The sequence below is a fragment of the Macaca fascicularis genome, chromosome 7 (assembly GCF_037993035.2).
Source record: "Macaca fascicularis isolate 582-1 chromosome 7, T2T-MFA8v1.1".
Classification (NCBI taxonomy): domain Eukaryota; kingdom Metazoa; phylum Chordata; class Mammalia; order Primates; family Cercopithecidae; genus Macaca; species Macaca fascicularis.
In genome coordinates this window covers 11,322,782-11,605,053 of record NC_088381.1, presented here as the reverse complement: position 1 = coordinate 11,605,053, position 282,272 = coordinate 11,322,782, and the positions used below count along the sequence as shown (strand labels likewise).

The 282,272-nt window shown below is 40.2% G+C and overlaps 2 protein-coding genes, 1 long non-coding RNA gene and 1 pseudogene across 13 annotated transcripts; all 4 read left to right on the top strand.

The window, feature by feature from the left end:
* The first annotated feature begins 74,643 nt into the window (after positions 1-74,643).
* LOC123574364 (uncharacterized) lies at positions 74,644-82,542 on the top strand. The gene is made up of 2 exons (XR_006699216.2): positions 74,644-74,948; positions 82,290-82,542. It is a non-coding gene; the product is annotated as an uncharacterized lncRNA (long non-coding RNA).
* A 5,330-nt stretch (positions 82,543-87,872) lies between these two features.
* Positions 87,873-98,006, top strand: ZNF770 (zinc finger protein 770). 4 transcript variants are annotated; one of them, XR_001491964.3, is made up of 4 exons: positions 88,372-88,552; positions 88,998-89,114; positions 93,165-96,555; positions 96,756-98,006. XR_001491964.3 is itself a non-coding variant. In XM_005559099.4 (3 exons), exon 3 carries the CDS (start codon positions 93,221-93,223, stop codon positions 95,291-95,293), a length of 2,073 nt encoding a protein of 690 aa, XP_005559156.1. In that variant the 5' UTR covers positions 87,873-88,162; positions 88,998-89,114; positions 93,165-93,220; the 3' UTR covers positions 95,294-98,006. The 4 variants fall into 4 exon arrangements, 3 of the variants coding, with proteins under 3 accessions (XP_005559156.1, XP_005559155.1, XP_045251193.1); XM_005559099.4 differs by lacking the exon at positions 88,372-88,552 and adding an exon at positions 87,873-88,162 and having other exon boundaries at positions 93,165-98,006; XM_005559098.4 differs by having other exon boundaries at positions 93,165-98,006.
* A 9,251-nt stretch (positions 98,007-107,257) lies between these two features.
* On the top strand, positions 107,258-224,926 carry AQR (aquarius intron-binding spliceosomal factor). Of its 8 annotated transcripts, XR_012414741.1 has the most exons (38): positions 107,258-107,467; positions 108,490-108,636; positions 111,553-111,609; positions 115,329-115,369; positions 123,851-123,886; positions 127,828-127,948; positions 130,574-130,714; positions 132,721-132,789; positions 133,663-133,763; positions 136,120-136,196; positions 140,755-140,819; positions 143,003-143,119; positions 145,052-145,165; positions 148,277-148,380; positions 154,145-154,247; positions 156,784-156,904; positions 160,289-160,430; positions 165,126-165,304; positions 169,098-169,265; positions 171,592-171,761; positions 175,223-175,464; positions 178,119-178,265; positions 178,855-178,924; positions 181,991-182,101; positions 185,437-185,546; positions 189,146-189,281; positions 191,071-191,280; positions 193,245-193,382; positions 199,808-199,879; positions 201,267-201,454; positions 202,138-202,309; positions 205,459-205,629; positions 208,778-208,863; positions 213,367-213,541; positions 216,279-216,392; positions 219,665-220,063; positions 221,930-222,099; positions 224,642-224,926. XR_012414741.1 is itself a non-coding variant. In XM_005559102.5 (36 exons), the coding sequence occupies exons 1-35, from the start codon at positions 107,393-107,395 to the stop codon at positions 220,016-220,018; spliced, it is 4,497 nt and encodes a 1,498-aa protein (XP_005559159.2). In that variant the 5' UTR covers positions 107,258-107,392; the 3' UTR covers positions 220,019-220,063; positions 224,642-224,926. The 8 variants fall into 8 exon arrangements, 6 of the variants coding, with proteins under 6 accessions (XP_005559159.2, XP_045251190.1, XP_045251189.1 ...); XR_006699266.3 differs by lacking the exon at positions 108,490-108,636; XM_005559102.5 differs by lacking the exons at positions 108,490-108,636; positions 221,930-222,099.
* Positions 224,927-226,516: 1,590 nt separating this feature from the next.
* LOC102136633 (tubulin alpha-1B chain pseudogene) lies at positions 226,517-228,016 on the top strand (annotated as a pseudogene).
* Positions 228,017-282,272: the final 54,256 nt, after the last annotated feature.

The following is a 282,272-nucleotide window of genomic DNA, read 5'->3' as shown; positions in this document are numbered from 1 at the left end:
AGAGCTTAATACACACACAAACGAATTAAAGTAAAACTGTGGAAACGCAAATAATAGGAGTGGATTGTATTGATGTCAATATCTTAGTTGCAATATATCATAGTTTAGCAAAATGGTAGCATTGGAGGATACTGGGCAAAGTGTACAAGGGACCTTTTAGTATTGTTTCTTACAACTGCATATCAAAATTATCTCAATAAAAATTGTAAAAAAAAAAAAAAAAAAACTAGCTAATAAAAGAAAAAAAGAAAAAAATCCATGTCACTCTTTGTGAGACCAAAGTGGTCTAAAAACTGCTCAGCATGCTAACATGTAAATAAGTAGAACTGTGACGGTATATACTAAGCCTATCCTATGTTATAGTTCTAGAAAAAAGTAACAAAATCGGCAGTTTTTCAATTCAGTCTCAGTGTCTTTGACTTGGTTAAACAAATGTGTAATTATTGCCAAAGTTTTCCTCGGGGAAATGAATATATCATTTTTGCACTTCTTGTATGGTTTACCAAAAAATTGAGTAACTGCAGATTGCATAATTGAAGGAAGTTTTGAAAATGAAAGCTGTAGGCGGGTGCAGTGGCCCACGCCTGTAATCCCTGCACTTTGGGAGACCGAGGCAGGCAGATCACCTGAGGTCAGGAGTTTGAGACCAGTCTGGCCAACATAGTGAAACTCTGTCTCTACTGAAAAATACAAAAAACATTAGCTAGGCATGGTGCCGTGCGCCTGTAATCCCAGCCACTAGGGAGGCTGAGGCAGCAGACTCTCTTGAACCCAGGGGGCGGAGGTTGCAGTGAGCCGAGATCACGCCACTGCACTCCAGCCGTACAGAGTGAAACTGTGACTCTAAAGGAAGTATTCACAATATCTATTCAGAGAGATCGTTTTCCATAAGTCTCTCAAGTTTCTACATGTCTTATGAGACACAAAGGCCTCTTTGCTTTCAAGGATTTTGTACAGCAAGTAGCCTTGAAATACAGAAATAATGTCTCCCTTCAGAGCAAAGGGCAGGCATGCTTACTGCCCGTTATAAAAGATTCAGGTTTTTTAAGCTTAGAGTTCTTCTCCTAGAGCACAATCCACCATTTGCTGGCACCCCTTGAAACTTCAGGCCAGGGGAACTGTACAAATGTACTAATGCTCATGCTGCTGGCTGAGCCACGAGTAATAATGCCCTTCACCTCTGACCCAGAAGTCTAATGTCTTCTGCCAGCATCCAGAAGCTTGGAAATAGAGCAGAATCGCAGATCCATTACAGGTCTTCAAACCTTATAAGAGTTAAAGATTAAATGAGTTTGTTCATTTATTTATTTTTTTTTATTTTATTTTTATTTTATTTATTTATTTTTTTTTTTGAGATGGAGTCTAACTCTGTCACCCAGGCTGGAGTGCAGTGGCATGATCTGGGCTCACTGCAACCTCCACCTCCCAGGTTCAAGCGATTTTCCTGTCTCACCCTCCAGAGTAACTGGGATTACAGGCGCACACCACCATGCCCAGCTAATTTTTTGTATTTTAATAGAGACAGGATTTCACCATGTTGCCCAGGCTGGTCATGAACTCCTGAGCTCAGGCAATCCACCTGCCTCGGCCTCCCAAAGTGCTAGGAATATAGGTGTGAGCCACCAAGCCCGGCCACGAGTTTGTTCATTTAAAATGCTTAGCACAGCCGAGCACAGTGGCTCACGCCTGTAACCCCAATACTTTGGGAGGCCGAGGCAGATGGATCACGAAGTCAAGAGATCGAGACCATCCTGGCCAACATGGTGAAACTCCATCTCTATTAAAAATACAAAATTAGCCAGATGTGGTGGTGCATGCCTATAGTCCCATTACTCAGGAGGCTGAGGCCAGAGAATTGCTTGAACCTGGGAGGCAGAGGCTGCAGTGAGCCAAGATCACACCACTGCACTCCAGCTTGGGCGACAGGCAGGACTCTGTCTCAAAAAAAAAAAAAAAAAAAAAATGCTTAGCACAATTCTTGGTACTTGGTAAACTTTCAATAAATGCTCGCTGTACTTACATTATAAACATCAAAATATAGGTGTGTCCCTGGGAAAGCCACATAAATAAAAGTGTGTGTGTATGCTTGAAATCTCCCAAGCAGGAATTTAGTCCTGTGGGTTAAGGTTTTATATTTCAAAGTGTATACCTTTACATATTCCAGGTACAAGGGCCCACAGGGAGATTACTTACATAGCTGTTCTTTGCTATGAACACCTCATAATCTATCAACATCCCCTGGTAATTAATGTTCATTTCTCATAGCAGAGCCCGGCAGGGAAATCTTAGGAGGTGTGCATTTTATGATTGGAAGAGAGATTTTGAATACGAGTTGTTGTCCAGGTAAACAGACTTGAGTGGGACCAAGAATCTCATCATGAGAACATGGTCAGTATTTGTCTTGCTCACAACTTTATTCCTGACATCTAGCACAAGGTCTAGCGCATAGCAGAAGCTTAGAAAAGATTTGAGTGAGTGAATTTCTATGACAGAAAGAAATTCAGGGGAGTCTCTCCTTTCCCTGGCCATCCAGAAATAGATGTCTGAGTTATTGACGTGCCCCTGTCCTCAAATTATCCCTGCCAAACTTGGCAACCATTTTACCTACTGAAAAGAAACTCCATCAAAAGTCTAAGATAAAAAGAAGTGATAAAATAACAAAACAAACTTTTGACCCACTTTGTTGTGCATTGAAAGGCACACTTTGGCAGACAAAAAGGCTCAGTGCTATGTAATTGTCATCAGTGTTTCACTTAATATTTTAATGAGCTGAGCAACTGACATTTTGACTGAACACATGCCTTTGGTGGCTCTTGTTGCTAAGCAAAAAAGTGCATAAAAGGCTTGTTGTCCTTTTTTTAAAAAAAAAATAATTTCTTAAAACGTAAATACATCCCAACTGCCACTTGGATTTATACAGAGACAATTCCTGTCATCCTTCCTCCTTCCTTCCCAAGCCAGCTCTTCTCATCGCTTCCTCTCCTCCCGCAGAGTTGCTGAGTTGGGTTCCACGCTCCTCTGCTGGTTCCTGGATTCAGAGCAGATCCTTCTGAGCCAGGACATGTCTGCCAGGACAGGCAGTGCCATTTTTAGCTATTTCTCTCTTCTCTTCTCCTCAACCTTCCACAGAACAACATTTGTACATTTATTTTAATATTCCTTCTTCTTTCAATTCAGCTGGCTGTCTTCCGTTTTCTCTGCATCTGACACTTCTCTCCACTTGCTCCATGATTTTCCTTTTTCCTCCTCTCTCTTTTTTCTCCCTTTCATTTTCCTCTCTCTGGGAGGGGTGGTTGGTTGGAATTCCCACAATGACCAAAAGGCGATTTTTGAGAAACAGGGGAGATGGGTGGTGCGCAAAATCGGGAGGGAATCACAGCAAACGGAGTACTCTTTAAGCAATTAGATATTTGTATTCTTTCTTTGACAGCCCTTGAAAATAAGCATTGTAATTATCCCATCAGACAGATGGAATAACTAAGAACTAAGAGGTTAAACAACCATCCAGCTGGGCGCGGTGGCTCATGCCTATAATCCCAGCACTTTGGGAGGCCGAGGCGGGTGGATCACAAGGTCAGGAGATTGAGACCATCCTGGCTAACATTGTGAAACCCCATCTCTACTAAAAATACAAAAATTAGCTGGGCATGGTGACTCACACCTGTAATCCCAGCTACTAGGGAGACTGAGGCAGGAGAATCACTTGAACCCAGGAGGCAGAGGTTGCAATGAGCCGAGATCGTGCCACTGCACTGCAGACTGGTGACACAGCGAGACTCCGTCTCAAAATAAAAGAAACAAAAACCACAAAACAAAAAACAAAACAAAAACCATCCAAGGTCTGACAGAGAGTAAATGGCAGGACCAAGATTTAGATTCAGGCGGTGTGACTCCAGATCCCACTCTTGCCACTGTCTTCCACTATCTTGTGTGAGCTGAGATGTGAATAGGGATGAATATAAGCGACAGTAAACACATAGAGAAGAGGGCAAGTTTGGGGAACCATAACATCCACAGAGAAGTAACCAGGAAACAAAAATCTAGCAAACTTAAGAGGCTCATTTGTGACATCGTTTGGGAGTGGAAAAACATGTAAGGTTCATATTTGGGAGATTTGGGTTGGAATGACACTTCCATTCCTTGTTAGCATGTTATTTAACCTCCCTAAGCCTCTATTTCCTCATCTCTAAACGGAGATAGCACACATTTCACAGTTTAATGGCAAGGATTTTTAAAAGATAACATGTGAAAAGGCTTTGTAAACTGTGGAGTTCTATGCAAATATCTTTCTTCCTCTTGGCTTCTTCCCCTCTGTAACAGAAAGTAGGTTTCAGAATACGGACTCAAGAAGCAAATGCAGGATAAAGGACGCTCCAGGAAGCTGGGGAAATTCTTGCAGGCAGTCTTTAGTCTAGGAGTTACGCTTCTCCAGCCTGGAGTCTGGGAGGTTTATGAGATCCATCCTATCTCAGCAGCACAGAGAAAACAGTTTTGCCAAAGGCATTAAACATTTTCCTACTAGAAGAAAGTTGCACTTTTGACCTCCAGCATTTTTTGAATTTTATGAAATACAATGAGAATAGAAATGGCCAAAACAAAGGAATACCAAACACTACACTTACAAAACTGAACTTTTAGAAAATATGGAAAAACTCTGGAATCATCAGCTCTAATCAAATGAGATGGGGAAAGATGCGGGGTGGCCATGGGACATGGTCTGGAATAACAGCAGAGACTGCTCAGTAGATGAGCAAGTGGCCCTTGACAGGGGAAGATCTTAAGCCCAGCACAAGAGCCACCTCCCCCAGCCACCAGTGGCTTTTAATACAGGGAACAATTTGGAGCCATTTGCAAGTCAGACAATACTAACTGGCAGAAAATTCAATCTATCGCATTTTGAGGACCTCTCCCCATTCCTAAAGCTCTAGTCTAGATGCTAAATATATAGCAATAAGGACAGGAAGCTCATTACCCTCGAGGAGCTTACATTCTAGGACCCAGCTGGGTGGGGGTAAGAAGTCTAAGTGAAGCAGATAATTTCAGAGAGAGTGCTAAGGAACACATAGGAGATGGTCAGTAATATTCCTTTTTTTCTTTTTTTTTTTTTTCGAGACAGAGTCTCGCTCTGTGGCCCAGGCTGGAGTGCAGTGGCGCAATCTCAGCTCACTGCAAGCTCTGCCTCCCGAGTTTGTGCCACTTTCCTGCCTCAGCCTCCTGAGTAGCTGGGACTACAGGCGTCCGCCAGAGCACCTGGCTAATTTTTGTGTTTTTAGTAGATACGGGGTTTCCCCGTGTTAGCCAGGATGGTCTCGATCTCCTGAGCTTGTGATCTGCCCGCCTCAGCCTCCCAAAGTGCTGGGATTACAGGCATGAGCCACCGCGCCCAACCAATGCTCAGTAATATTTCTTAAATAGATGAATGAGTAAGTGAGGCTTAGGATTCTCTCGAAAGACCATCTGTACAATGAGGCATTCAAGCCACCTGTCTTCATTGGGAATGCCATTTAATACATTCATTCAAATTCATTTAATCATTCAGACAACAGTTCTTAAGTATCTATTACATGTAGGCACTATGCTAGGCCCTAGGGATAAGAAGACAAAACATACTCCAGAGGCCCAATAATGCTTTCATTAAAGAATCAGCTTCTACCAACTCTATTTGTGCTATCTTCTGCCAATTTTGCCCACTTTCAGATTCAGCCTGAATGTATCTCCTGCCAGGAGAGCCATAAAAGGCTCTGTGCCAAAAGGGTTGCAGAGCCTGGATGGCCCAGGCCTCCAATCTAGGCTCAGTAAGATGTGACATTTTCACAAGGCAGGTGGCTCCATGCCGGAGTTTCCCATCACCCCTAGAATCTCACACTGAACTAGTAATGACAACGGGAGCTCATCATAAGGCAGTGTAGTGACCGATTCTCTCCCAGTCATGAGCACACATACCATACTGTTTTATCTGTGGCTGAGTGACCCAACCACAGAACATTCTAGAAGTCTAAGTCTGACCGCTGTGAAGAGGAGTAGGAAATTGTCATAGAGGAAGAGTCCTACTTGCTGCAATTTCCACAGGGTAGGAAAAAAATCCTGTCACTTCCATATAGGGCCCCTTACCGCTGGCTCTCTCTGGGCTCACAACCACACAAAGACACACACACATAATTAGAATAGCCTTAGCCATCTTATTATCAATATTTTTTTAAAAAAATTGGCCAGTTCTTTCTTTTTTTTTTTTTTGCCTGAGAGGGAGTCCCGGTCTGTCACCCAGGCTGGAGTGCCGTGGCATAATCTCAGCTCACTGCAACCTCCGCCTCCCAGGTTCAAGTGATTCTCCTGCCTTAGCCTCTTGAGTAGCTGGGATTACAGGTGTGTGCCACCACACCCAGCTAATTTTTGTATTTTTTTTTTAGTAGAGATGGAGTTTCACGATGTTGGTCAGGCTGATCTCCAACTCCTGACTTCATGATGCACCCACCTCGGCCCCCCAAAGTGCTGGGATTACAGGCGTGAGCCACCGAAAAATTGGCCAGTTCTGTAGTCTTTTCCTTTCTGAATTTCATTTTACCATTGAGAGAAGGCTGATCTTTCTTGCCAAGATACAGCACTGTTTTCCCAGTGCCTGTTAATCCTCTGTTATTTTATTATTTAAGTGAAGAAAGCTTATTGGGCTGACAAAAACATTTAGATTATGACTTCAAAATTGTGACCAGAGAAGGCTGAATCTGTGAGTTGTTTAAAGAAATGAAAAGCAGCCCAGATGAGAAGCTGGAAAGGCTCAGGAAGAAACACAGGTGATGGGAAAGGAAAATAATCTACCCCCAGGCTGAGTAGGGAGCAAACCGAAAAAAGACATATGGAATAAGAGCACATGAAGTCTAGCTGAAAATTGCTGTCAATCCTTCCCCTCAAAAAAAAAAAATAGATGTTTTAATATGTAAAAATAAATGCATGTGTCAAATGGGGTTGTTTGCAAACACTCAATTATGATTGCACAGTAGGACCACACGGCTCTCTTACTCTCTCTTTTGAGCTAGGTGAAAACGACAGGAAGAAGAGATCTAAAACATGTTTAAATTTTAGCAGAGAGGCCTCCTGGAGGAAAGTCGATCCATAAATCTAAGACATAAATAAGCAAGCCACCATCTTAGACAATGTTCTTGAAAAAAAGGACAGCAGACAAATCCGCTTAAGTTGATAGGTAGACGTTGGAAAAGCGGACCTGGATTCTGTTTGCTTCAATAAAGGACTATAATTGCTGTTCTCTCTAACCTCAGGTCCTCCCCTCCTGGCACCCACACCCATGGATCCTTCCCAGAGATCAATGTGACTACCTCTGTAGCAGGTTGAGTTATGTCATTGGCCTCTTTGGCTCAGGGTTAGTTGTGGAGCCTAGGAATTCATAAATTGGATTTTCTGGATATGCCTTGGTTTGATTTGTTACTATTCCTTTGCTTTAAGTGGCAGAATCTGTTTTTCTTTTTCTTTTTTTTTTAAATTTACATATATCTTTATAGGCCACAAGTAAGAATAGTAATGTGACTAATACAAATTTTATATTCTATAATATTATTAGTATGAACTTTGGTAACCTATGGGGTGATTTTAATTCTGTTTGACTGCTAAGGAGAACTGATTATGACCTACACTCTTCTTCAAGATAAAAAATTCTATTATGAACCCTAGATTCAGTACTTCAAACAGGAAAACCTCAGCTTTATTTTGGATACTCAGTGAAGTGATACATTCCTGGACAAATGAGGGGAGAGAAGGGGGCGGCAGGGAGGAGGAAGAATCTTGAATGCAACTATTCCTTTAGATCAGCATCTCTGTATCAGTTCTTAAGTAACAGAACAAACTCAGTTGTAAATGGTTTGTTCTGAAAAATGCAACTGAGTATTTTCTTAAGGAATGAAGCCTGGGAACAATCAAATAGACCAGAAGGGTGAGAACTATTTTCTCTTCAGTGGTTAATACAGTGCCTGGCATAGAAAACATGCTGTATAAATTATATATATATATATATATATATATATATTTTTTTTTTTTTTTTTTTTTTTGAGACAGAGTCTTGCTCTGTCACCCAGGCTGGAGTGCAGTGGCCGGATCTCAGCTCACTGCAAGCTCCTCCTCTCGGGTTCACGCCATTCTCCTGCCTCAGCCTCCCGAGTAGCTGGGACTACAGGCACCCACCACTTCGCCCGGCTAGTTTTTTGTATTTTTTAGTAGAGACGGGGTTTCACCGTATTAGCCAGGATGGTCTCGATCTCCTGACCTCATGATCCGCCCGTCTCAGCCTCCCAAAGTGCTGGGATTACAGGCTTGAGCCACCGCGCCCGGCCATATTTTATTTTATTTATTTTTTGAGACAGAGTCTCGCTCTGTCGCCCAGGCTGGAGTGCAGTGGGGCAATCTTGGTTCAATGCAAACTCTGCCTCCCAGGTTCAGCAATTCTCCTGTCTCAGCCTCCTGAGTAGCTGTGATTACAGGCATGAGCCACTGCACCCGGCCTAAATAATATTTTTAATGAATGGATGTGCCATTATTCTCTATTAGTATATTTATCAAGCATCTAACAAACACCAAAAATTTATTCAGATCAATCACCACTGTATTCAGTTTTCAACTTGCCCCACTAACAATACTTTGTCAGCATTCCAGGTGGATGGCAGAATAAACTGACTTACCCTTTCTTTGGCCTGGCCTCTTTATCTTTAAAAGCTGAAAGATGGCCAGGTGTGGTGGCTCACACCTGTAATCTCACCAGTTTGGGAGGCCGAGGCAGGCGGATCACCTGAAGTCAGGAGTTCGAGACCAGCCTGACCAACATGGAGAAACCTCATCTTTACTAAAAATACAAAATTAGCCAGGTGTGGTGGTGCATGCCTGTAATCCCAGCTACTTGGGAGGCTAAGGCAGGAGCATCGCTTGAACGCAGGAGGTGGAGATTGCAGTGAGCCTAGATTGCACCACTGCACTCCCGCCTGGACAACAAGAGAGAAACTCCGACTCAAAAAAAAAAATTAATTAAAAAAGAAAGCTGAGCCGGGCGCGGTGGCTCAAGCCTGTAATCCCAGCACTTTGGGAGGCCGAGACGGGTGGATCACAAGGTCAGGAGATCGAGACCATCCTGGCTAACACGGTGAAACCCCGTCTCTACTAAAAAATACAAAAAAAAAAAACTAGCCGGGCGAGGTGGCGGGCGCCTGTAGTCCCAGCTACTCGGGAGGCTGAGCCAGGAGAATGGCGTGAACCCGGGGGTGGAGCTTGCAGTGAGCTGAGATCTGGCCACTGCACTCCAGCCTGGGCAACAGAGCGAGACTCCGTCTCAAAAAAAAAAAAAAAAAAAGAAAGCTGAAGGATCAGCAGGGCACGGTGGCTCATGTCTATAATCCTAGCACTTTGGGAGGCTGAGGTGGATAGATCACTAGAGGTCAGGAGTTCGAGACCAGCGTGACCAACATGGCGAAACCCTGTCTCTACTAAAAATACAAAATATTAGTCAGGCTGTGGTCCCAGCTACTTGGGAGGCTGAGGCAGGAGAATGGCTTGAACCCGGGAGGCAGAGGTTGCAGTGGGCAGAGATTGCGCCATTGCACTCCAGCCTGGGCAACAAGAGAGAAACTCGGTCTCAAAAAAAAAAAAAAAAAAAAAAAAAAATGAAAGAAATCAAATTTCCAAAGTGTTAATGATTAGTCTAGATTTCTGAGGCGTATTCCGGAAAGACAGATGTTATATGGCACAGCAGTTTCACTAGAAAACACCAACCACCAAGTCCTCCTCTCTGTTTACCACTGGATCGCAAAAATACCCAGGTGGGGCCCATCCAGACAAATAGAATCTGAACTGCTGAAAGTGAAACTCAGGTTTCCCAGTTTTAAAAACTCCCCAGGAGGTTCTAATGGGAAATTAAGGTTGAAACCCCCTCTAGCCTTTCTCCTCCCCCACATCTCTTTTCTAATGCAAAACGGTTTGGTTCTCGCCTGGCTCCAAAATTATATCCTCCTCCCCTTTACCTCACTCAGCAAAACAAAGTTTCTCATTAAGGTACATCTTCCTTAGAAGGTTATAGGTAAGTAGAAAAGTTTCGCTATCACAAATAATTTTCTTCTGGTGATGTGTGGAATTAGTATCTTTTAGAATAACGCAGGTATATGTCTCCTTTTATCGGAGCCAGGAGGCCGAATATGCACATGCAGCAAGGAACTTGGTATGGCATTTAACAAATAAGGTAACTGCCCAACGGGTTCACCTCCCGCTGCTGAGACAGAGCCGATTTATCAAGACAGGGGAATTGCAGTAAAGAAAGAGTTTAATTCACACGGAGCCAGCTGTATGGGAGACTGCAGTTTTATTAGTACTCAAATCAGTCCCCCTGAAAACTCGGGAACCGGGATTTTTAAGGATAATTTGGTGGGTAGGGGGTGGGAAAGTGGGGAGCTGCTGATTGGTCAGGTCAGAGATGAAATCACAGGGAGTCGAAACCGTCCTCTTGCACTCACTGAGTCAGTTCCTGGGTGGGGGCCACAAGACAGGATGAGCCAGTTTATCCGTCTGGGTGGTGCCGCCTGATCCGTCAAGTGCAGGGTCTGCAAAGTATGTTAAGCACGGATCTTAGGTTTTACAATAGTGATGTTATCCCCGGGAACAATTTGAGGAGATTCAGAATCTCCAGCTGCATGACTCCTAAACCATAGTTTCTAATCCTGTAGCTAATTTGCTAGTTCTAAAAAAGCAGTCTAGTCCGCAGGCAGGAAGGGGGTTTGTTTTGCGAAAGGGCTGTTATTGTCTTTGTTTGAAAGCTAAACTGTAAACTAAATTTCTTCCAAAGTTAATTGGGCCCACGCCCAGGAATGAACAAAGACAGCTTGGAGGTTAGAAGCAAGATGGAGTCAGATCAGTCTCATAACTTTCCCAAAGGCGGTTTCAGTAATATCCTTGGGCTGGGACTTGAAAGACACACTGGGCCGGGTGCAGTGGCTCACGCCTGTAATCGCAACACTTTGGAAGGCCAACGCGGGCGGATCATGAGGTCAAGAGTTCAAGGCCAGCCTGGCCAATATGGTGAAACCCTGTCTCTACTAAGAATACAAAAATTAGCCAGGCGTGGTGCAAGTGCCTGTAATCCCAGCAACTCAGGAGGCTAAGGCAGGAGAATCGCTTGAACCCAGGAAGCAGAGGTTGCCGTGAGTCAAGATTGCGCCACTGTTCTCCAACCTGGGTGACAGAACAAGACTGTCTTGGAAAAAAAAAAAAAAGACACACTCATTGATTTTCAGGCAGAAGCATTGGCACCGGAATCATTCTGGTAGGTGGCTACATGTCCTCTTTGCAAATATTCAAGAAATGGGATTCCACATTCTTTCAGCAAACTCTGACAGTGTTAAACAAAAATAACAACAAAAGTGGTCGTTAGCTGAGCTGAGAGGATACTTCTAGCCATCAGATCAGATTCCTTCTTTTTGTATTCTCCTTTTTGTTACCTTTTTCCTGAATTAATCACTGTATTTCTATGCTTAGATAAGGACAATGAGCTGTAGTAGAAAGGACAAGGGGTCTGGGGTAGGTCAAAGTCATTTTAAGATTTCAAGGAACAGAATCTACTCAAGCTTGATCAGTGTTCTCAGCTCTGGTCTGAGTTCCTGGTGATTTCCATCTGGTGGGCCTGGGAGAGGGTCTGGGCATCATCTGTAGCTTTATTTTTTTATTTTAATTTTTTAATTTTTTTGAGAAATGGTCTCCCTGTGTGCCCCAGGCAGGAGTGCAGTGGTGTGATCTTGGCTCACTGCAGTGTCCACCTCCCCAGCTCAAGCAATCCTCGCACCTCAGCCTCCCAAGTAACTGGATGTACAGGCATGCACCATCACACCCAGCAAATTTTTGTATTTTTTGCAGAGACAGGGTTTGACCATGTTGCCTAGGCTGGTCTCTGACTCTTGAGCTCAAGCGATCTGCCTGCCTCGGCCTCCCAGAGTGCTGGGATTATAGGCGTGAGCCACTGCACCTGGCCTATCTGTAGCTTTAAATGTTGCACATACACCTGTCCCTCGGTGGCTCCTGGTCTCTCTTTCTCTCTGCCTGTGCGTCATTCCTGCCATAGAGAGCTGATTCCTTGGCTACTATACCATCATGCCTGTGGCTTTGGTTTGTCAGGGCACCAATTGTGGGCCCCAGTCTGCAGAACATTTCAGAACTGCCTCTCAGTTCAAATTTCAGAGCAAATATGCCTGCTCACAGCACAGCAAATACATTGCTTCTTCTCTGATCTTTGTTCAAATATTGGCCCACCCCCATTTAGAATATATGACTCTGACCATGATGCTTGAACTCTGAGTTCTTGTGTAAAACAGAAATACAAATTTCCACTTCACTGGGCTACTGTAAGGATTAAATGCAAATATATATATATAGAGAGAGAGAGAGAGAGAGAGAGCGTGAGCACAACCTATCACAATACCTGGCACCTACCAGTCAGTTTCTATAGCCTTTCAAACAAAGTGGCAAGGCTAACAGCCCTATGTGCTATTTGTCTGTTGCACTGACACCACCACCTCTGAAGATTTCCACAGACAGCCTCAGTGCAGTCAAATGAGGCTTGTTGCTTTTCCTTTTCCTCATATTTGCCAAGAGCCATTTTCATAACTCTTTAGTACAGAGATAGGAAGGAAAACTGCCGAAACTCAAAGCGGTCTGAGTTACTTTTGTTAGTCTCTGGTTGAGAAGAGAGTAAGACTAAAGACCAAAATGAAATTTTTGCTTCGGGCGTCTGGGTTTAATTCATCTCTGCTGTCACTCTGGTGGCCCTGAGAAATAGGGGCTGCTCCAAGTAGGCACATGGTAACCACCTACTGATCTGTTTTTGTTCAAGTGCGTTCTATATTTTCATTTGTATTTGTTTTAAATTCTGTGAGTCTTCTGAAAGTAGACAAAGATGAAACATGGTTAGCGGGTTTTATTTCTTTCCCTTCTGTCTCCTGACGTGTTTCCTGTTTCTTTGTTGGGTAGAATTAGCGTGTTTCCTTTGTTTTTAATAGTTCCTTAAATTTTCAGTCCTGCTCAGCCCTATTTTAAGTTACTTTGTCTTGTTGTTTTTTGCTTTTGGTCAGTGGAGAGACTACAGCTTGTAAGAAGGTGCCTCTGGGCCGGGCGCGGTGGCTCAAGCCTGTAATCCCAGCACTTTGGGAGGCCGAGGCGGGCGGATCACAAGGTCAGGAGATCGAGACCACAGTGAAACCCCGTCTCTACTAAAAATACAAAAAATTAGCCGGGCGCGGTGGCAGGCGCCTGTAGTCCCAGCTACTCAGGAGGCTGAGGCAGGAGAATGGCGTGAACCCAGGAGGCGGAGCTTGCAGTGAGCCGAGATCGCGCCACTGCACTCCAGCCTGGGCAACAGCGTGAGACTCTGTCTCAAAAAAAAAAAAAAAAAAAAAGAAGGTGCCTCTGTAGGATAAAAACTAGAGAGAAAATCCTGACAAGTAGGGTTTTTTCTTTGATTAGCTTTCTCATGTGAAGTCAAGTCCTCTGTTTGCCTCACCAGGACAGGTGGTGAAGAAGCTTTTCAGATCTTTGTTTCTTCTAGGAAAGCTTGCACATCTGGAGCACAGCCCTCCTTTCTTATTTTTTTCTATGTTGTTCAAAGCTTTTTAAGAAAAAAAACATAAACAGCAAAGAGAAAAATTGATTTTTCATACCAAGATGGCTTTTATTGGATGGCCTCAACTGCAGAGACGTATTTAAAGGGCAGCTGGTCACCTTCTTTTGAGGTCAGACAGCTGACTCTTAATCATATTGACAATTTCTGGCTGGGAAGAAACATCTAAAAAACGTATTATGAAACATAAAAGTGGAGCAGCTCTTTACCTTGCCACTTCCCACTCCAGTCTCTACAGGAGTTCCTCCAAACAAACCTCATGTTCCAAGAATGGCAGGCCCGCTTCTTCTATCTCATTCTCCTTTGTAGCCTTTGAACTACCTCTCTTATCCTCCCATCTCTCACAGCCTCACCTCTCTAGGTATTTGGAACCTTGCGCTTTGGAGATGAGGAAAATGTAATGCCTCGATGACAACTTCAAATGGCATTTTAGCCCCTACAGAAATGAATAAGTCATCAGATTCACTTTACATTTGGGAGCTGAAAGGGATTATAGACCACAAGAACTTCAAGTTCCTCATTTGGAACCCTGCTTTAGAAAGGCTTTTTTTTTTTTTAAAGACGGAGGTTTTCTCTTGTTGCCCAGGCTGGAGTGCAATGGCACAATCTCAGCTCACTGCAACCTCCATCTCTCAGGTTCAAGCATTTCTCCTGCCTCAGCCTCCCGAGTAGCTGGGATTACAGGCACCTACCACCATGCCCAGCTAATTTTTGTATTTTTAGTAAAGCTAGGGTTTCACCATCTTGGCCAGGCTGGTCTTGAACTCTTTACCTCAGGTGATATACCCACCTTGGCCTCCCAAAGTGCTGGGATTACAGACGTGAGCCACTACACCTGGTCAGGAAGGCATTTTATAAAGACATGCCCTGCCCTTGCCCATGACCTTGACAGGGCATAGGGCTAGGCTAGGCGCGGTGACTCACGCCTGTAATGCCAGCACTTTGGGAGGCTGAGGCGGGCAGATCACAAGGTCAGTAGATCGAGACCATCCTAGCTAACACGGTGAAACCCCGTCTCTACTAAAAATACAAAAAATTAGCCGGGCGTGGTGGTGGGCGCCCATAGTCCCAGCTACTCGGGAGGCTGAGGCAGGAGAATGGCATGAACTCGAGAGGCGGAGCTTGCAGTGAGCCGAGATCGTGCCACTGCACTCCATCCGGGGTGACAGAGGGAGACTCCGTCTCAAAAAAAAAAAAAAAAAAAAAAAAAGGGGCATAGGGCTCTATTTTCACTAGTCAGAAGCCCCTAAGGTGAGGGCTTTCTGAGACAAGAAAAAGTAATTTATGGGACCAGTAATATTTAAGTGATAATAATAGGGGCTTAGTTGAACGTTTACTCTGTACCAGGTGCTGTATTATGTGCTTTTATAAGCATTATCTCATTTAATCATCCCACCGATCTTACTACTTTTCCCCCTGTGATTTCTTCATTGGCGGATAATAAAACAGAAATAAATGCAGTATATTGGAAACAAATACGTAATGCATGATTTGTAGTGGCCAAACACTGGTAACAACCTGTTAACAGAGGAATACATAAATACATTTTTTAGTAAAAAAAAAAAAGCAATTTACGAGGCTGGGCGCAGTAGGTCATGTCTGTAATCCCAGCACTTTGGGAGGCCGAGGCAGGTGAATCATTGAGGTCAGGAGTTGGAGACCAGTCTGGCTAACATGGTGAAACCCCGTCTCTACTAAAAAATACAAAAAAAATTAGCCAGGTGAAGTGGCATGCGCCTGTAGTCTCAGCAACTCGGGAGGCTGAGGCAGGAGAATCGCTTGAACCTAGGAGACAGAGGTTGCAGGAAGCCGAGATAGCGCCACTGCAGTCCAGCCTGGGTGACAAAGCAAGACTCCAGGTCAAAACAAAACAAAACAAAACAAATCCTTTATTAGCTAGAAGGAAAGAAGAGAAGTAAAGATCAAAAGAAATTTGGATATTATTAAAATTTAACACAAAGTAAGAACGAGGAAACCCACAGCTTCTCAAATACAACCCCTGACCCATTTAGACTACTTTCTTGGTCCTGCTTTAAGTATATGGTTTACTGGACTGTCCAGCATAGCATCCTCTTGGGATACTGGTAGACTATCTAGTGTAGTGAATAGGTAGGGAGACAATATAGTCTATCATACAAATCAGAACACTTTTAAGAATGAATGGGGGTGCTATTGTTAATTGCCCCAGGCAACAGGTATAAACCAGGAGCATCCTGAGCAGACCAGGACATGTGGTTTGCCTATTAACAGGAGACCCTACAGAGAGCAAGCTCCACACAATCCCAAATACAGCTGTGACTCGATCCAAGTTCTGCCCTCCCTTGGCTCCAGGGCTCCTTCCTGATCTAACATCCTGTTACTTCATCTGTGCTTTCAAGTGTCATGTATTTTTCATGCTTATCCTCCGACTGACTTCAGGTTCAGGTATCTCTGCCCCAGCAGGCTCCCTGAAGTTAATAGCCTCCACTCGTGTCTCCACAGGAAAGAGATTGTCCTCCGCGGAGGATAACAGAACACACAGACACTGTCTCAGTCTCATCCTCAATAAACTGCTGCGTCATCACTGGTATCTGCCGAAGACCAACAGCAGGGCAGAACAAAACAGATGTACGGGCACTCCATGTGGAGAAGCAACCTCGATCACCATCTACTCAGGGATGCTCAAGGAGACTGAGCAGTCTAAACTCCAGTGGACTGAAGAAAAGACAAAAAGAGGCAGAGGAAATCCAAAAAGTAGAATGTCAGATTATATTCCACTCAAATTGTCTCAGTCATTTGTTAGGAAGAAAGTACAGAGCCCTGATCCCAAAATAAAGCAAATCCTCATTTTGTCTTCTTCAAAATGAAATGGACTATAGGCCAGGCATGGTGGCTCACACCTGTAATCCCAGCACTTTGGGAGGACGAGGCGGGCAGATCACCCGAGGTCAGGAGTTCAAGACCAGCCTGGCCAACGTGGCAAAACCCCATCTCCACTAAAAATACAAAAATTAGCTGGGCCTGGTAATCCCTGTAATTACCTGCCTGTAATCCCAGCCTCCCAGTTTTGGGAGGCTGAGGCGGGAGGGTCACTTGAACCTGGGAGGCAGAGGTTGCAGTGAGCCGAGATCATGCCATTGCACTCCATCCTGGGTGACAAGAGCAAGACTTCGTCTCAAAATAATGATAATAATAATGATAATAATAATAGTAATAATAATACAAAAGTTAGCTGGCTGTGGTGGCGCATGTCCATAATCCCAGGAACTCAGGGGGCTGAGGCAGGAGAATCACTTGAACCTGGGAGGCAAAGGTTGCAGTGAGCCAGGATAGTGCTACTGCACTCCAGCCTGGATGACAGAATGAGACTGTCTTAAAAAAAACAAAAAAAAAAAAAACAAAGAAAGAAATGGACTGCAGATAGGAGATTCATCTTCTTTCCTTGCTCACCCCCTGCCACCCTATATCACATTATTCACCAGAAGCCTTTTTTTTTTTTTTTTTTGGAGATGGAGTTTTGGTCTTGTTTCCCAGGCTGGAGTGCAATGGTACGGTCTCGGCTTACTGCAACCTCTGCCTCCTGGGTTCAAGTGATTCTCCTGCCTCAGCCTCCCAAGTAGCCGGGATCACAGGTATTCACCACCATGCCTGGCTAATCTTTGTATTTTTTTTAGTAGAGGCAGGGTTTCACCATGTTAGTCAGGCTGGTCTCGAACTCCTGACCTCAGGTGATCTATCTGTCTTGGCCTCCCAAAGTGCTGGGATTACAGGCGTGAGCCACCGCGCCCAGCCACCAGAAGCCTTTTATACCACATAAAGTATAGCCCAGGAGAGGCCAGACCCATCAGTTCATGGTCATATATTTGTATCTGTTTTATGGAGTTCTAAGGAATCCTGTTTCCATGGAGTAGAAAATGTTGTTTTAAAAATATCACACACAGGCCGGGCGCGGTGGCTCAAGCCTGTAATCCCAGCACTTTGGGAGGCCGAGACGGGCGGATCACGAGGTCAGGAGATCGAGACCATCCTGGCTGACACTGTGAAACCCCGTCTCTACTAAAAACTACAAAAAACTAGCCGGGCGAGGTGGCGGGCGCCTGTAGTCCCAGCTACTCGGGAGGCTGAGGCAGGAGAATGGCGTGAACCCGGGAGGCGGAGCTTGCAGTGAGCTGAGATCCGGCCACTGCACTCCAGCCTGGGCGACAGAGCCAGACTCCGTCTCAAAAAAAAAAAAAAAAAAAAAAAAAAAAATATCACACACAGGCCGGGTGTGGTGGCTCACACCTGTAATCCTCGCACTTTAGGAGGCTGAGATAGGTTGATCACCTGAGGTCAGGAGTTCGAGACCGGCCTTGCTGATATAGCAAAACCCCGTATCTACTAAAAATACAAAAATTAGCTGGGCATGGTGGCGGGTGCCTGTAGTCTCAGCTACTCGGGAGACTGAGGCAGGAGAATGGCTTGAACCCAGGAAGCAGAGGTTCCAGTGAGCCGAGATTGTGCTACTGCTCTCCAGCCTGGGTGACAAGAGCGAAACTCTCTTTAAAAAAAAAAAGAAAAGAAAAAAGAAAAAACGCACAATTGATTAAATTCATTTCCCTCACCTTTTCAATGTCCATTTATTCTGCTTTCAGCTGTTGGAGTCAGTTGAAACAAATGCCCACTATTTTGTCCCAACACAAGATCTGGTAGAAACCCTCCCTTACTCAGCAAATTCTTACCCAGATCATTCATGTAAGTCAAATCATGTCTCCTGGAAAAAACCCAGCTTCCTATGGAAAATGCCCCACAGGACAGCTCCAAACAGGTGTTTACCCTGGGCTGTCGTCCTGGCTGAGGCCTCAGGGGTATTAGAAAGACCCTGCAGATTTGGATGCTCCACCTGCACCTCCACCTGAGAGTCCCTTGCGCCGGGTTTGTACCCCTACTCTAAGGCCAAGAGTAGATGCAGTCTAAAGGGTCCAAATGGGGAAAATCTTTCCTTGTCCTGTGGTGGGGGAGGGAGATGGCTACATGGATGGGCAGAGTGAATTCAGCTCTCGTCTCACACACAGACTCTTTTATGACTAATCATTAACACCAATGACTGAGCTGTTTTCTGTACCTTTAGCCATAACTGGATACATAGGAGGATTCACAAAGACATCTACAGGTCACAGTTGAAACTGGCATAAAAGAAAACATGGTGTCTTCTTAATGTGCCAATGCTTTAATTTGGATTATCCCACCAAATACCTAAATCAATTTATTGAAAGTTAATTGGATTAAGTTAACTAAGAAGCAATTTGTCCTTTGTTTATTGATGTACAAGTTATCTAGAGTGGGAAGAAAAGAAAAGTGACATTTGTTGAGCATTTACTGTGGGACAAGTCCTGACCTGGGCACTCTACACTCAGATACTTCTTTTTTTCTTTTTTTTTTTTTTTTTTGAGACAGGGTCTTGCCCTGTCGCCCAGGCTGGAGTACAGTAGGACGATCTGGGCTCACTGTAACCTCTGCCTCCCAAGTTCAAGAGATTATTGTGCCTCCATATTCACCACGGAATACTATGCAGCCATAAAAAAGGATGAGTTCATGTCCTTTGCAGGGACATGGATGAAGCTGGAAACCATCATTCTGAGCAAACTATCACAAGGACAGAAAACCAAACACTACATGTTCTCACTCATAGGTGGGAATTGAACAATGAGAACACTTGGACACAGGGTGGGGAACATCACACGCTGGGGCCTGTCATGGGGTTGGGGGAGGAAGGAGGGATAGCATTAGGAGATATACCTAATGTAAATGACGAGTTAATGGGTGCAGCAAACCAACATGGCACATGTATACATATGTAACCTGCACATTGTGCACATGTACCCTAGAACTTAAAGTATAATAATAATAATAATAAAAAGAGATTATCATGCCTCAGCCACCTGAGTAGCTGGGACTACAGGCATGTACCAGCACACCTGGCTAATTTTTGTATTTATAGCAGAGACAGGGTTTCACCATGTTGCCCAGAATGGTCTCAAACTCCTGGCCTCAAGTGATCTGCCCACCTTGGCCTGCCAAAGTGCTGGGATTATAGGCGGGAGCCACCGTGCCCAGCCAAGGATACCTTTTAATTTCAGGACAGCCCTCTGAGATGAGCCATATTAAATCCATTTACAGACAACCATGACTCAGCGGTGTTAGGTAACTTTCCCAAGTTCCCACAGGGAGGAAGTAGAGTAGAAGAGATGGGTTCAAGCCTAGGTCTATTTGAGGCTAGTGCCTACCCTCTTTCCCCTGTACCAGGATAGCCAGGAGCTTTAAATATCTGAGCTGATTATATCCAGGGGTACTATATACTCAGAGGTAAAATATATACAATTATGTGCATATTATGTGGTTGCAATTTTATCAGATGGATTAAAATGAAAAATTGGTATTTTTACACAAATAGGACAAATATCCTTGTGGACACCTAACCACTAAGCATGTGTCAAGGAGAAAAATAATTAAAGGTCCAATCTGGTTTAAACCTCGGTCTAATGGAACCATTTAGGATCCCTTTGTTTAATGATCCGTCTCTCTAGATAAAAGCGTTTGGTGATTTCTTGGTCTTCTACCGGCTGCTCTCTAAGGTGGCATCAGAATACATGAATACATGTAGAGCTGGGTCGTTTGTCCAGAACCTTTGCAATTTCATGGTGGCTGGGGTCAGAGACCTCAAGCATGATGTCCTCTAGCCCCCTGATCTGCATGTTCTTGTCATTTGTCCACCTGGGTGCTACTGCCCTGCTAAGATCTGCTGCTTCTGTTTGTACCTTGTCCTCTGATTTCTTTAGACTTGGCCAGAGTCGGGTGGTGCCTCCCGGCTACTTAGCAGCCTCACTTCTCTCTTGTTGGGGTTCTTGCTGGAGTCTCTGAGGAGGTCTTCCTACAAATCTCATTTGGGCTGCAGACCAGCACTGCTGTCAGCTAAAGTCCGGTTTTTCTTCTTTGCTTATCCTGCTTCCCTTAGACATAGACACTGACACCACAGACACACATGTGCACAGACCTCAATTAGCTCTTGGGTAAGCTTTCCCACCAACACCCTCAGCATGGTCAGTGTTCCTCCTGGATACCTTCATCCTCAGCGTGGTCAGGGTTCCTCCTGGATACCTCAGGGCATCGTGGAAGCTGGGCAAGACCCCTGGAGGCCTGAACTCTCTACCTACCAGGCTGCACCACTCCTTCTCCAAAATTACTATTGAGTATCAATGAATGCTTTGGTCTTATGCACCCACTTTTAGGTTTAGTCAGCAACACAACTATGACTAGAAAACGTGGGCCTCAATATTTTTACACAAGACAAAAATGAACATCAAGAAAAACCTTAAAATGTAGTTTGAGGGGTGAAAGTGAGAACAGCCTCAAATGTGCAATCTGTGCACTGAAAGATTTTACTGGAAGGGGAGAGAGAGGGGCCTGCTGATCTTACCTTGACCATGGGGACATTCAGGAAGGGGGCTGGAGGCAGGGCAGGGATGTGCATTATTTCTACTTACGCATTAGCGCTGTTTTTCTTTCCTAATTAAATTTTTGTCTTTTACTTAGTGCCAACTAAAATAGCCACTTCCTTCTATGAGTCCTGCTATAGTCTGGTCACTTGCAGGCCAACTGGGCCAACCTAGAAATGAGCCTTATTCCAGGGATGACCTTATCCTCCCACCACAGCCTCTTCTACCTTCCTCACCACCTCACCTGCTCCATCCGCTCTCAGAGCCCCCAAAGAAGTTGTCCATGTACAGGGCAAGCACCCACACTGCCTACTCCCACCCTCACTCTCAAAGCTTCAACATTGGAGTTTGTATTTTCTGTTGGGCAGATCTGGAATAGAGTATTGATTGTCTCTGCAGTATTCCCAAGTATTTCCAATCTTCTATGACTGCCCTTGTTTTAATACTCAAATAAAATGGCCAGGCCCAGTGGCTCATGCCTGTAATCCCAGAACTTTGGAAGGCCAAGACAGGCAGATCACCTGAGGTGGGAAGATCAGGTCATCCCTGGAATAAGGCTGGAGATCACGCACTCCAGCCTGGGCAAACTATGTCAAAACAAACAACAACAACAAAAAACTCAAATGACTCAGGCTATTGTAGAAAGGTCCAAAAAGTTCCTTGAGGCTTCCCAGGGGCTCAGTTTCCATACCCTCACTCACACTGTCCATTTCCACTAAACTCTTGGTATCATTAGCTTATCATGTCTTTGCTTGAAGTGAGTACATCTCCCCTGCACTCAACTTTGCTTCCTTCACCCAAAGCACTACTCACCCAAGGATATTGTAAATGTCAGGTTTTATGAATTTGGGGCATTCATTCAGTCACTGAACAGGTATTTATTGAGCAGCTAGTACAGACTAGGCCCTGTTTAGGCCTTCAGGATTCAGCAGCAAACGAAAGAGACAAAAATCTCTGCCCTCACTGAGCTTCCATTCCAGGGGAAACACTCGGACAATAAATACAACAAATGACATGCTATATACTGTGTCTGGTAATAATATGTACACAGAGAAAAACAAAGCAGACAGGATGCAGAGTGCTAGAGGGAGAGTGATTATTTTCATTTTTTTTTTCTTTTTTCTTTTTCGTTTTACTATCTACATAGGAGTTTGATTGTTTAAACAGAGGAGTCAAAAAGGTTTCACTGAGGAGACTTAACATTAGATAAAGTCATGAAGGCAGCACTGGAGACAGCCATACCCAGGTCTGGGGGAAGGACGACCCAGGCAGAGGGAGCAGCAGGTGCAGTCCCTAGGGAGAACATCAGGAAGCCAGTGTGACTGCAGTGGGAACGAGTGAGGGCAGAGCCGAGATGTGATCATAGGGGTAACAGGCCAGGGGTAGGTGGGAAGTGGATTGCATGGGCCAGTAGGCCAGTGTGACCATTAGCTTTTGCATGACTATTGCAGACTCTGTAGTAGAGGAGTGATACAATCTAATTTGCATTTTAGAAGGATCATCTGGCTCCTGAGTTGAGAAGAGAATGAAACAGGCAAAGGTGGAAGCTGGAAGATGACTTTGGTAGCCATTACGGTAATCCAGGCTAGAGCTGGTGGCCGGAACCAGTGTTCAGGCAATGGCGCTGGGGGGAGTGGTTGGGTTATGTGAAGGTCTGCCAACAGGACTTGCAGATGTGAAAGAATGAGAGGAAGCAAGGATGAAACTTAGGTTTTTAGACTAGGTTTCAGCCTAGGAATGGCGTTGTCATCTACTAAGACGGGAGAGAAAAGGAGTAATAGCAACACGGGTCAGGAAAGAACATTCAACACAGGTCAAGTTGAATGTCAGGCACAGCAATTTCTCTGGGCTGTGTCCCTGCAGAGTCCTAACCTCTGGTCTTCTCTTTTCTTTCCTTTCCTTTTCTTTCTTTTTTTTTTTTTTTTTTGAGACGGAGTCTCGCTCTGTCGCCCAGGCTGGAGTGCAGTGGCGCGATCTCGGCTCACTGCAAGCTCCGCCTCCCGGGTTCCCGCCATTCTCCTGCCTCAGCCTCCTGAGTAGCTGGGACTACAGGCGCCCGCCACCGCGCCCGGCTAATTTTTTGTATTTTTAGTAGAGACGGGGTTTCACTGTGGTCTCGATCTCCTGACCTTGTGATCCGCCCGCCTCGGCCTCCCAAAGTGCTGGGATTACAGGCTTGAGCCACCGCGCCCGGCCTCTTTCTTTTTCTTTTCTTTTCTTTTCTTTTCTTTTCTTATCTTTTCTTTTCTTTTCTTTTCTTTCTCTCTCTCTCTCTCTCTTTCTCTCTCTCTTCCCCTCCCCCCCCCCTTTCTTTCTTTTTTTAGATGGGGTCTTGCTCTGTTGCCCAGGCTGGAGTGCAGTGGCACAATCTCGGCTCACTGCAACCTCCGCCTCCTGGGTTCAAGTGATTCTCCTGCCTCAGGACCCTGAGTAGCTGGGACTACAGGCATGTGCCACCATGCCCTACTAATTTTCGTATTTTTAGAATAGGAGTTTGGCCAGGACAGCAACAAAAGCACCAACAGCTCAAAGGACCAATCTTGCCGACATCATTTTACTTAAACTCTCTATTAGAGAAAGTTTCTAACATATGCAAAAAGTAGGCAGACTTGTACAAAAAACTTCCTAACACCCATCACCCAGTTTCAACTGTTATCAATTCAGCTAGTCGTATTTAGTCTGTATCCACACCCTCTTCTCTTCCTCTTGTATTATTTTGAAGCAAATTCTAGACTTCATATCATTTCGTCTGCAGATTTTTCACTGTGTATGTGAATAAGGTTGATTTTTTAACATATAAACTCAATACCACTATCACAATTTTAAAATCAACAATAATTCATTAATATTAAATATTCAGTAAGAGAGTTCAAATTCTCAACTGCTTCAGGAATGGCATAATTTTATTTTATAATGTGTTTATTTCACTAGGGATCTAAATGAAATCCACACGTAATTGACTGGTAAGTCTTTTATTTTATGTATTTTATATAGTTTCCCCCACCCCTTCCTTTCAATTTGTTTGTTAAAGAAACCAGGTTTTGGGTCCTGTAGAATTTTCCATAGTCTAGATATTCCGCACTGCCCATCTGTGGTGTAATTTATCATGTATTTCCTATAAATCGGCAGACAAATCCAGACACTGCTAGCTTGTTTGAAAATCACATTTGCCACTTACTTTAGTGCTATTTTCATTATGTCATATGATTTCTCAGAAGTGTTGCATTTGTCTAACTATCAATGTCTCAAATCTTGCAACATTCTTTTCAGGTAAGAAACATTTCATAGGTTTATTCCAAAAGGCTAGCCACCTTAAATCAAATATTAGGGAAAAATTATTATTTTAGAACCAAAAATTCAATGATAGCTTTTTGGCACAAAAGTTTTATTCACATTGAGAACAAAAATTGTCCTAAACCTTGTCTGGAGGCAGAACTTTTTTATGTGATATAATTCACAACCTCCTCTGGGAAGTAATTGGCATTGCTGTTAAAATGCTTGAGCACTTTTCTGATAGACCTAAATGAGATTAAGGACTTCTGGGAAGCCAGGGTTACCCACCCAGCTGACTGGCTAGCCTAATAATCTTTAACCAGACATTATTTTTTCTTGTATCCAGTTTAACAATGATTAACCATTCACTTTTCCTATACAATTCCTAAAGGGAATCTTAAATTGGCACATTTAAAGGTTGTATCCCTTGTGGCTAGCTAGAAATAAAGCTTTGACACAGGTTTATAATCCATTTGTCTAAGAAGTTGTTTTAACAACACTTAGGAAGAAATACTGTATTTTTTTTACTACTTTTTGTGGCTAAAACAGATCATTGAAAGGTATTAAATATATATGCAGGAGCCCTTAAATATATGGAAAATTGGTTTATTTGAATTCTCTCAGCACTTTTATTTGACTAATGGAAATAAATTTTTCTTCTTTGGGTAATGTAATTCATACTTAGCCGCCATCATGGAGTAAAAGATCTTCAGATTCTTTCTTTTTCTTCTTCTTCTTTTTTTTTAATTTGAGACGGAGGTTTGCTCTTGTTGCCCAGGCTGGAGTGCAATGGCATGATCTCAGCTCACCGCAACCTCCACCTCCTGGGTTCAAGTGATTCTCCTGCCTCAGCCTCCCGAATAGCTGGGATTACAGGCATGCATCACCACACCCGGCTAATTTTGTATTTTTAGTAGAAACAGGGGTTCTCCTTGTTGGTCAGGCTGGTCTCGAACTCCTGAACTCAGGTGATCCACCCGCCTCAACCCTCCCAAAGTGCTGGGATTACAGGCATGAGCCACGGTGCCCAGCCCCTTCAGATTCTTTCTATAAGCAAATTGTGCCTTGGACATAGACTTTGAATGCTTTAAGAGAACCTCTCTTGATAAATGGAAATTAAATCATGATTTAATTGTATCAAATGCATTATGGATAATCTATGGGATTTAATGACTCTAATAGGTGAGGTTGAGTTGGTAAGAAATGAACTTTACTTCTGCATTTAAAAAAATACATTTAACTCAATAGGACAGATGAGTAATTGGAAAACATTTTAAACTTGATCATAAAGAAATAAAAATTGGACGTGTGCAGTGGCTCACGTCTGTAATCCCAGCACTTTGGGAGGCCAAGGCGGGCACATCATTTGAGTTTAGAAGTTCAAGACCCTGGCCGGGCGCGGTGGCTCAAGCCTGTAATCCCAGCACTTTGGGAGGCCGAGGCGGGCGGATCACAAGGTCAGGAGATCAAGACCACAGTGAAACCCCGTCTCTACTAAAAATACAAAAAATTAGCCGGGCGCGGTGGCGGGCGCCTGTAGTCCCAGCTACTCAGGAGGCTGAGGCAGGAGAATGGCGGGAACCCGGGAGGCGGAGCTTGCAGTGAGCCGAGATCGCGCCACTGCACTCCAGCCTGGGCAACAGCGTGAGACTCCGTCTCAAAAAAAAAAAAAAAAAAAAAAAAAAAAAAGAAGTTCAAGACCAGCCTGGGCAACATGGCAAAACCCAACCTATGCAAAAAAATACCAAAAAATTAGCTGGGCATGGGGGCACGCATCTGTAGTCCTAGCTATTCAGGAGGATGAGGTAGAAGGATGGCTTGAGTCCAGGAGCCAGAGGTTGCAGTGAGCCGAGATTGCGCCACTGCATTCCAGCCTGGGTGACAGAGTGAGACCCTGTCTCAAAAAAAAAAAAAAAAAAAAAGACCAGTTTCTGGCCTTGACTAAATAATTTTGAAACCCCTCACTCTATCTCAAATGGTTAGCCAGCTAAAAATCTTCACACAGAGTTTGTGTTGATATGCAAAACAGCAGGCCCGTTCTGGAAAGCCAGCCCAGGTAATTCATACTGGTTTATCTGTTTTCATCAGTCTATACCAAAAGAGAACAGGACTCTCAAATTAAGAAAATAGAATCTAGGGGTAACTGGGAATAATATGATCTCACAGGCTTTTTCAAAGTATTAAAAGTGATAGATATATAAAGCACAAAGCAGTGTTCATTGTATACATAAGGTACTTATATTATTTTAATACATTGTTATTTAATATACTATTTATAGATAATATGTAATATATTATTTATATATTTAGATATATTAATTTTTTTTTGAGATGGAGTCTTGCTCTGTCTCCCATGCTGGACTGCAGTGGTGCCATCTCAGCTCACTGCGACCTCCACCTCCCGGGTTCAAGCGATTCTCCTGCCTCAGCCTTCTGAGTAGCTGGGACTACAGGTGCGCGCCATCATGTCCGGCTAATTTTTGTATTTTTAGTAGAGATAGGGTTTCACTATGTTGGCCAGGCTGGTCTTGAACTCCCCACCTCAAGTGATCTGCCTGCCTCAGCCTCCCAAAGTGTTGGAATGACAGGCATGAGCCACCGCACACCGCCAAGACATATTAAAATAATAATATTTATAAGCTCCTTCTTTTTCCCAAAGTCAGAAGATCCACACATGCTCAAGGTCGGGGTTGTTAATGAAGAAAACCTAAAGTAACCAAAGTAATGATGTCTGTGTAGTGCTTAATAATCTACAAAAATGTGTGGGGTTTTTTTTTTTTTTTTTTTTAGATGGAGTTTTGCTCTTGTTGCCCAGGCTACAGTACAGTGGCACAATCTTGGCTCACTGCAACCTCCGCCTCCTGGGTTCAAGTGATTCTCCTGCCTCAGGCTCCTGAGTACCTGGGATTACAGGTGTCCACAACAACCGGCTAATTTTTTGTATTTTTAGTAGAGATGGAGTTTCACCATGTTGGTCAGGCTGGTCTCGAACTCCTGACCTCACGTGATCCACCCACCTCAGCCTCCCAAAGTGCTGGGGTTACAGGCGTGAGCCACTGTGCCTGGCCCTACAAAAAGTTTTAACATGCATTATTGCACTAAAATCTCAGCTGAGCCACAACCACCCTCAGTGCTCAGCGGGAAAGAAGGACCCCCAGTGTGCAGATCCTGTGGGACTTGGTGAAGAAGGGTGTGAGATCACAGCCACTCCGAGTGGAGGTCTGGCCTCTGTGGGTTCTGACTCTCAGGTGTCAGATGTTCTGACCCACAGTCCAGCCCTTCTCCCACATCTCATAGTGTCACAAGATTCTAGGTGGGGTGACCAAATGAGGAATTCCTGGGACACAGGACTTCCAGTCCTAAAACCAGGACAGTCCCAGGTAAACTAGAATGAGACAGTCACCTTAATTCCAGGAGAAATGGATACCAAATCCCATAAACCGAGAAGGCACAAACATTAGCCTTCAGAGCCATAGGAGACATGCTGCTTAGCACAGAGTGTAGAACTCCACAGTTTCATGATGTGTGAGTCTTAGGTGCAGTTCAGCCTGGGCAGGAGGCCTCTCCGAGGGAGAGTGGGAGCAGGTTGCAAAGCACATGTCACCATGCCTGGATCCAGGGGTCAGTGTTGGTGTTAATCTCCCTCTGCAGTTTTGTCTTGCTCTTTCTGGGGCTCCACATGTATGTCCCAGCATGGACTGGTGACTGCTCAGCTCGGCTTTCCCCTCATGGAAGCAGACGTCTGCAAGAGGGCCAGGCAGCCCTGCTACAGCTCCTTTAACAGCTGTGGCAAGAAACATAGTGTGAAGCGTAGAGCAGAGGGCCCCATCACCAAGTCTCCTTTAGAGAAATCTAAAAATGCCATTTGACATAGAACTGTATGCATTTAAAAAACAAACAAACAAACAAACAAAAAAACAGTGACATACTTTGCTTTCAATGCTGTCGTCCCTATATTAGTTTGAGAGCTTGTAACTGGAGCTTAGAGTACATTTCTCTGCCCCTTTTGTAGCTAGCATGTATGGAGTTCACTGAATTATCTCCAGAAGAAACGCTGAATCACCAGAAAGCAGCACAAGCGCAGAAGACACTAAATCTAGGTGAATCTCCTGCCATTCAACTCAGCAACATCTCAGTTTCCCATCTGGAGAGTTTGTTTATCCCACAATTAAAAGGCACCATTTCCAGCCAGGCGCGGTGGCTCACATCTGTAAACCCAGCACTTTGGGAGGCCGAGGCTGGCGGATCACCTGAGGTTGGGAGTTCGAAGCCAACCTGACTAACATGGAGAAACCCCATCTCTACTAAAAATACAAAATTAGCCGGGTGTGGTGGTACATGCCTGTAATCCCAGCTACTTGGGAGGCTGAGGCAGGAGAATCGCTTGAATCTGGGAGGCAGAGGTTGCAGTGAGCCGAGATGGCACCATTATACTCCAGCCTGAGCAACAAGAGCGAAACTCCATCTCAAAAACAAAACAAAACAAAAAGGCCCTGTTTTCAAATTCTCCACAAGGTGTGTGTGTGTGTGGGGTGTGTGTGTGTGTTGGAATGGGAAGGGAGAGAGAAATTCTTCTAAGGCTTCCAGTAATTACTAGATGTGTCTCATGAAGAGGATTAATCTCCAGTGAAAGACTGTGAAGAAGAGGAAGTTGGTTTGTGATTTGATATCAACAGCTGAAAGGAATACAACAAAAAAAGAGTGTCAAAGAAAACTGGAGTTTTGTCATCAATGCAGCTACTACAGGAATAACTTTTACAAGACCAAGACGCTGGAAGCTAAAGGGCTGTGGGACAAATTTGCAAGCTGAAGCCCCAGGGAAACTGTAAGACTGTGGGAAACTTCTACCTATGACATTACTTGACTATTTTAGAAAAATGGTTATTCACAGGAAAGAATGGCTATGTAGGCTTCTAAGAAACTTCACTGACAATATTTACTTTTTTTTTTGAGATGGAATTTCCCTTTTGTTGCCCAGGCTGGAGTGCAATGGCACAGTCTCAGCTCACTGCCATCTCTCCCTCCCGGGTTCAAGCGATTCTCCTGCCTCAGCCTCCCAAGTAGCTGGGATTACAGGCGTGTGCCACCACACCCAGCTGATTTTTGTATTTTTAGTAGAGACGGGGTTTCACCATGGTGACCAAGCTGGTCTCAAACTCCTGACCTCAGGTGATCCGCTAGCCTCAGCCTCCCAAAGTGCTGGGAATGCAGGCCTGAGCCACCATACCCAGCCCACTGACAATATTTCATTCATTGCAGTGAAACCTTCCTATTGTGTCTAGAGGCAACCTCAGCTGAGGACAGTTACCCAGTGTGCCAAATGTCTTCAGCATCACCCTCCAGATGCACTTTCCACCCTCCTCATCCTGCTTGGTGCCCTAGGATGCTGACCTCTGCTCACCGCATCATCCCAGCTCCCTTCCCCTCTGTTTTCTGGCTGGATTCAGCCAATGAGAAACACTTGCAAGAGATATGCAGGAGATATGAGGGTAGGAGGAGGAGACAGAGTGAGGTCAGAGGTCCCTTGCCGCATGACCAAAGGTTAACAGTGGCTCTCTTTCTCTGGAAAAGGTCACAGCCCCCGTCACGCTGTGTTCTCCAAAAGCTACAGCTATTTCTTAGGTTCCTGGTAGCTTTTCCCTCCCAGTGCCCCTTCAGACCTAGGGCTGGTGAACACTCCCAGCTGTTGCTAGCCCTAGGGTACTTTACCATTCTTTGTTCCTTTCCTGTAAACTTGCTTACACCCTTATAAATACCCTCTTTGTTAAACTCTCCTAAGTAAGCCCTCTTGAGTGTGCTTTTTGTCTCCTATTGGGACCTTGACTGATGCCCTCAGTATATCAAGGGTGGCACATGTCTGCATGGGGCAATGCAGCAAAGTACAATGGCCAATGATGAACAAGCAAGAGACAACACAGAGGTGAGCTATGACTGCCTTCCCCTCCTCTCCCATGTTCACCCATCAGCCAAGGCATGTGTACACTGCAGGGAGAGTTGGTAATAAACAAGGGCTGTAGAGAAACCCTCTAAGATTTTATCCTAGGATCTCAAGTTCCTGCCCCTTTTGGCCTCTGGATGGAATGATCCAGAGGGGCTTCTTCATTCATTTCAGAATACAGTTAAAAGGTTTTTACACAAATCATCATTTTGTTGACCCTGAAAAAGCTGGTTTAAACCTCTCTTTTTTTTTTTCTTTTTCTTTCTTTTTTTTTTTTTTTTGAGGGGAGTTTCGCTCTTGTTGCCCTGGCTGGAGTGCAACGGCGCGATCTTGGCTCACTGCAACCTCTGCCTCCTGGGTTCAAGCAATTCCCCTGCCTCAGCTTCCCGTGTAGCTGGGATTACAGGCACGCGCCACCACGCCCAGTTAATTTTTATTTTTATTAGAGACGGGGTTTCTCCATGTTGGTCAGGCTGGTATTGAACTCCTGACCTCAGGTGATCTGCGCTCCTCAGCCTCCCAAAGTGCTGGGATTACAGGGGTCAGCCACTGCACCCGGCCTCTGTCTCTCTCTTTTTTTTTTCAGTAGAGGAGAGCATTTAGGTTTCTCTGGCTGTCTTACGCAGGACTGAGTGGCGCAGCCAAGAAAACTGAGAAGGCCGGGAAGAACTGAACCTTTCAGAGCACGGGTGGAGTCAGAGATCCACACAAGAGATCATAGCCAGAGGATGATTGTTTGAAGAAAGGACCTGCCAGTCTAGGAAGTGAGGCTGAAACAAAACATCAGCCAAAGGAAAAAGGACAAGAGAGGCAGAGTACAGATTCCTGAGGGCGAGGGAGCAGGTATCTATCCAGGCACACATGGAACAGGCAGCTGGCAGGGTCTTTCCTAAAGCAACCAGCGGGGTCAGTGTAGGCGCTCAGGCAGCAGCAGGGAGGAGCAGCAGCAGATGTCAGTTTCCCTGCAGAAAATCCAGCCCCTCGAAAACAGGAGAAAAATGACTACAGCTCATCCTAGTGGAGTCAACAGGAAGACCGACGTGGAGATGGCATGGGGTTCCTCATGAACTTCCTGTTTAAGGCCCACATTCGATCCTCATTCCTGAACAAGGAAGGCCCATACGTTGGGTAAGGAGCCCTGCTGCTGGAACCAGAGGGGCAGACACAAAACAGACCGTGGATCTAAATGGATGTGTCAGATAAAGACATTGGCATTGGCATTGTAAGCTATTCTAACCTGCCTGGGAAAAAGGCTGTGCCACAAAAGTTTTTAGGCAGAGTCATCACAAAAAAAGAACGGTATTGTCATCTTGCTTTCAGAGTGTACGTAAGTAAACCTACATAAAGTCCAGCATTTCTCCAAATATAATATATGAAAGAGCAAAATTAAAAATGAATGTTAGAAATTAGATCAAGTTAAGGCCAGGCACAGTGGCTCACACCTATAATCCCAGCACTTTGGGAGGCTCAGGTGGGCAGATCACTTGAGGTTGGGAGTTCCAGACCAGCCTGGCCAACATGGTGAAACCCTATCTCTACTAAAAATACAAAAAGTAGCTGGACGTGGTGACATGTGCTTGTAGTTCTAGCTACTCTGAAGGCTGAGGCAGGAGAATCACTTGAACCCAGGGGGCAGAGGTTGTAGTGAGCCGAGATCATACCACTACACTCCAGGCTGGACAACAGAGCAAGACTCTTGTCTAAAAAAACAAAAAAAAAAAACCACCTCTCACAATTTAGTCTGCAAACCTGACAAATTCAATATATGAAATTAAAGTATGGACCAGGCACAGCAGCTCACGCCTATAGTCCTCACACATTGGAAAGCGAGGCAGGCAGATCACCTGAGATTGGGAGTTTGAGACCAGCTGGCCAACATGGTGTAACCCCGTCTCTTGTAAGAATAGAAAAATTAGCCGGACATGGTGGTGCACTCTTGTAATGCCAGCTACTTGGGAGGCTGAGACATGAGACTCCCAGGAGGCAGAGGTTGCAATGAGTGGAGATGGGGCCACTGCACTCCAGCCTGGGCAACAGAGTAAGACTCTGTCTCAAAAAATAATAATAATTAAATAAAAAAATAAAACATGATAAATGTTATCAGAAATGAGTTCATGTATGTAAATAAATAAGAGTGAGGCACATAGCAAGAGCTCTATAGTTGGATTTGCTTGAATTGTTTTAATAACTAAATAAAAACAAATTCTCGGTGGTTAGATAGATCATCAAAACATTAATAGTGGCTCAAACTGTTGGACACCAAGCCATTCTAAAACTTTAGAAATTAAAAGGAAATGGCTGTATTGGTTTTGTTTGTTTGTTTGTTTGTTTTGAGACAGAGTTTCGCTCTTGTTGCCAAGGCTGGAGTACAGTGGTGCAATCTCGGCTCGCTGCAATCTCCGCCTCCCAGATTCAAGCGGTTCTCCTCCCTCAGTCTCCCGAGTAGCTGGGATTACAGGCATGCGCCACCATGCCTGGCTAATTTTGTATTTTTAGTAAAGATGGGGTTTCTCCATGTTGGTCAGGCTGGTCTCAAACTCCTGACTTCAGGTGATCCACCTGCCTCGGCCTCCCAAACTGGTGAGATTACAGGCATGAGCCACCGCACCCGGCCAAAATGGCTGTATTGTAAGCATCATCTCTAAGATTGTGATAACTATATCCATAGGATACAGAGTCTTTGTAAGAAGGAAATGAGTTCATGTATGTAAATAAATAAGAGTGAGGCACATAGCAAGAGCTCTATAGTTGGATTTGCTTGAATTGTTTTAATAACTAAAGCATAAAAAACTTAAGCATGCTTTTTTTAATATCCTCTTCTTTTTTTTTTGAGACGGAGTCTCACTCTGTCACCCAGGCTGGAATGCAGTGGCACCATCTCGACTCACTGCAACCTCAGCCTCCCAGGTTCAAGCGATTCTTCTGCCTCAGCCTCCCGCGTAGCTGGGACTTCAGGAGTGGGTCACCATGCTGGGCTGATTTGTTTGTATTTTTAGTGGAGACAGGGTTTCACCATGTTGGCTAGGCTGGTCTCAAACTCCTGACCTCAAGTGATCCTCCCACCTCGGCCTCCCAAAGTGCTGGGATTACAGGCCTGAGCCAGCTAGCCTGGCCCTTCTTCTTATTCTTTTTTTTTTTTTTTTTGAGACAGAGTCTTGCTCTGTCGCCCAGGCTGGAGTACAGTGGCATGATCTTGGCTCACTGCAACCTCTGCCTCCCCGGTTCAAGAGCTTGTCCTGCTTCAGCCTCCTGAGTAGCTGGGAATACAGGTGCCCGCCACCATGCTTGGCTAATTTTTGTATTTTTAGTAGAGACTGGGTTTCACCATATTGGCCTGGCTGGTCTCAAACTCCTGACTTTGTGATCCACCCGCCTCAAATAAAAGCCGCTTCAATAGAGGTGCTCAAAGAAGGAATGACAAGAACTTCCCTCCTAATGAAAATCTAGCGTGAGATGTCCTCCTTTTTCAAAGGAAAACCGGTCCTTGCACTCCTTTTCTGGCATCATGACCTTACAGTCTTTCCTGTCAGGAAAAGATTTCCAACCTGATACCTTGTACCATTCGTATAAACAGTACAAGCCATGATAGCATCGCTCCAGCTTCCTCGTCTCATTTAGCTTTTCCCTTTTCAGTTTTCCTACAAGGGGCTAGAATGGAGATAGCATAGGTAGATTCTTATACATCTAGCTGTCTTGCTAAAGTAGTGTTGTAAAAACAAATTCACAATGGCAATTTCCTCAAAGGAAAGGGTCAAAAGTGGGCCAAGTAATTTAATTTTGAAAGTGATTTTAGGACAGGAAATCAGGGGTTGTTTGTGGGTAACTCAGGGAAGGCTGAGGATTGTGATGAAGGCACAGATCCTACACCACTTCAGACTTGGTGGGGTCGACCCCTACGAAGCAAAGCTTGTAAGCCCTTTGTAGAACAATATCTTACTTTCAGGCCAATGACTGTCAGTCCTCTGCTCTGGTTAATATCATCAAGGGAATCCTTGCCTGACAGAATGCAATTTAGGATCTATTAAATATGATTACTTGGCCTTGAAAATGATGGATATTGGACAGAATTATAGAATCACTTTACAAAAGAAAAGTCTCTTTTACATCCTTTCTTGTGGAGCCTAAAATTAAGCCTGGGGAAATCCCTCAGAGGGCTGTGGCATTTATAGGTTAGGTTTATGAAAAAGGGAATTGATATTCATATTAAAACCTGTAAAAATTGAGCAAGGTGGAGATAGTGAGCTTGCAGACAGCTGTGACGTGTGTCTGAAGGGTGAGTGGCATGTTGGCCAACTGATTTCCTTGCTTTAATTATATTAGTAATGTGAAAGCCGACATGACACGAAACAAGCTCTTTGGGTTTTTCATTCAAATACTAGCCCCAAGTGACTATTTTTTATGGTCCTCCCAATTTCCAATTACTTAAGTGTTCATAGCAGAAATACGTCAGAGTTCATTGCTGGGTTTGCTTTGGAGGTGGCCTATGCTTGAGTTTTTACTTAATTAAATTTTGGTCCCGATTATAAAAGTAATATATGGTCATTGAAAAAATTGCAAAACGTAAAAAATGACAAGGAAGAAATTAAAAATCACTAATAATTCTGCTACCCAGAGATTGCCATTAACATTTTGCTGTATGGCCGGGCGAGGTGGCTCAAGCCTGTAATCCCAGCACTTTGGGAGGCCGAGACGGGCGGGTCACGAGGTCAGGAGATCGAGACCATCCTGGCTAACACGGTGAAACCCCGTCTCTACTAAAAATACAAAAAACTAGCCGGGCGAGGTGGCGGGCGCCTGTAGTCCCAGCTACTCGGGAGGCTGAGGCAGGAGAATGGCATGAACCCGGGAGGCGGAGCTTGCAGTGAGCTGAGATCCGGCCACTGCACTCCAGCCTGGGTGACGCAGCAAGGCTCCGTCTCAAAAAAAAAAAAAAAACATTTTGCTGAATACCTTCTAGTCTTTTCTTATATATGTATATACACAATACGCACACATATATACACATACATACAGGTATAGCTGTATTATTTTTATTATTTAATTGGGCATAATATCAAGTAATATCAAAAAAGTAATACCAAAACAGTAACATGTACTGTTTTGTAATTTTTTTAATGTTAATACTATAGCAGACCATATTTCCATATATTTAGGTATTTTTCTATAATGAGATATTTAGTAGTTATTTATTATTCATTGTATGTATGTAACATCAATTTTTTTTTTAATTATCCAGCCACTTACAGTTGAGTTTTCTTTCTTTTTTTTATTTTTTTTTTATTATCTAGGGTACATGTGCACAATGTGCAGGTTTGTTACATATGTATACACGTGCCATGTTGGTGTGCTGCACCTTTTAACTCGCCATTTCCATAAGGTATATCTCCTAATGCTATCCCTCCCCGCTCCTCCAACCTCACGACAGGCCCCGGTGTGTGGTGTTCCCCATGCTGTGTCCAAGTGTTCTCATTGTAACACCAATTTTTAAAATAATCTGCAGTTTATGGGAATTTAGGAGACCTAGTTACATTTTTTTAAGCCATTATCAGATAACTCTTTGTAAACATCCCTAGCTATTTAGGATATATTTCCAAACGAGTCACTGTGCCCCAAACTTTGCAAAATAATTAGGCTTTTACATGTAGCTGAATTGCACATTTCTCTTATGCAATTTCTACATTACAGTACTTCTTCACCATATCTTCTGTTTATCTCGCCAAGACCAAAAACAACGGAAGTAGCAGATGGAATTGAGATTACCACTATTACATTTCTGCTTGGCTGTGAATTTTGTGTAACAGATAAGGTGAGAGCGGCATTCGAATTCTAAATTACCTCAAAATAAAAGGAAGTAGGGAGGAGGAAATGGGGAGTTGCTGTTTAATGGGTATAAAGTTTTCGTTTTACAAGATAAAAGGAGTCCTGGAGATGGATGGTGGTGATGGTTGCCCAACAATATGAATGTACTTAAGACCAATGAATTGTATACTTAAAAATGGTTAAGATAGTAAATTTTATGTTACGTGTATTTCACAACAATAAAAAAATGGGGAACTGGAAAAACAAGAAAGTAAATGGAAAAAGTCTTCACTATTTGTGTTGCAGAGGAGCACATTTAGAAATAAGAAATTGTTTTTATCCCTCAGGCAAAAAAGAAAAAAAAAAAGAAATAGACTCCCCATATTCCATGATGTTGCAATGCTGCAGTAGATGAAGTCATAATCATAATAAACATTTATACGGCACGAGTTACAGTTTACAAGTGCTTTTGTACACATAATATCATTGGCATAATAACCTTGTGAAATGGTTGAAATACTTAATTATCTTCACTTTGTATATGAGAACTCTGAGACTAAGGTCAAATAACTTCCCAAGCTGATATACCTGGCAAAGAGCAGAAGCAAGCCATCATTCCAGGGCCCTAACTCTCGCCACAACTGTCTTCTATGAAATATACGACCATGTCAGCAGCGAAACTCTTATGCTGGCAAAACCATCAGATGTTTTCACTTGAAAAGTCAAATGTTTCGTATATAAACTGACAAGGACAGATATATTTAAATTGTGTTCAAAGAAAATCTTTAACTTAGAAAACCTACTTCTGGTCGGGCGCAGTGGCTCACGTCTGTAATCACAGCACTTTGGGAGGCCGAGGCGGGCTGACACCTGAGGTCAGGAGTTCAAGACTAGCCTGGCAAACATGATGAAACCCTGTCTCTACTAACAATAAAAAAAGGAAAAAAAAAATACAAAAATTAGCCGGGCATGGTGGTGGGCACCTGTGATGTTATCAGCACGGCCAGGCAAGGTGTAGGGTGAGGAACTGAGGAAACTTCTAATAATTTAGAATTGTCAGTCTCCAAACATTAAAAATCCTTTACACAACCACTTATCCCATTAAGATACAAAAAGAAGGCCACGAGTGGTAGCTCACGCCTGTAATCCCAGCACTTTGGGAGGCCAAGGTGGGCGGATAACCTGAGGTCGGGAGTTCAAGACCAGCCTGATCAACACGGAGAAACCCCCATCTCTACTAAAAACACAAAATTAGCTGGGCGTGATGGCACATGCCTGTAATCCCAGCTACTTGGGAGGCTGAGGCAGGAGAATCACTTGAACCTGGGAGATGGAGGTTGCAGTGAACCGAGATCGCGCCATTGCATTCCAGCCTGGGCAGTAAGAGTGAAACTCTGTCTCAAAAAAAAAAAAAAAAAAAAATATATATATATATATATACACAAAAAGAAAAGTTACGTGTTTTCAAATTAAATATTAGAATAAAATTGGATGTTTTAAATGTAGATTTTCTACTTTGCCAAGTTTTCTTTGCCTAATTATTTTTGGACACATTTGATCAAAGACTAAGAAGTTGGTATTGGCTATAATTTTTATTAAATATCTTGGTCAGAACCAGCCTGACCAACATGGAGAAACCCCCTCTCTACTAAAAACACAAAATTAGCTGGGCATGGTGGCGCATGCCTGTAATCCCAACTACTTGGGAGGCTGAGGTGGGAGAATCGCTTGAACCTGGGAAGCGGAGGTTGCAGTGAGCCAAGATGGCGCCATTGTACTCCAGCCTGGGCAACAAGAGCAAAACTCCGTCTCAAAAAAAAAAAAAAAAAAAAAAATCTCTTAGAGTTTTGTCTTTGGATGATATGCAAATGATGTGATCTGACAAGCAGGTGGTTTTGGTAAACAGAAATCTGGTCTGTGAGATTTGTTTTGCCTGTCAGCCAATTTATCTTTGGAATTACAAGCATCATAGGCATGAACATTTCTTTTTTTTTTTTTTTGAGACGGAGTCTCGCTCTGCCGCCCAGGCTGGAGTGCAGTGGCCAGATCTCGGCTCACTGCAAGCTCCACATCCCGGGTTCACGCCATTCTCCTGCCTCAGCCTCCCGAGTATCTGGGACTACAGGCGCCCGCCACCTCGCCTGGCTAGTTTTTTGTATTTTTTAGTAGAGACGGGGTTTCACCGTGTCAGCCAGGATGGTCTCGATCTCCTGACCTCATGATCCGCCCGTCTCGGCCTCCCAAAGTGCTGGGATTACAGGCTTGAGCCACCACGCCCGGCCCCGCATGAACATTTCTTATTCTCATATATTGACTAACCACATGCACTCAATACACATTTATTATGGACCTGCTACATGCCAAGTACTATAAAAATTAGACATGCTCCTAAGGAATTCTCATCATATTAATAAGCAGAGAAATTAACACATATACAAATTTTTAGAATGCAATGGGATGAATACAATACTAGAAGTATATGTACATAATCTGGGGTCACAGAAGCCATCTTTCTCTCAATAAATAAAAGATAGCTTTGGTGGGCACCATGGCTCATGCCTGTAATCCCAGCACTTTGGGAGGCCAAGGCAGGCAGATCCCTAGGTCAAGAGATCAAGACCATCCTGGCCAACATAGTGAAACCCTGTCTCTACTAAAAATACAAAAATTAGCCGGGCATGGTGGCACATGCCTATAGTCCCAGCTACTTGAGAGGCTGAGGCAGGGGAATTGCTTGAACCCAGGAGGCGAAGGTTGCAGTGAGCCAAGATTGTGCCACGGCACTCCAGCCTGGCGACAGAGTGAGACTCTTGTCTCAAAAAAAAAAAAAAAAGATAGCTTCACAGAGGAAGAATCATCTGACTTCAGACTTAAATGATGAAAACACTTCACAAGGAAAGGGATGGGAAGGTACATGCACATTTTTCACTCGGTCACTTGCTTTAAGATTAGATATTCTTCTTCAATTAATAGTAGGGAGTCACGTAATATCAGATGCTCTGAATGTAACATTGAAAACCTCTTTAGATTTCATAGTCAGTTCATCATCCTTTCACAGAGTCTACATCCTCTTAAATTGGACAAACTGTCTACTTCCACTCTACCTGCCATTGAGTGGATTGGTAACAATACACTGTTGATCAATAAAATTAAGCTTAATTAATAAGCTCCTTGATTAATTTACCCTTGCATTAGTAGTGTCAGGATGCTCAGCTGGAGCCACTCTCATGGAACCATCCATGTGGACCCTAGGCAGACTTCTGCAAATCTGTTTGATTTCAGGCATTTATCTCCAACTCTGTTGCAAACTGTTCTGTAATAACTACTGAATTTTCCTTTATGGTTGAGCTACAGTTCAAGAACTATAGTTGAGTTTTAGTAGAATTTTAAGGAAAAAAAAAAAAAGTGCCGGGCGCGGTGGCTCAAGCCTGTAATCCCAGCACTTTGGGAGGCCGAGACGGGCGAATCACGAGGTCAGGAGATCGAGACCATCCTGGCTAACATGGTGAAACCCCGTCTCTACTAAAAAATACAAAAAACTAGCCAGGCGAGGTGGCGGGCGCCTGTAGTCCCAGCTACTCGGGAGGCTGAGGCAGGAGAATGGCGTAAACCTGGGAAGCGGAGCTTGCAGTGAGCTGAGATCCGGCCACTGCACTCCAGCCTGGGCGACAGAGCCAGACTCCGTCTCAAAAAAAAAAAAAGAAAAGAAAAAAAAAAGTACTGCCTATTATCTACACTGATGCTGGCTGCTTTCCCAGTTAATTTGTTTAAATGGAATTTATAAAATGATAGCTAAGATACTGTATCATCACCCTGTCTTACTCTCTTACTGGTATTGATGTAACATGGATCACTGAACAATGTAATCTCCATTTTATAGTTGATAGTGATGGTTTCTAGTCAACTGATACATGCGATTTATTCAGAAATTATATCAACTGAGAGGTTCCCAATCAACTACCTTGTGTGTTCTCTTTTAAACATTAATTGAATTTTGAAAAGGAATTTTATATTACTCTAACTTATTTCTGATGATCAAGCAAATCATAAATGGCCTGTTGTCTAGAATCCTGAATGTCATCTACCTTGCTTATTCTTTGCTAGTAAATATTTCAGGTTATTTTAAGCTATGCTTGCATTTTCTTACATATTTGAATCAAATAAATAATAGACCAAGCTGAGTGTGTTGGTGTATGCCAGTAGTCCCAACTAAGCAGGAGGCTGAGGTGATGGCTTGAGACCAGTGCTTGGAGGTTGCAATGAACTATGATTGTGCCATTGCACTCTATCCTGGACAAAACCCTGTCTCAAAAATAATAATAATAATACACAGACAAATACTTAGATGGTTTTTCTGTATGGCCTTATTTCCTTTTGGTTTTTTGTTTGTTTGTTTGTTTGTTTTTTGAGATGGAGTCTTACTCTGTTGCCCAGGTTGGAGTGCAGTAGTGCGATCTCAGCTCACTGCAAGCTCCGCCTCCCGGGTTCACGCCATTCTCCTGCCTCAGCCTCCTGAGTAGCTGGGACTACAGGTGCCCACAACCACGCCTGGCTAATTTTTTGTATTTTTGGTAGAGATGGGCTTTCACCATGTTAGCCAGGATGGTCTCCATCTCCTGACCTCGTGATTCGCCCGCCTCGGCCTCCCAAAGTGCTGGGATTACAGGTGTGAGCCAGCGTGCCCGGCCTGAATAGCCTTATTTCCTTTCACAAAGCTTTATTCTGGATCTTTTCTATATCCGGAAGCTCCTTTAACTTTGATGTGTCTGCCTGGCAAGGGCTTTAAACGCTGTCATTGTCCCTGATTTAGACTTTTGTCCATCAAAGGCTGTGAACTTTTTCTGTCTAAGAAAAGGAAATCTTGTGAACAGAGTAGTTTAGACATTTGATATTCACTTGTAAAAATGAATTCTGCCGGACTTTCCAGTTCTAGGATTCTATTTGTGTAATGGCAGGGTGGAAACAACAGATTGTAGTTGCATGAATGTCATCTGGATTATGTCAGGGAAAGAAACATCAAATTTATCCTGAATTAGATCAAATAGAAAACTCCAAAGAATTTTAATCGACGTGCAAAAGTCAATTAATGGAATTGGGAATTATAATTTTCAGTGTTTAGATAGTATATATTGAAATAAAAGTTTCTAAAAAATATTGATTAAAATCCTTCTAAGGGTTTTTGGATTCCATCACACGTATTTCATGTCTTGGGCTCTTGCAGCGGCAGTGCTGGAGTATCTGTGCAGTCATATATAATCACACTACTGTGATGCTTCTGTGTGGGGTCCTTTACACAGTGATCTGTTCCCTGCAGAAACAGGAGGTCATGACAACTAAGAAAGCAGAGATTCTACTGTTAGTATAGACAGAGGAAAACACATTTTTTTTGGTCAATGGATCTGTCTCTTTCCAATTTTTGGAGGAGAATTTCTCTGCAAGTTATTCAGGAACAAATTAGGCATTTGGTCCATGCAAAACTGAATCTTTCCGTGAATTACATTTTTTTTTTTTTAAAAAAGACTGAGTCAGTAAAAGAGTGGCTTTTGTCTACACCCAGGAAAACGTGTCCATCTTCTTGTGATTAACATGCAGATGAGTGGAATTGCCTAGTGTTTCATTAGCAACACATACAGTAATGTTTCAACACCACAGGGCTAATTACCTATCTAATTCAACTGCTTCAGGGAAATCTTGTTTTCTTCCTAAGCAAACCTGAAGATGAATAATAAAAATATTAATATTAATTTCTAAAATTAAAAAATCTATTTATTGACATTGTAATGATTGATAGCCATAGCTTCTTCCATACCTCTCAGTAAATGCCAAATCTTACTTCAGTAGTCTGTTTTTTCCAAATGTTCCTCTAATATGAAATAGACTGATACTAAATCTCTCTCCTTTTTTTTTTTTTTTTGAGATGGAGTTTCGCTCTTTTTGCCCAGGCTGGAGTGCAATGGCACGATCTTGGCTCACCGCAACCTCCGCCTCCCGGGTTCAAATGATTCCCCTGCCTCAGCCTCCCAAGTAGCTGGGATTACAGGCATGCGCCACCATGCCCAGCTAATTTTGTATTTTTAGTTAGAGACAGGGTTTTTCCATATTGGTCAGGCTGGTCCCGAACTCCCAACCTCAGGTGATCCGCCCACCTCGGCCTCCCAAAGTGCTGGGATTACAGGCGTGAGCCACCATGCCCGCCTAAATCTCGAATAATAATAAAACCTAACTTTTGTTGAGCAATTAATATGCACTTTCCCAAACACATGTTTATAGTATCTCATCTAATCCTCACTACAACTCTGTGATGTAGGTACTGTCAATAATTCTTTCTACAGATGAGTAGATTGAGACACAAAGTGGCTAAATGACAGCTTGAGGTTACATAACCAATAAAAAAATGGAGATGGATTATATTAAAAGCCAGATTGAGAGATGACTGTCACTTTGCAAGGAAGAAAAGCTTAGTCTTATAAAGCCAACAGAAAATGAAAGAGCTTCCTTTCTGCCATATGAAGACTATAATGAATTTTTTCCTGAAAAATATTTTAGAAAGCAGGAGTTGCACCAAAATATTATATGTACTAAATTTGGAGGGGAGGCGAATTCCTTCAGGCAGTGACCTTTATTAGTAAGGCTTGATTTGGAAGCCAACTTTTGTAACTCAGTTAAAAATTGCTAAACCCCAGCACTTATATAATAGAAATGCTGACATGACCTTAATTCCAGAGGTGCAAAGGGTATAATTGAATTTAAGAACAATGCATCTTACCCATTAAGTCATTAAATAGATTGTAATAATCTGACACATTTGGTAAGTACTACATGAAAGTGATTAACAATGATATGCAAGTAAAATGAGCTTGCACTATTAGCTACTGTATTTTAGATTGTGTTTGCCAAATATAACATTAAATTATAATACAGTCATTTAGAAAATGTTATGGTAGTATATTTTAAATGTTCCTGAACATGATGCCAACATAGAGAGAGGGGTTTTTAGAATCTACAGAATATTGCCAAATGCTTATGTGTAATTCAGATAGCTTATATTTACAGTTTTTAGAATTAAACCTAATCAGAAATACACATCTTTTTGACCCAAATTTCTGGAGTTCCTCAGGTGACATGGTACGTCCGGTTGAAGAGTATATATATAAGGATGCCAAGTAAATGCCAAAACTGGAACATTCCTCCACACAGTTATATATTTGGCACTGGAGAAAAAACATCCAGATGTTTGGCATTATACACCCAAATGCCTAAATCCAAGTGAAATCATGAGTTAAACACACAGTCATGGAATTTAATCAATGTAGTCATCCAGTTGGGTTTATTCTAGCTCAAACAAAATAAACCAAAGCCAAAATTCTTCTCTTCATTTTCAAGGGCAGGGCTGAAGACCTGGATTTTCTATTTATATTGTCTCTCTATTTAATCTGACTGCTTACAGGATCAGTAGTGAAGTGCACTAATCGTTTCAGTGCAACAGAGAATCCACTAGTGGAAAACACATTAGCCCTCAGAATTCCAACACTTATTTTGATCGGACTTCCTGCTTGTTTTATTTCCCTATGTAAATGTTAATATAGCAAATGCGAGTTAATACATAAATGAGAATACATCTAATAGCTTTTCCAGGTAAGAGTTGGTCACAATAATTGCAAATATATTCAAATGTTTTATTTTAGGTTTATGTGTAAGCAGTAAGCTATGGATATGAAAATGTGCGTATATGTTAAAACATATATAACTCAGTGACCTAAAAATTGCAAATTTCAAAAAATCACTGCATAGTAAAATAGATTTTTAAAAATCAAGGGCTTAAATTGAATATAAGTGACTCAATTAGTGTAGTAGATCATGGCAAAATGGCTCCTATTTTTCCTACTCCTTACAATGTGTATATGCAGCTCCTCCCATCAAGATGTGCAATTCATTTGTCCACATGTCCACCCCTTGAATCAGGCTGTTTTGTAGATTGGTATGGTCACTACAATGTGCTGGACATGATGGGATGCCATTCATAGCCAAGGCTTCAAAAGATGTCATACACAGCCACTCACTTGCTTCTCTTCCTTTGCCACTAGAACAGCTCTGGGCTAGCTGCTAAAGAATGAGAGACCAGCCAGGCTCAGTGGCTCAAGCCTGTAATCCCAGCACTTTGGGAGGCCGAGATGGGCGGATCACGAGGTCAGGAGATCGAGACCATCCTGGCTAACACGGTGAAACTCCGTCTCTACTAAAAAAATACAAAAAACTAGCCGGGCGAGTTGGCGGGTGCCTGTAGTCCCAGCTGCTCCGGAGGCTGAGGCAGGAGAATGGTGTGAACCTGGGAGGCGGAGCTTGCAGTGAGCTGAGATCCGGCCACTGCACTCCAGCCTGGGCGACAGAGCGAGACTCCGTCTCAAAAAAAAAAAAAAGAATGAGAGACCACATGGGCCAGGAGCAGTGATTTACGTCTGTAATCCCAGCATTTTGGGAGGCCGAGGTGGGTGGATCACTTGAGGTAAGGAGTTCGAGACCAGCCTGGCCAACATCGTGAAACCCCATCTCTACTAAAAATACAAAAATTAGCCGGGCATAGTGGCAGTGTCTGTATTTCCAGCTACTTGGGAGGCGGACACAGGAGAATTGCTTGAACCCGGGAAGCGGAGGTTGTACTGAGCTGAGATTGCGCCACTGCACTCCAGTTTGGGCGACAGAGTGAGACTCCATCTCAAGGAAAAAAAAGAATGAGAGACCACATGAAAGAGAGACAAATCATCCCAGCTGGGGCCATCCTAGACCAGCCAGCACCACCCCACCCCCGCGCTGACCCACCAGCTGATCACAGAAACGTAAGCAAGACCAGCTGAGAACATCTGAGCCTGGCGCAGACCAATGCACTCATCTGGCTGCCTTGTAGGCTCATAAGAGAGAAATAATAAATGATTGCTTTAAGTCAATAAGTTTGGAGGGTAGTTTCTTATGCCACAATAGATTACTGATACAATTAGTGTCAGACAATATTATTATAGCAAAATAATGAAAATATCACAGTTATCTCTAAATATTAATGATCCTTGAATTTACATACATTTAATATTTTTTAATGTACTGTCACAGCCTTGCCCTGTAGGCAAGACAGATGTGATTATCCTCATTTTAAAGATGAGATAATTGAAACACTGAAAAACTAAATCACACGCTCAGCTATTGTTGAGGAAAGGACTGGGGTAGGGATAGATTTAAAGAGTAGAATTGGCTGGATGCAGTGGCTCACACCTGTAATCCCAACACTTTGGGAGGCTGAGGAGGAAGAATTGCTTGAGCCCAAGAGTTCAAGACCAGCCTGGACAACATAGTGAGACCCATCCCCCACCATCCCCCCTCCTCTGTCTCTATTTTTTTAAAAATAGAATTCAGTTCTCGTCTCTCTAAATCCACATCAGTTTTCAATTATCTTTATGATCTTAAGTGGTTTCATTGTGAATTTGACTTAAGGATTAAAAATATCTGCATCCTGGCCAGACGCGGTGGCTCACGCCTGTAATGCCAGCACTTTGGGAGGCCAAGGCAGGCAGATTATGAGGTCAGGAGCTCAAGACCAGCCTGGCCAACATGGTGAAACCCCACCTCTACTGAAAATACAAAAATTAGCCAGGCATGGTGGTGGGCACCTGTAATTGCAGCTACTTGGGAGGCTGAGGCAGGAGAATCACTTGAACCCAGGAGGCAGAGGTTGCAGTGAGCCAAGATTATGCCACTGCACTCCAGCCTGGGAGACAGACCAAGACTCCGTCTCAAAAACAAAACAAAACAAAACAAAATCTGCATGCTGGTACTGACATAGCTAATAAAGCAAGCTCTATCCCCACCATTAGGAAAACTAGGGTATCACTCCTCCAATAAACACCCTAAAATCAAAAAAGAGAAAATCTCCCGAAATCCTACACATAATTTAATATTAATTGTTGTTGTTTTGTTGTCGCTGTTTTTGTTGTTGACTATCTTAGGCTTCCAAGGTGTTTACTTTCACTGAGAAGATAAGAGAGCAGGGGAAAAATTCACCTCTCTTACTTTGGTGCCAACCTTTAGGCTACTTAATAGACCAATTAAATTAAAGATTTAGAATGTACAAATCTTTACACTGAGATAACTACTGAGCAATCAATGATAATTAAAAAAATCAATTGGTCTTCTGTAGTAATTAAATTTGTCCACTTAGATATAATTGATATTGTTTGCAACTAATTATCCAAGAAAGGGCTCTGAGGGACTTTTTAGAGACTAAAGGAATTGAGCCAAAGAATCTTCCTAATTTGAAATTGGACTGAATGCCACGTTTTCTCAAAAACTGATTAAGTCTTCCCTAGAAACACAGTATTGAACAAACTCAAATGCAGTCAGGAAATCAGTAGTTCATTACAGACAGTTTAGCATAGTAGCTAGCACTGTGTGTGACCGTGGGTACATCACTTAATGTCTGTGTTTCAGTTCTCTCATCCATAAAATGGAGATAACTTTATCTACCTCACAAGTTGTTGTAAGCACTAAGTTAATATTAGTAAAACATTTAGAACAGTGACTGTCTTGTAATAAGCCTCATGTTAATATCATTATTAGTTGTCTCTTGGCACTATTTTTAGAAAGAAGGATGAGATAGTCACCAATTACAAGTTCATTTTATTGTTTTATTCTCACTCGTACCTAATTCCTATAGGCATTTCATATTCAAGGGTGAGTATACCACCCTTTCCCACATTATGAGATTCCACTGTTCTTGGGAAGAAAGAGGGCTAAGATAAGGACATGGGAAGTTCACATAGCTGTATGGAATATCTGGTTACAAGTTATTAAGCCATACCCCTTTCCCTCTCATAAGCAATTCATTTCTCAGCACCAGAGGGGAAAAGTAATAATAAAATAAAACACAGGATCATCTTATCACTGGTGCTGAGCATTTGTATATTCACTTAAAAATGTGGCAGAGCAATTTACTGCAGCCCTCAGGCAGCCTAAATGACATGTTAGCAAGTTATATGGATATGCTATTACCTATTTATTCTGATATTCAATGCAAAAATGTCAGGGAGATTCCTACTTAAGTACACTAAATTACTGACTCCTGGGGCTGGAAAGTACACTAAGAAGCTATTAGCTATTGAACCCATCCCTCGATAAGAATCTATGGCCCGAATAAAGGCAAACCTTTCCAAATTCTGAAGAAAGCTATTAAACTATCTTCTGCATTAAGCTCTTCAGTCTTCCAGGAAATTCTTTTTAAGGTATTCTGGCTTCAGCTTAAGTACATGTGCATTTGTTCTGTCATTTGATGAAATGAAAACAGCTGGTGAGCCTTTTGCCCCATGCAGCGTTTCCTTGAATTATCTTCTTAGTCCCAGACCTGTATTTCCCAGTACTAGACAGATTTATCTGAATGTCATCCACTATTCCATAACTTGTTTTCCCATATGAGATTAAATTAAGAATATCCTGGCTGGGCGCAGTGGCTGATGCCTGTAATCCCAGCACTTTGGGAGGCCAAGGCAGGCGGATCACCTGAGGTCAGGGGTTCAAGGCCAGCCTGACCAACATGGTAGAATCCTATCTCTACTAAAAATACAAAATTAGCGAGCGTGGTGGCACATGCCTGTAATCCCAGCTACTTGGGAGGCTGGGGCAGGAGAATCGCTTGAACCCAGGAGGTTGCAGTGAGCTGAGATGGTACCATTGCCCTCCAGCCTGGGAGACAAGAGTGAAAGTCTATCTCAAAAAAAAAAGGCCAGGCACAGTGGCTCAGGCCTGTAATCCCAGCACTCTGGGAGGCCAAGGTGGGTGGATCATGAGGTCAGGAGATGGAGACCATCCTGGCCAACATAGTGGCCTTGCCAGGCCACCCTGATGTCTTACATAAGAAATTAGATCAAGGCCGGGCGCAGTGGTTCATGCCTGTAATCCCAGCACTTTGGGAGGCCAAGGTGGGCAGATCACCTGAGGTCAGGAGTTCGAGACCAGCATGACCAATATGATGAAACCCCGTTTCTACTAAAAATACAAAAATTAGCTGGGTGTGGTGGCATACACCTGTAATCCCAGCTTGTCAGGAGGCTGAGACAGAAGAATCGCTTGAACTGGGGAGGCAGAGGTTGCAGTGAGCCAAGATTGCGCCATTGCACTCCACCCTGGGCAACAAGAAGAAAACTCTGTCTCCGAAAAAAAAAAAAAAAGAAAGAAATTAGATTTTGGACAGGTGTGGTGGCTCATTACTATAATCCTAGCACTTTGGGATGCCATGATGAGAGGATTGCTTGAGGGCAGGAGCTGGAGACCATCCTGGTCAACATAGCAAGACCCAATCTCTGAAAAAAAAAAAAAAATTTAAAAAGAAATTAGGTTTTAATTTTTGATGGTGTCAAAAGACGTTAAGGGCTGGGTGTCATGGCTCATGCCTGTAATCTCAGGACTTTGAGAGGCCAAGGCAGACAATCACCTGAGGTCAGGAGTTCAAGACGAGCCTGGCCAACATGGTGAAACCCTGGGCATGGTGGCTCGCACCTGTAATCCCAGTTACTCGGGAGTCTGAGACAATCTGCTTGAACGCAGGAGGCAAAGGTTGCAGTGAGCCAAGACTGCGCTCCAGCCTGGGTGACAGAGCAAGACTTTGTCTCAAAAACAAAACAAAACAAAACAAAAAACACTTTAGGAAGCATCCATTTTGAAATGACAGACAAAGCACAGTACTACCACCACCAGCATTTTTATCCCAATGTCACTAAAGTGCCTATTTATTACTATACATTGTGCTAAAAAAACAAGAAAAATGAACTAGTAACTGACCAGAAAATTGAAAGAAATATTAGAGAAAAAAGGTTAAGACTAATGGAGACTAATGGAAAAAACAGAAAATCTATAGCCCAAATCACCAAAAGGTAAGGAAAGAACTTTCCTAGCAAGCTCTGGAGAAGACCTAATTTGGACATGAAAATTGAGCCTTCAGACACTAATCAAGGCCATTAATTTAAAAATTTTTTTCAGAAAAATAAGGCAGGTTGCATCTCTTTTCTCACTTCCATAAGAGCAAAATGTGTAAGGCTAGTATCTGGTTTTTCTCCCAAAAAAAGAATCCCAGAACTTTGAAGATATCACTCTAGCTTTCTAAAGTAGAAAGACAATTCAGGCAACAAAAAATATTTTTTTTAAATCTAGGCTTGGAGTGGTGGCTCACGCCTGTAATCCCAGCACTTTGTGAGGCCGAGGTGGGCAGATCACGAGGTCAGGAGTTCAAGGCCAATCTGGCAAACATAGCGAAACCTCACCTCTACTAAAAATACAAAAACTCAGCTGGGCGTGGTGGTACGCACCTGTAATCCCAGTTACTCGGGAGGCTGAGGCAGGGGAATCGCGTGAACCTGGGAGGCAGAGGTTGCAGTGTGCCGAGATCATGCCACTGCACTCCAGCCTGGGCAACAGAGCGAGACTCTGTCTCAAAAAAAAAAAAAAAAAGATGTTATTTGATGTTAATATATTAATGTTTTACATGCATACGAGAGTCTCATGGAAAGGGAAGTAAAAACCCAAAGAAGCAGTGAGGCCTGAGAGCTAACATGCCATTTTAACAATGAACAACAAATTTGTGGAGAAGTGACGAGACAAAGAAAAGGAACTCGGGTTTCTAGGGGTGGTAAATATATGCAGGAAAGTAAGTGGAAGATAACAGCTATTTTAGTGAGGTTTGTTTATGCAGATTCAAGCTGGTGCCATCTCTAGTGATAAGAGTCATCTCTTTCTGGTATGGGAGAGGGGTTGGGGGAAACCTTCACAAAGAGAATGTTCCCTGCTTTTAGACAGAAAAGATAAGGGTAGAGCACTTTTCTTGTATGTGCTGTTTCTCAATTGCCTTCAGCTCAAAATCATCCTCATGCCAAAGTAGCATATTTTGAGCTAGCATGTTCCGATCCCCTTCAGAATCAACTCATGTTTCTTTTTTTTTTTTTTTTTTGAGACGGAGTTTCGCTCTTGTTGCCCACACTGGAGTGCAATGGTGTGATCTTGGCTCACTGAAACCCACACCTCCTGGGTTCAAGCATTTCAGCCTCCCCAGTAGCTGGGATTACAGGCATGCACAACCGCGCTCGGCGAATTTTGTATTTTTAGTAGAGATGGGGTTTCTCCATGTTAGTCAGGCTGGTCTCAAACTCCCAACCTCAGGTGATCTGTCTGCCTCGGCCTCCCAAAATGCTGGTATTACAGGTGTGAGCCACCGTGCCTGGCCCATGATTCTTGAATCTGGTAAATAAAGAGAAGTAATCAACCATTTAACTTGTCCTTTTGTATGTGATACTTAAGTGCACCACTCAGATAGCCCCCTTCACAACTGAGATGCTCATTCAGTCCCCAGGAGCCTCCACTGCTAAAGTTCCTCAGCTGAGCCACTCCCAGGAATTGTTATTGGGTAAAGGGAGCTGTCTTACTCAAGATTACACCCTCAACCCAAGGGCAACCCACAATGATTAGTCAATGCATGGGCGGGGTGGAGGGTACGAAGGCACAACCTCAACTTTAAGGAGCTATCCCGGCTTTAAAGCTCACTGTAGGACTATCTGGGTTCTGTTAAATTCCATCACAGTTCAACTTCTTTCTCACTCTGTCCCCCACTTTCCTCACTTTCTTACAGGTGTTGTTCCCTAGAGCTTCCTGCTTTAAACCTCTGACATGCAATTTTCATCTCAGGGTCTGTTCTCCTAGAAACTGAGCTATGATACTTTCCCATATGAAATACACCTCAGGGTAACAAAATAGTTGATGAGGAAAGTTTCTCTCACAAATAAATAGAGACTACTCTGGGCACACTGCCTATGGGTTATCCCTGCTCCACAAGGAGCAATACCAAAAAAGAGAATAATAATTAAAAAATAAATTTTTAATGAAAAAAGAATCAATAATGGCAGAGCACGGTGACTCATGCCTGTAATCCCAGCACTTTGGAGGCCAAGGCAGGCGGATCACTTGAGGCCAGGAGTTTAAGACCAGCCTGGCAACATAGCAAAACTCTGTCTCTATTAAAAATACACACATACACACACATACGCGCACACACACACACACAAAAGAAAAAGAATAAATAGAGAAACAATGATGTAAGAATAACACCACTGGCCAGGCACGGTGGCTCACGCCTGTAATCCCAGCACTTTGGGAGGCCGAGGTGGGCGGATCACGAGGTCAGGAGATCAAGACCATCCTGGCTAACATGGTGAAACCCCGTCTCTACTAAAAATACAAAAAAATTAGCTGGCAAAGGTGACATGCACCTGTAGTCCCAGCTGAGGCAGGAAAATTATTTGAACCCAGGAGGCAGAGGTTGCAGTGAGCTGAGATCGCGCCGCTGCATTCCAGCCTGGACAACCAAGTGAGACTCCATGTCCAAAAAAAAAAAAAAAAAGAATAACACCACTTTGCAAATTTCTAATTACATAATCTAGGCAATGATCATCAGTGGCTGCTAATATCACAAAAAAAGAGACAGCTGGATATTATGTACCTCCTGATGGAAGTACATACCACCACCTAGAAGGTATTCTTGCAAAAAATTTTAACCTGAATCAGACTAAATCTCTAAATCCAGCTAATAGTTTATAAGAGATACAAATACGCAGAGGACATAGTCAGAAAAATCCAGAATATAAGAAACTCAATTGGACAACCAAATTTCAACATATAGCTTGCAAGGGAAAAGAGAGAGAGAGGAAGGAGGGAGAAACCTATGAATAAATTACAAAAAAAAAGGAATTTTATTGGTTTGTGATTTTTTTTAAAAGCAAAAACTATTAAAATTATTTTAGACAATCAGAAATTTGAACCCTCATTAGATATTTGATAATATTAAAGAAATACCAGCCAGGCACAGTTCAAGCAATTCTCCTGCCTCAGCCTCCCAAGTAGCTGGGATTACAGGTGCCCACCACCACACCTGGCTAATTTTGTATTTTTAGTAGAGATGGGGTTTCACCATGTTGGCCAGGCTGGTGTTGAACTACTGGCCTCAGGTGATCTGCCCTGCCTCGGCCTCCCAAAGTGCTGGGATTACAGGCGTGAGCCACCATGCCTGGCCAACAATTTACATTTTTTTAGTGCAATTATTTCTCAAATATTTTTACTTGCTAAATCTGGCAACCCTACTTCCAATTCTTTTTCTTGTTTTTGTACTTAATAATTTTTTATTTTTTATCACAATTTGACTTCCTATCCTAAAATGTTATCCATATGGCACTTCATTAAGGCAGCTAATATTTAAAACCTCTCATGTTAAGAAGCTGTGGGAGATTTCTAGTATTGTCACCTTAGAGATGGCAGTTCTGGCACAGGTATTTAATTCTGAGATCTCAAAATACCAGCAGCAAAATGATCCCCTAGAGAATGAGGAATCTGGAAAGTGTTTTTGATAGATCTACCACATTCTTATACCACAAATGCTGCCATATTGTTCTCTCTCCTCCTCCCCTTTCCTTTGCAATAACACAAACTGTATTCATCAGCCAGATAATGGCAGTGGTGAGTGGTGTTGATGAGAGCCCCCACTGCACTGACTGTGCTTACGCTCCCAGAGGTATGGCTTGAGGTGGGAAAAATGGAAACCAGAAAGTGGCCCCTTTAAAGATGACACATCTCTTCTACGTGTCCACCAAAGGGGACTCATATTTGTATTGTTTCAAAGCACTGTACTTTCCCACAGTTTGCTACTCAGAAAAGCTCAGAGAGGTTGAAGAGGTTAAACAACTGGCAAAAGGTTACACACCTGACTGGATCTTATATTTCTGATTTGCACCCCAGGATTCTTGGCACCATAATTTGGATAAGGTTGAGTTTTGGTAAAGTTAGAGAATCTATACACTGGAGTTCCTGTGAACTGACCACAGTTCCAGTCCCAGCTTCCAATCCTTCTGAGTAAGGGGCTTACCATGTACATAGCCTCAGACTCTCAGCTCATTCAATCACTCTATACAGATTTCATGAATGTTGAACTAGCTATGAAGAAACGGTGATGGACAAAACAACAAAAGTCCTGTCTTCAGAGAGCTCACACTTTAGGGGGAAACAGATAACTGAATACGTAATAACGATGAAATGCGATGAGTGTGGTGATAGGTGTCAGAGCATACACTAAGAGTCTCTAACCTCTGTGTTGAGGAAGGCTCCCAGAGAAAGCGATGTTTAAGCCTAGATCTAAAAGATGAATAAGAATGAGATAGGTGGAGAGAGAGTGAGCAGGCAGAAGAGCGTTCCAGGCAGTGGGAATGGTATGCAAAAGCCTGGAGGAGAACAGAGGTAATGCGGGGATGGGGTGACACAGAGCAGAACTAAAATGCAGGGATGCATGAGACAGGTCAATAATTTTGTGCCTCTTCAAACAAATTGTTTTGACATTTTTTTTTTTTTTTTTTGAGATGGAGTCTCTCTCTGTCGCCCAGGCTAGAGTGCAGCGATGCGATCTCGGCTCACTGCAAGCTCCGCCTCCCCGGTTCACACCATTCTCCTGCCTCAGCCTCCCGAGTGGAGTAGCTGGGACTACAGGCGCCCACCGCCACGCCCGGCTAATTTTTTGTATTTTTTTTTAGTAGAGACGGGGTTTCACCATATTAGCCAGGATGGTCTTGATCTCCTGACCTTGTAATCTGCCCACCTCAGCCTCCCAAAGTGCTGGGATTACAGGTGTGAGCCACTGCGCCCGGCTCTTCTTGACATCTCTTAAAAATATTTATTTAAAGGAGAGGTTTATTAAGTCTGGAGAAGATGTAGCGAAATGTAGTGGGGAGACTGCTGGTGGCTTCCCAGTGACTCCTTTGTGATCCTAAACTGGGGTATTTGCATGCCTTGGACCCAAATCTGCAAAGTAAATCAGCCAAACAAAAGGCCGGCACCTCAGCAGACCTGCCCTCCTTAGAAGCAGTTAAATGACCATTGATTGTGACTGAAGCAACTCCACGGGGTGCTTGTCCCCTCCTCCCAGTCACCACCCTAAGAAGCTTCTTTCTTTCTTTTTTTTTTTTTTTTTTTTGAGATAGAGTCTTGCACTGTCACTGGGGCCAGAGTACAGTGGCACAATCTCGGCTCACTGCAACCTCTGCCTCCCAGGTTCAAGTGATTCTCCTTGCCTTAACCTCCCAAGTAGCTGAGATTACAGGAGCCCGCCACCACCCCCGGCTAATTTTTTTGTATTTTTAGTAGAGATGGGGTTTCACTATGCTGGCTAGGCTGATCTCGAACTCCTGACCTCGTGATCTGCCCACCTCGGCCTCCCAAAGTGTTGGGATTATAGGTGTGAGCCACCTCACCCGGTCGAAGCTTCATTATTTCTATCTTGTTGCATTTATATTTTTTGTTTTAGCACTCTTCCTCACTGGCTGGCTTTCCCAAATTCTGACTTGGTGAGAGGGAGATATGAGGCTGAGGAACTGGCAGGGGCCGAGAGCGTGAAGTTCACACATAGCTCACTCACTGGGCTGAGGCTTCAGGCCCCTGTGCAAGAACACATCTTGACTAATTGCTGACGTGGGAACAGCAATGTGGAAAGGAGCTGCAGTCCTCGAACCTCCTTAATGCCTTACAGATTCCTTGGTCCCATTCCTGACATACTTAAAATCAGAATTTCTAGGGATGGAACTTTGGAATTTGTATTTTCAAATTTCTTTCTGGGTGAATCTGGTATTAAACAACTCTGGGGCTCACCGGACTCTGTTGTGAAAAGCACACATTTCAGAGCCAGGAAAACCTCAATTCAAACTCTGGCTCCAGCATTTACCTGTGTGATCTTGGCAAGTGGTTTTTTGCCTCATTTTGTTTTGTTTTGCCTGAGCTTCAGTTACTCCAGTTGGAGGAGGAGGAGGAGAAGGAAGAGGAGGAGGAGGAGGAGGAGAAGGAGGAGGAGGAGTAGGAGGAGGAGAAAAAAGAGAAGGAGCAGGAGGAGGAGGAGGAATAGGGAGGGGAGGGGGAGGGGGAAGAAGAAATAACACGGCTAACTTCACACTATTAAAGGGTTAAATGAGATCATTAATAGCTAGTACTTGGCCCAGTAGTCTATAATAGTAGTAGTCTTTATCTTACCTGACCTTACTACCTTCCCAGGATGCCAAGCTCAATTCTGGTACTAGCTCCTCCTGCAGCCCTACTTGCCCTCTGCTTTTATTTCCCAAGAACTTGTATTTTAACTGTTTTTCATCTTACCAGCAGCTTCCCTGGGGAATGACAGAGATAGTGGTCACTCCCTGCTGAGAAGACGGACTGATATTGAAGCCATGGGAAAAGGAGTCTAAACATTTCCCACCCCTGTCTGAGGCCCCACCTCAGGCACAAAGATCTTCCCAAGGAGCTGGTCATCCCTCCTAGTGAATGGATAAAGTTGCTGTATGTAGGCTGATGAGGGTCACTTTGACTTTTTCTTGAACACCAGGCTCAGCACACAGAAATAGTTCTGAGGTAGTGGTGGCACATACACTGTGTTCCCCTAATGATTGGGGGGATCACTTCCAAGCACATCCTTTTTTTTTTTTTTTTGAGACAGAGTCTCGCTCTGTCGCCCAGGCTGGAGTGCAGTGGCCGGATCTCAGCTCACTGCAAGCTCTGCCTCCCGGGTTCACGACATTCTCCTCCTCCTGAGTAGCTGGGACAACAGGCGCCCGCCACCATGCCTGGCTAATTTTTTTTGTATTTTTAGTAGAGACGGGGTTTCACCATGTTAGCCAGGAAGGTCTCGATCTCCTGACCTCATGATCCGCCCGCCTCAGACTCCCAAAGTGCTGGGATTACAGGTGTGAGCCACCGCGCCTAGCCTACATCCATTCTTTACTAAGAAGAAAGCTGTCTATGGAAACATACATCAGAATTATCTTTAAAGGCTGGGTGCAGTGGCTCACAAATGTAATCCCAGAACTTTAGGAGGCCGAGGCGGGTGGATTGCCTGAGGTCAGGAGTTCGAGACCAGCCTGGACAACGCGGTGAAACCCCATCTCTACTAAAAATACAAAAATTAGCTGGGCATGATGGTGCATGCCTGTAATCCCAGCTACTTGGGAGGCTGAGGCAGGATAATCACTTGAACCTGGAAGGTAGAGTTTGCAGTGAGCCGAGATCATGCCCCTGCACTCTAGCCTGGGTGACAGAGTGAGACTCTATCTCAAAAATTTTAAAAAAATTCCTTTTAATATAAGTACTGGGATTGCTTAGCACATTTTTGTCAAAATCGAGAGTGTTCAAACTTGTTTCCATTTTCCTCTAAACAGCCTTATAAATAAGCTAAAGCACATTGTTTTATTAAAAACAACATATTTTCGGCCGGGCGCGGTGGCTCAAGCCTGTAATCCCAGCACTTTGGGAGGCCGAGACGGGCGGATCACAAGGTCAGGAGATCGAGACCATCCTGGCTAACCCGGTGAAACCCCGTCTCTACTAAAAAATACAAAAAACTAGCCGGGCGAGGTGGCGGGCGCCTGTAGTCCCAGCTACTCCGGAGGCTGAGGCAGGAGAATGGCGTGAACCCCGGAGGCAGAGCTTGCAGTGAGCTGAAATCCGGCCACTGCACTCCAGCCTGGGTGACAGAGCGAGACTCCGTCTCAAAAAAAAAAAAAAAAAAAAAAAAAAACACAACATATTTTCTGATGGTAAAATTAGTGTATGTTCATTAAACACAATTCAGAAAATAACCAATACACTATGTAAAGAAGAAAACTTAAACCATCTCTAATCACCACCATGAAATAATAAAATTAACATTTTGGTTTATTTCTTTCAAGTGTTTTATATGCTTGAAAGAATATTTAGTAAAATTAGCATAATTCAATAGACAGTTTCTAAATCATGTTTTTTCACAATATTATATTGTGAATCTTTAGTATATTGCTAACAATTTTCAAAACTAAATTTTTAATGTTAACAGTACTCTAGCATATAAATATTATATAATTTATTTCCCTGTTGTTGGACTTTTGAGGGTTTTTTTTTTTTCATTTTTTCTGCCATAAATATTAAGAGCGAAGTTTCTTGTTTACACTTTATCTTTGGGAAAACTGACTTAAAGAGGTTAAATAGCTTGCTACAGGGCTGGAACTGGAATACAAATTCTATACTACAGTCTAATTCCCTTTTTCATAGACCACAAATGTTAATTTGTTGTAACACTATTAATCAATGCTTACAGCATATTTGCCACTTCAATACATTTTATTTGCTGGCCTTTATTTTTTTACTTATTTGAGATGGAGTCTCGCTCTGTCACCCAGGCTGGAGTGCAGTGGCATAATCTCGATTCACTGCAACCTCCACCTCCCGGATTCAAGCAATTCTCCTGCCTCATCTTTCCACATAGCTGGGATTACAGGCTGCACCACCATGCCCAGCTAATTTGTGTATTTTTAGTAGAGACAGGGTTTCACCATGTTGGCCAGGCTGGTCTCGAACTCCTGACCTCAGATGATCCACCCACCTCAGCCTCCCAAAATGCTGGGATTACAGGCATGAGCCACTGCACCTGGCCCTGGCCTTTATTTTAAAAGTAAGCATTGGCTGGGTGTGGTGGCTCACGCCTGTAATCCCAACACTTTGGGAAGCAGAGGCAGGTGGATCACCTGAGGTCAGCAGTTTGAGACTAGCCTGACCAACATGGTGAAACCCCATCTGTACTAAAAATAAAAAATAAAAAAAAATAAGCCAGGCGTGGTAGCATACACCTGTAATCTCAGCTACCTGGGAGGCTGAGGCAGGAGTATCGCTTGAACCTGGGAGGCGGAGGTTGCAGTGAGCTGAGATCGCACCACTGCACTCTAGCCTGGGCAACAAGAGTGAAACTCTGTCTCAAATAAATAAATAATAAAAGCAAGCACTATCAACAGTGTGGGAGAATGTGAGTGGAGCATATATGTGGTCCCAAAGTGGGGGTAACTGGGAGTGAGGAGGAAATTCAGAACCCCTGCAACTCCCATCTTCATTTCTGTCTCTTCTCATTGCACCAACTTCCCCAACTTTAACACCTCATACTGATAATATCCTTTCCTGGTTTGATTCATAAAACAAAATAAAGTTTAGGCTGGGCACAGTGGCTCATGCCTGTAATCCCAGCACTTTGGGAGGCCGAGACAGGCGGATCACAAGGTCAGGAGATCGAGATCATCCTGGCTAACACGGTGAAACCCCGTCTCTACTAAAAATACAAAAAATTAGCCAGCCTGGTGGCGTGCATCTGTAGTCCTAGCTACTCAGAAGGCTGAGACAGGAGAATGGCGTGAATCTGGGAGGCGGGGCTTGCAGTGAGCAGAGATCCCGCCACTGCACTCCAACCTGGGTGACAGAGCGAGACTATGTCTCAAAAATAAAATAAAATAAAATAAAATAAAAGTTTCTTCAGTGCTTGGCATACCCATCAAGACGTCAGCCCCAGCATTTACATTTTAGTGCTTCCCTCCCTTTCTTTACTTGATTTCCACTCTCTCTCTGTCTCTCTGTCTCTCTCTGTCTCTCTCTCACACATACACACATGCGCAGTCTGACTGGCTTTTGATTTTCAGTAGAAATTGTTGGTATTTGTAGCTGTGCTTGATCACAAAGGTGAAAAGATATACTTACAGAATAAGAGCTACCCTGTGACCATCCTTCTTTCATGTTGCTTAAAGCTATATTTCAAAGGAATACAGCACCAAGTTAAGGAAAGACCCGCGCCTGAGGGCCTAGAAGCCCAAGGTCCAAGGTTTGGGGCTGAGCTCTGTTACTAACTTCATACTGACCCCGGACAAGCTTCTTGTCTCTGTGATCACATTCCATCTCTATTAGAGGATTTCGAAGATTCCTTCTGTTTCTGACATGAAATACTTTTCAACACACTTGTTCCTTAGATGCTCTTTTAGAACATCTCTGAACCTTCCCAATTTAAAAAAATAACTTGTCTGAGGTGGCTTCTTTCTGTTCATCAAACATCTTTGCTTCCATTCCTTATATAGGTCCAACCCAAGAGACAACACCTGTAGGAGGGCCTCGTCCCCCAGTTTTCTTGTCACCAGTACTGCTTTTGATCCAGTCAATTTGACTGGGACTTCTTTCCTGGGTTCTGTGCTTTAGGGGACCCTGCTCTGGATCCCATCTGGTACTCACCTTCTCCACATAGTGATAGGTCTCTATGGCCAAGGGGATTGTTCCACCTGGAACCTCCTTCTCTCTTGTAAATCAAGTTCCCTTGAGTTACTCAGGAAACCTGTAATTCCCTTGCTGTGAAGTCTGGACCTGCTTCCAGGGGTTGCTTTAGCTTCTGCCCCTCTCTTGTATTTTTATGGGTAGGTTATACTGCCCAAAGTGTGGTCAAGGGGCAGCTGTGTCTGGTGTTTGGAGTTGTGGATAGAGCTTGGATATGTGGGGTAGAGTCTGCACACTTCCAAGTCTCTGTGAGGTCAGTATGGACAGAAGGGTAGGTGGCGCATTAGAGCAGCGTGAGAAACATCCATTGGCACATTCCCATTAAGCTCACAAATGTTGAGAATGAACCTACTTGTGAGATACACAGTTTTGCAAAGAGAGACATAGAGCAGTCAAGGAAAGTGGCTCTTCAAAGATTCTGTGAGTTACTTGTGGCCACATAGGAGGACCCCTCTGTCTGAAGTGAGGGGGCAGTAAAAAGAGGATGGCTTATCTTTGGCTCTAGCTAGATTAAAATTCTGGACACAAAGGTAATTTATAATATCTTATCTGAACTTCATACTGCCAAGTTAGTCACGATATTATGCACACAAAGTGTGATATTATATTAACAGTAATAATAATGACAATAGATTATTGAGCCTAACCTCATTCCCATGCTGACGTTATGTCTCTCTGTTTGTATTGGTCCATTTTCTTTCAACTGCTCTTGCTCTCCACCATAAAGGTCATTAGGTAAAGCAAAGCAATCTCCTTAGGTTGAGTTAGCCAACCTTCAATTAACTAGTAAATCTGAGACCAGAGTTTTAATACATGGCCTATTGAAAAGCATGTAAATCGCAAACCTCATTTAGCCATTTCTTACATCACAGTGTTTTTCAGGATTCAAAGTGGTGATTTTACAAATTTGGTTCTGTAAATTATATTATTATATTTCAAAAAGATCCAGATGGAAAAGCATGTGCTCTTTAAAATGGTTTCAGTTGTAGTTCTATTCAAGTCAAAAAATTAGCTTGGGAAAATACTATCCAGTCTACAAATTAGCTGGATGACTCCGAACAAGTTATTTACCCTCTTGAGAACTCAATTTCTTTAACTGTAAAATGAGGGGGTAGGATTAGATGGTCTCTAAGGTTCCTTCCAAATCTAAGGTTTTATGATTATCTATGATTTTATAAGCAGTCATGCCTAGAGCTATTTAGCAGAGAAAATTGCAGAATGTAAAAACCTTTAGGTCTTAGCAAAGAAATGAAAAGACCATTCATCAGGAAATGGGGTCAAGTTAGAGAGCAAAGAGTGTAGTTGCCTGAGCAACTCAAGTTTGAAAAGAAATTATTACAGAGCGAAACACAGGCCTTTGCAGGCCAAGGAGAAAGAAAAGAAACAAGAGCTTCATATTTTCCTGATGCTGTCCTGGAAGAGAAATAATAAGATAGCTTTGCTTCACTTTCTGGAACAAGGTGAGAAATAAAAGAAACAAACAAATACATAAAATACCCAACTGTAAGTGGACTACAGTTGTATCTGCTGTAGTGTCTTTTCTTAGTATATTAATCATAGTCTGAAAGTTTGAAAGCCAACTAACTGTCCATGGGGACATCAGTGGCTACCCACAGCATTCTCATTTTCCCTCCTTCTTTCAGCATCAAACCATCTTAGTTGGTTTGGGCTGCTGTAATAAAATACCATAAACTGGGTGGCTTATAAACAAAAGAAATGTATTCTTCACAGTTCTAGAGGTGCCGAAGTCCAAGATCAACGTACCAGCAGGTTCTGCTTCTGGTGGGCACCTGCTTTCTGGTTCACAGAGGGTGCCATCTGGCTCAGTCTTCACATGGTAGAAGAGGCAAGGACCTGTCTCTCTTGGGCCTCTTTTATAAGGACACTGAGCTCTGCCCTCATGTCCTAACAGCTTCCCAAACGCTCCACTTCCCAACACCATCACCTTGAAGGTTGGGATTTCAACATTTGAATGGGGAAGGGGGTGACACAAACATTTAGACTGTAACAATACTCCCGAAGTCCTACAGTTTGGATTCTGCGCTGAAGCTTAGGTTGAAAGCCAGTGTCAAGCCCTCATATCTTTTTAGTGATGATATGAGGAAATGAGACATTCAAGTTTCTTGTGAAACTACATCATGATGTACAGCCAACCAAACCATGTGTTTAACTCAAGGCTACAGTCAAAATACTCCAGAGAATATGGATGCCCCCCAGATGGAGTGAACCATAGAGGAAGTGAGGAACCATACAGTTTGTCTTAGAAGTCTAACCATATTGAGAGAAAAAAATTTCACACCTGATTCCACATGCTTTGTAATAGATGAAAATACAGGAGATTATAGGGATGGTGTAGAAGGAAAATAATAATAAAAGATAGCAAAATCTCGGCTGGGCGCAGTGGCTCATGCGTGTAATCCCAGAACTTTGTGAGGCCGTGGCGGACGGATCAGCAGGTCAAGAGATCGAGACCATCCTGGCCAACATGGTGAAACCCCATCTCTACTAAAAATTCAAAAATTAGTTGGGCATGGTGGCACATGCCTGTAATCTCAGCTACTTGGGAGTCTGAGGCAGGAGAATCGCTTGAACCCAGGAGGCAGAGGTTGTAGTGAGCTGAGATTGCGCCACTGCACTCTAGCCTGGTGAAAGAGTGAGATTCCATATCAAAAAAAAAAAAAGGAATGTAAAATCTCAGATCTGGATAATCAGCTCTTCAATAAATAAAATGTGGCATTATTTCTGACAGTTATAATATTAACATTTGAAAATACAGGGTATAAATATATATTGTCAATGAATTTTCTCTTGTTTTCTATTCCTAAAATTTTCTGTTATGTTCAGAAAATCAAACATTTCCTGAGAATCCAGATAATTTTTTTTTTTTTTTTTTTGAGACAGAGTCTTGCTCTGTCATCCAGGCTGAAGTGCAATGGTGTGATCTCGGCTCACTGCAACCTCTGCCTCCCCGGTTCAAGCGATTCTCCCGTCTCAGCCTCCCAAGTAGCTGGGATTACAGGCACCTGCCACCACACCTGGTTAATTTTTGTATTTTTAGTAGAGACAGGGTTTCACCATGTTGCCCAGGCTGGTCTTGAGCTCCTGACCTCAGGCGATCCACCCACCTTGGCCTCCCAAAGTGCTGGGATTACAGGCATGAGCCACTACGTCCAGCCAGAATCCAGATAATTTTCATTGTACATGTGTTTCCTAATCAATTTCTTTCTTTTTTTTGGACAGTTTCACTCTTGATGCCCAGAATGGAGTGCAGTGGCACAATCTTGGCTCATTGCAACCTCTGCCTCCTAGGTTCAAGTGATTCTCCTGCCTCAGCCTCCCAAGTAGCTGGCATTACAGGCATGCACTACCATGCCCAGCTAATTTGGTATTTTTAGTAAAGATGGGGTTTCACCATGTTGGTCAGGCTGGTCTCCTGACCTCAAGTGATCCACTCACCTCGGCCTCCCAAAGTACTGGGATTACAGATGTGGGCCACTGTACCTGGCCAGAATCCAGATAATTTTCACTGTACTTGTTTCTTAATCAATTTCTTCTCTGTGTTTTTACAAATCTTCTCTTCTTATTAGAATGTTTTGTTGAACACAAATAATGTGCTAACAACTGTCTGGGAATCAGACACCCAGTATCTGTCCTTTTTTTTTTTTTTTTTATGTAAACAAAATATCACCTCTTCATCTTTTTTTTTTTTTTTTTTTTTTTTAAGACAGAGTTTTGCTCTGGCTCTGTTGCCCAGGCTGGAGTGCAATGGTGTGATCTTGGCTCACTGCAACCTCCACCTCCAGGGTGCAAGCAATTCTCCTGCCTCAGCCTCCCAAGTAGCTAGGATTACAGGCATGTGCCACCACTCCCAGCTAATTTTTTTTTTTTTTTTTTTTTTGAGACAGAGTCTCACCCTGTTGCCCAGGCTGGAGTACAATGGCGCGATCTCGGCTCACTGCAACCTCCACCTCCTGGGTTCAAGCGATTCTCCTGCCTCAGCCTCCCGAGTATCTGGGATTACAGGCGCACGCCTCCACGCCCAGCTAATTTTTGTATTTTTAGTAGGGATGGTGTTTCACCACATTGGCCAGGCTGATCTCGAACTCCTGACCTCGTGATCCACCCATCTCGGCCTCCCGAAGTGCTGGGATTACATGGGTGAACCACTGCGCCTGGCGCCGGCTAATTTTTTTTTGTATTTAGTAGAGATGGGGTTTCACCATCTTAGTCAGACTGGTCTCTAACTCCTGACCTCAAATAATCCACCTGCTTCGGCCTCCCAAAGTGCTGAGATTACAGGCATGAGCCACCGCGCTGGGCCCCATAAAATATCACTTCTTATAAGAAGTTTAGACGTCCAGAACAGACCACTGAAATACAGGGCTTCTGTGAGCACAAAGAAACCTCTACATTGGAGGGCCTGGTGACGAGGAGCAGGGATTTTCAGATGATATTTTGGGCAACTTCAGCTGTATCTGAGCTTTGGGAAGGTTTCAGGAACAACCGCTTCTTTAGGAGACTAAGAAGAACAACCACAGTGCCTATGCCATTGTATATTATTTTATTTAACAAACACCCACGCAGCACTTATTATGTGCCAGACCCTGTAAGTGATTTAAAAATATTAATTCTTGGTTTTTCATAACAATCCTACAAAGCAGTTGATAATATCTTCATTATCGTTATCTTCATTTTAACACATGGAGCAATTGAAGCACAGAGAGGTTAAGTTCTTAGCTTAAGGCCCACAGCTAACAAGCAACAGATCCCAGGATATCTGGCTGCCAAGTCCATACTCCTAACCACCACGCTGTACTCCTCTCAGAGTAGGTCGTATGTAAGGAGGGATTGGGGGTTAGGAAATGTCTGGATGCCAGGTTCCTTTAGCATGTCACTTCTCCATTGTGGAGACATTGCTTTTAACTTCTGCCAACTTCTACCTCTTCAATCTGAGGATTCTTTCTCAGGTCCATGCCTCTCAGATGTTCTTCGGAGAAAAGATATGATCCAATGAAGATCAAAGAATTTTAAAAGTAATCACCAGAATGACCTAGCTTAAGACACTGAGACTGGTGAGCTCAAGGTGAAAATAGCAAGATATTAATGGTTTTGATTGGATCTGAATCCCTTTTAGCAAGATATTAATGGTTACGATTGGATCTGAACCCCCTTGGTTACTTTCAAAATTTGCATAAAAATTAATAAAATGCTTTTGTTGCTGTATTTATAGATTAACATGAATGACTTCTTTTTGGTTTAAGTGAAAAAAGATATTCATTCCTACAAAATGTAACTTTAGCCAAGGACCTTAGAGAGTAAGGTTCTCTAAATACTAACAGAAAGTAGCACAAGAATGTTAATTTGAATGATCATTTGCCATTAAAAAAAAAAACGTGGCCGGGCATGGTGGCTCATGCCTGTAATCCCAGCACTTTGGGAGGCCAAGGTGGGTGGATCATAAGGTCAGGAGTTCTAGACCAGCCTGGCCAACACGGTGAAACCCCATCTCTACTAAAAATACAAAAATTAGCCGGGCGTGGTGGCGGGCTCCTGTAATCCCAGCTACTCAGGAGGCTGAGGCAGGAGAATCGCTTGAACCCGGGAGGTGGAGGTTGCAGTGAGCCAAGATCGTGCCACTGCACTCCAGCCTGGGCGACAGAGCAAGAATCCGCCTCAAAAAAAAAAAAAAAAAAACGCAAAAAGAATCTATTTACCCATCAGTAAGGGAATGGCTAAATTAAAGAACATCCATGCAATGGAACTCAATCATTACAACAAATAAGGGCTGAGCACAGCATCTCACATCTGTAATCCTAGTGCTTGGGAGGCCAAGGTGGAAGGATCACTTGAACCCAGGAGTTTGAGGTTACAGTGAGCTATGACTCTGTCACCAGACTCTGAGTTGGGTGCAAGACAGAGCAAGACCCTGTCTCTTAGAAAATAAAAAATAAAAATAAATAAAGTCAATCTGGCCGGGCGCGGTGGCTCAAGCCTGTAATCCCAGCACTTTGGGAGGCCGAGACGGGCGGATCACGAGATCAGGAGATCGAGACCATCCTGGCTAATACGGTGAAACCCCGTCTCTACTAAAAAATACACAAAACTAGCCGGGCGAGGTGGCAGGCGCCTGTAGTCCCAGCTACTCGGGAGGCTGAGGCAGGAGAATGGCCGGAACCCGGGAGGCGGAGCTTGCAGTGAGCTGAGATCCAGCCACTGCACTCCAGCCTGGGCGACAGAGGAGACTCCGTCTCAAAAAAAAAAAAAAAAAAAAAAAAAAAAAAAGTCAATCTATACATACTTACCTGAAAAATATATATGTTTATAACATATTAAGTGAAAGAGAACATTCTTCTTAAATTAAAAAAATTAATAACTGATGGCTTAAATTTTAAAAAATAAAAAATAAAAATAAAAATAAATAACGGGGCCAGGTGCAGTGGCTCATGCCTGTAATCCCAGCACTTTGGGAGGCCAAGGCGGGCAGATCACCTGACATTGGGAGTTCGAGACCAGCCTGACCAACATGGTGAAACCCCATCTCTACTAAAAATACAAAATTCCCCGTGAGTGGTGGTGCGCACCTGTAATCCCAGCTACTTGCGATGCTGAGACAGGAGAATCGCTTGAACCCAGGAGGCAGAGGTTGCAGTGAGCCAAGATCTTGCCATTGCACTCTAGCCTGGGCAACAAGAGTGAAACTCCATCTCAAAAATAAACAAATAAAAATCAAAAAAGAATGGCCAGGCGTGGTGGCTCACGCCTGTAATTTCAGCACTTTGGGAGGCCGAGGTGGGTGGATCACTTAAAGTCAGGAGTTTGAGAACAGGCTGGCCAACATGGTGAAACCCTGTCTCCACTAAAAATACAAAAATTAACCAGGCATGGTGGTGGGTGCCTGTAATCCCAGCTACTTAGGAGGCTGAGGCAGGAGAATCAGTTGAACCTGGGAGGCAGAGGTTGCAGTGAGCCGAGGTTGTGCCACTGCACTCCAGCCTGGGCCACAGAGTGAGACTCTATCTTAAAAAAAAAAAAAAAGAAAGAAAAGAAAAAAAATTATCATAGCATTACACTATTTTTATAGAAAAACTGCCCAATAACATTTGTTTTTGAAGGTCTGTAACATACAGGCATGTGGATATAAATAGACAAAAATCTAAAAGGGTACATACAAACCTCTTAAGAGTAGTTATCTCTGGAGAATTACCTGAAGAAGGCTGGGCATGGTGAAAAGGAGATAAATTTTCACTTTCCAGACTTCCTGTTTGTGGTAGGTAAGATTCACCAAGTGCATACAAGCTAAAGCACAAGCAACCATATGGAAACCATTAAACAATTGGAGAGAGACTAAGAAATAATTAATTATAAATAAGGTGTGTATAAAATTTGACCAACTGACTCATGAGATAGATCATATAACCACTTAATGCACCAGTTCTTTTATAATTATGCATAAATTATTCTGCTCACTTTACCAGACTTCTATTCCATGATGCTATGATTTTTGGGGTTTTATTTTTATTAAAACTTGAGGGCCGGGCGCGGTGGCTCAAGCCTGTAATCCCAGCACTTTGGGAGGCCGAGGCGGGCGGATCACGAGGTCAGGAGATCGAGACCATCCTGGCTAACACGGTGAAACCCCGTCTCTACTAAAAATACAAAAAGAAATTAGCCGGGCGTGGTGGCGGGCGCCTGTAGTCCCAGCTACTCCGGAGGCTGAGGCAGGAGAATGGCGTGAACCCGGGAGGCGGAGCTTGCAGTGAGCCGAGATCGCGCCACTGCACTCCAGTCTGGGCGACAGAGCGAGACTCCGTCTCAAAAAAAAAAAAATAAATAAAAAATAAAAAAAAAAAATAAAACTTGAAGAAGGGAGAGAAATGCCTTGCAAGGACTGGTAAGTCAATAGTTACCACACTAGTCTTTTATTCCTCTATATTCTTTTTAGGAACTGACACAGATATTTATATGAACTATCACCATATTCCACACCATTAAAAAAAAAAAAAAAAACTTTAGTCCAGGCACGGTGGTTCACGCCTGTAATCCCAGCACTTTGGGAGGCTGAAGCAGGCGGATCACTTGAGGCCAGGAGTTCAAGACCAGCTTGGGCAACATGGTGAAACCCCATCTCCACTAAAAATACAAACATTAGCCAGGCATGGTGGTGTGCGCCTGTAATCCCAGCTACTTGGGAGGCTGAGGCAGGAGAATCACCTGAACCTGGGAGCGAGGCACAGGTTGCAGTGAGCCAAGATCACACCGCTGTACTCCAGCCTGGCAACAGAGTGAGACTCTGTCTCAAAAAAAAAAAAAAAAAAAAAAAACATGGAGACAAATTAAATTTAGCAGAGTTTATTTGAGCAAAGCAGTGTGAGCAACAAGTTTTTATAGGCCAAACATAGAAGCAAAGGAGAAAAATCACCTGATTGGCTACAGTTAAGTGGCTGACTTATTTGGGGATGGTCTGATCAGTTGGCTGCCTGTCATTGGCTGAAGTTTGGCTGTTACAAAATATACTCCTAAGTTAGGCTTTCCATTTGTTTTGTACCAAGTTAGGTTACAGTTTGTTAGGTATATAGGAACTCAAAGTACGGAGACAGCCTCAAGTTAGTGGCTCCTGCTTATTTAATTTAACATCACTGATTGAATGGCAGTGTGGTATGATGAAAATAACATGACATGGAGTTAGGGGACGAGTCCAGATTCTTTTGCTGACTCGCTGGATAACTACTGCTGCTTACTATCTGCAGGTTCCTATTTAATCTTAAAAATAAAAAATATGATCCAAGCAGCAAGGGAACAGTATCTCTTAGTGGACATGCATCTCAGATGCTGGCAAAAGCTTTGTGAAGCAGCTTACTAAGCAGAGCTGAAGATGACATCTGAAAGAGTGTCCTCTCCCTGCCTCTAGTATGTGTTGCCTCTGCTTCCTCCATGATCCATTCAAGTGTCACATTGTGCAGTCATGGGAATCGCTAGGGCCAGTCTCTCCGCCTCCCCTCTCCGCCTCCCCTCCTCTTTCTCCACGCTCAGGAATGACAGAAATCCCGAACCCAGGACTTCCTGTGCTCTGTTGCCCAGGAGAGTCCAACCTGCGCATTACAACCAGCATGATCTTCCTAAAACATGTGTCTAACTATGTCATCCCAGTTTAAAATCCCTTAATACAATCCCTCACGATTTACAGCCAAGTCCATCCTCTTTGCTTGGCATAAAAGCCTTAATGCTGTGGCTCCAGTGCACCTTTTCATCTCCTCTCTTGCCTTCGATATTGACCTCCTGCCAACTCCCCACCCCATTCCCCATGGGCAAAATCTTTGAGACATATAAAAATGTCTCCAGTTTACTATGTGCAGGCCCATATCCTCTTAGCAAAACTCCCAGAGGCCAGAGGTATTTCCAAATTCATAATTTTTTTCAGGTTTTTGAAAAGTAAGCCTATGCTTATATCATATAGTACACAACACCCAGCAGGGTCTGAGGCATCAATTCATCATTACAAACACAAATATCTCTGTCAGAAACCTAAATATTCACATTAAGTGTGATACATTTGCAAATGACCTTAGGTCAGTTCAGGTCTGGTTTTCCACTTACCCAGGTGTCTTCCCTTGGCCCCTCTGGATCTATTTTCCATCCTTTTCCACCTGCTATGTGCCATGGGAAACTGACCTATCTGGCCTTTGGCTCCACACTCCGTTGCCCTCAGGCTACTGATGGGGTATAACCAACGGGGAGCCCATCAAGCTCCCCAGGAAGGTTGGGGTATTTCTCTTGCCTGAAGAACTTTCTGAGACTCACTGTTGCTCTCAGGCAGTCATCTTCCCGTGACTCTTCTGAGTTCTAAGAAGCACTCCCTCTTCTCATCTCTTTGCATCTAGGAGTCATAACCGTTCTGTTCTTTCTAGTGCTAGGGTACTGTCTCACTTTCACACCACTATCCCTTGTGCCAACACTATCTCCTGTGTTTTTTGTTTTTTTTTTCTTTTTTGAGACAGAGTCTTGCTCTATCTGTCACCCAGGCTGGAGTACAGTGGCGCAATCTCAGCTCACTGCAACCTCTGCCTCCCTGGTTCAAGCGATTCTCCTGCCTCAGCCTCCCATGTAGCTAAGGCCCACATCACCATGCCTGACTGATTTTTGTATTTTTAGTAGAGACAGGGTCTCACCATATTGGCTAGGCTGGTCTTGAACCCCTGATCTCAAGTGGTGTGCCCACCGCGGCCTCCCAAAGTGCTGGGATTACAGGCAAGAGCACCGTCCCTACTCCCCGTGGTTTTTCTGCAACTCACCCACACCTGTATACATAATCGCTGTGTTAAATCTTCTTCAGGTGATCCCAATTTGAGAATGCCACTGTTTCCTGATGGGTCCCTGCCAAATGTAGCACACCCATGAGTTCAAATTGAGTCAGGTCTGGTTTTCCTGCCAAATAGGTTAAGAAAAGCTTTCAGCTTTTTGAACTTTTGGGATTTCAGAATGAAAGATAAGATATTGTGAATCCATACTCTATACTGTCTTTTTCTTCTGTTTATACACACTGTTCTCTCCAGTTGGAATGTTCTTCCTTTTCTTGTCCACCTGGCTAACTTTTATTTAGCCTTTAAACATCATCTGTCCAATGAACACCAAGGGTGAATTACCACAGACCAATCCTCTGTAGACAACCCACCATCCAATAGTCCTGGGCATGTGTAAATGGAACAGCCTTGGAAAACTTCTGTGAGAATGGGGCTTGGAGCCTCTGCCTCCCGGGTTCAAGCGATTCTCCTGCCTCAGCTTCCTAAGTAACTGGGATTTACAGTCATGCACCACCACACCGTGTCCTGCTAATTCTTTTTTTTTTTTTTTTTTTTGAGATGGAGTCTCACTGTGTCACCCAGGCTGGAGTGCAGTGGCACGATCTCGGCTCATTGTAACCTCTGCCTCCCAGATTGAAGTAATTCTTCTGCCTCAGCCTCCCGAGTAGCTGGGATTATAGGCATGTGCCACCATGCCCCCTAATTTTTTTTTTTTTTTTTTTTACTAGAGACGGGGTTTCACCATATTGGCCAGGCTGGTCTCAAACTCCTGACCTTGTGATCCACCCACCTTGACCTCCCAAAGTGCTGGGATTACAGGCATGAGCCACCACGCCTGGCTCATTCTTGTATTTTTAGTGGAGACGGGGTTTCGCCATGTTGGCCAGGCTGGTCTCAAACTTTTGACCTCAAGTGATCCACCCATCTTGGCCTCCTAAAGTGTTGGCATTACGGGCGTGAGCCACCGCACCAGGCCCACGTCACTTTTTAAGAATATTGGCCGGGTGCAGTGGCTCACATCTGTAATCCCAGCACTTTGGGAGGCCAAGGCTGGTGGATCACGAGGTCAGGAGTTCGAGACCAGTCTGGCCAACATGGTGAAATCCCATCTCTACTAAAAGTACAAAAATTAGCTGGGCGTGGTGGTGTGCAGCTGTAATCCCAGCTACTTGGGGGACTGCGACAGGAGAATCACTTAGACCCGGGAGGCTGAGGTTGCAGTGAGCCGAGATTGTGCCACTGCACTCCAGCCTGGGTGACAGGGTGAGACTCTGCTTCAAAAAAAAAAAAAAAAAAGAATATTATAATCACACCCCAGAAATAGGTTACCATGCACAGTGTGGAATTCATAAAACTAAACAAGATTCATTGACAAATGCTCCCAAACTTTGTTGAACAAAGAACCAAATTGTTAACTAAAATCATAAATTCAGCTTCATTAGTTTTTTGCCATTTCCACTTTTCTTACTGTTTCTTCCCATTTTCAGTGGCTTGCTCTCCTGAGCAGGGACAGGAATTCCTGTCCTAAAGTTGGATGACATCGGGCTGGAACCATAAGATGTGTGCTGTGAAAGAAACCAGAGCAGCTGGCAATCTGGGAATTGGAACTGTCTTCGCCAATTTTGAATATTTGGTCACCTTATCTGAGATTACACATAAACTCGCTTTTTTTAAGTCTCTCAGAAGGCAGCTTTTATTGTGTAATTTAAAAAGAATTTTTTTATGTTTTTTAATGATCTGGGTTAATTTTAAACAAGGATTTATGAAATGTGAGCTGGTGCCAGGAAAACGTGGATCAATTGTTGCTTCCCTAGAGGAAATAGTGGTCTTTTAATAATAGATCTTAATAAAGTGTCTATATTTCTTTTAGGACTTAAAACATAGACAAAGCAAAATATGGGTTAAGTAAGGTTTTGTGGTTAGTATGAAAACTAAATTGTACATGGCCTGAATAAGAAAAAAAAAAGTTCTAATTAGACTCTTGGTCCTAGCAAGTAGATACTCGTTTAGATGTCCTTAAGAAAAGGTGTTAATTATATGAGTATCATATCATTTATTAATCCATTAATCCTATTAACACTGGCTATATGTGACAGACATCCAAAATAGTGGTGGCTTAAATTAGATAGTATTTATCTTTCTTGTAAAACTCCAGAGGTAGGCAGTCCGGAACTGGCCTGGCTCCAAGTCAATGGACCAGGATCCTTTTCTGCTGCAGACTACTAGGATTTCGGTCAATACATACAAAATTTATCCAACCGGAAGGAAAGGGGAGGATAAATGGAATTTCCCCCTCCTTTAAGGATATGTCTAGGAAATTGCATACTCCACTTCCTCTGACAGCACATTAAACAGAATATAATCAAGTGGCAGAGCTTACCTGAATGGAAGGTCGGGCAGTGTAGTTCTTATACCAGAAAGCTATGTCCCCAGCTAAGAAGTGAAAGGTTCCTTAGATAGGTAGATGGCAAAGACAGATACTGGGGCAAATGAGTAGTTTTTTTTGTTTGTTTTTTTTTTGCTTTGTTTTTTTTTTTTTTGTTTTTTTTTTTTGAGACGGAGTCTAGCTCTGTCGCCCAGGCTGGAGTGCAGTGGCCGGATCTCAGCTCACTGCAAGCTCCGCCTCCCGGGTTTACGCCATTCTCCTGCCTCAGCCTCCCGAATAGCTGGGACTACAGGCGCCCGCCACCTCGCCCGGCTAGTTTTTTGTATTTTTTAGTAGAGACGGGGTTTCACGGTGTTCGCCAGAATGGTCTCGATCTGCTGACCTTGTGATCCGCCCGTCTCGGCCTCCCAAAGTGCTGGGATTACAGGCTTGAGCCACCGCGCCTGGCCGTATGAGTAGTTTTTTTAACCTTAAAGAATTATCCATCCCATCTGAAAAGGCTTTAGGCTCAATTTCTGTAGCCTTTGCCTTGCCTTCTTAAATAGCCAGCCATCTCCTTGTTCTTTAATCTGGGGGTAAAGAGAATTACAAAAAGAATTAGTCTTCTATGTTTAGTTGACACTTTGCCCCTGTGGGGCAGAACCTGCCATGCCAGGACAGTTTGTGGATAGCTAGAGCTAATTAAACCCTAACCATGAGGCTGGAAAACTAGTTAGGAATCAGGAAGAGAAAAACGAATGCTGAGGAAGCCATCAACAAATATCACAATGTCTAAGAAGCAGATCTTAGTTAACATGTTCAAATCAGAATTCTTCATTTCTCTTCCAAATTGTACCTCAGAGTGCCCTACCACCCACCCAGTTGTTTAAGCCAAAAATCTAAGTGTACTACTTCAGCCTCTTTTCCTTCACTTCTCATATCCAATCTGGACCAGTTACATAATTTGCAGGTCCAGTGAAAAATGAAAACACAGAGCTCCTTGTTAAAAAGTTATTAAGAATTTCAAGACAGCAATAGCAGAGCATTATACCAACTGTGGGGTCCTTCTAAGTGTGAGGCCCAGTGCAACTACATACGAAGGCAGCCCTGCATCCAATATATACCTATATGTTTTGCAAGTTCTACCTCTGTGATGGTAAATTTTGTATGTCCACTTGACTGGGCCATGGTGTGCCTAGACTTTTGATCAAATATCATTCTGGATGTGTCGTGAAGGTGGTTCTGGATGAGATTAACACAGGAATAGGTAGAGACAAAGCAAAGCAAATGGTCTTCCCTAATATGTGTCAGTCCCATTCAATGATTTGAAGGCCTGAACTAAAGGCTGACCTGCCTGGGAATTAGAAGGAACTCCTTCTGCCTGACTGAGCTGGGTCATTAGTCTTTTCCTACTTGCAGACTTAAACTGAAACATCAGCTCTTCTTGAGTCTTGAGCCAGGTGGCATTCAGACTGGGACTTTCACTGTCTGTTCTCTTGGTTCTCAGGCCTTCAGACTCAGGCTAGGACTGCACCATCAGCTATCCTGGGACTTCAGCTTGCCAATTGTAGATCTTGAGCCTTCTTAGCCTCCATAATTGCACGAAATAACTCCTTATAATACTTTCCCTCCCTCCCTCCCTCACTCCCTCCCTCCCTTCCTTCCTTCCTTCCTTTCCTCCTCCTTCTTCCTCCCTTCCTTCCTTCCCTCCTCCTCCCTCCTCCTCCCTCCTCCTCCTCCTCCTCCTCTTCTTCTTCTTCTTCTGCTTCCTCTTCCTCTTCCTCCTCCTCTTCTTCTTCTTCTTTCTTCATGGAGTTTTGCTCTTGTTGCCCAGGCTGGAGTGCAACGTTGCGATCTTGGTTCACCGCAACCTCTGCCTCCCAGGTTCAAGCGATTCTCCTGCCTCAACCTCCCGAGTAGCTGGGACTACAGGCATCTGCCACCACATACAGCTAATTTTGTCTTTTTAGTAGAGACAGGGTTTCTCCATGTTGGTCAGGCTGGTCTTGAATTCTCGACCTAAGGTAATCCACCCAATTTGGTCTCCCAAAGTGCTGGGATTACAGGCGTGGGCCACCACACCCGCCCTTCCTTCCTTCCTTCCTTCCTTCCTTCCTTCCTTCCTTCCTTCCTTCCTTCCTTCCTTCCTTCCTTCCTTCTTTCCTTCCTTCCTTCCTTCCTTCCTTCCTTCCTTCCTTCCTTCCTTCCTTCCTTTTTCTCTTTGCATATACCTATATACAGATACAAATATATAGATAGATAAAATACATCCATTTTATACATATATATATATATGACATCCTATTGGTTTATTTCTCTGGAAAACTCTAATACAACCTCAAAAACATTTCTTAAATTGGTACACTTCTCCCCGTCTCCATGACAGTGTCTCCGGATCTCTAGTTCTGGACTAAGTTCCCAGTACCTGCTTTCACTTTTGCCTCTTCTTCAATGGTGTTCAGTGAGAGCAGAAAACCACAAGGATGGAGATAGATATATACATACACACACATATACATACATATATAACAAATATATAAAAATCACATGTTTTATGCATAAAAATGTAAATATATATAACATTTTATAGAAAATCTATTTATGTATATATATTTAAAATATAAATATTGATAAAATTTTAACTGCAAATTATATATAAATACACTTAAATAAAATATAAATAAATTGATATATATATATATACTTATTGTAGGGTTTTGACCCTAGAAAACTGTGGGAGCTGATTAAACACTATATGTGCCTGGTGCCAGAGGCTGGGGCTGGAACTTAGAAGGGATGATGGATGCAAAGTGAAGACATAAGGATCAAGTAACATCTGGAAAGAGAAACATGAACCTACAAGGACAGACCTCTCACCACCTCCAAGCCTCCACAGATACTCTAATGCCCTGCCCTTAGTCATGGAGCTAAACTTGTTTCTGGCCCAGGACTTAGAGAAGCTAAAGGAGAATATCTGGCAGGAGTTGAAGGAACTGTGGGCTGGATGTTGCCCAAGGCCAGCAAGGTGAGTCAGCAGATTACAACAACATGGGTGAGCTGGGATGGGTGCCTGTGCCCTGTGCAGACCTTTCAAGTATAAAAACAAGCTACTGCTTCCTTCTCACCTTTCAAATACCATGCAAAATGCCTCCCATGAGGCTTGCTAATCCTGTCAGGTAGCAAAGGAAATTCTTGAAAAAAAATAAAAGGCCAGGCGCAGTGGCTCATACCTGTAATCCCAGCACTTTGCAAGGCTGAGGCCGGTGGATCACGAGGTCAAAAGATCGAAACCATCCTGGCCAACATGGTGAAACCCTGTCTCTACTAAAAATATAAAAATTATCTGGGCATTGTGGCGGGAGCCTGTAGTCCCAGCTACTCCGGAGGCTGAGGCAGGAGAATTGTTTGAACCAGGGAAGTGGAGGTTGCAATGAGCCGAGATCGTGCCTCTGCACTCCAGCCTGGCAACAGAGCAAGACTCCATCTCAAAAAAAAAAAAAAAAAAAAAAAAAAAAGCCGTGTGTGATGGCTCACACCTGTAATCCCAGCACTTTGGGCCAGGGCGGGTGGATCACCTGAGGTCAGAAGTTCAAGACCAGCCTGATTAATATGGTGAAACCCCAGCTTTCCTAAATATACAAAAATTGGCTGGGCGTGGTGGTGGTCACCTGTAATCCCAGCTACTCAGGATGCTGAGGCAGGAGAATCACTTGAACCCGGGAGGCAGAGGTTGCAGTGAGCCGAGATCGCTCCATTGCACTCCAGCCTGGGCAACAAGAGTGAAACTTCGTTCCAAAATATATATATATATATATCAGTTTAGCTGAACGGATACAATACCACCCTACGCTCCTTCAACTAACTCCAACATGGCAGCAGTAGGGTTTATTTAAAAATATGAATCAGGCTGGGCACGATGACTCAAGCCTGTAATCCCAGAGCTCTGGGAGGCCAAGGAGGGAGGATCACTTGAGGCCAGGAGTTCAAGACCAGCCTGTGCCACATAGTGAAACCCGATCTCTACAAAAAAATTTAAAAACTAGCCATGTGTGGTGGGTGACATGTGCCTACAGTCTTAGAAACTCGGAGGCTGAGCCAGGAGGATCACTTGAGCTCCAAAGTTGGAGGCTGCAGTGAGCTATCATCACACCACTGTACTCCACCCTTAACAACAGAGCAAGACCTTGTTTCTAGAAGAAAAAAAAAAAATATATATATATATATATATATAAATAAAAAATCAGACCACTTTTCTTTCCTAAAGTCTTCCAAATGTTTCCCATTGCATCTAGAATAAAATCTAAACTCTTTACTGTGGTTTACGACGCTGCATAGGATCTGACCCCTATCACTTCTCAGAGCTCCTTGCATTTTGTACCACTTTCTCCTTGCTCACCATTCCTGAGTCATTGGCCTTCTTCTTTTTTTTTTTTTTTCAGACGGAGTCTTACTCTGTCACTCAGGCTGGAATGCAATGGCATGATCTCAGCTCACTGCAACCTCTGCCTCCCAGGTTCAAGCAATTCTCCTACCTCAGCCTCCCAAGTAGCCGGGATTACTGGCACCCGCCATCATGCCCAGCTAATTTTTTTTTTTTTTTTTGGATTTTTGTAGAGACAAGGCTGATCTGGAACTCCTAACCTCAGGTGATTGCACGCCTTGGCCTCCCAAAGTGCTGGGATTACAGTCTTGAGCCACTGCGCCTGGCCGCCATTGGCCTTCTACCTGTTCTTCAGTCACTGAGGTGATTCCTGCCTGAGAGCCTTTGCACCAGCTGTGACATCTGCCTGCAACATTCTTCCCATTGATCAATCTTCAGGTCACCAGCTCTTTCCTTTTATTCAGTTATCAGCTTAAACATCATATCCTCAGAGACCTTCCTCCCTGACCACTGAAAGAAGCCCACCATTCCTCAGTATTCTCTGTCACATCACTCTGTCTTAATAGTCCTTTTCACCATTAGAAATTATCTTATTTATTGTTTGCTTGTTTATTTTCTCTTTCCCACCACCATCACTATCAAAATGTAGGTTCTATAAGAACATGGATTTCTTGTTTCTCTGCCTGGCACATGATAGTGCTCAATAAATGTTTGTTGAGGGAACTGTAAACCAAAAACGAAATTCTAAGCCCCCCATCCAACCGACTGGATCCCTCATCTTAGCCAAGGGCATTCCAAAGTTAACCTCCAAACTAGTTAAGGCCATGATATGAAGCGGGAGTTGGACATGCCTCATTATACTCTCCTCCCTTTGGAATTCAGGCACAGCTGACCAGCATTAACATTAAAACAGAGACTTTAAGACTGATAAAACAGACTGTAGCAATAAGATACCAACATGACAGATGGTAGGCTCTGAAAAAAATAGAAGTATTTTACCCCCAAATATATTTCTCTGATGTATTTTGAAATGGCCCTACAAAGCTGTCTCTTGTGGGGGAAATCTACATTCTGCAGAGAATCTACTTCCTTTTCTAAGTCTTTTCCCTGATCCAGGAGACAATTATCTAAGAGCATGACACCTTTCTAAGTCTGATAAGAAACATCTACAACAAGCTTGTTCAACCCACGCACCAAAACAGCTATGAAAGTGGTCCAGCACAAATTTGTAAGCTTTCTTAAAACATTATGAGATTTCTTTGCAATTTTTTATTTTTATTTTTATTTTTTTTGAGATGGAATCTTGCTCTGTTGCCTAGGCTAGAGTGCAGTGGCATGATCTTGGTTTACTGCAACCTCCATCTCCCGGGTTCAAGCGATTCTCCTGCCTCAGCCTCCTGAGTAGCTAGGACTACAGACATGCACCACCATGCCTGGCTAATTTTGTATTTTTAGTAGAGATGGGATTTCACTGTGTCAACCAGGCTGGTCTTGAACTCCTGACCTCAAGCAATCCGCCCACCTCGGCCTCCCAAAGAGCTGGGATTACAGGCATGAGCCACCGTGCTGGGCCTTGCAATTTTTTTTAGTATATTCTGTGTGTGACCCAAGGCAATTCTTTTTCTTCTAATGTGGCCCAGGGAACCCAAAAGATTGAACACCCCTGATCTATAATCTGTTCTCTCTAAAGCCTGCTACATGGAGGCTTCATCCACATCGTAAGAACCTTGGTCTCGGCCGGGCGCGGTGGCTCAAGCCTGTAATCCCAGCACTCTGGGAGGCCGAGGCGGGCGGATCACGAGGTCAGGAGATCGAGACCATCCTGGCTAACACGGTGAAACCCCGTCTCTACTAAAAAAAATAGAAAAAACTAGCTGGGCGAGGTGGCGGGCGCCTGTAGTCCCAGCTATTCGGGAGGCTGAGGCAGGAGAATGGCGTAAACCCGGGAGGCGGAGCTTGCAGTGAGCTGAGATCCGGCCACTGCACTCCAGCCCGGGCGACAGAGCGAGACTCCGTCTCAAAAAAAAAAAAAAAAAGAACCTTGGTCTCCACAATCCCTAATTCTCACCAAGACACTCCCTTCTATTAATTCCAGGTCTTTAGATAATAGCTTAACTCTTTCAACCAACTGCCAATCAGAAAATATTCGAATTCACCTATAACCTGGAAACCCCCACTCCGAGTTGTCCCACCTTTCCAGACAGAACCAGAAAAATGCACATCTGACATGTATTGATTGATGTCTTATGTCTCCCTTAAACATATAAAACAGGCCAGGCACGGTGCCTCACACCTGTAATCCCAGCACTTTGGAAGGCCGAGACCGGTGGATCACCTGAGGTCAGGAGTTCGAGACTAGCCTGGCCAACATGGCGAAACCCCATCTCTATTAAAAATGCAAAACATCATCTGGACATGGTGGCAGGTGCCTGTAATCCCAGTTACTCTGGAGGCTGAGGCAGGAGAATTGCTTGAACCTGGGCGGCGGAGGTTGCAGTGAACCAAGATCGCGCCATCACACTCCAGCCTGAGGGATGAGAGCAAGACTTCTTCTCAAAACAAAACAAAACAAAACAAAACAAAACAAAGAAACCAAACTGTAGCCTGACCATCTTGAGCACATGTTCTTAGGACCTCTTAAGACTGTACCTTGGGCCGTTGTCAGTCATATTTGGGCTCAAGATGAATCTCTTCAAATATTTTACAGTTTGACTCTTTTCATTGACAGAATGAAAAAAAAATGGATTGATATTAGTTTATAGGGCTGCCATAACAAAGTACCATAAAATGGGTAGTTTAAAATAACAGAAATTGGGCCGGGCATGATGGCTCACGCCTGTAATCCCAGCACTTTGGGAGGCCGAGGCGGGCGGATCACTTGAGGCCAGGAGTTCGAGACCAGCCTGGCCAACACAGTGAAACCCCACCTCTACTAATATATATATATATATATATATATATATATATATATATATATATATATATATATGCCAGGTGTGGTGGCTGATGCTTGTAATCCCAGCTACTCAGGAGGCTGAGGGAGGAGAACTGCTTGAACCTGGGAGGCAGAGGTTGTAGTGAACTGAGACTGCACCACTGCATTCCAGCCTGGGGGACCCAGCAAGACTCTGTATCAAAAAAAAAAAAAAAAAAAAAATTAATAAAATAATAAAAATAAAATAACAGAAATTGGCAAGGTGCAGTGGCTCACATCTGTAATCTTGGCACTTTGGGGGCTGAGGCTGGCAGATCACCTGAGGTCGGGAGTTTGAGACGAGCCTGACCAACATGGAGAAACCCTGTCTCTACTAAAAATACAAAATTGACCAGGCGCGGTGGCACATGCCTGTAATCCCAGCTACTCAGGAGGTTGAGGCAAGAGAATCATTTGAACCCGGGAGGCGGAGGTTGCGGTGAGCCGAGATCACACCACTACACTCCAGCCTGGGCGACAAGGGCAAAACTCCATCTAAAGAAAAATAAAACCAAAAACTCCACATCTATCATCTTCAAGTCATTCATGCCACCTCATTCCTCCTGGATGTCAGACAAGAATTTGGGTGCCGTGAGTGCAGGTGCAAAAGGCTGTCACACTGACCCTCCACTGAGCTGTGAACACTCAAGCTGTCCGCAGACTGCAAAGCTAAAAGACGACTGAAACACTCCTTTTGCAGCTTATAAGTTACAGGCGACCCCCCCAGCCACTGCTGTGGGGGTTGCATGGAGTTTTACTCCTGCTTGTGCCCAAAACTACTTGCACCGGCTCCTGAACCTACTCAACTGTGCTTCTCCTCCAGCAAGGGGTAGAACACGGAGGGACCAAGATAATGGAGTCTGCCCCTGCCAGCACCAAAGTGACCAGCTAGTTCTAGTCCCTGTGTACTCCAGTTTCTGCTCACGAAGCGGTCAGGGAAATATCCTGCTTTTCATAAGGACACTAGTCATTGGATTTAGGGTTCATTCTAAAACCTAGATGATTCCACACTGAAAATCCTTGATTACATCTGCAAAGTCTCTTATCCAGATAAATCCACATTCAAAGCTACTCAGGGTTAGGACTGGAACATATCTTTTTGAGGGACACGGGACAGATTTCAGCTCATTACAGGGCTGATTAAAGGTTTCTATCATGCTTGCTTCTTCTACTGAGACAGGGTCCCTTGTACTATAAGGCTTATAGATTAGACTCTAAACTTGAAACTGCCTGTTAGGACTACTAGTGAATGCTTTATGCCACAAGAAACACAGAGATTTTTAGGTAATTAAGAAAGGAAGATTTTTATGTTCCCCTAAAATATTAACATTACAGGGGTGTCAGTGGGGGGTGTGAACAATAATTAATAAATAATTGAATTAATTAATTCTAGAATTAGGAATTTATTTGACTGCAAACCTGTCAATGCACTCCTTAGGGTACACTGAGTACCTGAATACTTAACAATACTTGCCAATATGATAAATTGCCTGGGTTTGTAAGTAAAGTTTCTGACAATGTAACAGCTGGAAGGAGAAATGACCTTTGTTTTGCATTTGTGTTAACATTTAAGAGGCTTTAGAAACAAACAATTCTACATTGCTGTTGGGAAGCCATTTGGAAAAATCAGGCTTGTTGGAACAAGTTGCTATGGGAGGAATTTAAAGCAAAGCATTGCAGGATAAGCTCAAAACTTCCTGTGAAAACTTGAGATATCCTCTCCACCTCTTGTTCTGAAAGAAGTCTTTCAAGGACAGGGAGAGAGAAGACTGAGTGTTAAGGGAACTGTTCAGGCTGGGCATGGTGGCTCACGCCTGTAATCCCAGCACTTGGGGAGACCGAGGCAGGTGGATTACAAGGTCAGGAGTTGGAGACCAGCCTGGCCAACATGGTGAAACCCCATCTCTACTAAAAACACAAAAATTAGCTGGGAGTAGTGGCATGTGCCTGTAATCCCAGCTACTTGGGAGGCTGAGGCAGGAGAATTGTTTGAACCTGGGAGGCAGAGGTTGCAGTGAGCCGAGATGGCAGCATTGTACTTCAGCCTGGGCGACAGAACGAGACTCTGTCTCAAAAAAAAAAAAAAAGAGAGCTCTTCAGTGTTAGAAATGAAGGCATCTGTCCAGCCATACAGAGCTGGCAATGAGGAAAATTACCTTTAGCAACCTGAGTTCAGATTTCTAACTACTTAAACCCTTGATCATAAGGTAAGTTAAGTTCTTACTTTGGGTCAGAGAACACAACAAAAATGCCCGGAACCTTAAACAAAAATCATGCCTACTAAGTATTTACCGAATTGGGAAGCCAGAACTTATACAGGAGAGATCAGTAACATCTCACATATTTACCCCTAGAATCTAGCCGACACCAGGGACAAATTTAAAGCTCACAACTCCACTTGCAGATGGAGACTGAGAAAGGAAATGCTTAGTCTGTTCCGGCTTTTGTGAAGAAGGGCATTTTTTTTTTTTTTTTTTTTGTAGACTCTACCTGTGAGAAGAACTCTATCACTGGCCTCCAGAAAGTAAGAAACAGGAGAAAGTCACAATGTCAAGCTCACTTGACTCCATAAGCAAAAACCGTCGTTCCTCCCACCCTCCTTGGTTGGCTCAGACCCTTGTCCTAAGAGTCAGAATGAAGCCACCTTTGCAAAAATTATAACTGAGAAAATTGTGACTGACCTAATCGACTACATCTTGCTTTTAAACCTCCAAGTTGTCCTTGTTCATTCTTGGGTGTGGGCCCAACAAACTTTGGGAGGAACTTAGTTTATAGTTTAGCTTTGAAACAAAGACAATAACAGCTCTTTCCCAAAATAAACCCCCTTCCTGCCTGGGGACTAGACTGCTTTGTTTTTTTTTTTTAGGGCTAATAAATGAGCTACAGGATTAGAAATTATGGTTTAGGAGTCATGCAGCTGGAAGTGGCAAGATTCTGAACCTCCTCAAATTGTTCCTGGGGATAACATCACTATTGTAGAATCTAAGACCAGTGCTTGACGTATTTTGCAGACCCTACACTTGATGGATCAGCTGGCACCACCCAGATCAATAAACTGGCTCATCTGGTCTTGTGGCCTCCACCCAGGAAATGACTCAGTATTAGAGGACAGCTGCGACTCCCTGTGATTTCATCTGTGAGTCAATCAATCAGCACTCCCAATTCACTGCCCCTGCCCCAACCAAATTATCCTTAAAAACTCTGATCCCCGAATTCTCAGGGAGGCTGATTTGAGTAATAATAAAATTCCAGTCTTCTGTACAACCAGTTCTGTGTGAATTAAATTCTTTGCTACTGCAATTCCCCTGTCCTGATAAATTAGCTCTGTCTAGGCAGTGGGCAAGGTGGACCCTTTCGGTGGTTACAAGGGGTGCATTCAGTGGGGTTGAGAGGTTGGTTCTGACTCTAAGGATGAACAAGTATAGTCAAAACCCTGTGGGGGATTTCTGCCTGCTTCTAGGTAACTCTGGAACCTCAGTGTCACTGAATTTGAACCAACATGTGGGAAGTGAGGAAGTGGGGCAGGAGTCGGGGTGTGGAACAATGCCATACCTAACTAGACCCAGAAATCCAATAGGTGTTATCACCAATGGAGCTTTAGAGATTTCCAGCAATCCTTTAGGAGACTGGCGCTAGCCTATGAGCTGTAGATGGTCCAACTGCCCTAAGTAAAATACGGTACAGCCATATTGTGCTTCATCTTCTGATCCAACTTATCCCCCACCCTCTCCCTGCTCCCAACCCGCTCACTCCTACACCGCAATGTTCTCAGAAGTTGTGTAGCACAATGTACAAGAAGTTGCAAGTATTATTCTCAAGGAAGTACAGTATATGATGGGAAGGAGAGGGTTCTATTCACCAAAAATCATCTTAAGAAACAAGGATTTCTACTTTGGGAGGCCAAGGTGGGCAGATAACCTGAGGTCGGGAGTTCGAGACCAGCCTGACCAACATGATGAAACCCCATCTCTACTAAAAATACAGAATTAACTGGGCAAGGTGGCACATGCCTGTAATCCCAGCTACTCAGGAGGCTAAGGCGGGAGAATCGCTTGAACCCGGGAGGAGGAGGTTGTGGTGAGCCAAGATTGCACCATTGTACTCCAGCCTGGCTAACAAGAGCGAAACTCCATCTCCAAAAAAAAAGAAAGAAAGAATTTTTTTGTTGAAAAAATTATTTGACAGTTGCTTGGGGGTAGAAACTGACACTTGAGGGGTACAGATTTGGGTGGACTATCTGCAGAAGGCAAGCAGATGGCTTTGTAGGTTGCTCCACAGAGGGAATGGGAAGAGGAGAAAGGAAAGATAAGAGAGATGGGATGGAACCAGAGATGTGAGCTCCTTGCCAGCCTGTCACTTAGGGCAGGAGGCAGCTTTAACACCATTAAAAGGTAATTTCAAAAATGTCTGTTTTTAAAATATTCCAAAAAACATACAAAATATCCTAAAAGTATAGACTCCTTTCAAGTACAATTATTTTGGTAAAAGATGAAAGATGTATAGGATCTGAAGAGAAACCGGAGAATCAGGTACAATTATTTGGATAAAAGACAGAAAAAGAAAAAGAAAACATTTTAAAAGGAAACATTTGCATATAACAACTTTCTGAGCTTCTTGTTAAGAACCTGGTAAGCAGTAGGTGCTCCCAATTATTTGCTGCATGAATGACTCTCCTGCCACTCCCCACTTTCCCAACCTGTACTTCACACTCCAGCAACTACTTGTATTTCCTGTTTGCCATGCCTCTTCTCACCGTGTGTCTTTTGTGTTTGGAATATTCTCTGCCTATCTTTCCCTTCCCCACCCTCCTCCAAAAGCACACTCTCCTGTCCACTAAGCAAGCTGCTACTCATTTTTCTCCCTGCCTCCTACCATCTCCCATGGGCAAGGTAGTCTCTCTCATTTCCACCAGGTTTCAACTCAAAAATCACAGAACTAGGCTGAGCGCAGTGGCTCATGCCTGTAATCCCAGCACTTTGGGAGGCTGAGGTGGGCGGATCATCTGAGGCCAGGAGTTCAAGACTCGCCTGGCCAACATGGTGCTAAAAATGTGAAATACTAAAAATGCAAAAATTAGCCGGGCATGGTGGCAGGCGCCTATAGTCCCAACTATTCGGGAGGCTGAGGCAGGAGCATCACTTGAACCTGGGAGGCAGAAGTTGCAGTGAGCTGAGATTGCGCCAGTGCACTCTAGACCGAGCAACAGAGCAAGACTCTGTATTTAAAAAAAAAAAAAAAAAAAGAATCACAGAACTTCTCATTAAGGTCATCTCTGGCCATCTACTAAAATGTCAGCATCCCCACCTCCACCCCAAATCTTCACAGCCCTCTTTTGCGCTTTTTCTCCTCAGTTCTTACTAATGTTTAACATATTACATATTTTAACTTATTTGATTCGTTGTCTGTCTCCCTCAGTAGAATGTAAGATCTACGAAGCATGGATTTTTGACTTTTTGTCTGCTACTCTATCCCTCTTGCCTAGAACAGGACTTGATACACAGCAAGTGCTTAATATATGCACTATGGATGGATAGATGACTGATTGAAGCTGCATCTCAGGGACCATCTGCACCTGGAACCCCCAGGCAGATTTAGATGTTCTTTCCTCCTATGTATATCTGCTCTTATTATATTCTATTAAGACTTGTTTGTATGTTATTTTCTCCTCTGAGCTAGAAACTAATTTAAGGTTCAGGGCCTAACTGCTTCATCTTTATATAATTAGAAGTGAATCTTTAGAGCATGGTACATGATATGTCTTTTCTTTTCTTCTTTTTTTTTTGAGATGGAGTCTCGCTCTGTCGCCCAGGCGGGAGTGCGGTGGCATGATATCTTTTCTATTTTTATTATTATTTATTTATTTAAGACAGAGTCTTGCTCTGTCATCCAGGCTAGAGTGCAGTGGCATGAACACGGCTCACTGCAGCCTTGACCTTCTGGGGTAGAGCAATCCTCCCACCTCAGACTCCTGAGTAGCTGGGACAACAGGCACGTGCCACCATGCCTGGCTAATTTTTGTATTTTTTTGTAGATATGGGGTCTCACTATGTTGCCCAAGTTGGCCTTGGACTCCTGGGCTCAAGTGATTCTCCTGACTCAGCCTCCCAAAGTTCTGGGATTATAGGCATGAGCCACAGTACCCAGCTGGTACACGCCATCAAATAAATGAATGATTAGGACCTCAGTTTACAGATGAGGAAACTGAGGTTCAGGAAGGTTAGATAAGTTTTTTGTTTATTTGTTTGTTTTTTGAGACAGAGTCTCACTCTGTCGCCCAGGCTGGAGTGCAGTGGCATAATCTTTACTCCCTGCAACCTCTGCCTCCTGTGTTCAAGTGATTCTCTTGCCTCAGCCTCCAGAGTAGCTGGGACTACAGGCGCATGCCACCATGCCCAGCTAATTTTTGAATTTTTAGTAGAGACGGGGTTTCACCATGTTGGCCAGGATGGTTTCAATCTCTTGACCTCGTGATCCACCTCCCTCGGCCTCCCAAAGTGCTAGGATTACAGGCGTGAGCCACTGCAGCCGGCAGGTTAAACAACTTATTTATTTATTTATTTTTTCAGACAGAGTCTCACTCTGTCACCCAGGCTGGGAGTGCAATGGCATGGTCTCGGCTCACTGCAACCTCTGTCTCCCCGGTTCAAGTGATTCTCCAGCCTCAGCCTCCTGAGTAACTGGGACTACAGGCGCCGCCACCACGCCTGGCTAATTTTTGTATTTTTAGTAGAGACAGGGTTTCACAATGTTGGCCAGTCTGGTCTCAAACTCCTGACCTCATGGTCTACCTGCCTCGGCCTGTCAAAGTGCTGGGATTACAGGTGTGAGCCACCGTGCCCGGCCTAGGTTAAATAACTTCTAAGGGCCGGGCGCGGTGGCTCAAGCCTGTAATCCCAGCACTTTGGGAGGCCGAGACGGGCGGATCATGAGGTCAGGAGATCGAGACCATCCTGGCTGACACGGTGAAACCCCGTCTCTACTAAAAAATACAAAAAACTAGCCGGGCGAGGTGGCGGGCGCCTGTAGTCCCAGCTACTCGGGAGGCTGAGGCAGGAGAATGGCATGAACCCGGGATGTGGAGCTTGCAGTGAGCCGAGATCTGGCCACTGCACTCCAGCCTGGGCGGCAGAGCGAGACTCCGTCTCAAAAAAAAAAAAAAAAAAAAAAAACTTCTAAGGACACAACTAGTAAGCTGCAGAGTTAAGATACTAGCTCAAATGTATGTCATGCAACCCCTTTATTTTTCTTTCTCATACTTTTTTTTACCCTGCCACCTCTGCCCGACCATGTTCTGTCCTGCCACCACATTTTTTATTTATCCATGGTCTACCCATTACTGCTAGTTCAAATTTCACATATTCAATGAAATCTTCCTTGATTACTCTTATTCATGTTAATTTCTTTTTTTCCAGAAGGCTCCTGAGATAGCTCTCAGGGTAAATGGGGGAGGTTATGACACGGGGCATGTGGCCTTGGAGAATAGCCTATTCAAGTCCTAACTTCATTCACACTCCACATTCAGACTCTCCGTGCAAAGGCCAATTTGTTTTGCAGGTAATGGATAAAGAAGGAATCTCACCCTCCAGGGGTCCCCAATTTCAGGTAGTGTTCTCTCATGATATGGATATACCTTCTAAGGCTGATGTGGCTGATGATGGATGCAATTGTTTGCATTATTTGACTAAGTTTCCCAGGAGTAGCTGCAGGATGGAGCAGATTTACAAGGGTTATCTGGACAAACATTATCTCCACTCTGGGATTAGCATTTAGGACACCAGAAGTCTTTCCTTGCCCTTCTCCACCCCGGCTTCTGTTGGAAGCAGACTTCAACCCCTTCCCAATCTGACTCCTTCAGGGTTCCTACAGGAGAAGTAAAAGCTCATTTCCTATTCGCCATTTCCTCATGCTAACACATCCAAAACAGAGACTTTTTGTTGGCTCATCTGCTTTTATTTTTTTGGTAGAGGAAAATATACCAACATTAGAAACCATTGATTTTTGTTGCTGATGGTCCTCAGAAAGTAATGCAAAAAGTTGTTTAGAGTTTAAAAAGTATGCCCGATAATCTACTTTCATTTCCTCCTTTCTCAAGGTGAGACCATTACAATCAGAACCTGCAAAAAATCCACAATAAATTCTTCTCTAATGCCTTTTGCACTTAAAATCTTTGGTAGATACCTTAGCATCTTATTCAGCAATAACGTGCCACCTGTCTGTAACTGTATATTTGGTCTTCAATTGTGACTACATAAAATGCTGAAATATCTGTAACTTGGGAAGCAGCAGAGAGTTATAAATGTAGGTCTAGTATTAGGCTACCTGTGTTCAAATCGCACCTCTATCGTTTATTAACTGTGTGACATTAAGTTCCTTAATGTCTCTGATAGCCTCATTTTCCTTATCTTAAAATGGGATCCTATCATTTCATAAAGTTGTATTCAGTATGAGTAATTAATAATGATTATAGTTCTTTGAAGGCCTACTACACTAGGAATTAAGTTGAGTACTTCAAACTCATTTTATCTAATTGTGAGAACAGGGCTTCGTATACTGTGGACAACCAAAACATACTGAATGATTGAGGCGGGGCCAATGAGATCCGCAGCGGGCACGCCATTAGAGGAGTCGCGAGTGGAGCTCGGTCACGTCTGCCCAGAAAGCGCCTGCGCTTGACCTCTACGTTATATTTACTTTGGCAATGTACAAAGTGCTGAGGACAGTCCTAGCCCAGAGGGCCCCGAATACATTGTCGTCTTCTTATCCCCGGCCCTCTGCGTTAAAGAGGGCTGCCCCGACTCGGCTTTGAACGCTGACTCGCCCTTTTCCAGTCGGCCCTTGAGCCCACTAGTCCGGGCTACAGCGTTTTCCTAACCGAGGTTTGGAGGTGAGATGGAAAATGTACCCGTCTTTATTCTTCTGTTCTCTCCCCCGCAATGACGGGGTGAATGGCGGTGGGGTTGGGGGTGCGTCTCTGGAGTCCCAGTCCCCTGGGGACCGGCGGGCCGCGCGGAGGCGACAAAGGCACTGAAATTTGGGGGAGTTTGTTTCCAGCCGGACCTTGTCCCTGGGCGCGCCGGAGCGCCGCGCCTGCGCGCTCAGCCCGTTGCCGCGCCGGCCCTGCGGACGTGCGCGCGCTGCCTTCGCGGCACCTGGGCCTGAGGTGCGTGCCTCCCGGGCCCTCGCCAGCTCCAGATGCCTGGGGAGGACTTCAGAAACCCGACTGAGAAGTGGAGCGACCCCCAGGGAGGGTCGGACCTGCCTCAATTCCGCCAAGGTGCCTGGGGACCCAGAACGGGGGCTCCACAACCTCAGTTCCTGAGCTCCTTTTGCTTTCTCACTTCCCCACCTATTGAGTGCGTCTCACGCGGAGGAGAAATCTGAGAGGAAGGCGCAGAGGAATTTTTTTTTTCTTTCTTGCTGTGGGTTGTATCACATGTGGCGTTTTCATCCTGGCTGCAGCCAAAGCCGTTTTTACCCTTGCCCTTCCTTTCCTGGCGTGGGATTTTGTGGTTTCTGGACTCGACTCGACCATTAAGTGCTTATTATTGGTTGTGGGCCCTTAGAACGAGGGCTGTGTGTGTCAGTGTCCTTTGTCCGGTGTAGTCCGCTGGGAGGGAGAGGTGAGGGTTCAAGGCCAAGAGAATGGGCCCGGGGCGAGTGGGGCAGAAGCAGCCGCCGGAGATTATTCCCCCACTGAAAGTTGTGTGTGTTTCTCTTAGGTCTTTCATTTCTTGTTCGCTTACTTTCGTGAAATCCTCACATCGTTTTAATGGTACTAGTCAAGACAAGAAAATCAACAGGCTTTCAGCCTTGAGGCAACATTGGATGTTACTGAGGTCAGTTTTTACAGTTTTTACAGTCTTCACGTAGAATATCTTGTTCTTGTCAGGATAACTTCTGAATTGAACTGCTGAGCAGATCTATTATTCTTTTATTTCAGTTTAACATAAGTAAAGTTACAGTCTTTTTTATTTTTATGTTACCAACAACAACAAAAAATCGGTTGAAATGGGATTTGGAGCTCCATGAGTGCGTGAGGTGAGGATCCCTAACCTGACTCTCATAAATAGGAGATACGATCACCACTTGCCACTAATGGTTCTAACAATCTAGGGCTCCCAGTAAGTGTTTTTCCACGTGGTGGGAGGCAAGTGACAACAGTTATCCAATCTTACTGCTAACAATAGATGATCCTTTTTGGTACAGGAGCTGTAGGTAGCCAATCCCTGTTTTAATCAGAGGTGGTTGTGGTGTGTGATTTTTTTTTCTTTTAGGCGTGTTCCACGAAAGCATTTATTAAAAGAAGAAACATACAAAAGGAATTGAATCTGGCTCCAGACCAAAATCCTCTGTGTGATCATTCAGTCCTGACATTGGACAATTACCAGGCTTTGCCTGACTGGCCTCAAGGGCCAAGCTGCCCTCCCACACCAGGCTCGATATGGGCCAGTGCATTGCAGCTTTCTGGAGGGGGTTGCAGTCAAGGACTCGCCCTGCCCCTCCTGCTAGATATGCAAATCCCGTAACTTCTTTCCTGGCCTGGGTACCTCCATTTGGTGGCCCTCCTAGGAAGGACCATGGCTAAGACACTTTTCTCCGTTTTTGACCCAGCTTCTTTCACTCTTAGACCTTCCACCCATTTCCTATTCTAACGTTCCATAAGAGGCAGGAGATTTTTGTTAGGGGCTCCTCTTCAGTGAGAGGATTACCTCATATGCGCTGCATCAACTGACCCTCACCCAGTGTCCTTGTATTTAATGGACCACTGGGGAGCCAGTGCCTCTTTTTACCACTTGCTTGCACTGTCACAGTAAGTGAATAAAGGCTTGATTACTTTTGGTTTGGCTCATTGTCCTGATTGACTACCTTGGCACCTAATTGCTGCCAAGTTCTTTGCAGTTCACTGGATTCATGACTTAATTTTAATTATCATGACTGTTGCTCTGTATCGGCATGTTTAGAGATTTTGGAGCTTGTTCACCTGTAATTTCTCTAATTCAAGTTACTGAAAATGCATGTTCATAGCACCAACAGTTGATTGTTGGTTAACACTGATACCTGGGTTAAATGGCATATTTTACTACTATACTGGCTTACAGTCAGATTATTTTATTTTGCGTGGATTTGTGTGGCATTTTCTATTTGGCCTGTAATTAGATGATTTCTATTTAAGATAAATGTTTTGGAATAATAGGGTCAAGTGAAGAAAACCAGACACTTGCTTTCTTTAGTAATCTTGTCTCATCCTATGGGCCCCTATCTTTCTCACCTTAATAGATTACTTGGCCACTTTGAATAAAGTAGTTGATTTGTTGTAGGTTCCTCTGTCTAGTATGAAGAGGCATGTTAGGAACAGCTTTCATAAACTTTTTTACTTCTTCCTACAGAAGTTTCATGAAACAATATTTATCCTTGTTATATAGTATGCAGTATGATACTTTCCACTTTTATTTATCCTCTATTTGTATTTATTGATTTAAAAATTGTTTTCTGAGATGGAGTCCCACTCTGTCGCCCAGGATAGAGTGCAGTGGTGCGATCTTGGCGACTCACTGCAACCTCCGTCTCCTGGGTTCAAGCAATTCTTCTGACTCAGCCTCCCAGGTAGCTGGGATTACAGGCATGTACCACCACACTTGGCTAGTTTTTGTATTTTTATTAGAGACAGGGTTTCACCACGTTGGCCAGGCTGGCCTCGAACTCCTGATCTCAGGTGATCCCCTGCCTCAGCCTCCCAAAGTGCTGGGATTACAGGCATGAGCCACTATGCCAGCCTCCACTCTTATTTTAAATAACAAAGTGCTGATCATGATCTGCTAAGTTGAATTCACAATCCATTAATGAGTAATATCCTGCAGTTTGAAAAACACTATAATAAAGATATTTGTTCAGTAATTTTTTTTTTTTTTGTTTTTGGTTCATATTGCTAAAGAACCACAGTGGGTATGTTTGTGATTTGGGATTGAGGGTATCTTCTAGGAGAAGATAGTAGCACCATACTTGTTGGATGTTTGCCAGATCAGCTTACAAAAGAACTCCAGACTTAGAACTCTCTGATCCAGAAGATACATTATATTGAAAGTGCTAGCACAGCTTTTTACTTTTTTTTTTTTTTTTTAATCTCTGACTCCTTTATTTAAGGGCAATGCCATAGTAGAGTAATAACGAGAAGAAAATTAGCTTCTCTGATAGAGGACAGTGCATAAGATAGTTATGAAAGTGCTTGCTAAATTTTTTTTTCTTTTTTTTTTTTTGAGACAGAGTCTCACTCTGTTGCCCAAGCTGGAGTGCAGTGGTGCAATCTTGGCTCACTGCAACCTCTGCCTCCCTGGTTCAAGCGATTCTTGTGTTACAGCCTCCCAAGTAGCTGGAGTTACAGATGTGTACTACGACGCCTGGCTAATTTTTGTATTTTTAGTCGAAACAGGGTTTCACCACATTGTTTAGGCTGGTCGTAAACTCCTGACCTCATGAGATTTCCCTGCCTTGGCCTCCCGAAGTGCTGGTATTACAGGTGTGAGCCACTGCACTGGGCCAATTTTTTAAATCTTTATATTAACGCTTAAGACCAAAATGACCCTTTTACTATATTGCCTGATGGGTAAAGCACACTCAGCTTTCAATTACTTAGTCATAGATAGCTATATAAGTAACCAATTTGTTGATCTTGTTATCTCTATGCTTGTCTTTTGGGAATTTCACAACAAAGTGAAAAGGAGAATTTTTTTTTTCTTTGAGATGGATTCTCACCCAGGCTGGATTGCAATGGCACGATCTCGGCTCACTGTAACCTCCGCCTCCTGGGTTCAAGCGATTCTCCTGCCTCAGCCTCCCGAGTTGCTGGGATTACAGGTGTGCACTACCACACCCGGCTAATTTTTGTATTATTACTAGAGATGGGGTTTCACCATGTTGGCCAGGCTGGTCTCAAATTCCTGACCTCAGGTGATCCACCAGCCTTAGCCTCCCAAAGTGCAGGATTACAGGCGTGAGCCACTGTGCCAGGTGAGAAATTTTTTAAATCAGTAAATTTAGTCAGTGGGTTTATTTCTTAGTGAGAAACTCTTTAAAATATTACTAAGAAGATAAGGATAACATTTTAAAATTTGATTAGCGTTGAGCTAAATAGTTCCTTAGATTTATGTATTGCTTCACAGTTTTTTAGCACATTCATATGCATTATCTCCATTGATTTTTGGCAACAGCTTGTGGTGGTAGACAGTCCAGGAGACCTTTTCCCCATTTTACAGATGAGAACTCTGTATTTCCTTCTTCCTACCACCAAGATCATATAATGGCAAATCCAGGACTAGAACCCAGGTCTTCTGTGAATTTACTCCTAGTCCACACTGTCCTTGTTGGTCTAAAGAAGTAATTGAGAATAAGTCATGTTAAATCTGTGGCTAAGAAATCCAACTATGATAAGTCAAATGTTCTGTTCTAAGAGCATATTTACAATGTACTATAATTGAATGCAAGTTCTTATTTTTAGTATTATGTTTTAATTTGTTACCTTTCTAGCCCATTTTTTAAAATGATAGCAACTAAATACTGGCAAATCTACCAAATAATGAAATAGGAAAATTGGAATTAAAATATCTATTTAATGTTAATAAATTCACCCTAGTCCCCATTTAATGTAGCATCTCAATTAGAAAAATAGCTTAAAATTGTATTTTTAGATATTTCTTTTAAAGACTCATATCTCTGTATGTGTAAAATTAGTTTTATTATTTTAAAGTATTATTTAAAATGATTATTAACTTGTAAACACTAAGTCCAGATTCTCCTTTGCCTTTAATATCTTCAGCCAAAGAACAACTTAAGTTACTTTTCATATGGATAAATAATTTTTAAATTAATACATTTTTTTCTTTAATTTTTAGACATCTGTGGAATTTAAGAACACTATGGAGCTCATCAGAGTATATCACTGAAGAATATGATGGCTGAAAACAATTTAAAAATGCTAAAGATTAAACAGTGTGTGGTAGCCAACAAACTACCTAGAAACAGGCCATATGTTTGCAATATTTGCTTTAAGCACTTTGAAACACCATCAAAATTAGCTAGGCACTATCTCATTCATACTGGTCAAAAGCCATTTGAATGTGATGTGTGTCATAAAACCTTTAGACAACTAGTTCATCTGGAGAGGCATCAACTAACTCATAGTCTGCCTTTTAAATGTAGTATTTGTCAGCGCCACTTTAAAAATCTGAAGACATTTGTGAAGCACCAACAACTTCACAATGAAACCTATCAGAATAATGTTAAACAGGTCAGAAGATTGTTGGAGGCCAAGCAAGAAAAGTCAATGTATGGAGTGTATAATACTTTTACCACAGAGGAAAGATGGGCCTTACACCCGTGCTCTAAGTCCGATCCCATGTATAGCATGAAAAGAAGAAAGAATATTCATGCATGTACAATCTGTGGCAAGATGTTTCCATCACAGTCAAAACTTGATAGGCATGTACTTATTCATACTGGTCAGAGGCCTTTTAAATGTGTCTTGTGCACTAAATCTTTTCGACAGTCAACTCACTTAAAAATCCACCAACTTACACATTCAGAAGAAAGACCTTTTCAATGTTGTTTTTGTCAAAAAGGATTTAAGATTCAAAGCAAACTTCTGAAGCATAAACAAATCCATACCAGGAATAAGGTTTTTCGGGCTCTTTTATTAAAGAAGAGGCGTACAGAATCTCGCCCCCTGCCTAATAAGTTAAATGCAAATCAGGGTGGTTTTGAAAATGGTGAGATTGGTGAATCTGAGGAGAATAATCCACTTGATGTCCACTCAATTTATATTGTCCCTTTTCAATGTCCAAAGTGTGAAAAGTGTTTTGAATCAGAGCAGATTCTCAATGAACACAGCTGTTTTCCTGCTAGAGGTGGCAAAATTCCAAGCAGGTTCAAAAGAAGCTACAACTATAAAACCATTGTTAAAAAAATCTTGGCCAAGCTTAAACGTGCTAGGAGTAAAAAATTTGTTAACTTTCAATCTGAGAAAAAAGTATTTAAAAAGAGTTTCTTGAGAAATTGTGATCTTATTTCTGGTGAGCAGAGCTCTGAACAAACCCAGAGAACATTTGTGGGTTCTCTTGGCAAACATGGAACATATAAAACAATTGGCAATAGAAAGAAGAAAACATTGACTTTGCCGTTTTCTTGGCAAAGTATGGGAAAAAATTTGAAAGGCATCCTTACCACAGAAAACATATTAAGCATTGATAATTCAGTGAATAAGAAAGACTTGTCAATCTGTGGTTCATCAGGTGAGGAATTCTTTAATAACTGTGAGGTACTTCAGTGTGGTTTTTCAGTTCCAAGGGAGAACATACGTACTAGACATAAGATATGTCCTTGTGACAAATGTGAGAAAGTATTTCCTTCTATATCCAAACTAAAAAGACACTATTTAATTCATACTGGACAGAGGCCCTTTGGCTGTAATATTTGTGGGAAATCTTTTAGACAGTCAGCTCACTTAAAAAGACATGAACAGACTCATAATGAAAAGAGTCCTTATGCATCTCTTTGCCAAGTAGATTTTGGAAACTTCAACAATCTTTCGAATCCAGGTAATAATGTTAACTATAATGCTTCCCAACAATGTCAGGCTCCTGGTGTTCAAAAATATGAGGTCTCAGAGTCAGATCAAATGTCAGGAGTTAAGGCAGAGTCACAGGATTTTATTCCTGGTAGCACCGGGCAAGCCTGTCTTCCTAATGTACTTTTAGAATCAGAGCAAAGCAATCCTTTTAGCAGTTATTCAGAGAATCAGGAGAAAAATGATGTCTTCCTGTACCGATGCAGTGTTTGTGCTAAAAGTTTCCGATCTCCATCTAAACTGGAAAGACACTACCTGATTCATGCAGGGCAGAAACCATTTGAATGCTCAGTTTGTGGCAAAACATTCAGACAGGCTCCTCACTGGAAGAGACATCAACTTACTCACTTTAAAGAACGACCGCAAGGGAAAGTGGTTGCCTTAGATTCGGTTATGTAAACTGTTGCAACCACTAACAATTGTGGTCTCTGGTCATCTTATTTTTAAAGCCTGTATTATTTAAAATGCATTTTTATTGAAAGGCCTGCATTAAACTGAATGGTTTCAAGGCATTTGCTTGTCTTGCATAGTAAGGAGGTAAAATACATAGAAAATTAATACAATATTTTAGAAACAGCCAAATTAATTTTTAGAGGCAAGAACATGATTTGATGCTATAAAGTAGTCATTTTAATATTGTAAACATATGCTTTGGCTGTATTGAAAAATATAAATCCATGATGCTGTACAAATAATGTAGCCTCATTCATTTTTTAAAGGAATTATTCCTTAAGACATGCCATCTCACTGAGAGGCAAAACTTGGCTTTTAGCTGCAGCACATAGCCCGGTTATATTTGATTTATTTTACATTTCATATGAAAGCATAATTTTGTCCACATGTGGCTCAAATTGCGTTGGAATTTTTTTTTTTTTTTTGTAAACTTAAAAAACTACAGAGGCACTAGGTGAAAATGGATGAGAAAATTATAGTAGTATTTTCATTGGTCTTTTCAAAGCTATTTTTAGGACTATGTGGTAATTTCACCTTCAGGTGATAAGGACTTTTTTTTTTTTTCCTCCCAGCTAGTGCCATCTTAAAATAATTTAAAAGTAGGCAAGAGGCTAGAATGCATCTATATACATTTACCATGTTTACTTACCAGGAATATTTTCTAAGTGCCATAGTCTTTTTCATAATACGTATGAGTTTTATCTTTTCAGAGGAATAATTTCAAGTCATTTATTTGCTCATTAATGATAGCAGTAGTCATAGACTTAAGACTATTCTAGAGATCTTCATCTCCATAAGACTTTTACATTTATTTTAGTAAACTTTTCTTTTTATGCCTCTTTAATGGAGTGGTTCTATTATTTAAGCCTGTTATAAGTTTGATCAAATGGCAATGACTAGGTCTAGTTTTAGTTTTTATTTTTGCAAGAGTCTATTGCTAAAGAATTTTATTTTGATCCTTGTTAAATTTTTATTTTAATTAGTAAGGTAGTCATTCCTGTAGAGGGATAAGATGCTTGTAGAGTTGTGGGTATCATTCCAAATAGAACTGTTATGATTTGGGAAATATTCTGTAGTACAAAGGACTTATTTCATAATGACAGATTGTCCTTCACATTTGCCTTTGTTTATAAAATCTTCAGGAATGAAGATATATCTAGCAATAAAAGGAATGAACCGTTATGTTTCTAAGCTGAAAAAAGGAACAGGTGGGTAATTATCCTACCATACTTAAATATAGTGGAAAATCCTCTATTGAGAATGTGGATAAATGAGCAATTGTAAATTTTGCATCATAATCTGAGAACTTTCTTTTGACAGGGGGAGGCGGGAGGGATAATAGGTGGGGGTGATCTGCTTGCTTCTTTTACCACAGGTAATTTTTAAGTAACTTTGGTTTAATTTACAGAGATGAAACATGACAGTCTGAGTAAAATGCCCAATGATGTAGAAGTGTGCCTGTTTATTATGTAGATACAGACATCCAGAAAAAACAGAGGAGAATCACATGCTTTAAAGAACACTTTCTCTTAGGTTTCCTTGAGATATGTTCCTCCAGTGCAAGCAAGATAATGGTTTACAGAATTTGCTTTACACAAAACTTTACAAGAACTCATCTGTTACACAAAAGCAAGGAATAACTAGTTTATATTTTCCAATAATGTTCAAGGTTTTCTCCTTAATATGTTTGAAATTATTGATTTTGGCATTTTTGTAAGCAATTTATGTAATTTTATTTGAAGGAAATGTTTTATATAATGTTTTTCCCAACCTAAACAGGGAGAGTCCTAACAGTGTTGTGCTTGTATGATTATGAGACTTTATTTGCGTAAGTGATACTACTATACTTTATTTTTGACCCATGCCTTTTTAAGCTGTTTCATATTGAAAGTTGGAATATTGTAAAAATTTTGTCAAAGATGTACTGTAGTGCTATTTGAAGTACCTGTAACAAAACACAGTTGGCCCTCTGTATCCATGTACTCTGCATCTGTGGATTAAACCAATTGCAGATCAAAAATATTAGAAAAAATATAAAAATAATACAAATAAAAATGCAGTATAACAGTTATTTAAATAGCATTTACACTGCATTAGGTATTAGTCTAGAGATAAAGTATACAGGAGGATGTGCGTTGGTTATATACAAATATGTCATTTTATGTAAGGGACTTGAGTATACTTGGATTTTTGGTATCTATGGGTTGAGGGGGCGGTCTGGGAACCAATACCCCATGGATACCAAGGGACAACTGTACTTATTTACCTTTATGATCATTGCAAGCTTCTTATGGAAACTTTATAGGAATGAAAATATACATGTTAAGATTAAACATTAGATAGTAGATGGTTTGTTGCATGCTAGAACTGTTAGTATTGTTGAATCAATTACTTTGGTTTCATGAAAAAATAAACGATAAATATCTTTAAAGAGAACTAGAAGAATTTTTTGTTTGAGTGATTCCAGGCTGTAGTGTGATTATTTACTGAAGTAGTTTGATTGGCTGGCTAACTTAGTAGAATTATTGTTTCTTGTTTTGTACTGCAGTAGGGGTTATAATTATAAGATAAAAATGTGTGTGTTTAAGGGAAGTAGGTGGTGGTTAAAATTCTTGAAAAATTTTCAGAATACCTTAAAAATAAAGTTTCAAGTTACACAGTTTGGTGGTTTTGGTTTTTTTTTCGGGGAGGGGGGGAAATTACATAATATTGGAGCCAAGGTACTGATTGATTGTCAGATACTTTTGTGGGTCCACTCCAATCTACCTTCTACACCAGATTTGCATGGATATTTAATCATTTACCCTCCTGTTCATGTTACATTTCCATGCCATTCCCTTCTGTGGAAAAAAAAAATCTCTTTGACAGCTCCCTATCACCTACAAAAGAATGTTAACTCCCTTATATGTTGTATGATCTACCTGTTTATCTGTTTATCCTCCTTTTTGGCCTTTCTCTTCAGATTTGTACTAAGGAAATACAGAATCGGGCTGGGCACAGTGGCTCAAGCCTGTAATCACGGCACTTTGGGAGGCCGAGGTGGGAGGATTGCTTGAAGCCAGGAGTTTGAGACAGTCAACAAAGCAAGACTCCTGTCTCTAAAAAAATTTTTTTTTAAAGCCAGGTGAGGTGGTGGCACACGCCTGTGGCCTCAGCTGCCCTCAGGACACAGAGGCGGGAGGATTGCTTGAGCCCAAGAATTGGAAGTTATTTAAAGTGAGCTATCATCATGTCCCTGCACTCCAGCCTTCCAAGCCTGGGTGACAGAGCAAGATCATCTCTTCAAAACAACAAAAAACAAAAAACAAAAACAAAAATATATATATATAGAATTAGTTTCTCCAATACATACTAGTACTGTTATTCTTTTTGCTTTCCATCGTGTCTGTCTTATGTCAACTTAAATTAGAAACAGACTCACAATCTGTTCAAAGAAGAAATTTAGCTGAGTCAAGTTTCATTCCTTTTCCTTTTTTTCATGATTATGGGGGAAAACAAAAGTGCTTAAAACTGACTTGCAGAGAACACAGATTTCAATGTAAATGTTATATAAGACAACCAATTAGAATTATATTTTTAGGATGCAGCAACAGTCTTTGAAATCTTTTACAAGAATCTTTGTTAGAAATAACATTTGCCAAGTACTGTTTTATGATGCAGAATGGTGTCTGCTTTTTTGGAGCTACAGGGAAGGAACATTTAATCCCTAGCTTGTTCAGATTTCTCCTTATTGCCAGTTAGAAGGGCTTAAAATTTAAGGGCTATTTCTGTTAAGGGAATTCTATTAGCAGTAAGAGAAAAAAGGAAATGTAACTGAAAAGTAGTATAATAGTATTACATGAAATATAGAACATGTAATATTTTGCATCTAAATTGGCAATCTATTTGTTCTTTGAAGTTTGAGCTTAAATACTACCTCCGGGAGCCTCTCTGATTTACCCAAGTTCTCCATCCCTTGTGTTCCCCCTTAATTTTTGTTTATAACTCTGTTGATCTTCCACTAGAAACTAGTGGTTTTCAAACTTTAGTGTGAATTGGGCTTGTTAAAAGCATAGATTGCTGGGCTGCATCCTCAGAGTTCCTGATTCAGGTCTTTTAGGACCCCGAAATTTGCATTTAGTGACTAAGGTTAGCTGTTGTGAGACTATACTCTGAGATCCACTTGAAGTACATGCTTCTGGAAAGCAACAGAATGAGTCTATATCACTTATGGAGAAGGCTTAATACTGTTGCAAACATTAGGTTCTCAAATATATGTTGAATGTATGAAGGAAGAAATTAATGAATGGAGCAATTATTAACAACGTTTTATGTTTTCCTTAAATCCACAATTTCACTTAGATCCTTCCAGAGGATGAGTTTGCCTTCTACTGTGTTGTGATCAAAGCCTGTCCAACATGCCGTCTCTAAACTTGTCTTCACTCAAAACTTTATCTTTTCTCTGTTTCTCGTCGTCTGTCTCTTAATAATGTTCCTTCACCTTTCTGAAGCTAGATTTTTTTCTTGCCCACTTCTGGGAACTTAATAGTTCCTTTTTTTGGTATCTAGTTTTTCTCTCTCCAATTGTTATTTCCCCTCTGTCTGAAAACAATTTCCTGGGTTCCTTATTCAGTAATGGTGCTTTTGGCTGCAAGTGACAGAATACCTGACTCAAACTGCTTTAGCAATAAGGATCTTAATTGGCTTACATGACTTGAAAGTCTAGTGAATAAATAAGCTTAAGAGTTGTTGAATCACATTGTTGAATTGATTGTGCTTCCTTCTGTCTGCTCTGCCTTTCACAATGGCACGGCTATTTTCCTGTGGTTTTAGGATGCTTTGTAATCAATACCTCATGCTCCTTTCACAAGGGGTAGGGCATGGCAGATAGTGAGTGAGAGAGCTAGAAACTCTCACAAGACCAAGGGACAACTTTCCCAAAAGCCTACAGCAAAACTTTCCTCTCTCATCTGCCAGAATTGCTTCACAAAACACAGTTTTGTTTGTTTGTTGTTTTGTTTTTTGTTTTTGAGATGGAATCTCACTTTGTTTTGCAGGCTGGAGTGCAGTGGTGCGATCTCTGCTCACTGCAACCTCTGCCTCCCGGGTTCAAGCTGTTCTCCTGCCTCAGCCTCCCTGAGTAGCTGGGATTACAGTTGCGTGCCAGCACACCCGGCTAATTTTTGTATTTTTAGTAGAGATGGGGTTTCATCATGTTGGCCAAGCTGGTCTCAAACTCCTGACCTCAAGTGATCCACCAGCATCATCCTTCTAAAGTGCTGGGATTACAGGTGTGAGCCACCATGCCCGGCCCACATTTCTGAACCAATCACTGACAAGGATAACCTGGAACTGGGGCTGGAATTCACCTTTCTTTTAAGCACATGGTTTCCAGGGAGTGATATGGATACTGGTCAAATTTGAAGTTGTGTTTAGAAAGAGAAATGAATGGTTAAGCAGTCTGTGTTGTTCCCTGTACCTAGCTTAAAAAGGTGTGTTTGTGGGGACAAACAACTTTCGTTTTATTATTCTAGATACTGTCACAATTAACTTTTGTTCTTTTTTTTTTTTTTTTTTGGAGACGGAGTCTCGCTCTGTCGCCCAGGCTGGAGTGCAGTGGCCGGATCTCAGCTCACTGCAAGCTCCGCCTCCCGGGTCTACGCCATTCTCCTGCCTCAGCCTCCCGAGTAGCTGGGACTACAGGCGCCCGCCACCTCGCCCAGCTAGTTTTTTGTACTTTTTAGTAGAGACGGGGTTTCACTGTGTCAGCCAGGATGGTCTCGATCTCCTGACCTCGTGATCCGCCCGTCTCGGCCTCCCAAAGTGCTGGGATTACAGGCTTGAGCCACCGCGCCCGGCCAACTTTTGTTCTTTTATGGTGAGAACTATTGCAAATTTATCTTCCGTCTACTTCCTTCATGGCCTTTTCACTCACTAACTTCTTAGCCCTTTATTATTGAATACATGTTTTCTTCACCATCCTTTGGGAGTTGCTCTCTCAGTGGCTATTGTAGTGGTCATTGTTGGTTGTAACCACATCTCCTCCCTTCACTGCATATCAGCCAAGTAGTCAGGGTTAGACCGACCTAGTTGCAGCTCAGCTATGGGTCGTGATCAGTCTAAGGCTGTCAGAATACTCATATCTCCCTTGCCATGATGACTGTTCAGAAATAGGTAACCCAGGTCTAAGCCAGAGTAATTGCCTTGGGGATGAGCACTGACCTAAGTTAATTCTATCAGAGCAAAACCATGTACTTACTTTAGTGATTCAGGAAGGACTAGTGGGTGTACAGAAGAAGTTCCCTCCATTTTGGTACCATGAGGGACACTCATCTGGTGATGAAGTCAAAACAGAGGGAATGGGGTAGGGGGACAAAGAAAAGAATCACAGAGAAATGGAGCTGGAAACCTGATTCAACTGCCTGAAGCCTAACTTATCACCCCTATAGATTTTATTACCTCTATAGATTTTACTTATTGTTAAGCCAATTTAGAAGTAGATTTTCTTACAACATATCCCAATTAATAATGGTCACCAATGGTCTCCTAATTGCCAAGCTCATGGTCTTTTTGAAATTCTTGTTCTTTCAGATTTCTTTGAAGCATTTGACACTAGTGACAATCTTGTCATTTGAAACCCTTCTTTCTAGACTCCCTGGTTCCTTTGCTTTCTGTCTACAAAACACATTGTAGAAAGCTTGTAAAGAGAAAACCAGAAAATATACATAATTTTAGAATGTCCAAAACCATCAGTCAGAAACTTAGCTAAATTGATAAGAAAAATAGAGATGACAGCAAGGGGGAGGGGAGGTATTATGATACTACATTTTGTCATAAATATGCTAGGTATTATAAATTAGAACCATTTACGTGTTAGATCAGTAGAAAGCTACATGTGATCTGTAGCTTATTGGTTTAATGTTTTTTTTTTGGAGATTAAGTCTCGCTGTGTCACCCAGTCTAGGGTGCAGTGGTGCGATCTTGGCTCACTGCAATCTCTGCCTCCTAGGTTCAAGCAATTCTCGTGCCTCAGCCTCCTGAGTAGCTGGGATTACAGGTGTGCGTCACCATGCCCAGCTAATTTTTGTATTTAATTAGAGACAGGGTTTCACCACGTTGGACAGGCTGGTCTTGAACTTCTGACCTCAGGTGCGCCATCTGCTGGGTTTACAGGTATGAGCCACCACACCCGGCCCCTAATATTCTCTTGGCCATAAAATCATGAGATACATTGTGAATTTAATGAACATATAAATTGGAAAATAAACTTTATTATCACCTGTCTCACTGCTACCTCAGACTGTCTCTCTATATAAAGGAATAATTTTTCCTTTTAAAACCTACTCTACCCTCTGTCTTCTCTATTGTGCTTTATGCTTCCACTATTCTTTCAACTACTAAAGATAATGTCTTTTTTTCTGTCTTTCCAGTGTCTTCTGTATTTATTCCTTCCTTTTCACTTCGACTGTCAGAACCCATATTTAGTCCTTTTTATTTTAGCTTTAGATTTGCAGTAGTCTCCTAGCTGATATTCCCATCCCCATAGTACCTGCACCAACCCATTTGATATACCACTCAGAAGTCATCTTCCAAAAATAGATTTACAATCAATGGTTTCCCATTGTCTTCCACAATGGTTATTGTGGAAGAGAGCTTCCTCTCCCTAGGTTTCAAGGCTTTCAACACGTCAAGCCTTATTGCTGACTTCTGACAGCCCTGCATGACCTGTTTCTGTGGCTTTATCTGTGCTGTAACTACAGCATAGTATAGAAATACAGTCCAGGTGGTTTTTGCTGGTCAAAATGTTACATGTCAAGATTCATCATAAAAGCTATCAGAATCTTATTTTTCCTGTTTTATAGACACTGTGTTTGTAAATAAAATGTCAATAGATATTATACATTCAAACTCTGTTACATTTAAAATTGTGATTATGCAAATTTTAATCACTAGCACTCTAAACAAACTTTACACAATAACATATAGGGGTAAAAAGGACTTCATATTTAATCTCCACTTCTACAGGCCTTTGCTTTTACCTTCACACTGTCTTATTTTTGTTTTTATTATTGTTTTTTTGTTGTTGTTTTGAGATGGAGTTTCACTCTTGTTGCCCAGGCTGGAGTGCAATGGCGCAATCACTGCTCACTGCAACCTCTGCCTTCTGGGTTCAAGTGATGCTCCTGCCTCAGCCTCCTGAGTAGCTGGGATTACAGGTGTACACCACCATGCCCAGCAAGTTTTTGTATTTTTAGTAGAGATGGAGTTTCACCATGTTGGCCAGGCTGGTCTCGAACTCCTGACCTCAGATGATCCACCTACCTCAGCCTCCCAAAATGCTGGGATTACAGGCATGAGCCACTGCACGTGGCCCATGCTGTTTATTTTTTTATTTTTTTTTAATTTTTATTTTTTTGAGACAGAGTCTTGCTCTGTTGCCCAGGCTGGAGCGCAGTGGCCGGATCTCGGATCACCACAACCTCCGCCTCCCCAGTTCAACTGATTCTCCTGCCTCAGACTCCTGAGCAGATGGGACTACAGGCACGTGCCACCCTGCCTGGCTAATTTTTTGTATTTTTAGTAGAGACAGGGTTTCACTGTGCTAGCCAGGATGGTCTCAATCTCCTGACCTTGTGATCCGCCAGTCTCGGCCTCCCAAAGTGCTGGGATTACAGGCGTGAGCCACTGCACCCGGCCTACATTGTTTATTTTTGAACATGTCATATATATTACAAAATTCTAAAGTTACAAAAGGGTATAAAATATAAAATAACTTTTCTCTCCTTCCTGTTGTCCCCTCCCCACAGTTCCTCCTTCTTGGAAACAATAGTGTTATCAGTTTCTTGCATGTGTTCATCCAGGGAGAGTTTAACTAGAGACACATGTTTAATTTATGTATGGATTTGGGAATGGTAGGGGTGTGCATTCAAACTCAGTAATAAGAAACCAAGTTATTCAATTTAAAAAAGGGCAAAAAATATGAATAGAGGCTTCCCCAAAAAAGATATATGAATAGCAAATAAACACATGGAGAGATGCTCAATTAGTCATTAGGGAAATGCAAATGAAAGTCACAATGAAATATATCACACACCTATTAAAATGACTAAAATTAGGGGCTGGGTGCCCCCAGTGGCTCATGCCTGTAATCCCAGCACTTTGGGAGGCTGAGACGGGCAGATCACGAGGTCAGTAGATCAAGACCATCCTGGCTAACCTGGTGAAACCCCGTCTCTACTAAAAAAAAAAAAAACACACACACACACACACACACAAATTAGCTGGGTGTGGTGGCGTGCGCCTGTAATCCCAGCTATTCGGGAGGCTGAGACAGGAGAATTGCTTGAACCTGGGAGTTGGAGGTTGCAGTGTGCTGGGATCGGGCCACTGCACTCCAGCCTGGGTGACAGAGTGAGACTCCATCTCAAAATAAATAAATAAAGACTAAAATTAAAGGATTGTCCATATTCACATGGAGGGGAACAATGCCCACTGGGGCCTACCGGAGGGTTGGGTGGGTAGAGGGAGAGGATCAGAAAAAATATCTAATGTATGCTGGGCTTAATGCCTGAGTGATGAAATAATCTGTACAATGAACCCCTGTGACACACCTTTACCTATGTAACAAACCTGCACATCCTGCACATGTACCCCTGAACTTAAAATAAAAGTTAAAAATCCGGGCGCGGTGGCTCACACCTGTAATCCCAGCACTTTAGGAGGCCGAGGCAGACGGATCACGAGGTCAGGAGATCGAGACCATCCTGGCTAACACGGTGAAACCCCGTCTCTCCTAAAAATACAAAAAATTAGCCGGGCGCGGTGGCGGGCGTCTGTAGTCCCAGATACTCGGGAGGCTGAGGCAGGAGAATGGCGTGAACCCAGGAGGCGGAGCTTGCAGTGAGCCGAGATCACGCCACTGCACTCCAGCCTGGGCGACAGAGCGAGACTCCATCTCAAACAAAAAAAAGTTAAAAAAAATTGTCCATATTAAGTGTTGGTGAGGCGGAGAAGAAACTAGAATTGTATGCTCCTGATGTGAACGTAAAATAGTACTACTTCAGAAAGAAGGCAGTTTCTAAAAAACTTAAACATACATCTGCTGGGCGCGGTGGCTCATGCCTGTAATCCCAGCACTTTGGGAGGTCGAAGCAGGCAGATCACCAGCTTAGGAGTTCAAGACCAGCCTGACCAACATGGTGAAACCCCGTCTCTACTAAAAATACAAAAACTAGCCGGGTGTGGTGGCGTGCGCCCGTAATCCCAGCTACTTAGGAGCCTGAGGCAGGAGAATCTCTTGATCCCAGGAGGCAGAGGTTGCAGTGAGCCGAGATCACGCCATTGCACTCCAACCTGGGCGACAGAGCAAGACTCTGTCTCAAAACAAACAAACAAAAAAACATACCTATCGTATAACCCAAATATTTCACTCCTAGGTATTTAAGAGCAAAGGAAGTATATGTCCATATGAAGACTTATACACAAATGCTCATAGCAGCTTTATTTATAGTAACTAAGAACTTGGAACAACTCAGATGTCTATCAGCAGATGAATAGTTTATCAAACTGTGGTATGCCAGTAAAATGGAATGAATGTTAAGCAATAAAAAAGGAATGAACTACTGATACATGCAACAACATGAATCCATCTCAAAATCATTTCGTTGAGTGAAAGAAGGCATGCACTGTATTATTTCATTTATATAAAATTTCACGAAAAGCAAACTTTGGTGACAGAAAGCAGATCAGTGGTTGCCTGGAAAGTGGGTGGGAATAGTGAAAGGTACAGATTGCAAAAGTGCAGGAGGAAATTTTTAGGGGCTCATTATCATGATTTTGGCAACAGTTTCACAAATGTATGTTCATGTCAAAACGCATCAAATTTTACAACCTAAATATGTGTGGGTTATTGTATGTCAATTATTTTTATTATTATTTTATTTTTGTTTTTTGAGACGAGTCTCGCTCTGTCACCAGGCTGGAGTGCAATGGCACAATCTTGGCTCACTGCAACCTCTGCCTCCCTGCTTCAAGCGATTCTCCTGAATCCGAGTAGCTGGGACTACAGGCGAGCGCCACCATGCCCGGCTAATTTTTTTGTATTTTTTAGTAGAGACGGGGTTTCACCATGTTAGGGAGGTTGGTCTCGAATTCCTGACCTCAGGCAATCGGCCAGCTTCAGCCTCCCAAAATGCTGGGATTACAGGCATGAGCCACCGCGCCCGGCTGGGTTATGGTATGTCAGTTTTTACCGCCATAAAACTGTTAAGGCCTGTAATCCCAGTCCTTTGTGGGGCCGAGGCAGGTGGATCACCTGAGGTCGGGGAGTTCGAGACCAGCCTGACCAACATAGAGAAACCCCATCTCTACTAAAAATACAAAAATTAGCCGGGTGTGGTGGCGCATGCCTGTAATCCCTGTAATCCCAGCAACTCGGGAGGCTGAGGCAGGAGAATCGCTTGAACCCGGGAGGCGGAGGTTGCAGTGAGCCGAGATTGCGCCACTGCACTCCAGCCCGGGCAACAAGAGCGAAACGCCGTCTCAAGAAAAACAAAACTAAACTACAACACTGTTAAGGGCAGTTAAAAACCAGCCCATATTCCCAGGCTGTTTTTTTGTTTGTTTGTTTTGTTTTGTTTTTTCTTCGGGGTTGAAAAAAACCTAAATTCTCATTCACCGCACACGCTGCTCCTCACTAACCACGAGAAACCCCATCCAACACCATCCACCGGGTCCCTGCCTTGCCCTCCTAATCCCGCCAGCGGGGTGTCTTCTCTCTGCCGCCCGCTAGAGGGCGCGTACAGAGGAGGTCAAAGCTTTTGGCTCGCTAGCTCAGCCCCAACGCCTGCATGAACTTCCGGCTACACGCCATTCCGCTTCCCGGGGAACGCTTGGGCTGTAGTACGGGTTCCCTATGGGACTCTGAAGCCTGAGGATATCCGGCGCGCAACGTTTGTTCAGCGCGGAGTTAAGCGCCTCGGCCGTAACTTAGGGGAAGTGGACCAGGCTTGCCGCTGCCCAGGGCGGTCCTTTCGTTTCCACCGGAGTGGAGGGGAGCGTGCTACCATGGCAGCCCCTGCACAGCCCAAGAAGATCGTGGCCCCTACGGTGTCCCAGATTAACGCGGAGTTCGTGACCCAGGTGAGCTCGGGCGAGTCTGGTGTATGTGTGAGGGGGTAAGGACGTCGTGGCCCCGAGGCCTGGTGGTGGGGTTTTTTCTTTTTTTTTCCAGGACTAGGAGCACGGAGGAGGCATTCGTTTGTTAATTCATTCACACAAGTCTTTTTTGCTGAGTATGAGCTCCGTGCCGGCAGCTACGCTAGGTGCTGGGCATACCGTGGTGGATGGGTTGCCCTGGCCTGAGGGGTTCATGGCCTAAGAAAGACACATAGGCCGGGCGCGGTGGCTCAAGCCTGTAATCCCGGCACTTTGGGAGGCCGAGACGGGCGGATCACGAGGTCAGGAGATGGAGACCATCCTGGCTAACACGGTGAAACCCCGTCTCTACTAAAAAAATACAAAAAACCTAGCCGGGCGAGGTGGCGGCGCCTGTAGTCCCGGCTACTCGGGAGGCTGAGGCAGGAGAATGGCCTGAACCCGGGACACGGAGCTTGCAGTGAGCTGAGATCCGGCCACTGCACTCCAGCCTGGGCGACAGAGCGAGACTCCGTCTCAAAAAAAAAAAAAAAAAAAAAAAAAAGACACATAAAAAGAAAACTACTCTATGAGTTTTGCTGTATTGGAGTTTGCCTCAGGAGCAATTGATTCAGAGAGGAGGGAACACCCCAATCTATCTGAGACTGTCAAGCAGCCTTCGCAGCAGAGTGATGCTGGACTGCCTCTTCAAGTAGGAGTAGGCTTTTTCCTGGTCCGTAGAGTGTCCTGAGTTTTTGAGCAGCTATGAGAAACTGACAAGACACCTCCAAATAGACCCATTTAAGAAGAGAGTGATTCTGTAGTTGGAGAGCGTTCATTTAGAATCTGTTTACTATCTTGCATTGTGAGCCACAGTTGGCTTTGGATAGGGAAACACAGTCCTGTGGTTGTCAGCATCATTCCTCATTCTTACTCTTTATTTGCGAATTGCGTAAGAGTGTAAGTAGTTCAGTGTAGAAGTTATCATGCCCACCTGCTTCTTTATTCTTTATTCCTTGTCTCAACAGATTTGTCAGGGCAGAAGCCTAGGGAGAAATTTTGAATCCTCCCTTAATCCCTACATTTCTACATTCTGAGTATCTTTGGAATCTATCTGGTGTTCTACATCTCTGTCACCCTAAGCCTGGTTGCCATTGTTTTCTGCCTGGACGAAGGTATCCTAATCTGTTATATTGTTCTTCTTCTTGCTGTCCTCTAGCCCATTCTTCATGTTGCTTTCCGAGTGATTTTATACAAGTGCAAATCTCATCATATCACTTGCCTTCTTAAAATCTCTCCCTTCCTTTCCTTCCTTTTCTTCTTTCAAGATAGGGTCTCACTATGTTGCTCGGGCTCAAGTGATCCTTCCACCTCAGCCTCCCTTGTAGCGGGGACTACAGGGAACTACACTAAGGCTGACTGTCCTTAAAATCTTCAACCGGGCACGGTGGCTCATTCCTGTAATACCAGCACTTTGGGAGGCTGAGGCTGGTGGATCACCTGCGGTCAGAGTTTTAGACCAGCCTGACCAACATGGAGAAACCCCGTCTCTGCTAAAAATACAGAATTATCCAGGCGTGGTGGTGCATGCCTGTAATCCCAGCTTCTCAGGAGACTGAGGCTAGAGAATTGCTTGAACCCGGAAGGCGGAGGTTGCAATGAACCAAGATCCTCCCCAGAATAACTGGGGGTGAGGTGAAGATTTTCTATTGAGTTGGAGAGTGATTGGTAATTTGGGAAGGTGTTATTTATTTATTTATTTTTGAGATGGAGTCTTGCTCTGTTGCCCGGACTGGAGTGCAGTGGCTTGGTGTTGGCTCACTGCAATCTCCGCCTCCCAGGTTCAAGCGGTTCTCCTGCCTCAGCCTCCCGAGTAGCTGAGATTATAGGTACACAACCACCACGCCCGGCTAATTTTTGTATTTTTAGTAGAGATGGGGTTTTACCATATTGGCAAGGCTGGTCTTGAACTCCTGACCTCAGGTGATCCACCCGCCTCGGCCTCCCAGAGTGCTGAGATTACAGGCGTGAGCCACCACACCTGGCCGGAAGGTGTCATTTAAGTAGGAAGTTACTGTAATATTTTTAGAGGCTATTCCTCAGGGCCAGTGTCCTAACTGCTTGGGAGGCTCTTTAAGTGTGTTGTCTGTGCAGTTTATCGCTGAGCTATGAAAGCAAAGAAAACAGGTCCCATCTCTTAAGTATTCCAATTAAGTGAGAAGGAAAGTTGGATAAGCAATCATTTATAATGTAGAAAGGTAAGATTATAAAGAGTTATATACAAAATGAAGATGAAAAAGCAATTGTCGCCATCAGGTAGTGTTGAGGACAGCCTCACAGAAGTAACATTTCAGATTTTGCTTCATTTGTCCATCCATTTATCCATCAGACTTTGTGAGTGCCTCTGATATGCCAGATACTGCAGTCACCTTTTTATAAATATATTGAGTCTTTGTGCTTGCCAGTTTTCTATTTTTAAAGAGATTATAATTGGGTTTTAAAATAAAACCCTATGAGTAAGACTATGCTGTTTCTTTAAATATGTAGAGAGAGTTATATATTTGTTTAAATTTCACAGTTTACAGGTAAAGCCTAATCTGCTGAAATATGCCAACTCTTTTTTTTTTTTAATTTAAGTTTTTTTTTTTTTTTTTTTTTGAGACGGAGTCTCGCTCTGTCGCCCAGGCTGGAGTGCAGTGCCCGGATCTCAGCTCACTGCAAGCTCCGCCTCCCGGGTCCCCGCCATTCTCCTACCTCAGCCTCTCGAGTAGCTGGGACTACAGGCGCCCGCCACCTCGCCCGGCTAGTTTTTTGTATTTTTTAGTAGAGACGAGGTTTCACCGTGTTAGCCAGGATGGTCTCCATCTCCTGACCTCGTGATCCGCCTGCCTCGGCCTCCCAAAGTGCTGGGATTACAGGCTTGAGCCACCACGCCCGGCCAAATTTGTTTTTTTTTGAGACAGAATCTCGCTCTGTCGCCTGCCCAGGCTGGAGTGCAGTGGTGCAATCTTGGCTCACTGCAACCTCCACCTCTTGCTTTCAAGTGATTCTTCTGCCTCAGCCTCCTGAGTAGCTGGGATTACAGGTGTGTGCCACCACGCCCAGCTAATTTTTGAATTTTTAGTAGAGACAGGGTTTCACTATGTTGGACAGGCTGGTCTTGAACTCCAGACCTCCTGATCCACCTGCCTCAACCTCCCAAAGTGCTGGGATTACAGGTGTGAGCCATTGCGCCCGGCTAATATGCCAACTCTTATATTCTCTGTAATAACCAGCTGATAGACTACAATTTTTTTTTTTAAGATTTTGTTATGGGTGTGAACTAATCATTTAAAGGCTCATTATTTTAGAAAGTATTCATGAAGATTTTGAATATCATTTGTAATACTTGCTCAACTATTAACCAACTGTAATCTTGGGCAGGTCACTTACTTTTTCTAGACCAGGGTTTCCTTATTGGTAGGCTGAAGATGTTTGGCTCTGTGGTTATTAACTGAGCTGTATTGTTTCCCTAGGGGTGGTTGGAGAGGATTTGTTTGTTTAAATCACAATGGCATGTTGTAGTGCAAAGCATTACTGGCATTTACTGGTTTGGGGTCAAGGATGCCAACTGGCCTGTATGCCTGTATAGTCCCTTCAGATTTACTCTGTCCCCCAGTGCCCAGTAGGGCCTTGTTAAGAAACAGTTTATCGGCCAGGCGCGGTGGCTCAAGCCTGTAATCCCAGCACTTTGGGAGGCCGAGACGGGCGGATCACGAGGTCAGGAGATCGAGACCATCCTGGCTGACACAGTGAAACCCCGTCTCTACTAAAAAATACAAAAAAACTAGCCGGGCGAGGTGGCGGGCGCCTGTAGTCCCAGCTACTCGGGAGGCTGAGGCAGGAGAATGGCGTGAACCCGGGAGGCGGAGCTTGCAGTGAGCCAAGATCACGCCACTGCACTCCAGCCTGGGCGGCAGAGCGAGACTCTGTCTCACAAAAAAAAAAAAAAAAAAAAAAAAAAAGAAACAGCTTATCACTAAATGATCTGTCTTCCAGCTCTACAATGGCATGAGTTTGTGACTTACTGTTTATACTATTTACTTTTGCAGTTAGCGTGTAAATACTGGGCTCCCCACATCAAGAAGAAATCACCTTTTGATATAAAGGTAAGTATTTTGGGTTTGCAACATAATTCTTAAGAAGTTACACTCCTTTTAAAGGGTTATTTCAACAAAAGCTTTCCATAATTTTTTAAAAATTAAAAACCTAAGAATCTACAAAAAATGCAATTTTTTGCTTATCAAACTTAGCAATTATTTATGTTAGGAAATTTGGAAGACATAGAAACTACACCATAAGAAAATAATCACTACCCAGAGATAACCTCTCTTACCATTTTGTTGTATTTTCTTTAAACCTTAAAAAAAAAGTGTATGTGTATAATTTACTTAACTGTTTTTCTGTTTATAGATTCTTAGATTGTTTTTAATTTATCATTATTATAAATGATCATGTAATAAATATCTTTGTAAATATACAGAAATTTTGGTACAAGTTTTTTTTTGTTTTTGTTTTTGTTTTTTTTTTTTGAGACGGAGTCTCGCGCTGTGTCACCCAGGCTGGAGTGCAGTGGCGCGATCTCGGCTCACTGCAAGCTCCGCCTCCCAGGTTCACGCCATTCTCCTGCCTCAGCCTCCGAGTAGCTGGGACTACAGGCGCCCGCCACCACGCCCGGCTAGTTTTTTGTATTTTTAGTAGAGACGGGGTTTCACCATGTTAGCCAGGATGGTCTTGATCTCCTGACCTCGTGATCCACCCGCCTCGGCCTCCCAAAGTGCTGGGATTATAGGCTTGAGCCACCGCGCCCGGCCATGTACAAGTTTTTGATAGCTCATTTAGGATTAAATCTGTTGTGTTATCTTGTTTTTAGAGTGGTGAATGAGGTAAAGGTCTATAATAAAGATGGAAGAAGCAGGAGTTGTATAGTGTAATAACTGAAGTCCGGTAATATTCAATAAGGGAATTGAACTTATTCAATTGAATAAGTCCAACTGAAGCAATTTAGAACACATAATAGTACAAATTCCCAAATATAGGGTTAATTCTCATTCAAATAGGTTCTTAAAGAGAGGTCTAAGACCAGGTGTGGTGGCTTATGCCTGTAATCCTAGTGCTTTGGGAGGCTAACGAAGGAAGATCACCTGAAGCCAGGAGTTTGAGACTAGACTGGACAGTAGTGAGATCTTGCCTCTACAAAAAAATTTAAAAAATTGACTTGGTGAGGTGACTCATACATGTAGTCTCAGTTGCTGGAAGCTGAAGTGGAAGGATGACTCACTGAGCCCAGGAGTTTGAGGCTGAAGTGAACTGTAATCAGGCCACTGCACTCCAGCCTGGAAAACAGAATGAGACCCTGTCTCTTAAAGAGAGTGAGGTCTTTAAATGAAACAGATGTTGACATATTGTATACCATTCAACAAGTAATGAAGACTCTTAAGCTCTGCCATTATAAATTTAATGGTGATGCTTTAGGCACTGTTGGTAAAACTGAAATTTTTACCCAAAATTTCTTTATTTGAACTTAAATTCTTATGAGTATATGTTTTGCTAGTAATCATTTTTTTTTTTTTGAGATGGAGTCTTACTCTTTTCACCCAGTCTGGAGTGCAGTGGCATGATCCTAGCTCACTGCAGCCTCTGGCTCCTGGGTTCAAGCGATTCTTCTGCCTCATCCTTCTGAGTGGCTGGGATTACAGATGCATGCCACCGCGCCCTGCTAATTTTTGTATTTTTAGTAGAGATGGGTTTTCACCATGTTGGCCAGGCTGGTCTCAAACTCCTGACCTCAGGTGATCCGCCCGCCTTGGCTTCCCAAAGTGGTGGGATTACAGGCTTGAGCCACCACACCTGGCCAACCAGTAATCTTTATTTTATTATTTAATTTGAAATTTGATGAAAACAATAACAGAATTTCATCTAGATTAAACAAGACTTGTTTTCTTCATCACCTCCTTCCCTTTAGCACTTACAAATACTTTTTTTTTTTTTTTTTTTTTTTGAGACGGAGTCTCGCTCTGTCACCCAGGCTGGAGTGCAGTGGCCGGATCTCAGCTCACTGCAAGCTCCACCTCCCGGGTTCACGCCATTCTCCTGCCTCAGCCTCCCGAGCAGGTGGGACTACAGGAGCCCGCCACCGCGCCCGGCTAATTTTTTGTATTTTTAGTAGAGACAGGGTTTCACTATGGTCGATCTCCTGACCTCGTGATCCGCCCGCCTCAGCCTCCCAAAGTGCTGGGATTACAGGCATGAGCCACCGCGCCCGGCCTACAAATACTTATTTCACAAATATACTTGGAGCAGTTAAAAGATGTTATAGTCTAGGCACCATGGCTCATGCCTGTAATCCCAGCGCTTTGGGAGGCTGGGGCGGCAGATCACTTGACCTCAGGAGTTCAAGACCAACCTGGGCAACATGGTGAAACCCTATTTCTACCAAAAATACAAAAAATTAGCTGGTTATGGCGGTGTATGCCTGTGGTCCCACTACTTAGGAGGCTGAGGTGGGAGGATACTTGAGCCTGGAAGGCAGAGGTTGCAATGAGCTGTAATTGCACTGCTACACTCCAACCTGCGTGGCAGAGTGAGACCCCATCTCAAAAAAAAAAAAAAAAAAAAGACATCATAGTTACCATACAATAATATTATATTATACCATGTTAAAGCACTTCATAATTTTACGGTAGTATTGTTTTTACTGTTATTTATGCTAGCACTGCTACTGCTGCTATTGATAACTGTTACTGAAGGCTCACTGTGTGCCAGTATTTGTACTAATTGTTTATATACCCTGTCTTATTTTATTTGCAATAACGCTGTGTGATAGTTTGTATTAGTAGATCTGTTTTGTGGGTAAGGAAACTGAGCCTTAGAGAGGTCAGACACTTGCCCAAGAGTTCTAGCCATCAGTAGTGAAGGCAGATGCATTGAACCACGCTTCCAATTCCAGAGTCTGAGTTCTTTTTTTTTTTTTTTTTTGAGATGTGCAATTCCAGAGTCTGAATTCTTTTTTTTTTATTTTTTATTTTATTTTGAGACGGAGTTTCACCCTGTCGCCAGGCTGGATGGAGAGCAGTGGTGCGATCTTGGTTCACTGCAACCTCTGCCTTCTGGGTTCAAGTTGATTCTTCTGCCTCAGCCTCCCAAGTAGTTGTGACTGCAGGCGTGCGCCACCACGCCCAGCTAATATTTGCATTTTTAGTAGAGACAGGGTTTCACCATGTTGGCCAGGATGGTCTTGATCTCTTGACCTGATCCTCCCTCTTTGGCCTCCTAAGTGCTGGGATTACAGACGTGAGCCACCGTGCCTGGCCAGAGTCTGAATTCTTAGGTAGTACACCGTTCTGCCCACCTTCACTCAAATGAATGGAAATTCTGAACCTTTATCATATTCCTTTGGATAATGAGATGTAACAGTTAGAATTTGTGTCTGTTATGTCTTCACACTTTTAATTTAATTTCTCTGTGGGTTTTGAAGGCACACAGTTATGACTCTTAAATGGAGTTTGATAACATTTATATACTTTAAGTTTAAAAATATCCTGATCTTGTGAATTTTTATTTTCCCTGAAAATGTTTGTAAGCACATCATTTTAATGAATCTAGGGCTCTGTTTTATTATTTATTTTTTCTACCTTGCTTTCTTTTAATTTCACATCTTGAGAAATATAATGGGATTATTTTTAAAATCTCTTGTTATTTCAATAACAGTAATATTTGATGGCTTTCCTAAACCAACTTATTTTATATAATCTCACTCATTAAAAACTATCAATTTAGAGTTGAAAAAAGTTGTTGAGATACTACATTTTTATATTTTTGATAACAGGTTATTGAAGATATATATGAAAAAGAGATTGTCAAATCAAGGTAGGAATGAGTTTAAATTTTATACAATGTGATTGGGGTGGACCAAGTTGGATCTTGGCTGAATTTCTATGTGGTCATAACTTGAACCTTTTTTTCTGTTTCAAATTGGTCATCAAATTGACTAGAAAAACTTTAGGTGCTGAAGAGTCATAAATTATTTTTTGCCTTCTAACTTTTGGCTCAGATTAGAGGTATCAAATCCCATAGCGTTTATTTGGATTTAGATGGAATTTGAGAAAAAGTAAACATGAAGATTTTATTTCAGTTCAATTAGTATTAATTTTCTTATTTCTGATTCACTTTTTAAAAATATTCTTAAAAAGTTATGAAAGCCGGGCGCGGTGGCTCAAGCCTGTAATCCCAGCACTTTGGGAGGCCGAGACGGGCGGATCACAAGGTCAGGAGATCGAGACCATCCTGGCTAACACAGTGAAACCCCGTCTCTACTAAAAATACAAAAAAAACTTAGCCGGGCGAGGTGGCAGGCGCCTGTAGTCCCAGCTACTCGGGAGGCTGAGGCAGGAGAATGGCGTGAACCCGGGAGGCGGAGCTTGCAGTGAGCTGAGATCCGGCCACTGCACTCCAGCCTGGGTGACAGAGCGAGACTCCGTCTCAAAAAAAAAAAAAAAAAAAAAGTTATGAAAGTAAGAATATTAAATTTATAATAATGTAGCATATATGTAATGTATAAAATGTATAATAATAAACACAAGTGATAAAAATTATTTTTGAGCAATATGCTGTAAGGGGTGAGTTTCAATAAATCATCTTTTCTGCCCCCAATCCCTGGTTCATGTATATGATTCATATACATCTGTTCTATTCCCCACCCCTTCATGTTTTTTCAACAAAAGGGTTTGTACTCTACATGCCATTTTTTCATTATGCTTCTTTTAAAAAATTTAACAATGTATCTTAGGTATCTTTTTATATATGCACCTGCAGACATGTATGCCCAGTGAGTATTTTAAAAGGATATTTGACTAAATGGGTCAAAGACCATCTTCAGGATTTTGTCCTTTATTTGGAAAACAGTAGGAATTAAGAAGAGTTGTAAGCACAGTGGTATTTGAAAAAGAGATTTTTTTTTTTTTTTTTTACTTTTTTTGAGACAGGGTTTCACCATGTTGGCCAGGCTGGTCTCAAACTCCTGGCCCCAAGTGATCCACCCGCCTCAGCCTCCCAAAGTGCTGTGCTGGGATTACAGGCATTAGCCACTGCACCCAGCAAGAATTTGGATTTGGAGGGAGCAAGAGGCAGGGAATTAGTTAGGTGAGCATTGTAGTAGTCAGCTTCAAGATGTCATAGATTTGACTTGCGTGGAAAGTTGGGAGAGGATTTGTCCATTTGAGAAAGATGGAAGTGGAAAGACTTGATGTTTGGATGTGGCAGATGTGGGAAAAGGAGAAATCTAAGAAGATCCTAAAATTTTTTGCTTAAGTTGCTGAGTGATTAGTGATGCTATTACTGACTTTTGCCACGTTGTTGGGGATAGGATTGGGTGTAGATCATTATTTCACTTTTGAATATCTGGAATTCTAGCTACGTAAGAGCCATGAAGATGGAGATATGGAATAAGCAGTTGGGTATCCAGGTGTATAGCTCAAAAGAGATTGGGTTGGCTGGGCATGGTGGCTCATGCGTGTAATCCCAGCACCTTGGGAGGTCGAGGTGGGTGGATTGCTCGAGCCCAGTAAGTAGTTCAGGACCAGTTTGAGCAACATGGCAAAACCCTGTGTCTAGAAAAAATACAAAAAATTAACTGGACATGGTGGCGTATGGCTGTAGCTCAGTTACTCAAGAGGATGAAGTGGGAGGATCACCTGAGCCCAGGAGGTTAAGGGTGCAGTGAGCCACAATCGTACCACTGCACTCCAGCCTGGGTGACAGAGTGAGACCCTGTCTCAAGACAAACAACAAAAAGAGACTGAGTTGAGCCTACTTTGTATTAGCCACCATTTCAATGCTAACAATACAACAGAAAAGAGGGGAGATAGAGTCCCTGCTCTCCTGGAGGTTACATTCTAGTGGGTCACACAGACAGATGTATATATCTATATATCTATAGATAATGTAATGTCAGGAGATAGTAAGTGCTGTGAATTAAAGTGTGGTTAGAGGATAATGACAAGGGCTGGTATTTCAGAATAATTAGTCAAATTCTTGCTGAAGGTAGGACATTTGAGCAGATTTGTAACATATGGCCTGTTGGTCTGAAGGTGAGTATGAATGAAATTTCTTGAGAAAACTAAAGACGAGTGGGTGGATTTATTCTAGTATCATTTTTTTCTTCTATATTAAGGTTATATAATTTGAAAATTATTTTGAATCTTCAGAATGGGTTTTCACTCCAGTGGAAAGTGATTGTTTATTTTTTCATTTAAACCCTTGCTATTAATATTTCTTCTTCAGAGGTGATTTTTTATAACAACTAAAAGCTGCTAATGATTTTTAAGCCGTATACATTTGGCTACTTTTTGTGTGTGTATGTGTGACAGGGTTGCTCTCTTTCACCCAGATTTGAGTGCAGTGGTGTGATCTCAGCTCATTGCAACCTCTGCCTCCTGGGCTCAAGCGATCCCCCCAACCTTAGCCTCCTGAGTAGCTGGGACCACAGGTGCAAACCACCATGCCCAGCTAATTCTTTTTGTATTTTTGGTAGAAACAGGGTTTCGCCATGTTGCCCAGGCTGGTCTCACTCCGGAGCTCAAGCATTCTGCCCGCCTTGACCTCCCAAAGTGCTGGGATTATAGGAATTAGCCACCACACCCAGCCCCTATGTTATTCTTAGTTCTGAAAGAAGTTGCTGTCTTTGGGATGGCTAAGATTTATTGTGGCACTTTTAACAGTCATTTTCTTATCTTGTACACGTTTATTATTATTATTATTTTTTAATGTTTTTTTGAGACGGAGTTTCGATCTTGTTGCCTAGGCTGGTTTGCAATGGCGCAATCTCGGCTCACTGCAACTTCCGCCTCCTAGGTTCAAGTGATTCTCCTGCTTCAGCCTCTCGAGTAGCAGGGATTACAGGCATGCTCCACCACACCTGGCTAATTTTATATTTTTATTAGAGATGGGGTTTCTCCACGTTTGTCAGGTCGGTCTTGAACTCCCGACCTCAGGTGATCCGCCAGCCTCGACCTCCCAAAGTGCTGGGATTACAGGCGTGAGCTACCGTACCCGGCCCACGTTTTTTATTTCTTTTTTTTTTTTTTTTTTTTTGAGACGGAGTCTCGCTCTGTCGCCCAGGCTGGAGTGCAGTGGCCAGATCTCAGCTCACTGCAAGCTCCGCCTCCCGGGTTCACGCCATTCTCCTGCCTCAGGCTCCCCAGTAGCTGGGACTACAGGCATCCACCACCTCACCTGGCTATTTTTTTTTTTGTACTTATTAGTAGAGACAGGGTTTCACCGTGTTCGCCAGGATGGTCTCGATCTCCTGCCCTCGTGATCCGCCCGTCTCGGCCTCCCAAAGTGCTGGGATTACAGGCTTGAGCCACCGCGCCCGGCCCACGTTTTTTATTTCTAAGTATACTTCTATAATACATAAACTGTAGTATGTATTTAAAAATTTAACATGGTAAAACCCTGTCTCTACTAAAAATATAAAAATCAGCTGGGTGTGGTGGCATGCACCTGTAATCCTAGCTACTCGGGAGGCTGAGGCAGAAGAATTTCTTGAACCCGCGAGGCGGAGGTTGCAGTGAGCGGAAATTGTGCCATTGCACTGCAGCCTGGGTGACAGAGCGAGACTGTCTCAAAAAAGAAAAAAAAAATTTAAGTGACCAATTGTTTAGGCTAGGTCCTGAGGAAATTATTTTGCTGTGCTATGTGCTCATGGCATTTTCAGTATTGGGGGAATGGCTTGATGTAACAGCCATGTTACTGTATGGTACATTACACAATTGATTCATTTTTGCTGTTCTTGCCATTATCAGATTTGGCAGGCTTATCTTAATGAATTCTTAATCCAAGTTTGATTTTTAAAATATTTTAAAAATAATAGTTAAGTGCTTACTATGTGCCAAATTCTACTCTAAGCACCTTGCATTCTGCTATAAGCATCTAGCTCGTTTATTCCCACAACAACCCTATAACAATATTATTATCCTCATTTTATGGATAAGGAAACTGAAGTAGATAGGTTAAATAACTTGCCCAAGATGCTTCCCAGTAGAGGCACACCAGGTATTGAATCCTGGTTCCCTGGTTCTTTTTTTTTTTTTCTGCTCTGTTCTTTTATTTTATTGAGATGGAGTTTCACCCTTGTTGCCCAGGCTGTAGTACAGTGACGCAATCTCGACTCACTGCAATCTCTGCCTCCTGGGTTCAAGCAATTCTCCTGGTTCAGACTCCTGAGTAGCTGGGATTACAGGCATGTGCCACCGTGCCCTGCTAATTTTTTGTATTTTAGTAGAGACAGGGTTTCACCATGTTGGCCAGGCTAGTCTCGAACTCCTGACCTCAGGTGATCCGCCCACCTCAGCCTCCCAAAATGCTGAGATTATAGGTGTGAGCCACTGTGCCTGGCCTTGAATACTCTGTTCTTAAATAAGAGTCCTTTGCCTTCTAGAAACCTCTTAACTAGTACACTTCGGTATGATGTGTAATCCTGTTATGAATCAACTAAGTGGTTTTTATGCTTTCAAAAAGGGTGATTTACAGACTAATCTACTTTTGCCAAAGTGTTTATTTTTATTTGAAATGTGTGGACTCTTTTATTATGAAATGTAACACAGAAAAGAGTGTAAAACAAATGTGTATACTTACGAATTATAGTAATAATTCATAACCACCACCTAGGCTGAAAAACTCCACGAACATTGTCGTGTTGCAGAAGCTCTCTGCTTGTTCCTTTTCTTTATCATTATAATATGTAAGTGTGCAAACAAGAACACTATAATTTTAGTTATTTTTCAACTTTAAATAAATAAATAGAATCACACACTATGTATTCTTTTGTGGCTAGCTTCTTTTTTTTTTTGAGATGGAGTTTCGCTCTTGCTGCCCAGGCTGGAGCACAGTGGCGTGATCTCGGCTCACTGCAACCTCCGCCTCCCGGCTTCAAACAATTCTCCTGCCTCAGCCTCCCGAATAGTTGGGATTACAGGTGCCCGCCACCACACCCGGCTCATTTTTTGTATTTTTAGTAGAGATGGGGTTTCGCCGTATTGGTCAGGCTAGTCTCGAACTCCTGACCTCAGGTAATTTGCATGCTCGGCCTCCCAAAGTGCTGGGATTACAGACATGAGCCACTGTGCCTCGTGTGGCTGGCTTCTTTTGTTCACTGTTATTATTTATTGTTTTAATCATCTACTTAATAGATCTAGAAGTAGTTAGCTCAGAAGTTAATAATGTCAAGGCCTTTGTCAGTTTTGTCAAAAGGTTTTATTGATTTTTTCCGTATGATTGTGGTGGGGATGCCACAGCTGCAGACCTCATGTTTCACACAGTCATGTCCCAGAAGAGGAAGTTCTTGGGGTAGGTGGGAATGTAGTAGAAAAGAACTCTCATTTGTGCGGCCCCTTCTCTTTTTTCTTATCATTTTTAATGATACAGTAATAGACCCAGTTTGTCATACATAAATTATTCAGCTTTGGAAGGATTTAATGAAATGCACATTAAGTCCTTGGCACAGTGTCAGGCATAATGCATGCTCTCAGTAAATACTGGTAACTTAAAAAAAAAAAAACCGTTCAAAAATTCTTCAAATTATTTATATTTGTGGTTATTGTTTGTAACTTTTCATACTTATTTTTATTTATTTATTTATGTTTTTGAGATGGAGTCTCACTCTGTCACCCAAGCTGGAGTGCAGTGGCACAATCTCAGCCCACTGCAACCTCCGCCTCCCGGGTTCAAGCAATTCTCCTGCCTCAGCCTCCTGTGTAGCTGGAACTATAGGCACATGCTGCCACACCCGGCTAATTTTTTGTATTTTAGTAGAGATGGTGTTCCACCGTGTTGCCCATGCTGGTCTGGAACCCCTGAGCTCAGGTAATCCACCCTCCTTGGCCTCAAAGTGTTAGGGTTGCAGGCATTAGCCACCGTGCCCAGCCTTCCATACTTACATTTAAAATTCTTCTGATGTGGTGTCTAGTTCATGGACCTGTTTTTATATAAGTACGCTTTCAGTTAAGCTGTTCACTTTATCTGTCTCAGAGAGTTCACTGGCAAAAGTATAAAACTCCAAATTTAATGAATACCACTGAGATTGCTAGAAGAGGAATTGAATGTTTTTCAGACTGCTTTTGCTTTATTTTTATTTATTTTTTTTTTTTTGAGACGGAGTCTCGCTCTGTCGCCCAGGCTGGAGTGCAGCGGCACAATCTCGGCTCACTGCAAGCTCCGCCTCCCGGGTTCACGCCATTCTCCTGCCTCAGCCTCCCGAGTAGCTGGGACTACAGGCGCCCACAACCGCGCCCGGCTAATTTTTTGTATTTTTAGTAGAGACGGGGTTTCACCGTGGTCTCGATCTCCTGACCTTGTGATCCGCCCGCCTCGGCCTCCCAAAGTGCTGGGTTTACAGGCGTGAGCCACCGCGCCCGGCCTGCTTTTGCTTTATTTTGACACATCAAGACTTATTTTTCAAGGCCAGGCATGGTGGCTTGTACCTGTAATCCCAGCACTTCGGGAGGCCGAGGTGGGAGGATTACTTGAGCTCAGGAGTTTGAAACCAGTCTGGGCAACATAGTGAGACCTCATTTCTACTAAAAATCAAAAAAATTAGCTGGACGTGGTTGCACGTGCCTGTAGTCCCAGCTATTTGAGAGGCTGAGGTGGGAGGATCGCTTGAGCCTGGGAGATTGAGACTACAGTGAGCTGTGTTTGTGCCACTGTACTCTAGCCTAGGCAATAGAGCAAGCTCTGCCTCCAAAAAAAAAAAAAAGACTTATTTTTCACTTCTGTAGTTATAAAGGAAAGTTGGCTGCTTTACCATTTTTATACATGAAGAAACTGAATTGCAGAATGTTTAAAAGACGTCAGGTGTGGTAGCTCACGCCTGTAATACTAGCATTTTTGGAGACTGAGGTGGGTGGATCACCTGAGCTCAGGAGTTCGAGACCAGCCTGGACAACATGGGGAAACCCCTATCTCTACTACAAATACAAAACATTTGCCAGGTGTAATGGCACGTGACTGTAATCCCAGCTACTCGGGAGTCTGAGGCACAAGAACTGCTTGAGCCTGTGAGGTGGAGGTTGCAGTGTACCGAGATCGCACCATTGCACTCCAGGGTGGGCGATAGAGCAAGACTCTGTCTCGATAAAAAAGAAAAAAATAGAAAAAGAATGTTTAAAAGACATTGTCAAAATAACACTGAGTCATTACTAGAACACTGGTATTCTATCTCATGAGCCAGGATTTTCTCTTTTTTATCATGAGGTCCTGTTTGTGACTGAAGAAATTAAATGTAGAGTTTTGTGTATAGTGGGCAGTGAGTGAATTCTGTTGTCTAACATACAGTTAATTCAAGTGAAATGTCTGCAGTTGGAGATCTAGAGTGTGTCACTCAAGATGGCCTATCCACTTAGCATCTTGGCTGGCTGTAGAAGCCAGTACTTGGGCAGTATTCTGTCTTAGTGCTTTTGCATAGTAAAAACCTTCATTTCATTCTCACTAAAGTTTTGTGACATTGTATGCTCAGTGAAACTATATAAGAGATCAGAAATCAGTGGAATAGGATTTTGACAGGATAATGGTTTCCTGGGGCATTATAAATTCATAATACATAGACACTTAATTTTCAAAGCTGGAAACTATTATCTAGTGACAGTGTTCTGATCTATTTCCAATATTATGAAATGATAAAACTAAATTAGCAGCCGTTTGTATCTGCTTCGGGACAACATAGGTATATTTTGGACAAACATGACTATATCATTGTTTATTCATATAAAACAAAGTAATTCTGTTTAAAAAAGACAGTATATTAAAGACAAATATCTGATATTTTTTCCACAATATTTTAGTTTTTTTTTAATATATATATATATTTTTATTATACTTTGAGTTCTAGGGTACATGTGCATAACGTGCAGGTTTGTTACATATGTATACTTATGCCATGTTGGTGTGCTGCAGCCATCAACTCGTCAGCACCCATCAACTCGTCATTTACATCAGGTATAACTCCCAATGCAATCCCTTCCCCCTCCCCCCAATATTTTATTATTTTAAGCTCACTGTCAACACTAAGAAGCAAGTGAAACATCTGATTTTCACATTTGCAGTAAAGATATGTGTCCTGTGTGCTTTTAGGAAGGCATGACTCTTTAGCAAAATGTTTCCATTTGAGTATTAAATGAAAACATGTTGGTCAGTGCTTAAGAAGTTGAACTGACGTAGGAAATTGTGATCTGATATGAATTTTGATAGGTGAGTTGATATGAAAACACAACATCCCTAAATGCATTTGGGTTAATAATTCTGAAATGTTTGTATTTTCTATTTTAAACATTTTATTTATTTTTATGTTTTCAGGTTTGCTATTAGAAAGATAATGCTCTTGGAATTTAGGTAAGTCATAAGGCATTCCGTTGATGAAAAAGATAACAATGTGATTTCAGTTTTAGCTAAATTTTCTGTGTAGTTCTGTGAGTGACTAAGAAAATCTAAATCGGTGAAGATATATATTTCTGTAATTGGCTTATTTTGGAATATGTGTGTAATAGCCTTTGTTTTCAAAGATGATGGCCCATTGTCAGAATAACTTGTATTTTGATTTTTTTCTTACTTGTTAAGGTAGCATGTGGTGAATAATTTCTGAACTCAAACTTGGTTTCTCTAGTGATCAGTGGAAATAGAGTGTGTTCTATAGCTGTTTTCCCTGCCAAGCTAAAATGTTATCAAGGTAGCGTTGTTCCAGTCTAGCTACTGGTAATATAACTATTTCAGACAAAAGATAATGTATGATTTTTAGATTGCAAAAGTAGATTAGATTGTTACAACCAGATCTAGCCAGTATGCTGAAAGTAAAAGCCAGGATTGTTGTTGATGATAGCTACATTTACCATTTCTCAAACAGAACACCTGTTTTGTGCTCACCAGTGTTAAGCATTTTACATACAGAGTACTCACAACAATCCTGTGAAGTAAGTACTATCCTCAGCATTTACTGGAAACAGAAGCTGAGATCAGAGAGGTTAAATACTTTGCTCTAAGTAATTGGCAGAGCTGGGATACCAATGTCTGATGCCAAAGCTCATGGTTTTCCACTTCTCTACACTTCCTTGACATCTGGTTTACATCAGAGGTCAGGACCTCTGTGTTAATAATTGTTACTCCTGCATCCACAGATTTGATCCTCACAAAAAAATGACATGAAGGAGATGGTCTTATCATTTTTATAGAGGGAAACTGAAATTTATTATGAATTAACTAGTAAGTTGAGTGCCACCTGTATCCTAAGGACTGCATTATTATTAAATGATCTTATTTAATCCTCACAACACCACCAGTAAGATCTTCTTTATTTTATAGGGGAGGAAACTGAGGCTAGAAACTGGACCCATCTGGCCCTGAGATAAATATGCTCTTTCCATCATATTGTGCCTCCTTTCAACAAGACAGATTAAAATCAAGAGGCTACCAATATGCAATTAGGATTAACCAGAATTCTAGAGTCCAGAAACCAAGAGAATTGCAGGAATTGAAGGAGAAAGCAACAAAACAGATTGAAAGCATCAATGACAGTGAAACTTTTTTTCTTTTTTTAAGACAGAGTCTTGCTCTGTCGCCAGGCTGGAGTGCAGTGGTGCGATCTCAGCTCGCTGCAACCTTCACTTCCCGGGTAGAAGCGGTTCTCCTGCCTCAGCCTCCCGAGTAGCTGGGATTACAGGTGTGCACCACCACACCTGGCTAATTTTTGTATTTTTAGTAGAGACGGGGTTTCACCATGTTGGCCAGGATGATCTCGATTTCTTGACCTCGTGATTGCCCGCTTCGGCTTTCCAAAGTGCTGGGATTATAGGCGTGAGCCACCGTGCCTGGCGTGCTGCTTCTTTTAGGGAAAAACAGTAAGATAGGGAAAGCTAAGTTACCCTTTTTTCTCCATGGCCATCAGAGTCCTTTGGCTTAGTTTCTTTTGCTAACGAGGCTCTGATTTCTCCCCTGTAGCAGCAGCATCAAAACTGACAGTGAAAAATTTTTAATAGCTGAAAAAGTCAGTTGTTACCTTTCAGGAACTTTTATTTAATTTTATGTGACAATATCATTTTCCCTGGGCCAACTTTCAAACATAACCAGTCTAAGGTTGTTGTGGGGAGTAATTGATGGTTTCTTGCTAAAGTGGAAAGTAAGATGGCATGGAGAAGGTAGCTGGATATAGGAAAGCGAACTGAGAAAAGGGTTTTTGTGGATGAAAATTATTAGAGGAAGGCATCAATTAGCAAAGTAAATAACATGTTAGTGCAGCTAAAGAAGGAATTAGTGAACTAGAAAATAGATCCGAGGGAATTAACTAGAAAATAGCAAAGAGAAGTAAAAATGAAAAATAGGAAAGAAAATAAGATACATGGAGGCTAGAATGAGAAGGCTTAGTAAGAGTTTCAGAAGTTTGTTTTTTTTTTTTTTTTTTTTTTTTTTTTAGTTTTAGAGATGGGGACTCACTCTGTTGCCCAGGTTGGAGTACAGTGGCACAATCATGGCTCACTGCAATCTCAACCCCCTAAGCTCAAGCAATCCTCCTACGTCAGCCTCCTGAGTAGTTGGGACCACAGGTGTACACCGTCACACCTGGCTAGTGGTTTTTTTTTTTCTTTCTTTTTTTTTGTAGAAACAAGGTCTCACTATGTTGCCCAGGCTGGTCTCAAACTCCTGGGCTCCAGCAATCCGCCCACTTTGGCCTCCCAAAGTGCTGGGATTACAGGTGTCAGCCAACACGCCTGGCCTCATTTTGTTTTAGAACTGATATTTATCAGGTATTTTTGGGTTTTCCTTTTTTTTATTTTTTGAGACGGAGTCTCGCTCTGTTGCCAGGCTGTAGTGCAGTGACGTGATCTTAGCTTACTGTAGTCTCTGCCTCCTAGGTTCAAGTGATTCTCCTGCCTCAGCCTCCCGAGTAGCTGGGACTACAGGACTACAGCCACCATGCCCAGCTAATTTTTGTATTTTTAGTAGACATGGGGGTTCACCATGTTGGCCAGGATGGTCTGGATCTCTTGACCTCATGATCTGCCCGCCTCAGCCTCCCAAAGTGCTTGGATTGTAGGCGTGAGCCACTGTGCTCGGCCAACTTTTACTTTAAGAAGAGCCTTAAAGGCCAAGTGCAGTGGCTCATGCCTGTAATTCCAGCACTTTGGGAGACTGAGGCGGGTGGGTCACCTGAGGTCGAGAGTTCAAGACCAGCCTGACCAACATGGAGAATCCCTGTCTCTACTAAAAATACAAAAAATTAGCCAGGCATGGTGGCGCATGCCTGTAATCCCAGCTACTCAGGAGGCAGAACCAGGAGAATCACTTGAACCCGGGAGGTGGAGGTTGCAGTGAGCCTAGATCATGCCATTGTACTCCAGTCTGGGCATCAAGAGCAAAACTCCATCTCAAAAAAAAAAAAGCGCCTTAAGTAAGGGAATATCCAGTGGTCTGGTGGTGATAATTATGTATGTTGGCAACGTTTGATACCTTTGTATTTGAATGTGTAAGACTGTCATTCTCCAAAGCTGTGTTTTCTATACATAAATTTGTAGCTGGTAGCAGTGACCTAGACAACAGGTAAATTTGTGAAGGGTTCCAAGTTTTTTTTTTTTTTTTTTTTTTTGAGACGGAGTCTCGCTCTGTCACCCAGGCTAGAGTGCAGTGGCGCGATCTCGGCTCACTGCAAGCTCCGCCTCCTGGGTTCATGCCATTCTCCTGCCTCAGCCTCCCGAGTAGCTGGGACTACAGGCGCCCGCCATCTCGCCCAGCTAGTTTTTTTGTATTTTTTAGTAGAGATGGGGTTTCACCGTGTTAGCCAGGATGGTCTCGATCTCCTGACCTCTTGATCCACCTGTCTCGGCCTCCCAAAGTGCTGGGATTACAGGCTTGAGCCACCGCGCCCGGCCTTTTTTTTGTTTGTTTTTGAAGACGGGGTCTAGCTCTGTTGGCCAGGCTGGAGTGTAGTGGTGCAATCTCAGCTCACTGCATCCTCTTCTTCCTGGGTTCAAGTGATTCTCCTGCCTCAGCCCCCTGAGTAGCTGGGATTACAGGCGTGTGCCACCACACCCAGCTAATTTTTGTATTTTTAATAGAGATGGGGTTTCACCATATCACAATTCCTGACCTCAAGTGATCCATCCACCTTGGCCTCCCAAAGATTACAGGCATGAGCTATGACACCCAGCCAAGGATTCCAAGTTATAAATAGAGATTTCCAAAATATTTTCAGAAAGTTGTAAATAATTATGCTTTTCTGGGTGAGTTATACATTACAGTGAGTGGTGGTAACTAATGAAATATTCTGTGCTTTTTACTCTTTATAGCCAGTATCTTGAAAATTATCTCTGGATGAATTATTCTCCTGAGGTATCCAGCAAGGCCTATTTAATGTCAATTTGCTGTATGGTGAATGAGAAGTTCAGAGAAAACGTGCCTGCATGGGAGGTAACTGATTTAAATTACTTCATAGCTTTCATACTGACCCACTTAAGCCATTACAAAGTGGCAGAACTTTTACTGATAGTGGTGCTTTTAGAGCAGAATTTTACCTAGCATTAAAGCAAATACTGAGCAAAAGAATGAGTATGTGAAAGATACATTTTCTTTTGGTTTCAACACTTCCTTCAAACGATTTAATAATTTACTATGAATTGAAAATTTATGAATGTGAGTTATTTTTCTGCTTTGTGTTTGAAACAAAGAATGGTATATGTTATAACAACTTACATCAGAAGCTGGCAAAATGGAAATTATATTAATAAATACAAATAGGCTGAGTGCTGTCACTCATGCCTGGATCATGCCTGTAATCCTGTACTTTGGAAGGCTGAGGTGGGAGGATTGCTTGAGGCCGGGAGTTCAAGACCAGCCTGGGCAACAAAGCAAAAACCTGTCTCTTTAAAAAAAAAAATTAGCCAGGCATGGTGGCGTGAGTCTGTAGTCCCAGCTACTTGGGAGACTGAGGCAAGAGGACCGCTTCAGCCTAGGAGTTCGAGGCTGCAATCAACTATGATTGCACCACAGCACTCCAGCTGGATAATAGAGCGAAACCCTATCTCTAAGAAGAGAAAAAGTGCAAGTATATAATGTTCAAATGAGATACTTCTCAGTGTCTTTTTTCACAAGAGAAAGTGTATATTTGTAGTTTTACATGAATAAAAAAAAGTTACCAAAGTCAAGACAGATGCTTATGTTATAATTTCAACGTTCTTTTTTTTTTTTTTGAAACTGAATTTCGCTCTTATCATCCAGGCTGGAGTGCAAATGGTGTGATCTCAGCTCACTGCAACCTCTGCCTCCCAGGTTCCAGCAATTCTCCTGCCTCAGCCTCCCGAGAAGCTGGGATTACAGGTGCCCGCCACCATGCCCAGCTAATTTTTGTGTTTTTAGTTGAGACGGGGTTTCACCATGTTGGCCAGGCTGGTGTCAAACTCCTGACCTCAGGTGATCCACCCGCCTTGTGCAGGGATTACAGCCATGAGTAACCGTGCCCTGCCTGTTCTTTTTGTCCTTGATTTGGGATCTATTTTTCCTTTTAGAAATTTCTAATGCACTGATGTTTCCTTTTTGTGCTGGTGCAACAGAAGCTTGATAAGTAGAGATCCAAAACCTTTGTTTTCTTTGCCCAGCATATAATGGTCACTTCATCAAGAGTTTCTTCTCTTCCAGTCAGACTTTTTTAAATGAAAAAAAAAAAAAAAAAAAAAGGAATGGATGCCTGTCATCTGTTTTGAGTAAATGGTCTCCGAAGTGAGAAGGTGATAGAGTCTTTAAGATAAAGGCATGGATACTTCTCTCAAATATTCATTAAATGACTACCATCTCAGGGCACATGAGAGCTCAAAATAAACTATGGGTTTTATGTCGATATCAAGAGAGCCTCAGGATTTCTTGAAGTTGCTTCAAGCTATTATAGAAAGGAAGAAGGAAAATTTTTTGAGCCAGGGAATAACCTGGTCAATTTGCCTGTTATAAAGATCACTTTGGTGATTAAGCCTTGAAATAGAGAAATAATAATACAGATTTAGAGAATATACAGAGATTTAGAAGGTAGAATTGATTGAATTTGATAATCAGTTGAAGTAGCATTAGGAAAGGGTGTTATTTTCAATAACCTTCCAGGCTTGGGCAAATGAATATAATAGATGATGGTACCATTTACCAAGATAGGTAATAGAGACTGAGGAATAATTTGGAGGATACAAAACTCTTGAATTGAATTTGGACATATTCAGTTTAAATTGCCTTTGGAATATCTAGATTTAAGTCATCTAGTAGACAGAGGACTCTAAGGTTTGAGAGCTCAGAAGGGAAATCTAGACTGCAGATGTATATTTGGAATCATTGGTATTTAGTGGTTGAAGTAATAGGGGGAGAAGAATGAGGCTAGAACCCTAGGAATATTGCTGTTTAGATAACAGACGAAAGAAAAAGAGCCTTCAATATGCTGAAAAGGAGTTGAGGCTTCATAACGGTCCATATGACTTGACAGCCATACAGCTTCAGGAGAGCTTGTCTTAGAGAAGTGAATGAAAACAACTAGCGTAGACCACACGCTTGGAGTGCTTGTCTGCGGCAGTAACTAGAAACAGAGGTAGGTCAAAGAGGCTTGAATATATTTACATTATATATAACTTAAGAGTAAAGAGCTAATATAAAGCAGGAGGGGCTGTCCTTGAGATTAATTACAGTGTGAAAACTACAATTTTTGCTAAAGATGTAGTTTCTTTTGTTTAAATCAGAGAAATTAAAACACTTCAGATCCATAATAAGAAAACAAAGCCTAAGCCAAATACAGGCATAATCCACAGAGGAAAAACTAAAGAAATTAAAGCCATTATTTTATTAGCTAAAAGTTTCTGCAACTCTCTCATAGTCCTGTCAGAAACCTGTATTTGACTTGCCATTAATTATAAGTAAGCACGTGATGCTTATTTTATAGATACGCAAATAACTCTTTTGTAATTATTTGGTTTTTTTTAATAGACTGCTAAAAAGCCTACTAGGGCTTCTTTAAAGCTTAAGTGAGCAAACCAATTCAAAATGAATTTTTATTCTTTTTCTTTTCAGATTTTTAAGAAGAAGCCAGATCACTTCCCATTCTTTTTTAAACACATCTTGAAGGCGGCCTTAGCTGAAACTGATGGTGAATTTTCACTTCATGAACAGACAGTCTTACTACTTTTTCTTGATCATTGCTTCAATAGTTTGGTACTTTTACTTTATATTTTGGGGTAATTTTCGAGTTTTCTTGTTCTTTTAGGTTGAGTTTAGATGAAATTACCTCTGTAGCCAACTCTTCATCCATAATAGTGGCGAATAAGGATAATGCTTAGCTTGATTTCAGCCACTTATCAGTAAAACCATTTTGTAAGATATGTTCACTTTTTAATAGATTTGAACTTGATACTTAATTTTTTCTATCTGGACTCTTAAGAAAAATGATTATAAGAACTGAAACTCCAAAGAGAGCACAAAAAGGAGAAGCAGCAAGGAGACTGGTTAATATGGAATTGTAGTAATGAGATCTGTGCCACAAACTGCATATACATACAGGGATGTAGTTTCATTACTTTTCATCATGCCTTATGCACAGGCTGGTTGGTCAGTAGGAGAGTTGTATTTTGAGTTAACTGATAAAGGCCATTTGTAGATGATCTTTGAAAATGTCTTGTGTGTGATACATTTTCATCCCTCATAAGATTATCTTCTAAAAAATTAAATTTTTTCAGTAATTAATGTTTTATTTGAGTTTTCCTACTGTGGTTATCTGGTAAATATACATATTTATCTAGTGCCTCTGAATTGATAATTCACTTACACCCATGCAGGAGAATGCACGGAGTTCTTTTTTTTTTTTTTTTTTTTTTTTTTGAGACGGAGTCTCGCTCTGTCGCCTGGGCTGGAGTGCAGTGGCCGGATCTCAGCTCACTGCAAGCTCCGCCTCCCGGGTTTACGCCATTCTACTGCCTCAGCCTCCCGAATAGCTGGGACTACAGGCGCCCGCCACCTCGCCAGGCTAGTTTTTTGTATTTTTTTTAGTAGAGACGGGGTTTCACCGTGTTAGCCAGGATGGTCTCGATCTCCTGACCTCGTGATCCACCCGCCTCGGCCTCCCAGAGTGCTGGGATTACAGGCTTGAGCCACCGCGCCCGGCCTACACGGAGTTCTTTCTTATCCTGAAGACTGAGTGTTAATAGATGGATAGTTATTAGCTGTTTCCATGTACTATCTCACATGGATCTTTTAAAGGCATAAAAAAAGATTTATGATGCCTGCACTGGATACCACTGTTATCTCTTTAACATTTATTAAACTAAACAGAACAAATAGAAATATAAATAGATGTGATTTCTTATCAGAAACTAAGCAGAAATAAGATTTTATTAGTATTAGTAATTTGGTGATAGTTTTAACCAACTTACCAAACTAGTTTATTATTGAAATGCTTTATCTTTTAAAATATGCAGTCAATTCTTATTTGAGGTAGTTACGTTCATTTTATAAAGTAGCTATGAACACTGAATGAGCTAATGCTGAACCATTACTCCTTGAGGAAGTACAGGGTTAGGTTCCTGCAAGCGTTGGTCATGACATTATACAAACTATCAATACATAGCCTTATTTTGTGTGTGTTTCTATTTAAAGACAGCTTATTTATTGTATATTGTTGATTCATTAACCATGAACTCACTGCCAACAGCACTATAATTATGCCTGAATGAAGCTTGTCTAACATACGTATTTTCTCTGTAAGACATATCACAGCCTTCTTGCACCCATGAACATCAGACAGCACTTCAGCCTTGGGCTTGGTGCCATTTTAAACAGTGAAATCATCAAAAAGCACAAACATGCCAAAAAAAAAAGTACTCAATGAGAATGAAGCAGAGCATCAGTTCAGTCTCACCTGAGAATGTGCACGTCAGGCAACTCAGATTTTTGTCTGGATGACTGTGAAAGCACATGGAGTATTGATTTTGGAGTTACAAATACATTTTTGTTAGTGTATGAATTTGCAAATACAAAATCTGTAAATAATAAGGATGGAATCTTTTTTAAAACATTAAACTTTTTAATATCAAAATATTAATTGGAAAATACTGGTGGCGTGTTTTCCATCCAGGACTTAAAAAGGCAGTAATACTTCTTAATGTAAAGACTTAGGTAGAAATGCTGGTATGTTTATGAACTTGTTTCCTTCATGCCCTAAACAGGAGGTAGACTTGATACGGAGTCAAGTACAGCAGCTTATCTCCCTCCCAATGTGGATGGGCTTACAGCTGGTAAGTCTCTAATTTCAGAATCTTAGGAATGTATGTGTTATAAGTAGAGCATGTGGTTTTAGAGTCTATAGCCTTAATCTTGGATATACAAGTGGTAGGTAAATACCCCTTTTCTTAGAAAAACCACTTTGCATTAACTTACAGATAAAGTTTTTATGTGCATTTGATGTTTAACTTAATTTTAGTAATATAAAATGAAGAAGGTAGTATCTATTGAACTTGTAGAGAAAGGGGGGTTAATTTAGCAAAGTATAGATGAGACTAAATGTGGACTTGAATTTTTTTTTTCCTTGATTAGAGTATATATGTAGCTGTAGGAGAAGATCTGGATCATACCTAATATTAATGACTTCCATTTTTTCATAAAGTCTTCATTGGGTAATATGTGCAAGCACCAAAGCCAAATGAATACATCTTAGGTAAAGTTAAAACTATCAGATTTCAGTGTAATGCTTTATTCAGAGTTTCATTTCCTGCACGTAGGTGTTTCTGCTTATACTCAGATATGCAGACTCATTCATAAGTACCAGTTGATGGGCATGAAAACATAAGGCACATATAAATAGTTAATACTAAGTTAAAAAGTGACAATATGCTAATGTGCACATTTCCTTATTTACTTGTGATAGCTGTTTTTTGTGCATTTTTTCAGACTCATATTTTTCAAACCTCAGTGATTATGCTAAGTGTTGATGCATATATTTTTCAGACTTAGCTCTTTAAGTTTTGAAATAAAAAAATAATTATTGAGCTTACAATCTTGATTGCTCTCTTTTGTACTCATATATTAGAAAACTAGCAAATAGTTGATCTAATCCTTATCCTTGTAAACTTTGAGGTTACTGGTAATTTAATAACACATCTCTTCTTCAGGCACGATTGGAATTAGAATTAAAAAAGACACCTAAGCTAAGAAAATTCTGGAACTTGATTAAAAAGAATGATGAAAAGATGGATCCAGAAGCAAGAGAACAGTATGTTGGCAGAGCTTCATTTCATGTTGGCTTATTATGCTGGATTGTGGACTTTAGATGATGTTGACTGGTTTGTTGTTTCCCTTTATATAGTGCTGAGCCCAAATAAGTTATTATAATAAGTACTTTTACCTAGACTGTCATAAGAATATTTTTCACAAAGATCTAAAGCAGAAGCCAGAACATCATGCTTTTCTTCTTTTCCTTCTTTCTGTGCTACTAAGTATATATAGTTGACCCACTGTTTTTCTCCCTGCCTATTGTCCGTGTGCCTCATGGATGATTCTCAATTTGCTCCACTATCTTTAGGCTATTAATATAACTTTTTGTTTCTTTTCTTACTCCTTCACTTTTTTTTGGAGACCAAGTTTCACTCTTGTTGCCCGGGCTGGAGTGCAATAGTGCGACTGTGGCTCACTGCAACCTCTGCCTCCCAGGTTCAAGCGACTCTCCTGCCCCAGCCTCCAAGTAGCTGGGGGATTCTAGGCATGCGCCACCACGCCCAGCTAATTTTTTATTTATAGTAGAGATGGGGTTTCTCCATGTTGGTCAGGCTGGTCTCAAACTCCGGACCTCAGGTGATCCGCCTGCCTTGGCCTCCCAAAGTGCTGGGATTACAGGCATAAGCCACTGCGCCCAGCCTAACTCTAAACTTCTTACAAGGCTTTCAGAAGCTTCCAGCTGTTTCTTGTGACTCTTGTAAATCACTGGAATACTCTAGTCATTGTTTCTTAAGCATTTCTTTCCTAAATCCCTTTCCTCTTCACTCCACTTAATTCAATATTAACCATATAAACACTCTTCCAGACCAACTACTTTAGATCATAGTGCTTTCATCTGAACTCCTAGAACACATGCTCTGATTTTTTTTGAAACACCGGCTGTTTATGTAATGATTGGGATGTTCTACAATCAGACTTAGCTAGATTCCACACTCAACTGTTGTATGACTTTGGGCAAGTTACTTCACCTCTAAGCCTCATTGTGAAATCTGGACAATATTTCCCATTTCCGAGGACTGTTATCAGTATTAAATATGTTGTGAAGGCCGGGTGCAGTGGCTCACACCTGTAATCCCAGCACCTTGGGAGGCCGAGGCAGGCGGATCACAAGGTCAGGAGATGAGACCATCCTGGCTAACGTGGTGAAACCCTGTCTCTACTAAAAAAAAATGCAAAAAATTAGCTGGGCATGGTGGCGGGCGCCTGTAGTCCCAGCCACTTGGGAGGCTGAGGCGGGAGAATGGTGTGAACCTGGGAGGCGGAGCTTGCACTGAGCCGAGATCATGCCACTGCACTCCATCCTGGGCGACAGCGAGACTCCGTCTCAAAAAAAAAAAAAAAAAAGAAAAAGATGTGAAGTGTTTAGCGTAGTTTAGATCCTGCTGGCACCATGCATGCTTAATTAGTGTCAGGCAGTTTTATTAATTGCATACTGGCATATATTACTAATTGTGTTTATAATATATGACTTGTTATTACAAGTAGATTTTAGCCATTCCCCTTCTTTGTATTTCCAGCAGGACTGTTACAAGCATTTACAGCTATACGATACTTGATACATGTCTGTTCATTAGTGAATGTATCTTAAAGTAGTAATGAATAGAAAATTGTTTTTTAAGCATTTGATCTTTAGCTGTTGTAATACTCTCTTATACTTAATACTTAAATGTTATAATATTTTTCATCGCATTTTAACTACATTAAATGTGAGATTTTTAATGGTAAGGGCAGACTATAAATGGAATTGTAACTTCTTTCTCAGTCTGACTTGTAAATCACATGAAAATGTTTGGCTGGGCGCTGTGGCTCAGGCTGGGTGTCATGGCTCACGCCTGTAATCCCAACACTTTGGGAGGTCAAGGCAGGTGGATCACAAGGTCAGGAGTTCAAGACCAGCCTGGCCAAGATGGTGGAGCCCCATCTCTACTGAAAATACAAAAATTAGCTGGGCATGGTAGCAGGCACCTGTAGTCCCAGCTACTCCAGAGGCTGAGGCAAGAGAATTACTTGAACCCTGGAGGTGGAGGTTGCAGTGAGATGAAATTGTGCCACTGCACTCCAGCCTGGGCAGCAGAGCGAGATTCCAACTCAAAAAAGAAAAAAAGAAAACGTTCACGGTGCAAGAAGGAGGTGCTTGCTTAGGTGGCTTATTAGATCAGTAATGTGACTCTCCTTTTCTTCATATCGCACTGCATTTACATAGAAAGAAGAAGCTGTATATTCAAGTTATAGTCCCAGCTTCACAGAGAAATGAACAGTTGAACAGTATAGGAAAGCCATTATCAACATTTAGAATTTACTTTTGAAATGACTATTTTTCGAAAATAATTGGTCAATGTTCTTTCTGATTTTAGGGCATATCAAGAGAGGAGATTTCTTTCACAACTCATCCAGAAGTTTATCTCTGTACTGAAGTCAGTCCCACTTTCCGGTAACTATCTTTTTTACTCAATGCATTTGGGAAATTCTCATGTAACTGCCCCTGTGGTATTTACTCATCTCTAATATAAAAACTGTTCTTGGAATGATTTTAAATTGTATTGGCAAAGTGTATGTCCTCTCCTTTTTAAATATGTTACCAGTGTGAGTATTGGGACTGCCTTTAAGGTTATTTTATTTTATTTTATTTATTTTTTGAGACAGAGTCTTGCTCTGTCACCCAGGCTGGAGTGCAGTGGCATGATTTTGGCTCACTGCAACCTCCCCGTCCAGGGTTCCAGCGATTCTCCTGCCTCAGCCTCCCGAGTAGCTGTGATTACAGTCTTGTGCCACCATGCCTGGCTAGTTTTTTATTTTTGGTAGAGATGAGGTTTATCCATGTTGGCCAGGCTGGTCTCGAACTCCTGACCTCAAGTGATCCATTCACCTCAGCCTCCCAAGGTGCTGGGATTACAGGCGTAAGCCACCACGTCTGGCCTAAGGGTTATTTTAAAGGCACCAGTGTGGTTATTGAAATATTCCTTTAAGTAGCAAATATTTTTATCACCTAATTACTAAATCTAGGTCCTGTCTAAGGTGCTGGGATACAGTTGTGAACAGGAAAATTACAGACCATATTTGCATGTTATTTATAATATGGTGCTGAATAGTGTTTTTAGTACTATTGATACTGTTTGGAGGAAAAAAGGAGAAATATTACTGATATTTGAGCTAAAAGACTAAATAGAAGGATTTTCCTCCATCATAGCTCCATTTATTGATTTAAAAAGTAAGTATAGGCCGGGCGCGGTGGCTCACGCCTGTAATCCCAGCACTTTGGGAGGCCGAGGCAGGCGGATCACAAGGTCAGGAGATCGAGACCACGGTGAAACCCCGTCTCTACTAAAAATACAAAAAATTAGCCGGGCGCGGTTGTGGGCGCCTGTAGTCCCAGCTACTCGGGAGGCTGAGGCAGGAGAATGGTGTGAACCCGGGAGGCGGAGCTTGCAGTGAGCCGAGATCGCGCCACTGCACTCCAGCCTGGACGACAGAGCGAGACTCCGTCTCAAAAAAAAAAAAAAAAAAAAAAAGTAAGTATATATTATATAGAGTATATACTATATAAAAATGTATATATATTTTTATTATATATAAATATATATAAAATAAAATATAATTATATATATTTATATACATAATATATATAAGATATAATTATAATTGTTTATTTATTATATTATATATATTATTATATATTATGTTTATTATATTATATAATTGTATATAATTATAATTGTTTATTATTATTATTTTTTGAGACAGTCTCACTCTGTCAGCCAGGCTGGAGTGCAGTGGCACAATCTTGGCTCACTGCAACCTTCGTCTCCCGGACTCAAGCAGTTCTCCTACTTCAGCCTCCTGAGTAGCTGGAGTTACAAGCGTGTGCCACCACGCCCAGCTAAGTTTTGTATTTTTAGTAGAGACGGGGATTTACCATGTTGGCCAGGCTGGTCTTGAACTCCTGACCTCAGGTAATCCACCCGTCTCAGCCTCCCAAAGTGCTGGGATTACAGGCATGAGCCACTATGCCCAGCCAGTTGTTTAATATTTTTAAGTGGAATATAATCTAAGAACAGCTCTATAGGTGTACCATATTTATATTTTTGCATCAGAAAGTACAGCTTTTAAAAAAATACAATGGAATGAGTTATAAATGCCGACCCTTCAAGTAATATTTTATAGCTGAAAATCATAGCTACAATTCAGTGAGGAGTTGATACCAATGCAGTAAATCATTTGTATCTGATTTGGGGCACAGTACTGCTGCTAGCATTAGTATAAAGAAAACGTTTTATGCTTATAATCTTAAGTCACTTAATGTTAGTGTGTCTGTATCTTAACACTAAGTGCCTTCAACCTGGAAAGAGGACTAAGATTGGGTTTTCTTCTTTCTTTTTTTTTTGAGACAGAGTCTTGCTCTGTTGCCCAGGCTGAAGTGCAGTGGCGTGATCTCGGCTTACTGCAACTTCAGCCTCCCAGGTTCATGCCATTCTCCTGTCTCAGCCTCCCGAGTAGCTGGGACTACAGGTGCCCACCACCACGCCCGGCTAATTTTTTGTATTTTTAGTAGAGATGAGGTTTCACCGTGTTAGCCAGGATGGTCTCAATCTCCTGACCTCATGATCTGCACGCCTCGGCCTCCCAAAGTGCTGGGATTACAGGTGTGAGCCACCGCGCCTGGCCTAAGATTGGGTTTTTCTTGGCACAAAGAGTAACATTGAGTGCTTTGAGGTACTAATGTCTATAGAACTAATGTCTATAATAAAAATTGATATCTCTAACTGTGGAATGTTTATCTAGGGTCATCTAGGTTTCAAAAACAAGAACATAGGGCATGCAGTAATTTAACAGCCTATAAACCACTTGCTGTTGCCACTATTGTTTATATACTGTCCGAAAACAACTTTTTTTTTTTTTTTTTTGAGATGGAGTTTCATTCTGTCTCCCAGGCTGGAGTGCAGTGGTGCAAACTCAGCTCACTGCAACATCTGCCTCCTGGGTCCAAGTGATTCTCCTGCCTCAGCCTCCCGAGTAGCTGGTACTACAGGTGCACACCACCATGTCCGGCTAATTTTTGTATTCTTAGTAGATATGGAGTTTCACTATGTTGGCCAGGCTGGTCTTGGACTCCTGACCTCAAGTGATCCCTCCTCAGCCTCCCAAAGTGCTGAGGTTACAGGTGTGAGCCACTGCACCTGGCTAGAAAACATCATTTCTTAGTCTTGAGTTTTTATCAAAACTTGTCAGCTTGCTGGCAAAGGAACTAACAGGATGGTGACAATAATTTGCCAGTTCAGAATGGGTATGAAGATAGATGGATTATATACTTAGGAAACAGAAGGCTAATTTTTCAAAGATTTTAAGAAGGATTGTAGTTTCCTTTTAAAATAGGGTCATTAAAAACGGAATGCCCAGATGAGTTGTTGAAAATCTGTGTAGGATAGTCTGAGATGTTAAGATTGCTGTTAGAAGGGTAAAAAAGTTACAGTGTAGCAGAGACAAATGATAAGGATATATTTGTGCCTGAAATTGGGATACCAAGGTTTCTACCTTAGGCAACATGCCCAGTAGACCAGCTATGGTAAAAACATGCAACTTTATTCACCAGGGCACAGAACTTGAGCACCATGCATTGTTTTCTAATTTTAAATAGGCCATTGCCAGTAATTTCTCAAGACATAAATAAAGATACAGAATTCAGAATTTGCTCACTCTTTTAGTTTGGGAAAAAATGTTTTCCTTTGACGGTTACAAGAACAAAAGGTAGCAACAAAAGATTGGTTTGAATGGATTTAATTTAAAAATTGCTCCTTTAAATTTTTATTTTAAACAACTGTATGTGTATGTCTCAGAAAACCTGGGTTCCAGTTCTAACCAACCATTCTAGCTTTACACCTTTATCAGGTCATTTTCTCTGATCATGTTTTTCTACCTGGAAAATGAAGATCTAGAATAGATGCTCTCAAAGGTCTTTTCCAGCTAATAATTTCTATACTTCTGTTATTTCAGGGTTTGGATTATGGGCATATGCTAGCTGAAAAAGTTCCAGTTAACATTTCTGTATATGTTAAACACAAAAGTATTCGCATTTCTTGCTTTACATTAAGCTTTCCATTTTCCGGTACACTACAGATAAATAAATGGATTTTTATGTAAGCATTTGTAGGATGCCTTCTGTAGGTCTGGCACTGGGTGTTAGTCACTGCTGCAAGTCTTTAAACTAAGTAGCAACAGGAAACCTAAAATTATCTTTGTTTTAATTGAAACCAACTTGACAGGATGGTTTTAGTTGGTAAAATGGTAGACCATTTCCTGGCATTGGAAAAAAGCTTGTACTCTGAAAGAATTTCATGCCCTAAGGTTGTAATTATTTAAAAACAAAAATAAATGTTTGTAAAAATAGTATATTATGCTCATAAATAGTAATATAATAAGCTAGTGATTTAGAAGGTATTTTTATTGTTCGTTGTGTCATTGGCATTCTAATGTTAAAGTAATATATGTACAGTGGAAAAAATCATAAAAATTATCTCTAATTAGTTTTCAGTGCAGTTTAAAGGTGTGTGTGTGTAGATACACGTTTGTGTGTTTGTACATATGAGAAAACTCTCAGAAGTTTAGAATGTAAAGACAATGAGGAAAGTGGAGCAAAAACTGATATAAAACTGCCTTCTAGTTTTTATATCTCTAAGTTTTTCCAAGATCTAATTAAATACGGATTTTTAAAGATTAATACTTTTAAAATGTCTTTGCAAACCTGATTTTTAAAATGTGCTTCTGACCCAAGCTAGATTTTTTATTTTCTCATATTTGTAGAGCTAAGTATCAGGGTAAGACCTGCCTTAAAAAAATACATATATGTGAGATCCTCATTCTAGATCACAGTCCAATTCTGGTGAATAAAAGACAAATGACTTTATTTAAGTTATTAAATAACTGCCAGTTTTCAGAAACAGCGTGCAAAATGGCCTAGTAAGAAAATTCTATCATGCTTTCTCTCTTATGTCTAGAACCTGTCACTATGGACAAAGTTCATTACTGTGAAAGATTCATTGAACTTATGATTGATCTAGAGGTAAGAAATCTACAGTGACCTTTTGTTATATAATCATTAGGGGGTCCAAGATTGAGCATATGACTATATATGAAGTATTTTTTTTCTTTCCTTTTCTTTCAGTACATATGTAGTATATATTTATTATACATATGTATTGTATTATTTATTGTATACATATATATTATACATACGTATAATAATACAATACATATTGGGCGCCCATGTATTGTATAATGTTATATTATAGTATACATTATTTATTGATATACATTAATATACATTATACATTAATAAAAAGTTAATACAATACAATAAAATACAGTAAAAATACACTAATAAAATTAAAAAAATTATTTTCTCTTCTCTTCTTTTCTCTTCTCTTTTCTTCTTTTCTTTCCTTTGAGACAGGGTCTTGCTCTGTCACCAAGGCTAGAACGCAGTGGCGCCGTCTCGGCTCACTGCAAGCTCCGCCTCCCAGGCCTCAAGTGATCCTCCGGATCCACCTCATACTCCTGAGCAGCTTAGACTACAGTTGGGCACCACCACGCCCAGCTAATTTTTGTGTTTTTTGTAGAGACAGAGTTTCACCATATTGCCCAGGCTGGTCTCAAACTCCTGGGCTCAAGCAGTCCTTCCACCTTGGCCTCCCAAGTAGGAGGATTGCTTGGGATTATAGGTGTGAGCCACCGTGCCTGGTCTATATGAAGTACTTCTTCATCACCTCAAACTCGTTTTACTTTGCACCTGTTTCAGGGTGTCACTTAGAGAAGGAAGTCACGAGTAGTTGGCCCTTGAAGTTTTCAAATGACTGACTCATCTATCATGGGCTGTTGTGTGTAGAAAAAATATTACGTAGTGTAGTTATTAAACATGAGTCTAGCAGTGACAATTTATTTTGTGTCATACTTTAATACCCCTCATACAGAGTTTTCTATAGTGGCTGAAGTCATGGGTTTATAATTGTCTCCTTAAATAATCTCACTTTTCTAAATGTGCCCAATGTTTGCGAAGAAAAATATAGCTGCTGTGTTCAATTTTTTAAAATGAAGATTCTTAAAAACAAAAAAAAATTCGTACTCTTCCGCGCAGGATTTGCTGACAAGTTCAGATACAGAATTGATTTCCTTTCCTTTCTCATTAATGTGGGAAATTGAAAGAAAATCTGTTCCTTATCTGGAGAAGTAAGGTGGTTTCTTGATACGAGTATTAGCATATTGGACTAGCAGTCATTCATGAGATCTTTCAAATTCTAGCTTTGCCAGTAACTAATTTATAACTTCTGAGGGTCTCAATAACTTCATCTATAAAATGAGGATATTTGATTAGGTTAGTGATTTGCAAGCTATGGTGTAGGGGAACATGAGGAGAGGAAACAGGAATCTCCACATAGGAATTTGTACTTCCTTTTTTCTCAGAGCAACTCCACTTTTAAACTTACACACAGTACATATGGGATTTTATGTAGGATTTTGTTGGAAAACTACGGGATCTCAAGATGATCTGTGAGATTCCTTTAGTGCTAGATTTCCTTCCTTCCTTCCTTCCTTCCTTCCTTCCTTCCTTCCTTCCTCCCTTCCTCCCTTCCTTCCTCCCTCCCTCCCTCCCTCCCTCCCTTCCTCCCTCCCTTTCCTCCCCTTCCTCCCCTTCCTCCCCTTCCTCTTCTTTCTTTCTTGTCTTTGACAGTCTTGGTCTGTCACCCAAGCTGGAGTGTGGTGGCAGGATCTTGGTTGAAGACAACCTCTGCCTTCTGGGTTCAAGCAATTCTCCCTGCCTCAGCCTCCCGAGTAGCTGGGATTACAGGCGCCCATCACCACACCCAGCTAGTTTTTGTATTCTTAGTAGAGATAGGGATTTGCCCTGTTGGCCAGGCTAATCTCGAACTCCTGACCTCAGGTGATCCACCTGCCACGGCCTCCCAAAGTGCTGGGATAATAGGCATGAGCTACCATGCCCGGTCCCTTATTTTCAATTTTATCTTAAAAGTTCTTTCATCATCATTATTGTTTTTAAAACCAAAAACATTGCCACTGGGTTTATTTACAGCATGAACGGGACCTCTTGCATTGTGTACCGTGTGTCTATTGGAAGGTTGGAGGGTGCCTTGTATGTGATTAATACTTGTGAGTTAAATATCAGTACATTTCACTTCTAGCTGTGGAGAATAGATGCAAACTTACTGTTACGATGTTTGTTTTTCCCAGGCCCTATTACCCACAAGGCGCTGGTTTAATACCATCCTGGATGACTCCCACCTTCTGGTTCACTGTTACCTTTCCAATCTTGTTCGTAGAGAAGAGGATGGCCATCTTTTTTCCCAGGTGAATATTTATGTATCTGAACATATTTATTGTTTTACTTTCTAAACTGATCTTTTCTTTGCCACACAACTGGCAGTATCAGGGCATAACACAAACTCCTGGTTATTTTAAAGTCATGTCTTAATGTGTAAAATGAATGTATTCTTATATAGATTGCCTCTAGTAATTATATAACTTTTTGTTCATTATATGTGATTTTTATTATTGCACTAAATTATGATTTGGGGAATACAGTCACACATGTTCACAAGTTTTGATTTTATGTGAAATATAATAGCTGATGGGCATTAATTTTAAATGAACTATGCCCCAATACTATGACTCTTTCTATAAGATGATGGTGACAGACAGTTGATGGTGTAGAAGTGTACATGCTCCCTTGAATAAGGAAGCTGCAAATGCACTTAACTTTGTTGTCTTGGTAGGAAGACACAGTATTTTACATTTCCTGTTATGTCATGCAGAAGAAAGCATTTCTTTTGGTTTTGTTTTGTTTGTGGAGACAGAGTTTGCTCTGTCACCCAGGCTGGAGTGCAGTGGTGGTGGCATGATCTCGGCTCACTGCAGCCTCCGCCTCCTGGGTTCAAGTGATTCTCCAGCCTCAGCCTCCCCAGTTTAATACCATCCTGATACCAGCCGGAATTACAGGTATGCACCACCACGCCTGGCTAATGTTTTGTATTTTTAGTAGACACAGGGCCTCACCATGTTACTGAGGTGGTCTCACACTCCTGAACTAAGGCAATTTGCCCACCCTGGCCTCCCAAAATGCTGGGATTACAGGCGTGAACCACTGCACCCAGCAGAAGAAATCATTTTTAACAAACTTCTAATGCTATCTTTCAATGAGATCATACTTAGAGATACAATTTTGGTATGTGTTTACATATCCCGTTTGTTCTTTTATATCTGTGAGCATTTCTCCTATTCTTTTTTAAAATTTCTATCTAGTGATTTGCCACTATATTAAAATATTTTAAATCCTAATATCTGATCTGCCATAGATTAGATCTAAAAATAAAGATTTGGGTTGAGTGCAGCCAGTAGGCTCTGTTGAAGCTGCTGCTACAGGGGAGACATCAGAGCCTTGTTAGCAAGAGAAACTAAGCCAAAGGACTTTGATGGCCATGGAGAAAAAAGAATAACTTAGCTTTCCCTGTCTTACTGTTTTTCCCTAAAAGAAGCAGCACAGCCAGGCACGGTGGCTCATACCTGTAATCCCAGCACTTTGGGAGGCCGAGGCGGGCAGATCATGAGGTCAGGAGATTGAGACCATCCTGGCTAACATGGTGAAACCCCATCTCTACTAAAAATACAAAAAATTAGCTGGGCGTGGTGGCAGGCACCTGTAGTCCCAGCTACTCGGGAGGCTGAGGCAGGAGAATGGCGTGAACCCGGGAGGCAGAGCTTGCAGTGAGCCGAGATCGCACCACTGCACTCCAGCCTGGGCGACAAAGCTTGACTCTGACTCAAAAAAAAAAAAAAAAAGCAGCATATAAAAAAGTATCTCCAATTATGAATTGCAAAACCTGTAGTAAGAGACCTCAGGAGTTCCCTCTGGTGCTATAGCTTTGTAAGTTTTCAGTGATGTAGATAGATAAGATAGATTTTGTTTGTTTCATTAAAATGCTGGGCTTCTTTAGATTACCTCCTTAATGTCTCTTAAGTATTGGGATTGCAGCATAAGTTTTTCTTTGCAGAAGTAGATGATGTATATGAAATAGACTTAACAATTTATTCACATACTCCATTTTCACGTAACTAAAACATTTTTAGTTGGATATACTCTAAAAATCTTTTTTGTAATGTTTGCATTCCTGAGTTTTTCAGCACCTCTGAGAAACTGTGTGAACCTGTTTATTATTTTAAATAGTATTGTGCTTTCTTGCCCTTATGTTCATATGATTTATACATTTAAATGTGTTTCTTCAGCTTTTGGACATGCTTAAATTCTATACTGGTTTCGAAATTAATGACCAAACTGGAAATGCTCTGACAGAGAATGAGATGACCACAATTCACTATGATAGAATTACATCTCTACAGGTAATTAAAATACATTATAGACTTTGTGTATGCTCCATAAGGTTTTGTCATACTACAATTTAGGTTTTTTATAGGTACAGATTGAAAACGATGTTAATTTAATAGTGTTTTTATATTCAATATTTTTAATGTTTCTTTTTCTGATGAATTCTTGAAAAATAAGACTTTCTTTTATAACCTGTCTAAATTCTGTGAATCAGTATACTGATATTTGCTACTCAGAAATATTAGTTATTGGGCCAGTTTGGTGCATTTAAATATTAGCTCTGCTGTCAGTTTTATTTTATTAAAGAGTATTTCAACATATGGCAGGGGGTGTGTAAGCATTTTGCACATTTTTAAGATGAACACATATGATGGGACTGAAATTTACCAGTGTAGTTCAGATATGCCCAAAAAAGTATCTTCATTTGTTTTCTATTGCTGATCTTATCTTGTTCTTGAGCTTCAGTTTCTCTGATGGTAGAAGGAAGTTTTATTTGTCAGTTTAAAATAATCCAGCTATTTCTGTTTAAAGTAATCCAGCTATTTCTGTTTTAAAGAGTCTTTTGTAGGGGGTAAAGGTTCAGTTCAAACCCTTTCATAATCAAGTTAGCTATCTCTTAAGAGATCTCTCTTCTCCAAAGCTGGAGGCGTCACGCTACCTGACTTCAAACTATATACTACAAGGCTACAGTAACCAAAACAGCTTGGTACTGGTACCAAAACAGACATATAGACCAGTGGAGCAGAACAGAGACCTCAGAAATAACACCACACGTCTACAACCATCTGATCTTTGACAAACATGACAAAAACAAGCAATGGGGAAAGGATCTCCTATTCAGTAAATGGTGCTGGGAAAACTGGCTAGCCACATGCAGAAAAGTGAAACTGGACCCCTTCCTTACAGCTTATACAAAAATTAACTCAAGGTGAATTAAAGACTTAAAAGTAAAACCCAAAACCATAAAAACCCTACAAGAAAACCTAGGCGATACCATTCAGGACATAGGCATGGGCGAAGACTTTATGACAAAAACGCCAAAAGCAATTGCAACAAAAGCCAAAATTGGCAAATGGGATCTCGTTAAACTAAAGAGCTTCTGCACAGCAGAAGAAACTATCATCAGAATGAACAGGCAACCTACAGAATGGGAGAAAATTTTTGCAATCTATCCATCTGACAAAGGTCTAATATCCAGAATTTATAAGGAACTTAAACATATTTACAAGAAAAAAACAACCCCATCAAAAAGTGGGCAACATGTATGAACAGACACTTCTCAAAAGAAGACATTTATGTGGCCAACGAACATACGAAGAAAAACTCAACATCACTGATCATCAGAGAAATGCAAATCAAAACCACAATGAGATATCATACCATCTCACACCAGTCAGAATGGCAATTATTAAAAACTCTGGAAACAATAGATGCTGGCAAGGCTGCAGAGAAATAGGAATGCTTTTACACTGTTGGTAGCAATGTAAATTAGTTCAACCATTGTGGAAGACAGTATGGTGATCCCTCAAGGATCTAGAACGAGAAATACCATTTGACCCAGCAATCCCATTACTGGGTATATACCCAAAAGAATATAAATCATTCTACTATGAAGGCATATGCACACTTATGTTTATTGCAGCACTATTTGCAATAGCAAAGACATGGAACCGACCCAAATCCCCATCAATGATAGACTGGATAAAGAAAATGTGGCACATACACACCATGGAATACTATGCAGCCATCAAAAGGAATGAGATCATGTCCCTTATGGGGACATGGATGAAGCTGGAAGTCATCATCCTCAGCAAAGTAACACAGGAATGAAAAACCAAACACTGCATGTTCTCATAAGCAGGAGTTGAACATTGAGAATACATGGACACAGAGAGGGGATCAACACCCACCAGGACCTGTTGGGGATGGGAGTTGAGGGGAGGGAACTTAGAGGACAGGCCAATAGGTGCAGCAAACCACCATGGCACATGTATACCTATGTAACAAACCTGCACATTTCCACATGTATCCCGTTTTTCTTGTTTTTAGAAGAAAAATAAATAAATAAATAATGGTGTACAAAGCGAAAAAAAATCTGTTATTTTTCTTTCCTAGTAGGTATGTGGAGATACCAAAATAGCCTTATTGTTTTGGAAGAGGGATTAACTCAGATGTCTTTTCCTGCTTTTTTCACAGCGTTAGTGTTTTTGTCCTGTGCCCTTGGAATAACCACAGCTGGTGTGGCATGTGGTCTATCGTATTGACACAGGCAAAGCATCATTATTGCTTCCAAGGAACTTGGCTATTTCCCCTGTTGAGGAGGCCCCAACTTTGCCTGATGGTGCTAGCATTCTCCTAAGGACTGACCTGTTTATTTCCTTGCTTATACAATTCTTTTCTCATGCTTGGGTTGCAGTCATTTTGCCATTGTGTGTAGTAATCTCATAATCCCATGGCAAGCTTGCTCCTGGCAACCTTGGCAACCTTCTGTGTCATCCACCATGGAACACATGAAAACTTCTGAATCTTTTCTGTGCCACATGGGCATCAAGGAAGACTAGGGATATTATTTCAATCACTCTGTCGTCAAATCCCAAGGAAGACTAGGGATATTATCTCAGTCACTCTGTTGCAATGCTACTATTTCTGTTTTCTGACAGCTTACCCTATGTTGGTTGAGACTGCTACCCTGTGAGGTCTTTTCCCAGAGTTCCAAACAAAAGCAAGGCACAAGCATAATGTTTTTGGTCTTTCCTTCAAGTTCTCTCTGCAGCCAGAGTTTCCCTTGGGACTTTCTTTTAGTCTTGTTAGACCAGTTCTTGATAATCAAGTGTGTATTTGTTTTTTTCTCCTCTTCTATCAATAAAGCTTGCCTTTGTGGCTATTTTCATATGTATTGAAAATGCTTTCAGATATCAAAAGCTGAACGCCGACTCTGTTTTTTACATTTCTGCTATGACAGTTGCAGTTTTTTCTCTTTTTATTACACGCTTCTGTCTAATTAAGGTAGAGGTCACGTAAGAAAGAGAAATGCGTTAATATTTTTATAAAATATTTTCATTCTTAAATAGATGTTTATATTATGTAGACATTAATTATTAATATTTTTTGCTGTTATTTTCTAGAGAGCTGCTTTTGCACATTTTCCTGAACTCTATGATTTTGCCCTCTCAAACGTGGCAGAAGTAGATACTCGGGAGTCCTTGGTCAAGTTTTTTGGACCTCTTAGGTAAGACAACATGGAAAAACTATATATTCTTTTTTTGTATCATGCTGCCTCAATTTTACTTTTCTTTATTGCTTTTAATCATTTTGCAGTACTTTAGGTAATATTACTTGTTATTTCACTCTTCATTGATGTCTACAACTAGTGCTTCTCTCCAGCAGTTTGATGTCTTTGTCACTTATCCATGTTTGGTAAAGTTTCTATTTTTTATGACGTATACACTTTTCTTAGATCTTAAATTTTTCTTAGAGTAGAATATAAAGCTGGTCATTTTCATCAATCAGACGACATATGACAAAAACCAATAAAGATTCATTATGTGTGATACTAGAGGTGTGACTTAGGGAAATTTTTGCATGTTTAAAATTTATAAAATTAGTAATATCCTCTGGCACTTAGTTATCTGCTAATATATCCTTTTGAAAATAGTGATAATAATGGCATACATTTATTTACTATGTGAAAGACATTCTGTTAAGTGTGTAAACAACTCTGAAAACTCATACTAGAAGTAGGTACCATTTTACATATAAGGTATCTGAGGCATAGAATAGTTAAGTAATTTGCCTAGGTTACACAGCAAGTAAGTGGCAGAGATACAATTTAAACCCAGATAGTGTGATTTCCAAGCCCTAACTTTTAACTACTGTACTGTATCGTCTCCCAGCTCTTGGGAGGAATTATGTTTAGTTCTTTGACTATTTAAAATGTAATGAACTGAGGTTGGTTTGGTTGTTCATTCTCATATGAGGATTTAATATAATTAATAATACATAGATTCATTTCATTCTTTTAAATAACTACATAGAGTTCCATTAAACAGGACCACCATACTATTTTTTTAAAAGCTAATCTCCTATTGGCGAATCTTTTTTTTTTTTTGGGACGACGTCTTGCTCTGTCGCCCAGACTGGAGTACAGTGGTGTGATCTTGGCTCACTGCAACCTCCGCCTCCCAAGTTCAAGTGATTCTCCTGCCTCAGCCTCCTGAATAGCTGGGACTACAGGCACGTTCCACCATGCCCAGCTAATTTTTGCAGTTTTAGTAGAGATGAGGTTTCACCATGTTGGCCAGGCTGGTCTTGAACTTCTGACCTCAGGTGATCCTGCATTGGCCTCCCAAAGAGCTGGGATTACAGGCGTGAGCCACCGTGCCTGGCCTCCTGTTGGTGAATCTTTAATTTTTAAGTTTTGGCTTTTACAAACAGTTCTGCAATGAACATCCTTTTCATACTGATTCCTAGAAGCAGAATGGCTGACTCAAATGGGGCGTGTGTTTAAAATTTGTTACATATTGCTAAATTTCCTTCAGAAAAGACTATATCAGTTTATACTTAAACTAGCAGTGTATGAGGATTTATTTTTCTCCCTACTAATGCTAGGTAAATTAGACTTTAATTTTTGCTATTTTTGTCTCGTTTTACTTTGCATTTCCCTGATCTTATTCGGGAAATTAAGCATTTTTCTGTTTTTTCTTGGCCATTTATATTTCTTCTGTAACCTTCTTATTTTCTTTTGCTATTTTGCATTTCCTTGCTTGTCATCTTACTGATTTTAAAGAACTTTTAATATTTTTGATCCTAATCCTTTCTCTAGTTTGTGTTGCAGTTATTTGCTCTCAGTTTAACTTTGCTTATAACATCTTTTGTCATTATGGATATTTTAAATTTTTAATGACAACTGTCAGTCTTTTAAATAACTATATTAGGTGCTTTATGTAGAAGTCCTTCTCACCCTAAGGTTATAAAATGTTTTCCTTTATTTTTAAAATACTTTTGTTGCCTTTTTTTTTTTTTTTTTAAAAACATTTAGCTTAGCTGCATAATTCATCTGGGGAATTTATTTTTGCCCGTAGAACTCCTTTACACTCTTAAAAATTATTGAGGATCCCGAAGAACATTTATGTGTATTATATTCATTATATTCACTATAGTAGAAATAAAAACTGGAACAATCTTAAATATTTATTAATTCATTTAAAAATACCAATTGAGGCTGGGCGTGGTGGCTCATGCCTGTAATCCCAGCACTTTGGGAGGCTGAGGCGGGCAGATCACCTGAGGTCAGGAGTTCGAGACCAGCCTGGCAAACATGGTGAAACCCCATCTTACTAAAAATACAAAAATTAGCCAGGCGTGGTGGTGCATGCCTTTAATTCCAGCTACTTGGGAGGCTGGGGCAAGAAAATGGCTTGAACCTGGGAGGCGGAGGTTGCAGTGAGCCAAGATTGTGCCACTGCACTCCAGCCTGGGCAGCAGAGTGAGACTCCGTCTCAAAAAAAAAAAAGTATATTGATTGAAATCTGTTGTATGTTAGCCATATGTATTGCTAGTGAAAAACGTATTCTCCAAAGTGAAAAAAAAGCCACCATTAAAAGAGTGTCATTGTTTTACTTTTTTGTGACTGATTTAATTGAAAACAGATTTGCAGATCTGCTTCTGGATTCAGTTTGTTGTGATTATTGTTTTGGTTGAAGTAAATTAAGACAATTCGGCCTTACACAGAGGGAAGTGTATTTTGATAAGCTTTATCAAATAATTGGGAATGTTCTTTGATACGCTATGAAAACTTGACAAGTGGTAGTTCCTTTAAAAATTAGTTTCAGAGTAGAATCTGAAACCATGTCAAGGAAGTCTGTACAATTAAAATGAATTAATTTGAAAAATTAGAAGCTAGGTCTTGCTTATGGATAAGAGGACTCAACGTGTGAATCCTTCCCAAATTAATCTTTGGATATATTTTAATTCCAATCATAATTCTAGCAGGATATTTTATAGAAATTGACAAACATTTTAAAAATAACATAGAAAGGCAAAGGAACTATAGTAGCCCAAACCATTTTGTAACAGAACAAAGTTGGAAGATTTCTACTAATTTCAAGACTTGTTGTAAAGCTATAGTAATCAAGACATTATGGTATTGATAAATGGATAGATGTATAGATCAATGGAATAGAATTGAGTCCAGAAATAGACCATACTTATATGGTTAGTTGAGTTTTGACTAATGTGTCAAGGCAACTCAGTAGAGAAAGGATTTCATCAGTGGTGCCGAAACAATTAGATATCCATATGCAAAGTATAAACCTTGACCCATACTTTGCATCATATACATAAATTAACCAAAAATGGATTATAGACCTTAATGTCAAACCTAAAACTTCTAGGAAATATGTGAGAAATTTTTTGTGATCGTGGTTTGTGCAAAGATTTCTATAGACACCAAAGCACAATCCATAATGGAACAAAAAATGATGAATTGGACTTGATCAAAACTAGGAGACTTCTGCTCTTTGAAAGACATTGATAAGAGAATAAAAAAAAAAGCTACAACCTAGAAGAAAATATTGGCTAAATAGATACTTGATGAAGGAATGGTACCCAGAAATCTCAGAACTCAATACAGTAGTCCCCACTTTCTGCAGGAAATGTGTTCTAAGAACCCCAGTTGATGCCTGAAACTGTAGATTGTACTGAACCCTATACTGTGTTTTTACATGTACACGTAAAAACCTACGATAAAGCTATGAATTAGGCACAGTAAGAGATTAACAACAATAATAGGAGAACAGTTATAACAATATACTATAATAAAAGTTATGCGAATGTCGTCTCTCTCTCAAGAGATCTTATTCTACTGTACTTAACTATTTCCAGACTGTGGTCAACCATGAGTAACTGAAATTACGGGAAGTGAAACCACAGATAAGTGGGGACTCCTATAATAATAAAACAATTTACAAGTGACAAAAGATTTGAACAGACACTTGACCAAAATAGATGTCAGTAAGCCCATGGAAAGATGCTTAACACATTTAGTCATTGGGGAAATACAAGTTTAAACCATAAGAAGATACTACATACCTATTAGAATTTTTTTTTGTTTTTTTAAATGGGTAAAGCCAGGCACAATGGTTCATGTCTGTGATTCCAGCGCTTTGGGAGGCTGAGGCAGAAGGATCACTTATCTACTAAAAATCAAAACAATTAGCCAGGCGTGTTGGCACAATACTTGTAATCCCAGCTACTCAGGAGGCTGAGATAAGAGGATTGCTTGAGCCCGGGAGGTTGAGGCTGCAGTGAACTATGATCATACCACTGTACTTCAGCCTGGACGACAGAGCAAGACCCTGTCTCAAAACAAAACAAAACCAAAAAAAAAAAAAAAAAACCAACCCTGAAACAGATAATATTGACTCTTGGCAAGGATGTGGAGCAATTGGAATTCTCATAATTGCTGGTGGGATTCAAAGTGGGATAGCCACTTTGGAAAAATTTGAGTTTCTTGTAAAGATAAACATGAACTTAACATTATGATCCAGTGTTTTCCACTTACAGATATATTTAAGAAAAGTGAAAACTTATGTTCACACAAAAATATGTACAAAAATGAATATAGTTGCTTTATTCAAAATGGTCAAAAACTGGACTACACAAATATCCCTCAACTGTTGAATGAATAAACATACTGTGTTGCAGCCATGTCATGAAATACTGCTCAGCAGCATAGAGGAACCAACTACAGATAAATATGCAGTGTGGGTGAATCTCAAATGCATTATGCTAAGTAAAAGCAGCCATTCAAAAGGCTACCTAAGACCAGGCATTGTGGCTCACACTTGTAATCCCAGCATTTTGGGAGGCCGAGGCAGGTGGATCACTTGAGCTTAGCAGTTTGAGACCATCCTGGGCAACATGGTGAAACCTCGTCTGTACCAAAAATACCAAAATTTAGCCGGATGTGGTGGTGCTCACCTGTGGTTCCACCTATTCGGGAGGCTGAGGTGAAAGGATTGCTTAAGTCCCGGAGGTGGAGGTGACAGTGAGCTGAGATCGTGCCACTGCACTCCAGTCTGGGCGACAGAGTGAGACTCGTCTCAAAAAACAAGAAAAAAGACTAACTAATGTGTGGTTCCATTTATTTGACCTCCCGGAAAAGACAGAATTACAAATAGAAAACTGATTATGGTTGCTGGGCTGGGATGGAGAGTAGGATTTGCTGTAAATTAGCACAGGAATTTTGGGGAGGTGAAGAAACCAATTAAATAGTGGAAAGCTATGAAGCTCATGGTGGCAAATACTGGTTTTCCAAAATTCTAATTTTTCACATTCACGTGGAAGTTCAGATTTTATCGTTGACAGCAAGTACTGATAGTTGTTTTCCTTGAAGTTATAGAGTTATTTTATTCAAAATTTGAAATTAAAAAAAAAAATGCCATTTGTCCAAGGCTGTATAAAACAGTTTGTCTTTTTTTTTTTTTTTTTGAGACAGAGTCTCACTCTGTCGTCCAGGCTCGGCTGCAGTGGCATGATCCCAGCTCACTGCAAGCTCACCTAACGGGTTCGCACCATTCTCCTGCCTCAGCTGGGACTACAGGCGCCCGCCACCACGCCCGGCTAATTTTTTGTATTTTTAGTAGAGACGGGATTTCACCATGTTAGCCAGGATGGTCTCGATCTCCTGACCCCATGATCCGCCCGCCTTAGCCTCCCAAAGCACTGGGATTACAGGCGTGAGCCACTGCGCCTAGCCAGTATTAATATTTAAAAGTGTTCTTGGTGACTGCCCAGAAGGCACACTTGGGTACAATGAAAGGTTTGCAGAAAATATTTTGAGAACCCTGCACTAAAGCCTTAATTTTCATTGCTGATTTTTAATATTTGCTGCCCATGTCATAGTATTATATTTGTTTTTTTAAGCTATTTGTAAAAATACATGTTTCAAAAGTGAAGTTAATATGAATAAAATATTGTTATCTATTCTGCAGTTCAAACACCCTCCACCAGGTGGCATCATACCTCTGCTTGTTGCCAACTCTTCCTAAAAATGAAGACACAACTTTTGATAAAGAATTTCTCCTAGAATTGCTGGTAAATATTAATGTCCTCTAAATTTTGCATGTGGTTTTCCCTGCATTCCTTTTTTTTTTTTTTTTTTTTTTGAGGCGGAGTCTCGCTCTGTCGCCCAGGCTGGAGTGCAGTGGCGCGATCTCGGCTCACTGCAAGCTCCACCTCCCGGGTTCCCGCCATTCTCCTGCCTCAGCCTCCCGAGTAGCTGGGACTACAGGCGCCGGCACCACGCCCGGCTAATTTTTTTGTATTTTTAGTGGAGACGGGGTTTCATTGTGTTAGCCAGGATGGTCTCGATCTCCTGACCTCGTGATCCGCCCGTCTCGGCCTCCCAAAGTGCTGGGATTACAGGCTTGAGCCACCGCGCCCGGCCTTAAATCATTCTTAAAGATGTAGGTTCATATAGATTTTTTTGTGGGCCAAAGATTAGGTGGATAATTCCCATTTTCTTTTTGGAATTGTATTATCATTTGATTTTTATGAGATTTGTTTTCTCATCCATCTTTTGAATTTCTTTTCTCAAGTATTTTATCTCTTCAAACTACTTTCTGGATGAATCATTCTATTAGCAAGTATTTATGTGCAAATCACTTCATTGTCTCTTTCAGTTCCTAAAAATTCCTGTGCTATTTTCTGACAATGTAGAACCTCTCATGAGTCATTTTTTTTGGATTAATAATAAATCTTTACAATAGAAAGAAATGAGGACTTTTTTCAGGAATTCTTCTTTTTTTTTTTTCTTTTTGATACCAAGTCTCTCTCTGTTGCCGAGACTGGAGTGCAGTGGCGTGATCTCAGCTCACTGCTACCTCTGCCCCCCAGGTTCAAGTAATTCTTGTGCCTCAGCCTCCCAAGTAGCTGGTATTACAGATGTGTGCCACCACTCCAGGCTAATTTTTATATTTTTAGTAGAAGATGGAGTTTTGCCACATTGGCCAAGCTGGTCTTGAACTCCTGGCCTCAGGTGATTGACTTGCCTCGGCCTCCCAAAGTGTCAGGTTTACAGGCATGAATCACCGTGCCTAGCCTTTTTTCAGGAATTCTTCTAATGGGAAATAAGTTTGAGGATAATGTTGATCCTGTGCCTATTAAGGTCTTGTGGCTAGAATTTTATTCCTAAAATTTCCAACAAAAGAAAATAATTTTTAAAATGTATAGTGTGTCAACATTATGTTTTGTTTCCTCCCTTTCCTAAAGGATTTCCTCAGGCTTCGGATTCTTCTAATATTCAATTTATGATTAAAAAGTTGAAACATACATATTGTTTAGCTATCATGGTTTTTTTCTATAATTATACTATCTTCACTGAAGAGAATGTGATACATTTTAAGAATATGTCATTTTAGCATTACTAGATAAACACTTCTTTTTCTTTTTCTTTTTTTTTTTTTTTTTTGTCCCCCAGGCTGGAGTACAATGGCGTGATCTTGTTTCACTGCAACCTCCACCTCCCGGGTTCAAGCAATTCTCTTGCCTCAGCCTCCTGAGTAGCTGGGATTACAGAAGTGCACCACCACGCCCAGCTAATTTTTGTATTTTTAGTAAAGACGGGGTTTCACCGTGTTGGTCAGGCTAGTCTCGAACTCCTCACCTTAGGTGATCTGCCTGCTTCAGCCTCCCAAAGTGCTGGGATTAAAGGCATGAGCTGCTTCTCTCGGCGTAACACTTACTTTCATATTTGACATAGATTATTAATATTAAGGGTACCTAGAGGTCATCATGGAAAGGAACATAGAGGGAGAAGACTAGGGTGATAGATTAATAAACTTCCCTAGATGGTATAGCTAGTTAGTATAAGAATGAAAATTAGGCCGGGCGCGGTGGCTCAAGCATATAATCCCAGCACTTTGGGAGGCCGAGATGGGCAGATCATGAGGTCAGGAGATCGAGACCATCCTGGCTAACACGGTGAAACCCCGTCTCTACTAAAAAAATATAAAAAAACTAGCCGGTCGTGGTGGCGGGCTCCTGTAGTCCCAGCTACTCTGGAGGCTGAGGCAGGAAAATGGCATAAACCCGGGAGGTGGAGCTTGCAGTGAGCTGAGATCCGGCCACTGCACTCCAGCCTGGGCGACAGAGCGAGACTCCATCTCAAAAAAAAAAAAGAATGAAAAGTATAGTCCAAGACCTAGAGCTCCTATTTTTTCTTAAATTGATTAATGCTAAGTGTCATGGTTTTTAAACTTTTGGCATGTACCAGGGACTTTGATACTATTTCATAATATTTCATTTCATTTTCATTGGAAACTTGAGATGTGTGGCACTTTATCTGTTTTACTGAAAAGGAAACTAAGGTTAGGAAGGTTAAAGTAAAGTGCCCAGCTTTTACAGTACTCATAAGTAGAGGAGCTGGGATTTGAACTCAGGTCTATCTGATTCCAAAGACCATCACCATTGGTTGGTTTCTCATCTTTGATCTATGGAGAAAATAGGAAAAAAACAAATCTCTTATTGAACTGCTACAATAACTGATAGGCATGAAACTTCTTCCATAAATTATTTTTATTGAAAAAAGATGCTTGTAACCTTCTGCATGAACTTGTTTCCTTTCTTTTAGGTATCTCGTCATGAACGTCGAATTTCTCAGATTCAGCAATTGAACCAGATGCCTTTGTATCCAACCGAGAAAATTATATGGGATGAAAATATTGTCCCAACTGAGTACTATTCTGGAGAAGGTATGGTAAAGAAATATGGATTCAGATGTACAATGAAATAATTTCAGATTTGTCATTTATAATTGGAATTACAGACAGTGTACACTTTAGTCCACTCTGTACTTTGGGAAAATTTCCTGGTGCCCACAAGTTAACTTTAGAAGCTAGGAAAGATTTAGTATTTTGAATGCTTTGGCACTAAGGGTTTTTATTAAATTTAACTATATACATATCGCCCTGTAAAAAATATGACTATAAAGCCCTAAGACTGTTTTGGTTTTTTTGCTTGTTTGTATGAGACAGGGTCTTGCTCTGTCACCCAGACTGGAGTGCAGTGGTGCAACCTCAGCTCACTGCAGCCTCTGCTCCTGGGCTCAAGTGATCCTCCCACTTTAGCCTCCTGAGTACTTGAGACCACAGGCGTGCACCACCACACCCAGCTATTATTATTATTATTACTACTATTATTTGTATTTTTAGTAGAGACAAGGTCTGACCATGTTGCTCAGACTGGTCTCGAACTCCTGAGCTCAAGCGATCTGCCCACCTCAGCCTCCCAAAGTGCTGGGATTACAGGTGTGAACCACTGCACCCGACCGTAAGACTGTTTTCAAGGAGACCTAATAATGCTTGAAGTATAGCTTTCATTGTGTCACTGTGATAGGCTGTGTTTGATAGAGCTTTTTTCAAAGGCTTTTTTTAGTGACTCTGTTGAATTCTATGTAAAGCCAGGTAATGATCACCAAAAAAAGGCGTTATCATTTATTGATAGTAAACCCTTAGTGTTGATCCAAAATGGTATTGCCTAGTTTGTTCATTTATTTCCCCAGATTTGGATCTAAACACTTTTCACTCATCCTCTGAGGATGAGAATTGGCTACAACTGAGTATATGTAAAAGTGCATTCAGATATATTTTGAAGGTATATTTCAAAAGAAATTTCAGGACATTTTTTGAACAATGGCATCATTAGTAGAAGAAATGTAACTGTTTTAAAGACATCACAAGTATAAGTATTGGTATGTTTACTTAAAATGGTTACTCTAAGACATATCCTAGAGCCATAACTTCGATAGACCCAGTGCACTAATATTGTGCTAGATTTCAGAACATAGGCAGTCTTCATATCTTTTTGTGTTCTTACGGTGGTTAATATGTTGCTTTCTCATGTCTAGGGATGCACACCTGGATGATAAAAGTATAAAGAAATTCAAGATAGTGATTGCTATAAAAGTCAGGAAATAGTTACTTTCAGGTAAAGAAGCTGTAACCAGGAAAGGGCACTTGGGAGGATTCTGGGATAGCTGACAAGGTGGTTACAGGTTTCATTTAAAAAATGTCTTTTACTTTACTGGTATCTTCTATACATCCCTTTCTTTCTTTTTGTTTCTGCTGAAAAACCTGAGTTGTTTGATCATAGAGTTCCCACAGTCTATAGATTTTTCTGATTGAATACTCATGGCATATTGTAGCATGTTCCTCTGTTCTTTATTTTCCCTGCAAATTAGTACCACTTTGTGCAGAGGCTTGATCAGACTAAGGTTCTCCTTGGCAGGATTCTTGGTGGTGGTGTGTTCTTTCATCAGGAGGCACATACTGTCTGCTTGTCTCTCTTTTTGTACTACTAGTAGCTATTGATACTTAACACTTAGATTTGTTAATTCAGTGAGTATTGCAAATGCTGACATTTTGTCATTTTTTTAAAGTAAAAATGTGCTATCGAAAGAAATTGAGTTAGATTATAAGTCAGAGTTTACTAATATAAATAATGTTAAATTTTTGTTCATCAATGTTGTCTTTAAGTTTATTTTTTATTTTTTGGTAGTATGGACAACAATGATGAGACTATGACTTATCAGTAAAATGTATTTTGGGATTTTTTAAAACCTTTTTGATATTGCTGCTAAGTGGTCACTTATTGTCGAAGAGAAATAGTGTTAAGTGAGAATAATGAAAGGAATATTGTTTATTTATATAGTCAGAGAAGGGGGAGTCTAGAATAACATACAAACAATGTCTTGTCCTTAAAGTTTAGCCAGAAGGCAAGTTAAGAGCACAATAATAGTCATCAGAGATTGATTTATGCAATGTAACGTAATAATTCAGTGTTCATGCTAAATTTTGTTGTGCGCTAAATATATGGTAACATTATTCACTTCAATATTTGCCAAATATAAATTAGGTGATAAGGGAAGAAGTTTTAAACTACTTGAAACTATTAGTACAAGTATCCTTAAATACTTTGAAGGAGTACTGTTTACATACACATCACTGGATGCAGATTACATGTCTTAATAAAACTCATCCTTTACCCTAATTCTTTTTTTTTTTTTTTTGAAATGGAGTTTTGCTCTTGTTGCCCAGGCTGGAGTGCAATGGCGCGATCTTGGCTCACTGCAACCTTTGCCTCTTGGGTTCAAGCGATTCTCCTGCCTCAGCTTCCTGAGTAACTGGGATTACAGGTGCCCACCACGACACCCAGCTAATTTTTTGTATTTTTAGTAGAAACGAGGTTTCACTGTGTTGGCCAGGCTGTCTCAAACTCCTGACCTCAGGTGATCCACCTGCCTCGGCTTCCCAAAGTGCCGGGATTACAAGCATGAGCTGCTGTGCTCGGCCTCACCCCTAATTCTGTTTTTTTTTTTTTTTGAGACGGAGTCTCGCTCTGTCGCCCAGGCTGGAGTGCAGTGGCCGGATCTCAGCTCACTGCAAGCTCCGCCTCCCAGGTTTACACCATTCTCCTGCCTCAGCCTCCCGAGTAGCTGGGACTACAGGCGCCTGCCACCTCGCCCGGCTAGTTTTTTGTATTTTTTAGTAGAGACGGGGTTTCACCGTGTTAGCCAGGATGGTCTCGATCTCCTGACCTCGTGATCCACCCATCTCGGCCTCCCAAAGTGCTGGGATTACAGGCTTGAGCCACTGCGCCCAGCCCTCACCCCTAATTCTTAATAGCCAACATTTATTAATCTGGTTTTAACATCTGTGTGAAAACAAAAATAAGTTTTTATCAGATATGCTGCATTTCAGGCTTTCATTAGATTCTTATAGTTTTGTGGTGCCAGTTTTTTAATACAGAGAGCATTAAAAGAATAATTCAGGCCGGGCACAGTGGCCTCACTTTGGGAGGCTGAGGTGGGCGGATCACGAGGTCAGGAGTTCGAGACCACCCTGACCAACATAGAGAAACTCTGTCTCTACTAAAAACACAAAAATTTAGCCGGACATGGTACTGGACGCCTGTAATCCCAGCTATTCCAGAGGCAAGAGAGTGGCTTGAATCTGGGAGGCAGAGGTTCCAGTGAGACAAGATTGTGCCATTGCACTCCAGCCTGGGTGACAGAGCGAAACTCTGTCTCAAAGAAAAAAAAAGAATAATTCAAATGTGGATGTTTTTTTCCTTTTCAGGTTGTCTTGCTCTTCCCAAATTGAATTTGCAGTTTTTGACTCTTCATGACTACCTACTAAGGAACTTTAACCTCTTCCGCTTAGAATCAACTTATGAAATTCGGCAGGACATTGAAGATAGTGTCAGCAGAATGAAGCCATGGTTAGTAAATTTGTTCCACCTGTAATGCAGATATGCAGACAGTGACTAATAAACTTCTGTCAGAAACCTTATAAGTATATTTAGAAATAATATACCTGGCACAAAGATGCCCTCTAAAGTAAGAGATATTTACTCTTTGAGACATTTTAAAATGTGAATTAACATACATCAAAAGTGCTAAAATATAAACCACATTTCTGGGTACTTGAGAATGGGGATGAGAGACTGGGGATAAGCGAGAAGACGTCATCATGCTCAGGAAGGGAAGGGGGAAATGTGGAGGGAGTAGGTCAGACCTTACTTAAAGGCTGATTGGAAGGCTAGGGGTTGGCCAGCAGGCCTGTACTAGGAGAGCAGGACAGTTTAAGTCCTGGAGGAAGCTTATGATAAAGGGGTGTTCCGTTAATCCAGCTACTCTTGTCACTGTTGCTATAGTATTCTCAGTCAGCCTCTCTAGGGGAATGGACAGAGGATTAGGGCTGTTGCCGCACATTGCATGGGGTGGTACGTCAGAAAATCTTCTCTGTCTCTCCACCCATAGATTCTGTGGAAGAAAGCAAATCACCAGGATTTACTTTTAGGGCCAGTTGAGTTGGTCTTGTTATTTGAGGAATTCTTCCACATAAACTCCACTCCCCACCTGCTAGCTCATGTCTGGAATTCCTTTAGCTAAGAAAAGTCTTTCATTCTGGTTGTTGTAGCAGCTCTGCATTACAAGAATTTGTAAGGTTAATTTGGTTTTATAGATATGGCTGACTTTAGGCAAATACTCTTTATTCACTATTTCATTCGAAGTATGAAATTGATGGATACAAGTTACACATCACAAGTGATTATAAATGAGTAAAATACTATGAGGTGAATTTTTGTTACATTATATAATAGGACACCATGTATACATACATGATTATACTGCATTGTATGTGAAAAGCTGAACAGCTTTGGAATGTGAACTGACTCAGGTATCTTCCAGGCTTCTGCTTACTAATTATAGAGAGCTAACGCAGACACTGTGATTATGATCTGTTTTTTCACTTCCATGTTTCATTTCATACAAAGTTCTATTTTTTAATTATTATGTGAAAAGTTATTTTGGGTGAGACTATAAAATACAACACAACGCATTTTCGACTTAATAATCAGTTGAGTCAGTAGGCAGGCGAGCACTGCAAAATTTGTATACCCACTGGCTAATCATTCCTGCCCACAGCTTTGCTGAAATTGTTGCCCATTGTTTGTACCCTGAGGGAGTGCTTGATCAGGAAACTTCTTTACAATTTATGGTTACCTTGAGATTATATGCTCAGATTCTGGGCCTAATTTTGGCCATTTGGTGAACTAGGGATTTATTAACTGGAAATTCAACAAATAGAATTCATTTATATTTTACTTAAATGCCAAGTGCAACAAAAATATTTGAGTTCTTTTGGTCTATTAATAAAAAAAATTAAATTATACCATTTTCTGGAGGGGAAGAAAATGTGACTTTTTGGAGCTAATTCATTCACATTTGTAGTAATAGAATTTTCTAAATTTGCATTTTTAATGCCCATCACTGAAAATTATTAAAAATGTTGAAACCTAAAACAGGGGCCAGGCTTCTTTCTGTTTCATGTATTTTGAAGATGAAAACTAGCAGGCATTTTTACTCATTTTATGGTTCCAATGATTATGTTTTCAGGGTGCTGAAGCCCACTAACCAGCAGTAAGAGAGAATGTGATAAAGGGCCAGAAATCTATACTTTTGAATGCTTCAAGTAGATAATATTAGAAGAGAAAGGGGTAAGGGGAGTAGATTAGTGGTTGCTTGGGTTTGGTAACAGGAATTGACTGCAACTGGACAAGAGGGATCTTTTTAAAGATGTTGGAAATGTTCCACAACTGGATTTTGTGATGATGAATGCAAAACTCTGCAAATTTACTGAGAACTATGGACTTGTGTATTTATAGTGGATAAATGTTATGGTATGTAAACTATACTGCATTAAAGCTGTAAAAAATGGAGGAGGTGATAGGAAGTTGTGTCACAACGGTTTAGCCACTAAGTAATTCCTTTTAGACATTGTCCCAATACTAACCAAGCCATTGATTGCAGAACTTTATTTTTAATTAGTTTCTCTTTTTGGTGTTATGAAGTTCTACAATTTTTTTGTTGTGACATAAAGTCTTTACATAGGAGGCAGTTTATCTTTGTAGGTATGTCGTATTCTGCAGTACTTCCTATCTTTGGAGTGCTGCTTCAGTTTTTATGTTACACATTTCTCAAATACAACTTCTTAATACAAAAACTAAAGCACCAGTTAGACTAACATAAGAAGAAAGAATGGGCATTGGGATGTTGTGGTTCTGGTTATTACAACTAACTTTTTTTTTTTTTCCTGCAATCCATAGCAACATCTTTTAAATGATTTAAATATGCTCTCTAAAGGAGGTTTTTGCATAGATATTATTTGTTTGCATGTTTTAAATTTTTTTTTGAAATTGTAGCTTGTCCTAAAATGTATTCGAAACAGCTTATAGAAATACTTAAAATACAGAAAATAAAATATTAACAATTGAAACGGTCTTTATGAAGAGGGTAAAAGGATAACAATATAAAATAAAACCAAGTAAAGAGGTCCTTCAGAAATGAAAGAGAAATAAAGACAGAAAAACAGAACAGAACAAAAACTGAGAGACTTTGTCATCACTAGACTGCCTTATAATAAATGCCAATGGAAGTTCTCCAAGCTGAAATACAAAGCTGCCAATTAGTAACATTAAGAGACCCTGAATAGCTAAAGCAATCTTGATCAAGAAGAACAAAGCTGGAGACATCATACTTCCTGATTTCAAATTATATTACAAAGCTACAGTGGTCAAAACAGTATGGTACTGGCATAAAAACACATAGACCAACAAAAGAGAAAGCCCAGAAGTAAACCCACACTTGTACAATCATTTAATCTTTGATGCATGTGCCAAGAGTATACAATAGGGAAAGGAAAATGGTCTTGGGAAAACTGGATATCTACTTGTAAAAAAATGAAATAGGATCCCTATCTTACATGATACACAAAAGTTAACTGTAGATTGAAGATTTTAACATAAGACCTGAACCCATGAAACTCCAAGAAGAAAACAGGGGAAAAACTCCATAACATTGGTCTTAGCAATGATATTTGGGTGATACCAAGAGCACAGGGAACAAAAGCAAAAATAAGTAAGTGGGGACCACATCAAACTGAAAAGTTTCTGCACCGCAAAGGAATCAGTCAACAAAATGAAAAGGCAGCCTTACAGAATGGAAGAAAATATTTGCAAACCATATATCTGATTAGAAGTTAATATCTAAAATATGTAAGGAACTCATATTACTCAATAGCAAAAGACCAAATAACCCAATAAAAAATGGGTGAAGGACTTGAAAACATTTTTTGTGAGAGGATATACAAAGGACAGATAGATAAAAAGGTGTTCAACATCACTAATCATCAAGGGAATGCATATCAAAACCACAATGAGATATTCATACCTCACAACTGTTAGAATGACTGTTATCAAAAGTCAAAAGATAACAAGTGTTTGCAAGGATGTGGAGAAAAGGGAACTCTTATACGCTATTGGTGGGAATGTCAATTAGTACAGCCGTTATGGAAAACAATATGGAGGTTCCTCAAAAAATTAAAAATCAGAGCTATCATGTGATCCAGCAAACCCACTTCTGAATGTTTATCCAAAGGAGATAAAATCACGATCCTGAAGAGATGTCTGCACTCTTGTGTTCGTTGCAGCATTATTCACAATAACCAAGATGTGGAAACAACTTAAGGGCTGAGTGGATAAAGAAAATGTGAAAATGTGGCGCGTGTGTGTACATATATAAAAACACACAATGGGATATGATTAACCTTTTAAAAAGAAGGAAATCCTTTTTTTGACAATGTGGATAAACCCGGAGTACGTTATGCCAAATGTATTAAGCCAGATACAGATAGACAAAAACTGATGATCTCACTTTACATATGGAATCTAAAAAAAGGCAAATTCATGGAAGCAGTAGAAGGGCAGTTATGGGTTGTAGGTGGGGGAAATGGGGACATACTGGTCAAAGGGTCTAAACTTTCAGTTACAAGCTACATAAGTTTGGAGATCTACTATAAAGCATAGTGACTATTATGTTTTATGTACTTGAAACTTGCCAGGATAGGTCTTAAGTATTCTTACCACACACACACAAAAATGATAACTGTGTTGGTAATGATACCACAATGTATACATAGTTTAAAACATCACATTGTATTCCTTAAATATATACAATTTTTATTTGTGAAGTATACCTCAATAAAGCTGAAATAAAACTAAGTGTGCTACATTATTTATTTCTTTGATAAAATGGCTCAGCCCCAGAACGCTCTTACATACATAGGGTTAGCTTTTTTCTTAGGTTGGGGAGGAGATATTCCTCTACTTCTGTTTCTTTTCTGGACCACATTTGCCTGTTTCATACTATCATGTACCTGTTTCATGCTATCATATATACTTTGTATACTTTGAGAGTTAAAGGTTTATTTTTTTTTAAGTTAAGAAGTAGGGGTTACTAATATTAGGACTTAAATACTAGCTGAACGGTATTCCTACTTACTAGTTTTACTTGTCTAAAAGTTGGGATAAATTATTTTTTGTTTGAGTAACCATCCATTTCTTTGGTTTTAGGCAATCTGAATATGGCGGTGTAGTGTTTGGTGGTTGGGCGCGAATGGCTCAGCCCATTGTGGCTTTCACTGTTGTTGAAGTGGCCAAACCCAACATAGGTGAAAACTGGCCAACCCGAGTTCGTGCAGATGTTACCATAAATCTGAATGTCAGAGATCACATCAAAGATGAATGGGAAGGTAATTTTGTATTTCAAAAAGTGACATTACCTTTTGCCTTGTTACGAACTTTCACTTAGAGCATTAACAAAGTACTTTTACTAAATGTTATCCTTTTAAGCTTTTATTAAACTTTATCCTTGAAATTTGATTTAAAGAATAGCAACTTTCTAATTATTAGTTTTAAAAATACCAGGGATCATACAAGAATATTTAGGTATCTTAATATTTTAATAAAAAGATAAAATTGCATACATATCAAAGTTTTGAAAACTGAAGTTTGCAAAGACTAGAGGAGAGCATTTTAAGTCTTAAATTTAGCAAGATAATATTTATGGATTTGTGGGATCAATATAAAAGAATAAAAATATTAGTGTTCACCAAAGAGTGGGGAGAAAGCCCACATATAACATGCAGACATGCAGAGCAGTAAGGAAAATTGGTATTTTTCAAAAAATAAAAGCCAAGGTGAAAAGAATAGAAATGCATACACTTTGTGGAAAATAAAAATACAAAATCAAAATTAGGCAAGCTCAAAAAGAATGTGGGGGTGGGCGGGGCTATAGTGAAACAACTCAGAAATAAATAATAGTTTATTTGCACCTAAGGCAGAAAGGCTAAAGAATCAGTGAAATCAAATGTACTCAAGGATATATAATAATTGCAAAGAAATTAAAGGAGTTATTCCTTCTATTTTTTGCTAGGCAAGATTTTAAGGATGAGAGTTCCATGTCAAAATTAATTTGTTTTGGAGGCAGATATGTTCAAAATTACTAAGTCCAATAGAATTAAAATGGTAAGACCTCTGCCAGAAGTGACATATGAACTGATTTCTATTAGGCAGTTTTATATTTTTCTCCCAGCTGTCCTGTGAGAGGTCTTACTTGATGCCCTGTTTTGAGAAACAGTAGTCAGTAGGTTTTACCTCCTTTTACTTTCTTGGCATGCCAGAAGGAAAGGGATAGCCCCTTAATGGATCTGTTTTCAGAAATTATTACTACCAGTGTAGCTGTTTATAATCATGGGAACTATATTGTTTTTTTTTTTTTTTTTTTTTTTTTTTTTTTTGAGACGGAGTCTCGCGCTGTCACCCAGGCTGGAGTGCAGTGGCCGGATCTCAGCTCACTGCAAGCTCCGCCTCCCGGGTTCACGCCATTCTCCTGCCTCCGCCTCCCGAGTAGCTGGGACTACAGGCGTCCGCCACCTCGGCCGGCTAGTTTTTTGTATTTTTTAGTAGAGACGGGGTTTCACCGTGTTAACCAGGATGGTCTCGATCTCCTGACCTCGTGATCCGCCCGTCTCGGCCTCCCAAAGTGCTGGGATTACAGGCTTGAGCCACCGCGCCCGGCCGGGAACTATATTGTTATCAAAGAATTCTGAAGGAATCCGGCAACAGAGCTAGCCAAATGTTTACCAAGTGCCTACGGTAGTGGGTATAGTTTGTGACAGATTGTTTTTATGACTCTTGTATTCTTCAAAAGAGTTTCATTCTGTGTATTACTCATCCAGAATAATGTGCGCCTTTACTATTGCTGAACCCCGAGAAAGCCATTAAGTTGCTGGAGAAGACCTCATATTTATTATTCCTTGAAGCTTAAGGAGATATTAAACACTGTTTTACACAGTGGGAAATAAACTGAGATAACTTACTGCGTACCCCCAGAAGTAGTAAATGGTTGGAATTTTGTTTATTTTAATGGACTCTTTATAGGAATTTATAGATGAGAGGTCCGCATTTTGGTGTTAAGGAAAACAAAAGGATGTTTAAAAACAGGACACATTCCCCATTACTGACTGCTTTCAGAAGGACATGAGGCAGTCTTTTTTTCTTTTAAACATCAGCCTCTGGTAGAATGAGAAGTGGAATGGGTACATTTTGATGGGCAAGATAGGGCACAATAGGGCATTGTGGGATGAGTGATAGTCTGGGGTGTGATGGAGAGAAAAGTGTTTTCTGGGAGGCCTGGGCCAAAAACCAGCCCCTATATTGATCACAGATAGGATAGCCAAATAGAAAATGGGAGCAAAAAGGAGAGATTCTGTAAACAATAATGATTTTTTTTTTTTTTAAATGACAGAGTCTCACTCTGTTGCCCAGGCTGGAGTACAGTGGCACAATCTCGGCTCACTGCAACCTCCACCTCCCGGGTTCGAGCAGTTCTCTGCCTCAGCCTCCCGAGTAGATGGGATTATAGGCACCCACCACCACGCCCAGCTAATTTTTTGTATTTTTACTAAAGACGAGGTTTCACCATCTTGGCCAGGCTGGTGTTGAACTCCTGACCTTGTGATCCACCCGCCTCAGCGTCCCAAAGTGCTAGGATTACAGGCATGAGCCACGCCGCGCCCGGCTGAATATTGTTTTATAAAAGTAAATTTTAAAGATTATTAAACTAAATACCATAAAACATTCCTCTTCTCCCTTTGAAAAGGTGTGAACCTCAAGCCCTTATCTTCTTCAATATTCTCACTTAAATTTAAGGAAACAGAATTCATGAAATGGAAATGCCAGATTTGCTCCAGAAAGCACGGCTAGGATAGGGTGGATACAAATGGTTGCAAGGGCAGAGAGAGTTGAGCTCATTGAAATATAGGATTTTAAAAAATGTGGATCTAAGATGTCCCAGAGGAAAGTGGTTTGCTTTAGGAAGGAACAAGAGGTCATCCCTCAGTGATGCCAAAAAGTACCTCCTATCTTGGTAGAGGATAAATCACTTCTCAGGACCACTTCTTTGGCTTTAAGACTTAGAAGTTTTAATGAGCTGTACAGATCAGATGTCACACAAGTAATACAACTCAGATAGTAGAACCGTTCCCATTCATTCTCATTACTACTCTTGCTGCTTTGCATAGAATTTATTGGGAAATAATTAAATCAGTATTATGAATAGAGTTATTATTTCTACCTTTACCCGTACTCTAACCAGTCCCCCAATTAAAACAAACCAAAATATTTTCAGTACTATTGGACATATACCCACATTGTTGATTTGATTTCATTGTGTTTGTTGTTAACAAGGTTATGAGCAAGCAGACTGTTTACATTTACATTTATGTCATATAATGGCTAACAAAAGCATTGGAAATAGAATGAAGATTAAGTGGTGTAGCATTACATGCTGTGAGGTCTAATTTTATATCCTTGTCTTCCAGTTTCTCTACTTTTAATGGAACTGAGAAGCCCGTTGAGTTCATTATTGGGTCTAGTGACCAAGAAACTATGGACTTTGGCACAAGTGTCCTATTTCTTGACATTCACTTATAAAAATGTTCAGTATTTGCCAAATATATTCAGCCATCTTTCTCAAAATCGTATCTGTAAACAATACTTTTTTGCCTTGATGAATTATTCTTGAGTTGACCTGTTTTAGTGAAATACAATTAGGCTGTCTTTGGAATGACACTGATAGATAGTTTAAACTGATATTAAAAACCTGCTAAATATGCTATAGATGGATTATATGCCAGCCATATTTTTGGTTACTTATTAAGAATGTTAAAAATAAGAATGATGACGAACATCCAATTTTGGAGCTGTAGCATGACTTGGAGGGCTTATTCAGTAATATATTCATGGCATGAATGTTTCTAATTTTAATATAAAGAGGTTTTCATTTCAATTAATGCTATGAAATATTGAGTATTAAAGATTATAGAAAAGCCCATAATTGTGTTACAATGCGATAATAATCGTTGGTCACTCATGATATCTCTCTACCAAAGATAAGAGGTAGAGAGGCAAATAAGAATTTGCCTACAAAAGACTGAAAACAATGAAATTCTAATAAATGGAAATGTCTTTATGTCTTACCAGGTCTTCGTAAGCATGATGTATGCTTTTTAATTACTGTACGTCCCACAAAACCTTACGGCACTAAGTTTGACCGGAGGAGACCTTTTATTGAGCAGGTTGGCCTGGTTTATGTCAGAGGCTGTGAAATTCAGGGCATGCTGGATGACAAAGGACGTGTCATTGAAGATGGTATGGTGGCATATATTTCTGAAAGAGTATGTGTATAGAATGATACATTTCTTTGCCTTTTTTCCTTTTTTGCTTCTTAGATATTTTTTAGTTGTTTTACCTACTAAATTGACAAAAGATTTTGTATCAAATATGTCTAGGGTACCTACCATGCAGTTTTAGATATAGGTAACATGGTTTCAAAACTTTTTTTTTTCCCCGAGATAGAATCTCACAGTGTCACACAGGCTGGAGAGCAGTGACGCAATCTCAGCTCATTGCAACCTCTGCCTCCTGGGTGCATACGATTCTCCAGCCTCAGTCCCACTAGTAGCTGGGACCATAGGCATGTGTGACCATGCCCAGTAAATTTTAGTAGTTTTTGGTAGAGATGGGATTTCCCCATGTTGCCCAGGCTGGTCTCAAACTCCTGAGATGAAGCAGTCCACTTGCCTCGGCCTCCCAAAGTGCTGGGATTACAGACGTGAGCCAGCACCGCACCCAGCCAGTTAAAAAACTTCTATGTTGGATATTGGAAAGGACAGTATCTTTTTTTTTTCTTTTTTTCCCCCAATGTCATCCAGGCTGGAGTGCAATGGCGTGATCTCAGCTCACTGCAACCTCTGCCTCCCAGGTTCAACCAATTCTGCCTCAGCCACCCGAGTAGCTGGGATTACAGATGCCTGCCACCGCGCCTGGCTAATTTTTGTATTTTTAGTGGATACAGGGTTTCACCATGTTGGCGAGGCTGGTCTTGAACTCTGGGACAGGACCTTTTGAAATCATCTTTATTCAAAGCTTTTTAAAATATATAATACTTGACATTTTTTTAAAGAAACACTAAATACTTCTTACAGTTGTCTAAGCTTTTTTTGTGTTGAATGGTATATTTTTTCTTCTTAAATTTGACTGTTTTAATTCATTGTAGTGGTGGTTCTTAATTGGGAACAATACTGTCCTTCGTTTGGAAATGCATAGTGATATTTAGGTTTTCAAATGACTAGGATAGAGGTGAGGAATGGTAGGCTCTTGGCCTTAGGTAACTATGAGCCAGGGATGCTAAATATCAGAACAGAACTAAAAGAATTACCCTGCATAAGATGCCAACTTTACCTCATTTAAAAATACTGCTTTACAAAATTAGTTAATTTGATTTCTTATGTGTATCACTTATTATCCCTTTGAAATTCTTTCTTCTGTTGTCCTGACTTCCTTTATAATACTTATTATTAAATTACAGCTGCATACATGTCTAGTGCTTATTTTATAATTTGGTTGTTAAACTTTTTTTTTCTTGAGACGGAGTCTCACTCTGTCACCAGGCTGGAGTGCAGTGGCGCAATCTCGGCTCACTGCAACCTCTGCCTCCTGGGTTCAAGTGATTCTCCTGCCTCAGCCTTCCTAATAGCTGGGACTACAGGCGCCTGCCACCATGCTGGCTAATTTTTGTATTTTTAGTAGAGACAGGGTTTCACCATGTTGGCCAGGATGGTCTCGGTCTCTTGACCTCATGATCCACCAGCCTCTGCCTCCCAAAGTGCTGGGATTACAGGCATGAGCCACTATGCCCCGCCGGTTGTTAAACTTCTTTTGAAACTTTAGTCAGTTTCTGCCATCTGTGGTTTAGAGATTATATCATTGTTAAACTGCTGATGATTAGGTTATTTATCTCTAGAATAAAAGAAAATAGGAGAAGGGAATGGAAAATGGATGGAGTAAGCATAAGGCCATATAATAGAACCAAAGTTGGAGATCTAAGACCCACCCCACCCCGCATGCCCAGAAGAGGAGATATGTCAGAGAGGAAAGAAAAGGCTCTGGGCTTTCAACCATTAGTATCCTACATTTCTGTGTATGCGAAATTTCTTTTCGTGCTGGTTATATTAGGTATGGAATGTGGAAGGATGAGAAAAGTGATAAACCTCTGTCAAATTAAGGAATAGAAAACTATGCCTTAAATTCTAAAATACATATATTTAATTAGAAAATATTTATTGAATACTTACTGTAGGTAAAGCAGTAGTGGGAGCTATGAGTGACAAAAGTAAAGTTCTTTGACTTCTAAGTGTGTGGCTTCTGAGTGTGTGTACAAATTATTGCAAGTCATGGCGTTGCATCGTAAACGTTACATGACTGCTATGGAAGGAAATAGTAAGAATTTAGAGAAAGAAGAAAATACTTTCAGCTTAGAATTGACGTGGGTGAGTGGGGGCATTCTAGTTTGGGAAAAATGGTTGGAGTTAAACCTGAACCATTTACTCACCATTTCTGGAAAAAAATACTGTTGACTTACTTTGATATTTGAAAAATATATATTTTATTTAACAAACTTTTTCAAATTGTCCAGGACCTGAACCCAGACCCAATCTTAGAGGAGAATCAAGGACATTTAGAGTGTTTTTGGATCCAAACCAGTATCAACAAGATATGACCAATACTATACAGAATGGAGCAGAGGATGTGTATGAAACTTTTAATATAATAATGAGGAGAAAACCAAAGGAAAATAACTTTAAGGTAATTTGGGGGCTATGTAACTAAAAGTACTATGTCATAATTTAAGTAACTTTTATGACGTAAATACAAAGATATTTGGTTAGAGGAAGATTTGTTAAGAAAATAATAATTACTGCTTTTATTTTTACTATAAGCAGTCCTCTTAAACTTTTAACATTGATGAAATATAAAAATTTAAAGAAATTGATTTGTTAAATTATTTTGTCTTTTGAAGAGTTTAGAAACTTCAAATATAGATGAATCCACATGTTATTAAGGGTCCACCTCCTTTTTTGCTTTTTGTATATTAGGTACTCAGCTAATGCCCTATTGTGAAGTGAAGGAAAGCTTGCTTACTTGTTTACTGGGGCTTCTTTTTTGAATCAAAAGTAGGTATACTTCCAAGTCACTTTAAGAAGACAGATATGGAACCTCAAGGCTCTGAATTACTATATGATATAATATATTTTTAGTCATTAGTAGGAAAGGGAAGTTTGGTGGCTCAAAGTTTTACTTTCAGAATAACTTTGTGGGGAGAAGATTTTTATTAAAGGATAGTTTTTTAAAACCATTATTTGAAACTATATTATAAAACTTAAACATTGAACAATTCTAGCATTTGATAATATGTAGCTTTTGTAGAAAGAATGCCTTCCTTTTCTCTTTCTCCCAAAGTGCAGTACTTCTTAGACGTTCCTATCACTTTATTACTTTTATGTAACCCTGTTGTTGTGACTGAAAAAAAGAAAACTTTTCAAACAGCAGAACTTGTTCTTCATCTCTCCCTGTTGTTGAACACAAGTGGAGATATCCTTGATTTCTCTTTGTCTCATACTCTACCTCTAATCCATCAGTGAGTCTGATTAGCTCATCACCTCTGCTGATGCCATGTCCAAGACACCTTTATCTCACACATCCCTGCCTCTTGTCTGTTCCTCCCCTTACACATATCCACATAATAGCTGAATAATCCTTTTAAAATGTGAAAGATACCTTGATACCCCCACTTAACATTCTTTAATGTTTTTCCATCACATTAGAAAGTTCCTACCATAATCCAAAAGGCCCTATCATTTTCTGTCTTCTGGCTGCCTCTCCCAACATCATTTTCTAACACTTTTTCCTTATTCACTCCATGTCAGTCACACTGTCATTTTTGCTGTTTTTTAAAATAATCCAAGACTTTTCACATGGTGTTCCTTTTACTTAGATAATTCCCCAGGTATTTACATAGTTCATTTCCTCACCTGACATGGGCAACTCTTTTTCAATGTCACCTCCTAAGAGAAGCCTTCCCTGGCAACCTTACCTAAAGTAGCATCTTCTTATCATTCTCTACCCTATTCCCTATATTTTTCCTCAGAGCCCTTATCGTAACTGATGATTATACATTTGTTATGTATCTGAATTCTCCATTAGAAAGCAATGAAGCAAACAAATCTATGAGGGCAGGGTCTTTGTTTTGTTCTCCAGCGTGTCCTTAGCACCTAGAACTGTGCCTATTATATAGTATATTCTTAATAAACATTTATTGAGTGAACAAAGGGTGGAGAAATCTAAGAGTTTCCAAGTTTTATAGTACCTATGACTGTCACAGTTGATCAGTTTTCAGTAAATAAATCTCAGTTACTTTACTGAAAACTAAAAAATTATTTTCTTATACTCATATGTTTGACTGTTTTATTTAGTGCCTACTGTAAGTCTGATATTGTGCTAAAATGAAGCTTATGAAGATGAATCAGATACAACTTACACCTTTAGAGAAGTTAGAAATCTAGACAAATGCTTACCATGAACAGTTAGAAGGTATCAAAAGCCATAAAAAGACTGTGGATGAAAGTGTCCTGAAAGTTCAAAGGAGGGATTTAGTTTCTGATCCAAGAAAGAGGGGGAATGATTAACTTGCCTATGTTTAGGAAAAAAAGAATGCTCTTTTAGTGTCTTTGGTGTTTCATTATGTACCTGTGTAGCATCGCTTATTTATTGCCTTTTCTCTTTTCCAGTTTGTACAACCTGTGCTAATCTGGATACTTTATTTTTTGCCTAGACAGTTATAATAGCCCCCTCTTTGTCTACCCTTGAGTCTCCCCATAGCCAGTCACCTGTTTTTCATATGTTTCCCTACTGTGTGACACTGATCATTTTACTCTCCTTCTCAGAACATTTCTTTGACTTCCTATTCATGATGAAATAAATCAAAGCTCCTTCACAAATCTTTTACTTTAGTTCAATAAAAATACCACTTTCCTCCATGAAACCTTTCCTAATGTTAAGTGTCCCCGGCATCCATCTCTCATTTACTGTGAACTTTGTTCCCATTGTATTTTATAACATTCTTTACTGTTTACCACATTCTGCTGCTTTTTGTTACAGTTAAGGACATATTTTATCTTGCTACTAAAACTGTAATTTCCTTAGAGGGCAGAGCACTGATCTTACTCATCATTGTTATGTGAATATACTCATTTGGGTATTCATTCATTCACCCGTTCCATATTTAAACTGGTCTAGATCCCTCCTCTTGTGGGAATTATATTTTAGTAGGGATTAAACAAATGATAGTAGGGATAGTAGGGTTAAAACAAATAACCAAGTACCTGAACAAGAGAATTTCAGGTATAAGTGTAAGAACATAAAGCAAGGCAACATGATTAAGGGTGTGATTAACATATACTATCTTATCATTTTTAAAAGTTGTATAATAGTTATGATTTAAAAATTGTCAGTTTGGTTATTTTATTCTTTGAAATTGATAGCCTAGTCTCCAAATTTCTATATGTGAGATAGATCACTTTGTTGAAATGATTTTTGGAAAGTCTAAGAATTTCCCTTAGCTTTTTGGAATTACTTTTGACAGTATATATGCTAACTACTATAATGACCTTTTGTTGTAGTCCTGATTCTTTCCTTCTGAAATTTTATTTGATATTTCCTTTATTTTTATGATTTTGTTCACTTTATTTTTTATTTCTTCTCACAGTGCTAATTTTAGTTTTCTAAATTGTGAGGTTTCATCACAATTGAAGCATACATTAATGTGCTTCTGGTTGTGTGTGATTTTAGCATTAAAGGACTATGGAGTATAAAGAGGGAAAACCTCCAGGAGTTTCTGAGAGGAAGTATTTTCTCTAAGGGTTTGTTCTATATTGTTTTCTTACTGCTGTATCGACCTGAGTCTGGTTTTCATCCTACTCAATAGGAGTCAAATGGTAAATTTATTTATGTCATTCTGTTTAAGTGAACTCTTAATGGATAAACTGTTCTTGCTAAGTTTGGTCTTTTGTTTAACTCAGTGTGTGGTATCAGCTGAAAATATAGCTGTTGATTCAGTCTAGCCAAGCACCTGTCAGCCAGCGGAAAATAGCTTCTTGCTCTGAAACACTCAGGAATTCTGGATTAGTGCAGCCAGCTCTGCATTCCAGTAAGTGCAAATGTTTGAGCTGTCTCACTGACACAATCTTTTTCTGTCCTTTTACTGACAGGCTGTGCTGGAGACTATTCGGAACCTGATGAATACTGATTGTGTGGTACCTGACTGGCTGCATGATATCATTTTAGGTTATGGGGACCCAAGTAGCGCACATTATTCAAAAATGCCCAATCAGATTGCCACTCTTGATTTCAATGATACATTTCTCTCCATTGAGCATTTAAAAGCCAGCTTCCCTGGTCATAATGTTAAAGTAACTGTAGAAGACCCTGCTCTACAAATACCCCCTTTCAGGTAAAGTCAGAACTGGGTATGCCCCTCTCCAGCATTCTGTAGTCAATGTGTGTTATGCCATCAGGATTGTTAGCTAAAGTGAGTTTTGAGTACTATGTTTGAATTTTGTTTCAGCAGTCCCTACCTTCACCGTGCAATCACTGGGATAACTTTAATATATTTGAATCTATTTCTTAGGGCACAAGCTGTTTTAAGACCACAGTAAAAGTAGCCTAATGCCTAATAAGGGATCAATAAACACTTACTGTCTGCAGAGAACTATATAAATATATTTATAGCATTTGACTAAAATATGTCTTTGCATTTATGCATAGTCTGGTATGTTTCTCAACTAATACAGCTGTGGGATGTTGAACTTTGTTTTTAGGGAAAAAATCTTTCTTTCTTTTAACTTTGCTTGCTTTCACAAATTTGAAATGTTCACAGTATAGCTGGGCACAATGGCTCATGCATGTAATCCCAGTGACTTGGGAGGCTAAGGCAGGAGGACAGCTTGAGGCTGGGAATTCAAAACCAGCCTGGGCAACATAGCGAGACCCCCATCTCTAAAAAAATTTTAAAACGTAGCTGGGCATGGTGGCACACACCTGTAATTTCAGGAACTCAGGAGGCTGAGGCAGGAGGATTGCTTGAACCCAGGAGTTTAAGGCTGCATTAAGCTATGATTGTGCCACTGTACTCCAGCCTGGGTGACAGAGGAAGACCTCATCTCTCAATAAATGAAATAAATACTCACAGTAGTCATATTTAATGTTAAATTAGCTCTGGTCTTAAAATTTAAGTGAAAACAGAACAAAGCACCTGAAATAATTGGTTGTTACTCCCTGAATTCCTTCATATAGATACCTATGGGTGGTAGCCCACAGATTACTTTCTTAGCTACAAGTTAGAAAACACACAGCTTTCAACTGATTGTTACATATTTATATATATAAATATATATAAATAATAATGTATATAATCAACCCAAACAGTAAAATATATATATATATATGTAAATAAAATAATAGGCCAGGTTTGGTGGCTCATGCCTGTAATCCCAACACTTTGGGAGGTGAAGTTGAGAGGATTGCTTGAGGCCAGGAATTCCAGACCACCCTAGGCAACTGAGACCTCATCTCTATATAAAAAAAATGAAAATTAGCAAGATTTGATATGTGCCTGCAGTCCCAGCTACTCAGGAAGCTAAGGTGAGAGGATCACATGAACCCAGGAGTGTGAGGCTGCAGTGAGCTATGATCACACCACTGCGCTCTAGCCTGGGTGACAGAGCAAGACTCTATCTCAAAATAATAATAATAATTCTACATGTTAAATACACATATCCTTTATATACCAAACCTAGTCTTCCATACTTTCCTAATCCTATTTCTGGCAAAGACATTTTTCTACTCCGCCATCTTGAAATCTCAGCATTATTTTTGAATCTTTTTACTCCCATAAAACTCCTGCTATATCTCAGAGATTCCACCTTGGGGATAGTTGTCTGTCTGCCTGTTGCCCAGGCTGGAGTGCAGTGGCGTGCACTTTCTGCTTACTGCAAGCTCTGCCTCCTGGGTTCACGCCATTCTCCTGCCTCAGCCTCCCGAGTGGCTGGGACTACAAGGCACCTGCCACCACACCCAGCTAATTTTCTTTTTTTTTGTATTTTTAGTAGAGACAGGGTTTCACCGTGTTAGCCAGGATGGTCTTGATCTCCTGACCCCGTGATCCCCCTGCCTCGGCCTCCCAAAGTGCTGGGATCACAAGCATGAGCTAACGCTCCCTGCCAAGGATAGTTTTTTCATGTGCCATTTGTACTGCTCCCTCTTTAGGCCCTCAGCAGTCTTTATGGTAGCAAAATCTTTCCTCCATATCTCACCTCACTAGAATCCATTACATGGTTTACTGCTAGAGCTATTCACTGCCTAGCTAAAAAGCTGATTGCTCCTATTTCTTACCAAAATGAGTACTGACCACTTAGCCTCATTGGCTCTTAGCATTCTTTGGTGTTATCTAGTTTTTTAGAATGTGAAAGGCAACTGGAAAAAGTACACATAGAGAATGAATTTTTTAGTTCAATTTTAGGGAGTTCATTGACTTCCCTGAGGTATCTGTGGGGAGTTACCTCCTAACCCCAGGTTATGACCCTCTGCCTTAAAAGCTTCATATTCTAGATGTGTCATTACAAGGTTCCTGTCATAACAAGGCTTCTGTCTCTTCAGCCTTATTTTTCCTCTATGTTCAGGTGAAATACGCTGCTTGTACTTGGCCTCTGCTGTTGCTTCTTTCTTCCAGGAACGTCTTCCTGTCTTTGAATGCCTAAATTCTTTGAGACTCATCTTAGATGCCATCTGTCCCATGAATTTTTTTTCTGATTAAATGAAGGACAATGAATAAAACACTTTACAATGCACGTGACATAGTATTTAATGTTTCTTTAAATTCTCCCTTAAATCTCCATTAACTGGATTACTTTTTTAAATCTGAAAACTCTCAACACTTTAGTGCTTATAACTCTACCATTTTCAGAGTTTACATACAGATAGTGAGTTCCTTTAAGCCAGAAATGTTTCTTACTCCTGTGATTATTGTGCCTACAATGTCATGTACCAGATAGGTACTCAGTAAATCCTTGTTAATTGTAAAAATGAACAAAAGTTTTGGTCTTGTAGGATAACTTTTCCAGTAAGAAGTGGAAAAGGGAAGAAAAGGAAAGATGCGGATGTGGAAGATGAAGACACCGAGGAGGCAAAAACCTTAATTGTTGAGCCCCATGTTATTCCTAATAGGGGTCCTTATCCTTATAATCAACCCAAACGGTAATTTTACTACCTATTCTAATTGTAATAATGATAATAGTTTGCCAATGCAGCTGGATTAGGAATGTTTTTAAATTTTGTTTCTTTTACAACTCCACAAAACTCCTGTTTCTGAACCCCCTTTCTTTCTGTTCTATCAGTCAGCTGAATAACTGACATTTTAGGCCATTCTGTAGTCATAATATCTCAAAAAGAAACATTTTCCGGTACTATGACAAATAAATGTTAGAGGGCTACCTTAATTTGAGCAAAGGGTTCTTACTTCATGAGCCTATGTTACATACAGCAGTAGCCCTAATGCATGTGTTCCATAACTAGTAAGTTGGAATTATATTTAGTATTAGAATGGGAACTAGAACTTTGGCACTCCAAATGAGGTCTGAGATGGGCTAAGTACTGAAAAGTAACTATAATTCCATTTTAATTGTCTGTGTTGGAGGGTAGAGGGGAAGGGAGTCATTCAGAAGAGATTGAGAGAACTGGGGTAAATACAGAGCAGATGTTTAGACCACTGGTCATTGTTGTCTAAATTTGTATTATACTAAGTATCATTTATCTGTACCAACTTTTTATTTACTCTTACTTGCAGTAATACGATTCAGTTCACTCATACACAGATAGAAGCCATCCGTGCTGGAATGCAGCCTGGGCTGACTATGGTAAGATAGTTGTTATACCTGTTTGTTTGTTTGTTTGTTTTCTGAGACACAGTTTCGGCTCTTGTTGCCCACGCTGGAGTGCAGTGGTGCAGTAGTGCGATCTCAGCTCACTGCACCCTCCGCCTCCCAGGTTCGCCTTGTGATTCTCCTGCCTCAGCCTCCCAAGTAGCTGAGATTACAGGCACCCGCCACCAAGCCCAGCTAATTTTTTGTATTTTCAGTAGAGGCAAGGTTTTGCCATGTTGGCCAGTCTTGTCTCGAACTCCTGACCTCAGGTGATCCACCCACCTCGGCCTCCCAAAGTATTGGGATTACAGGCGTGAGCCACCGCACCCAGCCACACCTTTTTTTTTTTTTTTTTAAAACATAGATTAAGACTAGAAGTAAGTAACAGATTTTAGAATGTGTTCTATTTGAAGTACAGCAGCCCCACTGAATTTAAGTGTTTATAAGCAAGTGTAGGTTCTTAAGCATTTAGAGATCTTGCTGCTCACTTCAGTGTTCATAGTTTTATTAGAACATGGTTTTGTTTTATTTTTAATTGACATAATTGTGCATATTTATGGGGTATGATGTGATGTTTTGATGACTGTATATATTGTGTAATGATCAAATTAGGATAATTAGCAAATATATCATCCATTTGTTTTCTGCATTGCATATAGCCATTTTTGTGCTGCAATGGCAGAGATAAGTACTTGCAACACAGATTGCTTAGCCTGCAAAGCCGAAAATGCTTCCTCTCTGGCTCTTTACAGAAAAAATCTGCTGACAACTGATTTAGAAGTGTGTTTAATTTTTAAGTATTTGGAGGTTTCCCTGTAATCTTCCAGTTACTGATTTCTGGTCAAAGTCTATTATGGTCAGAGAACATATTGTATGATTTTAATTTTTTGGTTTTTGCTTTTTAAATTTGTTAAAATTTGTTTTATGGCCCAGCATATGATCTCTCTTGGTGACTATTTCATGTGCACTTGAAAATAATGTGTATTCTGTTGTTTTAGAGTGGGTTGTCCTATAAATGTCAATTAGATCCATTTCATTGATGTTATTATTTAATTTTTCTCTATCATTGCTGATTTTCTGTCTGTTTTGTCGATTACTGAAAGCAGACTATTGAAGTCTCTCACTGTAATTATGAATTTGTCTGTTTCTCCTTTAGGTCTGTCAATTTTTGCTTAATGTATTTTGAAGCTTCATGGATAAGTGCTTCACACCTTTAAGGCTGTTATGTTGTCATGGTGAATTGGCCCCATTTATTATTATGTAGTGTCTGTCTTCATTGTTGGAAGTTTTCTTGGCTCTGAAGTCTACTTTGTCTGATATTAATATTGTTACTGCAGCTCTCTTTTAAGTTGTGTTTGCACGATATTTCTTTTTTTGTCATTTTACTTCTATTTGTCGTTATATTTGAGGTGAGTTTCTTATAAACAGCATATACTTTAGGTATGTTGCTTTATCCATTCTGAGAGTCTCTGTCTTTTAACTTGGTGTTTAGATTATTCACATTTAATGCAAATTAATGGACACATTTGGATTTAGGCCTATCATTTTTTATTTATTTTCTATTTGTTCCCTTTATTTTGTATTCTTCTGTTTCCCTTTTCCTGCTTTCCATTGTGTTATTTGAGTATTATGTTTTTATTTATTTTATTTGTTTTTTTTCGGTTTTTTTTTTGAGACAGTCTCACTTTGTAGCCCAGGCTGAAGTGTAGTGCCACCATCCTACCTCACTGCAACCTCTGCTTTCTCAGGTTCAAATGATTCTTGTGCCTCAGCCACCTGAGTAGCTGGGATTACAGGTGTGCACCACCACGGCCAGCTGATATTTTTGTATTTTTAGTAGAGAATTGGTTTTCACTATGTTGGCCAGGCTGGTCTTGAACTCCTGTCCTCGAGTGATCTGCCTCTCTCAGCCTCCCAAAGTGCTGAGATTACAGATGTGAGCCACTGCGCCTGGCCTATCATATTCTTTCATTATATTTTTGGGTGTAGTGTTTTCTTAGTGGCTGCTCTAGGAATTTGCAACATACTTAACTTTTCAAAGCCTACTTACAATCAGTATTATGTCACTTCAGGTTGAATGGCAAATACTTACTCCCATAAAGATTCCTTTACCTTCCTTCCCCTTTTATATTGTAGTTGTTTTGTGTGTTACATCTAAATACATTAAGATACCATCAGGTAGTATTAGAATTTTTGGTTTCACCTGTATACGTATTTTAAAGAACTCTAGAGGAAAAAATAGCCTCTTACTATATTTGCCATTTATTCTATATTCCTGATATTCCAAGTTTCCTCTGGTAGCATTTTCTTTCTGTCTGAAGAACTTTTTTTTTTTTAAAACCACTTTTTATAACATGTCTACTAGATATGAGTTAGTTTTGTTTTTCTTCATGCAAGAATGTCTCTAATTCATCTTCATAAAAGATATTTCACCTCGACATAGAATTGTGGGTTGATAGTTCTTTCTTTTAGCACTTTAAGTGTTATTACACTTCTTCTGATTTCCATGTTTTCTGATGACAAATCCAAAGTCATTTTAAATATCTTTTTGTTATATATAATGTATCATTTTTCTCTGGTTGCTATGGGGATTCTTTTTCTTTGCTTTTTGTTTTTAACCATTTAATTTTGGTATATCTGAGCTTGGATTTCTTTGGGGTTATTCTCTTGGGGTTCACTGAGCTGCTTGAATCTGTAGATTTATGTCTTTTGCCATATTTAGGAAATTTTCAGCCATGATTTTTCGAAAATTTTGTCTATGCCATACTCTTTTTCCTCTCCTTCTTAGAATTTGTTGACATGAGTGTTAGATTTGTTAATGTTGTTCTATAGATTCTTGGGTCTCTATTTTTTTTCAATCTTTTTTTCTGTTTTTCAGGTTGTGTAGCTTACTGATCTATCTCAAAGTTCACCAACTCTTCCTTTATCCTGTTCATTTTGTTATTGGGCCCATCTACTGAATTTGTTAATTTTATCTTTCAGGTCTGTACTTCACATTTTCTAACAATGTGTGATAACTGTGATGACTTAGTAGTTTACTAATGTTCATCTTCTTTTTAGGTTGTGGGCCCACCTGGTACAGGCAAAACAGATGTGGCAGTTCAGATCATATCTAACATCTACCACAATTTCCCAGAACAGAGGACTCTAATTGTTACTCATTCCAATCAGGTAAATGACTCTGTATTTGTGTGTGTGTGTGTGTGTGTGTGTGTGTGTGTGCATGCATGTGTGCATACAGGTTACGGGTTGAGGGGGAGGTAAGGGTGGGACACAATAAGTTCCTTTTCAAGAAATCTAGTTTCTTGATTCTTTGTTCTCCATTTTTCTGAGCCTGGCCTACCTGTTCCCTAACATATTCTGGCATGCCTAAGTCTCAGCCGGTTTGTGGCTCACATTCTCTCCCTCATTTGGGAATGCATTAGCTCCTAGGTCCCACGAGGACCCCCTCGTCTCCCTTGCTTCCCCGTCACACGGTGACCATATTTAGAAAAGCTTAAGTTTTAGCCAATCAGGGTAGTTTAGATTGTGCAGTCTTACTCCAGCCAATGGGGAAAGGACACAGATATAGGGGTTGCGTGAGGAGTAAAAACCCTTCTCTCCTTTGTTCGGTGTGCTCTTGTGAATGTGACTGATGCAGGTAGCACCCACCTGCAGAAGTAAATTGCCTTGCTGAGAAAACTTTTTGTTTGAGTGCTGGTTCTTCCTTGCGGTATTGAGCACTTGTTCCTAACAAGGAAGGAGCAGGGGATTCATGAAATGAATGTATTAATAGATGATTTCTCCTTGTATGAAAATCTGATCATGGGTACTACAGAATACCGGTAAAGGCTAATTGGTACAGACGGTTCCTGACTTTTGGTTCGACTTTTATTCTGACCTATAATATTTTGACTTTATGGTGGTGTGAAAGCAATATGAATTCAGCAGAAATTGTACTTCAGGTACCCATACAACCATTCTGTTTGTCATTCTTATTTCACTATTTAATATATTATATGAGATAGTCAACATTTCAGTATAAAATAGGCACACTGTGTTAGATGATTTTGCCCAGGTATAGGCTAATATATGTGTTCTGAGTATGTTTTACATAGGCTAGGCTAAGCTGTGGTGTTCAGTAGGTTAGGTGTGTTAAATGTATTTTCAACTTAGGAGATTTTCAACTTTTGATAGGTTTATTGGAATGTAACCCCATTGTAAGTTGAGGAGTATCTGCTTTTGAGCTACTCATGGATTATCACTGCTTATAATGAGACAACACTGAGAGATATATAAAAACAATCTTTTATTTCTACTGGAGAGGGTCATTAACATGAAAAAGCTAAGACTATATTTGGATATATGGTTAGATATTTGGATTAAATTAAATTGCCATTTTTTCCTTTCTTCTACACTAAACTAGAACTTTTACTTTGAGATTATAAGCATTAACTCTTATTGGGAGCATTTTTCTTCATTTAGTAGAATGAATATTCCTGAAAGACTAAGGTCTAAAGTGCATTGATACTGGATTAAATTTCAAAATCATGTGAAATGTACACCTGTATTACATGAAGGGACTGTATTCTACGTTAGTCATTCTCAAGCTGTCAGAAATGAGGGAAGAACAAGTAACATTTATTAGATCTGGTATAAAATGAGACAGGCAACTCTGAGAACATCCTGAAGCACATTATGAAATTTGCATGGTAGTCAAAACCTCTGAAAGTTTTTTCTCGGAGTTTATGTTAACAGTGGTGACTTCAGTTGACCAGTCTTAGAAAGAATTGGTATACACAGAAGCATTCCGAAAACAAGTGTTATTGGAATGCCAAATATCAGTTATTCTGGTGATCATTAACTTTTAATTTATAAGGTTTTAAAAATAATACTATTCAGTTCATTTGCCTGACATTTTTATATATTTTGAAGTTTATAAGTACTAAACTTATCCAATATACTGAATATATGTTATACATAATTATATAACATATTACATAATAATATATTGGACATAACACATCCAATATACCGAATTTGTGGGAGTTGAAGGGGGATCAATTTGGACTTTGTCTTGATAAAAGAAATTATGAAAAGAAGTTTTTTTTCTTCTGTTTATAAAATTTGTTCTGTAATATGCCTATTGTAAATTCTTAGAATGAACAAAGAATAATTCATGTGTTGTTTTAACATATTTTTTACTGTTTTGTCATACCTTGATACGGCTTTCTACAGTTATCCTCTACTTTATGATTGATTTGTATAGCACAGTCATTGAAAAGATTAATTTGCAAAAATAGACACATAATTCTCTGCTTGCTAAACACCTGCCTTGGTTTTTTGAAATTCAAATCATTTCCCTTGATGCCCATCAAATTGATTGTTTTCCTTCAGTTAACTGTTTTGTGTGCCAGATCTTCATTTGCATGTATAATTCAAGTAGTTTTCCAAAATCACTCTAATTCACAATGAAATCATGTCGTTTTTTTGGGATAATAGTGTGCAAGTTTGTGGGGTTTTTGTTTTTTGTTTTTTTGTTTTTACTTTTACTCTAAATCTGTGTGGTTCTTGAGTTTGAATAGTGAAAGTTTGGATAGTGAGTAACACCATGTAATCTGCTCTGTTGGGTGCTGAGTTTTGGATGATGAGTATCAAGAGTTTGGATAGTGGGGGATTTTTCTGAAAAGTTAGTTAAATCTCTTCAGTTTCAGAGCTCAGATTGCTGGAATTTTGATGGTAAAGGATATCTGTATCTACATTATATAACCTAGGTGTTTATAAGACTGGATGTTGACTTCACAGGCAGGGTTGGACTAGTGATAAGTGAGGAGAGAGATTTGAATGGCGGCTCATTTTTAAATAATACCTTAATTAGTGAATCTTTCCATACTATGAAACTTTTGCCTTTCTGTAAAACCTTGTAACTGCAGAAGTTCAGATAATGAATAATTATGAACATTTCATAGATAGAAAGTAGTGACTTTTAAATGACTTTCATAAATAGTTTGCAATGAATGAGTGCTCTGCTCTTTATTATATTGAGAACATTAGACTTTCAGACTAAGATTTGAAAAAGATGCAATTTACGTTTCCACCTTCTGGTCCTCTTAAATGTATTCTACCTACGCACTCACTGCCTTCTTACTGTCTTTCTCCAACTGCAAAAACTTTTTCAGTTCTCTGCAACCCAAGGAAATGCTGTTGAATGAAATGAAGCTCAGTGTGGTTGTTTATTTTAGGAATTGTTACAACTTAGAAGAAATAGCATCTGAGTCAATGCCTTTCTTGTTTTGTAAATGAAAAGCAGATGTTTAATGGGTGGGTGGTTTTATGTTTTCTAGTTATCCATACAGCCAAATAGACATAGATGGCAATATCAGAAATCAATATAAATATTATTTGATTAAATTATAAATGGCCTAATATAAGGCGGATTTCCTTCTGTGTTTCAACTTTGATTCTTTCTAAATGCTAGTTTTTGCTGCGTTTAAAGGTGTCATCACCCTTCTTGCTTTATTCTCTAGGCTCTTAACCAGTTGTTTGAGAAAATCATGGCATTAGACATCGATGAGCGTCACCTACTGCGTCTTGGTCATGGAGAAGAAGAGCTGGAGACAGAGAAAGATTTCAGCAGGTGGGCAAATGGGAGTGTAAAAAAGGATTTTTTATTTTCCTTTTATTTCTTTTATTATGTTAAAGAAGAAGAGAGCAATGAATACTCAAACTTAATTCTAAAAGGTTCTAATGTAACTTACTAAGACTGTATGTTGACCTAGAAATCTGGTCATGATGTCCCTCAGTTCCAATTGTATATGTTTATGCCATTTTGTCTTCAAACATATAATTATATTAATGAAGAGAATGATCTTGTTAATCTTTTTAAAATTACAGATTGCCTTTTGCTTTCTATTTATTGAGGTAATTTTTAACGTTACCAATTCAAACCTGTACAACTTTAAATGGTTCCTTTCTCACATCTTATTCAGGTATTTAATTTGCATATATTTTAGATGCCAGTTAAGAGGTTGATTTATTTATTGAAATAGAAATTACCAGAGGCTGACGCAGGCGAATAGCTGGAGCCCGGCAGGCAGAGGTTGCCGTGAGCCGAGATTGCGCTGTTGCACTCCAGCCTGGCGACAGAGCGAGAGCGAGACTCTGTCTCAAAAAAAAAGAAAAAGAAATGCAAATTAATGATTAATGATAACATAAGATTTGGGGTTATAACTTCAGATACTTATTGCCAGTTTGGCTGGACTTTATGTTTGATATTACATACTGTAAATTGACTAAAACTTTACAAGTCGGGTTTCTTCTGCCATTAGTATTTTAATTTTTTTCCTTCAAAGTTGTTTTATAATGTCTCAATTTGTTTATATTTAAGTCAATTTTTAAAGCCCAATTTTAGATAATCACAATTAACAGCTGGACTTATTTAATGTGGCCTTTGGCTGTTAAACATGATCTTTGACAAATCGATCATAGACATTAAAAGAGTTTTAAATTATTATGTGCATCTATTTTGAGTTCTTGTGTTATAGAGCTTACCAAACACTTAGCTTCTAAAAAGTCACTATGTCGCAGAGGGCAAAGAACAACATGTCGTAGGTTATTTAGGGCTCTATATTCTTATTTTCAGATTATCCAGTAATACTTTTGAATTAATCCCATAAGCATTTCATCATTTTAAAGCCAACTTACAAAGGTAGGTTAGATTCTAAAATCTAATAATTCAGAATTCAGTGAACATGACGGTGCTAATAGAATGTTTGACTATAATTACAATTATATTGAAGTAGAATTTATAGTTTTTGAAGAATATTAGAATGGGGTAGAATTTTTACAATGATTTCAGGTACCACCAAATTTGTTAGAAGAAAATATACTTTTTTCTTCTGACACATAACCTAGATATTGCTAGTTTGCATATTTGATTGGACATATTCTTTCTTTCTTACAATTAAAAAGAAAAATCATAACTGTTGTTTCACAATAAAAGTAATATCACTTTCTCTGAAGAAAAAATTGTAAAATCTGGTGAAGTTGTAGAGAAGGAGTGGTTATCCATAGTTATACTATCCTAAAACAACTTTTTGCTAGTCTTTTTCTGTAATACTGTTATTTGTAATTTTTATGTTGCTTTTTTTTTTTTTTTGAGACGGAGTTTCACTTTGTTGCCCAGACTGGAGTGCAGTGGCACCGTCTCAGCTCACTGCAACCTCCGCTTCCTGGGTTCAAGCAGTTCTTCTGCCTCAGCCTCCTGAGTAGCTGGGATTACAGGTACCCGCCACCACGCCCGGCTGATTTTTTTGTATTTTGGTAGAGATGAGGTTTCACCATGCTGCCCAGGCTGGTCTTGAACTCCTGAGCTCAGGCAATCCATCCGTCTTGGCCTCCCAAAGTGCTAGGATGATAGGTGTGTGCCACTGTGCCCAGCCTTATGTTGCTTTTTAAAAATAATTAAGTCTTTATCTTTCAAGTGTAATAATGTACTAATTGAGCAGACAGTAGATAGAGTTTAATTGTACTGTATATTGCTTTTATGTATTTTTTTTTTTTTTTTTTTTGAGACAGAGTCTCACTCTGTCACCCAGGCTGGAGTGTAGTGGTGTGATCTCAGTTCACTGTAACCTCTGCCTCCTGGGTTCAAGGGATTCTTGTGCCCCAGCCTCCCAAGTAGCTGGGATTACAGGCGCCCACCACCACAACCGACTAGTTTTTGTATTTTTAGTAGAGACGGGTTTTTGCCATGTTGGCCAGGGTAGTCTTGAACTCCTGACCTCAAGTGATCTGCCTGCCTCGGCCTCCCAAAGTGCTGGGATTACAGGCATGAGCCACTGTGCCCGGGCCTGTCTATTGCTTTTTAAGTTTAACATTACTTCACAAGAATTTTGGCATTTTATTAAGAGAGTCTATAAGCATTCCTGATTTTTTTTGTCATTAACAAAGTGTTCATTGTAGATAAAAGTTTAAACTACACATAAGCAAACAGAAAAAAGTTTTATCTACCATAATGTTTATATCCTTCCAAGTTGAAAAATTCTTCAAAACATAGATCATGTTTTAGAACTCTTTTTTATTCTTAATCATCCCTTGCTACCTCAAATGTGAATCTCTGAACTACATACAGCTAGGAACATGACTTCTTTTGTTGAGTCTTTAAACTTGGGAAAAACAGTGACTGATTAAATTCGTTTAGTCTTATTTTAAGCACTAAAGGGTTATAGGAGACCCTTTGTTGTTGTGTTGTTGTGAAAAGAATGTGCATAGAATTTGGGATCTAATTCTGGTTCCACTACTTTCTTCCCTAACTGTGTGTTTTTGGATGAGGTGCTCTCCAAACTTCAGTTTTCTTACTCATTCAGCAAACATTATGAACCTGCTAGGTTTGGGTGCCAAGCTATGTATTGGGATATGTAGATGACAGAGATAATCAAATACATTTAAAATTACTTTTCAAAGCCTTTAGATCTAATCTACTATTATATAGTGTAAAACAGTGCTGTTTGAAGCAGCCAGTTTATGAACTTATATGTTATTGGTCTGTGATGAAATAAACTAGCACCAGATGAACCGTCCTGCTTTCTTTGTGAAAGTGTCTTATTGTGAGAAGAAACATGGAGAGCTGAACTAAATGGTGTATTTAGTGATGTAATTGGTTTTCCCTCCTCCTAGACCAGAAACACCCTTGCAGATCAATGCTGGTCCATAGAGTATACTCCAAGTAGTTTTTTTTGTTTGTTTGTTTTTTGTTTTTTTTGTTTTTTTTTGAGACAGCGTCTTGCTCTGTCGCCCAGGATGGAGTGCAGTGGCACAGTCTCAGCTCACTGCAAGCTCTACCTCCCTGGATCATGCCATTCTTCTGTCTCAACCTCCCAAGTAGCTGGGACTACAGGCGTGTGCCACCACACCCGGCTGATTTTTTTGTATTTTTAGTAGAGACAGGGTTTCACCATATTAGCCATGATGGTCTCGATCTTCTGACCTCATGATCCGCCCGCCTTGGCCTCCCAAAGTGCTGGGATTACAGGTATGAGCCACCGTGCCCGGCCTACTCTAAGTAGCTTTTAGAGTAAAGTAACCCGAGAACTACCATCAGTAGTTGAATAGAAGCCATATCTTCTATTTTTTTCTCCCCTTTTTTGCTATTATGATTTTCTTGAATTTTGCTGATTGTTTCCTTCAAAGTCTCTTTATTACAGTTTTGCCATTTTACCTAATTGAAATGTCTAGGTATGGAAGAGTTAATTATGTTCTGGCTCGAAGAATAGAACTTTTAGAAGAAGTCAAACGATTGCAAAAGAGTCTAGGGGTTCCAGGAGATGCCTCATATACCTGTGAAACTGCAGGCTATTTCTTCTTATACCAGGTAAGATATTAAGGGTTTTTGAATCATACTTCATCATAATATGAACCCCAATTGGAAGCTGGAATGAGTTCTTGTGATCCTTCATGAAAGCTTATTTTTTTGAGTAGATTAGAATATATGGTATTGCAAAAGCTTTATTTATGAATGTTAAGTGTATTTTGTATTATCTTCCATTTTCTTTGCTAAATAACTTTGCTTGATGACTCATTCTGTGAAAGACCAGTGTTGCTAATTTTTACATTTTTTTTCTTTCTGTTGACAAAGTTCTGGTTACTCTTTTTTCTTTTTTTACTATAGAAATACAACTAAATAAATATTCTAGCTACCCAGTGGCAACAAAGTATAATTAACTTTTATTGTATACATTAATCAACTAATGAAGGAAAACATTCTTCTTTCAAATTTCTAGAAATAAATTATGTCTTACAACTAATTGCACAGTGGGTCTTGAAGTTAAAGGCTTCTGACCTCAAAAAAAAGGTGTACTTTTACTTTTGTTAATTTTGGAAGCATGCAAACCAATGAGAAATAGCCAAATAAAGTGAATAAAACTAAACTTTAATAGTCGATTAGATTACTAATAATTTTAAATGGACTAGGACATAATTGGATAATGAAGATTTTTGTATAACTATTTGTTCTCTTTGTTTTAATGCCAATTATATATTTTAGATATAAATTATAATATTGTAAGCTTATTGTAAGTGGATATCACAAAGCAGTTAAGTCCATTCAAAATGAGTAACTTTCATGGTTTCTTGTGACTCAGGGAAAATACATAATACAGCCTACATGAGATTCAAGACTGTTTAGGATTTGCATAAAGTAGTAAAGATCATGTTTAAATGCTTTTTTGACACAGAAAATTACTTGGCTTTCAGTGAAAACAATGTTTAAAAGTGGGAAAAATAACCTATAAATTATGAAGGTTTATGTAATAAATTTGGGAAAAATGAACTTGAGGCTTCACAGTGTAAATTGGCAATTTTCAACATTTAAGAATCATATCAGGAAAGTTGTTCATGAGTTAAATTCCCTAGCCCTTGTTCCTATAGCTTCTCATTCAATAGAGGTGGAATCCAGGAATCCACATTTTTATTTAGCTCCTCAGATGTTTTGCCTAAGGACTACACTTTTGTGAAATACTGAAATTATAACAGAAAAATACCTGGGAGAGTTACAGAAATTGAGGTTACACAGTAAATGGCTGGTAGAGGCATAGCTAACATTATACAAAGTAATTGAACTATAATCACAAAAGTCATAAGCTTTCAAATATGCACTCAGCTTAACCACACGATCTTTATAAATGTTCTAAAAATCTGGGAGAAGGGTTGACAAGTGCCAAATTGATTAAAAAGCTGCTAAAACTGAACTTACCATATATGGAGAGAAACAGAGATGAAAAAAATGAGAAATTTCTTTATCCAGAGAGCTTTCTTTCCTTTACATTTCTTTTAAGTATTAGTAGTAAACTATCTTGAGTTACATGGAGAATCTGAACTGTCTGAGTTAGAGTTCCATATGATGACGTTGAGGCTCTTTCCAGTTTGTAGAAATTTGTTATTAAGGAGCCTTTTTTTCTCCAAAGACAAGGTTACTTTTACAACAGAAGAGCAATCTGTCAGTCACAGGAATGAAGAATACTTACATTGGATCAAAAACTGAGTTTCTTTCTTTCTTTTTTTTTTTTCCACGTAGCAGATCTTGTTTTTATAAGGTTTATTTATTTTATGCTTTAAAACATCATAATTAGGTGGCAGTTAACCTCAAGTCCTTTTTTCTACAGGTAATGTCTCGTTGGGAAGAGTATATCAGCAAAGTGAAAAATAAAGGTAGTACATTGCCAGATGTTACAGAAGTCTCCACTTTCTTCCCTTTCCATGAATACTTTGCAAATGCTCCTCAACCTATTTTTAAAGGAAGATCTTACGAAGAAGACATGGAAATTGCCGAAGGGTGTTTCAGGCATATTAAGAAAATCTTTACTCAGCTTGAGGTAAGGATTCTCTAGTTCTCTGAACTATAATGGTTTTTAATTTTTTTTTTTTTTAAGTAAATGTGAAATATTCAAAACTTTTTTTTTGAGACGGAATCTTGTCCTGTTGCCCAGGCTGGAGTGCAGTGGCACGAGCTTGACTCACTGCAACCTCCACCTTCCAGGTTCAGGTGATTCTTCTGCCTCAGCCTCCTGAGCAGCTGGGATTACAGGTGTACACCACCTTGCCCAGCTAATTTTTGTGTTTTTAGTAGAGACAGGGTTTCACCATGTTGGCCAGTCTGTTCTCGAACTCCTGACCTCAAGTTACCTGCTTGCCTCTGCCTCCCAAAGTGCTGGGATTACAGGTGTGAGCCACCACACCCGGCCTGAAATATTCAAATCTTAGAAATTAGATTGTTAATTTTAAGTAAGATATAAATTGGATCTTTATTCTGGCTTTCCTGATGTAAAGGTCTTAGTATTTTTGAGAAAGGAATGCTTCCATCAAGAAATTCAATAATGCTTCTTTGAATTGGAATTTGAGACTGCCATGTGGCTATTCTAAGTCCTGTATGCCTCTTGATCAGTAAGATGGTGGGGTTGCTGTAGTAACCAGGATGATTGATTCTGATTATTAAAGTGAAATGAGTCATAGCTACACAATGGGAACAGAGAGTATATCTGGAACCCAGCACCCCCTGGATATGTCTCCTAGTTTTTGCCACATCACTGCAGAATCATCATTGCAAAAATAGATAGCAAACATCATTGAAAAACTACAGCGGTCCTATAAAGGGATCACATTCAGGCTCAGATTCCTCAGTAAGAAAATTTAGGATTAAATTTTCAGGTAGAAAGGTAGAAAAATCAGGGACATTGTTTCTTGTCTTTGTGTCTTTTAGATGTGATTATATACCCACTTCCTAGAACTGTATCAGGCACGTAGTATACGTTCAGTAAATATTGAAATGTATATGGTTAGGTGGCTGGATGGTAAGTACAGAATAATAAATGTATTATGTTTATGGTTAGATAAACACAAAGTGAAAGGATAAAAACATACTCAATTCATAATAATAGCTGCGTTGGGAGGGAGTAGGCAGAAGGTTATACAGGGTACCTCACCTATATTTGTAATATTTTAATTATTTAAAAAACAAAACAAATGTTAAAAAAAAAAAGTTCGAAAGAAGTATTGGTAAGGCTCAGATTTTATGAAACTTGACATTGGGTACTCTGGTTTGACTTGTTTGCCCCTCATATCCATCTATTGTCCATACCCTTTTCTGCTCTGTTGGGGATCCTCTGCCATGGTTGATGTTCTGACTTACCCTTGCAGGTTTAATTTCCCAGCTTCCTATGTCAGCTGACTTCTTGCTTAGTATAGCCAATGAGAGAGTGCCAAGGTATTTCTTCATCATTTCCCTCTACCTTGGGTTCCACTTCTTTCATGACTCCAGTTTCTCCTGGAAAAACTTGGGGTTCCAGCTTTTTTGTGTGACTACAGTCCCTGGGCTCTGATAATACCATTTCCTACCTTTATTCTTTCTAGTCTAGGGATAATGGTGACTGCTGCTGTCTGTAATTTCTAAGTTACATTACCTTTATAGTTCCTCTATCACTTGTATAACCAGTTTCTTGCTAAAATTTCCTTTGATATGAGTACTTGAAATCGTTTCTATTTTCCTGGAGGGACGTTGAGTGATACAGGTACAAGGATCATTGAATTTTATTCAGTATTCTTGTTTATATTGTACATATTTTACCTTACATACAAAAAAGTTTGAATTATAACTTTTATTGCAGCTACTATTTGAACTCAATTAGTACCCAAATCATAATGAACAGAATTATAATTCATTAGGCTTAGTTTATAATATATGTATGTTAATTTCTCAGGAATTAAGTCTGATTGGATTGTATAGTTATGTGCAAAACTCCATTTTCCTGAAATTATCTTTCATTGCTCCTCATTTCCATAGGAATTCAGAGCCTCTGAATTGCTTCGAAGTGGACTGGACAGATCTAAATACCTTCTAGTGAAAGAAGCCAAAATTATTGCTATGACCTGTACTCATGCTGCCTTAAAACGACATGACTTGGTCAAGTTAGGTTTCAAGGTAAAGACTTATGTTATTTTTTTTTTTTTTTAAAGATTATCAGAGATTGGCTCACTTCTTATTGAAGTTTGTATTTATAATTACCTTAAAATGTTTCTGTTACAAGTGAATGATAATATCCCAAGTTTACATGATTAGTGAACTCTGAATCTAATTTTTCTAAATCTAGTTATTAGTAATTTGTCCATTAGGTAACATTATAACGATATGGTTGTCTGACCAAATTCTCATACTTGTTAAGGTTTTATTTTTACTGAATATCACTTATTTAAAAATCTCCAAATAAAGCTTATGGAAAAAAACCTAAAATTCACCTAATTACAAAAATAGTAATAATAAAAATATCTCCAAACAGAAATAAAAGCTATAAAAAGAACATTTCAAAATGGTTTTCAGGCAGGTGTGGTGGCTCACGCCTGTAATCCCAGCACTTTGGGAGGCCAAGGTAGGCAGATCACTTGAGGTCAGGAGTTTGAGACCAGCCTGGCCAGTATGGTGAAACCCTGTCTCTATTAAAAATACAAAAATTTAGCCGAGCATGGTGGTATGTGCCTGTAATCCTCGGGAGGCTGAGGCAAGAGAATCGCTTGAACCCAGGATGCAGAGGTTGCAGTGAGCCGAGATTGCGCCCCTGCACTCCAGCCTGGATGACAGAGTGAGAATCCATCTCAAAACAAAACAAACAAAAACCAAAGTGGTTTTCATCTATTAAACATCTGTATGCTTAGATTATTCACATGTTAAACATACAACCATTCCAGTTATTTGTGTACTTAGCAAATGAAAAGCCTTTCATATGAGGATATGGAATACTCTTATTTAGACTGCAAAATAAGATATTAATTAAAAACAGGAGGAGGACATGATAGCCTGTTAATCTGTGACTCATTTGAAGTGGAATGTAATGATTGAGCAGTAAATTTGAATTTGCAAATTTTTTGACTTTGCTAGTGATACTGATCAGAACTTAGATTTTAATACAGTCATTTAACTTTCCTGCAACTGGTTTATATGTTGTTTAAAACAGAGTTCTGTATATGGGCTTGAAGTAAAAATTAGTAATTCATTTGCTGATTAAAGTAACTGACAATTTTTAAATGTTGTGAGCTCACTGAAAGATAAATAAATTCAAGGTGATGAAATTGTTATCTTGGACGCAAGGTTCCTCAGCTGCAAGGTGGGACAAATACAACAATTTATTAAAAAGTAGTGTGAACATACCCTAGTGATGTGAACTTACCCTTTTGCAAATTATTAGTGAGAATTTTTAACCTGAATATTTTGTTCTTGGAGCTGATATATAACATATACTTTGATATTAAATCATAGCTTAATAACAAGGGAAAATAATGCAACCATAATTAACATTTTTTTTGCTTTCATGGAGCTTTTGCATGTGTTCTAAAAAAGTACTACTTATCAAATTTTCAGTAGTCATTTTCTACATTTAAATCATGCTACACGTCAAAGGATAGTTAGCATGAGTGCTAATAGGTTTTCTATATTTTTGATTTCAAAGTTTTATTTTTATCACACTTAAGAGTTTTAAAAACCTTGTAGGTCTGCTTAACAAAAAAAGGCAGTCCCCCACTCTGCTCATCCGTCCCATTTATCCATTCCTTCAACTCTGTATTTTATCCTTTTCATCTGTATCAGTCAAGAATGGTAAATTTCCATTTTAGGCATTGTCTTTTGATTCTGTGCTGACCCAAAGGACAAATAGATACACATTCATGCACGTGTGCATGTACCTTTCCTTCCTTAATGCTTCCGATATAGTTATGTCATAACTTTGGTTTGCTCACTTTTGGGTGTTTACATCATTATTAACACGTGAACACTTTCACATCCAAGCAGGGGAATATACCATGATTAGTTTTCCTTTCATGCATGTTTTTTTTTCTTTCTGGAATTAATGATTTTAGTCTTTTTTGTTTGTTTAGTTTTCTGTTTTTACCACCAGTTCAACCCAAAACTGTGTTGAGTTTTTAAATATTTTCTTAGTACATTTAGACACATCACATACATGTTTTTGGAGATCTCTCACCTAGATACTCCTGACCTATTTCAGTTCACATTGCGTCCATTCTAAGCCTTTGCCTTTCTCATATGTCAGATTCTGTTTTGGGCATTCTGTGTCTTTCTCTTCTGTCTTTTAGTAGAATACATCCTCCAGTATCTTTCATGTGAAATAATACATAGGAGGCCATATTTTTAAGACTTTCCATGTCCAAAAACTGTTTTAAATCTACTCTCACATTTAATTATTATGGCTAGATATAGATTTCTAGATTGGAAATACTTTTCCTTCAGAATTTTGAAGAATTGTTCCATTTTCTCTGTCTTCCAGTGTAGCTGTTCAGAAGCCCAAAGCTATGATTTTAAATGTATTTTGTTTCACATTTTTGTTCTGTCAGGAAGCCCTACAATCTTTTCTTTGTCCCTAGAGTTCTGAAATTTCAGTGGTATGTCTTAGGGATACAAAGGGAGAAGAAGGACTCTTACTTTCCTGGATCCCTGGGTTGTGGGAGATGGATGGAGAAAGAGAGCCAGACTTCTCCACATTCTGTTATGTACACAGACTTTTGACATAATTCCAACTTTCTGTATGGTGCTCATTTCTGATCCCACCCTCTTAACTCTGCCTCCTTTCTCCAAGTTCCAGGATCCTCTCCAGACACTAAATCTGTCATCTATTGGGGGTGAGAGAGGAGGGACATTTATTTGGTTCCTTGAAGTGGGGAAGTCTAATTGCCTCTTTAAACCATTCCTATTGTTACCAAGCAAAAGGGGCTTGCTGATCGGTGCACTAGAAGCCAATACTCTAACACCAGGTTTTTGAGGGGAAAAAAAGCTTCTTATTGCAAGTTGACTCATGAGAAGAACATAGTCAAGCTCAAATCTATGTCCCCATACTGACTTTAAGGCAGTAATTTTATTAGAAAAGGTATATGGGGTGGATTCTGGGATTAGTAAGTGATTGGTGGAAGGAAGGAAAGCATGCACAGTTTTCTCTTCATGCTACCTCTTGGATTGCTGTGTAGGTTCTGGAGGAGTTAATATGAAACATGGTAGCAATTTGGGTTGTGATGTAAGCAAGCTCATTCTGTGCTAACTCTAGTTGGCTATATTGGTTCCAGCCAGTTTCAGCCAGTTTTATTATCTTAGAAGCAAAGGAAGTTTCAGCTTTGCAGCAAGGTGTTTCTTTTCTTATCCTGTGAACTCAGGAATTTCTCTTAGTTGCTGGTTTCTTTAACTCTTTGGGATACAATTTCACTATATGATGTCAAGTATTATTTTAGGGGGTTTCCAGAGATAGTGGTGATCATTAAGTGTTCAGTTCATCACCTTGTAACAGAAGTCTATCACTTGTTTCAAATTGTATTTTGTTGAAGCCTTTTTTTTTTTTTTTTTTTTTTTGAGAGGGAGCCTTGCTCTGTTGCCCAGGCTAGAGTGCAATGGAGTAATCTCAGCTCACTGCAAGCTCCACCTCCCGAATTCAAGCGATTCTTCTGCCTCAGCCTCCTAAGTAGCTGGGATTACAGGCACCCGCCACCAGGCCCAGCCAATTTTTGTATTTTTAGTAGAGACAGGGTTTCACCATGTTGGCCAGGCTGATTTCAAACTCCTGACCTCAAGTGATCCACCTGCCTCAGCCTCCCAAAATGCTGGGATTACAGGCGTGAGCCACCACGCCCAGCCCCAATCTTTTACAAACGTGAAGTTAAATATTAGTTCTAATTTGCTTGTCTGTTTTCAGGGATTGTTGATTCATTGTTGATCATCTTAAACCCATTTTGAGTTCTAGAAATTGTAGAAGGAAATTTATCAGAATAACAAAAACAAACAATGATAGTAACCATCATTTGTTGAGCGTCAGCTATATACCAAGTTCTGTGTTTACAGTGCACGAAGTTCTATGCTTACAATGATTTATTTCTCTTCTTCACAACTAGATCTTTATATGAGCACTCTCCTTTTTTTTTTTTTTTTTTTTTTTTGAGACAGAGTCTCATTCTTTTGCCCAGGCTGGAGTGCAGTGGCGTGATCTCGGCTCACTGCAACCTCTGCCTCTTGCGTTCAAGCACTTCTAGTGTCTCAGCCTCCCAAGTAGCTGAGATTACAGGCACGTGCCACCACGCTCAACCAACTTACTGTATTTTTAGTAGAGACGGGGTTTCACCATGTTGGCCAGGCTGGTCTCGAACTTCTGAGCTCAAGGGATCCACCTGCCTCGGCCTCCCAGAGTTCTGGGATTACAGCTGTGAGCCACCACACCCAACCAAGATACCTCCATTTTATGGTTGAGAAAGGGTGACTCAAGAGAGAGATTACCTTAGAGTCACAGGTAATCACTTACAGAGCTAGTATTAAAAGGTGGTTTTCTAAGAATTTAAAGTCTGTTGTGCCCTTACTCTTACACCACCCTGACCCTATCCTAGCAGCTATAATCCACTAAAGAACCGTAGAACTGTGGTAACGGTGGCTGTAGAATTTAGGAATCCTTTGAAAGGTCACAAAGACCAGCTCCTAGCCTGGTCCCTGGCCTGGAGCATCAGGTGCCAACCCAACATGTAATATGTTAGTAGAGATTAGTAAGAGTTGAATGAATGATCTGACTAATAAATACATGGAACAAGTAACTAAAGTGGTGATAATTTTGCTTTGGAATTAAAATCTCCCTTTTAAAAAGCAAAATCTATAAATTTTTTTATAAGTAAAATTGCATTATATTTTCAGAATTGATTTTCGGAAAGCAGTCTTTTTAAGCTCTCTCCTTTTGAGTTGCCCCACTCTGTTTGCGTATTATACCTGTCATCCTGAGAGTCTGCACAGGGGCTTCTTAGACAATGTGGGTGTTTGAATTCCTCCTCCTGTTCAACTCCCGCAAAAATGACCTAATCATTTTAAGAGGGAAATCTGGCATTATTATAGAGCTAGAGAAAAGACCATCCACATGCCTACACCTTCGAGTAGTTTCAATAACAGTCCAGAATTGAACCATAACTTTAAAACAGGAGAATTAAACATTCAGAGTAAATATGCTCTCCCCATCTCCCACCTCTCTGGAAAATAAAATAATGGGAGCAATCTTTAAAAACAAAGCAACAGAACTTTAATGTATACTTAGATTCAAGAAGAAGGTATTGTACTAAAACAAGAAGATGTCATACTAAGTAGTGATCAGAATTAGAAGTGAAGAGGAAAGATGAAACATGTTGAGAATAGATCTAAATGAGAATTGGACAGATAGAAGAGTAGTAATTGTCAAAGAAAGAATGAAATTTTCTCATGTTTGAGAAAGACTTGATTTTTCATTCTTTTACAGATGTGTAATACCTAACATTACTGGGAACTGGGCTAGGGAAAAGATATAGATATTAAACAAGTAAATATACAGATAGAATTATGAATGTGAAGATCTGAAAAACAAAAGAACAGTACTTTGGTACTTTGAGATCAGTTTTAGATTGGGAGGTCAGAGAAGGCCTAGATAAAGTGGCTTTTAAGCTGATATTTTAAGGATGAGAAAGAACCAACTAGACTAAAAGTGAAGAGAATAGCATGTGCAAAGGGCCTGAGGCAGGAAAGGTTTTGCCATTTCAGACAAACTGAAATAGGCCGTTGTGGTTGAAGCTTAGTGAGTAAGGAGAAAGATAAAGTACAAAAGGAAGTCAGGGACTAGATTGAATATCAGTTCTTGGTAAATACATCCTTGCTGGCAATGTTAAGAGATTTTTTTCCCCTAAAACAGTAGTGTGAAGGATTTGAAATAAGGAGTTGTGGAAGTGCCTTGGAGGAGTCAAGACAGGAAGAGGAGGAACTAGTAAGGAGTTTGCTATCTGTAGTCATAGTGGTAGCTTGGATTTTTAGAGTGGTAGTGCTGGTAGAAATAAAGAAAAATGAATAGACTCAAGAGTTTCAAAGGTAAAATTGACATGCTGTGGTGATGGATTAAATGCCCAAGGGTGAGACTGAAGTGGATTGTTGTGATGGGTAGGATTCATATAGGAAAAAAATTATCCCAAAATACTCCCTAGAGGAAGAGTACCAAGGGGAGCGACCTCATATATAATTATAAATTGATTCTTTCTGATGTAGAAATAAATAACTTAATTGAAAAGAACCAAATTGGCATTGCAATTCAAGAAATGATATACAAGATCTCTTCAATGTAAAGTTGTGTATTTAGGGGGCTTTCCTGAAGTCAAATACTTGAATTGGAAATGCAGAGGCATAGTGATAAATAAGACCATGAAGTTTCTGTTTGAATAATGTGTATGTTGTTATTTTTATCTGTCTGAATAATTTGTATGTTGTTTTTATCTGAAATTATTTGGGGGTTTTTGGATGATTATGTTTATTATGGTAGTTGTTTGGCTTTTAAGCTGTCTTTATGACAGGCTTTCCTCTTTCTTTCTCAGTATGACAACATTTTGATGGAAGAGGCTGCTCAGATTCTGGAGATAGAGACTTTTATCCCTCTTCTTCTACAGGTAAGAAATATAAGATCTGAGGCAAAGAAAATAGAGTTCTAAGAATGCTGAGGACAGCATCAGAAAGCTGTACAGTTTGGGTGTGCTAATTGCCATAGTTCTGTATTTTCCTTAACTTCATTATGTTTGGTATTCTATTTTAAGCCTGTAAACTTTCTTTGTTTTTTTTTTTTTTTTTTTTTTGAGACGGAGTCTTGCTCTGTTGCCCAGGCTGGAGTGCAGTGGCACAATCTCCGCTCACTGCAAGCTCCGCCTCCTGGGTTCACGCCATTCTCCTGCGTCAGCCTCCCGAGTAGCTGGGACTATAGGCGCTCGCCACTACGCCCGGCTAATTTTTTGTATTCTTTAGTAGAGATGGGGTTTCACTATGTTAGCCAGGATGGTCTCGATCTCCTGACCTCGTGATCCACTCGCCTCGGCCTCCCAAAGTGCTGGGATTACAGGCGTGAGCCACCGCGCCTGGCCCTGTAAACTTTCTTGAATCTATTCACTCTCTATTTAGTAGTTGTTTTGCTTCCGTAAGTACTATTTAAAAATTCATAGTTTATTTCTGTAATTTTGAAAAGATTTAGTAATTTTAATCAAGAAAATTACATTGTTGTGCAGTTTAGTGGGAAGATGAGCTGTTTCTTCATTTCTTTTGTTATAATTGTTTGTAGAATTATTTTTTCATATTCACTGAATGCATTGTTTTTCTTTATGCCTAAGTTTTTGAGCTAAATTGTGCTATTTAAGAATGTTTTTTACTGTACAATATTCTTTACTATTGAAGCATTAAAAACAAAATGTGGAATTCCCAACTTAAGAATAGAGACCACTCTAATATGCAGATAAATTGAGTTCCAAAAGTTGTTTTTATAAGTGAAGCCACTTGGAAGTTGGAATGTATTCTATCAGGATATGTTTCAAGGAACTAGGAGACACATAGAGTAGGAAATTGAAGTAGTAGTGTAGATAATTAAAGAAAGTAGTTTTTACTGCTTTGGTGGGTTCAGAATTGGTCCTCAGCTAATTGTGAAATATGTTTATTTCACATCTTTCCATTTCTCTTCTTGGGCTTCTGTTTCCTTCTGTGTACTCGTTACCTAATGCTGACCTAATCCTTCCAGACCTCTTTGGATTACCCTGCCTATTAAAGTAGGGTAATTCCATGCTTGCCTTCTAAATACCTCCATTCTCCCTCACCCACTGTCATCCAAGGCAATAATGTCCATAATTAGTTCACAAATTGTTCTATAAATTTGCCAGACTCCTCCTTGTGGAGCTGGTAAAGATTGGTAATTTTGTAAGATAAGGAAGTCGTTTGATGAAGAGTGAGTCCCTTGGGTAATAAATTGGAGACTAGAGGATAATAGAGTATTGCCATTTCCTTACTTTTCATTTCTAGAATCCTCAGGATGGATTTAGCCGACTAAAACGATGGATTATGATTGGCGATCATCACCAGTTACCTCCAGTTATTAAGAACATGGCCTTTCAAAAGTACTCAAACATGGAGCAGTCTCTCTTCACTCGCTTTGTTCGCGTTGGAGTTCCAACTGTGGACCTTGATGCTCAAGGGAGAGCCAGAGCAAGGTAAAGGAGACAGGAAAAAAAAAATCATTCCCATTTAAGGACATTTGTTCCATGATCCAAGTATTTGTGAATAGCTTTTGTGTAGACTGTTAGCATTCCTGGCTATCCAGGAACTTGGCTACCTGTAAATCCAAAAGCACTTTTGTCGACTACTGCAAGAGATATGAATGGACCAAATAATTTATTTCCTTCATTTCATTCATTAAGATTAATTTCAGTAACGTATAATCTAAGGGCTTCTTTTTGTTGTCCCTTCTCCTTCATGCCCCAAAAGGTATACAGTTAATATAATTTTGAAATCTTAAAAAAAAAAAAAAGTGAACAAGAGGAGAACACACCAATTCTTAACTTCATAAAGGATGCAAGCCCCATCTCATAGTTACCTCCAAATGTCCTCAATTTTTAGTCTGCCTTGACTTTTTAATTTAAGGGATAAAGATAGCATTGATCTCAGAGAGTGTGATAGAACTCTTATTTTTGTACTACCTTCAGTCTTCTGACCCTTGGTTACGTGAAGTAGGGAAGCTAAGGTTGAAAGAGCATTATTGCTTAAAAGATGAGCAAAAATGGCTAACATGAAAATTTGAAAGAAGCACAGAAACAGAGAAACCTCCTTAGGTATATTAAAAGGGATTTTACACTGCTAATATTTTCTGTTTGTGGGGGGATTTGTCTTTGGAAAGCTTGTGCAACCTCTACAACTGGCGATACAAGAATCTAGGAAACTTACCCCATGTGCAGCTTTTGCCAGAGTTTAGTACAGCAAATGCTGGCTTACTGTATGACTTCCAGCTCATTAATGTTGAAGATTTTCAAGGAGTGGGAGAATCTGAACCTAATCCTTACTTCTATCAGGTAAGAAAAATAGGAAGCTTTTAAGTTTATTTTGCATTTGCTGGCCGACGTATGCCTAAATCAGTGATACTTAACCATTTGGCCATTGAGAAAAGGAAAGTTGGAACCCCACCTTACACACAATTGATTAAAAATACATGCACTAAGAAGACTATAAACAAACTAGAAACTACTAGAAGAAAATATTGATGAATATATAGTGTTACAGTGAGGAAGGTCTTCCTAAGCTTGTTACAAAAGCAGAAATCATAAAGAAAAATACTGATTGGAGAAAAAATTTATTTTCAATATTTAAAATTTGTTTCAATATTTAATGAACAATAAGTTGAATTCTGAATATATTTATAGAACTCAAATTACTTTAAAAAATCAAGACTAATAGAAAATATGGTATGCAATTCATATTTTATAACAAGTGTAAATCACTGAATCACATTTTCACTTCTTTAACAATGCTCAGGGTTGGGGTAGGTTTGGGGAAACTTTATTCTCATACAATGCTAGTAGGAAAATAATTTGGTGGACAGATTGTTAACATATATTAAAAACAATGTTCTCACTTCTAGGAATTTATCCGCAAAAATAATTGGGCAAGTTTGCAAAGACTTGTATGCGTAATGCTCATCATTGCAAATTATTTTGGAAATGAGAAACAACCTAAATATCTGTCAGTAGGGATTAATTGCATTATTACATTCCATATAAAAGAAATACTAGATAGCCACTAAGAATGATAACATTGTGTTTACTAACAGGAAGAATGTTTATGCTATATTAAGTGGAAAAAAATTGCAAAGCGTATCTATAGTCATCTCGTTTTAAAAAGGAGCAGCAAATATATACATATAGAAGTATGTGCAGATAATCTATACAAAATGACCTGGCAGCGTATACATCAAAATATAGTCTTTGGTTGATAGCATTTGGGGTTATTTTAAATTTTTCTTTTGTCTGTCTCTTTACAGCAAAATATCCAATATAGGTTGTTATATAAATTAGAGATCTTGAGTTATTCATAAAAAAGCATCATAGATCATCAGCTTGAATGTGTATGTGTATGTGTAGATGTAACTCATGCAGATCTTATTTTCCCTCCAAATATTTGGTTATATTAAATCAAGTTACTCTATTTGTGTACTTACTGCCTGAGAACAGATGTGACCTTTTAAATGATAACTTTAAAAATATTAGAACCTAATTCAAATCAGTGATGTTTCCTAATAGCCACCTTAGAAATTAATTAAGTATTCTGTCAGTAATCAACTGATGTTTTCATTACATTAATAGTTTTTGGAATTTCTCCTTTGAGTCAGTTTCACTGCGTGAGTCATACTGTACTATGGATTGAAGCATTTTTATGTAGATTGGTTACCTGTTTTTCTTTTTCATTAAGCCTAACTCTAGATGAGTTTTTAGCGAGTCAAGAAATAAATATATTTTCAGATGATGATTTGCCACTATTAAATATATTTCTGAAGAGTTGAAAACACTATCCCCCAAAATAAGAATATTATGCATTTAAGTGATAACATTCTAAGAATTAGTGTCTGAGAGGGAAAGACTAGGTGGATAAATGAATAAAAGTCACTAATTGGAAGGGGACTTGACTCATTTGGAGTGAGTTCTAAAATGTTTGGTCACAATACAGTTCATGTTGTTTTATTGTTAATGCTTCATGTCTAACCTTTGGGCAAAGTACCAAATTGGGAAATGTTAAAGAACAAGAAAACTTAAATGCTTGTAACTCAAGCTGTGTGTCACAAAGAACCAGAATATAAATGATATTTCTAGAAGTCTTACAGTAATCTTTCTGTTCCCTTTGCATGAAATCCAGCTTTTTTTTTTTTTTTTAAATATTGTGTTTATATTCTTATTTTACTTTCTTCTTTCATCTAGTACTTAGGATTTAGTCTCTACTAAACTGGATCAAACAGCTTTGTGTGTGATTCCTCACCTTTAGGTTGAATAAGCCTTAGTTTTAAGCTCCTTACTAGTCTGTAGTTTAACAGTAAACCAGACTGACCAATTTGAGGTCACATCCTCATCCCACCTAAAGTGATCTAGTAGAAGTGACAACCATCATGCAGAGAACAGAAACAAAGCATACAAAAAACATTAAGAAACATGAGGAAGAAGGAAAAGCATTGTGTAAAAATTGAGTCAACTATAATACTGCTAGGTGTATATGCTGTTAAACTGGGTATTGTGGAGTGCAGTCGCGCAATCTCGGCTCACTGCAAGCCCCGCCTCCCGGGTTCACACCATTCTCCTGCCTCAGCCCTCCCGTGTAGCTGGGACTACAGGCGCCGGCCACCGCACCCGGCTAATTTTTTGTATTTTTAGTAGAGACAGGGTTTCACCGTGTTAGCCAGGATGGTCTCGATCTCCTGATCTCATGATCCACCTTACTTGGCCTCCCAAAGTGCTGGGATTACAGGCGTGAGCCACCGCGCCCGGCCCTGTATTGGCTTCTTAGTTACTTTGTTCCTTTATAGTTTTGTGTCTGTGTGTAACTACAGTTGTGGTACACTGTATAGAATTTTTTTATTTTTTATTTTTTATTTTTTGAGATGAGATCTCACTTTGTCACCAGGCTGGATTGCAGAGGTACAATTGCAGCTCGCAGCAACCTCTGCCTCCTGGACTCAAGCGATCCCCCCACCTCAGTCTCTAGAGTAGCTGAGACTATAGGCATGTACCACCACGCCCAGCTAATAATTGTGTTTTAGTAGAGACAGGGTTTCACCATATTGTCCAGACTGGTCTCAAACTCCTGGACTCAAGTGATCTGTCTGCCTTGGCCTCCCAAAGTGCTGGGATTACAGATGTGAGCTACCATACCTGGCCAGAATAGTATTAATCTATATTGGGATTGTTGGGGTCTTAGGAATATTAAGCCTTTAAGTTGGTAAGTTTTATTTTAGGATTGTTCCATGTATTGCAAATTAAAAGTTTTTATTTATCAGTGTTAATGTAGCATAAGATTATCCCTCAGTTTTATGAAAGGTGTTCACTTATCCAAGTTACTAAGTCTTCACTTCTTGCAGTGTGCAAAGTGAACAAATTGTGCTTATCTACATCAGACATTTCCTCTATAAAATTGAAACAAAAGCAAATAAATGCACAATCTGATTGTGTTTGCATTACAGAATCTTGGAGAGGCAGAATACGTAGTAGCACTTTTTATGTACATGTGTTTACTTGGTTATCCTGCTGACAAAATCAGTATTCTAACAACGTATAATGGCCAAAAGCATCTTATTCGCGACATCATCAATAGACGATGTGGAAACAATCCATTGATTGGAAGACCAAACAAGGTACTTTTATAATTATAATAAGTTCTCTTATTCATCATTTTGGCAAGATGGAAATGTTTATATTGTTCTACTTTATCTCTTTGCTATCTCTTTTTAAGATAGTTGAGAAAATGAAATAATGGTAACTATAAATAATTCTCTGACAACCCTATCTGGCAGTCTTGCTGGTTTGCTGTGACTTTCTATCTCAACTACTGCATAAAAGATATTTATTGATGGTAACAGAAATAAATGTTTCTGAAACTTTTTGTTCATAAAATGATATATAACAAAATTACATTATAATTTGTGTACTGTAATGAGGAGTATGTTTGTTTTGCTTTGCAGAGATATAATTTAGACTGCTTTTTATTGTGTATAAGGGGAGGTTGTCTTGGGAATAAGGGAAGATTGTAAAATGTATTCAGACCTTGGGATTTAAAAAAATATTTTTTTATATAATGAAAAATGCATAATAGCAAATAAAATGATGCTTCTTTCATTAATGAAGGGTTGAATACATTAGAAAACACATAAAGATAATACTAATGATAAAATTAGGACTTTGGTTATGAACATGGCTATGTAAAAGCTCACCTTTTTTGGAAATTATGCAAAAGTAACAGGAAAATGACAGAAAGAGGGGACAAACTATTTTTATAGACTATCTGGACAGTAGTAGAAGAAAAGAGGGCCTTTTGTTATGAAAATCATCCAGCCTTCAGAAAACAGCCTTGCTCGCCCCATCTTAACGCCTCCCACGTAGCTAATCTAAGAAACTTACTTATTCAGTGATAAATAGTATAAAGGGAACTAGCACAAGCTCAATTTATAGGAAAAAATGAAGAACAGAAAAACATAGATAGGATACATGCTCTGGAAAACATGTTGGCCTGGAAAAGATGAAATTTTTAAATATACATTTTGCTGTAAATTGGAAAATACTTAAAAGTAACCATATCTTTGAGGAACAGCTACAAAGCAGAGAAATGTAAGAACTCAGAAAGAGTTGAAATGTAAGCTGGAAGAAAATAAAATCAGTGGAATGAAAACAAAATCAAAGGAATATAGGGAAGAATAGACACTGCAGAATACTTCATAAGGAATAGAGTGAAACTAAGAAACTAATAATTTTGCAAGTTTAGAAATAGAAGGACCTCAATATTTGAGTCCTTTTACAGAAAATCTGACTCAAATAATAAGGAAAGTTACTGTCTCTCATAACAAGATGGAAATAGGGTGGTTCCAAGGTTGGGTTACAGGGTAGCTCAATGATGTTATTCTGCCCTGCCAATGTCAGTATGTGAGCCCATTTCTCCACATGGTCAGAGTGGCAAAAGAATTCCCAGGTATAATAGCCACACATAACAACAAAGGACTTATATCCAGAATATATATGAACTCCTATAAAAGTTATTACTAAATAAGGCAGACCAATACAAAATGGGCAAATGACTTGAACAGACACTTCACATAGGAAGACCTACAGTTAGCCAATACGTCATGAAAAAGTGCTTACCATCATTAGTTGTCAAGGAAATACAAATTAAAACTACAATGATATACCACTACCTACCCAAAAGAATATGTAAAATGATGAAGATTGACATTATGACAAGTGTTGGCAAGAATGTACAACAACTGAAACTAGAACGGGAACATTGCTGGTGAATGTGTAAAGTGGGATGGCAATTTTGGAAAAGTTTGACAGTTTCTTATGAAGTATGCATTTACTGTACAGCTCAGCAGTTTCACTTCCACATATTTATTCAAGACCGATGAAAACACGTCCACAAAAATATTTGTACATGAATATTTATTGCAGCTTTATGCAAAATAGCTTCAAACTAGAAACAGACCAAATTTTCATGAACAGGTGAATGGATAAACTGGTATATTCATTCAGTGAGAGAATACTCAAAAAGGTATGAATTTCTTGTGTACACACACATGAATATATCTCAGAAACATGCTGATTGAAAGAAATAGGACACAAAATAATATATCCTTTTGATGCTATTTTTATGTAATTCTGGAACTGGCAAAAAATAATCTATAGTGACAGAAAGTAAATCAGTGGTTCCCTGGGGCTGGTGGATGCAGATTTGACCAAAATGAGGCCTGAGGTGATGGACATTTTTATTGTGGTGGTGGTCACATGGGAAAATGTATTGTCAAAATTCATCAAATTGTAAACTTGAACACATTTTATTGTGTAGAAACTATACCTCCATGTAGTTGACTTAAAAAGTGTTTTGTACACTTTCTAAAGATAGACTATAAATTACCGTTTCTGCAGGGTAAGCAATAAACTTTTTGTTGAATTGATGAAAAGATAAATGCCTGAGTTGCCAATATTAGTGACTGAAACCTTTCTGAACTTCCCTATTTGTACATACACTGTTTCTTTTCTTTTCTTCTTTTTTAAAAACAAAACAAAACAAAACAGGGTCTTACTCTGTTACCCAGGCTGGAGTGTAGTGTCATGATCTCAACTCACTGCAACCTCCACCTCCTGGGCTCAAGCAATCCTCCCAACTTAGCCTTCTGAGTACCCGAAACTACAGGCACACGCCACCATGCCCAGCTAATTTTTGTATAATTTGTAGAGATGGGATTTCACCGCATTGCCCAGGCTGGTCTTTAACTCCTGGGCTCAAGCTGTCTGCCCACCTTGGCCTCCCATGTACATATATTTTCAAAGTGAACAGAAAGTACAATGAAGATTATTTGGTTTTTTTTCTTTGATGGAGGAATGCTGTAGACATTTACTAGTGGTATATTAATTAATAAATAAGCATACTAAGTTATGTTGCTGAGCATCAAACTGGGATACCAGTTAATAAGCTAGACATAGTCCCTGCTTTCATGAAGTTTTGCAGTCTAATGGGGGAAGACTGTTAATTCCAAAAATAGTTATTTAGTTATCAGCAAAGGTGAAGACAAGTGCTATAAGTGTGAATAACATAAGGATGTAGTTTGATCTGGTTAGAATGGTTTATTTAATAACGTTCGTTAACTTGTTCTTGGAATTCCAAGTCTATGATGATGTTTCTTTTGAGTTTGATTATTTTAAGGATAAGATGTTTGTTTGTAGCACATTATTTAAATGATCTCTAGCATCTTTTCGCTTTGCAAATGCACCATATTTTCCATTTTTTATTTCTAGGTGACAACTGTTGATAGATTTCAAGGTCAACAGAATGATTATATTCTTCTTTCTCTGGTACGAACCAGGGCAGTGGGCCATCTGAGGTGCGTAGGAAAAAACTTTCATAATGTTTATTGAACTTTACTATCTATTTCAATTTTGAAATTCTGTGGCTAAGTGTTCTAAATATTTTTTAAGTTTAAACTATAATTACTCGGCAACATTTGCTGCTTTTTGTTGGAATGTAACATCAGATTCCTTGTAGTAACTATTGTCATTGCTGCTGGATATTTTTACTCTTAAATGTTTTAGTAATTTTAACAGTTTTACTCTTTAACTCTATTCAGAGATAGCATTTTATCATAAAATCTTAATCTGTCCTGTATCTGTTAGAAACGTAGTATCAGAAATTAAAGGAGATAAAGAAATTAAAGTCTTCAGAATAAATTTTCATTGTATAATATGTTTTCTCATTTTTTTTCATACACAATCTTTCAGCTTCAGTGTTAGAGGATAAAGGAGCCATTTGTTCTCCCTGGATTAAGAATTGTCAAAACAAACAATAATCTATTTTTATCATTTATTATGATGTATATATGTGTTAGAGATTTATGGAAATAATATCTTCTTATTATAAAGCATCCATTTAGTTTTATATAAACCTTCATGTTATATGACATACTAACAAAACTAAGGAGAGTTTATTACTTTATTGGATAGACATGAAAAGAAAATTCTCCAGGCTCTCATAATATTGTCATTAAGATCTATTTGAAGCTTAACCCAGTAATCAGGTTTCATGAGATTGATAACTTTTATGTAAGGGTAAGTAAAGATGTAATGGTTTAAGAAATTGTTTTGCATTCTAAAATAGTTTGTTTTTGCATATTAAGTGTCAAGCCAGTATTTACAGACTTAACTTTTCTAAAAAGCAATTCTTTCTTCTCACTGAGATTTATAAACTGCCGTCTGAATGGGCTGTCACTATGGTTTACATAATTAACATAATTAACATCTCAAAAACTTACAGTATGAATATATGAACACTCCTTCCGCCCCCCTCCTCTCCCTACCTGTTTTCTTAACTCTGTGGTACTTGGTCTTCAAATTCCAGTGACTTTAGTTCTATGCTGCCCTTTGCCTAATGTTTCTGTAAACTTAGAAAAAAAGAAAGATTTTGATGATAAAATGCTTATAAATGAAGGGTTAAAAGAACACCCGATTTCAGTATTGTCTTGAACGTCAACATTTTCTAGCAAAAATACCTTTATCCCAATAAGGTAAATTTATTTGTATTTGCCAAAATTTTCCTTTGAAACTCCAACTTCTTCATGGGGGATAGTGTTGGTGGCGGTTGTGCATAGAAGTGATATGTCAGTTTATTATTTATGATTCTAGTTACCCAGGTAGCTTAGCCTAGGTATCTTAGCTAGAATTTTATCAAACTTTTAATAAAAATTTCTGATTTTTAGAAAGCTAATCTTTCAAATTCTTCCTTTTATATATAGGCAAGAAACTATTTCTGTTTCAGGATACCAAGGAAACCTACCTTCCTGCCATATTTCATTTTTTTAATAACATTATTGAGATGTAATTTGCATATATAATTTATCTATTTAAAGTGTTCAATTCAATGATTTTTTGGTATATTAACAGCTATGCAGTTATCTCCAAATCAATTTTAGAACATTTTCATCACTCTAGCAAGAAACCCTGTACTTACCAATCACTTCCCTCCCCTGTCCCCCAAACCCTTGGCAACCACTAATTTACTTTTTATCTCTGTAGATTTGCCTATTTTGGACACTTAATATAAATGGAATCATATAATATATGGTCTTTTGTTACTGGCTTCTCTCACTTAACATATGTTCAAGGTTCATTGTTGTAGAATATATCAGTACTTCATTCCTTTTCATCGCTGAATAGTATTCCATTGTGTGGCTATGTCACATTTTATTTATCCATTCATCAATTGGACATTGGGTTGTTTCCATTTTGTGGCTATTAGAATGAATAATGCTGCAATGAATATGCATATACAGTTTTTATGTGAACACTTGTTTTTCTTTCACTTGGTTATAGACCTAAGAGTAGAATTTCTGGGTCATATGGTAACTCTGTATTTAGCATTTTAGGGAACTGTTAGACTGTTTTCCAAGTGCCTGCCTTATTTCTTTTGCTCACACCTTTTTTCAGCTAGGGTGGACTAATTGGGTGATTGGGTTGGAGCCAGCTTCAGTTCCAGAGGCCTGTTTGAGGACAATGTGGAGCTGTTTAGTAGCCAGAGTAGTGGTACAGTTCTGGTCCCTTTTCCAGCATTCATTGTTCTTGTACCGAACTGATTTGGACAGCCTAGCTACCAATAGAAATGCGTGTAACCTGTTCTGAGCCAAGTAATGAGGCTGCAGCTTTCCTCTGTTGTTTCCTCATAGGGGTTCTATCAGAGTGTTGGCGTTGTTGTTTAACAGTGCTTTTCCTCTCTAGCCATCTTCTGGGGACTAAGAAAGAATGTTGCAGTCCACATTGCCCTGCTTTCAAGACATAACTCCAAGGAGCTCTGCCTACTCATGTTACCATCCTTTGTTTTTTTGCCTGGTGGTTTGTTATGTTCATACTATTTGGTCATTCATTTAACAAACATTTTCAGATCCATCCATTGTTTGTCAGTGTGCTAGATTCTTAATATTTAGTAATAGATCCAACATTCATGATCTCTGCCCTTCTGGAGTTTAGGGTCTAGTGACATTAATATATCCTTGGAAGATCCCTACATTTGAATCTGCAGAAAATTTTTAGTTCAAATTTCCTCATGTACAATGGAGATCACACTTACAAAAGCCACTTTAATGCACTATAGCACTGAAGGCTGGGGAAAAGTTTTCTCAGAGAGACCATACAGTGTTCATTGCAATAGTGCTGAACCTGTGCTCTGTCTAGAGAGAGGGCCTTCTGGATGTGAGGGGGATTACAGTGGTCACCATGAAAACAACAGTTTGTCACCTGCTTCCACCACTAACCCTTTTTCCCCCAAACAACATTAAATTCCACCATAATTTTATTTGTAACATTTGTGTGAGAATTTATGCTAAGTATTTCTAGCAGTGTACCTTCAGTTACCAGTGTTGGAACCACCCAACTGTAGTATGACCCCTTGGGGTTCTAAGGAAATATGGCAAAAATAATAATTTGGCTTACAATAAACTAGAAAACAATATTTCCTTCATGAATCCAGTGTGTCACAAATGTGGAGATTCCTCAAAGTTCCTGTAAAGGAATATGTCTTTTCCTTCTACCTAAATGAGCATGTCTTAATTTTGTTTGTTGCTGGGGGAAGGCTACCTATCCCTGCTCTGTCCCCTCACACACATACACATAACACAAGAATATAAGTGATAGTATATGCTGGTGTCACACTGTACCTCCTTAAGGAAACTAGATTCTTTTAAGACCATAGACTAGACCATAAAACACCACAGAAAATGAGGTTGAAATAGAGATACTCCCCAAATATCTTGCATAACACAAAGAAAAGCTATTAGATAAATAGTCCAGTTCCTGGTTTGTCTGTCTCTCTGAATGTTACAGAGAATAATCTCTGTAACATTAGATCTCTGTAACACTCTTTTACACGTTCTTTCAGAGATTGGAGGTGATTCTCCCAGGCTTTATTATTCTTCATGAAAGTCTTCTCTTTTGCATAGTACTCAAAAATTTAGCCATCTAAAAACATCTCAAGTAAAAAAACTGTCCTCTGCATTTGAAACCAGAATTATCTTTTCTCACTAAAACACATTTTATCTAATAGTGAGGTGAAATTACATTAGCCCTCTTTACATTTATTTGATTCAAACCTTTTTTAAAAAAACTTAGGTTCTTTTAAAAAATAGATTAAAGAAAAATGACATGATTCATCAGATAGCCAGCTACATGTATAGTTTGATCATTCAATTGAACCATTTTTATCACTGTTTTTATGAACACTGAGTACCTATTATAGGCCAGGCATTGAATCTAAATACTAGAATAAATACATGGATAAGATATATTATAGGCTGACTGTCCCTTATCTGAAGTTTTAGATTCTGAATTTTCACATTAGGGATGCTCAACTTGTATTGTTTTATAGCATCATACTATATTTCCATTTGTACTTATTGTTGTAAATAAGTATCAAACAGTGTGGTAAGAGTTATCTAGGAAGTAAAATTTTACCTTGATGGAGCCTGGGATTTTGGTAGGTGAAGTGGAAGAAGAGCTAGTTCAGATTGACTCAATGACAGTGATGCATTAAGTTGGTAACTGATGATTGAACTATACTGTAATACTAATATATTACTTAGACTTTTTAAATAAATGCATTGGTTATTTTGTGATCCTCCCCCTCAAAAAACCAACAAGAGGTTAGTAATAAAGCCTTAACTTTTACTTGGTTTATTAGTCATGTAACATTGATTAACTTCTATTAAGTTTTTAAGAAGCGTAACTTTTTATTGCCGGGGCTTAACACGACTATCTAATGAAATATGTAAAAAACAAAACAAAAAAAAGCTGCATAAATGTTAATAATCTTGAAGTGTGCTAATTATTTTGTTTATTTCCTAAAGGGATGTCCGTCGCTTGGTAGTGGCCATGTCTAGAGCCAGACTTGGACTTTATATCTTCGCCAGAGTATCCCTCTTTCAAAACTGTTTTGAACTGACTCCAGCTTTCAGTCAGCTCACAGCTCGACCCCTTCATTTGCATATAATTCCAACAGAACCTTTCCCAACCACTCGAAAGGTAGGACTTCTTTCTTCATTTTACAGACAGCATTCCTCAGAGTGGGAAATTGGGATTTTCTTATAGGTGACCACATTAGCTTGGAACATTATTATAGATAATTTAGTCCCTGTTTTAGAGTGTGCTGCACTGAAGAACTGAGTTAGATTTTCTATATAAAAATAATACCGGCAGGGTGCAGTAGCTTATACCTATAATCCCAGCACTTTGGGAGGCCAAGGTAGGAGGATTGCTTGAGCCCAGGAGTTTGAGACCAGCCTGGGCAACATAGCGAGACCTCGTCTCTATATAAAAAATAAATAAATAAATAAAAATTAAAAATAATAATGTCAGCCCACATTTAGTCACTACCATGTATTAGGCAGACAGTTCTTTACTACATTATCTCGCTTTCATCTCAGTAAAAACAGCCTATTAGGTTATTAGATTATTTTATTAACCCCATTTTACAAATGGAGAAACTTAGGGTCAGAGAAGCTAAGTAGCTTGGCCATGCATCTGGCAGATAGAGGATCCAAGATCTGAAAAGCCAGGAGGTCTTTTCGAATAACATCCGAGTTCATGTGATTTATCATTTTTCTATACTGTTCGTCTTCAGCTTTGTAAGGAGAACTTAACTACTTACTTGAAAATAGAGCAATAAATAGTTGAGTTCTTAAGAAGCTTACATTCTGGGGAAATGAGGGAGGAGAGAGCACATATATTTAATGAAAAGATAGAGAAATACTACTCCCTCTTATCCCCCCTTCTTTCTCCCCTTTTCCTAGCACCTTCCCTCCTTAGGTAACCAGTCTCTTTAGTTTCTCATTTAATCCTTATATTCCTTTTGTATAAAGGAGAAGAGATATGTTTATTTTTGTATTATTTTCCTTCTTACATGAAGGTTATTATGCTATAGACTTTTGGGCTTTGCTTTTTTATTTAATGAATTGTCCTGGGGGTCCATTGGGTTTTAAATAACATTATTTTAGATGTTCACAGTATACGTCTTCCCTCCACACCTCTAAAAAAATCTTAAGTCTTGTGTGTTTAATAATAATAAGTACTTTTAAAAAAACTGCCTTTTTATTTACTTATTTTTGAAGAAATGCTGCTGTGGAGAAATAGGAAAATGGTGGAGAGAGATCATGGGGTGGTGGGGTCACATAAAGCCTCAAGTGTCAGGCTCAAGTCTAGACACAATCCTATTATATCTGACTTTCTCCATCTTTTGTGGGCTGTTAAACAGGCAAATTCCTGACAAGAGGTCTGGGACAGAGCCTAGGTGTCATCATGTGTAACAAGCTCCCCAGGTGCTTTCTATGTAAGGGCTACACGTCACACCTGAAGAAATCTGAAGTGCAGGTCAGACAGTATCACTGAACAGAAGGCTTGGAAACCCAGGCTTTAGATAACACTCATGAGTTCAAGACCCTGGGGAGGTTAGGGCTGAGAACATCTCCCCATCTTCTGCTCAAGACGTAGTGAGGGGCAGAGTGCTGTGTCTCAAGGAAAGGCAGTTCTTGGCAAGACTCCAGAAAATAAGCTAACAAACAAAAACTCTTCCATGTTCCTAGTCATAGTAACATGGCAGTATTTGTACATACGAGTTCTGACCATTGCAGAAAATAACCATTAATCAAAAGAATACCTGCTTAGATGGAATGCTGCCATCCTGCTTACTTCTGAGAAGTGTTGTTTAATTTACTAAATTATTTCTAACTTCATGTTCTTTAAATAATTTGTCACTTTAAGACTGAATCCTCCTTTTTTGGGGTATGTTTTTTACCTTAATGGTTTTCTAAATTGTTCCTATCATAAGAAAGGATAAGACTTTATAAACATTTTATTAATAACTATAAATAAGAAAGTTGTTAATCTCTATTTTAGGGTGGTTTACAAAGAAGTGCAAGTTCTGTATTTTCTTGATTTGCTTTACTACTTTACCTACACTTATAGAGCATTGTTTCTTAGATTGTTGTCAGAAGCTACAAAGAATCAGCTCATTCCACCCAGACCTTCTGAATCCGAATCTGTAGGGGCTAGAGCCTAGGTGCCTGCAATTTAACAGTCTACCCCAGTCTGATAGACACTAAAATTTTAAAAAGAGCGTTTGAATATTCATCCTCTTGACTCATAGTCATGTATTAAATAAAAGTAAATGTTAGCCTCTTATTTTTTAGGAAAATATAAATAGGACAAAGAGTGTTACTATTTTCTTTCTGAATTATCTTATGAACTGTCTTTGGAGCATGCACAGTCTTAGAAACTGCTGTTTCAGACCATGTTGACTTTTCTCTCTAGTCAAATAATTACTTATCTCTTACTAATTCTTTTATATTAGATAGTAAACTAAAACCCATACTTCACTTACCAGCCCAAAATTATATTACAAGCTGGCGACTCTTAGCTCTTCTGGTCTCTAACTTTTCTAAATTTCAGTGGAATCACTATTCTTCATGAAGTCTTTTTTTTTTTTTTTAAATAATCTTTTTTTAATGGGAGTCACATGGCCAGCAGGCAGAGCATGCTGACCTGGGCCCCCTTTTTATTCTATTTAAGTCTTTTTTTTTTTTTTTTTTTTCATTCATGAAGTCTTCATTCTACTCTTCATACTTGCATTTCATATCCTCTTACGGTTAGTTCTTCCATACCCTAATCATGTTTATTCATAAGATTAAGAAATGGGTTTATGTGGAAGTGTTACCTTCTAGGGTTGTTTTACTAGATACTTAACATTCTTTTTTCCTTTTTCTAGAATGGAGAGAGACCATCTCATGAAGTACAAATAATAAAAAATATGCCCCAGATGGCAAACTTTGTATACAACATGTACATGCATTTGATACAGACTACACATCATTATCATCAGGTGAGTTTCTCAAAATTGACTTTTATTTTTCTTGCTGTGGAAATAATTTTCTTTTTTTCAGAATAAATCTTTAAAGTACCTAATTCCTTGTGGGAAATCAACTAAACTAAAGCAGGCTATTGTTATTTATGTAACATTCATATTTTTAAAACATCTTTATATAGATAGAATTCCACATACAGGCCGGGCGCGGTGGCTCACGCCTGTAATCCCAGCACTTTGGGAGGCCGAGGCGGGCGGATCACAAGGTCAGGAGATCGAGACCACGGTGAAACCCCGTCTCTACTAAAAATTACAAAAAATTAGCCGGGCGCGGTTGTGGGCGCCTGTAGTCCCAGCTACTCGGGAGGCTGAGGCAGGAGAATGGCGTGAACCCGGGAGGCGGAGCTTGCAGTGAGCCGAGATCGCGCCACTGCACTCCAGCCTGGGCTGGGCGACAGAGCGAGACTCCGTCTCAAAAAAAAAAAAAAAAAAAAAAAATTAAAAAAAAAAAAAAAAAAAAAAAAAAAAAAAAAAGAATTCCACATACAATAAAGTCCACAAACTTAAAGTGTACAATTTTATATGTTCTGGCATAGGTGTTTACCTGTGAAGCCGCCGGCACAGTCAAGATAAAGAGCATATCCATAATCCCAAGAGTTTTTGCTTGTGCCCATTTGTAATCCCTCCTTGCCCTTCACCAGTCCCCTTTTTACCTTCCCAGGCAGCCAAGGATCTGCTTTCTGTCATGATAGGTTTGCTTCCATTTTCTAGATTTTTATATAAATGGAATCTACCGTGTATATTCTTATTTTTTCCGGCTACTATTGCTTATACAAGTCTTTGCACTTTATCTTGGGTAGATACCTAAGAGTGGAATGGCTGGATTATATGTTAAGGATGTGTTTAACTTTTTAAGAAACTGCCAACCTGTTTTTCAAAGTGGTTGACCCACTTTACACTCTCACCAGCAGTGTGAGAGTTCTGATTGCTACACATCCTCACCCTCACTTGATATGGTAGGCCTTTTTAAAATTTGGCAGTTCTAATAGATATACAGTGATCTCAGTCTAGTTTTAATTTTCATTTCCCTAAGGACTAGTGATATTGAGCATCTTTTCATGTGGTCATTTGCCATCTGTATATCTTTGGGGATGTGTCTGCTCAGGTTTCCTGCTCATTTTTTTATTGGATTGTATATTAAGTTTCAAGAGGTTTTTATTTATTCTGGCTACAAGTCCTTTATCAGATATGTATTTTACAAATATTTTCACCCACTCTGGCTTATTTATGTTGTGTCTTTCAAAGAGCAAAAGTTTTAAATTTTGATGAAGTTCAATGTATCAAATTGTTCTTTTATGATTCATGCTTTTTGTGTCCTAAAAATACATAGCCTAACTCAGAGTTACAAAGGTTTTTTTCTAGAGATTGTGTAGTTTTAGGTTGGATGGTTAGGTATGATGCATTTTGAGTTAATTTTTTATATGATACAGGTAGGATTGAGTTTTATTCATTTGCCTGTGGATATCCAGTTGTTTCAGCACCATTTTCCTAATAGGCTGTTTTTTTCTTTGTTGACTTGCTTGTCAACTTAGTCAAAATATCAATTGACTATATATGTGAAAGTCTTATTCTGGGCTTTCTATTCTGTTCCATTGTTCTGTATATCCCTTTGCCATGACTGTACTACCTTGATCATAGTAGCTTTACAGTCAGTCTGGAAATTAGATAACATAAGTCCTTTAGCTTTGTTCTTCATTTTAGAAATTGTTTTAGCTATCCCAGTTCCTTTGCTTTTCTATATACATTTTAGAATCAGCAGGTCAGTTTCTACCCCCAAAGGCATGCTGCAGTTTTTAAAGGGTATTTTGAAGAGTAGGATCCATTGTTTAGGATCCATTTGAGGAGATTAACATCTTCATTTATTGAGTCTTCCTATCCATGAATAAGATCTCTCATTTATTTAGATCTTCTTTGAATTCTCATCAGGGTTTTGTAGTTTTCAATATACAAACCTTACACATATTTTGTTAACATTTTGCTAAGTATTTTTCTCTTTTTTTTTTTTTTGCTGCTATTGTGCATGGTACTTTTAAAAAATCTTCAAGGCTGAGCACGGTGGCTCATGCCTGTAATCCCAGCAGTTTGGGAGGCTGAGGTGGGTGGATCACCTGCGGTCAGGAGTTCGAGACCAGCCTGGCTAACATGGTGACACCCCACCTCTGCTAAATATACAAAAATTAGCCAGGCATGGTAGTACATGTCTGTAATCCCAGCTACTTGGGAGGCTGAGGCAGGAGAATTGCTTGAACCCGGGAGACGGAGGTTGCAGTGAGCTGAGATGGCACCACTGCACTCCAGCCTGGGCAACAGAGCCAGACTCTGTCTCAGTAAATTAAATGAAATTAAATAAATAAATAAATAAATAAATAAATAATTTCAATTTCCAGCACTGTAAGCAGAGTCCCTGATGAGAAAGTCACTAGACTGCCATGGGGCAAAGGGCAGGCTAAGCATATAGAGTTGCTCCAGTTTTCTGGTTGAACAGGATGGAAACCTTGTTCCTTGCTGCTCCCTTCTCCCATGGCTTTGTCTTAAGGCCAGGCTCCTCTCTACCTCTCACAGGGCTCTTTTTCTTTTCTTTTCTTTTCTCTTCTCTTTTCTCTTTCTCTTTTCTTTTCTCTGTTCTGTTCTGTTCTGTTCTTTTCTTTTCCAGAAGGAATCTCTTTGTCGCCCATCTCTCAGGGTCAAGCGATCCTCCTGCCTCAGCCTCCCAACTAGCTGGGACCAAGCTTAGCTATTTTTGTATTTTTAGTAGAGATGGGGTTTCACCATGTTGGCTAGGCTGGGTCTGGAACTCCTGACCTCAAGTGATCCACCTGCCTCAGCCTCCCAAAGTGCTGGGAATGCCACCATGAGCCACCGCACCCAGCTCACAGGGCTCTTTGATTAAAGTTGACCCTTTCTTGAGTTAGTTTTATAATCAGTCCTAATCAGTCACTATTTTTTGCAGAAATGTTTACAGCAAAGTCTGTTGCTTAAAAATCTAATGGCTTTTCATGGTTGTTTTCCTCTCTGAAGATTTTGTATGTATTTTGATTATCAGGATATGACATCTGTGTAGGCATATTCCTTGGTGTTAGCAGGACCTAGACCATTGCCATCAGAGGTGTTACGTCTGTAATGTAAAATGGTCAGCACTCTTTTGGAGAACTCTAGAATGATAATGTGAGAACTTAGCTTTATAAGCTGTTTTTCATGTTGGTATTGTCTTTTTTTTTTTTTTAAATTAGACTTTATTACAACTACCACCTGCTATGGTAGAAGAAGGTGAGGAAGTTCAAAATCAAGAAACAGAATTGGAAACAGAAGAAGAGGCTATGACTGTTCAAGTTGACATCATACCCAGTCCAACAGACACCAGCTGCAGTCAAGAAACTCCAGCCTTTCAAACTGACACCACTCCTAGTCAGACTGAGACCACCGCCAGTGAGACAGGAGCCAGTTCCAATCCAGAAGCCAGTTCCAATCCAGAAGCCATCCCTGCTTTATCTGAGACCACCACTACTGTGGCAGGAGCTGTATCTGCACCTGCAGAGGCTTACACACCTCAGGATGCCACATCTGCCCCAGAAGGGACCAAGTAGCCAAACTGTAGTCCTAAAGGAGGACATGTCATTGAAAAAGTCTGAGTAAAGTTATTTTCTGTATTTTATATTTGCTTCTGCCATTTTACTGTCACTAATTAATGTTCAGTTCTTATATTAACTGGTTTTGGTGTCTTGAATATATTTTTTTAAATTATGTGTATGAACAATTCTAGTTTCATTTGTTCAATCAGAAGAGTAAATAACCATTCCTCTCATGTTTTGATCACTGAGTATATCTGTAATCATACCTACATTAAAATCATTTTCTGTAGAATATATAATACATACTGCACATTTTTAGTGAACTTCTCTAAAGAAGAGGACAGAATACACCAGACTTAACCATGAATACGCTTAAGTGTCCAAATTGGGAAGGAACTTGTTTCTTCTGTTATACTATCAAATGCTTAAATGCTGTTTCCTTTTTTCTTACTGTTCTTTACATAAAGTAATATCTTTATGTAAAGATACTACTGGCAGTAAGATACAGGTTTCTCCGATCTTTCAGAGTGGTCACATGCATTTCCTTCTCTCAAATCTTAGAATCACCTAAGATGTCTGTTTATTCTTGAGGCACACCTCAGACTGAATGAGTCAGAATCTCAGGATTAGAGCCCAGGAATCTATATTTTAGGAGGTTCTCCACACCACTAATGTTTGGGTTGCTGGCAGAGTGGCATCAGCCAAGGCTGGTGAGGCTGAGCCAGGATTTGTCATCAGCTAAATAGGAAGACTCTGCCAAATCAATCTGGGCAAGAAGCAGGATCCTGAGTCTGGGCAATGAGAGTCAGAGAACTTAACTCCTGTGTGCAGGGTAGAATTTTCCTATGGCAGAAATTCTGTTTTCTGCCTTACTTTTCTTGGGATAATCAGCCACAAGGAGACCTTCAGGTAAAATGTGGTTCAAATATGGGAAAGCAGAGGTACTTAGGACCTTGCTACTCAAGTATGATTTGTGAACCAACAGCATCAACATCGTATTGAAGTTTGGTATTTATAGAAATGCAGAAGTTTGGGCTCTGCTCCAAACCTATTAAATCTAAATCTACATTGCAACAAAGTCCCCAGGTGATTCACAGGCACTTTGTAGTTTGAGAAGCGTGTACTAAGATTACTGTGTTGTCTTCACATGAACGAGGCTATAATGGTAGAATTACCAGTGAATGTGACTAATGTTTTCTGACAAAGGACCTCTGCTTATAAGGTCCCTGGGCATGGTGCCCAGAACTGGGGAAAAAAAAAAAAAGAAATGTTTATGTGTATGTGTAGAGGGGAAAATTGCCCACTAATTCTCTGTTTCCCAGTTTGATCATCTGCTAGAGTATCTAAAGGGGAGCATTTCCCCCAAAGTGTCTCCTCTAGTGCATCTACCTATGGGCCTGGCCATGTCCAAGGAATCTTTGAAGAAACAAGCAAGAACTGCACACTTATCATTGAAATCCTTCTGGTCCTGACATTTTGAAGGAATGATTGCTTCATAAGGAAGTTAAACCCAGAAAGTCAAGTCAGTTATATTTTTGAGTAACTAGTGTTTGCTCAGCTCTACCAGGCTGTGTTGAGTATGGTCCAGACTCTCATTTTATGATGTGTCCTACTGCATCAGGACACTTGTGTCAGTGTCAGGTGAGGAGGGGAGATGAGAGTGATGAGGCGATGAGAGGAGTGAAATACCAAGGACGCGATACTAGGAAACCCAGGTCTATTTGTTATCAGAGTAAGGATCAAGCCAGATAGCCTGTTATGTAATTGCACTTTTAAAAGATTTTGAAAGCAGGTGCTGTGGGCATCTGTATGCACTCATAGAATTATTTTCATTTGTAACTATATGGTATCAGGCCAAGCAAGGGAAAGAAGCTTTACTGTATTACCATCTTTCCTGGAAAAGACTGATTTTTCTCTCTCCCTTAGGGGATATGAGGTATGATACCTGCAACCAAAATAAGTGGACTGTTAAGCTGCTCTCTCAGCTATTTTCCAAGCAATGTACATCACTCTTGCCTAGATGAGTGACCATACTTTTTTCCTTGCTGCTTGGTTTTTCTGTCACTAAAAAGCAAATTTAGGTGGAAGATGGATGGGTAAGTCCTTTGTCCTTGTCAAAAGAATTTAAAAAGGGGTAAAGGCGGTGGGATTTGAATTCTTTTAAACTGTTTATTCATTGGAAAGGCAAGTGAGTGGCAGTTGACTATAGAATCTTGGGAATTTTTGAAGGAATTTAAGAGCTCTACTTATTTTAAGTAATGAGGAAACAATCAGACTTAACCAGGGTGGCAACTGTGGAAGAGTGGGGTAGAATCCAAGTCTACAGTTCTACAGCAGTGCTTTATTTTTTCAATCAAGCATACATGAGGGATTGCTTAATAAATTCAAGGGTTTTCTATATAATTTGAGATTACTACAGACACAGGTACTCTAGCCATGTGACTATTTCAGATTAGTGTTCCCATTGCTCTCCATCCTGTTTTTCACATCTAAATATGTCATGATTTTAGAATCTCTTTTTAAAGAAAACCAAAAAGAGGCATGCCAAAAACAATGAGCATGAAATGAAGCAATTCAAGTATTTAGAATTTCTTTTTTTTTCCTCAAAATGCTGAGTTAAGAAAGTTCATTGCCAACAGTTGAGAATAAATAGCTCTATTGATTTAGGCAAATGAATGAGAAGATCTAAACATTATCAAGACTCCTGAAGTTGGTGTAATAAAAGTTGAGATGTTTTGCTAGATGCTGAGAGAAAAGGCATAAATGGGCCATTCGTGCTTCTGTAAACAAATGAAATTTTGTAATGATCAGGAGACAGCATGATACTGTAAAACACACTTTGGACTCATCCAGACCTGGCTCAGAATTTTACCTAATTTGCTTATCCGCATTTGGTTTGACCTTAGGCAAATTTTATAACCTCTCTAAGCCGGTTTTCTTTATTTGTAAATAATAGGGAAAAGATCTGTTTGGATTTGGGGCAGGAGAGTTGTTTGTTTTATAGGCTAATGTTTATGAAAATAATCTCCAGTTAGGTGCTTAGTAAATACCAGTTTCTCTCTCTGTTTTTCTTCAAAACTTTATTGACAATGTAGGATATTGCCAACCAATCCTTTGACATGAGTGCTTAGCCATGCCCCAATCCAGGGAGCATGAAGGATGATCAAGAAGGGGACACCTAGTGGCAGCTGACCTTTGAGGATCTGTGTAGGATCGGGTCTACTGATTTGGGACCTCTGAATCAGTACATTATAACATCGAGGTGATCTCTGCCAAAATTAAAGTTCTGGCAGAACAGCATAAGCAGAGGAAGACACTAGGTCTTTCTGAAATACGGAGCTGATAACTTCTATCAGTCCTGAATTCTGTGCTGTCCCACCCCCAAATCATCTTTATTGTTGCATGTACTTAGCTTTGTGCCTTGAATTGCTGTTTCCTTTTTATCTTGCACTCAGATGGTATTTTTAGAGATGTTTCTTCAATCAAAACAAGATAAAGGTTTAAAAAAAAACAAAGTGACCCTTTTGCATAAGCCAGAAGAGCAGTGCCTTGCTTCCTGTGAAAAATGCTTGGCAGTTAGCCTGTGTAATTATTTAGCAATCATGTTAATAGATGTTTAAGAATAATGGAACTGGAGCAGTACTGAGCCAAGGGTGGAAATGAAGACATGTGAGACTATTTTTTCTTCATCCACCGATACTCTTCAGTTACAAGGATTTAATTTAAAAGGGTTTTAATTCAATGCAATCCAGAAGCTTTGGACGCGCCTGTTTTTCTTCTTAGAGACAAACCTGGAGCTTGACTCAGAATGCAGCATGGTACTCCTGACTGACAGTGTGCCAGCTTTATTCACTTATCTTTCTACCTTTTGGCTTACATTTATTTCAGGGCTGGCTGACCTTTTGAGCTTACATACAAAGATGGCTGATACCATTATTTTTCAACATATATTACAGAAAATACTACTCTTGAAAAATACTCTGAGAAATATGTTCTATGGCCAGATAGGTTTGGGAAACAATGTTCCTCCTTTGCAGAATTGTAATGCACTGTTAGCTAATTAAAGGCTCTCAGATGTCCCACTGGAAATAATCATGTTTAGCTTTCTTTAACCTAGTATTTCCCAAACTTAATAGAGCATAAAACTTTTTTTTTTTTTTTAAATAAGATACTTTGGTTAGCTGTTTCCTTAGAACACAATTTAGGGACCAATATTGCCGGGCACGGTGGCTGCCGCCTGTAATCCCAGCAATTTGGGAGGCCGAGCCAGGCGGATCACCTGAGGTCAGGAGATGGAGACCATCCTGGCCAACTTGGTAAAATCCTGTGTCTACTAAAAATACAGAAATCAGCTGGGCATGCTGGCAGGTGCCTGTAGTCCCAGTTATTCTGGAGACTGAGGCAGGAGAATCACTTGAACCCAGGAGGCGGAGGTTGCAGTGAGCCGAGATGGGCGTCACTGCACTCCAACCTGGGCGACGAGCAAAAACTCCGTCGAAAAAAAAAAAAAAAAAAAAGATACCTTAGATAGCTATTTCCTTAGAACACAGTTTGGGAACCAATATCTTTACATTGACTAAAACTGTGAATCTCCCTTTAAAAATAAAGCCCCAAAATCCTTTTTTTTTTTTCCTACAGGTAACCAGAGGGTGAAGTAACACAGCCGAAGAGGAAACCAGAAGTGAAGTGATTTGTACAAAATGTCGTAGTGTAATTTATTGAGTGTCATGTGGTATTAATAGCAACATCCTGAAAATGCAAATGAATAAAAGTTTGGTCAATGTACCATGACATTCCTTCGTGTGAGCCTCCTAAGAAAAGGTCACTGAGCATTCTCTGTTTACATTTTAATTTTAGACTCCAGAATTTCACACACAGTTTTTCTTCTCATTTCTTATGCAGTAAAAGAAGAGTTCATATTTCCAATGTGTCTTGCTTTCTGTTCTTTAATTTTTGTTTCCTTAAAAAGTTTAAATTCCAAAAAGAGAAAAGGAGTACTTAGCATAACCAACAGAGGTGGTCTGGAAATAATAAAAGAAAATTAAGGCAAATATAAAACATGAAGACAGTTTCCTCTTATAAGAATGTTTCGGCCGGGTGTGGTGGCTCACGCCTGTAATCCCAGCACTTTGGGAGGCCGAGGCAGGCGGATCACGAGGTCAGGAGATCGAGACCATCCTGGCTAATACGGTGAAACCCTGTCTCTACTCAAAATACAAAATACTAGCCGGACGTGGTGGCGGGCGCCTGTAGTCCCAGCTACTCGGGAGTCTGAGGCAGGAGAATGGCGTGAACCTGGGAGGCGGAGCTTGCAGTCAGCGGAGATCATGCCACCGCACTCCAGCCTGGGTGACAGTGCGAGACTCTGTCTCAAAAAAAAAAAAAAAAAAAAGTTTCACACACAAGGACCCCAGAAGTTGCCTTGCATTAGGTAGATTGAATTCTTTCTTGATCTCCAGAAATGACTGCCCCACAATCCTCTTCCCCTCCACCTTTGATTTAATGTTGTGCACTCTATTATACTTATCTCCGTGTTGCAATCTACGTTCAAGAACCTCAAAGGTAGCCGCTTCTCTTTGAAAGATGCCTGGTTTAATATAAACTCTTTTAAGAAGCTGAATTTATTGACATTTTTCGAAAAAATTCTGGATGGGAAGTGATCCGTTTTCTACTTTAGTTCACTGATTCATTTGGGCCATTTTTGATTGGTTGGTTGGTTGGTTGGTTTTTTCCAACTGGTTTCTAGTTCAGTTGTCCACAAAGTGAACTAAAAGTGCTTACTGTGTTACTGTATTTTCATTGCCTTCTTGCTTCCAGTGCTGGTTTCTTCTAATCTCAGACTGCCATGAGAACAGTGTGGAATAGGAGTAGGCCTCGTTAATTTGCATGCCATTTCGTTGGTTGACTACTTTTCACAGAAGCGAGTTCAATATAAAACTTTGAAGATGTTTATGAAACTAGTATTTGTATATTAATAGACTATTGAATGCCAACTCTGTGCCAGGCAGCAATGCCAGAAGCAACTCTGGTACTTTATAGATGAGAACACCAAGGCATTGGGTGAATTGCCTGGGACACCACAGTTAATTGAACTGAGACTAGAACCATCATACAACTTTTAGGCAAATTCCTTACCATGCTGCTCTTTATACTTCTTTGCTTGAGACTCATTAAAGAACAGAACAACACCAACTGTGCATGAGTAAGACAAGCCTACTAAATAATTTCTCTTATGATCAATATACCAAAGAGACTAGGTTGCCAAAATCAGGATAGGAAATAAAAGGTCTCTAAAAAGAATGTCCCGATGTTTGCGATATTTATTCTTACAGGAGAAAGACAAATTAGTATTTGTTTTGTTTGAAAAAGGAATGCGAAACACATAATAGGAAGGGACTCTAGTAATACTGTATGCCTCAAAATGCTAATTATCCTAAAGTCATTTTATATTTAAGCAGAAGCAGAGCATGTTAAGTAATAATAGTTTTGAAAGTGTGATTTCTGAGTGTGTTACCTTGACTCTTAGCTTCTCAAGAAAAGTAACCAGGACCTGGTGTCTGCTCCTGTTGCCTTTGCCTCTTGTTCCCTAGTCACTATGCGTGAGCACATCTCCATCCACGTTGGCCAGGCTCATGGCCAGATTGATAATCCCTGCTTAGAGCTCTGCTGCCTGGAACATGGCATCCAGCCCGATGGCCAGATGCCAAGTGACAAGACCACTGGGGGGGATGACTCCTTTGACATCAGTGAGACAGGTGCTGGCAAGCATACGCCCAGGGCAGTGTTTATAGACCTGGAGCCCACATTCATTGACAAAGTTCACATTGCCATCTACCACCAGCTCTTCTACCCTGAGCAGCTCATCACAGGCAAGGAAGATATTGCCAATAAGTATGCCCAAGGGCACTATACTATTGGCAAGGAGATCATTGGCTTCATGTTGGATCAAATTCTCAAGCTGGCCAACTGGTACACAAGTCTTCAGGGCTTCTTGGTTTTCCATAGCTTTGGTTAGGGAACTGGTTCTGGGTTCACTTCCCTGCTGATAGAATGTCTCTCTGTTCATTATGGCAAGAAGTCCAAGTTAGAGTTCATTTACTCAGTGTCCCAGGTTTCCACAGCTGTAGTTGAGCCCTATAACTCCATCCTCACCACCCACACTACCCTGCAGCGCTCTGAGTGTGCCTTTGTGGTAGACATCTGTCATAGAAACCTCAATATTGAGTGCTCACCCTACACTAACTGCCTTATTCTTCAGATTATGCCCTCTATCACTGCTTCCCTCAGAGTTGATGGCTCCCTGAATGCTGATCTGACAGAATTCCAGACCAACTTGGTGCCTATCCCCACGTCCACTTTTTTCTGGCCACATATGCCCCTGTTATCTCTGCTGAGAAAGCCTATCATGAACAGCTTTCTGTAGCAGAGATCAATGCTTGATTTGAGCCAGCCAACCAGATGATGAAATATGACCCTCGCCATAACAAATGATGGCTTCCTGCCTGTTGCACTGTGGTGACACCATAAAGATGTCAATGCTGCTGTTACCACCATCAAGACCAAGCACAATATCCAGTTTGTGCATTGGTGTCCCACTGGTTTCAAGGTTGGCATTAATTACCAGCTTCCCATGGTGGTACCTGATGAAGACCTGGCCAAGGTACAGAGAGCTGTGTGCATGCTGGGCAATACCACAGCCGTTGCTGAGGCCTGGGCTCACCTGGACCACAAGTTTTGACGTGGTGTATGCCAGCCATGGCTTTGTTCACTGGTACATTCATGAGGGGGTAGAAGAAGGGTTTTCTGAGGCCCATGAGGACATGGCTGCCCTTGAGAAGGTTTATGAGGAGGTCGGTATAGATTCTGTTAAAGGAGACAGCAAGAAAGAAGGAGAGAAATATTAATTATCCATTCCTTCCAGCCCCGCAATATGTCTTATTCCCATAATTTAAGCTTCAACATTAATTGACAGGCATCAAAGCTTTCTGGTTAGATTGTTTTCACTCAGTGGAGATCAATGTTCCATACGTATCTGTAAGACTTTTCCATCATGTCTCAAAGTAAAGGCTTTAAGATTAAAAGAGAGAGAGAGAGAGATTTCAAATAAAGGGAAAAACAAGATTTACCAAGACTTACATTTTTAATCATTATACATCAGCTGGGTCAGCCTTCTGATTACACTTCCTATCACAAACCCAGCATTAATGTATTTGGGAGCTGAAAATAACATCCATGTGAGTTAAAGTTCCCAGGAGTAAAAGTCTGTGTGTAAAACAAATCAAGATCATGTTATGTAATTACAGAAATAAATTGTGATAAGTTTTTTCAGGGCTATCATTGTAAATCTTGATCTAGTTGAACTCTTATTAAAGGAATGGGTTCATTTGAGCAAATGGAGAATATGTCTGCAGAAATACAGTCCTACCTTGGGGAAAAAGTCATGAATGTCAACTGCGATAGCTCAGGAATTAAATTGATCAGGCGGATCTCTTAACTTGCCAATGTACTATTAATAGTGGGCATGAGAAGTGAAATTGTTGGTTCTTGTCTAGAGTTAACAATGACTGGAATCAACTTCTCTTGCCCTGGCTAGTCTGAAAAATAGAATGCAAGTCAAATGAATGCAAAGATCTCTGACATCAGACTCAGTGCTCTGATAACAGATTAAAGGGATCAGCTATGAGGAGTTCCTTAATTAGCAGGCCCTGGCATGAAGCAGGACATGCTATGTATCAGTAGGCATTTTGGGGCCCTGAAGGATACATTTGATATGTTTTGTGATACATATACATTTATTTTTTGAAAACAATGACAATAGGAGAGTGTCTTTAGTCTAGCCAAAGTTTTGTCAATTTTATTTATCTTTCCCCAAAAAACCAACTTTTCATTTTGTTGGTCTGTATTGTTTTCTAGTCTCAATTTCATTTATTTCTGCTCTAACCTTTAGTATTTCTTCTACCAATTTTGGGTTTGGCTTGTTCTTGCTTTTCTAGTTCCTTGAGGTTCATAATTGGGTTGTTTATTTGAAGTCTTTCCACCTTTTTGATACAGGTGTTTATTGCTATAAACTTCCCTCTTAGTACTACTTCTGCTGTATCCCATAGATTTTGGTATGTTGTATTTCCATTTCCATTTGTTTCAAGACATTTTAAATTTCCTTCTTAAAGTCTTTATTCACCCATGGGTCGATCAGGGGCATGTTGTTTAGTTTCCATGAGTTTGTGAAGTTTCTGAAGTTCCTCTTGTTATTGATGTCTAGTTTTATTCCATTGTGGTCAGAAAAGATACTTGATATGATTTCTACTTTTTAAAATTTGTTCAAAGTTGTTTTGTGCCATAAGATATAGTCTATTCTAAATAATGTTCCATGAAAAGAAGGTACATCCTGCAACAGTTGGGTGAAATGTTCTGTAAATGTCAGTTAGACCTATTAGGTCTAGTATATAGTTTAACTCTGGTGTTTCTTTATTGATTTTCTGTCTAGGTAATCTGTCCATCACTGAGAGTGGAGTGTTAAAGTCCCCATATTATTGTTGTATTGGAGTCTATTTCTCCCTTCAAATCTATTAATTTTTGCTTTATATGCTTGGGAGCTTTGGTGTTTGATGCATAGATATTTATAATTGTTATATCCTCTTGCTGAATTGACCCCTTAATCGTTAGTGACCTTCTTTGTCTCCTTTTACAGTCTTTGATTTGTAGTCTATTTTGTCCGATATAAGTATAGCTACTCCCTTTTTTTGTTGTTTCTAGTTGCATGAAATATCTTTTTCCACTCTTTTACTTTCAATCTATATGTGTCTTTGTAGGTGAAATGGTTTTCTTGTAAAAAGCATATAGTTGGGGCTTCTTTGTCCATTCAGCCACTCTTTGACTTTTAATTGAAGAATTTTGTCCATTAACATTCATTATCATTATTGATATATAAGGACTTACTACTGTTGCCTGTTTTCTGATTGTTTTGTAACTCCCGGCCTGTATGCTTTCCATGGAGAAGCTTGTTGCCAGATGAATTGGAGCTCCTTGATATGTTACTTGCTTCCTTTGTCTTGCTTCTTTTATGATTCTCTCTTTGTCCTTGACCTTTGAGAGTGTGATTATTATATGCCTTGGGGTACTCTTATTTGGGTCAAATATGTTTGATGTTCTCTGACCTTCCTATATTTGGATATGTATATCTTTTTCTAGTTTTGACAAGTTTTGTTATTTCTTTGAATAAGCTTTCTACCCTTTGCCCTTGCTCAACTCCCTCTTGAACATCAAAATTCTTAGATGTGATCTTTTGAGGTAATTTTCCTTATTTTGTAGGTGATCTTTATTACTTTTCATTCATTTTTCTTTTGTCTCCTCTGTGTATTTTCAAATAGCATGTCTTCAATCTCTGATTCTTTCCTCCACTTAATCCATTCTACTGTTGAGCGCTTATAACAAATTGTTCAGCTTAGCAAATAAATTTCTCAGTCTAAAAAATTTCTATTCAATTTTTTTGTGTTATTTCAATCTCTTTATTAAGTATTTCTGATAAATTTTTGAATTGCTTTTCTGTGTTAGCTTAGAAATCACTGAGCTTCCTTAAACCACTATTTTGAGTTATTGGTTAAAAAGTTCATATATTGCTTTCTTGCCTTGCTTTTCTTTTTTTCTTTTACTTTAAGTTCTGGGATGCATGTGCTGAACGTGTAGGTTTGTAACATAGGTATATATGTGCCATGGTGGTTTGCTGCACCTGTCATCTAGGTTTTAAGCTCTGCCTGCATTAGGTATCTGTCCTAATGTCTTCTTGCTAGGGTCACTGATTGCTTGCTTTGTTTGTTTGGGGAGATCATGGTTCCCTGTTTGCTGCTGTTTCTTGTGGACATATATCTATGTCTTTGCATTGAAAGATTAGTTTTCTATTCCAGCCTTCTCTGCCGAACTTGTTTTGGTTTTTATTGCATATATTTGGTTAGAGGTTCTTTACCGCCAGGTCACTGCCTCCTTTTCAGCTCTAGGTGGTGCCTTAAGCCCAGGTTTCACCTTGGCTCTAGTAAACACTCCAAGCACAGCTCTTCCTGAATAGGAGAGGTTCTGAAGGGAATGTCCTGGCATTGTAAGAAGGCCGGCTAGGGGTTTTTGCTAAGGGGATCTGTGGGATGGATCTTCTACATCATGGTGCTGCTGAGCAGCCACTCTGATTTGGCATCTCCTTTGGCAGAGTTACAGAGCAGAGCTTCCAAGGCTGGGGATGGTAATCCCATCTTCCCCCTTTGTCTCTGCCTGTCCCCAGGGATAGTTCTCTCTTCAGGCACTCAAGATACTTCCTGCAGGTTAAGAGAGGGACAGGTCTTCTGCCAGGAAACCCAACCTCATGGGAAAACTGGTTGTCCACATCAATCTCACTTTCTCCAATATGGAAACAAGTGAGGCCAGGCGCGGTAGCTCACACCTGTAATCCCAGCACTTTGGGGGGCCGAGGCAGGCAGATCACAAGGTCAGAGATCAAGACCATCCTGGCCAACATGATGAAACCCCATCTCTACTAAAAATACAAAAATTAGCTAGATGTGGTGGCGCACGCCTGTAGTTCCAGCTACTCGGGAGGCTGAGGCAGGAGAATTGCTTGAACCTGGGAGGCAGAGGTTGCAGTGAGCTGAGATCCTGCCATGGCACTCCAGCTTGGCGACAGAGCACGACTCCCTCTCAAAAAAAAAAAGAAAAAAGAAACAAGTGACCAAGTGAGTTGGGGGAAAATTTTCTGTGGACTTGGTGCCCAACAGAAAGGGGAGTCTTATTTTCTTACAGTCTTCTCAGTGTTTTTCCACTCCTCTGTGGCCCTAAGAACCATCTCTCTTGATCCTTGAGTTCTAAAATATTTCTCATGGTAATCTTGGTGCTGTATATTTGTTTTTGGTTTTCTACAAGAGGGAACAAAAACAGCTTGCTACGACACTGCCACTTTGAAACCAGAAGTCAGACTGGCTGATCTTTAAGGTCCTGTCTTCTATCACAATTACTTCTGCCTGTTTTTGATCTTTATATAAATTGAATCATACATAATGTACTTCTTGTGTTTACCTTCTCAAATACATTTCTCTGAATGATGTGAGGTAGGGTTCAGCAGATTAACTGAGTACTATTTATTCAAAAGACCATCCTACAGTGCACTACACTGCAATGTAGTAGCATCTGTGTCATAAATCAAGTGATTATGTATGTGTGGGTCTGTTTCTGTAATTTCTTTGGTTTCATTGGCATATATTTCATCTGTTGTACCAACATTTCACTGTTTTAATTACTGTAACTTTATAATAAGTTTTAACTTGTGTATATCCTTTAGCCATATTCTTCATAATTATTGGCAACTTTTAGTCCTTGTATAAATTTTAGAATTATTTTGTCAATTCCACAAAAAAAATTACCAGACTTTTATTGGGATTACACTAAATCTACAGATCAATCTGGGGGAAAATTGGCATCTTACAACCTAGGAATATAGTAACTCTTCATTTACTTAGGCCTTCTTTTTTTTTTTTTTTTTTTTTTTTGAGACGGAGTCTCGCGCTGTCACCCAGGCTGGAGTGCAGTGGCCGGATCTCAGCTCACTGCAAGCTCCGCCTCCCGGGTTCCCGCCATTCTCCTGCCTCCGCCTCCCGAGTAGCTGGGACTACAGGCGTCCGCCACCTCGGCCGGCTAGTTTTTTGTATTTTTTAGTAGAGACGGGGTTTCACCGTGTTAACCAGGATGGTCTCGATCTCCTGACCTCGTGATCCGCCCGTCTCGGCCTCCCAAAGTGCTGGGATTACAGGCTTGAGCCACCGCGCCCGGCCTACTTAGGCCTTCTTAAACTCAATAACGTTTTATAATTTTCTGTATAAAGGTCATGGTCATTTTTTGTTAAATGTATTCCTAGGTATTTATTTATACTAGTGTAAGTAATACTTTCTAAAATTACATTTCTAGTTGTTTGTTACTAATATATAGAAATACATTTTGTATGTTGCACTGGTATTTAGCAGTGTCAGTGAATTCACCTATTTCTTGTAATTTGACTATAGATTATTTTAGGTTCTCTACATGCATAATTATGTCATCTGTGAATACAAAAGGTTTTTTCTTCCATCTTCATACTTTTAATTTCCTTTTCTACCTGTATGCCTTTCATTTTCTTTTTCACCCTCATTGACCTTTGCAGGCCTCCAGCACAATGTTGATTAGAGATGGTCAGAACAAGTGTCTTCGTTTCTTCCCAATTTTAGGGGCAAACTTTCAATATTTTACCACTAAGTATAGTGTTTGCTATAGGTTTTTGCATATACTCTGTATCAGATTTTAAGAATTTCTTTCTATTCCTAGCTTGCTGGGTGTTTCTTTTTTAATCATTAATGTACGCTGAATTCCAACAAATGCCTTTTCTATGTCTATCAAAATGATCGTATGCTTTCCTATATTTATTTATTTTTATTTTACTTTAAGTTCTGGGATACCTGTGCTGAACATGCAGGTTTGTTACATGGGTATACAGGTGCCATAGTGGTTTGCTGCACCTATCAACCCGTCATCTAGGTCTTAAGCTCCGCATGCATTAGGTATTTGTCCTAATGCTGTCTCGCCCCAATCGTATGCTTTTCTTTATTTTGTTAATGTGGTGGATTACGTTGATTTATTTTTTTCTATTGATTGATTTTTTTTTCTAATTAGGGACATAAGTTGCTACTCTTCACATGACTGGTAATTTTTCGTTGGATGTTGGACATTACAAATGCTGTGTTATTGGAGGTCTGGATTTTGCTGTCTTCCTTTAAAGAGTGTTGAGGTTTGTTTCAGCAGGCAATTACATGTGGATTAGATCTACCTTTTCGATGTTTGTTTTTAAGCTTTGTTAGACAGGTATAGAGTACCTTTACTCTAAGGCTAACTTAGCTCTATTACCAAGCTATGGCCCTTCTCTGGCCCCTGTTGGATGCCCCAGGTTTTCAATGAAGTGTTTCTACTTGGGTTGATATAAATAAAAACGTTTTCTATTGTAGGAGCTCTAGGAATTGTTTAGTAGAGCTCTGAGGCGGTTGTCTTTTGATCTCATGAAGTTTCACCCCATGCATTTACAGATTAGTATTCAGCCAGGACTTGAGGGGACCCCTCTTTAGATTTCTGGAGCCCCTTCTTTGTGTAACTTCCTCCTTTTAGTTACTCTGCCTTACAAATTCCAGCCAGCACAGCCTTCCCAAGTTTCTGTCTCTTTTTTTTTTTGTTTTTTTTATACTTTAAGTTCTAGGGTACATGTGCACAACATGCAGGTTGTTACATGTGTATACATGGGCCATGTTGCTGTGCTGCACCCATTCACTCATCATTTACATTAGGTATATCTCCTCATGCTATCCCTCCCCACTCCACAACAGGCCCTGGTGTGTGATGTTCCTCTTCCTGTGTCCAAGTGTTCTCATTGTTCAGTTCCCACCTATGAGTGAGAACATGCGGTGTTTGGTTTTCTGTTCTTGTGATAGTTTGCTGAGAATGATGGTTTCCAGCTGCATCCATGTCCCTACAAAGGACATGAACTCATCCTTTTTTATGGCTGCATAGTATTCCATGGTGTATATGTGCCACATTTTCTTAATCCAGTCTGTCACTGATGGACATTTGGGTTGGTTCCAAGTCTTTGCTATTGTGAATAGTGCTGCAATAAACATGTGTGCATGTGTCTTTCTAGCAGCATGATTTATAATCCTTTGGGTATATACCCAGTACTGGGATGGCTGGGTCAAATGGTATTTCTAGTTCTAGATCCTTGAGGAATGGCCACACTGTCTTCCACAATGGTTGAACTAGTTTACAGTCCCACCGACAGTATAAAAGCGTTCCTGTTTCTCCACATCCTCTCCAGCACCTGTTGTTTCCTGACTTTTGAAAAGTTTCCGTCTCTTAAGTTCAGTGAGACTGCTGGGCTTCTACTTCGGTTCCCCTAAGCAAAGGCAAACTGTGCTGCTCTTCAAAAATTGCCTGTAGGCGAAAGCCAGGGCAATCACAGGGCCAACCTTTTTCTTTCTCTTCTTCTCCAGGATGACAAAACTATGCTGCATGTTGTTCAATGTCTGAAAATAATTGCTTCATACATTTTGTCCAGTTTTAGTTGATTATGGTGAGATGTAGTGGGATGAGAAGTTGACATTGTGTTTTTCAAATATTTAACCTCACAATCCTAACCTTTTTTATAAGTACTATATTATGTTTGCTAGTATTTTATTTAGCATTCTTGCATTTATGTTTATGAGAAAGATTGGTCTATCAGCATAATAATTGTTGTTATTGTACCATACTTGTTAGGTTAAATATCAAGATTAGAGTGACTTCATAAACTGAATTGGGAAGTACTTTTTTTTTTTTTTTTGAGACGAGGTCTCATTCTGTGGCCTAGGCTGAAGAGCAATGGTGCGATTTTGACTCACTGCAACCTCCACCTCCTGGGCTCAAGTGATCCTCCCACATCAGACTGCCAAGTAGTTGGGACTACAGGCACACACCACCATGCCTGACTAATTTTTGTATCTTTTGTAGAGAAAGAGTTTCACCATGTTGCCCAGGCTGGTCTCAAACTCCTGGACTCAGGAAGTCTGCCTACCTCGGCCTTCCAAAGTGTTAGGATTACAGGCAGCAGGATTTTTTTTCTTTCTTTCTTTTTTTTTTTTTTTTTTGAATACTCTATTTTTATTCACTGGAAGTGTTTTTTGTAACATTGATATTATTTCTTCTTTAAACACTTGGAAAAATTCAACAGTGAAACAAAGGCTAGATTTCTTTGTGGGAAGATTTTAAATTTCAGATTCAATGTATTTATCAATGTAAGACCACACTGTTTCTTCTTGTGTTGGTTTTGGTAAGTTATGTTATCTTAGGAATTTGTCCATTATAAAGCTGAATTTTCAGATTGATATTGGGAAAAGTCACATATAATATGTTGATAGCACAGCGTCAGCTACATCCCACACATGCTGTATCACATTTTCATCAACATTCCATTCAAAATGTTTTCTAATTTCCACTGTGGTTTTGTTTTTAACCCATGTTTTTTCATTTTCACTGAAAATGCTTTAGAACATTAATGGAGATGATGGTTGCACAACATTGGGAATGCACTAAATGCCACTAAATTGTTCACTTAAAATGAAAAAATTTAAATTTCATGTTATTATTCACTTTAAATTGGTTAATTTATGTGAGTTTCACCTCAACAAATAATACTTTTTAAGAAGTGGGCCGGGTGTGGTGGCTCACACCTGTAATCCCAGCACTCTGGGAGGCCAAGGTGGGTCACCTGAGGTCAGGAGTTCGAGACCAGCCTGGCCAACATAGTGAAACCCTGTCTCTACTAAAAATACAAAAATTTGTTGGGCGTAGTGGCACGTGTCTAATCCCAGCTAGCTGGGAGGCTGAGGCAGGAGAAGCACTTGAAACCTGGAGGGGGAGGTTGCAGTGAGCCGAGATCACGTCTAGCCTGGGTGACACAGCAAGGCTCTGTCTCAAAAAAAAAAAAAAAAAGAAGAAGAAGAAGAAGAAGTGGATTACTTAATTTCTAAGCATTTGGGCATTTTTCTTCTTTTTGTTATTAATTGCTAGCTTTGGCTGCGTGCAGTGGCTCATGCTTGTAATCCTAGCACTTTGGGAGGCTGAGGTGGGCAGACTGCTTGAGCCCAGGAGTTTGAAACCAGCCTAGGCAACATGACAAAACTTTGTCTCTGAAAAAATGAAAGAAATTAGCCAGGTATGGTGGCACACACCTGTAGTCCCAGCTACTTGGGAGGCCGAGGTAGGAGGATCACCTGAATCCAGCGAGGTCAAGGCTGCTGTGAGCCATGATGGTGCCACTGCACTCTAGCCTGATTGACAGAGGGAGGGACCCTGTCTGTAAAAAAAAAAAAAATTCTAGCTTCTCTACTGCAGTCAGAGAACCTAGCCTGTATTATGATAATCCTTTTAAATTTTTCATGACTTTTCCAGTACATGTTTCACGTACACTTGAAAAGCTTGTGCTGTATATTCTATAGTACTTAGGGATATATAAAAATTAGGTAGAGTTTGTTAATCATTTTGTTCAAATCCCTTATAACCCCTCATGTTGCGTGGGTTTTTTTCCTGTCTGCTTGTTCTATCAGTTACTGTGAGATGTGTGTTTAAAAAAAAACTCAGTGTAATTACAGGTTTGTTTCTATTTTTATTTCCATCAAATTTGCCTTGTGTATTTTGAAGCTGTGTTATTAAAAGCATACAAACAAAATTATATCTTCCTGATGGATAGTCTTTATTATTATTATTTACAGCTGTCTGTCTGTAACTCTCAATATGCTTCTCATTTTAAAATCTACTTTGTCTTATATTAGTACAGTTTCATCAGACTTCTTTTGGTTGCTTTTTGAATGGCATATCTTTTCCACTCTTACATAACCTTTCTGTGTCTTTGTATTTAGGATTTTTCTGTTGTAAGCAGCATACTGTTGGGCTTGGGATTTGATTGTACCTACTTACAAGCTAAGTTATGCATTGCTGGCAGAAGGCATAAGACTCCTGGGTGATAAGCAGAAGACTCAGTCAGCACAGTAAGTAGCATGAATGTCAGCTTGTTCACTTGTGTCAGTTCCTCCTTCTCCCCAAACCCTACAGAGGTAATGCGGAGGGTTCAGCTGAATGCCTGAGTGCTCAGTGGGTTGTGTTATAGGACGGAAATAATGGGCAATGCACCACTTTTGTAGCAAGCATCAAACAAGCCTGCTGTTTGTCCCAGAGGGAGACATAACCTCATCCCTTAAGGTGACTTGCTGCAAACTCAGCCCTATAGAGAAATGGCCTGAGAAAAGAGCAGCCTTATATTGGCACATCCGACAGGAGCATGGAGGGGTCCTCTATGATTACGAGCTGATTTATTCCACTTTGACATTCTGTCATATTTTGCTGGATGTATTTCAAGGCTATGTTATTAGATATATACGAATTTAGAATTATATTCCTGGTAGATGGGCCTTTTCATCAATAGCAAATGTCCTTAACTCTAGTAATGCTTTTTGACTTAAAGTGTACCTTGTCTTCTATGACACTGTAACTACCCCATTTGTCTTTTGGTTAGATTTGTCATGGCATAGGTATTCTCATCCTCTTGCCTCATCTTTATGTTTCTTCATATTTAAGGATTTTTTTGTAAGCAACATATATAATTAGTCAAGCTATCTTTGTCTTTTAATTAGAGTATGTTTGAATTTTATGTAATCACTGGTTTATTTTGATTTACTTTAACTGTTTTATTTCTCCATGTTTTATGTTCCTTTTTCTCATCTTTCTTGCCTTCTTTTGGATATATGAAGGAATTTTTATTATTCCATTTTCTCCATTCTATTAGTTTGTTAGCAATTCATTCTTTCACCAGTGAGCCTGAAGATTATAGCAGGCATCGTGGCTTATTATAGTCTACTAAGAATGGATACTTATTTCACTTCCCAGATGATGCTAAGACCTTAAAACTAACTACCTTGGCCCCTGCTTTGTGCAGTTGTTCTTGTATAGAGATTTTTCTACCTTCTTCTTTTGAGTTTCGCTCTTGTCGCCCAGGCTGGAGTGCAGTGGCACCATCTCGGCTCGCTGCAACCTCCGCCTCCCTGGTTCAAGCAATTCTCCTGCCTCGGCCTCCCAAGTAGCTGGGATTACAGGCACCCGCCACCAAGCCTGGCTAGTTTTCTGTATTTAGTAGAGACAGGGTTTCACCATGTTGGTCAGGCTGGTCTGGAACTCCTGACTTCAGGTGATCCACCCACCTCAGCCTCCCAAAGTGCTGGGATTACAGGCATGAGCCACCACACGCAGCTCATGCCTGTAATTTTTCTACCTTGTAATCAAAACATTATTATTGTTTTATGAGCTAATACTCATTTAGATTCACCCTTTCCATTGCTCCTCATTCCCTCCTACCATTTCTCTCTCTCTCTCTCTTTTTTTTTTTTTTGGACAGAGTCTCGCTCTGTTGCCCAGGCTGGAGTTCTGTGGCACCATCTCTGCTCACTGCCAGCTCTCCCTCCCGGGTTCATGCCATTCTCCTGCCTCAGGTTCCCGACTAGCTGGGACTACAGGCGCCCGCCACCATGCCTGGCTAATTTTTTGTATTTTTTTAGTAGAGACGGGGTTTCACCGTGTTAACCAGGATGGTCTTGATCTCCTGACCTCGTGATCCGCCCGCCTCGGCCTCGCAAAGTGCTGGGATTACAGGCGTGAGCCACCGCACCTGGCCATAATTTTCTTTCTTTATGAACAATTAAAGCTTTTAAATGTTTCGTTTCGTGCAAATGTGCTGCTGACAAATTCTTTGTCTGGAGATGTCCTTTTTTCACTTTTAATTTTGAAGGGTGTATTCACTATGTATAGAAGTCTAGATTGTCAATTATTTAAGAACTTTAAAAATTGTCAGTTTATTGTCTTATGCCTCTATCTCTCATTGGAAAAGTCAGCTCTCAGTCTTTTTCTGCTCCTTTGAAGATAATGTCTCTTTTTCCTTGCAGCTCTTTAAAATGTTTGTGTTTTATTTATTTATTTATTTTTTGACAGTCTTGCTCTGTCATGTAGGCTGGAGTGCGGTGGCACAATCTCAGCTCACTGCAACCTCTGCCTCCCCAGTTCAAGCGGTTCTCCTGCCTCAGCCTCCCACCAAATAGCTGGGATTACAGGCCTGAGCCACCACATCTGGCTAACTTTTGTATTTTTAGTAGAGATGGGATTCTGCCAAGTTGCCAGGCTGGTCTCAAACTCCTGGCCTCAAGTGATCTGCCTGCCTCGGCCTCCTAAAGTGCTGGGATTATGGGTGTGAGCCACTGTGCCCGGCCTGTCTTTGATTTTCCTCAGTTTGCCTAGAAGGTGCCTAAATGCAGTCTGTGTATTTTCCACTCACCTTTCTTCCAGCACAGCAGTCCCTCTTCAGCTCTGCTCTGCTTGCTGTTAAACCTATCTACTGAGTTCGAATTGTAGTTGCACTTTTTATCTTCATAATTTTCATCCTGTTCTCTTTTAACAAATTCCAGTTCTTTGAGCTAACTCTTGTCATCGATTTTCTTCAGGATATTGATTACAGTTATTTTAGTGTGCCAATTACTCCAGTATCTGGAGTTGTCTGTTGTCAGATTTTTCTTTCAGTCCTGTATCTTGCTATGCCTGGCAATTCTTTAATGAATGCCTGACATTGTGTCTGAATCATTGCACAGGCTCTGGATGATGTTTTCTCCCTGCAGAGAGGATTTACCTTCTTCTCTTGCAAGGAGCCAGAGGCAGATCATGCCAATCCAGTCGGGACCATGCTGCCTCCCTGGCTGGTTTGCTGTCTTTGAGAAGGTCCATCCAGCTCTGGCTCACCCTATTCCTAAGACGCAGCCCTGTAAAGATCCCAGCTAGGGGCCTGGGATATTTTTCAGGTCCTCCTTGACAAGTTCTGAACTCAGGTTTTGTCTCCATAACATTATGAGACTGCCTGAAACTCTACTTTGCCTTGCACCCACTTTCTGTTTGACTTCTGAGCCTCTTGTACAATTTAATCAGAAAATAACTTGAAAACTGATGCTGATGTTGGCCTCACATTTTTGCACCCCTCTTCTCTCTGGCATCTTCATTCTCTACGTGTCCTAATTGCCTTGGCAACTTCCAGCTTTAATTTTTATCTTCTCAGACCCATCAAATTGTCTAAAACTACTGCCTTCTCAGCCGTTGGCCCTGCATCAAGAATTGCCACAAGGCTTTAGAGGTAAATTATTGTGCAAAAAGATCACCATAATAATCACATAAATAAACTTCTCCCAAGTTCTAGCTATCTTGCCAGTTTTCTGTTGCTTTCCAGCAGATTTTTTTCTTTAATTTGATACAGCTTTCTTTAATTTGTCTTGGTGAGAGTATTGGCTGGTCTACTCCATCATAGCTGGACTCAACCACATGCGAGAAATACTGATATAATGCCTTACTATACTTATTTCAGTAATATTTCATTTCCCTTACTGCACTGCAAGCTGCAGAACTAGCCTTAATCACCAGCTTCGTCATACCCTCATTCTTGATACCACTTGGCTCTTCTTTTCACCACAGGAACCTTTAGACCCCACCTGAAGACAGAGCCTTATTCCTGATCTGTGACCAATCCTGAGATCCATTAGGAGGCAGGAAAATAACATCCCCCAGGTTATCCCCGTGGTTTGCAGCTTGAGGCCACTCCCCTGCCAGTCCGTCTCAGAGCACATGAACTAGACAAGGGCAGTTCTGGGAGGGGGTTGGTTTGTTTGTGTTTGTTTTTTTGAGATGGAGTGCAGTGGCGCGATCTTGGCTCACTGCAACTTCCGCCTCCCAGGTTTAAGCAATTCTCCTGCCTCAGCCTCCCGAGTAGCTGAGATTATAGGCATCCGCCACCACAACTGGCTAATTGTTGTATTTTCAGTAGAGACAGGGTTTCACTGTGTTGGCCAGGCTGATCCCGAACTCCAAGTGATCCACCTGCCTCAGACTCCCAAAGTACTGGGATTACAGGCATGAGCTACCACACCTGGTGGGGTCCCAGGTTCTGATGGGCCTGAACTTTGTCTGATCTTAGGGGCCATAGTTTTAAAAAAGAATGTAAAATTACAAATACAAAATTAGGTGTAAGGTTTTGGAAGGGGCCATGTAAGAGAGGAGTCTTGAAACTTCTTTTTTTAGTTGTTGTTTGTTTTTTATTGAGTCTTGAAACTTAACCTTCATTAGTATATTAGTCAGGGTTCTCTAGAGGGACAGAACTAATAGGAGATATATATATATATGAGTTTAGTAAGTATTAACTCACATGATCACAAGGTCCCACAATAGGCTGTCTGCAAGCTGAGAAGCAAGGAGAGCCAGTCCAAGCCCCAAAGCTGAAGAACTTGGAGTCCGATGTTTGAGGGCAGGAAGCATCCAGCACAGGAGAAAGATGCAGGCTGGGAGGCTAGGCCAGTCGAGTCTTTTCATATTTTTTTCTGCCTGCTTTATATTCTAGCCATGCTGGCAGCTGATTCGATTGTGCCCACCCAGATTAAGGGTGAGTCTGCCTTTCCCAGCCCACTGACTCAACTGTTATTCTCCTTTGGCAACACCCTCACAGACACACCCAGGATCAATACTTCGCATCCTTCAATCCAATCAAGTTGACACTCAGTATTAACCATCACAATTAGCTTCATTCTAACTCTGACTTTGGTTTAGATTTACATTTTTAATTTCTAGCTTTGTTTTCCCATCCCTAACCCTCTATCTTGAGCAACTCCTCTGGATCTGTTTCTTTCACACAAGCTTTGGAGTCTTGCCATGGACTTGGGTTCTAACACTGGCTGACTGATACACTTGGCCTGACTATATCCTTAAAGAGACTGGCAGGAAAGAGCATCCTAAAGTCCTCTAGAAAGGGGACAGAGAAGTCCACAGATCCAGCAGAAGGAGGTTCAGAAATGAGTGGATGACAATGAAGACAGAATTTCAAACAAAATGTTAAAAATGTTCACTATCCACTGGGTATTTATTATATACCAGATACTGTGCTTTTCTGTGTGTTTTCTCGTTTAATCTTCTCAGTTGCCCTGAAATGTGGGTATTACTTTATTTCGTGTTTTTTTGTTTGTTTAGTTTTGTTTTGTTTTTGAGAGGAAGTCTCATTCTTGTTGCCCAGGCTGGAGTGCAATGGTGTGATCTCTGCTCACTGCAAGTGATTCTCCTGCCTCAGCCTCCTGAGTAGCTGGGACTACAGGTACCCGCCACTATGCCCAGCTAATTTTTGTATTTGTAGTAGAGACGCGGTTTCACAATGTTGGCCAGGATGGTCTTGAACTCACCCACCTCGGCCTCCCAAAGTGCTGGAATTACAGGAGTGAGCCACTGCACCCAGCCAGGAATTACTTTAAAATCACCATTATACTTATGAGAAAACTCCCCTAAGCCACATTAGTCTACAATTTGGACATTTGTCCAAAGCCGCAAAATTAATAGGTGAGAGAACTGGGATTTGAACTTTGACTCCAAAGTCTGTCATTATCTAAACTACTTCAAAATATAGACATTTTGTTGTGTATACCTAGAAGGGTCTGGCTCAGAGTTGGGTTTTATTGTCTATGATGATATTAGAAAAGTTGCTTTATGATATTGAGAGTACAGTAATATCATAAACCTACTTTCCTCTCTATTAAATGGAGATGATAAACTCTTTAGTTAGTGTTTTGCTGATAAAGCCATAAGCTGTTTCGTGCAGTTCCTCTTTGGTTTAGTCACCATGATTATGAATTTATTGACATCATTCTTATTTTAAAATTTTTTAGTTCCTTGTGAATCCAAGGTCAGAGAAACCTTCATTTGCATTTATTCCTAATTTGTACCATACTGTATTTAATTTAGAATATAACAAGGATATATGCTCATGATCACGTTGTTATTTATTGCAAGAAGAGTCAGTACTCCTCTTGCATGAGTAGAAAAACCAAACAGACACTCTTTCAACTTAGCAGGATGTGGAGTTGTACCCTTTCCTCTTGTCAGCCCTGCTTATATAATTCAGAAGAAGAGCACTTGCCACTGTTGAACAGACTTTTTCACAGAGGGCCTGGGTGTGCAGCACCCTGCCAAGTTTCCTATTAGTTATGGAGAAAAGCCATTTGTATTCTGAAATTGCAAATCAGCCAGGCAATCACCACACAGAAATAACCCCCATGAAAATAAAGCAGTGCTATATTTGAAGCCTTAATCATGTGTATTTATAGACCTGAGTTTAGTTCTATTTGGAAAATTTCATATTATACAGTAACATTGTGATTACCAACATACCCGAAGGGTGAGGGGATGGGATGTTTGATCCACTTAAATTTTCTGAGTAATGAGGAGTTAGTCACAAAGAATTTTTCTGTCCACTCACTAGTGAATGCCTTTCAAAAACTGCTTCAGTCAGCTCAAAGGAGATCAGAAAGCCAGCTATGAGGTATTTGGGGTGGGAGAAGTAGGGAAGTGTGTTCTCGACAGATTCGTCATTGATACATAAAAACCCACCATGAGAGATTCAGTCTTATAGCTTAGGACCCTGTTCCAAATTAAAATAAAAATTACTTGGGTTGGCTAACATTGCACAATATTTTAGGACTTAGTATTAATAAGTGTATCAGGACATTTCCTGGGAGAAGATTTGAAAAGATAGAAGGTACTAGAAGGCCTTGGGTACCTGGGGTGAGAGAGCAGCGTTGCCTGTTTCCCAAGTCTGCTCTGGGCCAGGCCTATCAGCACACAGTCTGCCCTTCTTTGGTGAACACGTGTCACTGATATTGATCAGCTGACCTATAACCAGCATTTTATTGGACCCCCTCAAACTCAGCACACTCAGAAAGACTCATCGTCTCCCTCACCCCTGACATCTGCTTCGCAATGCTCACTGTCTCCTCTGCTCCTAGTATTCATGCTTACGAGGAAAGGCACCAATGAACAAACACTTGCAGGAGGTGACGGAGGGAGACATTTGGAGATTTAGAGCAAGAGTATTCCAGGCAGAGGGAATGGCAGCTTGAGGGCCCTGACACAGGACCTGACCCAGGGTGTTCAAGGTGAATGAAGGGAGCAGTGGAAAGAGAGGAGGCCTGATAGGAGCTCTGTAGAAAGCCCTTTCTACTGTTCAAATAAGAAAGCTTTGAGTTGTCTTTGTCTTCTTTCTCTGCCTCTATCCCCTGACTCAGTCTTTCCTCAAGTGCTCTGGAACCTTCCTCAAAATCGTGACCTCCTCTCCATTCCCACTGCAACCACAATCAGTTCCTCCTGGCTGCTTTCCCTGACTATGGCTTTTCCCTCCCAAATCCGTCCTCCATTTTGCTGCTACAGCTGGCCTTTCCAATCACGTAGCTCACCATGTTATTCCCCTCTTCAGCATCCTCAACGGCTCCCCGTTATCTATGCTAGCGCTTTCCAATCGGACTTTCTGCAAAGACAGAAATGTTCTGGAATCTGTGCTGTCCAGTGTCCACATGTGCATTTGAAATGTGGTTAGTGAGACTGATACATTGAATTTTAAAGTTTATTTAATTTTAGATAATTTAAATGGTTGCACGTAGCTAGTGGCTATGTATGGTATTGAACAGCCCAGCACTGATACCATTTTTAATCTTTTGGAAAAGCCAGGTTTCCTTTCCTTTTGAGACTCTGATGAGAGCTTCATTTTCCCTTAAAACTTCAGCTACAATACTTTTGCTTGTATTCTAATGGTTTGTGAATCTATGGAGCCCATCTATGTACCTGCAGTTAGGAACTCCTGGCCTACAAGGTAATGTCTAAGCCCATTTTGGGGGCTCAAGACAGCACTTGGAAAATGTCCTCTGTCTTAAGCTAGATTCTATGAGCTGATTGTTCTGAGCGACAGGAAGCAGACTATTTGGAGGAATTAATGATGATTGGGAAAGGAAGCCAGGGGCCAGTCCCAGCAGGGCAGTATTACATGTCAGGTGACACAGCATCTGGAGTCAAGGAGAGCAAGAAGAGATTGGAAAATGTAATGGGGCAAGGCAACATCGTATGCCCTACCAGCTGCGAAAGAAGCGAGGCGGTTGTGCCGGTGCTGGGACACAATAGTCAGCCCAGAGGGATCAGGCTGGAAGATGGTGGCCTCATTTCATGTGCTCTGTGCTGCCATCACGCTGTGCACATCCCTCCCTGGTCCCCAAATCCAGCATGTTCCCATATGGTTGTTCGCATGGCTTCTTTTGCTAAAAAGCTCTTTCTTGCTGGCCTAGCAAACTCCTTCTACAAGGCCAAATTCATCCCCTCTGTGAAGATTTTCCCACCTCCTTTTCTTATGAAATCAGTCACTCCTCAGTTATGCTTTCCCATGGCTGCCTCTCTCAGCCTCCCAGCCACCCAATGTGGATTAGTAGTTTTGGAGTCAGATGGACTTAACTCAAAAATAACTGAAGTAGCTCTGCCACTTGCTAACTGGGTGATCTTTGACCACATTGCTATAGTTCCCTCATCTGCATGATTGGGGTCATGATACCATCTGTGAAGAGTTGTTATAAAGACTAAATATGTTGAGATATGGGAATTGACCAGTATAATGCAAGACATATAGTTGGACTCAATACATAGTAGCTGTGATTACCATTTTTATTACTATTATCATCTGGCTGGTAGCATTACCCCATGATGGTACAGTTAGCTGCTTGTGGATGTTCCTGTCTCCCACACAAGACTGGATTTGTCAGTAGCTTTCCTGTTTGAAGCAGCTTAGAAACAACCTGATATGAAGAGGAGGCCTATGGCTTGGTATGCTTGTCCAAAAAGTTTCAGATACTATTTATTTGGTGAAAAATGTTTAGGATGCCCTTGCCAGGCATCACACCTTTCCATTGGATAGAACAATAGTATAATAAATGGGGACCAGCCTCTCACCTGCTTTGTGTGGTTTGAAATGTTCTAAAAGATCTGGTCAAACATGTTCCTTCTCAGTCCTGGCATTGCCCAAATCCTCTGCTTTTGGCACACATTGGTTTAGCAGACCAGTGCTAGAGAACAGCACGCTGAGGAAGGAAGACACAGAACATGCATAGCCTGAGTGGGGAAAAGACCTGAGATGCCGCTGTTGCTATTGCTGCTGATAATGATGCTGAAGGTAATCGTGATGGCAATCATGATGGTGATGACGATGGTGAAGGTGAGGGTGAGGGTGGTGATAATCATGAGGATGGTGGTGGTGGTGGTGGTGATGATGATGGTGATGGAGATGGTAATGGTGGAAATGGTAATGATGGTGAGGGTGGTGATGACAGTGATGGTGTCGGTAGTTGTGATTATGATGGTGATCGTGGTAGTGATGGTGGTGGTGGTGGTGGTGGTGACCGTGATGTGGTGATGGTGATGATTATGGTGATGGTGGTGGTGGTGATGTTGATGATAGTGATGGTGGTGATGATATTTATTGAGCACTTATGTGTCAGATACTGTGATATGTGTTTTACACAAATGATTACATTTGATGCAAACCCCATGGTACTATAATATTTTGTTATGCAAATGAGGAAATTGAAGCTTAACTTTCTTAAGGAAATTAAGAAACATGCCCAAGTTTTACATAGCCGGTAGGTGGTGGGAGCAGGATCTGAACTGGGATATTTGAGTACAGGGCCTATACTGTGACTGGCTCATGCATGGAAGTGCTGCCCAGAATGGTGGACTCTGGGTTTAGTGAAATGGCAGAGGCTAGTATGTGCCACTAGGAAATAATACAGAGGCTCTGGGGATGTGGAGAATGACCTGGTGAGACAATTGGTTGCACAGAATTTATTTTTGTCTATTACTGGAATACATGTGATGGTGAGCTGGCTCACTCCGGCCTCTTAAATGAGTGAAAGTCCTCACTTGGCTTTTGGAAATGTTTTTCTGGTGGACAGTGGTGCATTGACAGATCCTCACATGTCACTGCTGGGCAAACAACATCTATCCTTTGGCACCACTGGCAGCATCGATGATGAACAAAATTAATGTAGCATTCATCCCTCAAACCCATGGTGCTCTTAAGACGTGGCTGCTTTTATTAGTAAAACATATAATGGGTCCACTTACATTCATTATGAAGGAAAAATAAAAACAGTTTCTCCTTGATCCTTTTGTATTTATTATTTTTTCAGAAATGACTAGAGACTTGGCTTCAAAAAAGGATAAATGACTGCTTGGTGCTGACTCACCACTCAGCTGTTACTGCCTCTGGCTAAGAGGGAGGCTCAGGCAGGCATCTGCACAGTAGCTGCTTACCATTAAGGTGGTGCTTGCTGGATTGTGACTGCTCACAAGCCTCTCCTGCTTCTAATTCATGCCCTGGACTCTTCCATGGGTTCCTGTCTGCTTCTTATCAACGTTCACTGCAACCTTCCATAGTCATAGGTTTCAAGCTTCTCACTGCCCTCCCCAAATCCATTCCAGTCCCCTTGTCTTCACTGGCCTGTTTTCTCCTCCACTTACCATTACTCAATGGGGCAGGGAGTCAGTTCTCACCTCTTTTCCTTTACACTTCCACTGAGGCCCAAATGAAATGTTTTCCTCCTCCTTCATCTTATAGAGAAGGTATTCAATAGCACTGTAGACTGAGAAGCCAGGAGGCACAAAGTCTGAATCCCAGCAGCCTTGATTTGACCAGATTTTTAAGGGCCATTCCAGTTCCAAGCTGCTGTGATTAAATCTTGCCTGTAGCATTGGACAAAGAAAAACTTTGGCATTGTGGGGTTGCCAAGACATCTAAAATCTGACCACTTGGAGGAAAGAGGTGCAGATATTGACAGAGATGTTTACATGTGGAGGGGAGCCATTAGAAAGCTTGTGAGCTAGGGTCACCTTCTTGGTGTGGTGGCCTAACTGCCCTAGGAGGTTGTCCTTTTCATTTTTTTTCAAGCCCGGGAAGCTAGCATGGCCCCACTTAACAACTCAGCAGGGGAAGTTTACCACTCATATATCCATTTGTGTGGAGCAGCTGAAGGATACTGGCCATCCTGCAGCTGTATATGTTGCTCAGGGTTGGCATTAATCATTACCTAGTGAGCTCCAAACTGTCACTCACCTGAATGTGGCAGTGTGCACAGCCAAATCCGTTTTTTTTTTTTTTGAGATGGAGTCTCACTCTGTCACCCAGGCTGGAGTGCAGCAGACCGATCTTGGTTCACTGCAACCTCCGCCTCCCAGGTTCAAGTGATTCTCCTGTCTCAGCTTCCCAAGTAACTGGGACTACAGGCACATGCCACCATGCCCAGCTAATTTTTGTATTTTTAGTAGAGATGGGGTTTCGCCATGTTAGCCAGGCTGGCCTCAAACTCCTGACCTCAGGTAATCCGCCCGCCTTGGCCTCCCACAGTGCTAGGATTACAGGCATGAGCCACTGCGCCTGGCCCAAGATCTTAAAGATAGGAAATTTATGCTTGGGTATCTTTGCTTCTCCCAGGCATTTAAAATCATTCATTCATTCATTACCATATCTGGAGAGCCAGAGAAATGCAAAAATGTTAGTAGACTGCTGTCATCACCATCATCTCTACAAAAGGTAAGAGGACACCAATCTGGGGGTTGCCTATGCTTGTGGGGTATTACTCAAGATATTTTTGCCCAGACTGATGTCCTGGAGAGTGTCCCCAATGTTTTCTTGTAGTAGTTTCATAGTTTGAGGATTTAGATTTAAGTCTTTAATCAAAATTTATTTGATTTTTGTATAAGGTGAGAGATAGGGATCCAGTTTCATTCTTCTGAATATGGATATCCAGTTTTCCCAGTATCAATTATTGAAGAGACTGTCTTTTCCTCAATGTACATTCTTGGCAACTTTGTCAAAAATGAGTTCACTGTAGGTATGTGGATTTGTTTCTGGGTTTTCTATTCTGTTCCACTGGTCTATGTGTCTGTTTTTATGTCAGTACCATGCTGTTTTGGTTACCATAGTCTGCAGTATACTTTGAAGTCAGGTATCATGATTCCTCCAGTTTTCTTCCTTTTGCTCAGCATAGTTTTGGCTATTCTGGGGTGTGTTTTTTTTGGTTTTTTTTTTTTTTTTTTTTTTTTTGATTCCATATCAGTTTTAGGGCTTTTTTTTTTTTTTTCTGTTTCTATGCAGAATGTCATAGGTATTTTGATAGAGATTACATTGAGTCTATATATTGCTTTAGGTAGTATGGATATTTAAACAATAGTGATTCTTCCAATCCATGAACATAGAATATCTTTCCATTTCTTTGTGCCCTCTTCAATTTCTTTCATCAGTGTTTTATAGTTTTAATTGTAGAGATCTTTCATTTCTTTGGTTAATTCCTATGTATTTAATTTTATTTGCAGCGATTGTAAATGGGATAGCTTTTTAAATTTCTTTTTCGGATTGTTCTCTGTTGGCATATGGAAATGCTACTGATTTTTGTATGTTGATTTTTAGGTTTTTCCAAATATAAGATCATGTCACCTGCAAAAAAGGATCATTTGAGTTTTTTCTTTCCAATTTGGATGCCCTTTATTTCTTCTCTTGTCTGATTGCTCTAGCTAAGACTTCCAGTAGTATGTTGAATAACAATGGTGAAAGTGGGCATCCTTATCATGTTCCAGATCTAAGAGGCTTTCCATTTTTTCCCTGTTCAGTATGATACTAACTGTGAGTCTGTCATATATGGCCTTAATTATGTTGAGAGATGTTCCTTCTATACCTTTTTTGAGGGTTTTTATCATGAAGGGATGTTGAACTTTATCAAATGCTTTTTCAGCATCAGTTGAAATTATTATCTGGTTTTTGCCCTCCATTCTGTTGATAATGATGTATCACATTGATTGATTTGCAATTATTGAACTATTCTTGCATCCCTGGGATAAATCTCACTTGGTCATGATGAATAATCTTTTTAATGTATTGTTGAATTTAGTTTGCTAGTATTTTGTTGAGAATTTTTGCATTACTACTTACTGGGGAGATTGGTCTGTAGTTTTCTTTTTTGATGTATCTCTGTCTGGTTGTGGCATCAGGATAATACTAGTCTCTGAGAATGAGTTTGGAAGTATCCCCTCTTCCTCCATTTTTTGGAAAAATTTGAGTATTGGTATTAGTTCTTTAAATGTTTGGTAGGATTTAGCAGTAAAGTCATTGGGTCCCAGACTTTTCTTTAGTGGGAGACTTTTTGTCACAGCTTCAATCTCATTGCTTTTTATTGGTCTGTTCAGGTTTTGGATTTTTTTCATGGTTCAATCTTGGTAGGTTGTGCGTGTCTAGAAATTTACCCAATTTTTCTAGATTTTCCAATTTATTGGCATATAATTGCTCATAGTCGCCACTAATCATCCTTTGAATTTCTGTGGTATCAGTTGTGATGTCATCTCTGATTTTATTTACTTGAGTCTTCTCTCTGTTCTTCTTGGTTAGTCTAGCTAAAGGTTTGTCAATTTTGTTTATATTTTTCAAAAAAACAGCTTTTCATTTTATTGATCTTTTATATTATTTTCTTCATTTCAAATTCATTCAGTTCTGTTCTGATCTCTATTTCTTTTCTTCTACTAATTTTGAGTTTGGCTTGCTCTTGCTTTTCTAATTTAATTTATTTATTTGAAGTTATTCTTCTTTTTGATGTAGGTTGTTATAGCTATAAATTTCCCTCTTAGCACTGCTGTTGCTGTATCCCATAGGTTTTGGTATGTAGTTTTTACATTATCATTTGTTTCAAGAAATATTTCAATTTTCTTCTTAATTTCTTCATTGACCCACTGGTCATTCAGGAGCATATCATTTCATTTCCATGTGTTTATGTAGTTTCCAAAAATTCCTTTTGTTACTAATTTGTAGTTTTATTCCATTGTGGTCAGGTAAGATGATATTATTTTATTTTTTGAATGTTTTAAGGCTTGCTTTGTGACCTAACAAATGACCTATTCTTCAGAATGGTCCATATGCTGAGGAGAAAAATATGTATTCTGCAGCCGTTAGATAAAATGTTCTGTAAATATCTATTCGGTTCGTTTGTTCTATAGTGAAAATTAAGTCCAATGTTTCTTTGTTGATTTTCTGTCTGGGACATCTGTCCAATGCTGAGAATTGGGGTGTGCTGAAATCTCCAACTCTTATCGTATTTGGATCTATCTCTCTCTTTAGCTCTAATAATATTTGCTTTATATGTCTGGGTACAGCAGTGTTGAGTGCATCCCGATAGCTTCTTAAAGAGGCAGAAGATGGGACTAATACCAGAATCCTCTCTATTCCCTTTAAAGTACAGTATAATGGGAGTTGCCATGCTCAGAAAAATCTTTTTCTCATTATCTTTAAATTTTATCAGAATTGAACAACCCTTTCAGGCTTATTTATATTTAGATATCTAAATCTTTCCACCTCACTATGGTCAGAATATTGGTGTTCCCGCCACCAAATTCATATATTGAAACTTAATCCTCAATGCAGTAATATTAAGACATGGGGCCTTGGGTAGGTGATTAGGTTATGAGGGCTCTGCTGTCTTGAATGGGACTAGTGCCCTTATAAATTAGGTTGAAGAGAGCACCCTAGCCCCTTCAGCCAAGAATGCAGCAAGGGGCACCATCTATGAATCTATGAGTGAGGCTTCTACAGACACTGAATCAGCTGGTGTCTTCATCTTGGACTTCCCAGCCTCCAGAAATGTGAGAAATATGTTTCTATCATTTATAAATTATTCAGTGTACAGCACTTTGTTATAGCAGCCTGAATGTGCTAAAACATACCCTATTGTTGAAAATTCTGCTGCCCAGAGTCAACAAAACACAGAAAACAGCCATCCCCTTCTCCTCCCTTATCCTGTTACAGAATTCTGCCTTAACAAGACCCATTTTTATCAGTGTATATTGTTCCCATATAATTCTCCTGCACAGCAATGTTCTCCACTCTGTAATAGGTGAATCTTTTTTTGAGGACAAAAAAATTCTCTTGTACCCTGTGATATTAGTGAACTGGATTTTTTTATGCCCATTGATAGTGTTTCCCATACTGAAACTCTAGGTTAGGCCATTACTAAGTGGGGTTTAAACCAATTCAAGTCGGTTTAACATTCACAAATGAAACAATTATCATCAACATAGTTCCCCAATTAACAGAGAAAAGGAGAAAAAATATGTGATCATCTCGACAAATGCAGAAAAATAGTTATCAAATTTCAATGCCCATTTTTGGTTAAAAACTCTCAGCAGTCTAGGAATAAAGGAAAACTTCCTCAAACTAATAAAGAGCAGCTACAAAAAAAATTACAGCTAGTATCATGCTTAATTATAAAATAATGAATGCTTTACCCATCAGATGAGAAAAAAGACATGAATGTCTGTGCTCACAATTTCTCTTCAACATTGTCATGATAGTCATAGCCAGTGCAATGAGGGGAGGAGGAAATAAAAGGCATATTATCAGAAAAACATAAGTAAAACTGTCTTTATTTGCAGATGACATGATCATCTACATAGAAAATCATAAAGAATCTACAAAAAGTCTATGCAATCTAATAAATTAATTTCAGCTAATTTTGCATATTTAGCTCCTTATACAAAATTAAAATTTATTTCCATATACTAGCGGTCAAAAATTATGTTAAATTTTACATTTATAACAGCATCAAAATTATAAGAAGACAAGAATAAGTGTAATAAAAGGCAAGCAAGATTTCTACTAACCTAACACTATAAAACGTTGCTGGGAAAAATGAACAAATACCTAAATAAATTAAATGACATACCGTGTTCATGGATTGAAAGACTTGATATTGTTGACATGTCAGTTCTCCCCAAGTCTATTCATATATTCAGTGCATTTCCAAATAAAATCCAATCAGACTTAAAAAATTTTTTTTTTCTTAAAAAATATTGTAATAGAGACAGGATCTCCCTATGTTGCCCAGGTGAGTCTCACACTCATGGGCTCAAGGGATTCTCCTACCTCAGCCTCCCAAAGTGTTAGGATGACAAGCATGAGCCATTGCACCCATTCCAGGCTGTTTCTTTGTGAGAAATTGGAAAACTGGTCCAAAAGCTTTACAGATCCAAAGAACCTAAAATAGCCAAAATAATTTTGAAATAAACAAAGTTGGATGACATATTACTCGATTTCAATACTTTCTGCAAAGCTACACAAATCAAGACTAGAATATTGGCAAAATTACAGCAAAATATATTAATATAACAGACGAGAGTCCAGAATAGACCCAGATATATATAGCCAAGTGATTTTTGGCAATAGGACCAAGGCAATTCAATGGCAATTCAATTCAATTAAAAGAATATGTCTTTTTAACCAACAGAATGAACTGGATAAATCTATAAACCTTGATTCTTCACCTTATACCTAACATAAAAATTAGTTTGAGATTGATCATAGACCTAAACATAAAATCTAAAGCGATAAAGCTTTTAGAAGAAAACGAAGGAATACTTTCATGTCCTTGAGGTAATCACAGATTTCTTAGACAAGACAGAAAAAGCCTGAAGTAAAGAAAAATGATAAATTATCGTTCATCAAATTAAAAACTACTTACTAAAAGACACCATTAAGAAAATAAAAAGCCAAGCCAAGAATAGGAGATAACTTCTGAAATATTTATATTTGCTAAAGGGCTTACATTTGAAATATACAAATAATTCTTACAAATCAGGCTGGGCAATGTGGCTCACACCTGTTATCTCTGCACTTTGGGAGGCCATGATGGGAGGACAGCTTGAGGTCGGGAGTTCAAGATAAGCCTGGCAACATAGCGAGACCCCATCTCTTAAAAAATTAGCCAGGCATGGTGGATCATGCTTGTAGTCCCAGTTACTCAGGAGGCTGAAGCAGGAGGATCACTTGAGCCCAGGAGTTGGAGGCTGCAGTGAGCTTTGACTGTGCCACTGCTCTTCAGCCTGGGCAACAGAGTGAGACCCTGTCTCTTAAAAAAATTCTTACAAATCAATAACAAAAAGACAATCAAATTTTTTAAATGGATAAAAGACTTGAATAGACACCTCACAAAGGAAGACATATAGTAGTCAGTTGAGCATATTCTGAGAACAGAAAAAAATTCTCAGAAGTATTAGTCATTAAGGAAATACAATTAAAAATGAGAAAATTTTATACCCTATAGAACAGCTAAAATTATATATTTATTGTAAGAGAACATCAAATATTGTTGAAGTTGTGGATCAGCTAGAACTATCACACATTGCTGATGAGATTGTAGATTGCTTCAATAACTTTGGAAAACATTTTGGTAGTTTCTTAAAAAGTTAAACATTTAAAAAATGTATATAATTTTTTAAAAAGTTAAACACATACCTTCTCTGTTACCCAACAATTCTACTTTTAGGTGTTTCCTCAAGAGAAATGAAAAAAAAAGACTTGTGCAAGAATGTGTATAGCATTTTTATTCATAATAGTAAAAAATAAGAAATAACCCAAATGTCTATCCACTGGACCAAGTATTCCATTTATATGCAAGGCACCATTACTCAGTAGTAAATAAGAATGAATTACCGAAGCACAACCCTGTGCTTGAATTTCCAAAAACACATTATGTTGAGTGAAAGAAGTCATACACTAAAGAATACAAAAATACATTACAAAATTGTTTTTAGAAATGGGAATCTTGGTATGTTGCCCAGGCGGGTCTTGAACTCCTGGCCTCAAGTGATCCTCTCACCTCAACCTCACCAAGTAGCTATAGGTGTGAAGTACCGTGCCTGACAGAATACATACATTGTGATTCCATTTACATAAAATTGGGGAAGACAATGGTAAGAATATATAGTGGTAGGAATCAGAACAATAATTGCCTGTGGGTGTAGAAATTGACTGGAAGGCATCTGAGGGAGCTGTCTGGGGGTGATGAAGATGTTCCATATCATGATTGGGGGTATTAGTTATATAGGTGTGTACATTTTTCAAAAATCATCAATTTACATAAAATCTGTGCATATCAGATTTGTAATTCTAAGATAAAATGTACAGAATTTTAAGCCAACACAACGGGGAAAAATTACTCAATCCCTTAGGTTATTATATAAGTATTTTCTAGAATAGCTGCTCCATCAGAACACATTCGTACCTCTCAGATTTTCAGTTCCGTCTTTCTTCCTAGCATCTGCAAATTCCTTTCCTTACAGAGACTCCCATGAACTCATAAAAAACATGTACTGCTTTATTTGATCTGGCCTTTTTAGTTCTTTATCATGAGATAGTTTAAGATTATTCTAGTAAACCAGAAGTCTTTACCTTCTCTAATGATTTTGTCCATGGTACCTCTTGCCTCATACTTGAAAAGTATATACATGCATACATGTTAAAAAGTCTGTTTTTCTTCAGTAGCTTTAAGATTTCTGTCTTGGGTTAAAACCTGTGCTTTAAAACCATCATCCAAAATCTGTTAGTGGACAAGCCGGGCTATATAATCAGGAATACCTAAAGATAGTTAACTATTATCAATTGTGTCCCTCTCAATCCTATACCTGAATGTTGCTAACATGCTGCCCAGTACAGCATTGAAAAAGAAAGCAGGAAACACTGTCATGAAAAACAACATATCCTTTGGGAGGCTGACAGATGGCTATGTCATCTTCTATTCTTGTTTATCTTTTATCTTCTGCCTTATATTTTTCTCCTGTGGTTAGGAGCCGTGTTTAACTTCCCTCAAAATGTCACATCTAACCTGTTTACTTTATTGAGTTCTAGAAAGTGACTGATCCTAAATAATTAAAATTAGATGAATCGACATAAAAAGAATCCAGTTTCATTTGTACTGTGATTGAAATGCCTCTAATCACAGTGAAAATCAAAGTTAGGATTGCTACTGATATTTAAACGTAGCTATCTTGTGCAAATGTGATGTTTAGAAGTTCTTTATCTACTTTGGGAATTTCCTAAAGTAAATTCAAACTTCCCTTGATATTGTCATGCTGAAATTCTCATTGGCACTTAAATATTTAACGAAGGGAAAATTGCACCCAAACCGTGCGAATTCTATCACTTATGTGAGAAGTGTGCTTCTACTAATGGCATGTGCTAATCAGGATGTGAGATTGAAATATATTTACTGTGTTTTCCTACATTGATGATGATGATGATGATGTGTGTTGGCTGGAGGAAGAGAATGACAGAGAGTCAAAGAGAGAGAAAGAAAAAGGAAGGGAGGGCAAGAGGGACATACGTTGAAATATATATAGGTATATTTATGAGAAAAAATGGTGTACATGTGTATGTATTTTATGAGAAAGTTTTATTTCCTATATTCTAAGATGTACCTTTCCTCTCTATTTTAACATTTACAACTATATATGTGCTTTATAGAATGGCTTATTTTTCCCCAAATATCTGTTAGTGAAGCAACAGTATGTTTCACAAATGATAACCTCCAAATCGTGGAAGTACTGTATTGTCACATAGAGAAGTGGGACTTTTGGAGGACAGGTGGCATACGGTGTGCATTTCATCAGTGACCCATATGTTTTTACCTAGTAAACAAGTGCAGAATTATTCACAGAATTAACATTTTCTGTTTGTCAGGTTGTATTTTCTGGGGACAACTTTAAACATGCTTGTCAGATAATCCAACACCAGAAAAAACAAATATGAGATATATTTATTTTAATTAAAACATACCTTAAATATAGCTGAATTGGTTTGGCCAAAGTGTCAAAAAAAAGATGTGCTAAATAAACAAAAATGTGACCATTTTATGGCATTCCAAGATACATAAATTGAATGCCTCTAAGAGAAGCATTGAAAGGTAGAAACAAGGAAACACATTTTAAAACCTGGGAAACCTGAAGAATAAATCCTCCATCTTTTATTCAGCCTGTCATAGTATTGTACACAGTGTCTTGCACATAGTTGATATCCAGATACTTAATGGTTGCAAATATTTAGTTTATTTTATTTTAAGTTCTGGAATACCTGTGCTGAATGTGCAGGTTTGTTACACAGGTATACATGTGTCATGGTGGTTTCCTGCACCTGTCAACCTGTCATCTAGGTTTTAAGCTCTACATGCATTGGGTATTTGTCCTAATGTTCTCCCTCCCCTTTCCCCCGATTCCCCTGCAAATATTTATTTAGTGAAGTGTATATACCTGTCAACAGACGAGAATAATCTCAGTTCTTCCATGAAAAAAAAAAAATCAGTGTGCAATGCTAATGACTTGTCTGATGCAGATATGATGAGATGTGCTTCCTAAAATTTTCCCATCGTACTATTGGCCACTACACTAAAGTGGAGATATAGCTGAAAATTTGGAAATGTATGCATGTGGAGAGAGATATTTGAGAAACCTGACTTGATCCATTATCTCAAGGTTCATGTCTCTCTAGTTAGAAAAGGCTAATAACTGAGCTGCTGAAATCATGCACCATGCCACACATTGTTTTTGTTTTAGAGATCAGGATTTCATTCTGCAGCCCAGATTGGAGAGTAGTGGAGACTGAAGTTCTGGGCTCAAGTGATCCTCCTGCCTCGGCCTCCTAGAGCATTGGGATTATAGGCATGAACCGCCACACCTGGACACACATTGTTTTTACACTTGATTGTAGCCAAAAGGCCGAGAAACAATTACACATTGGGTTTGTTGTTGTTGTTGTTGTTTGTTTGTTGTTTTTGTTTTGAGATAGAGTCTCGCTCTGTGGCCCAGGCTGGAGTGCAGTGGTGTGATCTCAGCTCACTGCAAGCTCCACCTCCCGGGTTCAGGCCATTCTCCTGCCTCAGCCTCCCGAGTAGCTGGGACTACAGGCGCCCACCACCACGCCCGGCTAATTTTTTGTATTTTTAGTAGAGATGGGGTTTCACCGTGTTAGCCAGGATGGTCTCGATCTCCTGACCTCATGATCCGCCTGCCTCAGCCTCCCAAAGTGCTGGGATTACAGGCGTGAGCCACTGCGCCCGGCCACACATTGTTTTTTAATACCAACTTCATAAGTTGATTCAGTAAAATGACAATAGGACAATACAAAATAAAAATTGATTAAAATGAAGTATAGGCAATTTGAAAACATAACTCCAAATTGAAAATATAACTAGTAGAATGTAGGTGGTGGCTTTTCTTATTTCAATTTTTAGCACTAACTGCCCAAAATATCTACCCAAATTAGCATATCAGAAATAAGACCATATGTTAAAATGACATAACTTGAGACCTCACTGCTTTATACATAAATGTGGGAGCTTTTTTTACCGTAATGACAAATATAAGAAAAAATGGGATGTTAAATTTCCAAAAGTGAGCTGACTAGATCCAGCCATTTTAACTAGTCTGTGGCTTGCCCCACATATTCAAACTTTCTAATAGGAGTTAACTACTAGCTTTGATTTATTCCCTACTTCCCCATAATTTTTTTGGTTTTGTGGTTTTGTTTTGTACCTCAAATATTTTTTAAAAAGTCAGAAATACATCTATTTTGGAAAAAAATAGATTTCTAATAGATAATTCAAAGTCACACGTTTTATCAAAATTTGTCTTTTTGCCAGCACTATAATCTATATTATGAATATTTCCTTTATCTTTAACCTGGCTTGGTGGCTTACAGCATATTCTCTAGAAACAGCATGTGTCTTTCTCTTTCCTTTTATCCATAACCAAATGTTGTTTGTTGTATGGGAATCCACCTGACCACGAATTTCCATATAACTTAAATATCTTTTTAAAAATGCACTTCTGTTCACCTCAGACTACTTTCAGCATGTTTCATCCCACCACGTCCATGATGTCTGGATCATTACAAATTCATTTAATTTATTGTCCATGAATTTGGATGTCAATGAACAAACAGAGGCTATTCAGAACTGTCTATAACAAGGGAGCCAGCCACCATCACTGGCATTTGGCAGAGACTTAGAGGCAGACAGGGAAGTAGGAAAGTTTTATAGTGGAAAAAAAAAAGATTTCAGATATGCTCTGCTTGGAGGTTGTTGGCATGAGGAAGCTAGAGGTAGGCTAACTAGAAGCAGGGCATCTTATGTGATTGGTTTGGAAAGCATATTTGGCTTTCTCTGGCTTGTCCTGAGATGGAAGCAGGGATAAAAAAAAGGAGGGAATCTGACAGTCATTGACCAAGCCCTGACCTTTCTGGGCTGATTGCTAAAGGTTGAGGTTTTGCTTGCTGCAGAGCTTGAGTGTCAGAGTTCTATTGACATATGTGGTCTGACCATTTTTTATTTGTATATTCAATCTCTCAAGTGTCAACAATTTGATGTAGTAACTGTTTGGACCAGACCCAGGGATGGCTGGGAACTGGGTAAATTCACTGGCACATAGCGTTAAGAGTTGGACCAGCTAATTGAGCATCCTGATGTCTGTCAGCCAAATCTAAATAGACAATGGACAAAATGACATGGATAGGAAAGTAGATGGAATGACCCTAAAGACTTCCTTCAACTGTAAGCCCTGCAAGATTCAGTGAGATAATTGTTGGGAAAGGCCATCACGTGCATGCAGTCCTGAGACTGCCTGGCCACATAAGAATGAGCTTTGGGCCTGGAGCACTTCCTTACCGAGAGTTTAAAGAGCCCTCACAGCTGTGCTGGGCTTATCACCTTGTGTGGGAATACCTCCCTTTTCACTCAATATGGACTCCTGTGTTTGCCTAAGCCGGTGTATCATTTGGTACCTGGCCGACCGCATGACAATGTCTATTCCCAACATGGAGAGAGCTGAGTCCTTTGCTTGCAGCATGAGAGGAGTGTGTGCAGATACTCACCCTGCATCAGCTGCTGGCCACTGGGGAGTGATACCCACTGTTGAAACTGATCTTGCTCTGCCTCTTCTCTGTGTGAGTAAAGCATTGTTCTATCCAGTGCCTGCATGAAGCTGGTGTTTCTTGGTGACCTCAAACCATGGAATGGGCTGACATCCTGGGACCATTGCTCCTGGTGGAGTGCACTCCTCCCCTGGAGGTCTGGAGATGATAACAGGTGTCATTTGCTTGACAGTTGTCATCAATGAAATCTGTCTTCAGAAAGAGGGGACCCAGGCATGAGAATATGATTCAAGAGCCTCCTTGAACCCCCGTTTTCAGAATACTAGCAGGTAGGTAGTAGGTAAATAAATGAATGGGAGAACTGTGAAGAAGAAAGCACAACCTAATCCAGTAACTTAGAAGGATAAGAACCCATACTGGATCTGGGGTATAAGGTTCTAAGAATCAAGGCAGAATCCAAGTACTATTAATAGAACAAGGACCCGCTTGATGCTGAGTCACTCTAAACTCCTCCTGATTAGAAATTAAACAGGCCGTAAGCCACTTTATCTGAGATCATGCTGCCTGGCAGATACCATCACAAGCCTTGACCTCTGCCATTAGACCCAGTGCCCACTTTCCTGCAAGAAACTATTGGGATTGCACTGTTCATGCCGTTCTTCCTCCTGGAACTCCACCCTTCCTCCCTGCAGACACACCCTTGCCTCCTTCCAGAGTGTTCCTGCACCTCCAGGGACATCCCCCAGCTCCCCAGTTCCCTCTGCCCTCTTCTTCAATGTCTTCTCCCTCCTCTTCCCCTTGGCCTTAGCTCAGTCAGGTCTCTCCCCAAGGTCTTTTCCCACCAGCCCTTCTGAGGGGCACATAGTCCTTCTCTCACACTCCCCAGAGTCCTTTTTCTCCACTTGTCACCATTGCTGCCCCTTCCTTTCAGAACAAAACTCCTCCTTTGAAACTTAGGCCTCTTAGCTATAGCACCTTCTCTGCTGCCTTTAAACCTGCCTTCCACTGTTTAAATCTTTTGATATCTTTCAATTTCTCTTAAGATAAAGACTAACATCCTTAACGAGGTCTTGTGAGGCCCTAGGTGAGCTGGTCCTGGCCAACAGCATTGACTGAGGATAAATAAATCCCCAGGATTCATATGGCTTAATGTCACAGTGAGTTTATTTTTAACCTAAATGAACAGGCTCCCTACCTCTAGGTGCAGAGAGCTCCGCCTCAGGTTCTTAGGCCATACACTCATTTATCCAACAAATATTTATCAGGTGCATAACTCTCATAGGATGCTGAGGTAGACAATGAGGATGTGGCAATAAAACAAACAGATGTGCTCCTTGACCCTCAAGGAGTTAAGACTCTGTGCGAGTGGTGCTCAAACTTCAAGATGCATCAGAATGACTTGAGGGCTGCTTAAAACCTGCCATGCTGGGCCACATATCCGGAGTGTGGGATTCAGTCGGTCTGGAGAAGTTACATCCCTGATAATTTCCCAGGTGATTCTGATGCTCTTGGTCCAGGTACCATATACGTTGAGAACTCTTGCTGTAGCAGAGCACACAAGTAAAGCATAACTCATTACATCTCATATTATTACTACAAATTACATTCTTTATAATAGATGCTGAGAAGCATGGGGTACAACCACCTAGGTTAGCCAAGGCTGTCTTTGAGCTCAGCCTTAGAAATGGAGTAGAATAGAATGGAATAAACAGAAGAGAGAAGAATATCATTCCAGGCAGAGGATCTTTGTGAAGGGTGGGAGAGTCTGATACATTTTGGGAATTGAAAGGAGGCCTTGGCTGGAGGACAGAAGAAGAGTAAGAACTTGGTCTCAGATAAAGTTGGACTCTTTTATCTTTCTTTACCAATCTATTTAAATCACAAGGGGAAGGGAGAAAAGGAAGCAAGCCCAAGAGAATGGGAGCAGTGGGCCGTGAGGAGAGAAAATGCATCCAGCAGAGCAACAAATTTGCCAACAACCTCAGGAATTCCACTCACAAGACGGCAGGGGCTAGGCAGAGGGGATAATCAAGAGGAGATAGTGTGGGTTGAGTCTTGAGGCACCCTCCACATGCAGTGTTTCATTTCATCCTCACAAATGCCCTGTAAGATGAGTACTATGATTCCTATTCCTATTTTGCCCATGAGGGAAATCAAGACACAGAGAGTTTACATAATTTTTTTTTTTTTTTTTTTTTTTTTTTTGAGACAGAGTCTGGCTCTGTCACCCAGGCTGGAGTACAGTGGCATGATCTTGGCTCACTGCAACTTCTGTATCCTGGGTTCAAGTGATTCTCCTCCCTTAGCCTTCCAAGTAGCTGGGATTACAGGCTCCCACGAATTTATTTTTTATTTATTTTTTATTTTTAGTAGAGATGGGGTTTCACCTTGTTGGCAAGGCTGGTCTCAACCTCCTGGCGGCAGGTGATCTGCCCGCCTCGGCCTCCCTAAGTGCTGGGATTACAGGTGTGAGCCACGGGGCCCTGCCTTACATAATTTTCTTAAAGCTACGCAGTTTTCCTCTGTGCTAGGCACTGTATTAAGTGCTTTCCTTGAGCTATTTTACCAAACCCTATAACTGCTTGAGTTTGATATCACTATCCCCTTTTTACGAGGAGCGAGTCTTAGAGAGGCAAAATAACGGACTCAAACAGAAGAGGTGAAAGTGGGATTTGAACTCATGCAGGACTTTCTCAAAGGACCCAAATTCTGGGCTCTTAACTCTCTTCTGCCTCACAGGCTGAAGCAGGATGGACTGGGTCTACCCACAGTTGCCGGCTTTTTCAGTGACACACACTGGAGAGGAAGAAAGAGAAGGACGTAACATGGAGAAAAGAGGGTCAATCAGGGAAGGACTTAGGAAGCAACAGGGACAATGAGACACCAGATAGCACTGATTGACATTTATGAATGTTGTCCCCCTCAGGTGACCTATGTAGAGCTCCATACCTGGCTCAAAGCAGAGGGGAAGAGGGGAAAAAAAAACTCACAGCCTCTGTTCTTGAAGATCCAAGGGAGGATGTAAATAGCTATTATGTGCATGAGAACACAAACAGAAAAGTGACACTATATAAATAGAGCAAATTAAAAATGCACAAGGGCTGAGGGCGTTGCTAAAACTGGATTGAGGACCTGGACCCAGGGGCGTTGGCCAGGGAAACGCGTATGAGCTTGAAATTGCCGTTGGTTATTGGGAAAGAAGGTGCAGGTGAGAGGAATGTTTTAAAGACGCTGCTAGTGTAGTCCTTGGACCAGCAGCACACATATCATCTCAGAGCTTGTTAAAAATGCCTAACTCTCAGCATCCTGACCTCCCTCCTAAATTAGGATCTACATTTTATCAAGGTCCCCAGGTAATTGTATATACATTGAAGTTTATCAAGCACTGATGGAGCATGCAAAAGTGATGAGTTCTTGCCTCTTGTCAAGCATGCACAGGAAACATCCCAGAATGCTAAGGAACCAGGCATTTGCTGAGGAGGGAAGAGGCTCTTTAATGCTTCTTTTTGTGCTTCCCTAACATTACCTGGTCCTGCTAGAATATTGAACTTCATAAGCAATTAAAGGTGAGCCCCAATAGGCGGAACCATAGAACGTGTAGTTAGCATCCTACAGGTCTGATGTGAGTGATTTAAAGATACTTCAGCCAGCTGATCCTGGTTGTCTTGACCCTGTTTTCAAGCTCAAAATCCCTACAAAGGCCAGGGAATGGAGGCCCGTAGGAACAGTTGTTTGAGAAATGAGAAGATTGCATAAGGCAGCACAGGTAGTCCAGAGAGCCTGCTCCTGTGGATTGGTTGTTTCATGTTTCAAGATGGTAGTAGCTTGAAATTGGCCATGGTGGAAGTATGTACACCGCAGAAATCAGCCAACAGTACAAATGAAGGCTTTATGTTTTTCAGAGAGCCAGCCTACCAGCACGCAACTGCGGAAAACGACGAGTCAGAGGAAGGCCTTGGAGTCAGTGTGTACAAAGTACGGAAGGAGAAATTCAGGAAAGAAGGAAGGGACGGGAGAAGTCTTCAAAAAGATGCTATTAGACAGCTTGGGCAATATAGTGAAACCTTGTCTGTACAAAAAATAAAATACAATTAGCCAAGTGTGATGGCACGCACCTGTGGCCCCAGCCACTTGGGAGGCTGAGATGGGAGGATTGCTTAAGCCTGGGAGGTGGAGGCTGCAGTGAGCCAAGATTGTGCCACTGCACACCAGCCTGTGTGACACTGGGTGACACCTTGTCTCCCCCCCCCAAAAAAATTGCTGCTAGAGATACCACGTTCCAAGCTCCCAGGAGTGACTTGGATTCATCCATTAACCTCATTTCTAAAACTCCTTTTCACAGGCCTGTCTCAGGAGTGGAAGTTCATTGAATCATTGAAGGTTTGAAGAGAATGGAAAAGATGTGAAATAATACAGAAATTTCATCATGGGCTGACTAGAGAAACATAGAAAGTGGGCAGCTATTGTTCTATGGGGTAAAATGTCCTCGTCAGTCCTCATCTGCTCAGCTATCAGCCTGGACAAGGTGGATGATGGGTTCGGCTAGGGTTGGAGCTTTTTGTCAGTCACATGGATATTGTGTTTATTATTAGGTTTGTACTCAAACCACCCTTTTCTGGTGTCTTAGATTTACCCTTGTGCTTCTGATATTATCATTACTTCTGGTTAAAAAGCAAGTTTTTGAATAAGAAGCGAGTCATTGGAAAGCATCTCTGTCTCAATTACTGTGAAGTGCATTTCATAAGCTATATTCCTGAAGTTCTCCCCTTCAGCCAGGCCACTTGTCTTAGTTTTCACTGAAGAAATCTTGAACTTTTCCATCTCTGTGGCTTTGCTTTTTCTCTGCCTCTTCTTTGGGATGCCATTCCCTTTTCTATCATATTGGTCAACTCTACCCAGACCCCAAGGCCAAATACTACCTATTCCAGGAAGCCTTCCCTGATTACTCCAGCCTTGTAGTAACCCCTTTCTCCATTCAAAACTTTGCCTGGGCAAAATTTTGGGGGGATTGTGCCCTATACTTTTTTCAAATGAATATGAGGGAGTGGACCATCCATTGCAGAATTCCAGCTATGAAGAATTACAACACCCAACAATTGCTTGCAGGAGGGCACTTGTTCAAAATAATACCCACTTCCTCTTCACAAATCTTCTCTCCACTCTCAGGTTCCCTGGCAGTCTTCTAAGCATGCCTCCTCTGTGCCAGTTAGCATTCTGCTCTTTGTTGTCCCAAAACTAGACATTGTGACAGTTGCAACGGCACCTGTGGCCCTCCTTTCATCGTGGCAGCTAGCTCAAGCCAGCAGCTTACTTTGGTTCCAATCCGAATCTTTGCCTTTAGATAATCAAATTGCACAAAACCTAATTGAAATGACCAATGGTAATCTGTATACACAATACAGTAGGAATAGGCTTACCCTTACTGGGGTAAGGGAAAAAGTAAATGTCCTGATAATTTGTAATAAGTCTCTAATTAGTTGAACAGAAAGAGATGTAGTTTCAAGAACTGGAGAGAAGGCAGTAGGACAAATATTCCCAGAGACACTTCCTGCCATTCTATGCTATCCACAGCGGCACAGCTGGGTGGAAGGATGGCCAGGTAATGTGGACATTTTTCTTATGTGTGGGGTGCTTTTTCCTTGAAGGGAGGATTTTTTTTGTCACCAGGTGCATCAGGCAGTGCTCAGACTATATTTGATCACACAGGGACATGAACAGACTGCTGGAAGAACTTCTAATTATAAATATAGGGTTTACTTTCCTGGCCTCGTGTCATCAGATTTTCTTTTCATTTATATGAAACAGGAGACATCAGCTTTGAAGACTTGCTGACACTTTAATGAAAAGAACTGTGGTCGTGAGTTGGTTGCTTTTTATTTCTGTTTCCATGAATTCCCTAAATCAAACATCTCAAACTCACACTGGAGGTGAGATTCACATCCTACTTTCTACCAGAGAAAATCCATAAATTAGCACAGGATAGGAATCTGGCCCTGACTATGCAGGCAGGGCAGAGTGACAAGTTCAGCATCGGTCTCATACTCTTACAACTGTTCCCTGCTTTGTTTGGCCAAAGTTAAGTTGTTTTCCATTGTATTGGAACAATGTGTTACTAGTCAGTCCCCTGAAGCCCAGGGTAGAAGCTGCATTATCTTCTCTCTTCTTCCGCCAACTCACACGTATCCTAATTTTTCTTTTTCAGTGTAACTCAGCAGAATGTGGAGACGATTTTTCATGCGATAAGAATTTTTTCTCAGTTTATTGCTCAGAAGATGTATTATACAATCTTTTGGTGATTTTTTAAGACTGTGAAAGCAGTAAGTTGAAAATAAGCAGTAGCAAAGATGACTAAACTTTTTGTTTGTTCTCCCCGCTCATCCAAACACTCTCAGTAATCAAAATATAGAATAAACCTTCCTTTGGAACAGACAAAAAAAAATCCTTCAAAACCATTTTATTTTTCTTAGCATCAATCCATTAAAATCATAACTCATCTGTAGGCTGTAGATAAACGTTATGGTTCCTTAATTTCAAAAGGAGAGAGAAGATAAACATGAAGAAGTTATTAAAGACACCTGGCTGAAGCTTATGTGTTTATGAGCTCCAATATATACAGAATGGGCAACCTGCATAGGCTTAGAAGATGGGAGCTGGGGAAAGCAGTGACTAGCTAGGGGGTGTTGGCCCAGGAAGCAGTTTATTCTTGTGCTGGGAGTCAGGTGGTGGTGTGCTGGAAAGTTTTTTTTTGTTTTTTTTGAAAGGGAATGCCTAAAGAGATGAGAAGAAAAGGAGAAACATGATTTGGCAAGAAAGATTAGAGATTATATTCTTGGAAGAGTCCTAAACTGTATGACTGGGGAGGGAGAAAGAGAAAGACAGAGAGAAAAGAAACTGTAACAATTTTAGTCATTCTACTAGGTCTCATAATTTTATTTGCATTTCTCTCTTACTATTGAGACGGAATATCTTTTCATACATTTATTGACTGCATAGATAGCCTCTTTTTTGTAGTGCCTATTTGCGTCTTTGGTCCATTTTTATATTGGCTTGTCTGCCTTTTTCTCATTGATTTATAGGAATTCCTATTTAACCTGGATCTAAGCCCCTTATTGGATAAATGCATTGTAAATATTTTCTTCCGTAAGTTTGCTTATCTTTTCAACCTCTTAATAGAATCTTCGTTGAGGCAAAGATGTTGTTGTCCAATTTATCATTATCCTGTGGTTAGTGTTTTTTGTTTAAGAAATCTTTATCTCAAAGTACTCAATGTATTATTCAATGATATATTCTAGGAATTTGATTTTTAAACTTACCCATTTAGATCTATGATTCACTTGGAATTAATTTTTGTAGATGGTGTGAGATGGAGTCTTTATTCATTTTTCTTACGTGGTTATCCAATTGATTCAGCACAATTTATTGAAAAGGCCATGATTTCTTCAATATTATTTGGGGTGACATTTGGCTAAATCAAGTATACATATACATGCAGCTCATTTTCTGGACTCTCTATTTGTCTTACCTTGCACCAGTACAACACTGTCTTAATTATTATAGCTTTCTAATAAATCTTGATATTCAGTAGTTTAAGTCTTTCAGCTTTGTTGCTCTTGAAGGTTACTGTAGTTATTCATGGCCTTTTGTATTTCTATATAATTTTAAAATCAGCATTTTGATTTATAAACACACACAGCTGGCAATTTGATGGCATTGCATTGCATTTAAAAATTGATTTAGGTTGAACTGACATCTTTATAATGCTGAATCTTTTGACTCAATTGGGTCAAAAGAGATATGTTCAGGAAATGGGGAGAAATGACATATCTTTCCACTTACGAGCTCAACTGGTCACGTTATATTATCCTCTCTATATTGGTGTATTCCACTCACTAACATTTTGTTTAGGATTATTGCATCTATATTCAAGAGAGATTAGCTTACATTTTTCTGTCTTTTAATAGTCTTCTTAGGTTTTGGTATAACTGTTATGCTGTCCTCACGAAAAGAGTTGGGAAATTTCCTCCCTTTTTTCCTCTTCTCCAGAAGAGTTTGTGTAATGTTGATGTTATTTACTTCTTAAATGGTTAGATTTACAAAGGAAGCTAATGGATTTGGAGACTTCTTTTTGTGGGAAATATTTGTATTATATATTCAGTTTATATAATAGATGTGAAATTATTCAGCTTCTATTACTGTCCTGTTGGTTTTGGTAAATTATGTTTCTGTAGAATTTTTCCCTTTCATCTGCGTCTTTACAGATATTGATATAAAATTGTTTATAATATCTTATTTGTTAAATATCTGAAGGAGATGATATCCCTTTTTCTTATCTGACTTTGGTAATATATGCTTTCTCTTTTTAAATCAGTTTTACTATAAGTTTAGAGACTTTATTAGCTTTTTTTCCCCAACAACCTCTACTCCAACAAAGAACATTATTAGCTTTTGTTGAAATAACAACCTTTTGACTTTGTTGCTTTTATTTTATTTTTTCTATTTTACTAATTTCTGCCCTCATTTTTATTGTTTCTTTTCTTTGGCTTTCTTAGCTCTTAATGTTTTTTTCTTTTTGTTTTTGCTTAATTTACTGAGAAAGATGTTTTAGGTTATTCATTTGCGATCTTTACTTTTTTTCTAATATATGTGTTTAAGGCTTAGCGACATCCCATAAGTTTTGAGATGTTATATTTTCTCCACTTGGTTTGAAATATTTGCTTATTTCTACTGTAATGTCACCCATATGCCATGGATTATATTACAAACATCTGGGAGTGTTCTAACTGTCTCTTTGTTATTGTTAGAAAAAAATACTCCATATAATTTCAGTTTTTTGACGCTTGTTGATACTTGTTTTATAGTCCACTATATCATTATGCTTTGCTAGTATTTGCTGGACATTTGAAATGGGTGTGTATTTTGTTGGATACAGAGTATTCTGTGTGTCAATTAGGTGGAATCTTGTGAATATTTGACCCTGTCTTGTGATTCAACTCTTCTGTATTCTCATAGTTTTGTTTTTTTTTAAATCTTCTGGTTTTGCTTGTAGATTTTTAGATTGCTTCTTTAATTTCTGTCAGATTTTCTTTACACTTTTGAGGTATTTTATTAGATGCATACAAATTTACTACTTTTATATCTTCCTGTTAGATTGTCACTTTTATCATTACAAAATGTTCTTAGTTTCCAGTAATGCTTCCTGTCTTAAAGTTTACTTTGTCTGATATTATTATAATCACACCAGCTTTCTTTGGTTCACATTTGCATAATATGCCTCTTTCTATCTCTCATTGTTTCAACTTTTTGTACCTTTATATTTTAGGTGTGCATTATATAATTGAGCTTTTAACTCAAGTCTAACAATCTCTTTTAATTAGAATATTAGTTCATTCATATTTATGTAGTTATTATTATATTAGGTTTATATCTACTATCTTATTGTGTATATCTATCCAACCTGTTTTAAATTATTTTTTCATTTCTTTGGGATTAAGTAGTTTTACTACTTCACTTTTCCTCATGTTAGTTGTTAGATACACATTATTTTGCTAAGCTTTTGATGTTATCTTAGGTAACACAATTTGTATTCTTGCTTTATTATATAGTCTAATATCAATGGTCTTTTTACTACTTCCCAGAGAATGCCAGCACCTTTGAACACTTTAGCTCCTCTTATTACTGTGCCTGACTTTTGTGCTAGAAGATGTTACTATAGCCATTGGCTTCCACCTTGTTGAGAAGCCATTCTCATTGTTATTACCACTTATTTGATAAAAATATATCTTTTTCTTTGGCTGCTTACAAGATTTTCTTTTTTTCTCTCATTTTTAGCACTTTCATATGATTTGCCTAGTCCAATTTTCTTTGCATTTACTCAATTTAAGGTTTGTAGAAATTTGGACTTGTGAATTAATGTCTTTCTTCACTTCAGTAGAATATATATATATATTTTGAGATGGAGTCTTGCTGTGTTGCCCAGGCTAGAGTACAGTGGGGCATGATCTCAGCTCATTGCCATCTCTGCCTCCTGGGTTCAAGTGATTCTCCTGCCTCAGCCTCCTGGGTAGCTGGGACTATAGGCGTATGCCACCACACCTGGCTAAGTTTTGTATTTTTAGTAGAGAGGGGGTTTCACCATGTTGGCCAGGCTGGTCTCAAACTCCTGACCTCAGTAATCCAACCGTCTCAGCTTCCCAAAGTGCTAGGATTACAGGCATGAGCCACCGCGCCCAGCCACTTTAGTAGAATTCCTATTATCTATTCAAATATTGCTTTTGTCATATTCTCTTCTCCCTTTCCTTTTTGAGCTCCAAATGCATGTGTACTAACCTTTTCACCGTATTCCATTTGCCTTTTAGCTCTTCACTGTATTTCTTTCTTTTGCTCTTTAAGCTTTAGTCTGGATATAGTCTAGTACCTTAAAGCTCACTAATCCTCTTTTCAACTCTGTCAACATGCTTTTAAATTCATCTACTAAGTTATTAATTTGCATAATATTTTTAGTTCTAGAATTTCATGTGCGTCTCCTTAATGGATTCTAATTCTTTGATGAAATTACCTATTTGCCATTTATTATCTTGAACATAGTAATCATTTAAAAATCCCCGGCCGGGCGCAGTGGCTCAAGCCTGTAATCCCAGCACTTTGGGAGGCCAAGACGGGCGGATCACGAGGTCAGGAGATCGAGACCATCCTGGCTAACACGGTGAAACCCCGTCTCTACTAAAAAAAATACAAAAAACTAGCCGGGTGAGGTGGCGGGCACCTGTAGTCCCAGCTACTCGGGAGGCTGAGGCAGGAGAATGGCGTGAACCGGGAGGCGGAGCTTGCAGTGAGCAGAGATCAGGCCACCGCACTCCAGCTTGGGTGACAGAGCTGAGACTCCATCTCAAAAAAATAAATAAATTAAAAAAAAAAAATCCCCATAACTTGTGTATCTGGATCTCCTGCTGGTCTCTTTACATTGTCTATTTTTTTTTCCTTGTGATTTTTTTCAATGATTTGACCTGGCCAAGTCCTTTTTTTGTTACTTGCCAGATACTATGTATGAAAAACTATAGCAATGATTTGAGGCTCTGTACAAGGTTATGCTCCTCCAGGGAATATTTACTTTTGATTTTGACAGACAGGGTACTGCCAATCACTTCCAACTAGCTTGGGATTGAGCTGACTCAAAGTCTGTTGGCCGTCAGTCTGTCTTTACTTCTAAGATGTAGCCCTTTGTGGATCACAGCTGAAGGCCTGGTCTTTTACCAGGGACACTCTTCCTCGGCAGGTCCTATACTCCAATTCTTTCTCTCCCACCCCAGCCCCATGAGACTGCTTACACTGCTGCTCAGTTCCTGAGCTTTAGGCTGCCACTTTTTTTTCAGCTTCTGCTCTACTTGGGTCTCTCTCTCTCTCTTTCTCTCCTCTCTCCCCTACAAATTGGCAAATGCCACAAGGGAAAAAGCAGCAACAAATACTGGGCTCAACTCTTTGCTTCCCCTCTCTCAGCCATGTTGACCCCTAAAGTTCTCCTTCCTTTGATAATGTGTCTGTGTTTTCAAAGAACTTGTTTAAAAAAATTTTACTCAACTTTTCCAGTTGTACTGGGTGGTAACATGCCAGTCCATCATAGCCACAGTGGAGACTTTTGTCATTCACATGTAAGTGCTCATTGACAACACTGAGTCAGAGGAATTCCTCAAATAGGAATGGTTTCCTGTAGAACTTCACAGCGTCCTATCTCTGTTGAGTCTGAAAATAAATAAATAAATAAATATAAAACTGACTTTACCCTGTCAGTAAATTCTATATTAAAAAAAGTATTAAATTACTCAGCTGTTTAAATTGAGGAAGTACAACAGGAAGGTCAGAGATACAGCTATAATTTAATTTTTTCTCTAAAATGAAGTTATTTGCTTATTTTATTTGTCAAGTTGGGTTCTTGAGCCACCACATAGCACAATGATTTTGATTTTAAGCCAGATTATTATTTTATTTGCCTACTTATGAAAGCTTAAAGGGTAGGTTTTATTTTCTCAAACCATGGACAATTCTACTTGAGCTACTCAAAATAGTGTATTCTGAATTCATAAAAACTAACGTTGAGAAAAACACTAGATCAGTCTGAGAAATAGGAAAAGAATGATTACTAAATATGTTTAATTTATAGGCATGTGACTCAGACTACAGCTGGGAAACCAGCTCTCCTCGGAAGCTTATTTAAAATCTCAGATTCTGTAGCCCTGTCCCCAAGAGACTGTGGTTCCAAAGATATGAGGTAGGGAGTTTCCAAATGATTTCTTTGTAGGTAATCTCAAGACACACTTGGAGAAACACCGGTTTAGAGAACTGAGTTTAGATTTAATTATAGCAATTCCCCATATCTACTGTGTTCTATTTGTGTTTCATGAAAACAAGGAACTGAAGTTTTAAGAATTTCATTACATTTAATTCTTAATATAATCACTATCCATAGTAGCTCGTATTTGTTGCACTAGTATAGTATAATAGTGAAGCACATGGGCTTTAGATTCATATTGCCTGGGTTCAGATTATAAGCCAATCCTAATTACCCATGTGACTTGGGCAAGTAACTTAACCCTACTTCCCAGCTTCCTCATCTGTGAAACAGGAGAAATAATACTTCACAGGGTCAGTTGGGGATTAAATTGTTATAATGTATGTAGTGTGTTTATCAGTGATAAAAGCACTTTTAAAATATTAAGTATTTGCTGGTCATGGTGGCTCATGCCTGTAATCCCAGCACTTTGGGGGGCTCAGGTGGGCAGATCACTTGAGGCCAGGAGTTGGAGACCAGCCTGGCCAACATAGTGAAACCCCATCTCTACTGAAAGCACAAAAATTAGCCGGGCATGGTGGTACACGCCTGTAATCCCAGCTACTCAGGAGTCTGAGGCACAAGAATTGCTTGAACCTAGAAGGTGAAGGTTGTAGTGAGTGGAGATTGCATCACTGCACTCCAGCCTCAATAAATAAATAAATAAACAAACAAACAAACAAACATAAGTAAATAAATAAAAATTGCAATCACCTTGTGAGTAGCTGCCACAATTTTCTTGTTTTACTCATGGGGAAATTGGGTCTAGAAAGTTTGAGTAAATTATTCAAGTTCATGAAGCTGGAATGCAGCAGAGGCAGCATGAGGCTCAGGCTGTTAATAAGCCTATGTGTTGGGTCCTACTCTATACTGTTTCCATGATCCAAATGTCCCCAGCACCCACCCCACGTGGTAGGTACAAATGTCATCTCAATAAATACTTAACCTAAGTCAGTACCATTCAGAATGTGTTCCACAGACTTTCAGCATCAGCATCATCTGGGAGCTTCACTGAAATACAGATTCTCATACCTCACTTCAGACCTACAGAATCAGAAACTCTAGGGATGGACTCAGTAATTTACTGCTTACCAAGCCCTCCAAGTGACTCTGATGTAAGTTTAAGTTGGAGAGCCATAGGCTTAGAACAGCGGTTCTCAACTTTGGCTGAACGTTAGAATTTGCTGGGAAACTAAAAACTTTCCAAAATGCTCAGATGCACCCAGACCAATTAAATCAGAATCGATAGAGCTAAGATCCAGGAATCAGTTCCCAAGTGATTCCAATGTGTGCAAGATTCAGAAGAACTGCCCCATATTCTTTTGCCTGATAGCCCCTCTCTGTGAAATTGAGTGACATTGGTCCCTTCCCCATCTCTCACATAACTTCCGCCTTGTTCCACAGCTCCAGAAGTCCCTAGGGGTATCTCTCAGATGCTGAGGGTAAAGTGTGGACTGTGACTCCAGCCTCCACTGCCATGTTCCGTCCACTCTGGCCATCACTGGCACAGCCTTTGCACTTGTTCCTGGCTGCCAACATTCAGGCCCACAGATGCCTTCTCCTGGTGCTGAATCATTCACTGCTCAATTGCAGATCTGAACCAGGGCAGGAAGCTTAACTCCCTATCCTCTAAGTCCTGCTTTCTCCGAATGCTCCCAGAAGAGGCCCTAGGCCAGGAGAGTTTAGTGAGACAGCTATGTTTGTTTACAAGATAGGCCTTTGTTTCAAGATGTTCACAAACACTCTTGAAGTAGCTCATTTGGGATGTTTTAGATGCTATTAATTAGAAGTGTCACTCTCCTTCAGTCTTCAGGTCCTGTGGCCATTATTTCTTTGAATACTTTTTTCAGTCCCACTTTCTCTCTCCCGAGAATCCAGTGGTATAAATGTTAGCTCTTTTGTTATTGTCTCACAGGTCCCTGAGACTCTGTTTATGGTTTTTGTTTGTTTTTGTTTTTTGTTTTTGTTTGTTTTGTTTTCTGTTCATTGTGCCAGATTCCACTTGAAGTAGGTGTAAATTCTCCTTCTGGGGATCTTCTGTTACGCCACAGTTTTCCGATAGTCATCAGCCCCTGATTCATCAAACATGCTTGTGTACATTGGAATCTCCTTAGCCTCAATGGCACCTGTCACCACATGCCAGACGTATTACTGGACCAGCCAATGTGCTTTCTCTAAATATAGAGAATAGGATACATTTAGCACTGCTATTTAAATTTCATGAACTATGATCACCTAAGCATAAGAACAAATTCATTCAGAAGCGACTTGATTGAAAAACTGAAATTACTAGATTTTTCACACACTTTATATTTAATCATCAAAACTTTTATATTTTGAGATGATTGTAGATTCACATGCAGTTATAATAAAACAATCCAGAGAGCCCATATACCCTTCATCTTGTTTTCTCCAGTGGTATAATCTGGTCCAACTAGAGTACCATATTACAACTAGGAAATTGACACTGATACAATGCATCAAGTGTATTCAGATAGCACCAGTTTTACGTGGACTCAGTTGTGTGTCTGTGTGTTTGTGTGCATATTTAATAATAAGCAATTTCATCACACACATAGATGCATATGGTCACTACAGTTCAGTACAGTTCCAACACAAGGATCCCTCACATCACCCTTTTACAGCCACAACTACTTCCTTTCCATTTCCTGAAGCCCTGGCTATCATTAATCTGTAATTTTGTCATCTTGAGCATACGATACAAATGAAGTCATACAGTACGTTGTTTGTACAGTTTTCTTAGTGCTTGCTCTAGGTATTACAATATACAAAGATATCATCATAGTCCAGTCTACTAGTAACAACATTTTGCCACGTCTAGTAGAGTACAAAGACCTTCTTCCATTTAGATCTCTTTACCCTCCCAGTTTCTTAAAGACGATTGTTGTAAGTATTGGCTCTACGAAGAATAGGACCGTATCAGATGCATGTTATAATTTTTGCCTTAACCATCAAATGTGATTTAAGAAACTCATAAGAAAGACAGTCTATTATATTTACCCCTATTTTGTTTTTACCAATTCCAATATTCTTTCTTTTTTGAAGTGTTAAGCCTTCTGCTATTTCCTTTATCCATTTTTCCTACATAATAGGTTTGCTAGCAACAAGTTTTCTTAGCTTTTGTTCATCTAAGAATGTCTTTATTTCCCCTTCATTCCTGACAGACATTTTTGCCAGAAACAGAATTTGAGGTTTATGGTTCTGTTCTTTCAGTGCTTGAAAAACGTTCCACTGTATGCTGGCCTCCATGGTTCCAGAAGAGAAATCTGTTCCCATTTGCATTGGTGTTCTCCTGTAAGTAACGTACCGTTTCTCTCTGGCTGCTTTCAAGATTTTTCTTTACCTTTCGTTTTCAGACTTTTAATGGTGATAAGTCTTAATGTGGATTTCTTTGGAATTATTCTATTTGAGATTCTTTAAGCTTCTTAAATCTCTATATTTCTGTCTTTCAACAAATGCAGGAATTTTTCAGCCATTATTTCTTTGAATACTTTTTTCAGTCCCACTTTCTCTCACCTGAGAATCCAATGGTACAAATGTTAGCTCTTTTGTTATTGTCTCACAGGTCCCTGAGCCTCTGTTTATAGTTTTTGTTTGTTTGTTTTTGTTTTTTGAGACAGGGTCTTGCTCTGTCACTCAGACTGTAGTGCAGTGGTATGAACTTTGCTCACTGCAACCTCTGCCTCCCAGGCGCAAGCAATCCTCCCACCTCAGCCTCCCAAGTAGCTGGGACTACAGGCTTGTGTGACCACGCCTGGCTAATTTCTTGTATTTTTTGTAGAGATGGGATTCCACATGTTTCCCAGGCTAGCCTTAAACTCCTGAGCTCAAGCAATCCACCCACCTCTACCTCCCAAAATGTTGGAACTGCAGGCGTGAGTCACTGTACCTGGCTTCTGAGACCATTTTTATTTTTTTCAGTCTACACTTTTCTCTGTTCAGCTGGAGTAAAATCTGTTGACCTGTCCTCAAGTTCACTGATTCTATCCTCTGTCATCTCCACTGTATTATTGAGCCCATCCATTAAGTTTTTTATTTAGCTTATTGTATTTTTCACTTCCATAATTTCCATTTGATTCTTTTTTATAACTTCTATTTCTTTGCTGAGATTTTCTCAGTATTTTTTGCATTTATTTCAAGAGAATTTATGATTGCTTATTAAAGTATTTTTATGATGGTTGCTTTAAAATTCTTGTCATATAATTCCAGCATCTGATTCATCTTGATGTTGGTATCTGTCAATTGTCTTTTCTCATTCATGTTGCGATTTTCAATTGTATCCTGACAGTTTTTATATTATATTCTGGATCATATTTAATCTTCTTTTGTTAGCAGGCAGCCCCCTGTTGAGATATTGAAGACTAGGTGGATGCATATGTTTAGCTTCCTGACACCATCCTGGCAAAAACAGAGTGCTGACTCATACTGCCTCACTGCAGTGGGGTGGGTGGGAGGAAGCTCAGCTCCCCGTTTGGCCCCACTGACACCTTCCCAGTGAAAATGAGGCACTGACTCCTACCATCTCCTGGCCTCCAAATGGGAATGAAAACTCAGCTGTTGCGGGAAGTCAGGGACCCCAAACAGAGGGACCGGCTGGAGCCACGGCAGAGGAACATGAATTGTGAAGATTTCATTTTAATATGGACATTTAACAGTTCCCAAATAATATTTTTATAATTTCTTATGCCTGTCTTTAATCTCTTAATCCTGTTATTTTTCATAAGCTGAGCATGTATGTCACCTCAGGACCACTGTGATAATTGTGTTAACTGTACAGATTGATTGTAAAACATATGTGTTTGAACAATATGAAATCAGTGCACCTTGAAAAAGAATAGAATAACAGCAATTTTTAGGGAACAAGGGAAAACAATCATAAAGTCTGACTGCCTGTGGGGTTGGGCAAAAGGAGCCACAGTTTTCTTCTTGCAGAGAGCCTGTAAATGGACGTGCAAGTAGGGAAGAGATCACTATTCTTTTCCTAGCAAGGAATATTAATATTAATACCCTGGGGAAGGAATGCATTCCTGGGGGGAGGTCTATAAATGGCCACTCTGGGAATGTCTGTCCTATGTGGTTGAGATAAGGACTGAAATATGCCCTAGTCTCCTGCAGTACCCTCAGGCTTACTAAAGTGGTGAAAAACCCGGCCCTGGTAAATTTGTGGTCAGACCAGTTCTCTACCCTGTTGTCTGTTGTTTAAGATGTTTATCAAGACAATACATGCACAGCTGAACACAGACCCTTATCAGTAGTTCTGCTTTGCCCTTCTCCTGTTCCCTCAGAAGCATGTGATCTTTGTTCTGCTTTTTGCCCTTTGAAGCATGTGATCTTTGTACCTACTCCCTGTTTTACACCCCCTCCCCTTTTAAAACCCTTAATAAAAAACTTGCTGGTTTGAGTCTCCGGTGGGCATCATGGTCCTATCAATATGTGATGTCAGGCCCGGCGGCCCAGCTGTAAAATTCCTCTCTTTGTACTCTTTCTTTTTATTTCTCAGCTGGCCAACACTTAGGGAAAATAGAAAGAACCTATGTTGAAACATTAGGGGTGGGTTCCTCTGATACTCAGCTTTCTGCTGGGCTCCATTGTTACCAGGGAGTAGGGAAGGAGGGAGCTAACACATACAGCTTTGTGGCTTCAGGGTAGTTGCAGAAGGTCATCTTCTTACTGGTGCTGCTGAAACCTGGGTGGTGGTGGGGGGCATAGAGGGAAGTAGATGGGCAATGAGAATCCACATCCCACCCCCTCATTTTGCCTGCTTGATTCTGGGTGAGGGCGGGAGTGGGGACCAGAGTGCCCATTAGCTCTGTTTTGCACATCGCTGTTCAGTCTCATTGCTGCTGAGTCGGGGTTAGAGGTTCACTTTGCTGCTGCTCCTTGCTGACTCTACCCTGGTGGGAGAATAGGAGCACTGGCCACTTCTGCCGGCAGGAAAGGGAATACTAGCTCCCTGTTCAGTCCTAACAATACCACGGGGCACGGGAGTCAGAGCGCCACCATCTGATGCCACCGAGACAGGGGATGGGGAGGAAGATCAGCCCCCACTCCATATCACTGAAACTGTGGAGAGGGGAATATAATTTTCCCATTAGTACTTGGCAAGAGTAGGGCAGGTATTACCAAAAAGGCTGCCTATTGCAAGGACACTGGTTTCTTGGTCCTTTGACTAGGAGGAACAGACTTTTCTTAGAGCTTATTTTGTCTGTGCCTGTTGGCAGCTCTAGGGTGGAGGCATCTGCAACACCCTGTCTGGGATGTATGAGAGGCAATAACGAAACTTATAGAACTCACCAGCAGCTTGTTTCTCAAGTCCCCAGATCCCTAGGCAGTCTACCTTCTTTCCTCCTTTGAGTTTCCCTGGGTCTGTTTGTTGTGTTATGGCCACAGTTGTAAGAGAGATCATCTGTGAAAAAGGGAGTGCTCCATCTTGACTGGAACCAGAAGCATGATCTATACTTGATTTTTAAAAGAAATAAATAGATAACAGGTATGTTGATGCTAACAGTGAATTCATTTAAGCAGCTTTCCAGGATATTATAATTTTGTCTGGCCCAGTAGGCTACATCTATCACATATGTTATGCTATAGTATGTGACAAAAATTAGTTTTCCAAAGGAGAATATTCTGGAAATAACTTCACAGTATCAAAGAATATTAAATTATCTTCTCTGTAGTTTTGTGTGGGTATATTGAGATGCACTTAATTCTCTGAACAACGGTAGTTTTCAACTTAACTAGAAACCAAATTCCTAACCAATTTGGCTAAAAGAAATTTTATTGCATCTAAAAAAATTTGGAACAGAGTTAGATTATAGACCAAAAATGAAGACAGTTTTAAAAATAACAGTGCTGGTGAAAAAGAGCCTTAATACTCAGAGATGCAATGTCTTTCTTAAAGTATGTGGACGTTATGTAGACATCTCCCCTGGGCAAATGAGACAAAAATATGCATGACTTTCAACAAGAAGATGTTACATTAGATTGTTTTCTTTCTTTAATAGATAAAATTAATATATGCTTCTGGAAAAATATTCAAATAATACCCAAGTAAAAAATGGAAACTGTAATGATTCCTTCCTACCTTAATCTTCAGTACTCTTCCCACAGTTAAGAGTTTTGGTTTGTTTGGTTAGATTTTTTCAAAATAGGCTTCAGTAGTCAAAGATTTATGTAAACAGTAGAGTTTGAAATCAATCATTCACTCCATAAAGACTTTGAAAACCAATCATGGCAAACGACTTAGGAAAAGTAGGGAAGAGCTTTCTCTTGGGTCTGTTCCAGCTTTCAATTCATGAAGAATAAGATGTGGCTACCCTTTAAAATATACACACAGACACACACATTTCACGTGCTTTTCATCTGAAAGGACCAGTTCAGTGCACTTTCAGCAGTATGCTTATTTCTGACTTTACTTGGAATCTGGAAGTTGTCTTCTTGGAAGTACAGCATGTGGTACACAGTGAGCATTCAGTGAGTATCTGTTGAATGAACTGTAATTATTTTAAGAGGGAACGACATATTTTTGTCTTCCTCATAAACAACATGATTCGTGTAGAAAATAATGCAAAAGCTTACAAACATAATCTATTCATCAACTAGCCCTCATAGACTCAGCTCAAAATCCATAAACTATGAAGTCTTGCTCAAGGACCCTCATAAGGAGGGCTCGCTCCCTTTTTCCAGCCCCTCAGCCTTTGTTTAATACCCTTTTTGTGCTGCTTAGCACAGATCTGTGTGGTGGATTGTTGGGTTTAGGTACTATCTAATAGAATGAAAACATTCTCTTGGTGTGCCTACACCATCTCATGCACTCTAATATTTCCCACTGTTCCTGACACAATGCCTTGCATAGAGAAGGTATTCAATAAATATTGATTGAATGAAGAAGTTGAATAAACCACATCTTGATTTCAAGGGAACACCAATTTAGCCACAAAATTGGCTTTTTTCTTTTGTTCATATCTACATTTGTATGATAAGCATCACTATTTTGATTATATTTAGTTAGAAAGTATGATGTTTCAAATCAAAGAGTTTATTCATCTGTAATATTTTGCTAAGTTGTTTGCAAAATGAGAGACTTGGGACACATTTGAATTTCTACGGTGAAAGCAAGCCTTGAATCTCCCTTGAAACCCTGTGTTCAAAATCAGTCGCTGAGATCTGAATGTCTTCTTGGTTAATGCTGAGAATTTAAATAGTGTTCAGGGAGACCAGGAGGGTAAAAGATACTTCATTGGAAATGACACGTGCTCTAAGAATACAGCATTATATTTTCCTACCATGCCACATTTCTTTGTAAAGATAAAGTCATTTCACACTTTCAGTGTGGTGATTAGGATTTGTTATCTGGACCATTTACATTCACAAATATCTGAGAAAACAAAGAACATCTGTTCATTCTTAGCTGCTGCCCCATACGAGACTTAAGGTTTTTAAACCCTGTTTACGTGATTATGACTGAATCAGATGATTTGGAAAGATGTACTCAATCTATCCTTGTGACATCGTAATGAAACAAATGTAGGAAACAGAAACAATAAACCTTTCATTCGTGACTGATTCTCTCAGATTCACAGAAACACATTCCAGGTGAGAAAGTAGGCAAATTTAACATTTAACCTTTCACAGTTAGTCAAAATAAGAGTTAGTTTCCAGTTAGATCAAGGAAAAATCTGACTACATAAAGATGTAAATTATGGAATAATATTTTAGGGTTTGATATTTAGGCCTGAGGTGTGCACACTTCTAGAAGGACCCAGAACACTGGAGCTGTTCTAATACATAAGGCTTTCTGCCTCATGGGATTACTTTTGCCTTTTCCCTGATCATTCTGGGGCTCACATCCCTGAGTTGGCCAAGATAAACTCAGTGTAAAGTTTTGCACTGCCATGTATGAAAGCAAAGCCTAAGTCCCTTGTACCCGCATTTTTCTGTGCTTCTCATTTTTCAATTTTCTATTCAGACAGAAATAAGAGGGAAGAGGTATTGTAGGTCACTCCCCCATCACCCTCTTTCTACCCTCATCCTTCTCTCCTCTACCCCGCCCACTACCTTGAGTCAGCAGCTTAGCAATGCTATCCTTGGGTGGACACCAGAAATGGTCAATTATGCAAGTCTAAGAGATCAGCTCAAATTAAAGCTTCAGGGTTCTCCCTCTGAAACTCAAGAGAGGGGCTCTGGACTCTTTATCATCATTGAACAGGGAACACAGAAAGAAGATGGCTGTATACATTGGTGAAGGAACGAGCCCAGTGTGAATCTTTTGTGAAAACTATAAGCAGTGTGCTGTAATATTAAATTCACTAGAATCTCTCACTGGAAAATTACCTGTTTAATGAGAGTTTGCAAAAGCGTTAACTGAATAGAGAGTACTCTTTGTTCATCCTTAAAGAATGTTCTCATCTTAGGGTTACCCACCCATTGCAGGTATTTCTTTGATGACGTAGTATTTTACTCTGTTCTGTCCTTTGGGTCATGCTCAAGGTTGTTCTGATCACCTTTCAAGGCTCACATCATTGTTTAATGGCTGACTATTTTCTCTTCACAGTCCTCAAAGGCTAGCTCTTCTCTCTGGAATATCATAAGCCATAGGCCTGCTTATTTGGGTGGGTGCCAGCATTCACGCACAAGTAACAGCTTAAGAAAGCTTTTCAGTTGTTTTTATTTTGTAGGTACAAGCTCTGTAGGTACACAGTGCTAGCTTTAGATAAAGCCTTTGTTATTATTAATTTACGAAA

Coding starts and splice junctions, on each gene's coding strand:
- ZNF770 (XM_005559099.4), top strand. CDS start 93,221: ATGATGGCTGAAAACAATTTAAAAATGCTAAAGATTAAACAGTGTGTG.
- AQR (XM_005559102.5), top strand. CDS start 107,393: ATGGCAGCCCCTGCACAGCCCAAGAAGATCGTGGCCCCTACGGTGTCC. Junction 133,764..136,119: donor GATCCAGAAGCAAGAGAACA/GTATGTTGGCAG, acceptor TTCTGATTTTAG/GGCATATCAAGAGAGGAGAT. Junction 189,282..191,070: donor GCTATTTCTTCTTATACCAG/GTAAGATATTAA, acceptor TTTTTTCTACAG/GTAATGTCTCGTTGGGAAGA.